Source organism: Myotis daubentonii, chromosome 13 (genome assembly GCF_963259705.1).
Source record: "Myotis daubentonii chromosome 13, mMyoDau2.1, whole genome shotgun sequence".
Taxonomy (NCBI): Eukaryota; Metazoa; Chordata; class Mammalia; order Chiroptera; family Vespertilionidae; genus Myotis; species Myotis daubentonii.
Window position 1 is genome coordinate 19,841,160 of NC_081852.1, and position 237,863 is coordinate 20,079,022.

A 237,863-nucleotide genomic window follows, 5' to 3' on the forward strand; every position below is an offset into this window, starting at 1 on the left:
GGCTCGCTGAAAACCTAGGCAAGAGGAGGGCCCATGGAGCTTAGGAGAACGGAAGTTCACACCTGAAGAAAGGGAGCCCTGGGCACGCTCAAGGGAGAGCACGCATGCCCATGCACTGGGACCTTTGTCTTGAGGGTTTTTATCTGTTTGCTAGAGGTGAGAATTTTAGGGGAGTCTCAAGGGAGGATCTCAAGAGAATATTCATCAGCCTTCCCGGTGTGTCCTCTAATATGCTGATGCACCAAAACGGGTGTATGGAGGGGTTTCAGATCATCCTCTGGTCAGCTTCACCTCTATCTCGGACTTGTCTGGCTCTGATGTTTTGTTGTTGTTTTCTTATTTATTCCTCTGACTTTATCCATTCTTCCGTTTGGCTGGCACTAACGGCACTAACTGGGTCTCTGTTACCGCCCTGACCAGGCTGATTTAAGTTGCTCTCTCTGCTTGGGGAGGAGAGATGTAAACCATTTGTTCCTAAGTGTCCTTGTGAGGAAGGTTAGTAAGAAGCTAGGAAAATTCCCTGGCAGGTGGATTGGGGAAACTCAGATAGATGGCTAAACAGATGGCCCAGGAATTTGCAGCAGCTAATAAAATTACAAGGTCTTATCTTCCCTAACCAAGGACACTTAGAAGCAAATGGTTTACACATTCCAGACAGTGCAGAGGGCAGACCAACCTTGATCCCAGTCCCTTTCTGGTGACATTCTTTTTTGTTGTTGCTTTTTGTTGTTAATCCTCATCCAAGGTTATTTTTCCATTGACTTTTAGAGGGTGTGGAAAGAGGCGGGGTTGGAGTGAAGGGATGGGGAGACAGAGAGAAACATCAATTGGTTGCCTCCCACATGTGCCCCAACCAGGGCCAGGGATTGAGCCTGCAACTGAGGTATATGCCCTTGACTGAAATCGAACCTGGGACCCTTCAGTTTGAGTGCCCATGCTCAATCCACTGAGCCAAACCTGCAAGAACTGGTGACATTCTTTGAAGGTGAAACTGACCAGAGAATGACCATTTTGATGCATCAGCATATCAAAGGACCCAGCACACTCTCTCCCTTGAGCAGGCCTGTGCCTGCATCCCCCCTCTTTCCTCAGGCATGTATCTTTGCTTTCTTTTTCTTAAGCTCTAAAGGTTCCCAGGAGACCTGCAACCTGGAGGAGCAGTGAGCAGCGACAACTCATCTCAGGATAACTCCCTGAACCTGTCTCCAAGGTCCCTCCTTTTGCCTCTAACTTATTTCCTGAGTCCATGCCGCCCCGCATGGGTCCCTTCTGCCTCTGTGATTTCCTTTCTCAAGGGCTGAGGCAGCCTTGCCTAGGCCTGGCTCTTCCTCACTCATGTTTCCGAAGGGCCAAGGCAGCTCTACCTAGGCTCACTCCTGTTGCTAAGATCTTGCCTCTTCCATCTCAAGCCCTTGCTTTGTTTCACTGCCCCCAGCTTTAGTAAATGTACTCTCAAAACTACCTGGACTCATTTCATGAAATCTTCCCTGCGTGAAGCCAAGAACCCACACATCACAGATTGTGCCAGGGCAGACCTGCCTCGGTCCTGGTCCCTTTCCAGTAACACTTGGTTAGGGTGGATGGGGTCTTGTGATTTATTAGCTGGCTGTTAACTGCTCGGATGTTTGTTTAACTGTCTCAGTTTCCCCATTCCACTTGCCAGGGAATTTTCCTAGTTTTTTACTAACCTGCTTTAAACTGAAGGCCCAAATTTTATGCATAGTAAGAGTCTAAGACAGCGGTTCTCAACCTGTGGGTCGCAACCCCTTTGGGGGTCGAACGACCCTTTCACAGGGGTCGCCTAAGACCATCCTGCATATCAGATATTTACATGACGATTCATAACAGCAACATTACAGTTATGAAGTAGCAACGGAAATAATTTTATGGTTGGGTCACAACATGAGGAACTATTTTCATTTGGAAAATAGTACAATAATTAATAATGCAAAAAGGGCCAGAAGGTTGAGAACCACTGGTAAGGGTTCTTTGTCAGGGGCGTCTCCCCTGCTCTGTATACCAGGGAGAACCTCAGACTGAACTCTTGGTTTCCCACACTATGACTTGCCTGTGTCGACCACTGCAGGGAAACCCTGGTTTCATTTTTCTACCAATGGACCGAGACCTGCCCTCCAATCAGAACTGTACAATTTGGATACCTCATGTGCAAAAAACTGACCTAATTCAGAATCTGGGCGGGAACTTTTGCTATAAAAGGTGGCCCACCCCTTTGTCTTGGTGGAGCACGATTTAGGTTGTTACTTGAATCTGTCTCCACGCGGCAACTCCTTTTGCTCACATAAATGCTTTTCTTTATTACAGTCTAAGATTAATTTTGGTTTACTGACAGGTGCAGCCACAAAAGGAAACACAATAGAGGCTCAGAAAAACAATTTATTATACTCAAATGTCCTAGAGACGGGAGGCACTGCACACACAGGGTCACATGGGAAAGATGCCAGGGTGGTCAGGAGCCTGGGGAAGTACTTAGGAATGGCCTTTATTGGGGTGTCTGAGGGAAAGGCGAGGGAGGGCGAGGCAAGCAGATTAGGGTTGGCTAGTTTGGATAAATGTGGGTGGCCTTCAGTTGCCTGGTAACTGGCCCTGGGCTGATTAAGGTAGAGAAATGATAGCTTCTTGGGGTGCAGAGCCAGATACTGGAGGTGTAGCTCTGGATTGGCTAGTTTGCATATCAAAGACATGCTCCTGGCCGGGCCCTTTGCCATCTGAGAGAGGGGATCTCCTATCTAGAATGCTTTTTTTATGATGCAAATTAACATACAAAAAATCATATATGCCTGGCCTGTGTGGCTCGGTGGTTGAGCACTGACCCAGGCACCAGGAGGTTACCGGTTTGATGCCCAGTCAGAACACATGCCCAGGTTTCGGGCTTGATCCCCAGTAGGGGGCTTGCAGGAGGCAGCAGATCAATGATTGTCATTGATGTTTCGATCCCTTTCTCCTTCTTCTCTGAAATCGATTTTAAAAATATTAAAAATTATATACAGGTTGGGCAAAAGTAGGTTTACAGTTTTCATTTGGAAAATAGTACAATAATTAATAATACAAAAATAAACTTTAATGTATTCACAACTGTAAACCTACTTTTGCCTCACCCTGTATACATACACACACGTGCACACACAATTTGGATTTACAAATATTTTCTCCCATTCTGTGGGTTGTCCTAACTTTCTCGATTGTGTCCTTTGATACACAGAACTTTAAAATTTTGACGAAGTACAATTTCTCTTTTTTTTTTTGTTACTTGTATTTTTGGGTGTTATGTCTAAGAAACCATTGCCTAATGTAAGCTCAGGATGATGTACCCTTATGTTTTTTTCAAAACTTTTATAGTTTTGGGTTCTTACATTGAAGTCCTTGACATTTTAGTTAATATTTATACGTGGTGTGAAGTAGGTGTTATCTTCTTTCTTTTGCATTTCTATATCCAGTTGTTCCAGCATTATTGAAAAGACTATTCTTTCCCCATTGAATTGTCTTGACACCATTATGCCAAAAATCAACCATAAATATAAAGGTTTATTTCTGAACTCTCAGTTTGATTCCATTTATATTTTTATCCTTAGACCTTGATTTCTGTACTAGATTACTTGCCAACAGGAGCTTTATAATAAGTTAGAAATTGGGAAGTGTGTGTGTGTCTTCCAACTATGTTCTTTTTCAAGATTGTGCTGGCTATTCTGGGTCCCTTGCATCTCCATATTAATTTTAGAATTCACTTATCACAGAGTGGTAGGTATAATTTAAAATTTTGTTTTAAAGTAATTTCAAATGTATAGAAAAGTGCCCAAAACAGTATAAAGAACTCCCATGTCCCTATTCACCCAGGTTTTGAAGTAGTTAACATTTTACTGGTTCATTGCTCACTCTGTACCTGTACGTGTGCATAACTCTTGTTGTTAGCCTTTCTCTGGACTTTTGGAGGGTTAACACAGCCCACAGCAGACATGGCGTCCTGTCACTCCTAATCACTCCCATGTGTATTTCCCCCCAAACACGGTCACTTTCCTACATGACAGTCAATGACCTTCCACATCAGGAAATCAGTATTGGCACAACACTACCATCCAGTCCACGAAGCCCATTCACATTTCCCCCACCGTCCCAGCAATGTCCCTTTTCATTTCTCATCCAAGAAGCTCTAGGAGAATACATATTGCATTTAGTTGTCATGTATTTTGAGACTCCTTTAGTCTGGAGCAGGTCCAAGTCTTTCATATCCTTGACAGTGTTAAAGAGTACAGGCCTTACTTTCTATAGCAGTGATGGCGAACCTATGACACGCATGTCAGAGGTGACACGCGAACTCATTTTTTTGGTTGATTTTTCTTTGTTAAATGGCACTTAAATATATAAAATAAATATCAAAAATATGTCTTTGTTTTACTGTGGTTGCAAATATCAAAACATTTCTATATGTGACACGGCACCAGCGTTAAGTTAGGGTTTTTCAAAATGCTGACACGCCGAGCTCAAAAAGTTCGCCATCACTGTTCTATAGCATGGCCTCCAAATTTGGGTCCCTCGTGGCAGGAAAACCAAAAAATGATGCTCTGTCTTTTCTCTGTGAGTCTCATCAGGCTCCTCCCAACATTGCTGATGTTAACCTTGATAACCTGGTCATGTTGGTTTCTTAAACTATCTAGTTTTCCCCTTTGTGATTGATTAGTGAAAGGGCGAGTCGTCTCGGGGCCTGACCACTCTGCTGGCGGCCTCGGGCACCGACTCCCCAGCCCACGGCGGGAGCCCGGCGCAGGCTGCCACCCGCCCACCGCCCCTGGACCGGACCCACGCAGCGGCAGCAGCGGCGGCGGGGCGGGGCGCGTGCCCTTGCCCGAGGAGATGGAGGAGGAGGCGATCGCTGACGCCCCCGGGAACGAGACGGAGGACGTGGACTTCCTGCCTGGGCTGGAACTGGTCGATCTACTGGACCCTCAGCAACCGGACTGGCCCCTGGAGCCCGGGCTCAGCTCGCCCTGGGGGGGGGGCTAGGACTGCGCCCTCCATCTTGCCCTGGGTTCTCCATTTTTGGGGCGGCCGCCATGTGCTCAGGAGAGTGCCTTCTTCCCGGAAGTCCAGGCCCCTGCTGGCCACGCCCAGGATTTCTTTAAACTAACCAATGACAATCAAGGGACGTGCGCGCCATAGAGATGACCCGACTGGCGCCTGGCCAATCGGCGGGGCCCACAGTCCCCTCTCCTGCCCTCACTCCACCCCCCTTTAAAACCCCCTGTCCCATCAGGCCTCGCTCTCTCGGCCACTGGAGCTTACCGTTGCATCGGTGAGTGTGGCAGGGGAGCCAAACCTAGGTTTGAAATGAATGACTCTTTGCTTTTGCATCGGACTCGCTGGCTCCCTGTGGGTTCTTGGGAATCATGAAATCTGGGCACAACATTTAGTATTTCAAAAATCGCTACTATCCTATCCCTCATCAAACCTCCTCCCATCAACCATTGAAGATTTCTGCCTGAATCATTAACACCTTTATAGTGGGTGCCAAATGGTAATTCTCTATTCCCACCATCTCCTCTTCATTATTGAGTGGCATCCTACGGTTAGAGCTGTCCTTTCCATGTATTTAGATCAATGTGAACCTGTGTATTCTTATTTTACTTAATGGATTGTCATTCGTTCTTATCACTGCTTATTCCGATGCTCAGATTTGGCCTGTGGAGACCCTTCCAGCTGGCTGTTAAGACGGCAACATTTTAATGGATGTATCCTGCTAAGGTTCCTCCGTGCCGTGACTGCTTTGTAAGATGCTGTTTTGTGAATATGTGTTTCTTCATCCACTCTTCTGCTGATGGTCACGTGGGTTCTCCCCAGGTGTTTGCTATTGTGTTTTGCTATTCCAAGTCTAATGTTACTCTTGAACTGTATTGAAGTCTTTCATAACATCATGTACTTCAAGGCTGTGAATGGTATGAATACTAAGCACTAGAAGCAGCGTTTTGCCCTCTGAGAGTCAGGCTCGCTTTTAAAATACTGTCTTATCTGCGTTTTTCACGGAGAAAGATTTAAATGACCTGTTTTCACAAACATTTAATAAAGGTCTTATCTTTACATAAATTTCCTTTTCCACCCCTTCTATTTACGTAGGGGTAGTGAAAGACAAGGGCTGAGAAAGCAAAATTAAAAGGCGGAAAACCTTGCACCGAACCCTAACTTTGGCCGAGGGAAAGTGCCGCCGCCGAGACAGGACTGCGGGGGCCAATCAGCACGCGTTCCGGCGCGCAGGCGCAGAAACTCACATGCCCACCCGGCCGGTTCTGCCCACACACGTTATCGCGAGTCTTGGGAAAACGTCTGGTAACTGCAGAAACTAAGTTCTCGCGAGAGGTAATTGGTTGCCATAGTTGCGAAAACACAGCTGTGGCTGTCGCAGGTAAGACAGCTGTCTCCTCAGAAAACCCCTTCTTCCCGGGCTCCCCACCCCGCCCCGCGGCCGCACCCAGTTACCGCAGCCTCCGCTCTCAGCAGTGGCTGAGCTGAAGCGCATCCCTGCGCGGCTGCACCCCCTAAACGCACCCAAACGCCACCGACCCCGCTAAAGCGACGCCCCGCCAAGCCCAGCCGGGTGTGGGCGCTAGGAGTCCCCGCCTGACGGCCCTGCCCATTACTTGTAATGAGCCGTATTCTTGCATTCATTACTCAACAATATGCCGCTAATGCCTCTTGCAGAACGGGCGTGGTGCCAGGCCCTGAGAGGCTGTGAATATGAATGACAGATTACTTGTTTTTTATTTTTATTTTTTGTTAATCCTCACCCAAGGATATTTTTTCATTGATTTTTACAGAGAGCGGGAAGGAAGGGGGAGATACACACAGAGAGAGAAACATTGATGTGAGAGAGACACAGCGATTGGTTGCCTCCCCTACACGCCCTGACCAGGGCCAGGGATTGAGCCTACCACCGAGGTACCTGCCCTTGACCGGAATCCAACCGGGACACCCCTCAGTCCGCAGGCGGAGGCTCTGTCCACTGAGCCACACCAGCTAGGGCGACTACTTGTCCTGAAGGGGGTAGCTGAGCATTCAGAAAAGCAGTGAATATTAATAATGCCATTTGTGCTTTGCTTCATAGGTTAAACACGTTTACTATTACAGTGGCTATTCACGACCAAGGCGAAACAGGTCAGAAATTTTGTTATCCATTTTACAGAAGGTGAAACTGAGGCTCAGAGAAATTAGGCATTTGTCCAGGGTCAGGCTAGTAAAGACCTAGTTCAAGTGGTGCTCTTGAAAAGAAAAGAAGAAAATGAATGCAAAAGGTCATTTCAAATGTAAGCCGTGCTAGGTTGTCAGGGCCACTTAGGCCTGGAGACATGGTGTTGAACAAGTGATATGAGACTTTTAGGTGAATGGGAAAATGAAGGCGGAGCTGTGAAGAGGCAGAATAATTTTAAAGTCTGGGGGCAGCAAGAAGGTATCTCATTATTTTGTACCATCAGTACTAGACACAATTAGCATAGACAGGGGTCCTCAAACTACGGCCCACGGGCCACATGCAAATACAAATATTGTATTTGTTCCCATTTTGTTTTTTTACTTCAAAATAAGATATGTGCAGTGTGCATAGGAATTTGTTCATAGTTGTTTTGTGTGGTGTTTTTTTTAACTATAGTCGGGCCCTCCAACAGTCTGAGGGACAGTGAACTGGCCCCCTGTTTAAAAAGTTTGAGGACCCCTGGCATAGTATATCCTAAGTAAACGTTTGAATTGCATTAAGTTCTACTTTGAATTGAGTCAGAAAACATGACCTTAAAAAAAAAACACAGATATCCAATTTATTTTTGAAATGGTGTCCTCAGTGTTGTAAAATAATTAGAAAACATCTTTGACTAAATAAGACATATGTCAGGACTTTTTCCAGGGGACTAACCATTCGATGTGTCTGCTTCTTTCCATATATATCTCTATCTATCTATCTATCTATCTATCTATTTCTCTCTGAGAGATTAAATAACCTTCGAGTGTAGTTTTGCACATTAAAATAAAAGCTACCGAAGAAGACTGTGGAGGATTTGGGGAATGGGAGTTGGGGAGATGGCATTCTACCCTCTCTGTCTTGTGATAATTTGTGCTTAATGGGTAAGTTACATGTATAAGGATCTTTTTAGCACGAATCAGTGGAATCATCCTTGTGACCAGCTTCCTAAAGCCCTGCCTGTCTAGCAGCAAAGGTTGGAGAGGCCACAAAACAGTGCTGGACTATTGCAGTTCCCTCAGTTCTCCCCTGGTGTTGGTTATGAGTAATGTGAGTACTTATGCTGCGATGGGACACGAGGGGACAGGTTCATTCATTATGTTTGCAGGGACCAAAGAAGACCAGAGGGACTTTGTTCAAGTGCTGATATGGAGCAGATCTCATCAGCAGGAAAGCCTGTGCAGATCACTGTGATAGGTGGCTATGAACTGGTAAAGTTATTTTTGGAAATCTGAGAAATCCCTAGTTTATTCATACTTCTTGAAAGTATACTTGTCTTCGAGCTCAGATCTCTCTGTCAAAAATCTGTGGGTTGGGGAAGCTGTGTTGGGAGCACAACGGGAAGGAATGGAGTTCTGCATTATCCTGTACCACCAAATCTACTGGCTTTACATAGCACTGGCCCTTCCTTCTCGTTGTTGCTCATGGATAGTCCAGAATCAGCAGTTCAGATTACTGTGTGTATAAAATGCCTGGCAATTTGAAAATTAAATCTAACAGGTAAAATAAGAAGTTGTTTTTGTTTTCCTAGACAACAATTCATCCCCTTTTCCTGAAAAGGTCTGAAGTCTTCCAGAGTTTCCTTTATGATTAATTTCTTTTGATGAATTTAAATAATAAAACTACAATATGGTATAACTACTAAAAATTATAATACTAATGAAATGGCAAAATATTCATTCAGTATTAAGTAAAAAAGCTCTTTCCAAGCAGGATGTAATATATGTCCTCTACATTGTTTTAAAAGGTATACATAAATATTTGTGCATATATACACACACACAGGGAAATACACATACGTATTCACAACAAAACACTAGAAAAATACTTGAAAATGTTAATGGTGCTTGCATATTAGAGATTACAGGTAATTTTTTTTTTATGTGCTTTTCTCACTTTTCCACATGTTCTACAATATAATTTTATAAACATAATGAATGTTATTTTTTTAAAAAAACTTCAACATAATGGCTTTAAATACAATGTTGGCATTTAAATACTACAGTTAGATTTGTTTAATGACTTCCTACCTACTTCTTTTGTATTTGTAATATAGCTTGATACGGGAACGTGGAAAATGCTATTTAGTACAAGTAAAAATGGGTTGCCAGATGTGTAGAAAAATTCTCTATTTGAGTATAATTGTAAAGTAGTATGTTTCTGTCAACAGAAAGGTTCTAAAGGAGATACCCCAGTTACCTTTATTCGTGCAGAATTTAATCAGGCAGTTCTGGGAGACTCTGCAAAAATTATTGTTTCTTCAGAAGGAACTGCAAAATACAACTTCACTTGCAGTTTTGAGTTCAATCCTGAAGGAGGAATCACTTTAGATGACCTCGCCCACAAACCTGTGTTCTGTAAGTCTTTGTGGCTGTAAAAATGTTAATTATATGAGTATGTTATGAGGAGATTCTGAGGTGTATAGCAGCTGTTGTTGGGACAGATGGACACCTTGCCTTTTTAATCTAGGTATAACATGGTATACTTTGAGAGCTACCTGCTCTGGTTCTGACCTACTAGTTTTAGCGAGTTTATATCAAAGACCTATTGCTATATGACTAAACTTTGCAGCCCTTATCTCCTAAGCTGAGTTAGGAGCTTTTCTTTTGTATTCTTGTCTTTAGGGTTGCCAGATTTAAAATAAAACAAAAAAACAAAATTGGGACATACTTATACTAAAAACAATTATTCATTGTTTATCTGAAATTCAAAAATTTTAATGGGCATCTTGTATTTTACTTGGCAACCTTATCTATACTTCTGTATACTCACCATACTTCTGTATACTCACCATATTGTTGTAAATTTGCCTCCCTTGCTAGAGGAGGCAGTTTTTGAAATCTGGCCTGGATCTTATTTATTTCAGAATTTCTACTGCCTAGAAATATCTGGAACATAAAAGAGCTAAAAAAATGTTTGTTGAATGAATGACTGAGTAAATGGATGGATGGGTTCCTTATTCATACTGCTACTATTTCTAACTACACAGTATTATCAGTAGCATACAGACCACGTGTTCTGATCAGAATACAACCATCAACATTAGAAATCAATAACGAAAAGATAAAAAAAAATCCATTAGGAAAAATTAAGGCACACTTATGAATAATTCATAGGAAAAATTTAAAAAAATAATAAAAGCTGTAAAACATTTAGAATCAATAGTAAATACCAAATCTTGTGGGATTTAGCTGACATAGTGCTTACTGAGATACAGTAGTCTGTCCTTATCCAAGACCCCTAGTGATACCTGAAACCTCAGATAGTACTGAACACTATATATACTATGCTTTTCTCTATGCATATATACTTATGATACACTTTATAAATGTCACAGAAAGAGATTAACAGCAATAACTAATATTAAAATGGAGCAATTGTAACAATATACTGTAATAAAAGTTATGTGAAATAATGGTTTCTTAAAGCAAGTACTGTGATACCCTGATATAGTTGGTATGTTATGGAGGTGGCTAATAAGTGCCTCTTGGCCAGGTGGCATACACAATGTGGACAGGCTGGACAAAGGGATGGTTCCCATCTTGAGTGGGACAGAGTGGGATGGCACGAGATTTCATTATGCTATTCAGAATGGTATGAAATTGAAAACTCATTGTTTGTGTTTGGAAATTTTCATTTAATATTTTCAGACTGTGGTTGACCTTGGGTCACTGAAACCATAGAACATGAAACCATGGATAAGGGGGACTACTGTATAATCTTAAATGTAGTCATTAGAAATCAAAAGGATTTAAAACTGAAATTGTATCTCCAAGAAGATGGAATAGACATACTTTTTCCTATTCCTCTCACTAAGTACAGCTACAAATCTTAGACATTATATATAAAACCATCAGGAGAGACCGAAAGGTGGAGAGAAGGAAACTTGAGACCTGAGGAATTACACAGTGGGGAGGTCCTCGGGTTTTCGTTTTGCTTATATGTCCCAGATTTGAAGCTGAAGAAGCCAGCAATCTGGAAACCCTAATGGTGCAAACCCGAAAGCCCAACAAAAATCTGCTGTCTCTAACCAAAAGACCAGGAAAGGGGCAGTCTAGAAAGACAGAAAACTTTTAGACAGCAACTGCTCCACTCCAGCCAAATGTCACAGAAAGAAACTGTGGTCCCATCCACCTCCAATCTAAGTGGGGAACCTAGACTTACACTCTCATAAAGCTGAAAATTAGGTGCCCCAATACCCTAGCTAGGTGGTGTCAGAAAAGATCCAGTAGGGAGCTAGGACTTTTATGCCCTCTGGTAATGAGCTCCCTCTTCCACCATGTGGTTTTAGTGGAGAGCACATGGAGAATCTAGACTTCTGCCCAGTCTGGTAGTAACAAGGTGCTCCTCTCTTCCCCACCAGGATGGTGTCATAGGAGACACAGTGTCAGTCAAGACTTTTCACTGAGCACCATACACACACACACACACACACACACACACACACACACTAGTGGTAATGAGTCTACACCACTGTGGTATCAGTGGAGAACAGCAAGAAACCAGAACTCCCATTCCCCCTCAGCAGTAAAGAGGAGCTCTCCCCCTCAGGTATGGAGGCTGAGTGGGGAACCTATACTTCTATCTCCACCTGGCAATAATGAGGCAGTGCCCCTCCTGTTCCTCTGTTGGAGTGCTGTAAAAAAAAACCCAGCTAAAAGAGACGGTTTAAGTAAGATCCACTAACCACAACTCATCCTATATCAAATAAAGTTGGCCTATAACTATTAAGGAAATTGAATTCATAATTAGAATTCTCCAGAACCAGACAGTTTCACTGGAGAATTCTATAAGCTTCTTTTCTCTAGCTACTTTTAAGATACCTCTTTGTCTTTGATTTTTGACAGTTTTATTGTGGTGTATCTTGGAGAGATCTTTTTGAGTTTCTTTTGTGACATGTGAGGTTCATGAACTGGGATATTCAAATTGTTTCCCTAATTTGGAAAGTTCTCAGCCATTACTTCTTTTAATAACCTGTCTTGCCAAAACCGGTTTGGCTCAGTGGATAGAGCGTCTGCCTGCGGACTGAAAGGTCCCAGGTTCCGGTCAAGGGCATGTACCTGGGTTGTGGGCACATCCCTGGTAGGAGATGTGCAGGAGGCAGCTGATCGATGTTTCTCTCTCATCGATGTTTCTAACTCTCTATCTCTCTCCCTTCCTTTCTGTAAAAAATCAATAAAATATATTTAAAAAAATTACCTGTCTTTCCCCTTTCTCACTCTCTTCTGTAACTCCAATATTTCACAAATTATTTCTTTTGATGGTATCCCATGATTACATAGGCTTTCTTTACTCTTTTTCATTTTTTAATCTTTGTTCTTCTCTAACTGGATAATTTCAACGTTCCTGTATTCTAACTCACAGATTCTTTCTTCTGCTTGATTCATTCTTCTGTTGGTGCTGTCTATTGCATTTTTCATTTTATTCATTGTACTCTCCAGCTCTAGAATCTGTTAGGATATATATATATATATATATATATTGATTTTAGAGAGGAAGGGAGAGGGGGAGAGAGATAGAAACATCAATGATGACAGAGAATCATTGATCAGCTGCCTCCTGCACATCCTCCACTGGGGATCAAGCCTGCAACCAGGCATATGTCTTGACCTGGAATCAAACCGTGACCTCCTGGTTCATAGGTCAACGCTCACCCACTGAGCCATGCTTGCTGGGCTGTTTGGTTCTTTTTATGATTTCTATCTCTTTGTCAAACTTATTTTGTTCATGCTTTCTTCTCTGGGTTTCTTTGAATTGTCTTTCTGTGTTTTCCTTTAACTCATTGAGTTCCCTTAAAATTTGTATTTTGAATTATTTATTGGGTAATACACAGATCTATGTGTTTGGGGTCAGTTCCTGGAAGATTACTGTGATCCTTTTGTGGTTTCATTTTTCTTTGATTTTTTTTTATATTCCTTGCAGTTTTGCGTTGCCGTCTTTGCATTTGAAGTAGCAGTCACTTCCTCCAGTCATTGTTTACTGCCCTTAGGAGAGTGAAATACCTTCCATTTGCCCTGCTAGGGATTCTGAGGCTTTCGCAGACCTTCTATGGACATGCATGCTTCTTGCACCCTCTTGTGGCAGAATTTTTAAATGTGTTTGGATTCTCTCTCTCTCTCTCTCAATATATTTTTATTGATTTCAGAGAGAGGAAAGGAGAGGGATAAAGAAATAGAAACAGCAATGATGAGAGAGAGTCATTGATCAGCTGCTTCCTGCACGCCCCCAACCCAGGTCAAGCCCAGAACCCATGTATGTGCCCTGACCTGGAATTGTACTGTGATCCGGTTCATGGGTTGATGCTCAACTACTGAGCCACAACGGGCCGGGCTGTATGCATTCTCTGGATAATGCAAACCACCAGGCTGAGTGCTGTCAGCCCCTATCCCCTTTTGTTTTCTAAAAAGAGCGGTGCTAAAGTTCAAGTTTGTGGTATCTCCCCCTTGCCCACAGATTCAGACCAGCTTTTTACATGCGCTTACTAACCATCTGCCATAGCTTACTCTTGCAGCTGCTATCAAGAGAGCTCATAGGGCCCTAGCTGGTTTGGTTCTGTGGATAGAGTATCGGTCTACGGACTAAAGGTCCCCAGGTTTGATTCTAGTCAAGGGCACATGCCCGGGTTGCGGGCTCCATCCCCAGTAGGGGGTGAGCAGGAGGCAGCCGATCAATGATTCTCTCTCATCACTGACGTTTCTCCCTCTCTCTCCCTCTCCGTTCCTCTCTGAAATCAATAACAAATATATTAAAAACAGAAAGAGGAGCTCATAGGGAGCCAGCCACTGCATGGAGGGTGTGTGTGTGTGGCACATGGAATAATGAGGGTGCCCATGGGCTAGTTGGGGGATCCAAAGGCAAGGCACCCCACACAGCTGGTGGATGGGCTTCCTGATGGAGCCCATGGTATAATTTGTAGGATCCATATCTCTTTAATGTTCTCTAGGCATCCTATCTGCCACTCTCCCAGATTCTTCCTTCCTCCCTCCCTACCTCCACCCCGGGGTGATGCCACTCATGTTTAGTAGTCTGGATGGGACAAGAGAGAAATTGGCCCATGTGGCAGCATCCTGTACAGATGGGGAAATGGGTGCTCATTCACACACTCTAACTTTCCTCCATAGGAGCAATCATGGGCAAAGAAGATCTCTGTTGGCTCTGAGCTGTGCTGCCTTGGGGCTGGGGGATGCAGCTAAAGTCAAAGTGCAGCTCTTACCTTCTCCAATGCACGCAAACTCTCCCTTCCCCTCCCCTTCCCTCTCCTCCCCTCTCTCTCTCTCTCTCTCTCTCTCTCTCTCTCTCTCTCTCTCTCTCTCTCTCTCTCCCCCCCCCCCCCTTCAGTGGTATGCTGGAACTTCTCTATTGGGAACCTGTACAGAGGTTCTCTCATCTGTGGGTGATTGTTTATGGCAGGAGTTTCCAGGGATTCCTGGAATCCAGGTGAGTGTGGCTGGAGCTGATTCGTGGGCCACTGCAGGGTCCACAGCTGGGACCTAAGTCTGCCTAATTCCTGACACATGGGTATGTGAAACTCCTGAGTTTTTTGGCATGTGGTATCGGATCCCAGAGCTCCTGCAAAGGGACTGTTGCCTGTGGGTGGATGCCAGTTTTTGTTTTTGTTTTTACGATGGAGAAATCATGAGGTATGTCTTCTTCAACAATTTTGCTAAAAAAGCAGTTTCTATATTTTATTAAAATTAAGCTGCTATAAATTCAAATTAGAGTGTTATAACTTTAGGATGCTAAATGTAATATCCATGGTAGCCCCAAAGAAAACAGCTATAGAATATACACAAAGAAAATGAGAAAGGAATTTAAACATGTCATTTAAAAAAAGAAACATCTAAACACAAAAGAAGACAGTAATGCAGGAAATGAGGGGCCAAAGTGTTATGAGGCATAAAAAAACAAAACAAATATCACAATAACACCAATAATTAATTAATCTTATAAATAATTTGGTATAAATTGATTAAACTGTACAATCAAAAGACAAAGATTGGCAGCATGGGTAAAAACATAGGATCCAACTATATGCTGTCTAGAAGAGACTCACTTTAGATCTAAAGACACAATCAGGTTGAAAATGAAAGGGTGAAAAAGATATTTCATGCAAATAGTAATCAAAAGAGAGCAGGTGTGGCTATGCTAATATCAGACAAAATTAACTTAAGATAAAAAAGGTTATAAGTTAAAATAAGACATTATATATTAACAAAAGATTCAATGCAGAAAGAAAATAAAATATTTATAAATACTTATGTACCTAATGACAGATCATCTATAATAATAAAAGTGTAATATGCTAATTAGACCGGACAGCTGAACGACCTTCAGATGTCATTCCAGACGTCCTTCTGGACAAAGCCGCAGCGCCGGGGGCCAAAGCAGAGGCAGTTAGGGGCGATCAGGCAGGCAGGTGAGCAGTTAGGGGTGATCAAGCAGGCAGGTGAGCAGTTAGGGGTGATCAAGCAGGCAGGTGAGTGGTTAGGGGCGATCAGGCAGGCAGACAAGCAGGGGAGATCAGGTAAGCAGGCGGAGTGGTTAGGGGTGATCAGGCAAGTGAATAGTTAGGGGTCAGGCAGGCAGGCGAGTGGTTAGGAGCCAGTCATCCCAGATTGCAAGAGGGTTCAGGCTGGACTGAGGGACCCCCTGCCCCCCAACTCCATGCACAAATTTCATGCAACAGGCCTCTAGTTAAAATATATAAAGCAAAAACTGACAGAATTGAAGGGAGAAATGGATAGTATTACAACAGTAGTTGGGGACTTCAGATAGCCCACTCATAGTAATGGATAGAACAACCAGATAGAAGATAAGTAAAGAAATAGGGGACTTAAACAATACAATAAACTACTTAGATCTAAATGACATTCAGAACACTTTACCCAACAAGCACAGAATACACACTCTTCTCAAGTGCACATGGGATATTTCAAGTACAGACCATATGTTGGGCCACATATTAAGTCTTAATACATTTAAAAAGATAACTTACAAAGTATCTTCTACAAATACAGTGTCATGAAGTTAGAAATCAATAACAATAGAAAACTGCTATTGTGAAAATTAACACACTTTTAAACAAATGGTTTAAAGAAGAAATCACAAAGAAAGTTATAAAATGGAAACACAACATACCAAAACTTAGGAGATGTAGCAAAAGTGGTACTAAGGAGGACATTGATATCTCAAAATGCTAACATTAAGAAACAAGAAAGATCTCAACAATCTAGTTTTTCAACTTAAGGATGTAGAAAACAAAGAACATGCCCTAGCTGGTTTGGCTCAGTGGATAGAGCGACGGCCCGCAGGCCAAAGGTTCCTGGGTTCAATTCCAGTCAAGGGCACATACCTCTGTTGCAGGCTCCTCCCCAGTCTGAGCTCTGGTCAGGGTACAAATAAATGAAAAACATTCTATGTTCATGGATTGAAAGACTTAATATTAATAAAATGTCAATATTGGCCTACCCCCGTGGCTCAGTGGTTGAGCGTCAACTATGAACCAGGGGGTCATGGTTCGTTGATTCCTGGTCAGGTCACATACCCCTGTTGGGGCCTTGATCCCCAGTGGTGGACATGTAGTAGGAATGGGAAACACAGAACAATGATTCTCTCTCACCATTGATGTTTCCATCTCCCCCTTCCTCTCTGGAAAAAAAAAAAAAATATATATATATATATATATATATATATATATATATATATATGTCACTATATGGATTCAGTGCAATTTTCCTATAAAAATGTCAACGTTATTTTTTTTGCAGAAATTGAAAAACCCATCCTAAAAGTCATATGGAATTTCAAGAGACTCCAAATAGCCAAAACAACCTTGAAAAATTGGAGGTTTCACACTTTCTGATTTCAAAACTTATTACAGATTTACAGTAACCAAAACAGTGTGGTATTGGCATAAAGATAAACATATATAACAACGAAATAGCATAGAGAGCTCAAAAATAAACTCTCACATATATGCTCAAATCATTTTTTATAAGGGTGCCAAGATCATTCAGTGGGGGAAAGGACAATCTTTTCAACAAGTGGTGCTAGGATAACTGGATATCCACATGCAAAAGAATGAAGTTGGACCCATACTTAACACCAGATTTAAAAAATTACCTCAAATTGAGTCAAAAGCCTAAATGTGAGTCCTAAAAAGATATAGGACAAAATTTCATGACATTAAATTTGGCAATAAATTATTGGATATGATACCAAAGACACAGGATAACAAAGGAAAAAAATAGAGAAGTTACACTTAATGAAACTTCAAAAAAATTTGTGCACCAGCCCAGTGTGTGTGGCTCAGTGGTTGAGCATCAACCCATGAACCAGGAGGTCAAAGTTTGATTCCCAGCCAGGAAACATGCCCGGGTTACAGGCTTGATCCCCACTAAGGGGCATGCATGAGGCAGCTGATCGATGATTCTCTGGCATCATTATGTTTCTCTTTCTCTCCCTTCCTCTCTTTAAAATCAATTAAAAAAACATTAAGAACATTTTTTTTGCATCAAAAGACACTATTCACAGAGTAAAAAAACAACCCGCAGAATGGGAGAAAATATTTGCCAGTTATTATAGCTGATAAGGGATTAATATCCAGAATATATAGAGAAATCCTAAAACTCAACAGCAAAAAAAACAACCTGATTAAAAAATGGGCAAAGGACTTGAATAGATATTTCTCCAAAAAAAAATCTACAAATGGCCATAAAGCACATAAAAATATGCTCAATATCACTAATTGTTAGGGAAATGAAAACTCATACCCCCACATACACGTTAGGAGGGCTTCTATAAAAACAACAACACAAAAAACAAGTTTGGGTAGGGATGTGGACAGATTGGAACCCTTGTGTACTTTTGGTGGGACTGTAAAACAGTACAGTAATTGTGGAAACTGGTGGTTCCTCAAAAAGTTAAAAATAGAATTACCCTATGACCTAGTGATTCCACTTCTGAGAATACATACAAAAGAACTGAAAGCAGTTCTCAAAGAGTTATTTTAAACTTGTGTTCATAGCAGTATTATTCACAAAAAGTAAAACATGGAAGCAGCCCAGGTGTCCATCAGTGGATGAATGGATAAGCAATATGTGGTATATGCATACAGTGGAATATTAGTCATAACGAAAAGGAAATTCTGCCGAAACCGGTTTGGCTCAGTGGATGGAGCGTCGGCCTGTGGACTGAGGGGTCCCAGGTTCGATTCCGGTCAAGGGCATGTACCTGGGTTGCGGGCACATCCCCAGTGGGAGATGTGCAGGAGGCAGCTGATCGATGTTTCTCTCTCATCGATGTTTCTAACTATCTCTCTCCCTTCCTCTTTGTAAAAAAACAATAAAATATATTTTTAAAAAAATTAAAAAAAAAGGAAATTCTAACATGCTGCAACATGGATTAACTTTGAGGACATTGTACTAAATGAAATGTCAGTCATAAAAAAGGCAAGTACTTTGTAATTCCACTTATTGGAGGTACTTAGAGTGGTCAAATACATAGGGACAGGAAGTACCCTCGTGGTTGCCAGGGGAAGAGGAGGATGGTGAGTAGTTGTTTAGTGAGTATAGAAGTTTTGGAGATGGATGGTAGTGATATGTTTTTAATACCACTGGACTGTGCATTTAAAAATGGTTGTGAAGGTAAATTTTATGTAATGTGTATTTTACCACAATTTAAAAAAGACATAAAAGAATATTCTGCTATTGCTTTTGAAAACTTAGATAAAATGGACAATTTCTTAGAGAAATAAAAATGGAAAAAATCTAATGAAATCGAAGGGGAACTTATGGAGTAAAAGAAACTTAAGGGACATTAATTAATTTCAATGTGTGAGCCTTACAAGCAAACTGTAAAGAAAATGCTATTGAGAGACATAAGGTTGAATAAAAGAAAAGAAGTACCATGTTCTTAGGCAGGCATGCTCAACATTATAAAGATGTCATTTCCCCTAAACTTATCTGTAAGTTTAATGTGATTTATAGAATCTGAGATATATATATATATATACTAGGGGCCCAGTGCACGAAATTCGTGCACTGGGTGTGTGTGGGGGAGTGTCCCTCAGCCCAGCCTGCCCCCTCTCACATACTGGGAGCCCTCAGGCATTGACCCCCATCACCCTCCGATCGCCTGATCGGCCCCTTGCCCAGGCCTGACGCCTCCGCCAGAGGTGTCAGGCTTGGACAGGGGACCCCCATCTCCCCCTGATCACTGGCTCTGGCCCCCGCCCAGGCCTGAGGCCTCTGGCCCAGGAATCATGCCTGGGCAGGGGACCCCCATCTCCCTCTGATCGCTTGGTCCACCCCCCGCCCAAGCCTGACGCCTCTGACCCAGGCTTCAGGCCTGGGCAAGGGGACCATCATATCCCCCCAATCCCCGGCTCCGCCCCCCACCCAGGCCTGATGCCTCGGCCAGAGGAGTTGACCCTCATCACCCTCCGATCACCAATCACCGGATCGGCCCCTTGACCAGGCCTGAGGCCTCTGGCCTAGGCGTCCGGCCCGGGCAGCGGGGACCCGCAGCTGCAATGGCCCCGTGATCGTGGGCTACGCTTTAGGCCCAGGCAAGGGACCCCTAGCTCCTGGGACTGCCAGCTTCGACCGTGCCCAGCTCCCATCGCTGGCTCCACCCCTACTTCCTGCTATCACTGGCCAGGGTGGCAAAGGCACCTGATTCTCCGATCATGGCTGGGGGGCAGGGCAAAGGCGGCCCCAGGGTTTCCAGCTCTTAGCTCCCCCCTGGGTTTCCGATCACTGTCAGTGGCAGGGGGCTTCTTCCTGCTTTCCCTTTCGCCTCCCTGCATTGTGCCTACATATGCAAATTAACCACCATCTTGTTGGCAGTTAACTACCAATCTTAGTTGGCAGTTAATTTGCATATAGCCCTGATTAGCCAATGAAAAGGGTATCGTTGTACGCCAATTACCATTTTTCTCTTTTATTAGATAAGATATATATATGTATGTGTATATATATATACATATATATATACACACACACACACATATACATATACATATATATATATATAACTTTTAAAAAAATATATTTTATTGGTTTTTTACAGAGAGGAAGGAAGAGGGATAGAGAATTAGAAGCATCAATGAGAGAGAAACATTGATCAGCTGCCTCCTGCACACTCCCCACTGGGGATGTGCCTGCAACCAAGGTACATGCCCTTGACCGGAATCGAACCTGGGACCCTTGAGTCCGCAGGCCAACACTCTATCCACTGAGCCAAACCGGTTAGGGCTATAACTTTTTTTAAAATTACAGAGTTGTCACAGAAAAAAATCGCTAAGGAGGTCTAGTGTTTTCCACCAATAATGGTGCCTTCTTGGATGTCACATTCATTTCTCTTAAATTTCTTTGATAACGCACTGTTTATTGCATCTCAGTAATCTGATAGATGAGCTAGACATGTTCTCATTTCTTTGTTTTGATTTTCCTAGTAACTATGACTGAAGTTTTACCAAAGGAAAAGAAGCAGAAAGATGAGAAGACCTTAGTCCTTGGTCAAGCTGTGGTGGACCTGCTTCCTTTAGTGGAAGGTGAGATGTATGATTCGCTCAAAAGCAGATATAACAAGCTTCATAAAATTTAGTGAAATGAAAAAAAATCAGCCTCACTGAATTTGAGGGATTTGATGAAAAGATGAGCACATTTATCTTTGCCTAGCCCTTCCTTTTTGGCTTGACTTGGTCTTCTTTTTACAGGAGAGAGTTCATTTGGAACAATCGTCCCACTGCACCCTGTTCCAGGCTCTCCCTTAGAGCCCCTTCAACCAGGTGTTAAGGTAATCAGAGTTTTAACTGTCAACATTTCAGCCTGCCATTCAGTCTAACAAATCTGTCTGGTATTAAGGTGCAATTCCTTTGAGTCCAAGTTATCAGGCTCCTTCTTTTTATAGGCACACATAGTGCTAGGTTCTGGGAAACAAAGATAAATAAGGCAGAGTCCTAGTTTAGGAGTCCATAATCTACATATTATTGATTTTAACCCAGTGTGATTAAGTGGTGGGCCAAGGCACCTGGGCACACAATAGGTATCAGTTACTTTGCCCAGAGGTAGCTGTAGGGAAGGCTTAACCATGGAAATGCCTCTTGAGCTATGTCTGATGGATTAAATAGTACATGAATGCAGGTAACATACTTTCTGGCATGGTAGCCTGCCTCTAGTTATTGGAGTAGGGGAAGAAGAATGGATTGGTGGAATGTGTCACTGGTTTGTCTTGACTGTGTTTCCCATTCCCCCAGGGGATCAGTAGCCTCTGTGGGCACTGTTTGCCATTCTGGTGCTGGTGCACTCACTCTCAGCAGATACTAAAGCTGCCTTCTGTTTTGACAACTGAAGGAGAAAGGAGGGCCCAACTGATCCAACTGTTCTGACTGCAGTTCTCTAATTAACCATCACTATAGGCCCCTTTCTGCTGCTTGTTGATTTTGACCTTGGAGCTGCCACAATCCACTCCTGAATCTGCTGTGGGCTTCTTATTTTAGGATGTGATCGGTTTCTTCTCTCTCTCTCTCTCTCTCTCTCTCTCTCTCTCTCTCTCTCTCTCTCATGTGTGTGTTTGTTTTTAGATCTGATTTGATTTGATTTCTAAATATCTTTCAATGATTCCTAAAAACATATAGTTTAGTGATGGCATTTCTTTTTTTAAAATACATTTTTATTGATTTCAGAAAGGAAGGGAGAAGGAGAGAGAGATAGAAACATCAATGATGAGAATCATTGATTGGCTGCCTCCTGCACGTCCCCCACTGGGGATCGAGCCTACAACCTGGGCATGTGCCCTTGACTGGAATAGAACCCAGGACCCTTCAGTCTGCAGGCTGACGCTTTATCCACTAGGCCAAACCAGCTAGGGCTGATGGCATTTCTTGTTTTCTGGAGTTATTATAACATTATCTTTTAATTGGATATCCTATCTAATAATAGACAAACATGGTAATTAACCATACCTCTGCTATGCTTCCAATTGGCTAATCAGGGTGATATGCAAATTAACTGCCAACAAAGATGGCGGCCGGCAGCCAGGCAGCTGTGCGAACATGAGGCTTGCTTGCTTCAGTGAGGGAGGAAGCCAAGGTTCCCTGCCTGCCGCAGCGAGGCTCTGAGCTCCAGTCTAAGCAACAATGTTGCAATTATAGAAGCTAAACAAACCCCAGATACCTGCTTTCAGCCAGCTGGCCTCGGAGCTGGAGCCGCAACAAAGTTTCAATTACAGACGGTAAATAAATTCCAGAATAAAAAAAAAAAAGAAAAGGAAAAAGGAGAGACTGGGAGCTTCAGTTGCAGGCTTGGCCCGCCTGAAAAAAGCCCTCAGCCCCTCATCCAGGCTGGCCAGGCGCCCCAGTGGGGACCCCCTCCCTAAAGGGGGTGTGGCCCACCTGAAAACAGCCCTCAGCCCCTCATCCAGGCTGGCCAGGCACCCCAGTGGGGACGCCCACCCTAAAGGGGGTGTGGCCCACCTGAAAACAGCCCTCAGCCCCTCATCCAGGCTGGCCAGGCACCCCAGTGGGGACGCCCACCCTAAAGGGGGTGTGGCCCGCCTGAAAACAGCCATCAGCCCCTCAACCAAGCGGGACCCCCACCCTGATCTGGGACACCATTCAGGGCAAACCAGCTGGCCCCACCCATGCACCAGGCCTCTATCCTATATAGTAAAAGGGTAATATGCAAACTGACCCTAACAGCAGAAAGAATGGGAATGACTGGTCACTATGACACACACTGACCACCAGGGGGCAGACGCTCAATGCAGGAGCTGCCCTCTGGTGGTCAGTGAGCTCCCACATGGAGGAACTCTGCTCAGCCACAAGTCAGGCTGATGGCTGCCAGTACAGCGGTGGTGGTGGGAGCCTCTCCTGCCTCCTCAGCAACACTAAGGATGTCCGACTGCAGCTTAGGTCTGCTCCCCGCTGGCAAGTGGACATCCCCCAATGGCAGCCGGGCTGCCAGAGGGTTGTCTGATTGCCAGCTTAGGCCCAATCCCCTGGGGAGCAGGCCTCAACCAGCAGATGGTCATCTGCCGATGGGTTCCAGACTGTGAGAGGGCACAGGCCGGGCTGAGGGACCTCCCCCCCCCGCCCGAGTGCACAAATTTTTGTGCACCGGGCCTCTAGTCCTATATAATAAAAGCCTAATATGCAAAACAAAAGGGCACTATGACACGCACTGACCACCAGGGGGCAGATGCTCAATGCAGGAGCCGCCCCCAGCCCGCAGGCCCCAGGCCAGCCAAGGCAGGTGCCAGTGGGGGCCCCCCTGATCACCCCCCCGCCAGTCACCCCACAGAGAGAGGTGACCGGCAGCAGCAGGAGTGGCAGGGGGCAGGGCTGGAAAGCAGGCAGCATTAGGCCTGCCGAGGCAGGTACCAGCACCCCCCCCCCCCATCATCCCGCTGGTCGCCCCACAGATCGGCCCTGATCGCCAGCCAGGCTTAGGGACCCTACCCGTTCATGAATTTCATGCACTGGGCCTCTAGTAAAGATACAATTCAATATCTATCTGTCATTTCATATGATTTGTGCTGGAAAGAGGTATATATTTGAGCTCAGTCTGACTTCCTTGGTTCAGTCTCACAGCCTATGTACTCTTGATTTTCCTTAGGTACCTATAGAAGAAAAGTTAGTAAAATGGATTGTCAGTCCTCATGACCTTTGCTCATAATATTCTTGTTTACTTGTTTTATATACTCAAAGAAAAAATATATGACAGTTAATTTCCATTTGCTTGAGAGTTCTCACTAATTTTATATTTAAGAGAGACTCAGAGACTAAAATGATATAAAACCTGCACTTGGAAAGGAGATTCCAGTTCACCTTCCAATATTCCTTGTCTTGATTAATACAAGTTAGAAATCTTAGGGACATTTGCTTCTTTTCTCAGAGACATATTGACCAGAGGTGTCAGATTCTTCAGTGACTCTCTTAAAATCTTTCCTTCCTTTGGTGTTCTGATTTCCTACTCACTCACTTTTCATATTCCTGCACTAGATCTCTCCTCTGCCTGTCCCTTAAGTACAAAAGGTCTATTCGTGGCCACCATCTGTTCTTAGTCTGTGTGCATACTCCTGGGGGTGGTGGGAGTCATCCATGATTTTAAAAGCCACCAGTATGTTGAAGACTTTTAATTCAACAGCTCCAGCCCAGACCCCTCTCCTGAATTCCAGAATGTCAGCCTTTACAACCACCTGCTGGATTTCTCTAATGATATCACATAGCACCCAAACCTCAACATTCCAGAACTAAACTCAGTATCCTCCTTTAAACTTACTCTTGCTTTTATCTTATTTTGACTAATGGCATCACCCACTTGTGAAATCATAGAACATACACAGAACCTATGTTACATCCATGACTGCTCCTCCAGACCCTAAGTACAACCAATTTCCAAATCTGTCTCTCACCAAATTCAACCTTTTCTATATCCTAAGCACCTTTGGACTCTGTCTCCTTAGCTTCATTCATACTTTATTGTCTTACTAGAGGCCCAGTGCACGAAATCCATGCACTCAGGGAGGGGGGTCCCCTCATCCTGGCCTGCGCCCTCTCGCAGTCTGGGAGCCCTCGGGGGATGTCCAACTGCTGTGGAGGTGGGAGAGGCTCCTGCCACCACTGCTGCACTTGCCAGCCTTGAGCCCTGCTTCTGGCTGAGCGGTTCTCCCCTTGTGGGGGTGCACTGACCACCAGGGGGCAGCTCCTGCATTGAGCATCTGCCTTCTGATGGTCAGTGCACATCATAGCGACTGGTCGTTCCGCTGTTGGGCCAAAACTGGTTCTCAGACATCCCCCCGAGGGGTCCCGGATTGTGAGAGGGCACAGGGCAGGCTGAGGGACCCCACCAGTGCATGATCGGCCCAGGGAAGGATGGGAGGTTGGCCAGATGGGGAGGGACTGCGGGAGGGCTCCAGGTGGTCAGTGCGCATCATAGCTACTGGTTGACTGGTTGACAGTCTGCCCCCGGTGGTCAGTGTATGTCATAGCGAGGGGTTGAGTGGCCTTAGCATATCATTAGCATATTACACTTTGATTGGTTGAATGGCTGACCAGACAACCGGACACTTAGCATATTAGGCTTTTGTTATATAGGACTAGTGGCCTGGTGCACAAAATTCATGCACGGGGGCGGGGGGTGTCCCTCAGCCTGGCCTGCACCCTCTCCAAACTGGGACCCCACAGGGATCGGGCCTTAACCGGCAGTCGGACATCCCTCTCGCAATCTGGGACCACTGGCTCCTAACCGCTCACCGGCCTGCCTGCCTGATCACTCCCGGCCTGCTCGCCCCCAACTTCCCCCTCCGTCGGCCTTCTTGCCCCCAACTGTCCCCCACCTACTGGCCTGCTCGCCCCCAACTGCCCCCCCTGCCGACCTGATCACCCCCAACTGCCCTCCCCTCCTGGCCTGATCACCATTAACTGCCTCTGCCTCAGCCCAGCCACCATGGCTTTGTCTGGAAGGACGTCTGGAAGGTCTCCTGGTCTAATTAGCATATTACCCTTTTATTAGTATAGATAATTATTCACCTGAAACATTACAAGCAGCCTTGTAACTGCCCTTACTTCCCTCTAGTTCAGCTTTCCCACTCCTTGCAGAGAGACTTAAAAATGAATATGATCACATCTCTTCCTAGCTTAGCTCTGTGCAGTTCGCAGGTTCACCCGCTGCTTACATGTTAAGGCCCAGATTCCTTAGCAGGCTTTATGACATGAGCCTGCCATTTGTTTAATCTCATCTCTCAGCACTCTCCTCCTTGTACTTTATATTCTAAAATCCTGAACTACTTACTTACACCTGAACTGAGTACAACATGCTGTTTCAATATCACTTTACACAAAACTCTTCTTTTTGTTCAGAATTATTTTCTCTTTTCTTCCTCTGCTTATCCAGATTCTGAATTCCTGTTCATCTTGTAAAAGTTAATTCAGATGTTACCATCTCTTATCCCTCCCCACCCCAATAATTAATTATTCACTTCCTCATTGGGCATTTTGTACAGGTCTTTATCATAAATCAGGGAATTATAACATGAATTCCATGATGAATGAGGCCACATCTTCTTCATTTTTATATTCCTAGTGCTATAATAAAGTGCCTGACATATAATTACACATTTTAAACCTACTTTTTATTGTGTACTATATAAAAATATCATATATTCATATATGTCTATACCTACATATGGATATATATATATATATATATATTTGAAAAAATAGTTCTTATTAAAAAGCACTACATTTAACACATCAGAAGTTCTATTGGAGAAATAACTTGGGAATTTCCCATTAGCACGGATACTAAATTCTTTAATAATAATATTAATTATTCTTATTAATGTTGACTTCTAAGAAATAAAATGAAAATGAACAAATTCTTGTCTCCTGTTTTTTTTTTTGTTTTTTTTAAAAAAAACACTAGTTGTCTTGACTGCCCTACTTGGGTACATTATTAACATCAAATCCTTGGCAGCCCCTCGAAAAAATTCATTCCTTTTGCTTACTCATGCTGCCAACAAACAAACACCTTTTTATTTTATTTTTTAAAAATATATATTTTATAGATTTTTTTACAGAGAGGAAGGGAGAAGGATAGAGAGTTAGAAATATCGATGAGAGAGATAAATCAATCAGCTGCCTCCTGTACACCCCCAACTGGGGATGTGCCCTCAACCAAGGTACATGCCCTTGACCGGAATCGAACCTGGGACCCTTTGGTCCCCAGGCTGACACTGTATCCACTGAGCCAAACCGGATAGGGCACAAACACCTTTTTATATTTGAAAAATAACAATATATTAAAGAATATGATTTTCAAATATTTCATAAAACTAAAATTTTTTTATAAGCACTGCATTTGAATTACAGAATAAACATAAAATTTAGACTAGAAAAAAAGTACCCCAGTCTCACTCACTCATGTGCAACCACTATTAACTTTTCAGTATAGAACCTTCCAATTCCTCTTCTATATGTATTTGTATACATACTTGACCTGAACATGGTAGAAGGGAAGCACTCTAGCTAAGGATAAGGTCTTTTCTTGGCTCTATCTCTGTCCAAATAACAAGAGAAAGTTATTTGAATCCTCTGTATGGAGTAAACTTGGCCATTTTTATCTTGAACAGTGATGTAATATTCAAATGAGATAAGGAAAAAATATTCAAGCGAGATAAGGAGGTCTCTGGCATTTTCAAAATGTTGCATAGTGTTATTTTTGACAGCAGTGCAGTCTTTCTGTATTTTAGTTGTAATTCCAGTTTGTTCCTGGGAGCATGTCCGTGCAGCATCCACTGACTCTGCCGCCATTTTTAATCTCATCTCCAGCAGTGCAGTCTGGAAGTTAAAGTATCTGTGGCAGAGCCATTATTGACAGCAGCCCAGATCTCAGGAGGAAATCTACTGAAGGTCACATTGGAGGCTGCCTACTCTGTGCCTGAATCCTTCGTGCCAGCAGGGCCTGTGCAGAACTACATGGTTGGTCTGCAAGTTCCAGCAACTGGAGAGGTAAAGCCCTAGAGCTACATATTTATATATATTTAAACACTCATATAGGCATCTCTTCTTCACCTGCTAAGATTTCATTCAAATCAAGCTCTGCTAATGGCTGAGATTTATTTTAGGTTTAAAAAATAAAGTTTACTTCTGTTTTATAAATAGATGTTTATAGTTTATATATTATATATAATATAGTGTAGATTAAATATAATTTATATCAATAAATGCTTTATGATGGGCTATATGTAGAACATCTTTAAATTGACAACTTTTGGATGTATTTCTACACAGATTACCTTATGCATATGTTTTGTGGATTTTGTGTAATGTACTTTATGTAAAAAACTCCCTCTTGCCCTGGCCAGTGTGGCTCAGTTGGTTGGAGTACCATCCTGTACACTTGAAAGGTCACAGGTTCAATTCCCTGTCAGGGCACATACCCAGGTTGCCAGGTTGATCCTTGGTCGGGGTGGGGGCAGGAGGCAAGAGGCAACTAATTTATGTTCACTCACACATCAATGTTTCATTCACTCTCTCTCCTGTCCTCTCTCTCTAAAATCAATAATAGTATGCCGTCAGTGAGGATTAAAAAAACAACAGCTCGGTGAGGTCGGGATGGCCCCGGTGAGGTCGGGACGGCCCCGGTGGGGTAGGGATAGACCCCGTGAGGTAGGGATGGCCCCAGTGAAGTCAAGACGGCCCTGGTGAGGACGAAATGGCCCCGATGAGGCTGGGACGGCTCCAGTGAGGTTGGGACATGTAATGAGGACCAGTATAGACTGATGAACAGGGGTAGATGCAGAGGTAGAGCAGCATTGAACAGACTGTCAAACTACAGTGGGAAGCCTGGGGAGGGTTTGGGGAGGGAGGGTTAAGAGATCAACCGAAGGACTTACATGCATGCATATAAGAATAACCAATGGACACAAGACACTAGGGCATGGGTGGGCAAACTTTTTGACTCGAGGGCCACAATGGGTTCTTAAACTGGACCGGAGGGCCGGAACAAAAGCATGGATGGAGTGTTTGTGTGAACTAATATAAATTCAAAGTAAACATCATTACATAAAAGGGTATGGTCTTTTTTTTCAATAGTTTTATTCATTTCAAACGGGCCGGATCCGGCCCGCGGGCCGTAGTTTGCCCACGGCTGCACTAGGGGGTAGGGGCCGGAGGCATGTCAAGGGTGGGGGGGGGGGGGAAAGGAGACATATGTAATACTCTTTGTAATACTTCAAGCAATAAAAATTATTTAAAAAAACAAAACAAAAACAAAAACAAAAACAACTTTCCCTTAATTCCAGATTATTTTCTTAGTCCAAATTTCTATAGAATAATGGTATATGGGTCTTTTGAGGCTCTTGATAGAGATTTCCAAACTGCTCACTAAAAGGGAGTAATTAGTTAATACTCCCACTTGTTGTATTGCCACTTTAAATTTTCAGTACAGACCCATCAGTAGATGAATGGATTAGAAAACTGTGGTACATCTACAGGATAGAATATTATGCTGCTGTAAAAAAGAAGGAACTCTTACCATTTGCAATGGCATGGATGGAACTGGAGAGCATTATGCTAAGTGAAATAAGCCAGTCAATGAAGGAAAAATACCACATGATCTCACTCATTCATGGATAATAAAGACCATTATAAACGTATGAACAAAAATAGATACAGAGGCAGAGCTGCCTCAAACAGACTGTCAAACTGCAGCGGGAAGGCCGGGGAGGGTAGGGGGACAGAAGGGGGGGTAAGAGATCAACTGAAGGATTATATGCATGCATATAAGCATAACCAATGGACATAAGACACTGGGGGGTAGGGGAGGCCAGGGGATTGTCAAGGGTGTGGGGAAAAAGGAGACATATGTAATACTCTTTGTAATACTTTAAGCAATAAAACTAAAAAAAAAAAATTTTTTTCAGTACAGTACCCTCCAATTCCTCTTCAGTATTTTACATCCTATGCACAAGGTTCCACTTTCTCCACATCCTTGCTAACGCTTATTTTCTGTTTTTTTTTTTTTTTTTTTTTTTTTTAATAAAAGACAACATCACAGGTGTGAGGTGGCATCTCCTTATGGTTTTGATTAGCATTTTTAAATGACTAATGATTTTGAACATCTTTTCATGTGCTTATTGGCCATTTGTATTTTTTTGGTAGTGGTGGTGGTGGTGGTGGGGATATATATTCAAGTCTTTGCCCATTCTTGAATCATTTTTGTTCTTGTTGAGTCTTTGGAGTTCTCTGTATATTTTAACTATTAATCCCTTATCAGGTATGTAATTTGCAAATATTTTCTCCTACTCTATGGGTTATCTTTTTTACTCTGTTGTATCTTTTTTATTTTATTAAACATATTGGGGTGACATTGGTTAATAGGGTCATATAGGTTTCAAGTGTACATTTCTATAATACATGCTCTGCATATTGCATTATGCGCCCACCAGCCAAAATCAGGTCATCTTCTGTCACCATATATTTGACTCCTTTACTTTTATTACCCCCTCACCCTCTTCCCTCTGGTAGCCACCATACTGTGGTCTTTCTGTGTCTATGAGTTTCAGTTTTATATCCCACCTATGAATGAAATCATATGGTTCTTAGCTTTTTCTGACTGTCTTATTTTGTTTAACACATATTCTCAAGGTCCATCCATGTTGCAACACGCAGTATTTCATCCTATGGCTGAGTAGTATTCCATAGTATACATGTACCATATCTTCTTTATTCAATTGTCTATTGAAGGACACTTTGTCTACATGTCTTAGTCACTGTGACTAATACTGCAGTTAACATAAAGGTATGTAAATCTTTGCAAATAAACGTTTTCTAGTTTTTTGGGTAGATACCCAGAAGAGGTATTCCTGGGTCATATGGTAACTCTATTTTTAATTTTTTGAGGAACCACCATACTGTTTTTCATAGTGATTGTACTAGTTTACATTCCCACCAGCAGTGAGTGAGGGTTCCTTTTTCTCCACAACCTCTCCAACACTTGTTATTACCTGTGTTGTTGATAATAGCCATTCTAACAGATGTGAGGTAGTATTTCATTGTAGTTTTGATTTGTGTATTCCTAACTAGAGGCCCAGTGTATGAAATTTGTGCACTTGGGGGGGGGGGTCCCTCAGGTCGGCCTGCACCCTCCTCTTGCAGTCCAAGAGCCCTTAGGGGATGTCCGACTGCTGCCGAGGCAGGAGAGGCTGCCACCACCACCACTGTGCTAGCCAGGCATGAACCTGGCTTCTGGCTGAGCAGCACTCCCCCTGTGGGAGCGTACTGACCACCAGGGGCCAGCTCCTGCATTGAGCATCTGCCCCCTGGTGGTCAGTATGTGTCATAGTGACCAGTCATTTCCAGTCGTTCTGCTGTTAGGGTCAATTTGCATATTTTTATTATATAGGATAGAGGCATGGTGCGTGGGTGGGGGCTGGCTGATTTGCCCTGAAGGATGTCCTGGATCAGGGTGGGGGTCCTGCTGGGGTGCCTGGCCAGCCTGGGTGAGGGTTTGAGGGCCATTTCCAGGCTGGCCACACCCCCTTCAGGGTGGGGGTTCCCACTGAGGTGCCTGGACAGCCTGGGTGAGGGGCTGATGGCTGTTTGCAGGCTGGCCACAGCCCCTTCAGGGAGGGGGGGTCCCGCTGGAGTGCCTTGCCAGCCTGGGTGAGGGGCTGATGGCTGTTTGCAGGCTGGCCACAGCCCCTTCGGGGGGGGGGGGGTAGGGGTCCCGCTGGAGTGCCTGGCCAGCCTGGGTGAGGAGCTGAGGGCCATTTTCAGGTTGGCCACAGCTCCTTCAGGGTGGTGGGCCCTACTGGGGTGCCTGGCCAGACTGGGTGAGGGGCTGATGGCCGTTTTCAGGTTGGCCACGGCCACGGGCTGGAAGCAGGTATCTGGGATTTATTTATCTTCTATAACTGAAACTTTGTAGCCTTGAGCAGAGCTCAGGGCTGGCAGGGCAGGCGGGAAGCTTGGCTTCCTCCATTGCCAGGGTAACCCAAGCCTCCTGCTTGCTTCAGCTCTGTGGCCGTTGCCATCTTAGTTGGGTTAATTTGCATATCCACTCCTGATTGGCTTGTGGGTGTGGCTTATGGGTATAGTGGAGGTATGGTCAATTTGCATGTTTCTCTTTTATTAGATTAGATAGCTAGTGAAGTTGAACATCTTTTCATATATCTGATGGCTATTTTGTATGTCTTCTTGGGAGAGGTGTCTGTTCAGGTCCTCTGTCCATTTTTTAATTGGATAGTTTGTTTGGTGATGAGTTGTATGAATTCTTTATATATTTTAGACATTAACCCCCTGTCTGAGCTGTTGTTTGCAAATATAATCTCCCAGTTGGTTTATTTTGCTGTGCAGAAGCTTTTTAATTTGATATAGTTCCATTCATTTATTGTTGCCTTTACTTCCCTTGCTTTTGGGGTCAAATTAATAAAATGTTCTCTATGACCAAGGTCTATAAGTTTAGTACCTATGTTTTCTTCTATGTGCTTTATTATTCAGGTGTTATATTTAGGTCTTTGACCATTTTGAGTTAATTTTTGTGTATGGTGACAAGTAGCAGTTTAGTTTCATTCTTTTACATGTAGCTGTCCAATTTCCCCAGCACCATTTATTGAAGAGGCGTTCTTTTCTCTATTATATATTTTTGGCTCCTTTGTCAAAAATTACTTGACCAAATACATGTGGGTTTATTTCTGGGCTCTCAATTCTATTCCATTGGTCTGTATGACTGCTTCTCTGTCAATACCAGGTTGGGTTTTTGTTGTTGTTTGTTTGTTTGTTTGTTTGTTTTTACACCAAGCAACCTATATGGCTGTTGCTTCAATACCAAGCTGTTTTAATTACTGTTGCTTTGTAGTATAATTTGAAGTCAAGTAGTGTGATACCTGTGGCTTAGTTCTTTTTTCTCAGGATTGCTTTGGCTAATCAGGGTTTTTTGAGGTTCCATACAATCTGATGATTTTTTGTTCTATTTCTCTAAAAAATAACATTGGGATTTTTATGGGAATTGCATTAAATCTGTTGCAATGTGCCCTGACCAGTTTGGCTCAGTGGATAGAGCATCGGCCTGCGGACTGAAGGGTCCCAGGTTCGATTCCGGTCAGGGGCATGTACTTTGGTTGCAGGCACATCCCAGTGGGGAGTGTGCAGCAGGCAGCTGATCAATGTTTCTAACTCTCTATCCCTCTCCCTTCTTCTCTATAAAAAATCAATAAAATATATTTTAAAAAATCTGTTGCAATGTTTAACTATATTGATTCTTCCAATTCATGAACACAGAATGTCTTTCCATTTCATTGTGTCTTTTTAGTATATAGGTTCTTCACATCCTTTATTAAGTATATTGCTAGGTATTTTATTCTGTTGGTTGCAATTGCAAAAGAAAATGTTTGGTTTTTTTTCCTGAAGTTTCATTGTTAGTATATAGAAAAACAGTGAATTTTTGTACATTGATTTTGCATCCTGCAAGTTTATTGTTTCTTATAGTTTTTGGTGGAGTCTTTAGAATTTTACATATACAGAATCATGTCATCTGCAAAAAATAACACTTTTATTTAGTCTTTCCTAATTTGGATGCCTTTTATTTCTTTCTCTTACCTGATTGCTCTGGCTAGGACTTCCAGAAGTATCTTGAATAAGAATAGTGAGAGTGAACATCCTTGTTTTGTTCCTGATCTTAGAGGAAAAGCTTTCAGTTTTTCACCATTGAGTATGATATTGGCTGAGGGTTTGTCACATATAGCCTTTATCATGTTGAGGTACTTTTCTTCTATGCCTATTTTATTGAGTGTTTTAATCATAAATGGATGTTTTATCTTATCAAATGCTTTTTCTGCATCTATTGATAAGATAATATGATTTTATCCTTTGTTTTATTAATGTGGTATATTACATTGTTCTATTTGCATATGTTGAACCATCCTTGTGCCTCTGGAATGAACCCCTCCTGATCGTGATGTATTATATTTTTAGTGAATTGTTGTATTCGAATTGTTAGTATTGTGTTTAAGATTTTTGCATGTATAGTCATCAGAGATATTGGTCTGTAGTTTTCTTTTTTAGTGTTATTCTTACCAGGTTTTGGTATCAGGGTTATGATAGCCTCATAAAATGTTGGGAAGTTTTGCCTCTCCAAATTTTTTGGAAGAGTTTGAGAAGGATAGGTGTCAAATCTTCTTTGAATATTTGGTAGAATTCACTAGTGGAACCATATGGTCCTGGACTTTTATTTTTTGAAAATAAAAGGGAGGTATTTGATGGTTGTTTTAATTTTCTCACTGTTTATCAGTCTATTTCAATTTTCCATTTCTTCATGAGTCAGTCTAGGAAGTTTATAGATTTCTAGAAACTTATCTATGTCTTCTAGGTTTTTGAATTTGGTGGCATATAATCTTTCATGGTATTCTAGTATGATTCTTTGTATATCAGTGATGTCTGTGTTAACTTCTCCTTTTCACTTTCAGTTTTGTTTATATGAGTCTTTTCTCTTTTTTCCTAGTGAGTCTAGCCAGGGGTTTATCAATTTTATTAATCTTCTCTTTTTAAAATATATTTTTATTGATTTCAGAGAAAGGGAGAGAGACACAGAAATATCAATGATGAGAAAGAATCATCAATGGGCTGACTCCTGCATGCCCCCTACTGGGGATCAAGCCTGCAACCCAGGCATGTGCCCTGACTGAAATAAAATTATGACCTCCTGGTTCATAGGTTGATGCTCAACCACTGAGACACATCAGCCAGGCTAATTTTTTCAAAGAACCAGTTTTTTATTGTATTAACTTTTTTTGGCATAGTCTTTTTGTTCTCTATTTCATTCAGTTCTGCTCTAATTTTTATTACTTCCTTTCTTCTGTTGACTTTGGGTTCCTTTTGTTCTTTTTCTAGTACTTTAACATGTAATGTTAGGTTGTTTACAGGATATTTTTCATTTTCTTTCCAAGCTGCCTCGCTACCTTGGTTATTCATGGTATTTGAAGGATTCCTTCTCTGTCTAGGCATCAATGTGTGAGTGGCATTTCTCTAGTAGATTAATACAAAGAGGTCTTTATATTCTTTTCAGGTAGATGACCTTGAACCACAAGCATTTTTAGCTCGTGAAATCCTAGTGCTAACCCCAAGTTTCTGGCTGCCATCAGCTTCTTTGTTGTTTTGCCCTCCCAGTAACGGTGACATTGTGTCCTCCGTGGGGTCCCCCCTCTGCCCCAATCCTGAGATGGGTCATAGAGTGCACCCTTTGCTCAGGGAGAAATGTGATTCTATAATACTGGTTCTCAGATTTACAGATAATGTGCTCCATAACCCAAAACCAAGGACAAAGGGAGGCAAACTCTGGGAGGTTAAGATGAGGTAGTCAGACTTTGTGGCTTTGTTTCTGTGTCTGAATTGCTGATGGCCTAACAACTGTGGCTGCACTCCTGTGCCTTGCCCAGGTCTCTCTGTCCAACTGCAGATCATACTGCTCACTTCTGCAGGAGTGCTCACTGAGTCTCTTTGCTCCTCCTGGCTGAAGGGAGTGTGAGCCATGACTGGATTCCTCTCCTCTCTAGACAGAGCCCCACCATGAGCTCCCAGCTGCCAACTACATTCCTAGCTTGTAACAGCTCCTCTCCCTTTTCACCTCCCCCTTTTGCTCCACTTGCCCACCTCTAGGTATTTCAATGCATGAATTTTCCAGGTGTATTTGTACATTGAGCAGGGAATCCTTTGTTGAGTAATAGCTGTTCAAACTGTTGAAACTTCAAGGGGAGAGGCCAAGGGGATCTCTCACACTGCCATTCTTCTGACATCACCCCAGTATCTTTTGATCTACAAAAGATTTTAATTTTGATGAAGTGCAGTTTGTCCATGTTTTCTTTTGTTGTTCATAACCAATCAATCATTGTTAAACCCAATGTCATGAATCTTCCCCACTCTCTTTTCTTCTAAGAGTTGTATAGTTTAGTGTTAGGCCTTTGATTCATTTTGAGTTAATTTTTCTATGTGATGTAAGGTAAGGGTCCAACTTCATTCTTTTGCATGTGGATAACTAGTTTCTTAGCACTATTTGTTGAAAAGACTGTTGTTCTGTACCCATTGAATGGTCTTGGCACCATTAATTTTATAATTTTTGCCAATATTTATATTGTTTTTATAGAGGAGCAGGTTTTTAGAAGTCCTTACTCTGCCATTCCAGAAATGTCCCTTCTTCACAAACATTTTTAAACTTAAAATAAAGAACTAGAATAGCTGAGTAATAGGGTACGCCAATTTTAAATTTTACTAGATACTACAAACTTTCCATAGTTCCATCAACTATATATAAAAATACCATTCCCTTAACAATATTTATACTTGATATTTTCAGGCTTTGACTTTGCCAATGTATGGTTTAAAATGGTATGTCATTGTTTTAATGTGCATTTCACTTACTATTAATGATATCTAACATGTTTTTATTTAAATGTTATATTTTCTAATTTTTCTTTCTATAAATTTTTTATTTACATCTTTACCAGTTTCCTATTGCAAATATATTTTAGATAAATTATAAATATGGAAGTGCCTATATTTTAGGTCTTTGTCAAATTTGTTTTTTAAAAGATAATTTTTAAAAAGCTAAATCATAACCCTTATATAAGTATAAAATGACAAAAAGGGTTTAAATCAGTTTAAAGGAGAATCTGAAGAAATGACCCATAGGTAAGCAATCAGGACTGTTGAAATGAAGTTTTTTTTTCTTTATTGATTGTTAGAGAGGAAGGAAGAGGGATAGAGAGAAACATCATTGATCAGCTGCCTCCTGCACACCCCCTACTGGGGATTGAGCCTGCAACCCAGGCATGTGCCCTGATGGAGAATCGAACCTCTTGGTTCCTGAACAACACTGGGTGGGTGAAATGAATCTGCTAATAATTCAAACCTTGTTATCAGCCACAGGACAATAATCAGTTACATCTCCACTGGACAAAGTACTTTGCATATCTATAGACAAGAATATTTTGGGTTATCATAAATTTTTAATAAATTACAGAATTATAAAATAGCACAAAGACAATGAAGGGCACAGGCGCTTCTACAGAATCAGATAATCACAGAAGGGTCTGTTAGATAATACCCAGCATTGCATTGAAGACACTTCAGGCCCTGACTAGTGTGGTTAGATGGTTAGAGCGGCGACCTGCACACCAAATGGGTTTGATTTCTGGTCAAGGGCAGGTACCTGGGTTGCAGATTCAATCCCTGGCCCTGATCAGGGCTCTTGAGGGCGTTAACCAATTGATGTGTCTGCCTCACATTGATGTTTCTGTGTCTCTCCCCATCCCTTCCACGTTCTCTAAAAATCAGTGGAAAAAATATCCTTGGGTAAGGATTAACAAAAACAATAATATGACATTTCATTAATCCATTTTGTCCATTTCAAAGTCTTTTACAAAATCTCCTGATGTATTTATTTCTGCAGAAAGACTATCCTATTTTCTTCAAGAATGGAACTCTGAAGCTTGGAGGGGAAAGAGAACCTACTCCCCGGCCCAAAAAATGGCCTATTGCCAACATTCTGGCTCCAGGAGCTAATAACATTCCTGATGCATTCATTGTTGGTGGGCCCTACGAGGAAGAAGATGGAGAACTCAACCACCCTGAGGTGAAGGAGTTATTCAGCTTTTCTGTGATAAATTCAGTGTGACATAAGATAAAATATTTTGTGAATCACTATAATTTATTTGCATTATTACCTGTTAAAATGGAACAATTATATGCCAATAATACAGTTTTCACCCTCGCCTCTTTGGCTCAGGTAGAGTTTCTGTCTTTGAACTAAAGGGTCACGGGTTCAAGTCCAATCAATGGCACATACCTCGATTGCAGGCTCTATCCCCAGTCCCTGGGAGACAACCAGTCGGTGTCTCTCTCATACCGATGTTTCTCTCTCTCTCTGTCCCACCCCCTCCCTTCCACACTCTCTAAAAATCAATGGAAAAATATCCTCAGGTGTGGATTAACAACAACAAAAATAATAGTTATCTAATTCTGATTTAAAAGTCTCCTGACATCCTCAATCCAGCAAACAAAATAATTGAATTAATTCAAATTTACCCTTTATTTTGTTTTATATTTATTTATTTTTGAGTAGGTAATAATACAGTCACAGGGAGAAATAAAAAAATTAAGAAATATGCTGTTAAAGTCTCCCTCCTTCCTCCTAATTCCTTCCCAGATCACCACCCAGTAGCCACCTTTTTATAGTTTCTTTCAGTTTCAGTGATATAATTTGTAAGATGGGGATGGTTGAATTACTTTTCAATCTGACACTAAATATTTTAAATAATAGAGATAAGGCTAAAATATTTGAAAAACATTCTGCAGTGTCTTTTCTCATTATTGTGATTATTGGAAATTCATATTGTTCTTAGATTTATATTTTCATTTAGAACAGATATTTTATTTTAGATATTTAGATTTTATGTTATATTTTAGTTTAAATCATTAATTCTCAAACCTCGTTGCTCATTTGAATCACCTGGAAAGCTTTTAAAACAATAACAATGGCCAAGCCTTAACCCAGATCAATTACATAAGAATTTACTTTTAATATAATACCAATGTCCAGATGTTGATTATTTTTTTAAAGACACTCCCGAATAATTCTAACATGCATTCAGGGTTGAGAATCACTGATTGAGGTTATGTGAATTAGTACTGGATCGCTATAAGGATAATATAAGTAATTTATGTACTGTAGTAATAAAGCGCCCTAAAATTTAAGGTTGTGTAGTATCTACAGTTGTAGGTGTACTTATGGTAATAGTTGTAGTAGTGATAAAAGTACTGTGATCAAATTACCTAAAAGAATGCCCCACTAATTGAGCAAGATGAAACCATGGCACATTGGGAGAACAAAAGTCTCTTATTATTTTACAGGACAGGGAAATGAGGATCCAATCAGAGTGCTTAAAGAAAAGGATTACTTGGGACTTGGAAAGTCGTTGCTATCTTGATCCTCCTGCAGTGGTCAGGTAGGAAGAGGCGGGGAATCTAAACAGCAAAGACTGTAGGTGGGAAGAAATGTTGCTTTTGTTAGCTTTATCTACATTTGAGTTAAGGTGAACTGAGACTCTTTCATCGCATCTGCTAATAACAGAGGCTTCTAGTGATGGTAAATTAACCAAGGTAGGTTCTTATCTCCCTTTCAGATAAAAGAACTTCAGAGTTGGTATGTATGGTGCCTCCTCAGTGTTAAGAGGTATCTAAGCTCAATGTGTCTTTTTGCTCTACCTTCCTTGACATGTGCCTTCCCTCCACAAGGTTGTCTCATGGTCCAGAATGGCTGTGAGAGTTCCAATCTACACATTCACATTCCTGGCAGAAAGTTGGAAGAAGAGGGTAGTGCTTATAGATTAAAAAAAAAAAGGACACATGCTGGCTGTCTTAGCCCCTCTTATGGAGTCTTCCTGGAATCTGACAACCTCTGTTTATTTCTCATTGGTCAACTCTATATGCAAAAGAGGCTGGAAAATATGTTTTTGTTGGATACATTGTTGTCCAGATTAAATCAGGATTTAGATACTAAAAACACTATTGATATTGTATGGGTAACTATTAGTCTCTGACCTGGCAATCAGGGGAAGATGAGAAATAGAGAATTATCAATATATTTATAATCTGAATGTACAACTATTTTATTTTCAATTAATAGATTATTTTTAGAATTAATTGAGCAGATATTTTGGAGAGTTCCAGTGTACCTCTAGTTCCCCACTTGATCAAATGTATAACTAAATATACATGATGGATTTGATTTGCTGATATTTTGTTAAGACAACACTGTTGCTCATTACTTTGAACAAATAATTATCAACTTGATCAATTAAAAATTAAAAATAAAATAAAAAGAAATAGACCTGGCTGGTGTTGCTCAGTGGTTGGAGCATCGGCCTGTGCACCGAAGGGTTGCAGGTCTGATCCCCAGCCCCTGTTGGGGGTGCATGCAGGAGGAAGCCAATCTATGTGTCTCTCTCACATCTATGTTTCTTTTTCTATTTCTCTCTCTTTTTCTTCCTCCATCCCTCCCTCATTCCCCCCTCCTCTCTCTAAAAACATCAATGGAAAATATATCCTCAGGTGAGGCTGAAAAATAAATAAAAATAAATAAAAAATTTCACCTTTATTTCATTCTTTGATTCTTTTCCTTTCTTTATATAGATTCAAATTTCTGACCCATCATTTTTCTTATCTCTGAATACTTGTAGCATTTCTTGTAAGGCAGGTCTACTGGCCACAAATTCCCTCCATTTTTGTTTGAGAAAATCTTTATTCTTGATTTTTTCTTCACTTTTGGAGGATAATTCCACTGGATACAGAATTCTAGGATGGTGGTTTGTCTTTTTCAATACTTTAAATATTTCACTCTGCTCTCTTCTTACTTGCATGGATTCTGAAGAGGAGTCCAATGTAGTTCTTATCTTTGTTCCTCTATAGGAAAGGTGTCTCTCCTCCCCCCTTTCCCACTCTGGCTTCTTTCAAGATTTTTACTCTCTCTTTGGTTTTCTACGGTTTGAATAATATATACCTAGGTGTAGATTTTTTAGCATTTATTATGCTTGGTGTTCTCTGAGCTTCCTGGATCTGTGGTTTGGTGTCTGCCATTACTTTGGTAAAATTCTTAGCCATTGTGACCTCAAATATATCTTTTGCTCCTTTCTCTCTTTCTGGTATATCTGTTGCATCTTTTGTAATTGTCCCATAGTTCTTAGATATTCTGTTATGATTTTTTTCAATTGTTTCCCTTCCCACTTCAGTTTGGGAAGTTTTTATTGACATATCTTCAAGCTAACTAATTCTTTCCTCAGTTATATCCAGTCTATTGATAAACCCATCAAATGAATTCTTTATATTTGTTGCAGTGTTTTTTATTTCTAGCATTTTCTTTTGATTCTTTCATAGAGTTTCCAATCTCTCTCTGCTTACATTACCCATCTATTCTTGCATGTTGTCCGCTTTTCCCATTAGAAGCCTTAACATGTTAATCATAGTCATTTTAAATTCCCTATCTGTATCATAATTCCAAGATCTGTGTCATAACTGAGAATAGTTCTTATGCCAGCTTTATCTCTTAAAACTGTATTTTTCTTGCCTTTTAGGATTCCATGTAATTTTTAATTTATTTTTTTTAAAGTTTATGAACATGATAATTTATTAATGACAGCACTCTTTTTGTTTTGTTTTTATAAATCTCTATTGTTGAAAGTATTACATATGTCTCCTTTTTGCCCTCATTGACCTCCTCCAGCCCCCCACCACCACCACTCCAGGCCTTACCACCCTATTGCTTGTTTTCATGGGTTATGCATATATGCATGCAAGGTCTTTGATTGATTACTTCCCACCCACCCACCCTCCCAGATACCTCACTCTGTTCCATGCTTCTATGTCTCTGGATCCACTACATTCATCAGTTTATTTTGTTAATTAGATTCCACATATGAGTGAGATCATGTGATACTTGTCTTTCTCTGAAGGACTTATTTCACTTAACATGATACTCTCCAGGTCCCTCCATGCTGTCTCAGAGGGTAAGAGATTCTTCTCCTTTCCTGCTGCATCGTATTCCATGGTATTAATGTACCACTGCTTTTTTATCTACTCATCTACTGATGGGCACTTGGGTTGTTTCCAGATCTTAACTATTATAGATTATGCTGCTATGAACATAGGAGCATACATTCTTTCTGATTGGTGTTTCGGGTTTCTTGGGATATATTCCTAGAAGTAGGGTCATTGGGTCAAATGGCAGATCCATATTTAATTATCAACACTAATAAAAGAGAAAAATGGTAATTGGCGTACGAGCTACCCTTTTCATTGGCTAATCAGGGCTATATGCAAATTAACTGCCAACTAAGATTGGCAGTTAACTGCCAACTAAGATTGGCAGTTAACTGCCAACAAGATGGCGGTTAATTTGCATATGTAGGCACAATGCAGGGAGGCGAAAGGGAAAGCAGGAAGAAGCCCCCTGCCACTGACAGTGATCGGAAACCCAGGGGGGGAGCTAAGAGCTGGGGGGCAGGGCAGAGGCGGCCCCAGGGCCACCTTTGCCCTGCCCCCCAGCCATGATCGGAGAATCAGGCGCCTTTGCCGCCCTGGCCAGTGATAGCAGGAAGTAGGGTGGAGCCAGCGATGGGAGCTGGGCATGGTCGAAGCTGGCAGTCCCGGGAGCTAGGGGTCCCTTGCCTGGTCCTGAAGCGGAGCCCACGATCGCGGGGCCGCTGCAGCTGCGGGTCCCCGCTGCCCGGGCTGGACGCCTAGGCCACAGGCATTAGGCCTGGGCAGGGGCGGAGCCTGCAACCGCGGGGATCTGGGGGTCCCCTGCCCAGGCCTGACACCTCTGCCGGAGGCCTCAGGCCTGGTCAAGGGGCCGGTCCGGTGATTGGTGATCGGAGGGTGATGAGGGTCAACTCCTCTGGCCGAGGCATCAGGCCTGGGTGGGGGGCGGAGCCGGGGATTGGGGGGATATGATGGTCCCCTTGCCCAGGCCTGAAGCCTGGGTCAGAGGCGTCAGGCTTGGGCGGGGGGTGGAGCAAGTGATCAGAGGGAGATGGGGGTCCCCTGCCCAGGCATGATTCCTGGGCCAGAGGCCTCAGGCCTGGGCGGGGGCCAGAGCCAGTGATCAGGGGGAGATGGGGGTCCCCTGTCCAAGCCTGACACCTCTGGCGGAGGCGTCAGGCCTGGGCAAGGGGCCGATCCTGTGATTGGAGGGTTATGGGGGTCAACGCCTGAGGGCTCCCAGTATGTGAGAGGGGGGCAGGCTGGGCTGAGGGACACCCCCCCCCCCCACACCCAGTGCATGAATTTCGTGCACCGGGCCCCTAGTGTGTGTGTGTATATATATATATTTTTTTTTTTAATTGATTTTTTACAGAGAGGAAGGGAGAGGGTTAGAGAGTTAGAAACATCAATGAGAGGGAAACATTGATCAGTTGCCTCCTGCACATCCCCTACTGAGGATGTGCCTGCAACCAAGGTACATGCCCTTGACCAGAATCGAACCTGGGACCCTTGAGTCCGCAGGCCAACACTCTATCCACTGAGCCAAACCAGTTAGGGCAATTTTTTTGAAAAAATATATTTTTATTGATTTCAGAAAGGAAGGAAGAGGGAGAGAGAAATTGAAACATCAGTGATGAGAATCATTAATTGGCTGCCTCCTGCACACCCCCCACTGGGGACCAAGCCCACAACCCAGGCATGTGCCCTTGGCTGGAATTGAACCTGGGACCCTTCAGTCCCCAGGCAGATGCTCTATTCACTGAGCCAAACCAGCCAGGGCCATATTTAATTTTTTTTTTCTTATTCTGATTTTATATATTTGTGTCCTCTCTCTTTTTTCTTTTTCTTTTCTTTTTTTTTTATTTATTGGTTAAAGTATTACAAAGGGTATTACATATGTGTCCATTTTATCCCCCCACCCTAGACAGTCCCCTAGCCTCCCCTATCCCCCAGTGTCTTATGTCCATTGGTTATGCTTATATGCATGCATACAAGTCCTTTAGTTGATCTCTTACCCCCCTACCTCCTGCCCCCCAGCCCTCCCCGGCCTTCCCGCTGCAGTTTGACAATCTGTTTGAGGCAGCTCTGCCTCTGTGTCTATTATTGTTCAAAAGTTTATAATGGTCTCAATTATCCATGAATGAGTGAGATCATGTGGTATTTTTCCTTCATTGACTGGCTTATTTCACTTAGCATAATGCTCTCCAGTTCCATCCATGACATTGCAAATGGTAAGAGTTCCTTCCTTTTTAGAGCAGCATAGTATTCCATCGTGTAGATGTATCACAGTTTTCTAATCCACTCATCTGCTGATGGGCACTTAGGCTGTTTCCAAATCTTAGCTATGGTGAATTGTGCTGCTATGAACATAGGGGTGCATATATCCTTTCTGATTGGTGTTTCTGGTTTCTTGGGATATATTCCTAGAAGTGGGATCACAGGGTCAAATGGGAGTTCCATTTTCAGTTTTTTAAGGAAACTCCATACTGTCTTCCATAGTGGCTGCACCAGTCTGCATTCCCACCAGCAGTGCACAAGTGTTCCTTTTTCTCCACATCCTCTCCAGCACTTGTTGTTTGTTGATTTGTTGATGATAGCCAGTCTGACAGGTGTGAGATGGTACCTCATTGTTGTTTTGATTTGCATCTCTCGGATGATTAGTGACTTTGAGCATGTTTTCATATGTCTCATGGCTTTCTGAATGTCCTCTTTTGAAAGGTGTCTATTTAGGTCCTTTGCCCATTTTTTGATTGGATTGTTTATCTTCCTTTTGTTAAGTTGTATGAGTTCCCTATAAATTTTGGAGATTAGGCCCTTATCAGATATGACATTGGCAAATATGTTTTCCCACACAGTGGGTTTTCTCGTTGTTTTGTTGATGGTTTCTTTTGCTCTGCAGAATCTTTTTATTTTGATGTAGTCCCATTTGTTCATTTTTTTCTTTAGTTTCAAGTGCCCTAGGAGCTGTATCAGTGAAGAAATTGCTTCGGCATATGTCTGGGATTTTGTTGCCTTTGGATTCTTCTAGAATTTTTATGGTTTCCTGTCGTACATTTAAGTCCTTTATCCATTTTGAGTTTATTTTTGTGTATGGTGTAAGTTGGTGGTCTAGTTTCATTTTCTTGCATATATCTGTCCAATTTTCCCAGCACCATTTATTGAAGAGACTATCTTGGCTCCATTGTATGTTCTTGCCTCCTTTGTCAAATATTAATTGAGCATATTGGTTTGGGCCGATTTCTGGGCTCTCTATTCTATTCCATTGATCTATATGCCTATTCTTGTGCCAGTACCAGGCAGTTTTGAGAACAGTGGCTTTGTAATACAACTTGATATCTGGTATTGAGATCCCACCTACTTTGTTCTTTTTCAGGATTGCTGCAGCTATTCGGGGTCTTTTTTTATTCCAGATGAATTTTTGGAGAGTTCGTTCTAGATCTCTGAAGTATGCCGTTGGTATTTTAATGGGAAGTGCGTTGAATTTATAGATTGCTTTGGGTAGTATGGACATTTTAATGATGTTGATTCTACCAATCCATGAACACGGTATGTTCTTCCATCTGTTTATGTCTTCCTCTATATCTTTTTTCAATGTCCTGTAGTTTTCTGAGTAGAGGTCTTTTACCTCTTTAGTTAAGTTTATTCCTAGGTAGCTTAATTTTTTTGGTGCGATGGTAAACGGGATTGTTTTTATAATCTCTCTTTCTGAAAGTTCACTATTGGTGTATAGAAATGCCTCAGATTTCTTGGGATTAATTTTGTATCCTGCTACATTGCCAAATTCATGTATTAAGTCTAGTAGCTTTTTGGTGGAGTCTCTAGGGTTTTGTATGTATAATATCATGTCGTCTGCAAATAAGGACAGTTTTACTTCCTCTTTTCCAATTTGGATGCCTTTTATTTCTTCTTCTTGCCGAATTGCAATGGCTAACACTTCCAGTACTATGTTGAACAGGAGTGGAGAGAGTGGGCATCCCTGTCTTGTTCCTGTTCTTAGGGGAAATGGTGTTAGTTTTTGTCCATTGAGTATGATGTTGGCTGTGGGCCTGTCATATATGGCTTTTATTATGTTGAGGTATGATCCTTCTACTCCCACCTTGCTGAGAGTTTTTATCAAAAATGGGTGTTGAATTTTGTCAAATGCTTTTTCTGCATCAATTGATATGACCATGTGGTTTTTTTCTTTGAATTTGTTTATGTGATGTATCACGTTTATTGATTTGCGGATATTGTACCATCCTTGCATCCCTGGGATAAATCCTACTTGGTCATGATGTATGATCTTTCTGATGTACTGCTGGATCCGATTTGCTAAGATTTTGTTGAGGATTTTGGCATCTATGTTCATGAGGGATATTGGCCTGTAATTCTCTTTCATTGTGTTGTCTTTACCTGGTTTTGGTATTAGGGTGATGCTGGCTTCATAGAATGAGCTTGGAAGTGTTCCTTCCTCTTGAATTTTTTGTAGTAGTCTGAGGAGGATAGGTTTTAGTTCTTCCTTGAATGTTTGGTAAAACTCCCCTGTGAAGCCGTCTGGTCCTGGGCTTTTGTTTGATGGAAGCTTTTTGATGACTGCTTCAATTTCTTCCATAGTTATTGGCCTGTTGAGATTTTTAGATTCTTCCTGATTGAGTTTTGGAATGTTGTATTTTTCTAGGAATTTGTCCATTTCCTCCATGTTGTCTAGTTTGTTGGAGTAGAGCTGTCCAACAATCATTTTTTAACAATCATTTGTATTTCTGTGGGGTCTGTTGTTATTTCGCCTCTATCGTTTCTGATTTTGTTTATTTGGGTCCTCTCTCTTTGCTTCTTGGTGAGTCTGGCTAGAGGTTTGTCAATTTTGTTTATCCTTTCAAAGAACCAGTTCTTGGTTTCATTGATTTTCTGTATTGTTTTTTTGGTCTCTATGTCATTTATTTCTGCTCTAATCTTTATTATCTCCTTCCTTCTGCTCACTCTGGGGTTTTCTTGTTGCTGTCTTTCTAATTCTTTGAGTTGTAGAGTTAGATGATTTACTACCATTTTTTCTTGTTTTTTGAGATAGGCCTGTAGAGCTATAAACTTCCCTCTCAGGACTGCTTTCATTGTGTCCCATAGGTTTTGGATTGTTGTGTTTTCATTGTCATTAGTTTCCAGGATGTTTTGAATTTCTTCTTTGATTTCATTGGTAACCCAATCAATATTTAATAGCATGCTATTCAGCTTCCAGGTGTTTGAGTATTTTGGGTTGTTTTTATTGTAGTTTATTTCTAATATTATGCCATCATGGTCTGCGAAGACGCTTTTTATGATTTCAATCTTCTTGAATTTGGGGATACTTTGCTTGTGACCCAATATATGATCTATTTTTGAATATGTGTTATGAGCACTTGAGTAGAATGTATATTCCGTGGCATTGGGGTGAAGTGTTCTGAAGATGTCTATTAAGTCCATCTGATCTAGTGAGTCATTTAGGATTGCTGTATCTTTGCTGATTGTTTGTCTAGAGGACTTATCCAGTGCTGTCAGTGGTGTATTAAAGTCCCCTACTATGATTGTATTGTTGTTGATCTCTCCTTTGATATCTTCCAGGAGTTTTTTTATGAATTTGGGTGCTCCTACATTGGGTGCATATATGTTTACCAGGGTTATATCTTCTTGTTGTATTGATCCCTTTAGTATTATGAAGTGGCCTTCCTTATCTCTTGTTATGGCCTTCACTTTGAGGTCTATTTTGTCCGATATAAGTATTGCTACCCCAGCTTTCTTTTCCTTTCCATTTGCCTGAAAGATATTTTTCCATCCCTTCACTTTCAGTCTGTGTGAGTCCCTTCTAATGAGGTGGGTCTCTTGTAGACAGCAGATGTATGGGTCATGTTTTTTTTATCCATTCAGCCACTTGATGTCTTTTGGTTGGAGCATTTAGTCCGTTTACGTTTAAAGTTATTATTGAAAGGTACTTATTTGTAGCCATTTCTTTTTTTGTGTGGCTGTTTTCTTTCTGAGCTTTTTATTTCTTCTTTTTACACCAGTCCCTTTAGCATTTCTTGCATTGCTGGCTTGGTGGTGATAAACTCCCTTAGTCTTTTTTTGTCTGTGAAGCTTCTTATTTCCCCTTCAATTTTGAATGATAGCCTTGCTGGATAGAGTATTCTTGGATTCAGTCCTTTGCTTTGCATCACTTTGTAAATTTCCGCCCATTCTTTTCTGGCCTGATGTGTTTCTGTTGAGAAGTCATTTGATAATCTAATGGGAGATCCCTTGTATGTAACTTTCCGTCTCTCTCTTGCAGCTTGTAAGATTCTCTCTTTGTCCTGAACATTTGCCATGGTAATTATGATGTGTCTTGGTGTGGGTCTTTTCGGGTTCACCTTGTTTGGGACTCTCTGGGCTTGTGTGACTTTTTTCTTCCCCACCTCAGGGAAGTTTTCTGATATTATTTCTTCGAGTAGGTTTTCTAATCCTTGTTCCTCTTTCTGTTGTTCTGGCACCCCTATTATTCGTATGTTGTTTTGTTTCATGTTGTCCCAAAGCTCCCTTAGGCTCTCCTCCTGTCTTTTAATTTTTTTCTCCAATTGCAGTACAGTTTGGGTGTGTTTTGCTTCCTTGTCTTCTAATTCACTAATTCGGTCCTCCGCTTCTCCTAGTCTACTGTTGATACTTTCAATTGTGTTTTTTATTGCAGCTATATCACTCTTCATTTCTTCTTGGGTCTTACTTAAGTTGTTGATTTTTTCATCTGTTTCTTCTAGCTTCTTGCATATGTTATTGATTTTTTCCTCCGTCCAGTTTATGAACTCTAGGACCCTTATTCTGAATTCTTTTTCGGTCATGTTGCATGCCTCTGTATCACTTAGCTGCTTTTCTGGCGAATCCTCTTTTTCTTTCCTTGGGGATTTCTTTGTCTACCCATGTTTGATCTCACTGACATATCTGGACGTTGAGTCGTTCAGTGGCTGCTCCCTTGGTGGCAGTGACTCCTTGGGCTGTGGTTGCTCTTTGGGCGGTTGCGGTAGCAGCTGCTTCTCAGTTGGCAGCAGCTCCTCTGGTGGGTGCTGTTCACAGCTGTGGTAGCTCTTCTGGCTGGTAGGGGGAGGTTTCACGTACAGCTGCTGTTCCTCAGACAGAGGGTGTGGTGCTCAGGAGGCTGCTCCATATTTAACTTTTTGAGAAAACTTCATACTGTTTTCCACAGTGGCTGCACGAGTCTGCATTCCCACCAGCAGTGTACTAGGGTTCCCTTTTCTTCTCATCCTCAGCAGTACTTGTCATTTGTTGATTTGTTGATGATAGCCATTTTGACAGGTGTGAGGTGATACCTCATTGATCTTTTAATTTGCATCCCTTTGATGATCAGTGACTTTGAGCATTTTTTTCATATGTCTCTTGGCCATTTGTATGTCTGCTTTAGAGAAGTGTCTATGTAAGTCTTTTGCCCATTTTTTAATTATTTAATGACAGTACTCTTGATCTTGTAATTTTTTATTGAAAGCTGGACATTATGTACTGAGTAATTTTTTTTGGCAATTAGGTTTTTTAATGTGCGATTTTATGTTAATCGGCTAGTAGCTGGGCTGCGCTTAATGTTTGCTCTAGTTGTAGGTGCTAAAGGCTTCAGTTTCCTTTCTTTTTGTCCCTCCCCTGCTGTCTGTGAGTTTGCCTAAGAACTCTTTCTTAGATAGGGTCTGTGTTTTGCAGTCTCTCAGTTATAATTCATTGTTATTATAGTGAAATTCTGTTGATGTAGTGGCAAGGTATTGGGGAGGAGGATTGTTCTATAGCCCTATGATCAAATATCAGTATTTTAATAGGTTTGAGTCTCTGGGTTCTGACCCTCAGAACGTTTAATAGCCTTTTTTTCTTTCTGTCCTTATGTGAGGCAGGAAACCTAGAAGAGGCTGGAGGTACCTAATGGCCCTTCCCCGAGTCAGATAAAGCTCTGGTAAAGTAGTTTCGCTGAAAGAGTAGGCCTTTGTTATGGAGAACACTGGGCATATTTCAAAATGGTTACTTTTCCTTCTCTCTACCTAAGAGGATTTTTAATCTTATCTTCACTGTGAGAAACTGCTGAGCTCCTTGTTTTAAAATCTAAAAAAGTGTGGGGAACCCCTAGGAATGGGCCCCCAGGAGTTTTTAACTCTCTGGCTTAGCCACACTCAGCCTCCAGCAATGTGTCAAAATTACCCTTAAGTGTTTCTATCTGTAACAGGACTCCAGCGGCTTCTGATCTCAGCTGTGATTCTCTGTACTTGACTGTCTCTCCAAACTTCAAAGTGGCAATTTGCCCTGTGACCTTGTTTCTTAGATGGATCTAAGACAAGTTGTTGATTTTTCAGTTTGATCACCTTTTTTTTGGTTTGTTGTAAGGAAAGTAATGAAACTTCTAAGCTCTTTAGTTGCCAGTCAGCTGATACTCGAAGCCCTTCTCCATTATCACAGTAGAGATTAACATATTTTCTATTTTTGCATATTTGTCTGATTATTTCTTTAGAAAATATCACTAGGAGTGGAATTTCTGGGTCAAAGATTATGCACATTTTAAGGCTTTTGATTCATATAACCAAATTGCTCTAAAAAATGTATCATTTGCTTCTGCTAGCAGTACAGAATTATTTTCAAGAGTTTTATAGATTTGAGGTTAAAAAAATCCACTTACCTGATAATCATTTAAATATGTGTATTCCATTACTTTTTAAAAGAGGGGAATACTTTCCTTTAACCTAAATTATACTAACTCCATTTTTACACGCAATGCTAATGGTCTGATTCTTGACATGCAGTTTTCAGAAGCGAATTGCTGATTGCCGATTGTGGCCTGTAGAGATCACCAGAGTTCCTCTAGTTACTGCGCCCAAAGGGAAAGCTGCCAAATTTGATAAGGTAAATTTGTCCAGTTAGAAATATTTATAGTCCTGGCCAGTTTGGCTCCATGGATAGAGTGTCAGCCCACAGACTGACACCAGGGTTGATTCTGGCCAAGGGTGGGTACCTTAGTTAAGGCTCAATCCCAGGCCTGGTGGGGGGAAGGTGCATACAGGAGGCAGCCAATGGATGTGTCTCTCTCACATCAGTGTTTCTCTCTGTCTCTCTCCCTCCTTTCCACTCTCTCTAAAAAAAAAAAAACCAATGGAAAAATAGCTTCCGGTGAGAATTGAAAAACATTTTATATAAGAAATGCTGCCTCTAATTCTAATACCAATGGAAAATATGAACTGTTGTGGCTACTCCCTAGGGTAACCAACTGATTCTTATTTGTTTAATAGTTTCCTGACTTTAGTGCTGAAAGTCTCATGTACCAGGAAACTCCCCTGTCCATGGCAAATCAGGATGACTGATCACCGTAGCTCTTTAATGTCCACTAAATATTTAGCCTTTATTCCCAGGCATCCTATTTCCCTTTAGCCTTTCATGACAGTTTACCATAGGTAAAATCTTACAAAATAGCCATTTTTACAGGTCAAAAGTAGTTAAATATTGGCAATATGGTTCATCCTAATACATCTTTCTGAATTTCTTTTAGACTTTGGACTTACAATGTTTTTAGCCTGCTAATTATTAGAGTAATAGGGTTCATAGATGTACTACTGTTCTGAAAAAGATATAGCTTTGATGAGCCTAGAACAGTGGTTGGCAAACTCATTAGTCAACAGAGCCAAATATCAACAGTACAATGATTGAAATTTCTTTTGAGAGCCAAATTTTTTAAACTTAAACTATATAGGTAGGTACATTGTTATTAACTTAATTAGGGTATTCCCTAATTAATTAGGGCTTAATACAGGGGTGGGCAACCTTTTTGTGAGTGCGTGCCAAAATCAGCAAAATCTCTGACTCAAAATTCTTCTGCGTGCCCACCCTAATTTTTTGAGAACATGTTATGCCTACTTGATATCTCTTAAGGTGTACGTATGTGAAGAACCTTGAAGAAATAATAAAATTCATTTGAGCGACAAAAACACAGTACATGATGATGAAAAATACATTTATTTTTAATGTATACATGTACACTGATAGTCCGACAGAAAACTATATGACTCCATTTGATATTATCAGTGGGAGTTTTGCTGCTGCATCACTGATGACAGAGATTTTACATCACGTTTATATTTCGTGACCTTCAGAGATATGCACGAGCTACTACTTTCATCCGTCAGGCTACTCCTATTACGAGACTTAACAAAATTCATCACTGAGAACAAAGATTCACAAAAATATGTGGATGAAAACATGGAGCGTAACGCTGTTGCAAAGTTTTTTAAACAGAAAAAATTTTCCGGAATGGCATTCCAAGTCCTCAATAGTTCGTTTTTGACACTTCTCTCTGGTACTCCTGTCTCTAATCACTTTTTTTCAATGTTTTCTAAGTCAACTCTAAGGTCAATAAATTTCTGCTTCCAAATTGAGCTACTCTGAAATTCAATCAATTGCATTTCAAAGGCAGCCATGGCTATCCATGAAAACATTTGTAAGTTTAGTTCCTCCAGTTTCATGCTGTCTGGAAACCTCATGAATTTTGCTGTCTCTTCCAGTTCTCTGAATTTCGCAAATCTTGAGAAGAACTGCTCAATAGTTGACTCGATGATGTTTAAAAACAGCTTTTGAGGGCTTTGACAGTCTGTTCTGTCATATTTTGGGAGGTCTTTGATGTGCCTCTTGAGGTTTGGGAAATATCTAAATCTCTCACCATCCACATCCCTCTTAAAGGCTTCCAGTTTCTTTTCAAAAGCCTTTATGTGACCAAACATAATATCAAGTGTCTTGCCAGTTCCTTGTAATTTAACATTTAAGTCATTCAAATGTTCACAAAAATTGTAAATGGAAGATTATAAGAGAGGGTTTCGTGTGCCAGCAAAAGTTACTGGCGTGCCATGTTTGGCACACGTGCCAGGGGTTGCCCACACCTGGCTTAGGAAGAGCCACACTCAAGGGGCCAAAGAGCTGCATGTGGCTTGCGAGCCGCAGTTTGCTGACCACAGGCCTAGAACATGATCTCTATTGTTTTACTTGTGCATGTCTGGTCTTTTGTGTCTGATCCTCTTGTAGACTGCTTTGTATCCTCCACAGTACCTAGCATGATTCATGGCATATACCATACACTTAAGTACCTAAATGATTTTTATTGATTTTAAAATGGACTTTGTGGAAGAATAAAAATACTGCTACTTTTCCCTTTGTAATATATAAAACAAGGTTCCTTAGCTTTCTAAAGAACATAATATTATTATATGATCATAGGACTTTAACCTAATTTCTAATTATTTTAATAGGTAAAATCAAAGAGATTACTTTTAATCTTGTGGGAATTAAATGGGTTTTCTTTCAGTTTTTTTTCTTATAAAAGTTTTTTATGGCAAACCATATAACCATTAAAATGATGCTAAGATCTATTTTTTTTTTTTTTACATATTCTTCATCTTTGTAATGAGAATTTAGATAAAATTAGGGATGGCAAATACATTCATCCTCCCTCATCCATGGCAGATAATACTGATCAATCAAAGGATTTTTTTCCTTCTGAATCCAGATAAAGATACAGAATCTTTCTCAGCACAGTACTCTAATTGATTAGAATGTAGGCATTAGCTAAAGCCTATTTGTCAACACTGGTCCAGATGATTTGTAAGACACTTTCATTCATATGAGTCTATGAACTAGAACTAAAAGCCACAGCTTCTGATTTCTTTTCAATTTTTGTTGTTGTTGTTTTTTTTTTTACAGTTTTACATGGTAAAATTGATTTTTTTGTTGAATATATATATCAATGAATTTGAGTGTGTTTATTCAACTGCCTTTACTATTCATTAACACTGTTTATATGCATTATTTCAGTGATCATGGTATTATTAAACCCATTTTGAAAATAAAGAAAGGAAGACCCCACAGCTCTCTCTATGGAGCATGCCTGCACCTTTCCCCACCTCTTCCTTTCCCCTTTCCTCATTTTTCTGTAGCACATCCCAGGGTCAATCTTCCCTCTTTCATCCCTCAAGGTGCATATCTCTCTTCCTTTTCTCATAGGCTCCAAGGGCCCTTCTACTATCTCTGTAACTTTCTAAATAAACTTTCCCTTATAATTTGAAAAAAAGAAGAAGAAGAAGAAGTGAAGACCCAAAATGTCTATGCTATTGCCTCAAAGTCAACTACTTAAGTAGCATAGCTAGTTTCTAAAGCCAGGTCTTTGAATTGCTGAGTCAGAGCTCCATACCTTATATACTACATTGCTCTATGGTACTAATAGGTCTCTGGTTTTATTCCTTTAGATGGATGATGAAAATGCGCTTTCATTTCATGGTGTGGCTTACGTTAATATGGTCCCATTGCTGTATCCAGGTGTGAAGAGGATTCGGGGAGCTTTTCGTGTTTACCCTTATCTAGACGGCACTGTCTATGAAAAGGTCAGAAAAATTGTATAGAAGATATTATCTGTACAAGTTTATCCTTTATATTTGCTTACTTTACATATACATGCTAAAGATTATACATCTTTGCAATGGATGTTTGGAACCAATTGATATACTGGGATTTTAAATATAGAGCCTTGCTGTCATTCTGCCATTGAATCTCAAAAACTTTAGGCCAAATATTTCAACAATAATATTATATGTGAGTAGTCTAACCACCCCAATGAAAGGACAGAGACTATGAGACTTGGATTTTAAAATATCAAGATTCAATGATATGCAGTCTAAAACAAACATGCCTTAGATTTAGACATACATACGTTGAAGTAAAAGAATGGAAAAGACATACTATGCAAGTAGAAAATGTAACAGAGCTAAGTGGCAATATTTGTATCATATAAAATAGACTTCAAGACAAGAAACATTACTAAAGACATAAGAGTGGCATGCCATCGAAACCGGTTTGGCTCAGTGGATAGAGCGTCAACCTGCGGACTGAAAGGTCCTAGGTTCGATTCCGGTCAAGGGCATGTACCTGGGTTGCGGGCACATCCCCAGTGGGAGATGTGCAGGAGGCAGCTGATCAGTGTTTCTCTCTCATTGATGTTTCTAACTCTCTATCTCTCTCCCTTCCTCTCTGTAAAAAATCAATAAAATATATTAAAAAAAAAAAAAGAGTGGCATGCCATAATGAGTAAAGGTCAATTAATCAGAAAGATAGAATTTATAAATTATAAATTATTACATAAAATAAGTGTATACATAGATTATAAATGTATACACCACTAACAAGAGAACCTCATAATACATGAAGCAAACCCCAACAGAATTGAAAGGAGAAATAGACAATTCGATAGTAACATTTAGAAATTTCAATATTTGCCGGGGTCCAACCCCAGCAGTTCCAGGGGTCCCCAAAGGCGTGGACAGAGTCGGCAAAGAAGGAATGACACGAAGACAGGGTTCAGTTGATCAGCAGCCTAGCCAGGATCTCTAGCCCGGATCTCCCGCCAAGTTCTGGTCTCGATCTCCAGAGAGGTTCTGCTTAGGATCTCCAGCCAGGTTCTGTCCAGGTTCTCCAGGCAGGTCCAGTCACCAGGTTCTAGTCAGGCTCTCCTGCCAATCTCCGCAGTCAGGTTCAGTCCAGGATCCCCTGCCATGCTCTCTCGCCAGGCTCCGCCTCCAGGCTCTGAGGCCAGTCCCTGTCCAGGATCCTCCGGCATGCTCTCGCCAGCAAAGTTCTTCTGTCCCTAGAGGACGTTCTGTGTAGGTTCTGTGCCTAGGCTCTGTCTCTCTTGGTCCTGTCTTCCAACCCCTGTGTTCTCAGTTCTGTCTTCTGTCTCTAGATTCTGAGTTCTGTCTTATAAGTTCTGTGTTCTAAGTTCTGAGTGTTTCTGTCTTGTTACAACTGTATTTATACCAGTTGATTCAATCCTATCAATCTCTATTACAAAGGTTAGGGCGTTTCTTATCTCCATTCCAGGGAGAAAAGATTATGTAGTTTAAGCATGATTGTTCGTAGTTAAAGGGATTAATTACCCGCCTGGCACTTAGTTGAGGGGTTTTATTCCCTCCCTAACTTCAGGGGAAAATCCCTACCTGGGGATTCAACCTTTCTCGGAGAGGTGACCTTGGTTAAAACACAGCGCCAAGAAGGTGAGCAAACATATTAAGAACCGTATGCCATATATGCCAGGTCCCTTGAAACAGCAAGGATGGACCGGCTCCCGGCAAATATTGTACTCTCAATATTTAATAGAACAGCTATATTATTTAAAAATCTATACTAAATATAAGCTTACCATGCAACCCAGCAAATCATTCCTAGGAATCTACTCAAGAAAATTGAAAACCTGAATTTATACAAACACATGTATGTGAATGTTTTAGGCTACTGTGAACAGCATTATTCACAGTAGCCTAAAACTCATAACCATCCAATGTCCACAACTGATGAGTTGATAAACAAAATGTGGTATATCTATACAAAGGAATATTATTCAGCAATGAAAAAGAATGGATTACAAATAATATAATATGCCAAAATCATTGTATTTTTGGTGAATTATATGAAATGTGAATTATATCTCAATAAAGCTGTTTTGTTAAAAAAAGGAATGGGCTACTGATACATTCTATAACATGGATGAACCTCAAAATTTTTATGCAAAGTGAAAGAAGAAAGACACAAATGACTACATATTGTACAATATCACTTACATGAAATGTTCTCATTTCCTAGAGATGTTAAAATTTGAAAAAGTTTGCATTTTAGACTCTATGAAATACAGTAATTTAGGACTTTGAGTGATGATTAGTATTTATAATTTTTTCTTTAAAATTGTGGGACCATGTTCTTAGCAGCATTATTGAGGTACAACTGACATATACCTAAGGGGCACAATTTAAAGCTTTTGACATAGGTATCCATCTGTGGCACTATCACCACAATCATGATAGTAAAAATACCCATTACTGGCCAAAGTTTTCTCATGACCTTTCCTGTTATCCTTCTCTCCTACTTCTGTTCAATCCCTCTGGGTTTTTTTGGGGGGGGAGGATGAAGGTGAGGGGAGTCTGGCTTTTTTCACTCAGTATAGATTATATTTACATTCATCCATATTGTTTAATTTTAAAATTTCTGTAAGACTCTTTTCCAGGCATTGTAGTTGAATTTTCCCATGCAAAGTTATTATTTTGAACTGTAAACTTGCCCCTCTTCTTCTAATCATAATTGATAAACCAGTAATTAAATAATGTTTCTTGTACAGAAATAAATTCAACCATTTAAAGTTAATTTGAAATTATGTGTCAAAGATGAAAAGCTCTCTGGTAACAAGTTAATGAGATACAAAATCAAGCCGAGTTGAAAAGTCTTCTCTTAAGAATTTAAATAATGGGATAGACAGCTAGCTTCTGTGATGGTTTCACTTGCTCAACAAGTATGGGTGCAATAGAGTTTTTTAATTCCCCCATCTCTCTTTGTTTCTACAATGTTGAAATTATCTAGAAAACTAAGTGATGTTAAAGAATAATGTATATTTCTTTTATTTGCCTATGATTCATTGAAATTTTTGTTTGTTTGTTTTTCAGACCAAATGCTCATTTAGCTTGTTCCGGGATACTGGGCATAATTTGCTTCATAATAACAAAGTAGGAGGAGTTAATTCTCCATTGTCCAAACCAGTTGTTTCTAAGAACCTGAAAGAAGATAAAATAGTAAGAAAAGGATATAAAAGGAAGGCCTAGATCTGGGGATATGGTAGGTTGTTGAGAAGGTGATGATTTTGCTGATTTTGTTACATTCCAGAGGCTTACACTTATTTCTCATTTGGTGAATTTCCTCAATTTGATTTGCATTTTGATGCAACATAATGATTAGTATTCCTGCCATTGTAAAGACCATATAAGAATTTCATTTTTAAGGTATGTTCATTTCTTTCAGCCAGCAACTAGTGTAAAATCTCAGAGCTCAGATACTGCTGTGGAAATTCTGGAAGCCACTCCAAACTACAATCCAGAAGGACAGGTAACTATGCATAAAGAGTTGGAAAATTAAGTTTACATTCATCAGTCCTTTACTGAGTAAGGTAGTATGTTGTAGTGGGAAATGCTCAGGAAAATGCTCATTGAGTTACCATCCTTATTTACCATGACTGGTTTCTGATGTTGGGTAAATTTCTTTGTCTTGCTGAGACTTACTGAAACAAATAGGTACCAGATTAACTTTAAGGACTGTTCCAGCATTAAAAATTTATGTCTTTTATTAATGCTACTATTTTGAGCACCATGAGGGATGCAAGGATGCATCATCTGCAGCATTTATTCGTCTGCTCTCAGGACACTCAACGGTCTGGTGGGTGAAATACAATTGGTACATAACTAATGGCAATACAGAATTTTGATGAATGCTGTAGTAGAGGAATGCATAAAAGTGTTGTGTGGGCTCCAACAAAACAGATTAGTAGCTACTAGAATGGGCAATCTCAGAAATCTTCATGGAAGAGGTGGCATCCAAGCTAAGTAGTGAAAGAAGAAGAGAAGCCTTTGCCAGATGAAGATGGAAGAAGAGGCATTTCAGGGTCAGGGAACAGCTGGAGTCAAGGCACAAAGAAGATAGCAGAATTTGGGGTACATCAATTCATTCAATGTATGGTATAGAGCAGCGGTCGCCAACTGGTGGTCCGCAGACCACTGGTGGTCCGTGAGGTCTGAAAGGTTGGCAACCGCTGGTTTAAGGAAACCTTGGGAGCAGTGGTCGCTAACCAGTGGTCTGTGAACCACTGGTGTTCCATGAGGTTCATAAGGTTGGTGACTGCTGGTATAGAGAAATGAAAAAAAGAAGAGGTTCTAGGAGGTGAGAAATGAGAGAGAGAGAGTGTAATCTGGGTTGTAGAAAGGCTTGCTAAAAAGTTTGGGCTTGGAGAAACTAAGATGGAGGCATAGATAAACACTGGGAAATTGCTGCCTCCCACAACTTCAAAAAAACAACATACGGACAAAATGGACATCATCCAGAACTACAGGAAGGCTGGCTGAGTGGAAATTCTACAACTAGAAGGAAAGAAAAGCACGCTGAGAGCCAGAGGAGCTGCGGAAGTAAAGTGCAGAGGTAGGGAGGCTCGGGTGCGCAGAAAGGGGCTGGTACCTGAGTACGCGGCTGTCTTTTTGAATCGGGAGGGAGTCACAAGCTCCTGACTTCTCTGAACTCCAGTTCTGGCAAGTCTCTGGGGACCCAGGACTCATACGGGGAGAAACTGGACTGTCTGGCAGCGGGCAGAACTCGGAACTTGAGGGCGGCTTTCCCTCAGAGGTGCTTGCAGCAATTACCAGGACACTGAGACACGAGGCCCCTTAGGGCAGGGCTGAGAATCCGCCATAGCTGCTTGCTCCGCCCTTTGATTCCCTGAGACCCCGCCCCACCCAGGCTGCGGCAGAGGCTTTTGCATATGAATGCCCCGGCCCTTTGCAACCTGAAAATTACCTAACTGCAGCTGGGCTAGACAGACCCAGAACTTCCAAGAGAAGGCCCAAGGCCCCACAGCAGCTTGCATTGCTTCACAGCTGGGCCTCATCAGGACACCTCCAAACTCCAAAAAAGGAAGGGGAATCTGCAGTTCTCTTCGTAGCTCCTATTGTGTAACCTCAGGCAGAGGCTAAATTAGCACCTCCTTAGATCCAAGAGCCAGTGTACCCAGTTGTCAGAGGGGGACCATCCAGATTACAACTCCTCAGATCCATAAGGGACACACACAGGGTGCAGACTCAGTGAGCACCAAAACCCCACTGAAGCAAGTCTTGCCCCAGAAGGGTGTCTTCAGCACAGAAGTTCTCCCACTGCAGACACAGCTGATTCTCACTGCCAATTGGCCTGGAGGTCATTTCCTCCCAGTGATCCTACAACAATCAAGGCATAACTATAATAAGACTGTGCACAAAGCCCACAAGGGGGTGCACCAAGAGTGTCCACCTCAGGTAACTGGGGAGGCTGAGCCACTGGGCCCTACAGGACACCTAGCACACAAAACCACTCTACCAACACAGGGAAGTATAAAAAATGTGGAGACAAAGAAACAGGTCACAAATGACAGAAATGGAGGAAAGCAAACAACTGGATATAGAGTTCAAGGCCACGTTTATAAGGTTTTTCAAGAATTTTATGGAAACCGCCGATAAATTTAGTGAGACCCTCGATAAATCTAGTGAGACTCTCGAGGATATGAAAAAGGACCAACTAGAAATTAAGCATACACTGACTGAAATAAAGAATAATATACACGCCGAAACCGGTTTGGCTCAGTGGATAGAGCGTCGGCCTGCGGACTGAAGGGTCCCAGGTTCGATTCCGGTCAAGGGCATGTACCTTGGTTGCGGGCACATCCCCAGTGGGGAGTGTGCAGGAGGCAGCTGGTCGATGTTTCTCTCTCATCGATGTTTCTAGCTCTCTATCTCTCTCCTTTCCTCTCTGTGAAAACTCAATAAAATATATTTTAAAAAAAAGAAATCTTAAAAAAAAAAAAGAATAATATACAGATCCAACAGCAGACAAGAGGATCCCAAGAATCAAGTCAAAGATTTGAAATACGAAGAAACAAAAAAGACCCAACCGAAAAAGAAAAAAGAAAAAAGATTCCAAAAATATGAAGATAGTGTAAGGAGCCTCTGGGACAACTTCAAGCGTACCAGCATCAGAATTATAGGGGTACCAGAAGAAGAGAGAGGGCAAGATATTTAAAACCTATTTGAAGAAATAATGACAGAAAACTTCCCCTATCTGGTGAAAGAAATAGACTTACAAGTCCAGGAAGCGCAGAGAACCCCAAACAAAAGGAACCCAAAGAGGACCACACCAAGACACATCATAATTAAAATGCCAAGAGCAAAAGACAAAGAGAGAATCTTAAAAGCAGCATGAGAAAGACAGTCAATTACCTACAAGGGAGTACCCATACGACTGTCAGCTGATTTCTCAACAGAAACCATGCAGGCCAGAAGGGAGTGGCAAGAAATATTCAAAGTGATGAATGCCAAGAACCTACAACCAAGATTACTTTATCCAGCAAAGCTATCATTCAGAATAGAAGGTCAGATAAAGAGCTTCACAGATAAGAAAACACTAAAGGAGTTCATCACCACCAAACCAGCATTATATGAAATGCTGAAAGGGATTCTTTAAGAAGAGGAAGAAGAAAAAGGAACTCTTACCATTTGTCACAGCATGGATGGAACTGGAGAGCGGATAAAAACCACATGATCTCACTCATTTGTGGAATATAATGAACAACATAAACTGATGAACAAGGACTGATCCAGAGATGGAGAGGCATTGATTGGACTGTCGGGCCTTGGAGGGAAGGTAGGGGAGGGTGGGGGTAAGGGGGAAAGATCAACCAAAGGACTTATATGCAAGCATATAGGCCTAAGCAATGGACATGGACAACGGGGGGAGGGGGGGTGAGGGCATGACTGGGGGGTGGGGGGGTAGAGGGTAACGTGAGGATAAGGACACATATGTAATATCTTAATCAATAAAAAATATATTAAAAAAAAGTTTGGGCTTAATTCTACCTATCCTATCTAATAATAGAGAAACATGGTAATTAACCATAACTTCGCTACTCTTCCCATTGGCTAATCAGTAAGATATGCAAATTAACCGCCAGCCAAGATGGCGGCTAATTTGCATACTGCAGGCAGGGTGGGACAGTGCCAACCACCAGCTCGGCACCCGCCCCGCCCTCATCCGGCCCTCCCGCGGGGGACCTGGGGTTGGTGGGTGGGACCCCAGCGATCAGGTACCCGCCCCGGAGAGTCTCAGGCCTTGGGAAAGCAGGTGCTGTGAGCTGGTGATCCCAAAGGCCTGATAGCCCGGCAGTGGAGGCAGTGTTGGGACTGAGGAGTGGTGAGTGGGCAGAACATGGCCCTGATTGGGCCAGTCGCTATGACACCCACTGTAGCCAGCACACCACCTGATCAGGGGGTGGGGCCAGCAGCCAACCTCGCAGCCCCTCCCCGCTGCAGGCCTTCCCCTGATCAGACTCTCCCATCCACATCAAGAGCAGGTCGCTCAGAGCCTGGACCCTTCCAGCAGCCCTGAGTCCCTGGGGTTGAGAATTCTGATGGCCCTGCCCAGAGAGTAGAGATGCCTGAGGGGCAGGGACAGGGACCACTGGCCTCCAGGGAGCACTGCAGAGTTGGCAATGAGAGGAGAGGGCCTGCGAAGGGGGAGAAGGTGAAGCCAGTGGACATCAGCCCAGAATCCAGCCCTTCCCCTCCAGAGGCAGCAGGACCTAACCCAGAACCCCAGCCCGAAATGGAAGAGCCTGAGGGAGCTTCAGGAAGCTCTACGCAAAGCTGCACATTGAGAACGAGAGACTTCATGAGGCCCTGACCCAGACCACACTGCGGCTGGAGCAGCTCAAGGTGGAGCTGGAGCGCGCCATGCAGAGGCAAGAGCACTTACTTTGCAGAGAGGCCGGCCATCCTGGAGCTGGCAAGATTTGAGTGCAGGGCCCTGGAGTGCAAGGCCGCTGAACTGGAAGAGGAGCTGAAGGGCCTGTCCAGTCTCCGAGCTGAAAACCAGCGCCTCAAGGATGAGAATGTGGCCCTGATCTGCGTCATCAGCAAACTGTCCAAGTGACCCCGGAGGACTTGCCCCTGCACCCGCATTTATACAGCTGCTTTTGCCACATGCACCCCTTCCCTGTGTGAACATGAGTGACAGGGCTGTCAAGGAGTCTCTGAGAAGCCATAACCTTCCTTGAGATCTCCAGGTTAGGAGGGGAGGACAGAGCCCCCAGGAGCCAAGGGGGGCATCTGAGGCCAGGATGGAGATGGGAGGCTAAGCCAGGTAGGGGGACCAGGGCTGCAGGCAGGACCAGAAAGGACCTGGGGACCAGGAAGTGCCAAGACCAGTAGCCAGGACCAGAGTGGCCACCCAGAGGTCCCCTCTCACATGTGCTGCCACCAGTCACCCCTCCAGCCCCTGAGCAGGGATCCTAGAATGTGCCAAGCATCCTGCCGGCCTGGGCCAGGTGAGCCTGTATATAGGGTCTGTGTGCAATAGGAAGGGATGTCTTCTATTTTTTGCTGCCCCCTTCCCATCGTTGTCCTGGGCAGGGGGAGAAGGTATTTTTTAGACATAGCACAGGCACCACAAGTAAAAGTTGTGAAGTTGCCAAAAAAAAAAAGAGCAGGCCGGCTGGCCAAATACCCCCTCTCTTCCCATCACCCCCTCCCCGCCAGCCCTACCCTTGATCAACCTGCCCCACCACAATAGGCCCACAGCCCCTCCCCGTGGCTGTCTGCCCCTGATTGCACCCCCCCACCCCAAGAGGGGGCAGGACTGGGCAGCCAACGTCCTGCAGCCCCTCCCCAGGCTGGCCCCACCCCTGATCTCCCCACCCCAATAGGGGTCAGGGCTGGCCAGCCAATCTCCTTCAGCCTCTCCACTTGCCCAGCCCCACCCCAGATTGCCCCCCCCCCAACGAAATCAGGGGCAGGGCTGGCTGGCCAACCACCCATGGCTCCTCCCCCAGGCCACTGGCCCCGATCGCCACCCCCCAACCCATTTGGGGGGGTGGCTGCCCAGCCCACCAACCACAGCCCCTCCCCATGGCCAGCCCCACCCCCAATCGGCCCCCCAACCCCAATCAGGCTGGCGAGGGGGGGGCAGTTGGGAGCAATCAGGCCGGTGGCAGGGGGTAGTTGGGGCAAACAGGCTGGCAGGGGAGGCAGTTGGAGGTGATCAGGCTGGCAAACAGAGTGGTTAGGGGCAATCAGGCAGGCAGGCAGGCAGGTGAGTGGTTAAAAGCCAGCAGTCCTGAATTGCGAGAGGGTTGTCCGACTGCTGGTGCAGGATCGGGCTAAACTGGCAGTCTGACATCCCCCAAGGAGTCCCAGATTGGAGAGGGTGCAGGCCAGGCTGAGGGACCCCCTCCCTCCAGTGCACAAATTTCGTGCACCAGGCCTCTAGTCCTTTATAATAAAAGGATACTATGCAAATCAACTGAACAGTGGAATGACTGGTTGCTATGACACGCACTGACCACCAGGGGGAAGATGCTCAATGCAGGAGCTTCCCCCTGGTGGTCAGTGGGCTTCCACAGGGGGATGCCACTCAGCCAGAGACCAGGCTCACAGCTGGCAAGCGCAGTGGTGATGGCGGGAGCCTCCCCTGCCTCTGTGGCAGTGCTAAGGATGTGCAACTTCAGGCTTAGTCCCGCTTAAGGGGAGCGAACCTAAGCCAACAGTTGGACATCCCTCAAGGGCTCCTGGACTGTGAGAGGGTGCAGGCTGAGCTGCGGTGAGGGATCCCCCCCCCCCCCACTGAGTGCACGAATGTCATGCACCAGGCCTCTAGTCCTATCTAATAAAAGAGAAACATGGTAATTAGTGTACAACCGCTACCCTTCCCATTGGCTAATCAGGGCGATATGCAAATTAACTGTCAGCCAAGATGGCGGCCGGCAGCCAGGCAGCTTAAAGTGAACATGAGGCTTGCTTGCTTTAGTGACGGAGGACTCCAACGTTCCCCGCCTGCCGCTGCAGGCCTCTGAGCTGCAACTCTAAGCAACTATGTTATAAATATAGAAGCTAAACAAAACCCCAGAAACCTGCTTTAGTCACCGGGCTTCAGCCAGCAGGATCGCAACATTGTTTCAAATACAGAAGGTAAACAAAGGCCAGAAACCTGCTTTCAGCAGCAGAGGCCTAAGAGCTGGAGCCAAGCCTCAAAGCTAAAGCTGGCCCAGAATAAAATAAAAAGAAAAAAAGGAGCAGTTGGGAGCTTCAGTCACCCGCCAGCCTGAAAACAGCCCTCAGCCCCTCACCCAGACTGGCCAGGCACCCCAGTGGGGACCCCCACCCTGATCCAGGACACCCTTCAGGGCAAACCAGCTGGCCCCCACCTGTGCACCAGGCCTCTATCCTATATAGTAAAAGGGTAATATGCCTCCCAGCACCAGGATCAGCAGAGCAGAGAGGCCTCCCGGCACCAGGATCAGTGTGACAGGGGGCAGCGCCCAAACCCCCTGATCGCCCTGCGGCTCTGTGTGTGACAGGGGATGGGGCCACAACCTCCCTATCCGCCCTGCTCTGTTTGTGACAGGGGAAGGCGCCCCAACCTCCTGATCACCCCTGCTCTGTGCCTGATAGGGGGAGCTCCCCAACCCCATGATCGCCCTGCGGCTCTGTGTGTGACAGGGTACGGCACCCCAACCCCCTGATCGGCCCTGCTCTGTGTGTGACGGGGTAGAGCCTTAACCTCCCCATCAGCCCTGCCCTGAGTGTGAGAGTGGCGGCGCCCCAACCCCCTGATCCGCCCTGCTCTGTGTGTGACAGGGGGCGGTGCCCCAACTCCCCTATTGGCCCTACTCTGTGAGTGACAGGGGGGAGCTCCTCAACCCCCTGATCGGCCCTGCTCTGTGCGTGACGGGGGGAGCTCCCCAACCCCCTGATGGGCCCTGCTCTGTGCGTGACAGGGTACAGATCCCCAACACCCCTGATGGGCCCTGCTCTGTGCGTGATAGGGGGCAGCACCCCAACCCCCTGATTGGCCCTGCTCTGTGCGTGACAGTGGATGGTGCCCAACCCCCCAATCGGCCCTACCCTGAGCGTGACTGAGGGTGGCATCGCAACCTCTCAATCTGCCCTGCATGACGGGGCGGCGCCCCAACTCCCCCATCGGCCCTGCTCTGAGCCCGACCAGGGGCTGCACCTAGGGATTGGGCCTGCCTTCTTCCACCCGGGAGCAGGCCTAAGCCAGCAGGGCATTATCTCCCGAGGGGTCCCAGACTGCGAGGGCACAGGCCGGGCTGAGGGACCCTCCCCCGCCTCCCCGAGTGCACAGATTTTGTGCACCGGGCCTCTAGTGTATATATATAGAAGCCTAAGCGACCAACCGACTGGCCGGTAGCTATGATGCACACTGAGCACCAGGGGCCGACGCTCAATGCAGGAGCTGCCGAGCAACAGAGCGACAGCAACTTTGTAGAGTGCCCTTGCATTCTGAGACCGCTCAGAGGATGTTGGACTGTCAGTTTTGGTCCGATCCACGCAGGCCAGGCCAAGGGACCCCACCTGCCAGAGGGACCCTGCTCACTCCACAGATGCCCTTTGAGCCCTGGCACCACCCCAGGTGCAGCCGGCCAGGGCGGTACCACAGGAGGTTGGCTCCAGGGCATGTCCGGCCAGTCTCACCCAGTCCTGCCCCGCCGGCCACCTTTTAATTAATTTACTTTCAATGTGCACAAATCCGTGCACCGGGCTTCTAGTAAATAATAAGGCTCTTGAGCCTCATTTTAGGGACTCACATTATGGGTTTTTAAACTTATGTGGAAATAAGACCTTATGTGTGTTTCAAGGCAAAACTCTTGCAAGGATGTGAAAAAGAGAAACAGAACGTAGAGTAGGGACTTCAGATGTCAGTTGGTAGGTTTTTCTGAGAGTACAGATGAGTATTGATGACAGTTTGAGTTAAGGAAGAGATCATAGAGAAAGTCAGGAACCTGCAGAGGCACGGTGGAACTGGGAAGCTTTGAGGTGATGAAGAAAAGTTAAAGGTAACTCAGGTTTCAAGCCTTTCTTTCTGGAAGGGTAACAATCATTAAGAGAAACTTTAAAAGAGAGGCTGATATAGGGGGAATGATAAGTTGGACTTTGGACACGTTGCATTTAAGATACTAGCAAAATTCTGGGTAGAAATGTCCATCAGGTTGCAGTTGGTAGATGGTGGTGAGCAGGCTGTGAGTGGGAATGTCGCGAGGTTATGAGGAGAATATTTCTGCAGAACTCATGAAAGAGTTTTGGTGGAAGAAAGAATGGCACTCACCTAAAATAGTTCCAAGAAAGGTATTGAACAAGTTGAACAGGGCTTCAGCTGGGGTAGAAGTTTCCAAGAATAAGATTGAAAGTGGTTCCCTGCAAGAGATAGCCACTGTTGTTCTTTTTCTGTCCGGTTATTTTTCTATGTAAAGCATATTTTAAGTTAAGATTACACTATATTTATAGCTGTTGATGCACTTTTCTCACTTATTATATTGTGAATATTACCTTATGTTACGATTTTTTTCATAAATATTTTTTTTACTGAAAAGAATAAATTAGAAAAAAATGTCTTTACAGCAATATGTAGAAGCAGGGACATACATCGTGTTGGAGATTCAGCTGAACAAAGCCTTGGTTCCAAAGCGATTGCCAGAGGAGCTGGCCAGACGGTGTGTAGCAATGTTCTCATACTTGTTTTGCAAAAGCAATTTAGGTATAAGTAAAAGGAAGTCAGCTTGTGACCATAAATGTAATCTTCCCTAGGCCACACATCAATTTTCTGCTCTCCCCCCCCCCCAGATAAAGTTTCTTATATTTTCTTACTATAAAAGCAGTATATGCCTATTATAAAAAATTTGAGAAATTGAGATTAGCCACAAAGTATAAAGATACACAGATTTCTACTCACCAATTGGTAACTGCTTTTAATGCCTTGGTATTTATCTTTCTAGAGTTATTGTAAAGCCACTCTACTATATGAACACATATTCCATGTCACATTAATATACTAGTATGTAATTTTTAAGAAACTATTTTTAAATTGTACCAGAGTCCTTTGATCATTTTTCTAGGAAATTGCCATTTTATCTAGGTTATCCAATTTGTTGATGTACAGTTGTTCATGGCATTCTTTTTTCTTTTTCTCATTTCTGATTTTAGTAATTTGAGTCTGTTTTCTTTTTTCTTAGTCCATCTACCTAAAATTATCATTTTGTTGATCTTTTCAAAGAAGCAGTCTTTTTTGTCTTATTGATTTTCCCTACTGTGTTTCTTTTCTCTTTCATTTATCTTTACTCTAATTCTATTATTTCCTTCCTTCTGTGAGCTTTGGGTTCAGTTTGCTCTCTTTTTCTAGTCCCTTAAGATATACAATTAAATTGTGTATTATATTATTGTGTGAGTTAGAGCTGTAAATTTCCCTCTGAACACTTCTTTCACTGCATTCCATAAGTTTTGGTATGCTGTGTTTTTGTTTTCATTCATCTCAAAGTATTTTCTCATTTGCCTATGATTTTTTTCTTTGACCTATTATTTTAAAGCATGTTGCTTAATTTCCACATATTTGTGACTTTTCTTGTTTTCCAGTTTTCTTCCAGTTATTGATTTCTATTCTCATTTCATTATAATTAGAAAATATATTTTATATGGTTTCAATCTTTTAAAATTGATTGAGATTTATTTTGTGGCCTGACATATATAGTCTATCCTGCAGAATGTTCCATGTGCACTTGAGAAGAATGTGTATTCTGTGATGTTAAGAGGAATGTTCTGTATATGTCTGTTAGATCAAATTGCTTTATACTGTTAAGTCTTTTATGTTCTACGTAGAGGCCCGTTGCACAAAGAGATTTGTGCAATAGGCCTTCCTTCCCTTGGCTGCCAGCACTGGTTTTCCTCCGGCACCCAGGACCCAGGCCTTTGGCCTGGCCTCAGCGGCTTGGCTTCTCCGCTGCAGCTGCAGTGAGGCTTGGCTTCTCCTCTGCGGCTGCAGTGGAGAAGCCAAGCCTCTTCAGTCTTCAGTCTTCAGTCTTCAGTCTGGCCAGAGCCTTCAGTCTTTGCTCCATGCCTGTGTATGCAAATTAACCACCATCTTTGTCAGGTTAATTTGCATAGTCACTCTGATTGGCTGGTGGGCATAGTGGAGTGACACTGATTTGCATGTTTCTCTTTTATTAGTGTAGATTGATCTTCTGTCTGATTGTTCAACCCATTTTTGAAGTGGGGTATTAAAATCTCTGTTATTAAAGATCTGTCTAATTCTCCCTTCAATTGTCTCAATTTTTGCTTTATATATTTTGGGTCTCTATTATTAGGTACATATATGTTTATTATTGTTATATTTTATTGCTGTCTGAAACCTTTTAGGTATCTATCTATCATCTATCTGTCAGGGCCAGCCTGACAGGGTTGAGCCAGGCTGAGGCAGGGAGGTGGGAATTGAGAAAAGAAAGAAAGACAGGAAAGTGGGGTCTCTCGATGAACTGAAGCAACTTTATTAGCCACACAATACTATTTATACATAACACACTGAATAGGAGGTCTGTCAAGAGGAATGTATTCTTTGTTCCTCTTAATCTCTAAGGGAGGGACACAGCAGAAGGACAAGTTCTCAGTACAGCATATCTCAGTAAATAGTTACAGACTTCTTGGTAAGCTATGAAAGGCTGTTCTCATTCTACAAATGTTGCTCTCATTCTACTGATAATCGCCATCCAAACAAGTCTGGGAAAACTGTGTGGGTAAGGGTCCCAGCCTTGCTAGCCCCTACAGGTGCAAAGACCTTGCCAGCTTACATCTGGCCCCCCAACATCTATCTATATTGCTTTTCTTTATCTCTTATTATCTTTTTTATTTCAAGTCTATTTTCTCAAGAAATATAACCACCCCAACTCTGTTTTGGTTACTATTTGCATGGGATGTCTTTTTTTTTATCCTCCTACTTTCAAATTTTTTTGTGTTCTTATAGCTAAAGGAAGTATCTTGTAGACAGCAGACAGATGGACACTGTTTTTGTTTTTTTAGTTACCTTTAAAAATTAAAAATGGAACTGTCATTTGACCCTGTCATCCTAGTTCTAGGAATATGTCCGAAGAAGCCTGAAACACCAGTCAGAAAGAAAATATGCACCCCTATATTCACTGCAGCATCATTTACAATAGCTAAGATCTGGAAACAGCCCAAATGCTCATCAGTAGATGAGTGGGTAAAAAAGCTGTGGTACATATACACAATGGAATACTATGCAGCTGTAAAAAGAATTTCTTACCCATTGAGACAGCATGGAGGGATCTGGAGAATATTATGCTAAGCCAGTCACAGGATCTCACTTATATGTGGAATCTAATGAACAAAAGAAACTGACAAATGAAATAGATCCAGAGACATGGAAGCATGCAACAAACAGGATTCTCCGAGGGAAGCGGGGGAGAGGTGGGAAGATATTAACCAAAGAACATATGCATATATGGTGTGGTGAAGGCCTGGGGAAGGGGCAGAAATGGGGAGGAGGGATGAATGGGGGAAAAACAGGGACATAAAAATATAAATCCAACCCACTTATCTCTGCCTTTTAATAGGAAAGTTTAATCCATTTATATTTAATGCAATTACTGATAAAGGATTTACTTCTACTACATATCTATTTCTTATCTGCTTGTCTGTTCTTGAATTCCTTCATTACCGCCTTTTTAATATTTGATTGGCTTTTTATAATGTACCATTTCGATTTCCTTCTTCTTTTTTTCTCTTTATTTTCTTAGTGGTTACCTTGGGGATTACAATGATCATCTTAAACTTGTAACAATTTAGCTTTAATATTAGACACTTGGTTCCTCCTATATATCTCTATCCCTTCCTCTTTGTATTATTATTGTCACAGATTATAGTTTATACACTCTATACCTATTAACAAATATTTATGATTATTATTTTATGCATTTGCCTTCTAAAAAAAGAGGTAAGGAGGGGTTACAAACCAAAAGTACAATAATAATGGCTTTCATAATTACATTTACTAGTGTTCTTCATTTCCTCATTTACTTTTGAGTTCCTTTCATTTTAGCCTGAAGGGCTTCATTTAGTATTTCTTATAAGGTAGATCTTAGTAACACTCTCTTAACTTTTGTTTATCTGGGATTGTCTTAATTTTTCCTTCATTGTTGAAGGATAGTTTGCTGGATATAGAATTCTTGTTGGCAGTTTTTTTTCCCCCCCAGAACTTTAAATGTTACCCAAATGCCTTCTGGCCTCCATGCTTTCTGATGAGAAATGATCTGTATTGAGATTATTGAAATTATCTATTAATCTTATGTGATGAGTCACTCCTCTCACTGCTTTGGAGATTTTCTCCTTTTCTTTTCTCTTGACAATTCTACTATAATGTGTCTTAGTGTAGAGCTCTTTAATTTTATCCTTCTTGGAGTTTGATAAGCTTCTTGGTTGTTTAGATTCATATATTTCATCAAATTTAGAGGTTTTGGCCATCAAGTTCTTCAAAAATTTTTTCTGCCGCTTTCCCTCTGTTTTCTCTTTGTATTCCCATAATGTGTTTGTTGATACAAATATGTATGTTGATGGTGTTCCCCAGATTTTAGACTGTGTTAATTTTTTTCATTTTTCTTTCTGTTTCCTTAGGCTGAATAATTTCAATTGTCTTGGTTCTTTCTTCTGCTTGATCAAATTTATTGAACCCTCTAGTGACTTTTTCATTTCAGTTATTGTACTTTTCAACTCCAAACTTTCTTTCTGGTTCCTTTTGTTGTTGTTGTTAATCCTCTCCCAAGGATATTTTTCCATTGATTTTTAGAGAGTGTGGAAGGAAGGGGGAGAGATAGAAACATCGATGTGAGAAAGACACATCAATTGGCTGCCTCCTGCACTCACCCCGACCAGGGCTAGAGATCGAGCCTGCAACTGAGGTACATGCCTTGACTAGAATCAAATCTGGGACCCTTCAGTCTGTGGGCTGAGGCTCTAGCCACTGAGCCAAACCAGCTATGTCTATTTGGTTCCTTTTTTATGATTTCTATCTCTTTACTGGTATTCTCACTTTGTTCATACGTCATTTTTCTGGTTTCTTTTAGCCCTTTGAACATGTTTATTTAACATCTTTTTGTAGCAAGTCCAATGTCTGGGCTTCTTCAAGAATAGTTCCTGTCAATTTATTTTTTATTTTGAAGATGCCATAGTTTTGTGTTTCTTGGTATATTTGGTGATTTTTTTGTTGTTGAAAACTGGACATGTGTTTACTAGAATGAGGGAATATTGGAAATAAAAGTTTACCCTTTCCCAGGATTTGCTGTTTTTTCATTAAGTTATAGCTAGTGTTTTGACTTGAGATTTCCTTGAATGCCAGTACCTTAATATAAACAAACTAACAAAACCAAAACTTAAAAATTTTTTTTTTGTCTTTGAAGATGACTGTGCTGGGCTATGTATTTTTTATTGATTTCAGAGAGGAAGGGAGAGAGAGAGAAACATCAATGATGAGAGAGAATCAATCATTGATCAGCTGCCTCCTGCAACCCACCTCCACACGGGATCAAGCCAGCAACCTGGGTATGTGCCCTGACCAGGATTCGTACCATGACCTCCTGGTTCACAGGTTGATGCTCAACCACTGAGCCACAGTGGCCAGGCTGGGCCATTCTTTTAACACTTAATCAGGCTCTTTATAATTCTACCTCATCTTTCACTTCCTGCTTGCACTGAGATTATGTATCAGTCATTGGTGAAACTTAGGGTCTTCTCAGGTTTTTTTCTGAGCACAGTTCCAATCCTGGGCATTTGCAATACATACAACTGCATTTGAATACCCTAATTTCCAAAAGATCATCCATCTCTGGCTTTCCTCCTAAACCATGTGCTGTGTTGTATGTCTTAACCATATTTTCCCCACAGAGCTGTTTTTCATAACCTTACAGTGTTTTTGAGCAATTCCTAATCATTGTTTTTCTACCCTTAGTGGGTTTCAAATTAGGAAAAACAGAACTGAGTGCTTTATGTCAGCCCTGCAGGTAGTCCCTGACAGGTTAAAACACAGTAACTTGCAAATAAGATCTGCTCTGTTCCTCCAGAAGCAGGGACCAGTGTGCCACACTGGAAATGCAGGGTCCTATCCTTAAGACAGCCACTAAACTGGAGATGGAGTGGGACAAGGGTCAGTAAAAATGTATAAAGCTTTTCTACTCTTTAAATTGCCTTAAACCTTTGACTGTTTTCCAGAGTTCTGACAAAGTTGGTTCTGACATTTTTCTGGTTCTGTTTTTCAATATTTCTATGGAGAGATGGAAGTTTGGAGTTATCTACTCTGCCATTTTGCTGAGGTTTAGACTTCACTTTTTGATATGAGAAGCACCATGCTCAAGAGTGAAAGGAAATGATAGCTTTTATCTTGCAGGCTATTCACTACAGATGTTTTTTGAGAGTTTTGATAAACATTCCTGCATTGCCTTCCCAAAAGTTTGCAGTTCTACAAGTGATGTATGAGACTATTGTTCCTTCATACATTCACCAACACAGTAATTTTTTATTTATGCTATTTTAACAGGGAAAGAAAGTTTCTCATTTTAATTTTAAACTACATTATAGATGCTTTAGTAAGAGTAAACATTTGAAGATATTTATTAGTCATTGGAATTCTCCTTTTTTAAAAAAAAAATATTTTTGTTGCTTTACTGAGCTACACTGGCTGGGCTGGAAGTCTCCTTTTGAGAATTACCTGCATCTTTTATACCACCTTTAAAAAAAAGTTTTTATTGACTTTTAGAGAGAGAGGAAGAGATGGGGAGAAAGAGAGAAACATTGATATGGGAGAGAAACATCTGTCAACTGCCTCCTGCAACCCCCTCTACTTGGGATTAAGCCCATAACCCAGGTATGTAGTATGACCAGGAATCGAACTGGTGACTTTTTGGTGCTTGGGATGACACTCAACCAACTGAGCCACACTGGCCAGGGCTTATACTATCTTTTATACTTTTTAAATTTTAATATTCATTGAATTTATTGGGATGACATTGGTTAATAAAATTATATAGTTTACAGGTGTACAATTCTGTAATACATCATCTCTATATTGTATTGTGGGTTTACCACCTAAAGTCAAGTCTTCTTCCATCACCATTTATCCTTCCTTTACCGTCTTCTACCCCCGCCCCCCATCCTCCTCCTCCTCCTCTGGTAATCACCATGCTGTTGTCTGCATCTATGAGTGTGTGTTTTAAATATATTTTTACTGATTTTAAGAGAAACAGGGATAGAGAGATAGAAACATCGATCGGGTGCTTCCTGCATGCCTGCTATTGGGGATTGAGTATGCAACCTGGGTATGTCCCCTGACTGGGGGACTCATACTGATGGCCTGTTGGTTCATGGGTCGAGCCTCAACCACTGAGCCACACCGGCCAGGCCATGAGTGGTTTTTTGTTGTCGTTGTTTTTGCTTAATCCCTTCACCTTTTTCATCCATCCTCCCTAACTGCTCTGCTCTAATAGATGTCAGTCTGTTTTCCTATATTTATGAGTCTGTTTCTATTTTCTTCATTAGATTCCACATATAAGTGAAATCATATGGTATTTGTCTTTCTCTGACTGGCTTATTTTCACTTAGCATAATATTCTCCAGGACCATAATGCTGCCACAAAAGGTAAGAAGTCCTTCGTTTTTATGGCCAAGTAGTATTACTGTGTAATGTACCATCACGTTTTTGAAAATATGTTTTTATTGATTTTTTAGAGAAGAGAGGAAGGGAGAGGTAGAGAGAAATATTGATGTGAAAGAGAAACATTGATAGGCTGTCTCCTGCACACCCCCTACTGGAGATTGAGCCCACAATCTGGGCATGTGTCTAGACCTGGAATTGAATCCTCAAACTGTTGGTGCATGGGACAATGCTCAACCAACTTGTGGTTGATTGAGCCACAATGAGGCACACCGGCCAGGGTTACCACCACTTTTTTATTCACTAAGACGCTGATAGGCACTTGGGCTACTTCCACATCTTGGCTGTTATAACTAACTCTGCAGTGAACGGAGGGGTGCATATATTCTTTTGAATCACTGTTTCAGGCTTCTTCAGATATATTCTCAGATGTGGAATTGCTAAGTCATAAGGCAGTTACATTTTAAATTTTTCAAGGAAACTCCATATTGTTGTCCACAGTGACTGCACCAACCTGCATTCCAGCTAACAGTGCACAGGGTTCCCTTTTCTCTGCATCCTTGCCAACAATTGTTGTTTGTTGACATATTGATGATAGCCTTTCTGACACGTCTGAGGTGATATTTCATTGTGGTTTTAATTTGCATTTCTCTGATGATTCATGACATTGAGCACCTTTTAATATGTCTATTGGCTATTTATATGTCCTCTTTGGAGAATTGTGTATTCAGGTCATTTGCTCATTTTTTAATTGGATTATTTGTTTGTTTGTTTTTAGTGTAGAGTTGTGTACATTCTTTATAAATTTTAGATATTAAGCCTTTATCAGATGTATCATTGCTGAATATGTTCTTCCATTCAAAGGGCTCCCTTTGTATTTTTGTTGATGGTTTCCTTCGATGTTGAAAAACTTTTTAGTTTGATGTAGTCTCATTTGTTTGTTTTTTTTCTTTGTTTCCCTTGCCCAAGAAGACATATCAGACAAAATATTGCTATGAGAAATGTTTGAGATTTTACTGCCTATGTTTTCTTCTAGGATTTTTATTGTTTTGACTCTTACATTTAAGTCTTTTATACATTTTGAGTTTATTATTGTGTATGGTGTAAGAAGGTGGTCTAATTTTGGTTTTTTTGTATGCATCTGTCCAATGTTCCCAACAACATTTATAACTATCTTTACCCCATTGTATCTTCTTGTCTCCTTTGTTGAATATTGATTGACCATAAAGGTGTGGGTTTATTTCTGAGCTCTCTATTCTATTTGATTGATCTATATGTTTGTTTTTATGCCAGTACCTTGCTGTGTTGATTAGTATGGCCTTGTAGTATAAGCTTGATACCAGTAGCATGATTCCTCTGCCTTTGTTTTTCTTTCTCAAGATTGCTGTGGCTATGCAGGGTCTTTTGTGGTTCCATATTTTTGAAATATTCATTCTAGCACTGTGAACTATGCCATTGATATTTTTTTAATTAAATTTTTATTGTTCAGATTATTACATTTGTTCCTCTTTTTTCCCACCATAACTCCCCTCCACCCAGTTCCCACCCCACCCTCCACCCTCACTCCCCACCCACTGTCCTCATCCGTAGGTGCATGATTATTGTCCAATCTCTTCCCGCACCCCCCACACCCCTTCCCCGCGCCCCCCCAAGAATAGTCAGTCCATTCCCTTTCTATGTCCCTGATTCTATTACAATCACCAGTTCATACTGTTCATCATATTATTTATTCACTTGATTTTTAGATTCACTTGTTGATAGATGTGTATTTGTTGTTCATAATTTGTATCTTTACCTTTTTCTTCCTCTTCCTCTTCTTAAAGGATACCTTTCAGCATTTCATATAATACTGGTTTGGTGGTGATGAACTCCTTTAGCTTTTTCTTATCTGTGAAGCTCTTTATCTGACCTTCACTTCTGAATGATAGCTTTGCTGGATAAAGTAGTCTTGGTTGTAGGTTCTTGCTATTCATCACTTTGAATATTTCTTGCCACTCCCTTCTGGCCTGCAAAGTTTCTGTTGAGAAATCAGCTGACATTCATATGGGTACTCCCTTGTAGGTAACTGATTTTCTTTCTCTTGCTGCTTTTAGGATTCTCTCTTTGTCTTTTGCTCTTGGCATTTTAATTATGATGTGTCTTGGTGCAGTCCTCTTTGGATTCCTTTTGTTTGGGGTTCTCTGCGCTTCCTGGACTTGTAAGTCTATTTCTTTCACCAGGTAGGGGAAGTTTTCTATCATTATTTCTTCAAATAGGTTTTCAATATCTTGCTCTCTCTCATCTTCTGGCACCCCTATAATTATGATGTTGGTACGCTTGAAGTTGTCCCAGAGGCTCCTTACGCTGTCTTTGTATTTTGGGATTCTTTTTTCATTTTGCTTTTCCGGTTGGGTGTTTTTTGCTTCTTCGTATTTCAAATCTTTGACTTGATTCTTGCGATCCTATCATCTGCTGTTGGGAGTCTGTATAATATTCTTTATTTCAGTCAGTGTGTGCTTAATTTCTAGTTGGTTCTTTATCACAACATCAAGGGTTTCACTAGATTTCTTGAAGATCTCACTACATTTATCGGCGATCTCACCAGTCTTTTCGAGGGCCTTGCTAAATTTATTGGTGGCTTCTAGACAGTTCTTGAGAGACCTTAAAAGTGTGGTTTTGAACTCTATATCCAGCAGTTTGCTTTCCTCCATTTCTGTCGTTTGTGTCCTGTTTCTTTGTCTCAGCATTTTTTATGCTTCGCTGTGTCGATAGAGTGCCTTTCTGTGCTAAGTGTCCCAATTACCTGAGGTAGACACTCTTGCTGCACCCCCTTGTGGGCTATGTGCACAGTCTTGTTATAATTAAGCCTTGATTGTTGTAATTATCCCTGAGAGGAATTGACCTCCAGGCCAATTGGCTGTGAGAATCAGCTGTGTCTGCAGTGGGAGAACTTCTGTGCTGGAGACACCCCTCTGGGGCTAGACTTGCTTCAGTGGGGCTTTGGTGCTCACTGAGTCTGCCCCCTGAGTGTGTCTTTTATGATTCCATGGAGCTGCAAACTGGATGGTCCCACTCTGACCTCTGGGCTTTCTGGCTCCTGGATCTCTAGGGAGGTGCTAATCTAGCCTTTGCCTGAGGCTATCCAGCAAAAGCCTCCCTGCAGGGCTTGGGTGGGGCAGGTCCCATGGGATCAACAGGGCGGGGCTAGCAGTTATGGCTGCTCTCAGTCTTGCCCTCAGAGGCTCTGCTTCTCAGTGTCCTGGTAATGGCTGCAAGCCCCTTGGAGAGAAAGCTGCCCTCAGGTTCTGACTGCTGCCAGACAGTCCCGCTTCTCCCGTATGAGTCTGGGTCCCTATAGACTCGCCCGGAACTGGAGCTCAGAGCCTGAGACTCCCTCCCGATTGAAAACGACAACCGCGCCCTCAGCCGCCAGCCCACTCCACACCTTAGTATTTTACTTCCGCACTGCGCCTCCTCTGAGTCTTGGTATGCTTTTCTCTTTCCTTCTAGTTGTAGAATTTCCACTCAGCCAGCCTTCCTGTGGTTCTGGATGATGTCCTTTCTGTCTTTTAGTTGTATTTTTGAAGTGGTTGTTCGAGGCAGCAAACTCCGGTGTTTACCTATGCCGCCATCTTGGTTCTCCACCATTGATATCTTGATAGGAATTGCATTGAATCTATAGATTGCGTTGAGTAGTATGGAAATTTTAATGATGTTAATTCTTCCTAACCATGAACATGGTATATACTTCTACTTATTTGTATATTCTTCAATTTCTTTCTTCATTGTCTTATAATTTTCTTAGCTCCATTCTAACAGCCGTCAGTCTGTTTAACATTCTTGGTTAAATTTATTCCAAGGTATTTTATTTTTTGATGCAATTATAAATGGGATTGTTTTCTTAGTGAATTTGAATGTAAACTCTATGGCAGTACAATTTACTTCAGCATAAATCTGAAATTATAAGAAGGAAAATCTATAACTTAATTACATCTAGGTTCTTGTAAACAGTCATAAACATGGAAGGTAGAAGTTTTGGTGTAAGTAGTTTGATAGTGACAAAATATATATTTTTTACTCACCATAAAGCCTGATATCATTATTGTAATTAAAAGCAGTCTTGTGAATTATGACCTAGATTTAGAGGGGGTGGGAGGAAGCTTTCATTTGCCTATACCATTTATATTTCCAAAACTTTTTAAAAATATGTAATGGAAAAGCCAGGGCTCATATTAGCCAAAATTGCATCTTAGCTACTCTCTGAGTAGCTGCTTCTCTGCTTCTTTCCTATCTAGTCCATAGCTATATAATGTTCTGGGGTTCATGTCTTGGCTTTTATATGAGAGAATAGCACAGTGCTCAAGTATGATGGGGGAACAAACCTTAGATCTCCCCCACTGAGACTCTTTGGTGGTGGGAAATAAAAGAACATAAATCTGCAGATAATAAAGTTGTTGTTTCCTGATACAGGGTCAAGGAAATGATTCCTCCAAGGCCACCTCTTACCCGCAGGACAGGAGGAGCTCAGAAGGCAAGTGCCAAAGTCAAGGTGAAACTATAAGTAATAAGGTGCTGAGTGCATCATTTAAAAATAAGGCTTTTTCAGAAGGGGTTTTTCAGAAGGGGTGAGAAATTGTAGCTTCTCATCTATATCTTCCTGTATCTATTTGTGACCAGTGGCTTACAAGGAATAGTATTCAGTGTTTGATCTTTGGCTGGTGGTCTCTGAGAAGAAGAGAGCAATTTATACCTAAAGTATCTACACTAATAAAAGAGAAACATGGTAATTGGCGTACGACCGCTACCCTTTTCATTGGCTAATCAGCGAGATATGCAAATTAACTGTCAGCCAAGATGGCGGCCGGCAGCCAGGCGGCTTGAAACTAACATGAGGCTTGCTTGCCTTAGTGACGGAGGAAACCAACGTTCCCCGCCTGCGGCTGCAGGCCTCTGAGCGGGCAGTTTAAGAAACTCTGTAACAAATACTACCGGGCTTCAGCCAGCAGGATGGCAACATTGTAAGCAAAGGCCAGAAACCTAAGAGCTGGAGCCAAGCCTCAAAGCTAAAGCTGGCCCAGAATAAAAAATAAAAAAAAAAAAGAAAAAAAGGAGCGGTTGGGAGCTTCAGTCACCCCCAGCCTGAAAACAGCCCTCAGCCCCTCACCCAGACTGGCTAGGCACCCCAGTGGGGACCCCTACCCTGAAGGGTATGTGACCAGCTGCAAACAGCCATCATCCCCTCACCCAGGCTGGCCAGGCACCCCAGTGGGGACCCTCACCCTGATCCAGGATACCCTTCAGGGCAAACCAGCCGGCCCCCACCTGTGCACCAGGCCTCTACCCTATATAGGAAAAGGGTAATATGCCTCCCAGCACCGGGATCAGCAGAGCTATGAGGCCTCCCGGCACCGGGATCAGCGTGACAGGGGGCAGCGCCCAAACCCCCTGATCGCCCTGCGGCTCTGTGTGTGACAGGGGACGGGGCCACAACCTCCCTATCCACCCTGTTCTGTTCATGACAGGGGAAGGCGCCCCAACCCCCTGATCAGCCAGTCCTGCTCTGTGCCTGATAGGGGAGAGCTCCCCAACCCCCCCGCCCCACGGGCCCTGCTCTGTGTGTGACGGGGTAGAGCCATAACCTCCCCATCGGCCCTGCCCTGAGTGTGAGAGTGGCGGTGCCCCAACCCCCTGATCGGCCCTGCTCTGTGGGTGATAGAGGGAGGTGCCCCACCCCCTGATTGGCCCTGCTCTGTGCGTGACAGGGTACAGAGCCCCAACCCCCCCTGATGGGCCCTGCTCTGTGTGTGACGGGGGCAGCGCCCCAACCCCCTGATTGGCCCTGCTCTGTGCATGACAGGGTACAGAGCCCCAACCCCCCCTGATGGGCCCTGCTCTGTGAGTGACAGGGGGCAGTGCCCCAACCCCCTGATCGGCCCTGCTCTGTGCGTGACAGGGGGTGGTGCCGCAACCTCCCCATCGACCCTGCCTTGAGTGTGACAGGGGACGGTGCCCCAACCCCCCAATTGGCCCTACCCTGAGCGTGACTGAGGGTGGCATCACAACCTTCCAATCTCCCTGCTCTGTGCATGACAGGGGGCGGCGCCCCAACTCCCCCATCGGCCCTGCTCTGAGCCCGACCAGGGGCTGCACCTAGGGATTGGGCCTGCCCTCTGCCACCCGGGAGCAGGCCTAAGCCAGCAGGTCGTTATCTCCTGAGGGGTCCCAGACTGCGAGAGGGCACAGGCCGGGCTGAGGGCCCCTCCCCTCCCCCCCGAGTGCACAAATTTTTGTATACCAGGCCTCTAGTATTAAATATAAAACACAATTCAGTTCAGAATTCCATTCCACGTCTTGACCTCTTTGAGGTCTCTTTACCAGGCATTATATATTTTCCTAGGCAGTAAGTGACTACCACATGCAGATCAAGAACATTTCTAGAGCCATTCTGGATGAGTATCACGGCATGTTTGGCAAGCAGGTGGCCAAACTGGAGGGTGATATAGATAGTGAAACCCTGGAGGAGCAGAAATGCCAGCTCAACTATGAACTTAATTGTTCTGGAAAATACTTTGCTTTCAAAGAACAACTCAAGGTAAATATTCATTTATTTAATTATTCTATGGGTTTTATGAAGCATCTACTTACCTTGTTGTCATTTTTCCTATGGTTATGTTCGGCTACGTTCCCACCTGTCTTGCTACTGGTGCAGAGAGCTATGTTCTCCATGATAGAATGTTGGGAGAAGCTCCACTCCTACAGAGCCATAGAACAGTTCCGTATGCTTTCCGAGTGTGAGCTCTTAAGAAACTGATTCTTCTCTTGAGGCTAGGCCAGATTTTGAGTCAGATTTCATGTTGCTTTAGCAGGCAGAAACTCTATACCTGGGACTGATTCCATGACTAATGATCTCTGTCTCCTATTATAAACCTTTTCCTAGTCCATAGAATTACTAAGATTTGAGAAATATTTACTTAATAATAATTTCCTGAATAATAATGGCTAACATTTATTGAGTGTTTGCTGTATACCAAATTTTAAAATGCTTACGAATTTAACCCTCACAACAACCCTATGAGGTGCTCCCCATTTTACAGATGAAGAAATGCAATATTAGTTGGCTAAGTAATTTGCCCAAGATCACAGAGCTAGTAAAGGTCAAAGATGGGCCTCACATTCTGGCAGCCTGGTTCCAGAAATCATGTTCTTAACTGCAGTGCTGCACTGCCTCTCTGTGTGCATTTACTATGCGCCCTGTACTGTATAAACAAACAAAGAAATCACATCGAAGTAATAAAGTAAAAAATAGCCGATGCTTGTGGGGGCAAGAGGCCATTCTCAGTAGGTGGCAGGGTCACATCTCAGTTTGATTCTGGTTCTATTACTAGCTAGATGGCCTTAGTTAGTGACTTTACTTCTCTGAGCCTCAATTTCTTTGCCTAACAATGAGAGATAATATTAACATTATTACATGGGGTTATTATGAGCATCAAATAACATAATGCATGGAAAATGCTTTATGTTAAAAAAAACTTTATGGGCCTGACTGGCGTGGCTCAGTGGTTGAGTGTCAATCTATGAACCAGGAGGTCATGGTTCAATTCCCAGTCAGGGCATGTGTCCAGGTTGCGGGCTCGATCCCCATTGTGGGGCATGCAGGAGGCAACCGACTAATGATTCTCTCTCATCATTTCTCTCTCTCTCTCCCTCCCTCCGTCCCTTTCCTCCCCCCTTCTGCTCTGAAATCAATAAAAATAGTTTTAAAAAAACCTTATGGTATAAATCCTGGCAATGATGTTAGCTTGGGGAGTGGGAGCAGGGGGAGAGAAGCAGCAGCTGTCCTGGCTATAACAATATGTTATTTGTTATAAGATGCAATATGTAATGCATCTTAAGCATTACCACCTATTATTTCTTCTGGCTTCTCAACCAACTTCTGAAATAAGATAGTAATACCAAAAGTACATATCTATTTAACACATGAGGAAACTGAGATGCCAAGTATAAAATAACTTATGAGATTGTACAGTGGCAGAATTAGAACCAGAATTCCATTCTCCAGATTCTCAAATCAGGCCTTTTTCCCTTGAATCATGTGGCCATCATAAGAGACATAATGCATAAACATAATGCTAAGGTTTTCTTCAGCTTTATGACTCTCTTCACACAATATGAGTCCTGAATTGACCATATTAGAGATGATAACATCAAGAAAAGAAGTCATATAGAGTATGTTGATTAGGGAGAAATCTGTGAGCCAGCAGTTTAGCAGTCACCAGGGAAAAATCAATTACCGTCTGAAATTCTGATGAACCTTAGACGAGAAACTCAGGAAGGCCTGTGCTGCCTGTGCTATTAGCCCAGTGATGTGTGTCTCTTGCAGCATGCTGTGGTAAAGATTGTGAGAGAGAAGTACTTGAAAACAATACCATTTGAAAACCAAGAGGAACTGCAGACATTCATTAGTGAGCTCTATGTGTTCTTGGTGGATCAAATGCATGTGGCCTTAAACCAGGTAGGTATTCAAGAACGAAGAGCTCTTCCTTTTCTTAGTAGGGCATCATGGTTTCCCCTGAATGATTCCTTTCTTCCTTGCTTCTTCTCTTCCTGAAGTCTACAGATGTTTAGTGAGGTACCTGCTCTCTGCTAGGGACTAAAACAGAAAGACGAATATGAAAATGCCTAAATTATGTGGGGGAGAACAATCTGTATGCTCTTTCAGCTTCCTAGAAAATTAATTTCATAACTGTCATAAATGTGATAGATAAAAAGAGGTAAAATAGGCTATTTAAATTATGAAATGAGCATTGTTTATTCTGTGAATATGTGCAATTCTCACTTTTTTGTCTTTAAGGCTGATCATCAAAATAAAGAAAAAACTATGAGTTTTCAGACATTATACCTGAATGACAATAATACCTCAAATATGCCTTTTCTATTTGAGGGTGCTGGTCTGCTTTCCTCCCACTTGTCTGTTTATATCTATTATTTGCACAGCTTGCATCTTGCCTTCATTTGCTCATTTTTTAATTCTTGCAGTTGTGGTTTATTTGAAAACAAAATCATGCCCGGACTGGTTTGGCTCAGTGGAAAACAAAATCAGTCTTTTTCCACCCCCTGGTAGTCTGTCTCTAACCAGCTATGCTTCCTCAAACCCCCTATTCTCCTTGCTCTTTCCTTCACTGTTTCTTTCTTCGCTGCCACCATCACTTTTCTCACTTTCTTTTTTTGTTGTTGTTAATCCTCACCTGAGGATATGTTTTCCATTAATTTTAGACTGAGTGGAAGGGAAGGAGGTTGGGGGAACGAGGGAGGGAGAGAGAGAAACATTGATATGAAAGAGCCACATCAATTGGTTGCTTCCACATATGTCCTGAACTGGGGCAGGAAATCTGCAATCCAGGTATGTGCCCTTTACAGGGAATTGAACCCGGGGCCCTTTGGACTGGGCACCAGTGCTCTAACCACTGAGCCATGCCGGCCAGGCCTCTCTCACTTTCTTTAGCCTCCCTGAAGAGGTAGGTGAGGAGTCTCTAGTATTCTAGGACTAAGAGTACAATTCTGCCTTGGGCACAGATGATTTGGATGATTTGAGTTGGAAAGCAGTTGAGCATGACATGGCAATTACTGTTGCCTTATGACTCCAAGGAGCCCCTATCTAGTAGAGATCGGCATAAAATACAGATAACTGTGGTAGAGTGAGGTAAGTGCTGTGACAGAAGGGTGTCCATGGGAGAGCAGGTTAGGGGATGCCTAAAGAAAAAGTAGTAAACTTTACTCTGAGACCTTTCAGGGAAGGATTTACAGAGGAGCTGCGTCTTGAATTGGGCTTTGATGGCTAAAAGGAAATTACCCATGGGGACGTTTCAGAGCATTGGAGTCATAGGGAACATCAAAAAGGCTTGGAAACTTGGAAGAATATGATATATACTAGTGGCCCGGTGCATGAAATTCGTGTACATTAAAAGGAAATTAATTAGAGGAAATATTTTAATATTGCTATTTGCCCTTTCTCTATAATAGAAGTGTCTGGCTGGCTCCACCCCCATTGGGCGACACCAAGACCCGGCCAGCCCCACCCCCATCAAGCCCTGGTGGGTGGGAGACTCAGCCTCACGTCCCTGGGCTGGGGCGGGGGGGCATTGCTTCGGGGGTTTGGCTTCAGGGGGGCACAGCCTCAGGTCACCCGGCCCCACCACTGGGGCGCCGGGGGGCGCAACCTCAGGTCCCTGCTGATTGGTCCTTAAGGCATCACGGCACTACAGCCTTACGGTGTCACAGTGTGATGACCATTTGCATATTAGCCTTTTATTATGATGACTAGAGGCCTGGTGCATGACATTTGTGCACTCAGTGGGGAGGGAGGGTACCTCAGTCTGGCCTGTGCCCTTTTTCAGTCTGGGAGCCCTCGGGGATGTCTGACTGATGGCTTAGGCCTGCTCCTCAGGGCCTAAGCCACAGTTGGAATCCTTAGCGTTGCTGCAGAGGCAGGCCACTGTGCACACCAGGCGTCAGCCCAGCTTGTGGCTGAGTGGTGCTCCCCCTATGGGAGTGCACTGACCACCAGGGGGCAGCTCCTGTGTTGAGTGTCTGCCCCCTGGTGGTCAATGCGTGTCATAGCGACTGGTTGTTCCGCTGTTCTTTTGATTTGCATATTACCCTTTTATTATATAGGATAGAAACTGCATACAGTTCAGGAGTGGAAGTTGGAGTGGCAAGGGACAAAGAAACAGGAGATGAAGCCAGTTCCTGGTGTGGGAGTGTAGTGTGGAGTAGGCTTTGTATAAAACACTCTAATAGAAGTATGTAGGATGGGTTAGAGGTGGTGAAACTGGTGATGTTAACTGATTCTTACATTGTATAGAGGAAAAGAAGTAAAAACTTCTTAACTTTAAGGCTTAGTGATTGGGTAGCTGGTAGTACCATTGACCAGGACAAGAAATGCAACCTGAGTAAATCTGGTGGGAGGCAATTGATGTTGAATTAAATTTTGAACATTGGTTTTAGTGGGGTTTTGTTCAAGAGAGAGCAAAAGCAAATTTGGGAGCCATGAGTGTATAGATGCTAGTTAAACTATGGCCATAGATGAAGCTGCCTAGAAAAACATAAGTAGAGAGAGGAACGAGCTGCTGGTGGAGCCCTAGGAAAACCAACATTTAGAGGATGGTGAGTAAAAAAATTAATGAAAGAGGCAGGTGAATTGTTAAAATGGCAAGACAGCCAGAAGCTCAGAGAAGAAATTTTTAAGAAGAAAAAGAGGTCAAATTATCAAATATTCTTAGGAATTCAAGAAAAACAAAATTCTGTGGTGGGAAGAGGAGGAGTTGGTTAAAAGGTACAAACTTCCAGTTATAAGATAAATAAATACTAGGGATACAATATACAGTATGATGAACATAGTTAACTCTGCTATATAATATATATGAACGTTTATGTTAAGAGTTCTCATCACAAGGAAAAAAGTATTTTTTTCTTGTTTGCCCTTTCTTTTTATTGTATCTACTAGAGGCCTGATACATGAAATTCATGCAAGGGGCTTGACCCTCACAGCCCCGGCTGCCTCAAGGCCTCACAGCCCTGCCCACTGGTCATTCAGAAAGTCATCCAGAAGGTCGTTCTGCCATCCGGTCTAATTAGCATATTAGCTCTTTATTATATAGGATATGAGATGATGGATTCGAACTAAACTTATTGCAGTAATCATTTCACAATATATGTAAGGCAAACCATCATGCTGTGCATCTTAAACTTATACAGTGATATATGACAATTATATCTCAATAAGACTGGGGGGATAAACAATTGGAAATTTTTTCATTGGATTTGACAGTAAGGAGGTTGTTGTTAACCTTTACATAGCAATTTCTTTGGGCTAATGGAATGGATTCCAATTATAACACATTGAGGAGTAAATGAGTGCTTAGGAAACAGGTAAATATAAACTCAAAAAATTCAAAGATGAAGGGAAGAAGTAGGAAAGTAGTAGCTAGAAATTAAAGAGATTTTTTTTTATGGTGGAAAAACCTTTAGCGTGTTCACAGATTTGGGAAAAGGTGTCAGCAGGTTGGGAGAATGTGAAAACAGAGGGAAGGGAGATAATCGATGGCAAGCTCAGGGTATGTAAGTGGGAAAGGATTAAGAGTTTAAACGTGGAAGGATTAGCCTTATAACATGGAAGGATACTATGCCTCTTTCTCTGAGACTGAAATGAAGAGATATGATGGATACAGAAATAAACAATTTAGGTATGGGGTTCAAAAGCTGAGGGGTTTTGCCCTAGCTGGTTTTGGCTCAGTGGATAGAGCATCAGCCTGTGGACTGAAGGGTCCCAGGTTCAATTCCTGTCAGGGGCACATGCCTGGGTTTTGGGCTCGATCCCCAATAAGGGGTGTGTAGGAGGCAGCTTATCAGTGATTCTCTCTCATCATCGATCTCTCTCTCTCTCTCACCCACCCCCCTTCCTCTCTGAAATCAATAATATATTCAGCCACGACTTATTGCTAGAAGAGTCTGTGGCAGCTCAGATATCTCTATGTGTAGGTAGTTTTCCTCAGGACCAGATAGCAGCCCCTATCTAAAAATGGGGTCAGGTTATAGGAGTACTCTAATTTGGGAGTTTTCAGGACCAGTACAGGAGAAGGAGAAGGATGCCTGGGACTTGAGTGTGCTGGTGATAGAGTAGTATGTGTGGATGCTCATGGTGTCTAGGCTTATCTACTTGGGAAATGAGGGCATATTGGAAGTGAAGGAAATGAAGTCAGAGAGCAGTTTTAAGGGGATTAAGTGACCAAAGGGTAGAAGACTTGAAATGTGGGTTCTGGGAATGGGATAGTAGAGGTAGAGTATTTTGGGTTTGGGTATGGAAGTGTGTTTGCTGAAGGGATTTTGAGGTCAAGATCATCATAATTAAAAGAACAAAGAACAGAGGCATAAGTCAATTATCAGCAGCTCTCTTTGGCCCATCTCAAATTTACTTTACTCTTCACATCCCTAAGCAGCTTTACTTGTTAAAGTCACTGATGTTATTTTTACTTCTAATTAAAGAATTTGGGGGTGTCTGATCCAGGATATTACTTAATACACCAGACTTGCTTTTCTATCTGGGTGTATAGAATATATTATTTTTCTGGGTGTCCTCCTACCTTTCTGGCTATTTCTATAATGTATCCTTTGTAGAGTCTATCTGTCTATATATCCCACTAGAAGGTTCCAAAGCTTTAACCTTCGTCTCCTGTTTTCTTGATATTTGAAGACTCTAGTTAGTATGTGTGAACCTTTTTCATGTTATGGGACCTAAATATGATAATAATGTTCCATACACCCGAGAAAATAAAGAAATCTGTTTGAGGTCAGAGACAACTTGCTTAGGGATACTGACTTCCCTGAGGACTGAGGAGAGCAGTAATTTTTACTCATTTCCATGAGCTCAATCTGTTGGCATTTAAATACAAGAGCTTCTCTTTCACCACTGATATTTCTCTCTTGGTTCACTTTCACCCTCTTATTGTATTGGCAAGACTTAAGAAACCTCAATATAATTTTAGACCTCATGACTGGAGTCTCACATCTGGTTTATACTTCTAAAACTTCTCTACTTTTGTTTTATTTTGCCTGCTTAACATTTTGATGTTGACAAGACCATGCCAGATGATATCCAAGGTGCTGTCCCAACCATTCATAAGAGTAGTGAACAGCTTCGACTCTTTGCATTTGAAGCAGAAGTCAATGAGAACTTCGAAATGGCAGCAGTGTATTATGAAGAGGTAATTAAACATCTTCCCAGTGGTTGTTGTTACTGTAAGTTGTACAATTTGGGTATAATAAATAGTAGTGTTTTATTATTTAAAATCCAATTTGAGTAGTGAAAGGATAGACACATAGATCAATAAAACAGAGTCCAAAAATAGGTCCACACACATAAGGTTATTATATTTTTGACAAAAGTGTAAAAGAAGTTCAATGGACAAAGTATAGTCTTTTCACAAAATGGTGTTAGAATAGTTGGTAATCATATACAAAAAATAAACAAACAAACAAAAACATTTGACTGAAACCTCAAACGCTGTATAAAAATCAATTCAAGGCCGGCTGGTGTGGCTCATGCACCAGGAGGTCGCTGGTTAAATTCCCAGTCCCCAGTGGGGGGGGGGGGGGGCATACAGAAGGCAATCAATCGATGTTTCTCCCTCTCTTCCTCTCCCTTCCTCTCTCTGAATTCAATAAAAACATATTTTTTAAAAATCAACTGAAAGTAGATTGTAAATCTGAATGTAAAATATAAAACTAAGAAACTTTTAGGAGAAAATCTTCATGACCTGAAGTTAGGTAAGGAATTCTTAGACATGACACAAAGCATGATTTATTTTTTTTTAAATTGATAAATGGAACTTCATAAAAATTAAAAACATATGCTCTGTGAGAAACACTGTTAAGAAAAAGAAAATAAAAGGTACAGACTAAAAAAAAAATATCTACAAAACATATATCTGACAAAGGATTTGTTTCCAGAATATTAAGAACCTCAAAACTCAATAATAGAAAAACAACCAAATAAAAATGGGCAAAGGAATTGAACAGACACTTCGCTAAGGAGGAATTAAGTATGCTAAATAAGAACATGAAAAGATGTTCAACACCATTAGGGAATGCAAATTAAATTCTAGTGACTTTGAACATCTTTTCACACTTATGATTTTCTTCAAGAGGAAATATTTTTTAAATTAATTGATAGGAAAATTTAGACTACAACAAGTTTAAAACATCAGTCTATCTGAATAAATTATTATGACCCAATTTCAATTCTCGTGGGTATATACACAGAAGTGGGATTGCTGTATCATTTTATTTTTAATTTTATGAGGAACTACCTTGTTGTTTTCCAAAGTGGCTGCACCATTTTACATTCCAGCAAGACTTCTAATTTTTCCACCTCCTCATCAACAAATGTTATTTGTGTTTTGTTGATAGTGGCTGTCCTAATGGGTGAGAGCTGATATTTCATTGTGGTTTGATTCCTTAGTGATTAGTGATGTGGAGGATCTCTTCCTATGTTTTATGGCCATTTGTAGATCTTTGGGAACATATTTATTCAAAATATTTATTCAAAAATATTGCCCATTTTTGAGTCATGTTGTTTAATATTTTCTTGTTGAGTTTTAGGAATTCTTTATATACAGTATTCTGAATATTAACCCCTTACCAAATATATAATTTGCAAATATTTTTCCCATTCTCCCCAAACCACTCTTTTACTCTTTGATGTAAAAGAGTACATCAAAAGGTAGTTTCTTTTGATGTACAAAAGTTTTATTTTTAGTAGAGTCCAATTTGTCTATTTTTTCTTTAATGGCCTGTGCCTTTGGTATCATATCCAAGAAATCATTGCTAAGTCCAATGTCATGAAGCTATTGTCCTAAGTTTTCTTCTCAAAGATTTATAGTTTTAGGTCTTATGTTTAGGTCTTTGATCCATTTTGAGTTACTTATTGTGTATGTAGTATTAGGTAAGGTTAGGTGCAACTTCATTCCTTGGTATGTAGATAACCACTTTCTAGCACCATTTGTTGAAGACTGCCCTTTTCCCTATTGAATGGAATTGGCACCTTTATCAAAAATAGTTTGACCATATATGCAATGGTTTATTTCTGGGCTCTCTATTCTATTCCATTGGTCTAAATGTGTGTCTTTATACCAGTACCAGACTGGTTACTATAGCTTTGTAAGTTCTTTTCCTCATTAAACTTTGTTTTAATGGGTCTCAAAATTCTGTGACAGATTTTTGGTCAAGTTGCTTCTATTGAAAAGTACTGATTTTAAAAACTAGCCCTATCTGGTTTGGCTCAGTGGATAGAGCGTCGGCCTGTGGACTAAAGGGTCTTAGGTTTGATTCCAGTCAAGGGCACATGCCTGGGTTGCTGGCTCAATCCCCAGTGGGAGGTGTTCAAGAGGCAGCCAATCAATGATTCTCTCTCATCATTGATGTTTCTCTCTCCCTCTCCATTTCTCTCTGAAATAAATAAAAATGTATTAAAAAAAACTAGTAACTTGCCAGGCTGGTGTGACTCAGTGGTTGAGTGTTGATCCATGGACCAAGCGGTCACTGGTTTGATTCCCAGTCAAGGCATATGCCCGGGTTATGGGCTTGATCTTCAATAAGGGGCATGCAGGAGGCAACTGATGGATGTTTCTCATTGATGTTTCTATCTATCCCTCTCCCTTCTTCTTTCTCTAAAAAAAACAAACAAAAAACCCCAAACCCCGAATAACTTAAAAACTGCAACACACACACACACACACACACACACACACACACACACACACACCAAATGGTCCCTAAAACATTTTCCTTTCCTTCTGAAGGTTTTATGATGCATTGCAATCATTAACCAGTCTCTTACTATTAAACATAAATAACCAATTGAGACAAACAGTTCTGAGACCATTCTTCCACCACTGATTAAGACTGAGGTGGCAAGTATTAGGAATACTATTCATTTAGCCTTCTTAGTCTTCTGGGCAGACGGTGACTTTGCCAATCTACTACTTTGATGAAGTCCACAGCAACTGGCTGTCTTGTGTCACAAACAGCACAACAGTCCAGAGGAGAATAGTCAAAGAAGCTCTCACCGTACATGGGCTTGCCAGGAACCATTCTGATGATGGCAGATTTCAAAAACTTTGGTCCATCTTCCAGGTTTTTCCCAGAATGATGGTCAATCTTCTCCTTTTGCTCAGGAAATTTGCAAGCAATATGAGCTGTGTGACAATCCAGCACTGATCTGGCCTGGATGGTTCAGGATAATCTCCTGAGCTGTGAAAGCAGCTGCTTCCATTGGTGGCCATTTTTGCTGTCACCAGCCACATTTAACATATTGAACACACACGTTCTTGACGTTGAAGCCCACATGGTCCCCAGGAAGAGTTTCACTCAAAGCTTCACGGTGCATTTCAATAGGCTTCCCTTCAGTTGTAACATTGACTGGAGCAAAGGTGACCACCAGGCCGGGTTTGAGAACACCAATCTGCATTCAGCCTACAGCAGGGGTGGGCAAATGGGTTCTTAAACTGGACCGGAGGGCCGGAACAAAAGCATGGATGGAGTGTTTGTGTGAACTAATATAAATTCAAAGTAAACATCATTACATAAAAGGGTACGGCCTTTTTTTTTCGATAGTTTTATTAATTTCAAATGGGCCGGATTCGGCCCGCGGGCCATAGTTTGCCCACGGCGGGTCTACAGGGACAGTACCAATACCACCAACGTTGTAGATGTCCTTGAGGGGTAGACTCAGGGGCTTGTCAGTTGGACGAGTTAGTGGCAGGATGCAATTCAGGGCTTCAAGCAGTGTGGATCCACTGGCATCACCATCTTTACCGGTGACCTTCCATCCCTTTTATCAAGCCATGTTAGCACTTGGCTCCAGCATATTGTCACCATTCCAACCAGAAATTGGCACAAATTCTACTGTGTCAAGTTTGTAGCCAGTTTTCTTAATGTAGGTGCTGACTTCTTTAACAATTCTATTGTATCTCTCGGGCTCAATGGAATCCATTTTATTAACAACGATTAGTTGTTTCACATCCAGTGTGTAAGCCAGAAGGGAGTGCTCACAGGGCGGCCTATTCTTGGAGGTACTTGCTTCAAATTCACAAATACCAGCAGCAACAAATTAGGATGGCACAGTCAACCCAAGATGTGCCTGTAATCATATTTTTGATAAAAGTATCTTTGTCCTGGGGCATGAATGATGGTCACATAATACTTGCTGGTCTTGAATTTGGAAGATATCAGTGGTGACATCACACTCACGTTCAGCTTTCAATTTGTCCATCTCAGTAGCCTCCTCAAATCTTTCGATGGTTCTTTTGTCAGTTCCACCACATTTGTAGATCAGATGACCAGTAGGGGTAGACTTGCCAGAATCTACATGTCCAATGATGATGATGTTGATGTGAGTCTTTTCCTTTCCCATTTTGTTTTAGATTTAGTGGTGGTTTCCACACCTGTGTTCTGGCAGCAAACCTGTTGTGGAAAACAAAACAAAAAAAAAGCTGTAGCTTTGTAAGTTTTGAAATCAGGAAGTATGAGTCCTCCAGGTTTTTTTTCTTTTAAAAAAAAATATATTTTTATTAATTTTTTACAGAGAGGAAGGGAGAGGGATAGAGAGTCAGAAACATGGATGAGAGAGAAACATCAATCAGCTGCCTCCCGCACACCCCCCACTGGGGATGTGCCTGCAACGAAGGTACATGCCCTTGACCGGAATCGAACCTGGGACCCTTCAGTCCGCAGGCCGACGCTCTATCCACTGAGCCAAACTGGGCAGGGCTGTTTTTCTTTTTAAAGATTGTTTTGGCTATTCAGTTTCCTGGGCATTCCAAATGAATTTTAGGTCAGGTTTTTCTATTTCTGCAAAAGAAAAATTGGGATTTTGATAGAGATTGCATATGTAAATTGATTTGGGAAGTATTGACATGAGTCTTCCAACCTATGGACACGGGATGTGTTTCCATTTATTTATGTCTGCTTTAACTTCTTTCAGCAATATTTTGTAGTTTTCACTACAATATGTTGAGGTACTTTTTTATTTTTTTGAGGTGCTTTTTAAAAACAAATTTGTAGATAAACTTATATTTGCCATCTCAAGACTATGACAAAGATGGTTATATATGAATTTTTAAAATAAACCATAAAAATTGACCTTTAGGCTTCTAAGTAATTGGAGGAGCTTATAGGGACCAGACACTAACACTAGAAAGTAATCAATTTTTAGATTATTTCAATAAATATTTACTGACTTTACTATAAGCCAGAACATTGACTGTGCTAGGCATTCAGAATTCAGTGGTAAACAAAAAAAGAAGTCATAGTTTCTGCTTTCATAGAGCTTATAGTATTTTTAGAGTGCTTCTGGGTTATGTGCATTAAAAAAAATATGACATAGTGACACAATAACGTTGGTCCTTCTGATATTTCATTGGTAGAGGTTGGTTCGTGAGCCCCAGAACCTGGAACACTGGCTGGACTATGGTGCCTTCTGCCTCCTAACTGAGGACAACATCAAAGCTCAGGAGTGTTTTCGGAAAGCCCTTTCCCTCAACCAGAATCATATCCACAGGTATGGGTGAGGGGAGATGGGGAATGAGGAGGAGCAGATAAGCTACTAAATGAAGTTGTCTTGATTCCAGGACGGTGACATGGGACCATGTTGTTAATCATGTTGGTGGTCTCTTCTCAGCTTACTGCTGTGTGGTGTCCTGGCTGTCCTGATGGAGAACTATGAACAGGCAGAAATTTTCTTTGAGGATGCTACTTGCTTGGAGCCAACCAGTGTTGTAGCCTGGACTTTACTTGGTATGATATTTTCCTGTGGTCTGAATATGTTTTTATTCCATTATAAGATTCTCCCTTTGTCTTCCCATTCTTTTAAAAAAAAATTTTTTTTTATTGATTTCAGAGAGGAAGGGAGAGGGAGAGAGAGATAGAAACATCAATGATGAGAGAGAATTATTGATCAGCTGCCTCCTGCATGCCCCCTACTGGGGATCAAACCTGCAACCCAGGCATGTGCACTTGACCGGAATCGAACCCGGGACCCTTCAGTCCTCAGGCCAACACTCTAATCACTCAGTCAAACCAGCTTGGGCTGTCTGCCCCACTCTTTAATCACTCTTCATATAGTTCTTAAACTTTGGTGAACATGTGGGAAATGTAAAGTGAAATATTACAATTCCTAGTAGCTGATGGTGGCAAATTAGTCACATTTATTTTCAGCATCTTTCTTTCTTCAGGTTTATACTATGAAATTCAAAACAATGATATTCGAATGGAAATGGCATTTCACGAGGCCTTCAAACAGCTTCAGGCACGAATGCTTCAGGCACAACTAATGAAGAGTGCTGCTACCTTAGACGTTGAAACCAAAGTATCGGGGCAGAAGAGCACTGGTGCTGTGGAGCGCATTGAAGAAGGCGTTAAAGCAGAATCCAGTTTAGGGCCTTGGGGAGTCACCAGTGGTTCTTCTACAACAGCAAGCAAGGCGGGACCCCCAGCAGGTAGGACCAGCGAATGGAGATGATTGGTGGCTGCTGGACAAAATGACTGGTCTTGGGAACAGAAGCAGGCACATAGTAGGTACTCAGTGGATATTTGTGAAATGAAAAAAATAAGTGGAATTTTGAGTTGTTCCGGAGATACCAGGGAAGAATCTTCCAAAATATTTCCCCATTCATGTGATTGAAAGTCTGAAGCTTTTACTGTTGCTATTCAGTTTTTTAAAAAATCTTAGATAATTTACTGTCCCTGTGCACCCCTAAAAGGAGTATCGTTCTAGCAGAGTAAATTTCCCCCACCTCACTCTCTTCCCAACATGTAAGGTCCCTCTCTTGTGATTCTTAAATTTATGTATTTGTACACTCCCCTTTTTTTTTGTTCTTTTTTTTTTTTTAATCCTCACCTGAGGATTTTCCCATTGATTTTTAGAGAAAGAGGAGAGGAGAGAAAGAGGGAGGGAGGGAGGGAGGGAGGGAGGGGGAGAGAGAGAGAGAGAGAGAGAGAGAGAGAGAGAGAGAGAGAGAGAGAGAGAGAGAGAGAAATAGAGGAAGAGAGGGGGAAACATTGATGTGAGAGACACACATCAATCAGTTTCCTCCCGCATGTACCCTGACCTGTCCAGATCGAACCTGTAACCCAGGTGTATGTCATTGCCTGGGAATCAAATCTATGATCCACTCTAACCACTGAACAAACCGACCAGGGCTTTCTTTTCTTTTCTTTTCTTTTCTTTTTTTAATTGATGGGTCCTTCTTTGACTCTTATAATGCAAAGTCTATTTTGTCTGATATAAATATTGCTACCTCAGCTTTTTTTGTTTTCATTTTCGTTTGCATGAAATATCTTTTTTTGTCCCTTTATTCTCAGTCTGTGTGCCTTTAGATTTGAAGTGAGTCTCTTTTAGGCAGTATATGAGTCTTGTTTTATTTTATTTTATGGTTTTAATCTTTATTGTTGAAAGTATTACATATGTCCCTTCCCCCCCCCGCCCCATGGACCTCCTCCATCCCAGCCCCGCCCCCCGTATCCAGGCCCTCACCACCCCCCTGTCTGCATCCAGAAGTTATGTGTATATGCATGCAAAATCTTTAGTTGATTACCTCCCACCCCCTACCCCCCACATGTACTTGGGCAACTAATTTTTTAAAAAGGAGCTAAAAACATATAATGGAGAAAAGAAAGGCTCTTCCATTAATGGTGCTGGGAAAACTGGAAAGCTGTATGCAAAAGACTGAAACTAGATTGCTACTTGTTATCATATACAAAAAATAATTAACTCAAAATGGACCAAAGACCTAAATATAAGACCTGAAGTAATAAATTACGTGGAAGAAAACATAGGTACTAAACTTATGGACCTTGGTCTTAGGAAGGATTTTATTAATTTGACCTCAAAGGCAAAGGAAGCAAAAGTAAAATTAAATAAATGGGACTATATCAAACTAAAAACCTATACAGCAAAAGAAACCATGAATGAAACAAAAAGGCAGTCAACCACATGGGAGGTGATATTTGCACCTCTGATAAGACCTTAATATCCAAAATATATGAAGAACTTATATAACTGAACATGAAAAGCAAAACAATCCAATTTAAAAATGAGCAGAGGACCTGAACAGACACTTTTTCCAAGAAGCCAATCAGGCATTTTAAGACAAAGTTAAACAGCCCTGGCGGGAGTGGTTCAATTGGTTGAGCGTCATCCTGTGTACCAAAGGATTGCCAGTTCGTTCCCAGTTGGGGCACATACCCAGGTTTCAGGTAGAATCCCCTATTGGGGTATGTATGGGAGGCAGCTGATGGATGTTTCTCTCTCTCCAACTCTCCCTCTCCCTTCCTCTCTATAAAATCGATAAAATATATTTTTTAAAAAATAAAGTTAGCCCTAACTGGTTTAGCTCAGTGGATAGAGTGTCTGCCTGTGGAATGAAGGGTCCCAGGTTCGATTCTGGTCAAGGGCATATACCTTGGTTGTGGGCACATCCCCAATAGGGGGTGTGCAAGAGGCAGCTGATCGATGTTTCTCTCTCATTGATGTTTCTAACTCTCTATCCCTCTCCCTTCCTCTCTGTAAAAAATGAATAAAATATATTTTAAAAAAATAAAGTTAAATATATATATGCCAGCAATTTCACTCCTAGGTATTTACACAAGAGAAATGGAAACATGTCCTTGCAAAGATTTATACACAGATGTTCATAGCAGATTTATTTATAGTAGGCAAAAACTGAAAACAACCCAGTCGCCTAAAGATAAGTGAGTGGTCAGTAAAGTTACTTATAACCACATAATGAAAAACCACTCAGCAATAAAAAATAAACAAATTACTGATAGACACAACATGGATGACTCTCAAAAGCATTATGCTAAGTGAATAAGGCAGATGCAAAAGAGTACATGCTGTATGATTTCATTTAAATTAAATTCTAGAAAAAGCAAAACTGACCTATATAGAAAGCAGATCAGTGGTGGCCTAGGGCTGAAAAGGGGACACAGGAGCTTTTTGGAACATTATAATCTTTTATACATTGATTGTGATAGTGATTACATAGTATATGTATTTGTTAAAACACATTGAAATATATGCTTAAAAGTGAACACTTTATAATATGTAAATTACACCTCAGAAAAGCTGAATATTAACAGTTTTTTTTCATTAAGATCATCACTTACCCTTCAGTGATCAGTCTGCAGTATTTAACACTCTCCTTTCTAAAATACTTGTCGGATTGCCTCCTACATCTCTGACAGTTTGGGTTTCCTTTGTTAGCTCCTCTTTCTCATCACACTCATTGGATATAATCATTTCCCAATAATACCATGTGACTTTCTAAGAGGCCACCTGCCCTCATGGTTTCTATTTCACTACTGAGAACGCTCAAATGTCTGTCTTTAACACTTACATCCCTCCAGAAACCAGCAGCTGGATTATTCTAGGAGTAAACTCCGTATCTTCTAAGTTCATTCTACATCCCTATATCAGGCACCCAAGTTCATGATCTCATCCCTGTTCCTCTTCCTTTCTTGCTTGAGCTTCCCACATCTCTGTATCAGCGTAATTCCTGAGACCAGCTGGTTCTCTTTTGAAATGCTCCTTGCATCTTTCTACTACCAAATGTCCATACTGTTGTAACAGCCTCTTTGTCTCCATCCACATTTTTTTTTCTCCTTGCTACATTGCACTATTAGAGTAATCTTCATAAAATACTAGTTTTAGCTAAATTTTCTGCTCAATACTCTTCTTTGTAACCCTCTGCTTTTGCCTATATGAACAACATCCTAACATTCAAATGTCAAATATCAGAAGTGTAGCCCCAACCTGCCTTTTCCTTAATTTCCTCAATATCCAGTAAAATAAATTAGCTCATTACTTCCATGCTTTTGCCAGTGGCTTGCCCCAGCCTTGAATGTTTCTCCCTCTCTAGCTATTCAATTTCTACCTATTTTCCAAAGCCATATCTTTTGCTCTAGATGAGTGACCTCTTCTAATTGGAGCCAGCTGGCACTGTTCATTTCCTGCCTGGCATTGCTTTTTATTTTTTTATTTTTAAAATATGTTTTTATTTATTATTTTAGGGAGAGAGTAAGGGAGAGGGATAGAGAGATAGAAACATTGATGAGAAACTTCATCAATCAGCTGCCTCCTGCATGCCCCCACTGGGGATCGAGCCTAAAACCCAGGCATGTGCCCTGACTGGGAATCGAACCGGTGACCTGATGGTTCCTGGTTTGACGTTCAACCACTTAGCCACACTGGTCTGGCTGCCTTTTTTTTTTTTTTTTTTTTTACTAGTATTCTTCAAACAGTGTTTGTTTGAGAGGCAGCCAGGCATGTTTAAGAGCTTTGGAAACTAACTTCTCTGTGATTCACTTGGTTTAAAGGAGCATAGTAAATAAAATATCTTATAATGTTGTGAAAAATAAGTGAGATTATACATTAAAGACTTTAGTGTAATACCTGGCATATAGTCATGATCAAATACAGCTACATTATTATAATTGTTATTTTATTATTATTAAACACTGAGATAAGTTTATTAGAATTCCTGTTCTTCAGGGATTTTAATATCTAAAAATATATTAATCTTTTCATCTGGATTTTAAAATATATATACTTTAATTTATTTTTAGAGAGAGAGGAAGGAGAGGGATAGAGAGATAGAAACATCAATGACAGCGAAACATTACTGATGGGCTGCCTCCTGCACTACCCGCACTGGGGATTGAGCTCATAACCCAGGTGTGTGCCGTGACTGGGAATCGAACCAGTGACCCTCAATTCTGGAGACACACTGGCCTGGCTCATCTGGATTTTTGAGAATCTGGATTTAATAAGTAACTTTTATAAGAGGTATCTGTTTGACATTATTATGACATGGGCCACCAGCAGGATTGAACTAGGAGTTATAGTGACAGAAGATGTGCTATCAGTTTAGCTTGTATTCTTTAAATTATTCAGAAATATAGCAAGTCTGGAAAACAAGGCTGTCGATGCAATGTTTCAGGAATGTTTTTTATGATTTGAAAATTAATTGTGTTTTATTTTCTGTAATAATCTTTTAACATTCAGTGTAGCAAGACATTGTGTTTTTTTCTCATTAAAATTTAATCTATTTAGGATCAGGAGCTCCGTTTTCTGTTCTAGATGGATTTCTTGAAGAATCCTCCAAACTGCAGTCACATTCACAAGAACGAATTTTTCCTGTACCATCTCAGGATCCAGCAGTCAACCCAAACCCATCCAACTTATTTCCCAAGGAGATACTAAAAAGAGGTAATTAGGGATAAAGATTTCCAGTCGAAAGAGGGATATAGACAAGAATGAAAACCCCTATGATTACCAAAATGGCACGTTTTAACTTGTTTGAAGTTGATTATTTATCTGTCATTTTGCCTAAGTGCCTTCATATGAGGCTAGGCTCTGAAATTCAACACTTTCAATAAACAAGGATTTATATTTAGCTCAGAAAAGTAGCCATCTACAGACCCGTGATTTTCTAACAATGATTCTGTATTTTTAGAATATTTATAGATTGTGTTTCACATTCAGGAAGATCTGAATACTTTAAAAATCCTTTTGTTTGGTTGTGACTTCATTTGAAAACAGTGTAGACTAACCTTAAGAATCTTTGAGATCTCCTCTTTGGAGACCATCGATATGGAGCAACCTATTGCTTTCCAGATTATAACCTCTCTCATATATTAGATTAGAATACTCTCCCTGCTACATTAGTATGTCTGAGCTTCGTACGTTTTTCCTTTATATCTAATCATCTATTCTTTTAATGTATCTTCAGAAGCATCAAAGTGTCTGGGTTCATCAGTTTTTCTGCATCCTACCCCTGATAGTGTTTCCCAAACTCCTACCACCATCTTCATGGAGACCATACGCTTCTTGATGAAGGTCAATGCTGTACAGGTCAGAATATTTGCAAAACAGCAAGTTAATGGAAAGATTTTAATGAGCTACCTATTCGATTCATAATGGTCTTTGCAGGCTTAAATGTGTATGACACAGAAATCAAATATGCTTTTGAGACCTCACTGCAAGACTGCTCCCTGTAGAATACCAGCAGAGCAAATTCAGACTCTTGAGTCATATGTAGACTGATTTCACTTTATTATGAGGATTCATTGTGTGAGTGTTGGGGGTTCACGGGCACCTCAGCATACCCTTTTTCCCTTTCAGGTTCTGAACCAACTGGAACAGATAGTGCTGAATGGGGGATAAAAATATTTAAAATTTTTATTGGTAAAACTGAACTGGCCCTAGCCGGTTGCTCAGTGGTTAGAGCGTTGGCCCTCGGACTGAAGGGTCAAGGGTTCTATTCCAATCAAGGGCTCAATCTCTGCCTTGGTTGGGGCATGTGCAGGAAGCAACCATAATCACATCAATGTTTCTTTCTCTCATCAATGTTTCTCTTCCTGTCTCTCCCCTCCCTTCCACTCTCACTAAAAGTCAATGGAAAAAATATCCTCAGTTGAGGATTAACAAAGAAACAAAAAAACTGAGCTGGAGATGTGACTAGTTCCAGATTTGACTTACCCATGCTGTCACCAGTGGAACAGCTGGAGAACGGCAGCCTCCTCCACAGAAGACCATCCCCAAAGGTCTATCTACCACATGGGAAACAAGAAATAGATCCATGAAGCTAGCAGTAGGAGAGCGAGAGCAAGATTCAGGAGCCGAAGAGTTGGCCTGATCCTGCAATGTGCGTGCGCCTCTGGAACATGGGCAAGCTCAAAAAAGGGCAAGAATGATGGCTCAGTGGGAGTGGGCACATTCAACTTTCCCAATAGAGAAGCAGGCTTCCTCCCTGCCACCCATGTCAAAGAGCCGGAGTACAGGTGGAGCCTCCCCTCATTACTGCCGAAGATGGTAAAAGTACTAGTGGAAGTTTCTATATTATATTAGGTGTACCAGTTAATGCGGATTTTTTTAATAGAGTACACATGTTGATATATATGTGATTTGATATGTATGCTATTTTGTTGTATTGACAGCAAGCTTCAAAGCTTCATATGTCAAATTTGCTGAAGGTGTTAACATCATAGATTTAAAAAAAATTTTTTTTTGATTTTTTACAGTGAGGAAGGGAGAGGGATAGAAAATTAGAAACATCAACGAAACAGAAACATCAATCAGCTGCTTCCTGCTCCCCTACTGGGGATGTGCCCTCAACCAAGGTACATGCCCTTGACTGGAATCGAACCTGGGACCCTTCAGTCTGCAGGCTGACGCTCTATCCACTGAGCCAAAGTAGTTAGGGCCATAGTTATTTTTACACTTAAAAATGTCGAATGTCGTGCCAAAAAAAGAGCATTTGCAGGAAGTTTTAATTCATTACTTTATTTTGAAGAAAAAGTTATTGTATACTTTGGGAAGCTTATGGTTTACATGCTCCATCTCAAGATACTTGTGAACACTGGTTTAAACACTTTAAAAGTGATGATTTTGATGTGAAGGACAAAGAGCGTCCAGGTCAACGGAAAAAGTTTGAAGACCAACAATTACAAGCATTATTGGATGAAGATTCATGTCAAACTCAAAAACAACTTGCAAAAAGTTTCAATGTTGCTCAACAAACAATTTCTGATCGTTTACAAGCAATGGGAAAGATTTTAAAGGAAGGAAAATGGGTGCCACATCAACTGAATGAAAGAGACAAATGGAAAACCGAAATCAGTAAAATGTTGCTTCAATGGCATGAAAGAAAGTCTTTTACATAGAATTGTGACTGGCAATGAAAAGTGGATTCATTTTGAGAATCCCAAATGCACAAAATCATGGGTTGATCCAGGTCAACCATCAACATCGACTGAAAGGCCAAATTGCTTCTGAAAAAAGACTGCTCTGCGTTTGTCAGGAAGGTGTGGTGTATTATGAGCTTCTAAAACCAGGTGAAACCGTTAATCTGATCGCTGCCGACAACAAATACAGTGGGGACTTACGAGTGTCCCAACTAACGAGTTTTTTGAGATACCAGCTGTCTCTTGGCCCATTTTTTGCATTGAGTTGATAGAGTAATTTGAGTTAACGAGCTCGGTCTCGGAACGAATTAAACTCGTAAGTCAAGGCCCCACTGTAATCAATTTGAACCACGCTTTGATCATGAAACGACCAGAATGTGCCAGAAGACATGGCAAAGTAATTTTGCTTCATGGCGATGCACCATCACACACTTCAAAACCGGTTAAAGACACATTAAAAGATCTTGCCAGGGAAGTATTAACCCACCCTCTGTATTCATCAGACCTTGCTCCTTCAGATTACCACTTGTTCCGATCGATGGCACACGCACTTTCTGAGCAGCACTTCAAAACGTACAAAGAAGTGGAAAATTGGGTCACTTGAATGGTTTGCGTCAAAACAAGAAAAGTTCTATTGGAATGGTATCCACAAATTACCTAAAGATGGGGAAATGTGTAGCGAGCCATGGACATTACTTTGAATAAAGCACTTTTGATGTTTCTCTTGAAATTATCGTGTCGTCTTTGATTACAAAATCTGCATTATTAACTGGTACAACTACTAGACTGAGATAGGAGCAAAGGGGGGAGAAAAGAAGAGTTTCCCCCTCTGTTTAGCCCGCCAATGTGATTTTGTCAAATTTGCAGGCCTTGTATAGTACTAAAAATAAAGAACATCTCTAAGTAAAAACTTATGAACATAACAAATGTTTGAGAGTGTGCCAGAAACAGACACACTGTTTCCAATATCCTAAGTCTAGAATTTTAGAAAGGGAGGTTTTGCCTCACTTTAAATTTCCTTACAATTACAGCTGCCTGAAAATGTTACCTCATGAATAAATGTAAATGAAGTGTCTTCGTTGCATAACAGATTACAAGTTAAAACCCATCTAGTATGACTAGCATTGTATAATATTGCTGATTATTCACTTGAAAAAGTCTACATTTGTGACTAAGTGAATAACTGGTAATGGAACCATGATGTGCTGAATGTTTATAATTCACCTCTAACCTTTTGAAATGGATAAGCATTTCATTCTGTAATATGTTCCTTATTACTTATTATCAGAAACAGAACCTTCGACCATACGAGCTATGGAACTGACATAGTGCAGCCATTTACATGTCCCTTATAATCTGATTTTTTGCAGTATGTGCACAGAGTCCTTGCACATGAGCTGTTATGTCCTCAAGGAGGCCCCAGCTGTGAGTATTACTTGGTGCTGGCTCAGACACACCTTCTCAAGAAGGACTTTGTCAAGGTAGAGGAATGCCTTCAACAAGCAGCCCAGATGGACTACCTGGTAATAACTTTTGCTAGAGCCTCTTGAGTTTAGTTTGGACAAGGGGTCAGCAGGCTTTCTTAGAGGTGGTGTTGCTATATCACAGGTAGATTTCTGGTTACACGAGAGGGGTGGGGTCATCATTTGTCAGTTAACTCATCTATTTCCTTCCATTTGTTTTTCTTAAGCACTCATGAGTTTTGCAAAGGGCAGAGAAAAGATAAGGAAGGACAGCTCATTCGCAGATAGTTTATCTATTCAAGTTTTTTTGGACTTCTGTTTTTCTCATTGTGAACCCTACCATTGTATGCTTCACTGTTTTTCTTAATATTTACCCCAAAGACAAAAATAGCTTTGAAGAATGCAAGAAAGAAGTGAGAGGGCAGACTAGAAGAATCTCTTTCAGCGCAACTGAAGGGGGCCCTCTTTCTAACTGTGCTAGAAAAAGAAAACAGATGTAACCTACATTTAAATGTTAGACAAAGCTCATTAATGTACTTTTAAATGCCACCTCATCCCATGTACGACTTGTTCTTTCCTTTTTCAGAACCCTAACGTCTGGGGTCTGAAGGGCCATCTCTATTTTCTGAGAGGAGATCATGCTGAGGCCAAGGCATGCTATGAGAGAACCATTAGTTTTGTAGTGGATGCTTCTGAGATGCACTTCATCTTCCTGCGACTGGGGCACATCTATCTGGAAGAGAAAGAGGTGAGGGATAGAGGAAGGGGAGTAACCGTGTAAATCGGGTCATGGTCTGGGCCCTGACTAGTCAAGTGTTAACATCCCTGTGGACTAAAAATAGTAACATGATGGTGGCGCTTTTACATCGAAAGGTAACGTGGCTTGCCCAACATCAGATAACCAGCAATTAATAGGAACAGGATTTAAACAAGGCAGTCTCATACTAGTCTGTGGTTTTAACCATTACGACACTAAAGTTATTAAGAACTCAATAAATTTGTGGGCTGGAAGAGGTTAATTGGGGGGGTGGGGGAGGACCTATGTAGTACTTTCAACAATCAAGATGAAAAAACTCAATAAATTTTATTTTAGCTATTTTTCTTTGTTAGCAGTAGTGGAAATATTCTCAGCTTGCTTTAACTAATGGAAAGTGTTATGGGCTTTAAAATAAATCCTCCAAACTTTCTCCTCAACACAAAGGATTATATTTAATTCAGCTAAGGCTAACCCCATTTCACAGGGTACTCTGACTTGACTCTTTAGTAATTCCTATCCATATTTTAGGAAATACCCAAAGCTTTCTAAAAGAAACGTTCTTTTATGGAAAATTTCAAATACACACAAAGTAAAAAGATTAGTAGAATGAACCAACATGGACTCATCATCCCATTTCAACAATTATCAACATTCTCCCAAAGGCCTTTTGATTCTGTGCTTTTGTTTTTACTTTATTCCATCTTCCCTCTGACCCCACTCCCACCCCCCGAATACCTAGTTTTCTTTATATTTAAAATTAAACAACAGCAACAAGACGTTACAATGCCTTATAATTTAAGTAGGAAAGCTCACGTAGGTTTAAAAGGGAAAAATTACAGTGAAGTAAATAATAGAAAGCTTCCTGACGTCATTGCAAGCTGCATCTTCACAGCACTGCTGACTTGTGCAGCCACTAGGCATGGAGTTCATAGGCTATTTGCTGAGGCTCAGCTATAGTCCATCTCTCAGACTGGAGATACAGAACAAAAAGTGGTCCTCTGGGGCCTACTACTTTTTTTTTATTTTTTTAGTTTTTCTAAATGTCTCCTGTTCCACCGAAAGCTTCTAAGACGTTTTATAATAAGGGAGCAGACTCTCAGAATAACGAGGCTCTACCAAGTAAAATCCTTAGTTCAGGGATTCTGTGTCTATCATCCTGCCACATGGTGTCACTTTTAAGCAAAAAGGGGTAATCCATGAAATCTAGGTGGAATTCTGGTCATCACTGTGATCACCCAGAATTTTCTGTGTAACTCCTTGCCTCAACTCTTAAAGAGACTATAAATGTTTTTGGAACTGCTTTCACAGCAAAGTTTGCCCTTTAATTTAGTCTTTCCTTCTCCTCTCACCAGTCTTCTTGTAATATTTCCCTGAAAATAGACATAAAATACAATCCAAGCCCAGAATAGCCAGTACTACATTGAAAGAGAAGAACAAAGGTAGAGGACTGACCCCCTACCTGACTACAAGACACACTATAAACTAGAACAATAATCAAGACAGGGTGGTAAAAGTGAAAGAATAGGCAAACAGATCAATGGAACAGAAGAGAGAGCCTGCAAATAGACTCACATAAATATAGTCAACTGATCTTTGACAAAGGAACAAAGGCAATACAATTGAGCAAAGAAAATCTTTTCAATAAATGGTGGTGGAACAACTGGATACCCATATGCAAAAAAAATAAATCTAGACACAAGACCTGATACCTTCAAAATTAACTCAAAATGAATCATAGAATAAATGTAAAATGCAAAACTATAAAACTCCTAGAAGGTAATATAGAAGAAAAATATATGACATTGGGAATAGTTCTGACTTTTTAGGTACAACACCAAGGGCATGATCCATGAAAGAAAGATTTTAAGTTAGACTTCATTGAAATGAAAAACTTAAGCTCTGCAAAAGACAATATGAAGAGAATGAGAGGACAAACCACAAACTGGGAGAAAAATATCTGCAAAAGACATATTTGATAAAGGACTGTTATCTAAAATATACGAAGAAGTCTTAAAACTGATTTTAAAATGGGTGAAAGATCTTAAAGATACCTCACCAAAGAAGATATGTAGATGACAAATAAGCATATGAAAAGATGCTCTACATAATATGTCATCAGGGAAATGCAAATTAAAAAGATGAAATACCACTACACACCCAAATCTGGCCAAAATCTAGAACACCAACAACATCAAACACTGACAAGAATGTAGAGCGACAGGAACTCTGATTTGTTGCTGGTGGGAATGCAAAATGGTATAGCCACTTTGGATGACAATTAGGTGATATTTTACAAAACTAAGAATATTCTTACCATACCATGCAACGATTGTTCTCCTAAATATTTACCCAAAGGAATTGAGAACTTATATCCACACAAAATCTGCAAAAAGGTGTTTATGGTAGCTTGATTCATAATGGGAAAAACTTGGAAGCAACAAAAGACATCCTTCAGTAGGTGACTAGATAATCTGTGGTACATCCAGACGATGGAATACTACTTAGCGCTAAAAGGAAATAAGCTATCAAGCCATGAAAAAATACAAAGGAACCTTAAATGCATATTACTAAGTGAAAGGAACCAATCTGAGAGGTCTACATACTACATGATTCTAACTGTATGACATTCTGAAAAGGGCAAACCTATAGAGAGAGTAAAGAGATCAGTGGTTTCCAGGAGTTGGGGAAGGGGAGTGATGAAGAGGTGGAGCGCGGAGATGTTTAGGGCAGAAAAAATACTCTAATGAGGGATATACATAGGTCATTACACATTTGTTCAAACCCATAGAATGTACACCACCCAGGGCGAACCCTAAGGTGAACTATGGACTTTGGGTGATGATGAAGTGTCAGTGTAGGTTTGTCAGTTGGAACAAATGTACCAGTCTGCTGGGGGATGTTGGTAGTGGGGGAGGCTAAAGTAAAACTAGTTTTACTTTTAACTGGTTCATATATTGGGCCACCACACAGGATTTAGATGCCCAATTATCCTTTGTCCCTCCACTAGATCATATATATGGGGAATCTCTGAGCTTTCAATTTTGCTGTGAACCTAAAACTTCCCCCTCCCAATTAAGTTTTAAGAAAAACATATAACTTCATTGGACTTAGATTGATCTGGAGATCAACTGCAGAAGCACCATAATTATCATAGCAACGCAGTGTTTGATGCTTCTAAAAGAACAATAGTTTAAGGGTGCTTTCTTTCTACAGTATGAAAAGGCAAAGAAAACCTACCTGCAAGCCTGTAAGAGATCACCTTCATGCCTTACCTGGCTGGGACTGGGAATTGCCTGTTATCGGGTAAGAGGGTGAGGGCTTGACACTAACCCTGTGCATAGAGCTGACCTTGATTCCTTGGTCTTTCAAGCACCCTGAGATGACAGTGAAATGCCAATCAGGGCAGTTTTCTCTAATGCAAAATTGCTCTTCAAAGCAGTTTAGTAAACTGAAGGTCAATCTGAAGTAGAAAAATCCCACAAAAACCTGAACTAGGAAGCTATATAATAAAAATTTCATGTTATTTCGTAAAGAGGCTCATAATCTATATATATAAAAGCCTAAGTGACTGTTACAACCGAATGACCAGAACGACCGGTCAACCAGTCGCTGTGATGCGCACTGATCACCAGTGGGCAGATGCTCAATGCAGGAACTGCCCCCTGGTGGTCAGTGCACTCACAACCAACCTCCCGTGACCCTCCCTTCCCCCCAAGCCTGGCCGGCCCCCCCATCAGTCCCAATCAGGGGGCCAGCCAGCCAACCTCCCATGGTCCCTCCTCCTGGCTGGCCAACCTCCCGGGGTCCCTGCCCCCTGCCCCCTGCTGGCCAGACCCTGATAGGCCTCGATTGCTGGCCAGGCTGAGGGACCCCATCCATGCATGAATTCGTGCACTGGGCCTCTAGTTTTATAATATTATCTATAAGAAAAAAAGTAATATGGGATATAAAGAATCTATTTAATTAAAGAAATTGGTTGATATTTATTAAGTTCTGTGCCTTTCCATATGCAGGAGTAGCTGCTACAGCTTTGGGTAGGCCTTTGCACTCTTTGCTCTACCACCCCTGAAACTCCAGAGCTACCCTTCTTTCCGTCTCTCTAATGCAGCGGTTCTCAACCTATGGGTCGCGACCATCGGAAAACACATATAGCATATCAGTATTTACATTATGATTCATAACAGTAGCAACATTACAGTTACGAAGTAGCAACGGAAACAATTTTATGGTTGGGGGTCACCACAACATGAGGAACTGTATTAAAGGGTTGCAGCATTAGGAAGGTTGAGAACCACTGCTTAATGTTTGAAAGAGGTTAGACTAACTGGTAATATGATCTGGTCTCTGCCAAACCCTTTAGTCTTACCACTTTCCCTCCCCTCTCCCCTCTCCCCTCTCCCCTCTCCCCTCTCCCCTCTCCTCTCTCCCCTTTCTCTTTCTCTCTTTCCTCTCCTCTCACCTTTCCCCTCTCCCCTCTCCTCTCTCTCTCTCTCTCTCTCTCTCTCTCTCTCTCTCTCTCTCTCTCTCTCTCTCTCCACACACACACACACACACACACACACACACACACACAGGTATATTTAAGAGTTTTCTGAGATGCCATTATTTTTGCATTTATATACAGTATTCCTTTTACCTGGAATGCCTTTCTTCACCTTGTACAGTTAACAAACTCCTATTTATCTTTTAAGATTTGCTTTAGCAATGTTTCTTCTGAGAGTATCCTTTATTCTCAGATAGAATTATTACTATTTTCCTTTGTCCCTCCACTAGAAAATATATGTGCTTTTATTATTAGAAATGTTTATTCTGTACTGGAACTATTTATGTGATTGAGTTTTTCCCACCTCCTCTTTCCCTCCTGTAGTGAACTGTTTGTGTTCCCAGTATCTAACATTCTGCCTGACAGAGAGTAAATCCTTGGGACATATATGTTGAATAAATAATGAATCAGTATTTCAGAGACATTTAAAATGTAGGCCAAGGTATAGGATTTGCTGAAAGGTCATTCTTCATATTGTCTTGGGCCTAGAAATCCATTATTTTCTGAAGCAGAAACTATGAAGAACTACTTTATTGGGGAAAGGAGTACCTTATTCTTTCCTTGGCTGGCCTTTTGGAAGATTTTACAAAGCAAATTTACAGTTTTAGGAAGCAAAAATGATATTCATGTAGCCAGAGCTCAGGAAGCACCCTAGAGTCACTGAGTATTGTATTGATTGTTCAAGACTGTGGTGTTAATAACTAATTTCAGGGGAAAGGAAGCTTTCTGAATGATAGTATTTTGACAGGACTTTTACCTTAAGAAAGGGATGTAGAATGTAAAGGGAAAAACTACAAATGTATCTGATAGCCCATTGTGTATGGGGAAAGCACTGAATGATGCACACACAACAGTAAATACTTCTGGTTTCCCAACCCTGCCGCCAAAGCTCCACGGTTCATGGATGCCCTGCTGGGACTGCTGTAGAGGAAAGAGGAAGAAAGCCTAGAAAGCAGGCTCCAGATTCCCCTACCTGGCTTTTTAAGCAGAGCAGTTTTACTTTTAACTGGTTTATATATTGGGCCACCACACAGGATTTTGTTTGAAGAAAAAGCTCTGTTGCTTAAAAAAAAAAAAAAAGTTGAAAGCCATTGGTATAGGCCATGTACACCAATGTTATTTGGACATAGTATTTTCAGCTAAGCTGACTCAGCTGACTTCAGTAAAAACTGTATTGACTTGCCCTAGTTGGTCTGGCTCAGTGGATAGAGTGTTGGCCTGCAGACTGAAAGGTCCCAGGTTGATTCCAGTCAAGGGCATGTACCTTGGTTGCGGGCACATCCCCAGTAGGGGGTTTGCAGGAGGCAGCTGATTGATGTTTTTCTTTCATCGATGTTTCTAACTCTCTATTCTTCTCCCTTCCTCTCTGTAAAAAAATCAATAAAAATATATTAAGAAAACCAAAACTATATTGACTTAACAACTCATACATCTTTTTTTGTCAAGCTGGAGGAGATCTCGGAGGCAGAGGATGCTCTCTCTGAAGCCAATGCATTGAACAACAACAATGCTGAAGTATGGGCATATCTGGCCCTGGTCAGCCTGAAAGTGAGTGCTTGCTATCCTTTTACCATGCCCTCTTAGGCAAAGAGATAAGGAACTGAATAAAAGAAGAGATATTTGGGATGGCCATTAATGCATGACAGTTGAGGTTTGATGAGCTTCAGATTTGATCATTATATGAATGACAAAAGAGAGGCCAAGTCTGGGAAGCGTTTACTTGAAGTGTGCTTAAAAATTATATACTCTCAGGTATGTTTGTCTGGAAAGGAGATTCTAAAAATGGAAGTGGGCCATGTGGACTTGGTGGTCGTGGGTGAGCAGGAGTAGGATGGGCCAGGGCTGAGTCCTGGGCAAGGATTCTGGGTGGGGGAAGCTCCCTGTAGCACTTTCAAGCTACTCCACAGGCCCAGTGCAGTGTGTGGCCTGGCCTAGAGTTGGGGTTGGGAGACTGAATGGGGAGCTGTGCAAGGGCAGTGGCTGACAGTGCAGTTGACAGCAGATTAGACTTGGGGTCAGTGAGCCTTTCTCCTTTTCCCTGCTGGGTACCTCTCCCCACCTGTCTGTGCTCTCATGTTTAGGAGCTCAAGCCTGGGACAATAGTATGTATTACTCGTATAGTCATCCAGTTATGCTCTGGATCTACAGAAAATTCCTGGAGCCATACATATACCCTCTGATTGCCTTCGTTGTAAGTTATGTATGTCCTAGAAAACCTAGATAAGAATCCAATGATAAAAATAAAGGCAAACTAGGCCATTAGGGTGTAGATAAATATGGACTACCAACAAAAGGACCAACAGATACCTCTGATAGACTACATGATTGACTCAAAGATTCCATTGTTTTAAAAATGAACCTGATACTGTGATTCATCTTCTTTGTAATTGTCTCTGACTTTGTTTTATTTGAGACCAGAATTCAGGATAGATAGTTTAGCTATTTACCTGATACTAATCAGGAAATACATGGTATTTTTATTTTAAATGTATTTAACAACCTCATTCCTGAGTTCCTTTTTCATTACTATAGTTTTCATTTCAAAAAAATAAATAACTTTTTAAAAATGGGAGTATGCCTGGCTGGTTGCTCAGTGAATGAGTGTCGACCCATGAACCAGGAGGTCATGGGTTTGATTTCCTGTCAGGGCACATGCCTGGATTGTGGGCTCAATCCCCATTAGAGGGCGTGCAGGAGGCAGCTGGTCAGTGATTCTCTCTCATCATTGATGTTTCTACCCCTCTCTGCCTTTCCCTTCTTCTCTCTGAAATCAATAAAAACATTTTTTAAAGTTAACCGTCTTTAAAAGATGGAAGTGATATTATATCAGAATGTAAACAAAGTTAAGAACAGTGAAGAAGTTCTACTAGTCTTTTTGAACCATTCCTTCATGTTGAACTGCTGGCTGAGGTGTTTATCTTTGATATAGATGGAAAATTTGGGAGGAGTATTGTGAAAGCTTGTGATAGCTGCTTTACCTATAGGAAATAACTCTCCCAAAATTAAATAACTTGCTTAAATAACTTACACATCGGTCTAAAGTCAAATTTGGAATGAGATTGTCCCTCAGTTTTTCTATTAGCCAATATGACACCAAACTGATAGAGAGTATTTTGATTGTAAGAGAAAGGAACAAAATAAAAATTACTGGATCTTCTCTTCCTGAATATCAACATGAAACTACCTGTAATCTTACCCCAGCTCTGTCACAATTGGCTGTGAAATCCTGGGCAAGTCACTTAAACTTATTGGGCCTCAGTTTTTTCATCTTTATTATTTTATTTGTTTAAAAATATATATATATTTTTTATTTCAGAAGGGAGAGAGATAGAAACATCAATGATGAGACTCATTGACTGTCTGCCTCATGCACACCCCACACAGGGGATTGAACCTGCAACCCAGGCATGTGCCCTGACCAGAAATCGAACCCTGATCTCCTGGTTGATAGGTCAATGCTCAACCACTGAACCATACTGGTCAGGCAGTTTCTTCATCTTTAAACTAAATGTGTCAAAATGGAAGATTTTAATACATTTCTTGCAAAAACTGATAGATCCAATAGGAAAAAATTAAAGGTATGTGAGATTTCAATAAAACAACAAGGTGCCCTGGCCGGGTGGCTCAGTTGGTTGGAGCATCGTCCCATACACACACAAAAAAGGGTTGCAGCTTGGATTCCCAGTCAGAGCACATACCTAGGTTGCACACATACCTATGTTGGGAGTTCAATCAATGTTTCTCTTTCTCATTTCCTCTCTCTAAAAAAAGCATACCCTCAGATGAGCATGAGAAAAAAAGGGGGGGCAGTTAACAATGTTGAGCTCAAACAACATAGAACTCTGCACCCAACAATTAGAGAATGCATATTCTTTTCAATCACAAATGAATTAATTATTCATATGCTAGGCCACAATGACAGATTCAACAAATGCATGTAGATCACACTGCAATAAAATTATAAAGCAACAATTAAAAGATAGGCCAGAAGACTCATACATTTGTAAACTTAAAACATGTTTGTAATTAATTCATGAGTCAAAGAGTAAATCATGATACTGCCTTGTGGTAGGTAGAATTCTGAAGATGATCTCTCAAGATTATTACATAAAATACTAATATAGGTACTGCTGTGAAGGGAAGTCAGAGAGATTCAAAGCCCAAGAAAGATTCAACACACAGTTGCTGCCTTAAAGATGGAAAGGAACCATCAAGGAATGTGGGTGGCCTCCAGAAGCTGAAAGCATTCCCTGCTCACAGCCAGTAAGGCAATGGGGACCTCCATCCTGCAAGTACAAGGAACTGAATTCTGCCAAAAACCTGAATGAGGTTGCGAGTAGATTCCACATAAGAACCCACCCCCACTGACACCTTGATTTTGGCCTCATGAGACCCTAAGCAGAGAACTGGTTGAGCCATGCCAGACTTACGACTAGTGGAAATTATGAGATGATAAGTGGCTATTGTTTTAAGCCACTTAATTTGTTACACGGCTGTAGAAAAATAATGCAGGCCTTTCAGGAGGTTTTTATGATAATGTCTCCCATTTAATTACGCTTTCATGTACACCCCTTTGTAATGTAATACCATTTTTTCCCATCAAGAGGTAATGTCTCCTCATTCTCCACTTCCTGGAATTTGAGCTGCACTTGTGAATTACTTTGATCAGTAGAATATGATGGAAGTGACATTGTGTAAGTTCTCAGAGACCAGACGTTTAAAGATCCTGTAGCTACTGCTCTTGCTCCCTTGAAACCCTGGGACCACATGCTGTGAAGAAACCCAATTTAGCCTATAGGAGGCTCAAAGTCCACCTGGAGGATAACTGAAGCACCCTGGTTAACAGCCAACTTCACTCTTTGAGTGAGATCTTAGCCCCCCAGCCCTTAATCAAATTGCCAGATTTCTACAACTGCATGAATGAACCCAGGAAAATCAGCAGAATGGTCCAGATAGCCCATAGAATTGTGAGGAATACACAATTTAATATATTGTGTATTAAACCATTAAGTTTTGAGATGGCTTGTTATACTTCAATAGATAATTGGAATGGGACTGAATAAAAACAAAGCTATTATATGTTAGAAATATGGAATTAAAGCAATACAGAGAGGGCAATTTATAGCCTTAAATACTATTTTAGAAAAGAGAACTGAAATATCAATGGATTAAGAAGTTAAATCAAGAAATTAGCCCTAGCCCTAGCTGGTTTGGCTCAGTAGATAGAGCGTCGGCCTGGGGACTGAAGGGTCCTGGGTTCGATTCCAATCAAGGGCACATATCTGGGTTGCAGGCTCAATCCTCAGTAGGGGGCGTGCAGGAGGCAGCCAATCAATGATTCTCATTATTGATGTTTCTATCTCTCTTTCCCTTCCTCTCTGAAATCAATAAAAAATTTAAAAAAAAAAAAAAGGAAATTAGCCCTAGCCGGTTTGGCTCAGTGTTGGTTGCAGGCTTGATCCCTGGCCCTCATTAGGGCATGTGTGGTAGGTAACCAATCTGTGTGTCTCTCACATCGATGTTTTGATGTTTCTGTCTCTCCCTCCCTTTCAGTCTCTCCCTCTAAGAAAAAAAAAAAAATCAATGGAAATTGGACTAGATCAGGGGTCCTCAAACTACGGCCCACGGGCCACATGCAAATACAAATATTGTATTTGTTCCCATTTTTTTAATTTTTATTATTATTTCAAAATAAGATATGTGCAGTGTGCATAGGAATTTGTTCATAGTTTTTTTTTAAAACTATAGTCCTGCCCTCCAACCGTCTGAGGGACAGTGAACTGGCCCCCTGTTTAAAAAGTTTGAAGACCCCTGGACTAGATAGTCTCTAAGTTCCATTCTAGCCTGAGCATTCATATTTATGTATTTAAGCTTTCCCAAGTGACTTTCCATACTCTAATTTGTTATGCACAAACTTGTGAAGTATAATAGTGAATTCATGTTATTCTCATTTAATTCCTTCATGTAAGAATAACTGGGAGTAGTGTTCTCATCTCATATCCAGATCTGCATGGAAGTAATTCCAGTATCTGCTTTTTCTAATGCACAGAGACAAGATAAAGTTAAAAACTTAGACTCTGGTGCCAGACTAAATTATCTTAAAATCTGGCTCCTCCACTTATTAGCTTCATAATCTGCAAGTTATTTATCCTCTCTGTGCCCAGATTTTTCTATCTGTAAACTGGGAATTATAAATAGTTATCTCCTAGGGTTGTTTTGAGGATCAAGATGAAAGTATGTAAAGCACTTAAAACAATGTAAACAATTTAAACCACAAAGTAAACACTATATGTGTTGGTTCTTATTAACTGGATGGCTTCAATCATGAGTGGAACAAATGACTCATGGTGCTTTCAGGAAAAAAAAAAATGAAAGGCCAAGTTATCTTTAAGATTTTGAAATAAAAAAAGGGATGTGTATCTTATATGTGCTTTTTCCTACCATCTTTCATTTTCCTGCTTCACCTGTGAATTCACAGTTTCCTAACTAAGAAGGTATGGACTCCTCTGCTTCAAGTAGAAGTTTTTGGTAATGGACTTTGCCATCATCATGTTTTGGGATATCATTGTCACCAGCTGCTCCTCTTTTTTCCAGGCTGGACGGCAGCTGGAAGCTGAGCAAGCCTACAAGTACACGATGAAGGTATGATATGCAGATGCCTCTTGCTGTTTGTCTGCACTGAACTGAGGTTAAGAAACTGAGAGGAAGGTACTAGTTTAACTCAGAACTTTGTAGCATTTTATGATGTGAATATTTTTCTAGAAGCTTTTCTTGCCATCTTTCCCATCATCATAGGGCTTCTGGGTTTGTAGGAATAACCCACATATTACATGGGGCGGGGGGGAGGAGGGGGAGGAGGTCTCTCTTTTTTTTTTCCTTGGTAGTAAAGCAAGCAAGAATTTATGGCCCTAACTGGTTTGGCTCCGTGGATAGAGCGTCAGCCTGTGGACTCAAGGGTTCCGGGTTCGATTCCGGTCAAGGGCATGTACCTTGATTGCGGGCACATCCCCAGTAGGGGGCGTGCAGGAGGCAGCTGATTGATGTTTCTCTCTCATCGATGTTTCTAACTCTCTATCCCTCTCCCTTCCTCTCTGTAAAAAATCAATAAAATACATTAAAAAGAAAAAGAATTTATGGACTGCAGAAAAAACACACTTAGAATAGTGAAACAAAGAAGGGCATAGAAGAAGCAACCAGAGGGCCTATGCTGGGCTGCCTGGGCTCACTGGGAAGTCAGAGAAAAGGGGGCCTTGGAGACAGGTTCAGGGAGTTAGCCCAGGACAGCCTGCTGCTGCTCATTGCTCCCCTGGTTGCAAGTCTCCCCTGGTCCCTTGAAGTTTAGGAGATACATGCCTATGGGGGAAGGAGGGGAGGAAGGGGATGGTATGGGCATGCTCCCTGGAGGGAGAGTGCCCCATGGGGGATCTTTTTTTTATTTCTTTAGAGAATATGGGTTAATGGAAAGACAGTTGGCCAGGGATTCAGTAGACCTGAATTATGGTTCTAGTTTTGCCATTAACATACTGTGTTAACCTCTCTGGGCCTCATTTCCTCATGTGTAAAATGAAGGTATTGGTTTAGCTAGGGGTCAACAAATTTTCCCTGTAAATGGCAAAATAGGAAATATTTTAAGCTTTGTGGGTCAAACAGTCTCTATTGAAACTAGTACACTCTGACTTGTAGTGAAAAAGCAGCCATAAAGAATTCATAAACAAATGAACATGGGTGTGTTTCAAATAAAACTTTAAAAAATTGTATTGATTTCAGAGAGGAAGGGAGAGGGAGAAAGGGATAGAAACATCAATGATGAGAGAGAATCACTGACCAGCTGCCTCCTGCACGCCCCCTACTGGGGATTGAGCCCACAACCTGGGCATGTGCCCTTGACCGGAATCCAACCCTTCAGTCCGCAGGCTGACACCGTCTCCACTGAACCAAACCGGCTAGGGCTCAAATAAAACTTTATTTACAAAAACAGGAAGAGTGCTAGATTTGGCTCATGAGCAGTGGTCTGCCAACTCCCATCACTTATGAATTATAAGCCACTTGAAAGACTTAAACAAATTAGGAGTTTTATTTTTCTCATCTAATGTAGAGTTCAGAACTGGTATCACAGCTCCACAGCTACCATCAGAGACCCACCCTCTTTCTACCTTTCTGCTCCAGCAACCATAGCATACAGTTCCCATCCCTCAGAGTGGAAAAACAGCCAATATAGCTCCAGCCACTATATCCATGTTTCAGGCACAATAAAAAACGAAATGGAAGGAAAGGACAAAGGTGTCATGCTAGTTATTTCACCTCCTTTTAATGAGCAATGATTTCAACTTGCATTTCAGTGGCCAATTTGATCATAAACACTTCCCTTGCAAGGGAAGCAGGAAATGTAGCTTTTTAGCTGGCTGCATTGCTACCCTGAAAAGTAATGAAGACTTTTTTAGTAAAGAAAGGAGATAGTGGGTAGGCAACTAGATGTCTCTACTACACATCTAGATTCTAAAATTAAATTCAGATCTATGTCTTTGATTCCTTTCTGTCACTTGCCAAATAGGAATAGTATATATTAGTCAAGGTGTATTGGGTGATGTGAACCTTTTCAAAATAAACTTTATTAAAGTTCTTTTACAAAGAATGCTCATACCACTTGATGGTATCCCTCTCTCTTCCTCTCTGTAAAAAACCCAATATATTAAAAAAAGAGAGAGAGAGAAAAGAAATTAGGGGTCTCCACATAGGTATATCAGATATGACATGTGTCCCCTTCCTTCCTCCATTACAGCTAAAATTGAAAGATGAGAGACTGATTGCAGAGATCCACATGTTACAGGAGACTGTTGGCTTTGGAAATCCATCTTTCTGACTCCTTCCAGCTGAAGAATTTTCTGTATGGGACTGTGAGCTTTTTCCTTCCCAGAGAAATTAAATTCTGGATGCTTTACTGTATGAGACCTGGGAATAAAGACAAGAGAATCTTTGCCACAAACAGAAACCCATTCATTTATTTCCACTGCTATCTTACAGGGTTATCAAATGCTACTGGTTGGTCTTACTTGTTGACAGTCAACTGGATGACAATAAAAAATGAAAATGAGAGATTCAAAATTCATCAGTGTGATTCTGGATTTAAGGCATACTGGAGTATATATAAGAATATAATTATATGTAATTAAGGCATAATGGGTTCATTATGAGGGTTTCTGATGAAAGCTAATCAGGATAACTCTTGTAGGAAGTCAACTGCTAAGGCCCCTGGCCAGGTGTACCTAATGGAACTTGGGAATGAAGGCACCCGTTTCTAAGGTGGAACTAAAGGGAGAAAGCTAATCGGGTCGCTGTATTAGGGCAAGATTATTAGTTGTGGGCAGGGCCTTTGGATCCAACGGTGAACAGAGACTCTAAATAGGGAGGTCTTTGCTGAAGGCGGAGGTACTCACTCCCTCTAACCACCTTCTCACAGATGCAAACCTCGCAAAGGAGGTAATTCTTCTCGGGCTAAAGAGGACCAAGGAAGCACACTGCACCCCTGTTCTGGACCACTCACTGCACAGCAAAACCAGGAAAAAGGCCCCCCTCCTTTATTTTTTGGAGAAGGTTCAGAGACTAGGAGGGAAGGTGAGAGGCATTCAGTAAACACAGAAGGGTAAACTGTGCGCTCATGCAGAGTCCTTTTCTAGTCCGGTGTCACCCACCGTGCCCCACCGGGCTGGGACTGCAGCGCCCTTTCATCTCCGCGTTTCCGGGCTGCGCCCGGGCGCGAGCAGGTGCCCCCGGAACGCCGGCTGCAGGAGGGACTGGCGGGCCCTGCGGCGCCTGCCCCGGCCGCTCCCGGCTCCTCCGCGCCTCCTCGCCCCCCCGCCCCCCGAGGCCTCGCGCAGCACGGCCATCCCTGCAGCCGGTGGAGTGAGGACGCGGAGTCCACCGTGTTGCATCACGGGAACCGTGGGGGCGGAAAGGGCTGGGCGAGTGGACCGTTCACTTCCGCCGCCGAGACGCACGGGCTTCGCTCGGGGCGCCGGGAGCCCGCGGTTTCGCAGCCTGGGCCCTGCCTGTCCGTCCTCCGCCCCGCCAGAGGCGGTAGCGGGGTCGTAGCGGGCGGCGGGACGCTCGGGCCGCACCATGGTCCAACTCAGTGAGTGGCGGCCCCGGGAGGCCTGCTGGCGGGCGCGGGCGCCGCGGGGCGGGGCGGGCCGGACCCGGTGCAGCGGGCCGTCCGAGGGGAGCTGGAGGCCGTCCGAGCCGGGAATAGCCTCAGGGTCTTGCGTTGGGTTTCCCCCCCCACCCCCACCCCGCCCGATTTTCTCCTTGAATCCCCCTGGCACCGTGTGACAGAGTATTATCTTATACAGTGGGGCCTTGACTTACGAGTGTCCCGACTAACGAGCTTTTTGTGATACCAGCTGTCTCTCGGCGGATTTTTGCATTGAGTTGATAGAGTAATTTGAGTTAGCGAGCTCCTTAACGAGCTCGGTCTCGGAAGGAATTAAACTCGTAAGTCAAGGCCCCACTGTATATAGATGAGGCAGCTGCGGAGCCAGTGGGTGGCGGGCAGCCCCGCGCTGGGCGGGGGCGGGGGAGGACGTTGTCTCTGGCCGGAGTGCCTGGGAAGGTTTCACAAAGAAGCTGTTTTCTAAGCCAGGCGGCCCGAGTTGAGTAGGAGGAAGGGCTTTCACTGGAGGAAGAGGATTGTCTCCTGTACCTGGCTTTGCCCATTTTGTGCCGTGACCACTTGCTTCTCCACAGCTGCTCTCCTCCGCAAGGCCTACCGTGGAGGCCGCCTGACCATCCGTCTCGCCCTGGGCGGCTGTACCAACCGGCCTTTCTACCGCATCGTGGCCGCTCACAACAAGTTCCCCAGGGATGGCCGCTTCGTGGAGCAGCTGGGCTCCTACGACCCGCTGCCCAACACCCACGGAGAGAAGCTCGTGGCGCTCAACCTGGAGCGGATCCGGCACTGGCTCGGCTGCGGCGCCCACCTCTCCCAACCCGTGGAGAAGCTTCTGGGTAACGTGGCCCCAGCCCCACCGGGAGATTTCCCACCGAAGTCGATTACAGGGGGGTGAGAGCTCAGAATGATCCCCATTACCCTTGGGCTGCTCGGGGCTGGAGTGAGAGGTGAGGGGCTTGTGATCGCATTGCCGTTTTGAATCTGGTGACTTCCGTGGGACTCCTGTATGAGGCCGAGATTTTATTCTCAAAGTGGGAACTGTGTGTCGTGAAGGGCTGTCGGCTCATCTTTCCCAGGTAAGGACAATAGCGTGAGGAAGGAGATAACACCGATTGTCTCCTGGCAGTCAGGAGCAGGTGGAAGAAGGGAGGAGCATGTTTGAAATCCGTGCTCTAGGTCAGGTCGCTGTTAGACCGAGGTCCTGTGAGGCTGCATGGCCCGGGAACATGGGCTCGGCCTGTGTGGTCATGAATGCAAACCCTGTTGTTTTTAGGCCTTGCTGGCTTTTTCCCTCTGCATCCCATGATAATCACAAGTGCCGAGAGGCTTCGGCGGAAACGGGCGCGTGAAATCCTCTTAGCATCTCAGAAAACAGAGACAGAGGCTACGGAAACAGAAGCAAGCTGACGTCAGTGAGCACAGCAGCAAGAACAAGGTCAAAGTCCTCTTCAGACGCTTGTGCAGAGTTCTCTTACTAGATTTGGAGGTCAATAAATGGCGTTTTCCATGTCATCCATGTTCTGGCCTGGCCTGAGCGGTCCGGGAGAGGTTTGTTCTTGTGTGACACGGGGCTCCGAATTCACTTTCTCAGCCTTCGCCGGGGGGAACACAGTGGCTGTGGAGTGGGTTGGGCTTTTGGGTCGGGCAGCTTTACAGTCTGCTGCCTTCCAAAACTTCCGTTTCAAAGTCCCCAACCAGCGTGTCCATGGCCCCAGTTTAATCTTGGCAGAGCTAAGATTTAGACTGCAGTCTGCCTGCCTGGGGAGCCCTTTCCAGTACATATTGTTTGTAGTGGGATGGGGTGGGGGAATAAGCAAGGATGAGGGACTTTTCAAATGTCTACTTAAAAAGTCAGTGATAGAATCAGGCTTAGGGATCATGTGCCAAACCCCCCCCCCCCCCCCCCAAAATATTACTTTATCTGCTCCACCCTAATTAACCGCGGGATTCTTCGTCCACAAGCATGGATTAGATGGTTTTAGTGCACATGCTAGGTAATGAAGATTTCAAATTCTGGCACAAGGCTAGGATGTGGGAGATTTATAGAGGACATACTTAAGCCCTAAGAATATACCAACTAATATTATCCTCTGGATTTTATATTCTGAGAACAACTAACAGCCACCTCAAATTGTGGGGTCATGTCTCCCCAGGATTGTTACTGGTTGGCCTCCACTTGCTTTGAGGAGGATATGTGGAAGGCAGGGCAAACAGAAAGGAATTGACTGTCCCTGGGTTTGATTTTGGACATGGGAAAGAAATGATTTGAAAATGATAGGAACTCTGGAAGTTTAAAAGATACCCTGGAGAGTTTGGTGGGAGAAGCTTTAATTGATAGTGCAGGAGAGAATGTGATTTTGAAAAGTATTGATCAGTGGGGGGAACTACTGTGAAATGGGTTAAGGTATTTATTTTTACTAGTAGCTACTGAGTTTGTCACCTCATGTGTCCACTTTGTGCCCTTGTCTGTCCTTTGTCTAAGATCTATACCCATATTTCCTGTGGGAGCGTATCTGCTCCCTGATTTCCAGTTTTCTCTAGCCCTAGACTTGCTTTGGATCTCCAGGCCCCTATTTCTCACCATGTCTGGATGATTGCCTTAGCCTATCTTGATACCACCTTCAAATCTAAAATACTCAAAATCCACCTGTGCACTTTATTTATTTTTTTAAATATATTCTGTTGACTTTTTACAGAGAGAAAGGGAGAGGGATAAAGAGTTAGAAACATCAATGACATCGATCAGCTGCCTCCTGCACATTCCCCACTGGGTATGTGCCCGCAACCAAGGTACATGCCCTTGACCGGAATCAAACCTGGTACCCTTCAGTCCGCAGGCTGACGCTCTATCCACTGAGCCAAACCAGTCAGGGCTCTTCTCTGCACTTTAGAAAGCATTAAAAAACAAAAAAACCACCTTTGCTTCAGCAACTTGTATTTTTATTATGATGAGGGTTTGGGTCATGTTACCTCCACCAAAGTGGAAGGTGATTGAGGAGCTGGAGGGTGAGTGGGAATGATCCTGTAAGTGCTGTCAGATAAAGAATTTTTTAAAGAGGTCTTTTGTGCCTTTTGTTTAATGTAGACTTTTTCTTGCAGGCCTCTAGGGAAGTACCTACCCTGTAGGCTGCACAATTATTTGGGCCTTAGAGCTCTATGTACTGTCAGTACCGTCTTTGAAAAAATTTTTGTTCTTTGAAAAAATACATGTATATGAACCATGTGAAATTGCCAAATGCTGATGCTGTGCTGTTATTTTGCTAAAAAACAAACAGCGCATAGGTTCAACCTAATATGGACTTTCACGTATTGAAAAAGATTCCTCGCCCTGACCGGTTTGGCACAGCCTCGGCCTGCGGACTGAAGGGTCCCAGGTTGGATTCCGGTCGGGGGCATGTGCCTGGGTTGCGGGCACATCCCCAGTAGGAGGTGTGCAGGAGGCAGCTGATCGATGTTTCTAACTCTCTATCAAGAAAACCCAATAAAATATATTTAAAAAAAAAAAAAGAAAGGAAAAGATTCTGCGATGAAGATAAGTGCCAGGTGTCTAGAGTACGGGGAGTGGTTCGCAGGGGAGAGGGCGTGGCGTCTCGGGCGCTACTTCCGCTTACGCCTGCTCCACGACGCCCCTTGGCACGTTGACGCCGGGCTTTCCACGCCCCGTTTTACAGCAGCCGTAAAGTGCGGTGTCGTGACCACGCCCTTTCTCGCGGCTCTTGTGACGCAGGCGCCCTGGGCTTTTTGCGCGGGAAAAGGCAGCAGTTCGGAACTAGCCGGGGCTGCTGGGACCCACTGTTTTCGCGGAGTCCGCCGCTGGCCCCGCGCCTCTGCCGGCCATGGGGCTGCTGGAGCAGTGCGAGCAGGTGTTCGGTACCGCCGACCTTTACCGGGTGCTGGGGGTGCGGCGCGAGGCCTCGGACGGCGAGGTCCGACGCGGCTACCACAAGGTGTCCCTGCAGGTGCACCCGGACCGGGTGGGCGAGGACGACAAGGAGGGTGCCACCCGCCGCTTCCAGGTGCGCGAGACCCTGCCCCACGGGCCCCGGGCGTCTGTGCTGCGGTCTAATGGCCGGCCGGCCCCTCCCGGGAAGTGCCCGGAGCCCGGCCTGGTGTTTTCTACTGTTTCTCGCCGGCAGCAGTGAAGGGCTGAGGGTGACTTCAGTGCTCTTTCCCCGCAGATCCTCGGGAAAGTCTACTCCGTCCTGAGTGACCAGGAGCAGAGGGCCGTGTACGATGAGCAGGGGACCGTGGACGAGGACTCGGATGTGCTCAGCCAGGAGCGCGACTGGGAGACGTATTGGAGGTTGCTCTTTAAAAAGGTAGAAAAAGACTGGAGACTTTTTCGCGACGATTCATTCCTGTTATTTACTCAACAAATGTTTATTGAACGCCTCTGAGGCATTGAATTGTGTGTGAAGGAGGGGGAATTTGTTTGGCCTTGAAATACACACGCACAGGCATTCTCCAGGAGATGCGCACTGTGCTGTGCGTCTCTGATGCAGAACAAACGTATTTAACCGCTGGTGAGCCCGGGCGTTTTCCTATACACACATGCCCTCTTACCGCGATGGGCCTTGGTTGCCTGTTGATGGAGAGTGCTTGCTTGTCCTAGAAAGGGGGTGCTTAAGTTTTGACAAGATGTGCCTTATTTTACGTATCCAAATGTCATCCTGAGTGTTTCTCTGGATCCCTTCCCACCCCTGGAAACTTCACTTAAAATTTCCTGGTCCATAATTTAGTAGTTGTGAAGGTCGGAGTAGGGAGAACTATGGAAAAGCTTCGGCTGAGAAAGTTTTGGGAACACTTTTTGGAGAATCAGGGATTGAGACCTGTATGTCCTTTACACCCAGTTTCAGCTCAAGCAACTGTTGTATTTTGGGAGAAACTTTCAACACCTAAATTTAGCTTTCCTAGAATACCTTTTAAAATAAAGTTAAAGCATATGTTTCTTATTTGTTTAGATATCTCTAGAAGACATTCAAGCGTTTGAAAAGACATACAAAGGTTCTGAAGAAGAGCTGGCTGACATTAAACAGGCCTACCTGGACTTCAAAGGGGACATGGGTCAGATCATGGAGTCGGTGCTGTGTGTGCAGTACACGGACGAACCCAGGATAAGGAACCTTATTCAGAAAGCCATTGACGCTGGAGAAGTCCCATCCTACAAGGCCTTTGTCAAAGAATCGAAGCAAAAGATGAATGCTAGGAAAAGGAGGGTAAGACTTTGAATGCTATTTATTATTTACATATTGACTGCTTCCAAAAATAATTTGAGGATGTTGACAGTAATTGAAATATAGACAAAACTGTGAAATAAGGATAAGGACTAACTCGCTATGTAGTTCTCATCTAATAAAATGAGCGTATCAGTTCATCGGGAGAAACTTGTTTTCCCTGGTATGTTGTGCTTCAGAGGATTTTTCTACTGATTATTTAAATAATATCATCTTGAAATATTTGTCATATGGGCCGATTCTTGTACCTTTGCTGAGGCTTTTCTCAGTAGTGGGGTTCAGATACCTAGGCTTACACAGTGGTTCTCAGTTAAGGGGTGAGGGAGAGGACAACAGAGACACTTAAAAAGAAAATACTGTGTCGGCTTAATACAGATTCCTTTGCTCTTGCCCAGGTTGATTTGTGATTTGGGTCCTGAATATACATGTTAAAAAACTATTGCATTTACTTTTTAAATTCCAAATTTACTTTGAGGAACACTTTTTGGAGAATCAGGGATTGAGACCTGTATGTCCTTCACACCCATATGAAACTAGGGCCGGTGGAGGTAGGGATGGTGGTAGGGGAAAGGAACTCAAGGACAGCGGGGTTCTGGGAGGGAGTAGATTCAAAGTTGCAAACATCTGTGCCTCTGGTCTGGGGAAAAACCAGACTGGTACCTAAGTAACCATTGCTTCGACCTGGCTTTCGTAATGGGAACTCCATGGAGAGTGTACAGTGTAAGAGGCAGATACTGCCCTTAGTTTGTATGGCTGAATTGGGGGTGAACGTAGGTCTGCAGCATTTAGATACAAGATGACACAAAGGAAAGCTGAAGTATGTTGAGAAGTGGAATGTGTATAAGAGCTATCCTTTTGACTCACAGGGTACCTTTATTTAGACTCAAGCAGTTCAAGTTGGTGATTATTTTCTCAGGTGAAACTTAGCACAGCAGTATCTAGTAGTAGGATATTAGCCTGAGAAACTTCTCTAGAGTATTGTGAGGAGGGGTTGGCAGTTTTGAGAGTGATTCCAGCAAACGAACTTGGGAAGGGGGATACAATATCAAAAGAAATTGGATAAAGACTGAAAGTAGATAGTAAAGTAGAAAGTAGAAACTGTGTCTCTTTATTGGAATAACAAGGTCCTAATATATCATCATTCCCACTATTAATAGTATTTATTACTATTTAGAAAATTCACTGGGGTTGGGACCTCTTAATAATTTTAGCTGTTGCCCTGAAGGAAAAAACAACTTATTAACCTTTACCAGGGTATTCTAGTGGTATTTTGGAATCAGTGCCCTAGTAAATTTTGGCCCCAAAAAAGTGGCTTTGAAATCAGGTAAAGAAAAGTTAAAACTGAATTTGTTAGCGTTTATTCTGACTACTTGGGAAATTTTAAACTAGGGTTACTTTCAAAGCTGCCACCAGTCACATGTAGTAAATTGGGTTTCCAGAGGAAGAATCTGAGGTGCCTTTATCTTGGCAATATTTTTGAGGACATCCTTGGCTAAGCTCTCCGTGCATTTTGTTTTCCTTCCTATCATCACATGGTTATTAACATGTTAAGCGCCCAGTCACTGGTGACTGACACTATACTTTCTGTCCGGAAGACAAAACAGGATGGGCGCTTAACGTGTTAATACCAAACTACTTGCTACCCCTAACAAATTGAAATGGGGAAAACTCAGAAATGCTTACTGGAATCAGAGGATATACCGCTTGCTGTCAGCAATTTTGCCTTTTAATGAATGCTGCATTAATGTAATTTTATTCTAAATAATCCTCAAATTGAAAGGGTCTTATAAATTTGCTTTTGGCAAAGGGTATATTTTTAGGATGCCATGGAGTCACATGTGAACATCTGTTTTAGGCCCAGGAAGAGGCTAAAGAAGCAGAAATGAGCAGGAAGGAGTTAGGACTTGATGACGAAGATAATTTGAAAGCACTCATTCAGGTAAACTCGGCAGCTGTCTGTGAAGGTTTGCTGCCATTGCCATTTCTTTATGTTCTTGTTCTGATTCCTACAGCTATTTTGGAGTATATGTGTAGTGTGTTTTTTTTTCTTTTAAGACCTAATTCGTGTATCATATTCACCTTTTTGAAGTGTATAATTCAATGGTTTTTAAAATATTCATCCAGTTGTACAACCATCAGCACCAATTCCAGAACATTTCATCACCCTAAAAAGAACCTCTTTACCCATTAGCAGTCACTCACTCCCCATTCTTCCTTCCCACCACTAAGTACTTCTGTCTCTTTCAATAGTCTTGTGTTTTGAAAGCTTGTGTTTTAACTCTCAAACAGAACAGACAAAAGGATCGGCAAAAGGAAATGGACAATTTTCTGGCTCAGATGGAAGCGAAGTACTGCAAACCTTCCAGAGGAGGAGGGAAAAAAACAGCTCTCAAGAAAGAAAAGAAATAATGGAATTTACTCTTCAAAGGTCGTTAGGGGTTAATTAGTGCCATTGTAGGAAAGGTAAAGTCAAGATCTGAAGACAAAAGTCAATTCAACCCTTGAGAAAAATTCTCTTCCACCTAAACGATTCAGATTGAGAATGTAAACCAGTCTCTCAACCTGATTTTATATCCTAGATCCCCTGACATTCTGTGAAGTCCAGTCCTCCTGAGAAGGAATTTGGTGATGGTCATTGAGGAAAGAGGGGGAGGTTGGTATACTTGTGACAGCACTTGCTTCTGTGGATCTTTTGTACAAGGAACTTTACCTAGAATGTGGATCTGTCCATACTTCCGTTACCAGCTGTCATTTTGCCACAAGAATGAGCTGCAGAGTATTCAGAGCGATGTGTGTGTTTATTAGAACAGGTACGCTACCTGGCTAGAATGTCTTCAGAACACTTGCTGGACATTGTCTTCTAAATACTTGACAGTACTTTCAGTCTTAAAACTCTTGAGTACATCCTCTCTTTGTTTTGTTTTTTTGTTTGTTTTTTTACTCAAACAGGTTTTTGTACTCTGCTTCAAGTATAGGAGAAACAGATGTTCACATTACTTCAAGCGTCTTTATGACTTAACACATGATTAAACTAAACAAGTAAAAAATGACTTAAATTTTTGATGATCACTGGGCTAGTACTGCCGAACGTCCTTGGGTCGGTCGCGAAGCTTGTCTGAACTTGTTTTCTCATCGATGAAAGGGTGAGGGAGTTTGGGTAAACGACTTCTTAGAGGCTCCCCTGACTTAATGCTAACTCTGAAAGGCAAGCCATCAGTGGTTTGTTTTCATGCGCTTGTGGTATTGATTTGTGAAAATAGTACAGAGATTTTCATTTATATTTAGTCAAATTGTTTGTATTCATTAGGATATGTGGAAGTTTTTAAGGGACTGTTCAACTTAAAATCTCTGATTTTAGACTAATATATTCAATGCCATATGCCCGAAACAAGCCTGGTACCTTTATGTATCATGATTTATCAGCGATATAAGCACGTGACATGTTTTCAGTTTGTGATTATAAACAAGGTTAAAAAAATACTCTTTAATTGTATTAAAATATAATTTAATGCAGATTGTTTGAAGCATCTTTCTTCATAGCATTAGAACACTTTGATATAAAAAAAATGACCCCAATTTATGATCACTTGAATTTATCCCTCTGAAGATTAACAATAAGATAAAAAAAAAACACCGGTATGATCATCAAAACTAAAGTTCAATGAAATTTAAATAAAATAAATTTAAGCCATAGTTAAAACCATTGCTGCGTTCATGAGTACACTCAGGAAAAGGTCCGTGGTAAAATGAGAAGAATGCCGACGTTCTCTACTTCTGCTCTTAGGATATGTTGATACTGGAGTAATCGCCAGGTGTCTGAAATTTTAGGGAATTGTATCTTGCTGGCTCACTAACAGAAAGATTCTATAAATTTTTCAATTGACTTTTAGAGCTACAGGAGAAAGTCTGGCAAGTTGAGTTTAATATTTGGAAAAAAAATGTGACCACTAAATTACTTTAAGAAAGAAGTGTAATCTGATATTAAGCAGGCATTGTGAGGTTGAGCTGTCCTATCTGAAAAAAGTAATATGCATTACGATTTATTACATATGCTACTTTACACTAGTGTTCAACATTTTTGTTTTTAATTAACCCTTCCATATCTTTCTGCTTATGGGATTGGACATGCAAAGAGAAAGCTTTAGGAATGACATCTGTTTGATGAGTAGCTCAAATTTTTGTCAGTCCTGTCTCCTGAAAATGATTCAAAACTGAGTACAACTCCAGAAATTAATATAAGCAGTATTCCAATGCCAGTGACCGCTTAATGTTATTAATCATTTGCTGTTTTCTGTGTATGTGTGCTTTCAGAGAATCCTATAATAATTGAACTGTTCATTGTTAACAGACAACATGAGCAGTGATTTGTAGTAGTTATTCTTTTTGGGTACAGAACTTTACTGTCTAGTGGAATAGTTAATGCTGAAAGAAGACAGTAACTGGGGATAGAAATAGTACCCATATAATCTTTGGCATATACTATGTTTTCTCAGTCAGTTTTACCAAAATAACTCTTCATGAAGATAGCTTCAAGTTGTCTCTTGTAAACAAACTGCATCACACGATGAGTGAACACTGATTTATGAAGTCTTCCCACGTGTTCCCTGTAGCCTGAAAGAGGTCCTCATTTGCTCTAAGGTCCCTGCCTGGTTCTAGAGACTGGTCCACTTCTGTTTTGAGTTTTTGTAGACCCATGTGATTGAGAACCTGTCAGACAAAGGACATCACAGAGTAACATTAGTAGACAGTCTAGATTTGGTAAACTCAAATTCATACCTAAGGGCTTTGTTGCTCCAATAATCAGCTGGGATTTAAATTTGGAGACTGGGAACAAGTAGTAAAGTATATATTTACCAAGGCAATAAAAACCTTGCATATTTTATGGAAAAACAAAAATCTATACTAAGATATGAAAGCAGTAACAGTTTTAGAGAGGAGTCCACTAATTGAAAAAGACTAAAATGTGTTTCACGGAAGTAAATGTTACACTAGTTACATCTGACCATCAGCATGGCTGAATGTAATAACTTAGCTCAGAGGCAGGATTGCTTCTCTGATGACTGATCCAATAAAATACTCCACTGAAAGTATTCAAAGACTACCTCACTGCCACTAGAAACTGAACTAGGAGAATTCACTTGGACTAGAGATCGTTGGAGGCAGGTTATTTTTTAATATACGAGCTGATTAATCTTATTAACAGCAAACATCAACTACCCCATTTCTAAGTTTCACCTACAACATAATGAGAATGACCTGGTGGTGGTAAGAAGATCTTTTAGGAAGAATTAAGACATTCTTAAATTTTCTCCCACCACTTATGCAAAAATAGAAGCTATAGAATTTAACTTAGAAACCAAAAAGTAAATGGGAAAGACTCAGACTCAGCAGCATATCTTAACATTTTAGAATTTCTTTTGTCTTACCTTGCCTAGCAGGGTAACTAACCAAAGCATTTAATCTATAGCAATATGAATTTTGCCTACATAAAGCAGTGTTTAAATGTTAGGAAAGTGATTTATTTGGCTGAATTATTTTTAGATTTAAAAAAGTTCTGTATACTTTGCCAGAGTGGTGAGAGGTTGATTTACATATAAGAAAACAGAAATCCATAATTTTTTGGCTCTGAACTATAGCGCTCTTCTCTTTATTATATCCCATCTTCCAAAATGAATTTGAGGTGACTTAGAAAATGTAGGAAAACAAAATATAATAAAACCTGGAGGAAAGGAAAATAAGCATAGGAAAAAATATATAAGACAAAGAAAGGCAGGGTCTTAACATAGCCGCATAGTAGTAAAATAAGTCATGGCCCCACCTGTCCCTCCATATCCCCTACCAGGTCGGGCCTGATGAGGATACTCAACAGCACATGAATGACGATACTGCGTGTCCGGCTGAAAAAAAAAAGGGGAGACACTTTTTTCAGTGCTATGTCTCCCAACGGATAATATGTTAGTAGATTTACAAGAGAAAACCTTGAAATCAGACAACAATTTAAATGGCATTATCTGCTAATTCTATAGATAGATTGAGTGCATTCTGTTATATTCCAAGGAAAAAATCCCAAGCCAGAAGCCCATAAAGCCATTTTTTAAATTGTAAAAATGGCAAGTTCTATAATTTTATTAATATGCCTTTAAAAAATCTTAGCATTGATAAATAACCCATGTGGTTTAATGTTTCTAAATATAATTGGCTGCCCAGGGAATGTCATCCAATTTCTATTGCCTGCTGACTGTTTAAGACAACAGAACAGAGCCTTTTCAGTAGCATTGAAATATCCATGACTTGTATACTTGAAATAGGACTCTCGATATGAATCTCAAACATTACAAAGTTACCACAAGGGATTTAAAGATTTTTAAGGTCTGACTAAAATATTAAAATGCAAAATAACGAAAAAAGCTATCCATGCCATCTCGCTGGCACTTCTGGGATAAAAGAAACCTCCCTCAGTTCCATGTCAGAGCACTAAAATCAAGAGATTTCAGGAATTTTTTTCTGGTGAAGCCCCATGTTTTTGATCAGGTGTTAGCACAAACTTCGTATTTGTAGAGGGCCAGACTGTAAATGTTCTAGACTTCGAGGCACACACTGCTGCTGTTGGACCTACTCAACTGCATTTGTAATGGAAAGCAGCCAGAGACAGTACGCGAATGAGCGTGGTGGCTCTGCCCTCATAAAACCTAATAAAACAAAACAAAAGCAGGGAGTAAGTCAAATGGCTCATGAACGTAGCTTATGGACTCCCGTTCTAGGTGAGAACGGTGCTGGTCTGGCAGTGCCTGGCCAGGCCTCTGAACTAGTGCTCTCAGTTACACTGAGCTAATAGCTCATGTCCCTTTTCATGAGAGCAAATTGGGAGATAAATGGCTATGGTAAGACATTTTTACTTTTATTATTATAAACTACTAGGGGCCCGGTGCACGAAATTCGTGCACTGGGTGTGTGTGGGGGGGGGGGGGAGTGTCCCTCAGCCCAGCCTGCCCCCTCTCACATACTGGGAGCCCTCAGGCGTTGACCCCCATCACCCTCCAATCGCAGGATCGGCCCCTTGCCCAGGCCTGACGCCTCTGGCCTAGGTGTCCGGCCCGGGCAGGGGGACCTGCAGTGGCAGCGGGGGGTGCCGCGATCGCGCGGGCTCCGCCCCTGCCCCTGCAGGATGCCTCTGGCTGAGGCGTCCGGCCCAGGCAGCGGGGACCCGCAGCTGCAGTGGCCCCGCGATCGTGGGCTCCGCTTTAGGCCCAGGCAAGGGACCCCTAGCTCCCGGGACTGCCAGCTTCGACCGTGCCCAGCTCCCATCGCTGGCTCCACCCCTACTTCCTGCTATCACTGGCCAGGGCAGAAAAGGCACCTGATTCTCCGATCATGGCTGGGGGGCAGGGCAAAGGCAGAGCCCCAGGGCCGCCTTTGCCCTGCCCCCCAGCTCTTAGCTCCCCGCTGGGTTTCCGATCACTGTCAGTGGCAGGGGGCTTCTTCCTGCTTTCCCTTTCACCTCCCTGCATTGTGCCTACATATGCAAATTAACCGCCATCTTGTTGGCAGTTAACTGCCAATCTTAATTGGCAGTTAATTTGCATATAGCCCTGATTAGCCAATGAAAAGGGTAGCTCGTACGCCAATTACCATTTTTCTCTTTTATTAGTGTTGATGGAAATGAAACTGAATTTTTTTCAGGTGTTCAGCTTTACTCCTAAGGTAACCAAAATTAAATATTTGATATGACTCTAGCTATAGAATATAATCATTAAACACTGCTTAACAAATGATCTGGATCAAATTATGAGAATACAAATGTAATAAAGGTTTTCAAACTTCTTAGGATTCACATCTAGTAAGAATTAGGAATGCTCAGAGTTCCCTTTTGCCCATGTTTTAGATGAATCTCACCTTAAATCAAGCCTTCTGAGGTCTATTGGGGTAAAGTGTTCCCCCCAAGTTTCTATCTGCCTGGGACTTGTGAATGTGACTTTATTTGGAAATAGTATCTATACAGATATAATCAAGTTAAGTTGAGGCCATACTGGGTTAGGATCACACTGAATTTCAGGCCTAAATTCAGTGACTGGTATTTTTGTAAGAGGGGAATTTGGAAGAAGGCTACGTGAAGACAGCAGGAACTGGAGTGAAGCATCTGCAGGCCAAGAAATACCAAGGACTGCTGGCAGCCATCAGAAGCCAGAAGAGATTCTTCCCTAGAGTCTGCAGAGGGAACATGGCTCTGCCGACACCTTAATTTTTGACTTTTAGGCTCTGGAACAAAATAAATTTCTGTTGTCTTAAGCCACCCAGTTTGTCATAACTTGTTATGACAGCCCTAGGAAATTAATAGTGTCCGTCCATTCATTTATTCTCATTCTAGTGGCGGAAAGATTGTATGGTGTTTTAGGCTCTAACAGTTCCAGAGTTATGAGCTGGGATAAGTGGGCTAAACACCATCCTGAAAACTGGTATAGGTTGTGCAGCCACTGGTTCCTGGGCTGTAAGTGTGGCCCCAGGCACTTTCCTGGCTCAACAAGCCCCCTTGTCACAAAGCAGAGGAGCTGGGGCTGAGCTCCTGGCATACAACTGGGCAAGGTCAGTGCGTGACCAATCTCCCAACCAAGTTTTCCTATTACTTGCTTAAAGGTAAAGGGCTAGGAAATGTACCAAGTAGTAAGGCAATGTTAGCATCTCAGCTAAAAGCCCATCCACCAGTCCACATCATCATCTGATACCACTATTGGTATAATTCCATGAGAGCAGCGTTAGAGAATGAAGTTATACTGATCTGATGTGCACTGGGGTTTAACACTTTTCCTTTTTTTTTGCTTATTCTCAGAAATATCTAACTTTAATTTTGTTTAGGATTTGTAATTTATACATCAGGCGTTTGTGTGTGTTACATGCTGCTGAGTTGGCACTGACTCCTGGTGACGCTATGAATGAGTGGTGTCCACAGTGTTCTGTCCTCAGCGGCCCTGCTCAGCTCCTGCCGACTTATGCCTGTGGTTTCTGTTATGGAGTCAATTCATCTCATATTTGGTTTCCCTCTATTCCAGCTGCCTTTTATTTTTCCCAACATTACTATCTTTTCCAAAAAACCCTGACTTCTCATAATGTGCCAAAAACAGGATAGCTTCAGTTTGTCATTTTGGCCTAGAGTGATATTTCAGGTTTAATTTATACTTTACCTTATTCTATAAGTTAAAAAAGTGAGTTGCAAAGACCGGTTAGAATTTCAATAAAATGTACTTACAACACTTTTTATTGTTAGAACCTCAACTTTTAGCTTGGAGTTGATGAAGCCACTATGTAATGTCTTAAGTCTGCCAAACTAGTTTTTTCCTTTCCCCAACTACCGAGACCATAGAGGAAACATGTCACTACCAGAAATGACTGCGTTGTATTGGGCCTGGAGAAAAAGTCAGGTAAAAGGAGCCTCTCCTGGGGCTGCTGATGTTTAGGCTCATTCACCACCGCACTTCGAGCTCGATTAGAATCGCCATGGGTTTTCTGTGGAGGAGGCAAAATTACAGAAACAATTAAAACCATTGATTGTGCATGTCCTATATCAACCCTACTGGGTATGGTAACTGCAGGCCAAGTACCTCCAATTCCATTGTCATTAAATAGAATTAATTATGTACTTTTGATAAAATATAGTATAAATTAAGATCAGAATACCAATCCTACCGAATTATTTATTACCCATGAGGAAGCACAGAGAAAAGCAATAGGGAAGAGACATACCGTTTGCCTTTGTGTCCCCATAGTGCTCATGTGTTCCTCTTCAGCTGTGCCAATAGGTGGCAGCAGATTATTTCGACTCAGGGGCATTGGTGAGGGAGAAGAGAGGTAATTGGCCATCACTGGGCTGCAGATCGCACCAGTGAACACCAGGACACGAAAGCATAAAGTTAGAACAATACAAGAAAACTGATCAGAATAAAAAAATTGAAACATGAAGCACACAAAGCTTTAAACTAAGTTTTTAAGTAATGAGATCTCAATAAAAGGATTTTGGGTTTTTTTCATAGTATTTCATAATTTTTGTTGAAACTATCCTGGACACAGCAGAAGTTGAATCTTTCACAGAAAACTAGAACAAAACAGCTTTTCCTATCTGGTGTTGCAGTTCTCTATCAATAATGGATTTGTAATTTCACATCTGATGGATTTCTCCACTGTTCTGGGCTTTCTGATTATCCTTTTAACTAATAACTATAATCCTCTGTAAAGCTCCTAAACTTGCATTTTCTTCCATGGGATTTGGAACAGTTTGCTATATTACTCATACCCAAAACAGTAATTGGAACTGAATGATACTTTCTTGTCCCAGAAAAAAACAAAGCAACTTCTTTTTCCACTTTGAAAAAAAGCATTGTCAGAAGGGATGAAAGATTAACTATACATCAATACCACTCATCCCTAAATGAATCTATAGCTATCGGTATAGATATAGCCTCAGCAACATAATAAAATAGTGATCGTGTGAGGTGTAACCCTGGTGTCCTGATAAAGACTTTCGGTGGTTTTGGACATTTCTTTTAGTGAGTCTATTTGAATAAATTATAATGAGAAATTGAGAAATCAAAATCAAGAAATAACATGTTGGGAGATAAGTATAGTGACATGTACTTAATTCAGAAGCTGAATTCACAACAGAGTATGGCCTTATTATTTCATACCTTCTATCATAGTCTTAGAAATAAGCTGTCCTAAGATGTTTTGTGAATTAACTAAAGAATTTTATTTTAGAAATTGGCTTATACGTATTTTTTGTACAATGAGGCTCAGAGTGTCCACTGAATGAAGGGTGGGGAAAGGGGATAGAATATGTTCAGTATTATTTCCTAAGAATTACTAAGGGATATTTTCCTGGAATATAAGCTATAAGCAACTACTTCTCTGAAGTTTATGCAATTTTAGTTGTCAATGGAATAAGCAGTACCCAATGATACAGAAAAACATTAAAGAAGAATTAACTATTATTTTGGGATGAATTTCACTGAACATGTTCCCACTAAGGAAAATGTTGAATAATACATATACATATATCTATATTATTATATATCTTTTATTTCTTTGGTGTCACGAAGTATTCTAGCCAACATTTTATTTGTAGAAATAGAAATCTCTAGCTAAATCAACAGACCCAGTATCTGTATTTAATTAATATTTAAGCTCATTTTTAAATCTGTAGTGGATAGATTTAAACCAGTGTGCAATCATCATAAGAATACATAATGATAGTTTCTATACATATATTTCAATATTACATTTAAATTCATTCTGTATGTAAAGTTCTTGATTAGTTGTACTAGTTTCCAGAAATTCTGTTTTTGAAACCTACACTCGGGATCCTCTGAAGATTTCCTCTGTGGGTCTTGGAGTTCCAGCTTGTGAGCGGCTTGTGCTGATGGGATGAAGGGTGCGTGGTGGGGGATTGCGTCTCCTGGCGGACTGCACTGTATATGACAGAGATGATGTACAAAGCTCTAGGGCTCGATTTGACCAATTTCGGGTTGAAAAGATGGTACTGGACCCAGGCCTCATAAGTAGCTTGTCATCAAGATCTCTAGTGGCCAAATCAGAAACCCACAGTGAAATCAAGATTACTCTGTACCGGGAGATACAACTCAAAGGGTAAAAAACAGACTATAAAATACATTCAAGGGAGAAAAGTGCAAAAGTAAAAATTGTTCAAAAGTAACCTAGTTTTCTGAAGTTACATAATGTAGCTCAGGCACAAGAATGTATTCTTAAAAGGAGGACATGATGCCCTGGCTGGTGTTGCTCAGTTGAGCATTGTCCCGTGCACCGAGAGATTGTGGGTTCCGTTCCCCATCAGGGCACATGCCCAAGTTGCAGACTGGATCCCCAGGAGGAGGCAGCTGAGCAATGTTTTGCTCTCATGTCGATGTTTCTCTCCCACTCCCTTCCTCTCTCTCTAAAAAGCAATTCAAACATCTTTTTTTTTTTTAAAAAAAAAGGGACATGATTTCAGTTGTACATGTAATTCAGTAGAATGGAGATTTGGAAAATCAAGTCCTTTATCCACCTGCCATCACCGTCACTTTCTTCAGTTACTAGCGAAGGCTAATCTGAAAGGTACCTTCTCTGAAGTGCTTCCCAACAGTTTACCTCAGGGACTGAGATTCCCACCATATGTCAGGCATGGCCTTGTGCTACAATAATGGCATCAGAAAGACAGTTGAAAGGTAAATACTGCTGCTTGGGAGCAATGTGGCTCCCGCTGCAGAGCTTAAACTGCTGAGCTATTCTGGAGCTTGCATGGGTAGAGGTTTGGGTTCTTTGGAAATCTCAGAGCAGGCAAAAGGTCCAGAGCCTTGTGCTGCCAAGGGCAGTAGGACCACATTTGCACAAACAACTGTGGTCCTCACTTGCATAAACAACTGTGAAACAGACATTTTTAAAAAATATATTTTATTGATTTCTTACAGAGAGGAAGGGAGAGGGATAGAGAGTTAGAAACATCAATGAGAGAAACATCGACCAGCTGCCTCCTGCACACCCCCTACTGGGGATGTGCCCGCAACCAAGGTACATGCCCTTGACTGGAATCGAACCCGGGACCCTTGAGTCTGCAGGCCGATGCTCTATCCACTGAGCCAAAACCAGTTAGGGCAAAACAGACATTTTTATGTTAGTACTCGGTTATATAAAATACCTTTCCCAAATAGTTCAGTAGCTTAAACTCTGCCCTGCAGATTCAGGGTTATTGTATTTGTTTTTTAAGCAGATGAGAGGATGTTTGGCTCTATTGTAAGGCACCTAAGAAGACAGTATTTGCACAATGAAATGAAGGGGAAATGAAAGCTCTGCCATGTACTCTTTGGCTTTCAGCAAATTCCTGCTCAACCTTTCGGGCCCCATTGGTGTCCTCTAGTGCAAAATGTGCCTCAGTGTTTGGAAAACTTTGAAGGGAAAGTACGCATCAAGGAATTAGGGCTAAGCCTTGAGCATTACAAGAGGTCCTTCTGGTCTTCCTGCTTGCCTAACCACTCACTTAGGCATTTTCTTTATACATCCTACTTTCATACTTCTGGATTCGATTATCACCTCTAGCCAAGTGACTTTAGATCAACTGCCAAAACTGACCTCTTTCAACACATCTCAAACCAACTCATCTTCCCAAACAAGCTTCCCTTGAGTTTTAAAATTCAGAGCTGAAAGTGATTCCTCTATTTTTATAGAATTTGATTTCTTACAATATATCCTAGTACATTTCATTCTTTTCTCATGCTTTGCTACAGCTTGAATGCAGACCATTAGTGGCTCATGCTTGAACTCTTGCATTAGATTCCTTACTGTCAGTTCTTACCATTTCAATCCAATATATGTTTTACTGCTTGAAATCTTTCAAATTCCTGATTTAAATATATATGCTTCCCAACTGAACTCATACATTGCTGGTAGGAGTATAAAATGGTACAATTACTTTGGAAAACTGTATGGCAGTTTCACTTCCAGATAATCACCCAAGAGAAATTAGAACATAGGTCTACAAAAACCTGTGCAAGAATATTTACAGTGTTTTTATGCAGACCAGTCCCAATGTGGAAACAGCCCAAATATTCATTAACAGAAGAATGGATGAACAAATTGTATATTCTTAGAATAGCATATTGCTTGGCAATAAAAGAGAAGGTAACATGCATCATGGATGGATATCAAAAAATGACATTCAATACCTCCCATAATTTAGTACCAACCTTCATTAATTTCATAGTTTTTTTCTTTCCCGCTAATCGCACTATGGTCTATTTTAATTCTCAAAGATTGTCAATAATCTTTGGTCAGAAGCATTAAAGTTCTGACCTATCTCCTATTGTAGCAAAAATGGTCCTTTTAAATATTTTGTATTTTTCCTTCTCAAAATCTTTTCCCACATCAATTCTCCTACCTAAAATAGCCTTGCTGCTTTTCATTGCTTATCCAAACTCCATTTTTCAAGGAAGAGTTTAAAATGTACACTTATCCACCAAAATGCCTTCCTTCTTTGGGGTTGCCATAGCACTTCCTCTGGGTACCTCACGCTTGGCACTAAGTCATAAAAATGCCCTATAAGGCTAGGTCTCTTTCTACCTGTGTGTGTTTTATTTCTCCAGTTATATTATCAGCTCTTTGGGGGTGGAGACCATTTCCCTTGGATCGGTGATGGCGAACCTTTTGAGCTCGGCGTGTCAGCATTTTGAAAAACCCTAACTTAACTCTGGTGCTGTGTCACATAGAGAAATTTTTTGATATTTGCAACCATAGTAAAACAAAGATTTACATTTTTGATATTTATTTTATATATTTAAATGCCATTTAACAAAGAAAAAATCAACCAAAAAAATGAGTTCGCGTGTCATAGGTTCACCATCACTGCCTTAGATGTTTTTATTCCCAAGATGTCTGATTGCCTGGTAGCTATTCAATACGTACATGTTGATTGACTGATTTTTCTTCTACTTAAACTTTATAGACTATTAGAATTTTGTACTACTTACAGGAGTTTGTCCATTAGGGAGAGATTTCTTGGCTGTAGAGGCATCCCATGAACCAAGAGACCGTTGACATTTGGCTGATGACTACCTGTTGCTTGACAGAGACTCATCTACATGTTAAAAGAAGATGTTACTCATTATTAGTTGGTGAAGATACCTGCTTGGTTTCCCAACTTTGCGAAAAGTTATTATTTCCAAATTAGGTCACATACACATTTTTCTCCTGTGCCTTAACTTTTGTAATATCTTTGCCAATAATCCAGCTTGGGGCCCCAAGTTCACCGTAAAGATGACAACAAGGTCATAGTTCTTTTCCTAAATGACAGCAGGTGGGAGAAGCCTGATCAACCTAGATGAAAGCACTTAGCAGCCACTGTTAAAAGGGAGAGAGGACCTTTATTATTATTGTTATTAGAAAAGAAAACACAAGTATGGAGCCAAAAAAAAAAAGAAACACGACTCTCTAGGGAGCATGCCAGCGCCTTTCCCAACCCTCTCCCCCAGGCGCATTTTCTTTGCCTCATTCTCTTTCTCCTAAGCCCATTTCTTCTACCAGTTAAAGGGCCCTTCTTTTGCCTTGGGAACTTGTTTCCTAATACCATTCCTTCTACAGCTCACTTTTTAAAATAAATTTTTATTAAGTTATTACATATGTGTCCTTATCCCCACATTACCCTCCAATCCCCCCTACTCATGCCCTCACCCCACTGTTGTCTGTGTCCATTGGTTAGGCCTATATGCTAGCATATAAGTCCTTTGGTTCATCTCTCTCCGAGATCATCCGAGAAATGCAAATCAAAACAATGCGGTACTATCTCACACCTGCCAGAATGGCTATCATCAACAAATCAACAAATGACAAGTGCTGGCGAGGATGTGGAGAAAAGGGAACCCTTGTGCACTGCTGGTGGGTGACCACCCTCCGCTACCTTCCCTCTGAGGTTTGATTGTCTGATTGATGCTTCTCTGTCTCTGGATCTGTTTTTGTTCATCAGTTTATGTTGTTCATTATATTCCACAAATGAGTGAGATCATGTAATATTTATTTTTCTCTTACTGGCTTATTTCACTTAGCATAATGCTCTCCAGTTCCATCTATGCTGTTGCAAATGGTAAGGACATTTTTTTTAACCGCAGCATAGTATTCCATCGTGTAGATGTATCACAGTTTTCTAATCCATTCATCTACAGATGGGCACTTAGGCTGTTTCCAAATCTTAGCTATGGTGAATTGTGCTACTGTGAACACAGGGGTGCATATATCCTTTCTGATTGGTGTTTCTAGTTTCTTGGGATATATTCCTAGAAGTGGGATCACTGGGTCCATTTTTAGTTTTTTGAGGAAACTCCATACTGTTCTCCACAGTGGCTGCACCAGTCTGCATTCCCACCAGCAGTGCACGAGGGTTCCTTTTTCTCCACATCCTCGCCAGCACCTGTCATTTGTTGATTTGTTGATGATAGCCATTCTGACAGGTGTGAGATAGTACCGCATTGTTTTGATTTGCATTTCTCGGATGATTAGTGACTTTGAACATGTTTTCATATGTCTCTTGGCCTTTCTTCTGTCTTCTTTCGAAAAGTATCTATTTAGGTCTGTTGCCCATTTTTTGATTGGGTTGTTTACCTTCCTTTTGTTAAGTTGTATGAGTTCCCTGTAAATGTTGGAGATTAAACCCTTATCGGTGATAACATTTGTAAATATGTTCTCCCATGCAGTGGCCTTTCTTGTTGTTTTGTTGATGGTTTCCTTTGCTGTGCAAAAGCTTTTTATTTTGATGTTTTTATCTTTGTGACTTTCTAAATAAACTTTACCTTACAGTTTGAATCTTTACCTTACAGTCTGAATTCTTTCTTAGCCAGAACTCAAGTACTGAGGAGGCTGAACCAAGGTCTGGTCTAACACCTGGTGCCATTTTTGTCCCCAAAATTGTAATTATAGAATCCAAATAAATGGCTTAAAAGAAGGAAAAAATAAGGGTAAACTATAACATGGTTTTTCACCATCGCTCTACACAAACTAATCCTTTCTCCTTCACTGCCGCTGGAGTCATCAGCTCTCAATGATAACCAAAATTCTGAAGACTATTTATTGGAAGGAGTTAATCCTATTGTTGCAACGTTAGCAGGATTTAATCTTACTTGAACGCACATCACTACCTCAGAGTACTGTTTCTTTTCTCTCTCAGGTCATCTCCTTTGCCATGCATTTTCCTCTTGCTTTTTCTTTCAAGAATGTTTGGATTAACACATTACTTTTATCAGTAAGCAGAACCACTGAAGTCAACTGATTAGGGCTTAGGTTTCCTAAACCATTGCCAAGCCAGTTCAACATGCAGAAGTATTTTATTTCTATCCACGGAACATAATTTCACCTGGTTCACCCTTTAATATGATGAGGTATGAACCTTGCTGATTTTATTTTTAAATAACATGTTTATAAATCCAGCTGCACAACATCTGCTCAGTATACCAACAGACCACATATTCGATCTGGCCATAAAATGCGGGGTTGATGAGCATGGCACACAAAGATTAGAGTCTTTTCTTCCCTTCCCACTACGCTCCCTTTATCCCAACTCTTTTGTCACAAGTAACACTGAGAAACTATCATGTAGGAACTGGTTCTACATAATCATTACACAGCGATGAAAACAGAGTCATCAGCAGGCCCATCAACCTGCAAGAAATGGCCATCTTTATGCTTGCCCATAGACTTGAGACCACTTCTTTGTCCTCTCTGGTTTGCCTTTTACACACTAAGTGCTAAAACACCCCAAAAGAAAACACAAAGTATGGAACAAGTCAACAGATTCAAATACTTGGGGGAAGAACACAAAAGCCAAGTAGACAGTGACAAGAAAAAAATAAAGAAGGAATCAGATTCAAAGGATAGAATGTTATGGCCTTAAAAAATCTGAGATTTGGTCTCTCTTTTCATCATACCCTTCATTCTTCCCAGAATAGGCTGACACATAGTTGAGTCTAGATTGTACTGCTTATACCTGCCTTTTCAAAAGAGCTGACTGAGAATAATTTAACCCTAATTTACTATTAATTTTTAAAACTGAAATTTGTCAATACATAGAATCACTGGATTATAGTGATAAACATAACTTTACTGAAAAAAATTGAGTCATAAATAATACAGTTCAGGCAAATAACTGAGCAAACTTCTGGCAAAAACAGTCCTAGGTTCTCTAGTATATTCCCCTGTGGGGCTTACCGGATTTGAGGTGATGGAAAGCACCTTAGACTGTGGCACTCGAGGTAAGACCAGAGGTTGTGGTTCACTCAGCGCACACGGGCTTTCTGGAGCCGATTTGGTGATGGCAACATTACTCTCATCATCTGAGCAAAGAAACAGAATGTTATCATCTCCAGACCCACAGCAACAGTGCCATGAAAAACAGTCTCTGAGAGTTCTGTCTTGAGCTAGGCTTCACTCATCTTTGCAGTCCAATTTCATACTACCTGCATGGTTCAAAAAAACACTGCCAACATCCTCAAACCAATTGCATTTGAACACCTCTTCATGTATTTATTGGTCATTTGTATATCTTCTCTGGAGAAAGGTCTAGTCAGGTTATTTGCCCATTTTTACAGTTGGGTTGTTTGTCCTTTTGTTGTTGAATTGTAGTTTTGTTTGTTTGTTTCTGAGAAAGGAAGGGAAGGAGAGGAGGTAGAGAGAAACACTGATGTGAAACATTGATTGGTTGCCTACGGCACACGCCCCGACTGGGGATCAAACCTGTAACCTGGGTAAGTGCCCTGGCTGAGAATTGACATTGCCACCATTTGGTGCACAGGATGATGCTCCAACCAACTGAGCCACACCAGCCAAGGTGAACTGTAGTTCTTTACATATTGTGGCTACTAGATTCTTATGAGTTGTACGATTTGTACATACTTGCTCCCATTCTGTAGGTGGTTTTCTCTTTCCTGATAATGGGTTTGATACAAAAAGTTTATTCTGATGAAGTCCAATTTATCTATTTCTTCTTTCGTCATTTGTGGGTTTGGTGTCATATCTAAGAATCTCTGCCAAACCAAATAATAAACTTGCAGATGCAAATAGCTCAACAAACTCCAAGAAGTAACATGAAAATCACTTCAACACACAAGCTCATGAAAACGTACTCTAATGTTTTCTTCTAAGAGTTATATAGTTTTAGTTCTTAAATGTGTGTCTTTTTTCCATTTTTAGTTGATATTTTGTATATGGTGTCAAGTAAGGGTCCAACTTCCTTCTCTTTTCCATGTGGCTATCCAGTTGTTCCTATACCCTACTTAACCCCATTGAATGATCTTGGCATCCTTGTTGAAAATCAATTGGACATAGAGTGTGGGTTTATTTCTGGACTTTTGATTGTATTCCATTGATTTCTATGTCTGTCCTATGCCAGTATCACACGTTTTGATTACTGTAGCTTTGTGTTAAGTTTCAAAGTCAGGAAGTGTGAGTCCTCCCACTTTTTTCTTTTTTAATATTGTTTTGTATATTCAGGGTACTTTGCATTTCCGTCTGAATTTTTGGATCAGCTTGTCCAATTTCTGCAAAACAGGCATTTGGAATTTTGATAAGAATTATAGTCAACCTGTAGATCTATTTGGGGGATATTGCCATCTTAACGATTTTAAGTCTTTCAATCCATAAAGACAGTTGTCCATTTCTTTAGGTCTTTTCTAATTTCTCTTAATAATGTTTTGTAGTTTTCAGTGTACAAGTCTTGCACTTCCTTGGTTAAGTTTATTTTATTCTTTCTGATGCTATTATAAATGAACTAGAGGCCTGGAGCACAAATTAGTGGGGTCCGGCTGGCTCACCCTGATGGGGGCCGATGGGGCCAGGTGAGCTGTAGGGAGGGGACACAATAGGTTGGCTGGCTGGCTCCGCCTCTGATCAGGGTGGGGGGGGCCAATTGGGGGCAGGGCCGGCCAGGGAGAGGGGCTGTGGTGGTTGGCCGGTTTAACTGGTCATTGAAGGGACAATTTGCATATTAGCCTTTTATTATATAGGATTGTTTTCTTAATTTCATTTTCAGTTGTTCATTGATAGAGGCTGGAGAGAAGCATGATGGAGAAGGCATAAATTGCCTTGAACAGACTTAGTGGAAATCTGGATTTGGAGGGAAGGGCTCTGAAGGAAATGAGGAACATTTTATTAGAAGGGCCTGGCTGGTGTGGTTCAGTGATTGAGCATAAACCTATGAACCAGGAGGTCATGGTTCAATTCCCAGTCAGGGCACATGTACAGGTTACGGGCTGGATCCCCAGTGGGGGGCATGCAGAAAGCAGCCGATTGATGAAGTTTCTCTCTCATCATTGATGTTTCTATTTCTCCCTTTCCCTTCCTCTCTGAAGTCAAAAATATATTTATAGAAGGTGGAAGGGAGATGCTTGTTATCTGGTGGCAGGAAGGCTAATGAAGTGGTCTCCTGTGGTCATGTGAAAAGCAGAACTTTTAAGTGATAGTCTGGTTATATAGCTAGGGAGATTTCCAATCAAACTGTTGAAGGTGAGGCCTGCTGCTTATAATAAAATATGAGATGAGGGAGATACATTGAAGAAAATATCATTAAACATAAATAAACCAGTACCTGATGATTTTAGAAATTCTCAGTCTCTCTAGATGGCAAAAGATTCTAACTGGAAGAAGGCTGTCAGAACCCCAAAATTCTACTGGCAGGAAGCAGTCTGATAAAACTACTTAGCTGCAAACATGTGCTACCTTTCATGAAAAACAAAGGATGACTCAGACAGTCAAAGAGCCCAGGCAGTGGAGCAGAGTTGAGAGGATTATTTCCAGGCCTTGAAACTTGATGAATGAACTCCCAATATTTTCCCAATTGGATTTCAGAATTGACATGGACCCTTTTTTACTTTCCGTCCTCCCACCCCCACTCTTTAAACTGGAATGTCTATAACTGTTATCCTTTCTCGGCCCACTATTGTATGTTGGGTGTGGAGTCAGATAACTTGTCTCTAGGAATGGAATGGTTAGATTACATAGTTAGATGTTTAAATATCGGTGCATATAACCTTTAGTTTCACAGGTGTATGAATGGAAAGAAACTGTACCCCAGTAACTTTATGTATTACATCCAAGCACTTGATTCATAGACGGACCTGATTTAGATGGTATATTTTGGACTTCTGGGCTGCTGGCTGTAATAAGAGGAGTCTCTTGGAAACCTTGGGAGGAGTTGAAAGTGTTTTTCCTGTGGGAGCATATGATCATTGGGCGCCAGTGGGAGGGTTGTAGTGGACAGACTCTAAGGTGGCGCCCCTGATGCTCACCTCTTGGTGTTCACCTTTGTGTAATCCCTGCCCTTTGAATGTGGGCAGGGCCTGTGACTTTTTCAGACCAATAGGTGATGGTAAAAGTGATGGGATGTGATTCCCATTATTATATTACATTATATTAGCCTGTCTTGCTAGTAAACTAGTTCTCAGTCTTTCTTGCTATTTTTTAAGAAGAAAGCTGTCCTGACTACAAGAAACCAGATCCTTCCAAGAACACACAAAAGGGAAAGTGGATCCTTTTCTAGTTGAGCCTCTACATGAGAACTCAGCCCAGTCAACACCTTGATTGCAGCCTTTTGAGATCCCAAGTAGAGGACTGTTCCTGGATTTCTGACCCACAAATCTGTGATAATTTTTTGTATAACATAGAAAACCAATACAATCAGTTCCTTAAAAGTTCAATATACATTTAACCATGTAATTGAACTATTCCACTCATACAAATTTATCCAAGAGAAAATATATTTCCAAAAAATTCTTGTACACTGGTGTTCATAATATCTTTACATCTAACAGTCCAAAGGTGAAAACAATCCAAATTCCCATCAACTGATAAATGGATACATTATGGAACAATGGAATACTACTTAGCAATAAAAGGAATAAATGATTGCACACACGAGGACATGGATGAATCTCAAAATGATCATGTTGAGTGAAAGAAACGGATAGAAAAAGAATAAATACCATATGATTCCATTTATATGAAATTCTGCAGAACAAAAACTATAGTGACAGCAGATTAACTGTCACTTGGGGATGGTGGGTCGGGCAAGGTAATTTTGGGGGTAATTGTTTTTATGTTCACTCGATTGGCTGTTTCATGTGCGTATATACACAGGTCAACTTATCAACTTATACACTTTAAATATGTATGATTTGTTACATATCAATTATCCTTTAATAAAGCAGTTTAAAGATGTACTTGCCACTTGTACATGTTTTTTTCTCACAAATAATTATATTCAAAGAGAAAGCACAGTCTCTGTCTCATCATAGACTAGGCCTTTTTGCTCCTCTCAAATATTTCTAAATATCTCTTAGTTTCTGTGGGAAATACAAGTATGAGTCTTTTGCACTAATGAAGCATATAATTTAGTAGACTGGCTAGGGCCTGGAAATCATAAACAATTACCTTTTTATATTTTTTTCACAAAGAACCTTACCAGAAGCAAATCCCTCCCAGTGACTGCGTGTCAACTGCTCCATACAGCTCAGGACCTTGCTCCACACTTCATCGAACACATAAGCAAGGACATCCTCTTTCATGCAGTAAAATGGAGCAATGGGAGGGTACCCTAATTTCTGTTTCTCTGTAGCTGCTTCTGATTTCTTTCCATGAAACCCCTCTTCCCTGTGACAGAAGCAAGATGGAAAGACTTTGTGGTTATTCACTGAATGCTCACCACTGTCCTCTGTGCTCCTTAGAAGTGTGATCTGTACCCCGTGTTTCCCTGCCCCTTGCCCAGCATATGTAGTACATGTATTAAGTTGCCTTGTGAACTAAGGGAGTTCTCAACAGAGGAGACTGCATTTCCCTTATTATCCCCACCCACTACTTTGCCAACAAAACAAAACAAGAAATAGAAGCCTGAGAATCACTGATTTTTTAGCTTTAAACAGATGAGCACTGTCAATTGAGTAACAAGCTGTGACAACTAAGCATACAGAAATAATCTTTTGTTGTAATTGAGTAACATTTAGACTAATATTAATGTGACATTTAATGATGTGCATGTAACTGTGATGATACTGCACAATGAAGGCAATGATTCATTAGGGAAAGAGTCCACATAGATTATTTAAAAACTTTTATTAATCCAAATAAACATTTGGTAATTGCCTGGAAAGAAAAAAGAGCCCAACAGCACAGGAAGCTACTCTTGAGTCTCTTCTGGAGACTGTATCTGTAACCCAGAAACTCTCAGTGAGTCAAATCTATCTCTATTTCTTTTTAGGAGATAACACATTCATATGATGAAAAATTCATATTGTAGAAATGTATGCATGTAGTGAAAAATAAGTCTCCTACATCTCTGTCCCCCAATGTGCATTTCTAAAAGGAAACATTATACATCCATCCAGAGAAACAGTTACATTACATACTGTACTGCACCAAAGGAGAAGACTGGCTAGAGGAAAAAGGAAGAGAAAACATAGACAATCTGACCCACACCAGGTGAAATAAAGAGAGAGGGGGCAGACTCTAGAAAACCAAAGAACCTAATTGTGATTCTTTTGCAACAAGGAGCTAGTTCAAGGTGTTATGTACAGGAATTTGGGTTATGTTTAGCTGGCCCTAGAATGTGTGCACTGAGCACATGAGTAAGCATGGCTCGGTAGGAAATATGATGGTAAAAAGAGTCCAGAATCATTTGACATAATACTAACTAGACCTAACCAAACCCTCATAGCCTAAAATGAAATTCTCTCACTTTCAGATATGCTGCTGTGACTATCAAAGCTAAAAGAATAGTTTAAGAGGTTGTTTCAGAAAGGTAGCGTGGAATAGTGTAGAGAACCCTCAACCTAGAATCGGACAGGTTTTATTTTTAGCTTTTTCTCAGACAAATCACTTAACTACTCTGACTCTCACTTATCCTGTCAAGAGGGTAAATAATATCTATGTCACAGGACTACTGTCAAGACTACAAGAATAGATATACATAAGCATTATCAATTATAAAGTATGTGCTGAGTATAAGATTTTTATATAAACTGTATATACCTTTTTTTAAACAGATTTATGTAAATGAAGTTCACACCTCTTGAACTGCTCTTTTAAAATTTTTCAGTGATTCCATGAATTGCTGGTGATAACTTACAAAGGGTAAAATCAAATTATGTGGAGGAAAAAAATTAACTCATTTAAAAATGTTTAATGTCAAGAAGATGCAAATGACATGTGCAGGAGGAAAACACACCAGAATGTCTGGTTTGTGGCAGCAGCAGGGATTTATATCAACTAAGCACATGAACTCTGAGAGGTAATAGAAAAGATGTAACAACAACAAAAAAAAGATGTAACAAAAAGTGACAATTATAGGTAATGTTGGTAGTATACTTTAGAAAAAACAGGATTAATACATAAAATAAGAGATGAGAAAGAAGCTTAAAAAACAATACTCACATATCTGTGTGGTCGAATGCTAAGTATTCCTCTATGACGCCTTCAGAGAGGATTACACAGTCTTCCTCTTCTTTTTCCATAGAACACAAGCTAGGAGATTTGACAATGGAAGATGCTTTATGAACGTAAGAAGTTGAAAAATGTAACTTCTTTCCCCTAATACCAAATCTGGGAGAAAGAAAAAGAAAATATTAATTAATATAAATAGTTCTCACAGTTCAAACTCCCTTGCCCTGGTGACACTTCCCTTGACTACTATAAACCTTAATGCTTATTAATTCTCAGAGCAGAAAGGATAAATACTAGCCATAGGCATACTCTGCTTAGGTATATTATGTAGTATTGCATACTGCTTATCTTTTCAGATGCAACAGCTGTGGCTATAAAATAAATTTTTTAAAAAATCTGAGAATATTTACATTCATAATTACATCTTTAAAGGCACCTCAGGAGGTTATGTGATTATTTCAATAATTCCATCATTGTTCAAAATGCATGCTCCTTAAAGGCAGGCATCTTCTCTTATTTACTTTTAAATTTCTCTTCAAACCCAGGTATTCAATGAATATGTGATGACTCACTCACTTCAGCAAGCTTACTGTGGAGAAAGTCAGTCAGACCTGAGCAATACAACTTTTTTTTCCAGCAAAGAAAGTAAGGTTTATTAGCTGAGGAATTGGCACCACGCCCGGAGTACCAGGTGAGGAAATTTGCTTAAAGACCTGGCTTTCAGAGGATGGGTTATATAGGGGAATGACATTAATCATGGTGACTAAAGGAGTTGAGTTATGGTCAAGATCATGGTCTCTACTGACTAATTAGTTCCAGGGTAGGAGGTATTTGATCATTTGAGTAATACAATTTTTAAAAATGGCTCTTAGTTTAACTAAATATCAGATATAACCAAGATATGCTTTATATTATTCTTTTGAACTTTTTCATCTTGTAAAACTTAAACGCTAATACCCATTAAAAACTAATTGCCCCTCCCCCCACTTCTCCCCCTCTTGGTAATCACATTTTTACTTGTTTCTATGATCTTGACTACTTTAGATATAATGGGTCCCCCTTACCCATGGTTTAACTTTCTGCCATTTCAATTACCCAAAGCAATTGTGGTCTGACATTAAATGGCAAATTCCAGAAATAAACAATTCATAAGTTTTAAATTACATGCCATTCTGAGTAACATGATGGTATTACAGTGCTTTTGTGATCAAGTAATCCTTATTTTACTTAAATGGCCCCAAAACATGTAAATACTTTGAAATGCTATGAGTTCATAATGGTACTCAAGAGAGAAAATATCACATGTGGACAAAGTAGTAGTTACATGGAAGTAAATATCAAAGATTATGTTTAATTTGTTATTGCTTTCCATAAGTTGTGGTATGCTAATATAGCTGGATAATTTGTTTCATCTAAGTATATATCAGCATAGATAGGTATTTGTTTTATCGGTGCTATAGTAAGAAAAGTCATCACTGAGAACTGTAAGTCAAATAGTCAATAAAAGCAGAACCAAAAATAAGCAGTGGTGGGAGCAGGTAGAAAGAAAAGGAAGAAGGTCTGTAGTATGTTACAAAATGATGATTCAGCCCCTCGGAGGAGACAACTGCTCAGTCTTGATTCCTTATTTCCTTTGAGATCAAATCTCAAAATGAAACTACTGATTATAGTTATAAAATTAAGAATAAGGTATATATAAAGTTGATACTGACAGATCAGAAAATATATCTTAATGACATCACATGAGCTATGCAATTTTTGTCAATGAGTATTAATGAATGTGTACTTCATCTCTGGGATATATTAGTTTGTAAAAATCTGAAATTTATATACAAGGAATAAACTTAAAAAGGCTTATTGATGCAATATGGAGGTTTAAATTAAAAAGAAAGCTCAGCCTAGTGACCAGAACCTTGAGGTTAAATCACTTTGAGAAAAGCAAACAAATCCCGTTTCTGATGAAAAGTCAATTAGTTGATAATCAGATCCTATAACTCTAACACGTAAAGCAGTAATGCTTTACTTTGTGGTCTGATGAAATGACAGGAAGCAAAAGAACCTTCCAAAGTAAGTATGACAACTCTTAGATGGTATCATGTAAGTAAAACTACAGTCTTAGGAAGAAGTACAGAAATAATAAAAAAATGAATTAAAACTGTGATTTTTTTTTTTTTTTACAAAGATTTAAGGTAAGCATAGGTTTTGATATAAACCTATTTGGGTATATTTTGCTGCTATTTTAAAGAGCTTGAATTGTTCAAAAGAATTAGCCATTTTAACTAATATAACCCTTTTAAGCTAAAAAACTAACAGCAGTTTAACGTCTATAAAAAGATTAAGTTGTAATTAACACTACACATTTAAACAACAAAATCAAAGACTATACTTTCAGGGATCGTTTCTATAGTTCATTAAACAACAAAATCACTTTTTCAAAAAAATTTTAAGGTCAATTTCTTAGGCCTCTAAACTTCTTTAAACCGGTCTAGCTACACATTTATTCCAAGCGGGAACTTCCTGTATCTGTAGATAGATGTATATAGATATAGATAATATATAGATTTACATAACAAAAATATCCCTAAATCCTAGGGAATGTCTTTTTGAACAAAAAAATTATATTAACAAAATTCTAGTATGCACAAAGACTATAGTCAACCTTACAGAATTTGCTGTGCTTTATTAAATATCAAAAAGTAGGAAGTGCCCAGCCAGAGTGGCTCAATTAGTTGAGCGTCATCCCATGAACTGAAAGGTCACGGTTCAATTCCTGGTCAGGGCACAGGCTAGGTTTGCGGCCCCATCCCCGTGGGGGGTGGGGAGTGGGGGGAGAGTGCAGGAGGTAGCCGGTTGATGTTTCTCTCTCTCAAATCAATAAAAACATTAAAAAATATTTAAAGAATAAGCTGTCAAGCTTAAGATGCATAAATAAATACTCTTATAAAAAAAAGTAGGAAGTATTTTAATTCCTTAATATACTGGTAGAATATAATACTTGAGCATTCAGATACATAAATACTTACATATCAGAATACTTACATAGTAGAATCTCTTTCTTGAGACAGTGTTGCCTCATGTGAAGCTGAAATAGCAGAAGGAGATCTAGGGTACAGTTCATAACCTTCACTTGGAGTGATTATCTGCTTACCCAAAATCCTTTAAAATGAACATAAAAAGACAATTAAGCACCTTTACCTGGCATGAATAAAAAAATGTAGATATTTTCAGAACAAGTAGCTGGGCTCTAATAGAGGTCTACTATACCCTTATTCTGATACTAAGAATGATTTATGTATCTTCTATAGAATAGACATGGAAAAGATAATGCTATTATAGCCAACCCCTCCCCCCATAAAAAATCCAGGGAAACTGAGCAAACATTTGTAATTTTTTCCTCCATCCTCTGTATTAAACCTGTCAAAATGGGTGACAGCCAGACCAAATTAATGAAAACCATGAATTATGTTCTTTAGAACATGAAGCTTTATAAATTAGTATGTGTGTTAAGTGCACTAATAAGGTTTCTGAAGTAAGATTCCGAACAGCTTATATGTGCTTTCAACTATAATTAAGAATTTACCTGTAGGTAAGAGTGTAAATATTTACATTTTCTGACTGTCTTACTCAGAAGAAGGGCTTTTGGACAGCCATAATACACATATCTCAGCTGCAGGTACAGAAACTGTTTTACAGGTACAGAAATTGATAGTTATGAAAATTCCAAGAAACTTCCATCAACTTAGTTTTCTCTCAACTGAAGCTTTACACTGCCTGGCCTTATTTACGTTCATCAAAACTATGCCCATAAAGATTCATAATAAGAGCTTTTTTGAAATCTACTTTTCAAGTTTTAGTATTATCCATGAATATGTTAATGTTAGGGCTTCAATACCTGAGGTGAGGGAAACTACATGTCCACTGTTGGCACTCTTCTTGTAGACTCTTAGTATGTATGCTCAACTTCTGTTCATACAAGAGCTCGTCAATGGCTATAAACATTGCCTGGACTTTTTCAGTGGCATTTTGATCAAGTTTCTAGAAGAAAATATCATCCCAAAATATTTAGGTGAACTTCAATCTCCATTAAAAGTCATAAAGATTGAAAGCAATCAGATTTTGTTTTGTTTTCAATATTTAGTCCATTTGAAATACTGTTGAATTTCCATTAAAGTTACTGTTTTCAGATCTTAGAATATTCAGCTGTCCTCCCTATTTCTATTTAACGAAAATGTATAGAAATATCTACCTTTTTAAAGTAACATTTTCTTCATAATAAAAATACTGTATTGTAATCATTTTGAAAAATCCAGAAAATATAAAGAAAAAGAAAAATTACCAATAATTCTACCACTCAACATAATAATTGCTAATTTTGATATAGGTGCTTGGAGATATTCTAGTATTTTTTTAGAGCTTAAGGTAGACAATTCAGTATATACTAGAAGCCCAGTGCATGAATTTCATGCACTGGGGGAGAGAGGTCCCCTCTCACAGTTCAGGACCCCTCGGGGGATGTAGCAGTGCACCAAGTGGCAGGTGGCCAGAAGGAGCCTGAATTGGGGCCAGGTGCCATGCTGCTCGTGTTCATCCTGACCCACTGCGCCTACTGCCGCTCCTCAGTAGTGCTGCTGCAGAGTCAGGAAAGGCTCCAGCCGGGGCAGCTGCACTCTCCATCCGTGAGCCCGGCTTCTGGCTGAGCAGCACTCCCCCTGTGGGAGCGCACTGACCAGCTCCTGCATTGAGCATCTGCCCCCGGGCGGTCAGTGGGCATCATAGTGACCGGTCGTTCTGGTCGTTCTGCTGTAATGGTTGCTTAGGCTTTTATTATATTACTTTGTAGTGTGCATTTTTCACTTGGCAATTTAGATCATATCCTTGTCCCCTGTAATCTATCCTTTAGCAGCAGCCAAAGGTTTGGCTATAAAATGTTAATCTGATCATCTCTAGATATATCTATAATAATAAAAGTGTAATATGCTAATTAGACCAGATGTCCTTCTGTACGATGCCGGGGCTGCGAGGGAAGCCTGGGTTCCTGGGTGCCTGCCAGTGGCTGGAGGGAAGCCCGGGGTCCCGGTCCCAGGTGCCAGAGGGAAGCCCGGGTGCCAGGTGCCAGAGAGAAGCTGGTGCCAGCAGCTGGGGGGAAGGAAGGCCTACTCTGGTGGAATGACCAGTCGCTATGACACACACTGACCACCAGGGGGGCAGATGCTCAATGCAGGAGCTGCCCCCAGCCCGCAGGCCTCAGGCCAGCCAAGGCAGAGGAAGGCGACCAGTGGTGGAGGCAGGGGGTGGGGTCAGTGGTCAGGCAGCGCCAGGCCAGCCAAGGTGGGTGCCAGTGGGGGGCCCCAATTGCCCCACTGGTCGCCTCACAGATCGGCCCTGATCGCCAGCCAGGCCTAGGGACCTAACCCATGCATGAATTTCATGCACCAGGCCTCTAGTCCTATATAAAAGCCCACAGCGGGAGCAGCCGCTTAGCTGACTGGAATGAGTGGCACTTCCACAACAGACCGATCCCCACAGGCCACGCCTCACCAGTGCACGAATTCTGTGCACGGGGCCTCTAGTCTACACTAATAAAAGAGAAAAATGGTAATTGGCGTACGCCGATACCCTTTTCATTGGCTAATCAGGCCTATATGCAAATTAACTGCCAACTATGATTGGCAGTTAACTGCCAACAAGATGGCGGCTAATTTGCATATGTAGGCACAATGCAGGGAGGCGAAAGGGAAAGCAGGAAGAAGCCCCCTGCCACTGACAGTGATCGGAAACCCAGGGGGGAGCTAAGAGCTGGGGGGCAGGGCAAAGGCGGCCCTGGGGCCGCCTTTGCCCTGCCCCCCAGCCATGAACGGAGAATCAGGCGCCTTTGCCGCCCTGGCCAGTGATAGCAGGAAGTAGGGGTGGAGCCAGCGATGGGAGCTGGGCACGGTTGAAGCTGGCAGTCCCGGGAGCTAGGGTTCCCTTGCCTGGGCCTAAAGTGGAACCCACGATCGTGGGGCCGCTGCAGCTGCGGGTCTCCGCTGCCCGAGCCGGACGCCTCAGCGAGAGGCGTTAGGCCTGGGCAGGGGCAGAGCCTGCAACCGCGGGGAGCTGGGGGTCCCCTGCCCAGGCCTGACACCTCTGCCGGAGGCCTCAGGCCTGGTCAAGGGGCCGATCCGGTGATTGGTGATTGGAGGGTGATGAGGGTCAACTCCTCTGGCCGAGGCATCAGGCCTGGGCGGGGGGCTGAGCCGGGGATTGGGGGGAATATGATGGTCCCCTTGCCCAGGCCTGAAGCCTGGGTCAGAGGTGTAGGCTTGGGCGGGGGGTGGAGCAAGCGATCAGAGGGAGATGGGGGTCCCCTGCCCAGGCATGATTCCTGGGCCAGAGGCCTCAGGCCTGGGCGGGGGCCAGAGCCAGTGATAGGGGGGAGATGGGGGTCCCCTGTCCAAGCCTGACACCTCTGGCGGAGGTGTCAGGCCTGGGCAAGGGGCCGATCAGGTGATCAGAGGGTGATGGGGGTCTACGCCTCTGGCTGAGGCATCAGGCCTGGGCAAGGGGCAGAGCCAGCAATCGGAGGGGGCTGGGGGCAGAACCAGTGATGGGGGGAAATGAGGGTCCCCTGCCCAGGCCTGACACCTCTGTCAGAGGCGTCAGGCCTGGGCAAGGGGCCGATCCTGCGATTGGAGGGTGATGGGGGTCAACACCTGAGGGCTCCCAGTATGTGAGAGGGGGCAGGCTGGGCTGAGGGACACTCCCCCCACACACACACACCCAGTGCACCAATTTCGTGCACCGGGCCCCTAGTCTATATATATATAAAAGCCTAAGTGACCGTTATGACCAAGCTACCAGAATGACCAACCAGTTGCTATGACGTACACTGACCACCAGGGGGCAGATGCTCAACGCAGGAGCTGCCCTCTGGTGGTCAGTGCGCTCCCACAGCCAACCTCCCACGGCCAGCCAACTGCCCGTGGTCCCTCACCCTGGACAGCCTGCTACCATCAGCTCCTGGTGCTAAACCATTTGTAGACGACCTACTTCTGGGTTGGGGTTTTGTACGTAGCAGAGCAGCTCCCTTGCTGTGATCTATTGAAAGTCAGTCCTAGCCCTAACCGGTTTGGCTCAGTGGATAGAGCATCAGCCTGCGGACTCAAGGGTCCCAGGTTTGATTCTGGTCAAGGGCATGTACCTTGGTTGTGGGCTCATCCCCAGTAGGGGGTGTGCCTGAGGCAGCTGATTGATGTTTCTAACTCTCTATCCCTCTCCCTTCCTCTCTGTAAAAATCAATAAAATATATTTAAAAAAAAAAAAAAAAGTCAGTCCTTGACACAAGGGTTTGTCTTGCTCCCATACTTGCCTTCACTGGGGGGGAGGTGAGGAACTGCGCAGTGGTGAGGCGGAGACGGTGTCCAGCATCCATTCCTTCTACATCCAGACTGGTGACTGTCACCTCCTCTCCCAACCCCGCTGGGCCCTTCGGGCCCTGGGCTGGGACAGGGAACCAGGGGTGGGTGGCAGCAAACGTGGTCCCTTTCCCAGGGGGGCCAAGGACCAGCTCCCTCCTCAGAGCTGGCAGCCAACCTCCCGTGGTCCCCCCCTTGCACAAATTTGTGCACCGGGCCTCTAGTGTTACGCTATTATCTGAATCTCTACTTACTCTCTACTTTATCTGTACTTATTCACCTTTTTACATTCCAGCGTAAGAAAAGTTATACCTTCTTTTAAAAGTATAACATGAGACCTAGCCGGTTTGGCTCAGTGAGTAGAGCATCAGCCTGCGGACTGAAGGTTCCTGGGTTCGATTCCAACCAAGGGCATGTGCCTGGGTCGCAGGCTTGATCCCCCGTGTGGGGCGTGCAGGAGGCAGCCAATCAATGATTCTCCCTCATCATTGATGTTTCTATCTCTCCCTCTTCCTCTCTGAAATCAATAAAAAAATATTTTTAAAAATAAATAAAAGTATAACATGAGAGTCCGTCTGGCGTGGTTCAGAGGTTGAGTGTCAACCTATGAACCAGGAGGCTACGGTTCAATTCCTGGATAGGGCACATGCCCAGGTTGTGGGCTCAATCCCCAGTAGGGGGTGTGCAGGAGGCAGCCTAAGGCTGATTCTCTCTCATCATTAATGTTTCTATCTCTCTCTCCCTTCCTGTCTCTGAAATCAATAAAAAAACATATTAAAAATATTGTTTACGCCCTGGCTGGCTTGGCTCAATGGATAGAGTGTCAGCCTGCAGACTGAGGCGTCCCTGGTTCAATTCCGGTCAAGGGCACATGTCTGAGTTGCGGGCTCAATCCTCAGTGGGGGGCGTGCAGGAGGCAGCCGATCAATGATTCTCTCTCAGCATTTATGTTTCTATCTCTCCTTCTCCCTTCCTCTCTGAAATCAATAAAGAAATATATAAAAAAATAAATAAAAAATATTGTTTAAAAGTATAACATGAGAAATACATATTTTCACTATAAAAATGAACATCAGCTTCTATACAATAAGAAAGGGCTTGCTAAGTAGATATGAAGATTAACTGTAAAGACAATACGTATGTTTTTATGAATTACTGTTTTTCAAGGTCCTGGGGGGTAAGATGAGACTTCCTTAGTCTCAGTTAACTTAGTTCTTTAAAAAAATATATATTTTTATTGATTTTTAGAGAGGGAAAAGGAGAGAGAGAAACATCAATTATGAGAGAGAATCATTGATCAGCTGTCTCCTGCTTGCCCCACACAGGGGATTGAGTCTGCAACCTGGGCATATGCCCTCACAGGGAATCAAACCATGACTTCCTGGTTCATAGGTCGACATTCAACCAATGAGCCATGCTGGCTGGGCAACTTTGTTATTCTTTACTACTAAATACTTACCCACTTAAATTCTACTTATGCCTGTTCACTTTTGCTGGTATTTGCCTATTATAACTTTTCCCATGCCTTTATTTTTTTAACTTCATCTTTATTGTTAGCACTATCACAGATGTCCCCGTTCCCCCTCTCCCCCTCTCCCCCCCGCACCATGCCCACTTCCACCAAACCCCTGCCCCCGCTTCCCTCTGTCCATCACCACACTGTTGTCTGTGTCTCTGGGTTATGTATGCATGTATGTTCTTTGGCTAATCCCTTCACCGTCTTTCATCCAGTTCCTCCTCTCTCTCTCCTCTATAATAGTTGTCAGTCTATCCCATCCCTTTATTTTCAACATTCGGGAGTTTTTCCATTTTTAACATGTTTCTTTAAAGAGCATATAGCTGTTCCTCCAGGTTGTCTAGTTTGTTGGAATAGAGTTGTTCATAGTATTTTTTTTTAACAATCCTTTGTATTTCTGTGGGGTCTGTTGTTATTTCGCCTCTTTCATTTTTGATTTTGTTTATTTGGGTCCTCTTTCTTTGCTTCTTGGTGAGCCTGGCTAGAGGTTCATCAATCTTGTTTATCCTTTCAAAGAACCCGCTCTTGCCCTGGCCGGTTTGGCTCACTGGATAGAGCGTCGGCCTGGGGACTAAAGAGTCCCAGGTTCGATTCCGGTCAAGGGCATGTGCCTTGGTTGCGGGCACATCCTCGGTTGGGGGTGTGCAGGAGGCAGCTGATAGATGCTTCTTGCTTCTCTCTCATCGATGTTTCTAGCTCTCTACCCCTCTCCCTTCCTCTCTGTAAAAAATCAATAAAATATATTAAAAAAAAAAAAAAGAACCCGCTCTTGGTTTCATTGATCTTTTGTATTTTTATTTTTTTTTTTTGTCTCTATGTCATTTATTTCTGCTCTGATCTTTATTATCTCCTTCCTCTGCTCACTCTGGGCTTTTCTTTTGCTCACTTTCTAATTCTTTAAGTTGTAGAGTTAGATGATTTACTAACATTTTTTCTTGTTTTTTTTTTGAGGTAGGTCTGTAGAGCTATAAACTTCCCTCTCAGGACTGCTTTCATTGTGTCCCATAGATTTTGGATTGTTGTGTTTTCATTGTCATTTGTGATATTGTAAGTCTCTTAACTTTGTCTGTTTCAAAATTGTTGACTAATCTAGGTCCTTTGCAATTCTGTAACAATCTTAGGATCAGCTTATTAATTTCTACAAAAAGCCTGCCAGGATTTTGATAAGGAATGCAATGAATGTATAGATCAATTTGGAGAGAAATGCCATCTTAATATTTAGTCTTCCAATTCGTGAACATCTTTTAAAGATGTTCATGAATGTCTTTATTTATGTTTCATTTTTCTCAGCAATGTTTTCTTGCTTTAGATTTTTATTTTTTATTATGAAATATATTTGTATTGATTTCAAAGAGGAAGGGAGAGAGAGAGAGAGAGAGAGAGAGAGAGAGAGAGAGAGAGAGAGAGAGAAAGAGAGAGAGAGAGAGAGAGAAAGAGAAACATCAATGATGAGAATCACTGATCGGCTGCTTCCTGCTGGTCCCCTACTGGAGATCGAGCCAGCAACCTGGGCATGTACCCCGACTGGGATTCTAACTGTGACTTCCTGGTTTATAGGTCAATGCTCAATCACTGAGTCACACCAGCTGGGCTGTTTTTTATTTTTCAATTACAGTTAACATTCAATAAGTATTTTATATCAGTTTCAGGTGTGTAGTATAGTGGTTAGATATTTATATAATTTATGAAATGATCCCCTGATAATTCTAGTTCCCACCTGGCACCCTACATAGATTATTGAGTATATTTCCAGTTCTGTACTTTACATTCCCATGACTATTTTGTAACTACCAGTTTATACTTCTTAAGTCCTTCACCTTTTTCACCCAGCCCCCCATTTATATTCTCAGGGCCTTCTTAAACTCATGTATTAGTTACAATCAGTTTTGTTTCTTTTGCAGATTCCTTAGAATTTTTACATACAGAATTCTTTCCTTGTGATTATCTGGCTTGGTATCAGGGTAATAGTGGGCTCATGGAATGAAACTGGGACATGTTCCTTCCTCATTTTCTGAAAAAGTTTATGAAAAGTTACTTATTCTTTAAATATTTGGTAGGATTTACCAGTAAAGCCATATGTACCTGGGCTTATCTTTTTTTGTTTGTTTTAATATATTTTTATTGGTTTCAGAGAAGAAGGGAGAGGGAGAAAGAAAGACATCAATGATGAGAGAGAATCATTGATCGGTTGCCTCCTGCATGCCCCCACTGGGGATTGAGTCCGCAACCTGGGCATGTGCCCTTGACTAGAATTGAACCTGGACCCTTCAGTCCGCAGGCCGACGCTCTATCCACTGAGCCAAACCAGCTAGGACTGGGCTTATATTTGTAGGAAGATTTTTAATTGCTAATTTTATTTCTTTGATTGTTATAGATCTATATGGAATTTTTTCTTTTTGAGTCAGTGGAAATTATATTTTTCTAGAAATTTGTCTATTACATCTAAGATATTTAATTTCTTGGCATGGAGTTGCTTATAATATCTATAGTCCCTTAGTCCTTTTACTTTCTATAGGGTCAATGTCCCTGCTTTCATTTCTAAACATATTCATTTGTCTTTTTTTTTTTCTTGGTCAAACTAGCTAAAGATTTATAAATTTTGTTGACTTTTTTCAAAGAACCAACCTTTTATTGTTAATCCTCAACCTAGGAAATTTTTCCATTGATTTTTAGAAAGAGTGGAAGGGAGGCGGGGAGAGAGAAAAAGAAAGAAACTTCAATGTGAGAGAGACACATTGATTGGGGCGGGGATCCAACCTGCAATGCAGGTATGTGCCTTTGACCAGGAATTGGAACCTGAGACCTTTCAGTGCGTGGGTCAACACTCTAACCACTTGGACACACCAGCCAGGTGTCAAAGAACCAACTTTTTACTTTAGTGATTTTTTTCTATTGTTTTCTATTTCATTAATTTCTACTCTAATCTGTATTATTTTCTTCCTCTGCTTGCTTTAGATTTAGTTTGCCTCTTAGTTTCTAAAAGTGGAAGCTTATGTTGTTGATTTGAGACCATCCTTTTTTCTGAAGGTATTTTTTTCTTTTTTAAATTGAGGTATAATTGACATACAACATAATTTGGTGTACATCATGATGATTCAATATTTGTATATACTGCAAAATAATCATAAGTCTAGGTAACATCCATCACCACACAGTTATATTTTGATGAGAAATTTTAAGATCTACTCTCTCAGCAACTTCCATATGTGCAACACAGTATTAACTATAGTCACCATGCTGTACATTATTTCCCCATTATTTATTTTATAAGTGGAAGTTTGCACCTTTTGACTCCCTTCACCCGTTTTTCCCACTCTTTAACTCCCACCTCTTGCAAACACCAATCTGTTCTCTGTGTTCTATGAGCTTGAATTTTTTCCTATAGGCATTAAAGTTATTAATTTTTCTCTAAGTACCACTTATTAAAATGTACATCTTATACATTTTGATATTTTGCCTTTCCTTTTTCATTCAATTCAAAATATTTTCTAATTTCCCTTATAAATTTCTTCTTCAAACCAACAGTGATTTAAACGGGTATTGTTTAATTTCCAAATACAGGCACACCTCATTTTCATATGCTTCAATATATTACACTTCACATATACTGTGGGGGTTTTTGTTTTGTTTTTTACAAATTAAAGGTTTGTGGCAACAGGCTCAGATGATAACACTTTTTTTTTTTTTTTTTAGCAATTAAGTATTTTTAGTTTAAGGTATGTAAATATTTTAGACATAATGCTATTGCACACTTGATAGATTACTGCACAGTATAAGCATAACCGTTACGTGTACTGGTAAACCGCCAAATTCATGTGACTTGCTTATTGTGATACTTTATTATGGTATTCTGAAACTGAAATATCTTCCAGATATGTCTGTATTTAAGGATATCCAAATTTCTATCTTGTTGATTTCTAACTTAATTCCAACATCTTGGAAAACATGCTTGGTATAATTTCAATCCTTTTAGGTTTACCAAATTTGCTTTATGTGTGTTTAAAGAGTATATATTCTTGCTGTCATTGGGTGAAATGTCAGGTTAAGTGGGTAGATAGTGTTGTTCAAGTCTTCAATATCCTGCCGATTTTCTGTCTAGTTGTTCTATCAAATATTGAAAGTACGGTATTGATGTTTCTGGCTATAACTGTTGCATTGTCTACTTCTTCATTCAATGCTGTCAAATTTTGCTTCCTGTACATTAAGACTTCATTATTACATGTGTATACATTTACTAGAGGCCCGGTGCACGCAATTCGTGCACAGGTGGGGCCTCTAGGCCTGGCTGGCAATCAGGGCCGATCTGTGAAGCGACCAGAGGGGCAATCAGGGGGCCCCCACTGGCACCCATCTTGGCTGGCCTGCGGCCTGCCGGCTTGGGGCAGCTCCTATGTTGAGCATATGCCCCCTGGTGGTCAGTGCGCATAGTAGCGACTGGTCATTCTACTTTTTGATCGATTTGCATATTAGGCTTTTATTATACAGGATAACTGCTTTATTTTCCTGATGAATTGGACTTTTTTCATTTTGAAAGGACTATGTTTCTAGTAGAATTTTATCCTAAAGTTTATTTTGTTTGAAGTCAAATTTAAGGAATTTTTATGGCTGCCTTGGCTTTTCTTTTTAAGATTTATTTTATTTTTTATTGAATTTATTGGGGTGACATTGGTTAATAAAATTATATATATTTCAGGTGTACAGTTCTATAATACATCATCTGTATATTGTATTGTGTGTTCACCACCATTTATCCCCTCTATCCCCTTTTTACCTCCCTCTACCCCCTTTTCCTGGTAATTACCATACTGGTATCTGAGTCTATAACTGTGTATTATTATGGTTTTTTTGCTTGAACCCTTTACTGTTTTCACCAAGCCCCCTAACCCCCATTCTCTCCAACAGCTGTCAGTCTGTTCTCTTTATCTATTAGTCTGTTTCTATATTTTTATTTTGTTCATTAGATTCCACATATGAGTGAAATCATATGGTACATGTCTTACTCTGATGGGCTTACTTCATTTATTTAGCATAATGTTCTCCAGGTCTACCCATGCTGTTGTAAAGGGTAAGATTTCATTCTTTTTTATGTTTGAGTGGTATTCCATTGTGTAAATTACCACAGCTTTTTAATGCACTCATCCACCAATGGCTACTTGGCCTGCTTGCAAATCTTGACTATCTATAATAATAAAGGCGTAATATGCAAATCGACCAAACGACTGAACAGCAGATTGATCATCTGGATGACCATGCTATGACACGCACTGGCGCCAGGCCACCCAAAGCGGGTGTGATGCAACTGGTCGGGGGGCCCCGCCATCGCCCCATGATCGCCCCGCAGAGGGAGGCCCAGGCCACCCTCTGCAGGGCAATCGATGGGGGGAGGGGGGCCTCCACGATCGATCACCCCAGGGAGGGAGGCCCAGGCCACCGGCCAGCAGGGCGATCAATGGGGGGGAGGGGGCTTCGCGATCGCCCCACAGAAGGAGGCCCAGGTTACCCTCTGCGCGGTGATTGCAGAGCCCTGGCTAGGTGGGCGAGGCCTCCCTCTGTTGGGCAATGGATCACGGAGCCCTGCAATTGATTGCCCCACAGAGGGAGGCCCAGGTCAGCCAAGTGATCACACCCCACGTCTGTCTCCCACAGAGGGAGGCAACCAGTGGTGGGGTAGCAAGGGGCAGTGCTGCATAGATGGCAAGCAGTGGCAGTGGCTGGGGTGGGGCCAGTTGCCAGCAGCCGGGGGACCCTACCCAAGGGGTCCCAGATTGCAAGAGGGTGCAGGCCGGGCTGAGGGACACCCCCACCCCCTGCACAGATTCTGTGCACCGGGCCTCTAGTTGTAAATGCTGCAATGGATGTTACTGAATTAGTGTTTTGCGTTTCTTTGCATATGTATTCCCAGAAATGGAATCACAGGGTCATAAGGCAGTTCCATTTTAAATGTTCTGAGGTAACTCCACACACTTTCTACAGAGGCTGCACCAATCTGCATTCCCACCAACAGTGTACAAGGGTTCCTTTTTCTCCACATCCTTGCCAACACTTGTTTCTTGATTTATTAATGACAGCCATTCTGGGATCCCCATTGCCTTGGCTTTTCATTTTTGGACCCTCTCATGTCTCCTCTGCATCTGCATACTGACTCATTGCCAGCCAGGGATGTATAGACAGCTTGGGCCTGTCTGATCTCTTCTGCATGGATATGTGGAGAGCTTCTCAGGGCCTCCTATGGCTAATTTTTAAGATCTCCTTGATAAATTTCTCAATAGTCTGCCAATCCATTGATTGCCCCAAACAGTTCTGAAGCCTCAGGCTATCTGAGCCACTGTTTTTACTTGTTCATGTGCCACTAAGTTTGCTACTGTTATTGACAATGCTGTTGGGTATAGGGTTCATCCAAGTTCCACTCCAAATCTACTGAGTCCTCTCTGGTGTTGAAGCTGCTAATTTTCACAGCTTGTGCCTTTGTAGTTGAACAGATGCTCACTGTTCCTAACTCAAAGTTCTATTGATTTTCATGAATAACTATTACTATATTTGTTATGTACCTTTGTTCAGTTTTCAGAGTCCTGAAATGGTTGTTTTTGATCACTTTATCCAGTGTTATTGTTGCTTTTTCGGAAAAGGATTTGCCCAGCTACTCACTCTGCCATACTAGAAGTCCCACCTCAGACATAATGTTCTTTTATTATATTGTCTTTGTCAGGTTTGGGCATCAATATTATGCTGGGTTCATTTTTTTTTAATGCATTTTTATTGATTTCAGAGAGGAAGGGAGGAGAGACAGAAACATCAGTGATGAGAGAGAATCACTGATCAGCTGCCTCCTGCACGCTCCCTACTGGGGATGGAGCCCCAACCTGGGCATGTGCCCTCGGTTGGAATCAAACTGGGATCTTTCAGTCTGTAGGCTGACACTCTGTCCACTGAGCCAAACTGGCTAGGGCTTATGCTGGGCTCATAAAGTGAATTGAAAATGCTCCTATTTATCAGAAAAATTTTGTGTAACTGATTTCTTCTATAACTATATAATTCCATAGTGAAACCACCTGAACCTAGAGCTTTCTCTATGAGAATCTCCTATCTACTCTACCAGATAACCCTATGTAAAGTGAATCTCCCTCGCAGGAACTTGGCAGTCTCTCTAGATATGCCAGGTTTCTTTATCTAGAAATGGCTAGAAGTGGAAGCTGATTTTTGTAAGCATTTTGGAAATTTGTATTGCTTCTTGTGACTTCCTGAGACCTGAACCATGATTTCCTACCTTACCTGAGAGAGGCTCACTGTTCGATGGTGTGTACAAATTAATCTGAAGGAACGTTTTAAGACATCTTCATGAGCTGTTTCCACCCCCGTCCATCACTTCTTTTACACCAAAAGTAGTCTGCAGGTATTGGTAGTTGTTTCTTTTGTGACATTTTGGGGTGGAGAAGGCGGATGTAATGAAGCCAGTAATTCAGGACTCAATTCCCTCTCATGTTGTGTTTTTTTGCTTTTGCACCAGAGTATATGAAATAGCTTCTAAAAGCTCCAGATGCAAGCTGGGAAGAATCTCGGTGACTGTAACAACATGGTGACAACACTTGAAACCTAAGTTAGACTTCTGTTACAGTCTCACTACTCAGTTTATTTTTTAGCAATTTAATGGGTACATTTTATTTTATTTTATTTTGTTAATCCTCAACCGAGGATATTTTTTCCATTGTTTTTTGAGAGAGAGAGTGGAAGGGAAGGGGAGAGAGAGAGAAAGAGAGAGAGAGAAACATCAATGTGACAAAGATACATTGATTGGTTGCCTCAAGGAGGGAGGGTGGACGGTAGGGTATGATCAAGCCTGCAACCGAGGTACGTGCCCTCCTTGACCAGAATCAAACCTGAGACCCTTCAGTCTGTAGGCTAGAGCTCTAACCACTAGCCAAACCAGCTAAGGCTGACGGGTACATTTTAGAGTCTTCCATTTGGTGTGGAATTAGATCCTCCCTTTCAAATGTTGTAATTAACATCACTTAAAACTTGAATAAAATATTGAAATCCACCCTGGCCGGTTTTGCTCACCAGTTACAGCATCAGCCCATGGACCGCAGGGTCTCTGGTTTGATTCTCAGCCAAGGGCATGCACCTTGGTTGCAGGTTTGTCCCTGGCCTCTGTTGGGGCATGTGCAGGAGGCAACCAATCAATGTTTCTCTTTCTCTCTCCTCTCTCTCCCTTCCCCTCAATCTAAAAAAACCAAAAACAATGGGGAAAAATATTCTCAGTTAAGGATTAAAAAAATGCATATATTGAAACCTAAAAAAATGAAATAAAGTGAATCACCCTTATAATGTTCTATTTCAGCACCCTTTCATCTTCTTAGAGTTCTATTGTCCCATATCCCCAAGTACATATCTGCTAGGAAATGTGCTCAATACTTGTTGAATAAATAAAGAAAAACTGAAAACCTAAGTATCAGTAATGAGGGAAAACTCAATTATGATACATTAAAACAAGGAAATGTTATATAACTATTCAAACTGACAGATATGGAAAAAATAAAATAAAATACTTATATGAAATAATGGAGAATGAGAAACTAGACCACTAGGATGCACATATCGTATAACTATGTAAAGAAAGTATATATACATCTAAATTAAAATGCCTGGAAAATAATTCATGGTGATAATAGGTTTTAACATTTAGCAGACATTTTGCAAAGGAAGCAGGTTGCTGACAACAATATAGTATAAAGTCCGTATTGTGTAAAAGTACTTACAAAATATTAAGTGAAAAATAGAGCATAACATTGTATGTACACCATGATTATGGCTAGGCCAAATTAAATATAGATTGAAAGAGGATACAGAAAAAAAATACCTATTGCATCAAGGTGATAGACGTGTATAAAATTTGTCTTAAATTTTTAAAAAATTGCTGATCTTTTAAAAATAATATTTTACAATGGGAGATAGCCATAAATAAATAAATGAAGAAGTAAGTAAATCTCAACACCCAATTAATAAGAAATGAATAACATTTTGAGAAATATCTTTAGTCCTTTAATATATATAAGAAAAAAATATATAAAATTAGAACTATAAAAATTCTTTTAACCTGCTCTTTTTCATTTAACAATATATAATGGCTGAATAATAAACTTTCAAAAACATTTTAAACAAAGTAAAATTAGTGTTACATTGGTGGAGAGACACATTAGTGACCTGAGCACAGCAAAGGAGTAAATACAGGCCCAGATCCATACTAACCCACAGTTGTTTACGTAAGCAGACCTAAAAATCAACTACTATATCTATAAAATAAAACATACACCGAGAGGGTGAAGATTATGCTTCTTTACAAATGTTATAAAGTATGGTAAAGTTAAGCATTAAAATGTAAAGAAACAATGGAGGAGAGTGAAGGAATGAAAAATACTGATAAATCCTAACTCCCAGAATAATCTCCCAAGTGCTCCCTCAGACCAATAACATAAAACTCACACCATATCCCCAGGAGAAGTCCGAGCTGCCTTCAGTAGAGATCCCTGTGCCTGTATAACTTGGAAAAGCAGACCTTGAATCCCCAGTGTCAGTTGATGTAAAAGGTGATTCTTGTGTGATGTCAGACTCACTAAAGGCAGAATTTGGAAGGAAGAGAGAAAACATTAACTACTCAGCAATTATGTGATAAGCATATGTACAAATGTATCCAAAGAAGCAAAAAATCAGTGAAGAACTTGAAATTTAAACACTAGAAAAAGTCCTAATTCCTATAGAATTGATGGCAGTCATTGTACATAATTCTTCTAGTCACAGTTTATAATGAATACTTTAACATTACACCTGTAACATGTACCTTTGACAACTAAAGACATTTCAGAAATACTGGTAATATCTGAACTTGTCACTTTCACAGTTTACCAAGAAACATTTACAAATATTAATCCCCTTTTACCCTCACAACAACCTGGTGATGCAGAATTCAATGCCATTTTAAAGACAAAGACTCTGAAATTTGTTGTTTCATTAGTACAAGGCTTGATACCAATCCTAAGCTAAAAAAACAAAACCTTTGCCATTATCAAGTATAAAAACAAACAAATACACATTGTGTTACTACCTTTGGGAACTTGTATCTTTTTCATGGCTGTCATTGGTAGAAGAAATCTCATCTAGCTGCTCTGGAAGGGGATGATGATTAAGAGCATATTTTGTTATTCCTTTCCTGTGAAAGATAAAAAGAAAGTTATATTTCCTACAAACAAAAAATATACCTGTCAGAAACTTAGTCTAGAAGTTGGTCAACTACTTCTTGCTGCTCTGGAAATGCATTGTCCAATACATTAGCCACTAGCAGTTAAAATGTGGTTACTCAGAAATGAGATGCACAGATGCATTTTAAGTATAAACACACAGGATTTTGAACTCTTAGTACCAGAATATACAGTATCTCACTAATCATTTTATCTTGATTATATGTTAAAGTGATAGTGTTTTGGATGTGAGTTAAACAAAATATATTATTAAAATTAATTTCACCCTAGCTGGTTTGGCTCAGTGGATAAAGTATCAGCCTGCAGACTGAAGGGTCCTGGGTTCGATTCCAGTCATAGAGCACATGCCTGGGTTGTGGGTTGGATCCTCAGTGTGGGGCGTGCAGGAGGCAGCCAATCAATGATTCTCTCTCATCATTGATATTTCCATCTCTCTCTCTCTACCTTCCTTTCTGAAATCAATAAAAACTTAAAAAAATAAAAATAAAAAAAGCCCTGACCGGTTTGGCTCAGTGGATAGAGCGTGGGCCTGCGGACTCAAAGGTCCCAGGTTTGATTCTGGTCAAGGGCATGTACCTTGGTTGTGGGCACATCCCCAGTAGGGGGTGTTCAGGAGGCAGCTGATCGATGTTTCTGTCCCATCGATGTTTCTAACTCTCTATCCCTCTCCCTTCCTCTCTGTGGAAAATCAATAAAATATAAAAAAAATTAATTTCACAGTAAATTTAAAATATAATAAGGTATAACCACACAACAATTTCACAGTAAATTTAAAATATAATAAGGTATAACCACACAACCACACAGCTAAAATAAAATATGGTGATAACACAAAATACAGGTGAGGATGTGGAGAAACTGGATGTGTCTCTCATATACTGCTGGTGGGGAATGTGAAATGGTACAGCCACTTTGCAATAGTTTTGTTTTCTTATAAAACTAGCATATGCATTTATTATAAGACCTGGCCATTGCATTCTTGGGCATTGATCCCAGAGAAATGAAAACTTATGTTCACACAAAAATATGTATATAAATATTCACATTATAATTTTAATATAACTGAAATGTCTTTAGATGGGTGAAGGGTTAAACTCTGGTATATCCACAACGGAATATGATCCAGAAAGAAAAAAAAAAGGAAAGAAAGAGAAGTCAATTATTGATACGTGCAACAACTTGGATGGACTTCAAGGGGATCATGCTTAGTGGAAAAAGCCAATCCCAAAGGTCACACACTGTATGATTCCATTCATGTAACATCCACAAATTACAAAACTACAGGGGCTGGGAAAAGATTAGTTATCAGGAGATGGAGAAAGGAGTGGATATGACTAGAAGGTGATACACAAAACTGTTCCTTGGTGGTAATGAAATATCTCTCTATCTTGATTTTACAGGTGGTTACACAAATTGGTATATGAGACTAAACAAACATACACACACAAAGGAGTGGACATAAAAACTGGTGAAAAGTGAATTAACACATTGTGGACCAATAGTTTTATTGCTAGCTTTACCCAGTGCCAGATAAGTTTCTATTGAATGAGTACAAAAAATGTTTTACATAAATGTTAAAGGCACGCTTTAAAATTAAATACCCATTGCATTTTGAAGCTATTTATTACATGTTCTTACAAGCTAATATCTTTTTAAAGTATGATACTTTGTAAAACACTGTGTAACATGAAGTGAGAATTCTTGTGATCCATCCATCTGCAATGTGTTAAGGAATATGGTCCAATAGTACTGTACCAATGCCAGGCTTTGAAATTATATTATCTATATATATAAAAGCCTAAGTGACCGTTATTTTTATATATATATATATATATATATATATATATATATATATATATATACACACACACACACACACACACATACATAAAAGCCTAAGTGACCGTTCAACTGTTAGCTATGATATGAACACTTGAACACCAGGGGGCAGATGCTCAATGCACAGGCATGGAAACATGGAACAGACTGATGAATCTCAGAGGGAAGGGGGAGGGGGAAGGGCGGGAAGAGATTAACCAGAGATGCACCAGATTTGTGCTCTGGTGGGGTCCCTTGGCCTGGCCTGGGATCAGGCCAAAACCGGCAGTCCAACAGCCCCTGAGGGGTCCTGGATTGTGAGAGGGCACAGGCCAGGCCGAGGGACCGCACCAGTGCACGAATCCATGCACCAGGCCTCTAGTAGTTATATGAGATGTCATCATTAGGCAAAGCTGGGTGAAGGAAGGGTTCATGGAACTCTATGTACTATTTTTATAACTTCCTGTGAGGCTATAATTATTTCAAAATAAAAACTTTAATTTCACCTGTTTCTAGTTTTTTGGTTTTTTTGTTTTTATGTGACTACCTGAAATTTAAAATTACATATGTGACTTGTATTATATTCCTGCTAGAGGCCCGGTGCATGAATTCGTGTATGCGTGGGGTCCCTTGGGTGGCCTGTGGGGATTGGGCCAAAACCCACAGTCCAACGCTGCCTGCCGCTCCTGCCTACTGCTCCGACTCATCCCAGCCCCGCTGCAGGCTCGTGCCCAGTCAGTCCCGATCAGGAGAGCCCTGCCTTTGGTGCCCGTCCCGAGGGGGGGCGGGGTTGGGATGCTATCGGCCTTCCAGGCAGGCTGTGGGATGCCCTTGCCGGCCCAAGATCCAGATCTGTCCCGCTGATGTTTGTGCTGGTTGTCGGGAGCCACCTGGTAGCCACTTTTACATCATTTCTTCCTTGCAGAGCATATAGGGAAGGGAAGTGGCCGTGGTGCCCAAGGCTGACTTCCAGGAGGCCAGCGGTGTTATTGGGATCATGCCAGCGGTGCCAGCCTGTCGGTGCCTGGCCCGTTCTCTAGAGCTTGGACCTGCAGGACTACTAAGGGAGTGAGTGGCTGCCGCCAGGCTGGTGGGCCACTAGGATGGACGAGTAGGTCAGCTAAGCAGCGTTCCCACTGTGGGAGCACACTGACCACCAGGGGGAAGCTCCTGCGTTGAGCATCTGCCCCCTGGTGGTCAGTGTGCATCATCATGACCAGTAGACCAGTTGTTCGGTCACTTAGGCTTTTTTTTTTTTTTTTAATATATTTTATTGATTTTTTACAGAGAGGAAGGGAGAGAGATAGAGAGTTAGAAACATCGATGAGAGAGAAACATCGAGCAACTGCCTCCTGCTCATCTCCCACTGGGGATGTGCCTGCAACCCAGGTACATGCCCTTGACTGGAATCGAACCTGGGACCTTTCAGTCTACAGGCCAACACTCCATCCACTGAGCCAAACCGGTTTCTGCATAGGCTTTTATATATATAGATTGGACAGTGCTGCTGTAGAGCTCAATGTGTGCATGAGAATAAACTATGGGGTTAATTATATATTTCAATCCTAATCATCTATAGTAGACTTTCCTTCTCCACAAAATTCTTTTTAAAAAAATATATTTTATTGTTTTTTTACAGAGAGGAAGGGAGAGGGATAGAGAGTTAGAAGCATCAATAGAGAGAAACATCGAGCAGCTGCCTCCTGCACACCTCCCACTGAGGATGTGTCTGCAACCAAGGTACATGCCCTTGACCGGAATCAAACCTGGGACCTTTCAGTCCGCAGGCCGACGCTCTATCCACTGAGCCAAACTGGTTAGGGCCCCACAAAATTCTTTAGTCAAATAAATTTAGGAAACATGATAGGTTAAACCAAGTTACACAGGTTTCTTTACAAGAGGTCTTCCCAGGGCCTTTTATATGCAAATGTGTATTATAAATCTCTAATACTCTTATTTCCCAGGAAAGGAAACTAGGCACAGAGGGATTAAGTAACCTGCTTAAGTCTTAGGGCTGCTAGTAAGTGATGGAGCCAGGACTCACACCCAAGTAGTCTGGCTCTGAGGCTTCTCAGAACAATTGAATAGTTTGAGATTTTAGTGAACTGTACCTTTTTTGTTTTTTTTGTATACAAATATAAAAGTAAGGGCCCAGTTAGTGGAGCTTGTACTTTAAATTATTTCTAAATGGTGGGGATGGACTTGTGTAGAGCTATTGGTACTTCTTTTATTCAGTGATCCTACAACTAAAAATTTGTCTTTGAAATAGTGGTAGGGGTCAGAAATATGGATTCCAGTTATAAAATAGAAACTTAAGACCTTTTTCAGTCTGTCAGAGAAAGTGGATTATGGATTGACACTTAGATAATACCAAAAATATTAAATTTGATAACAGCATTGTGGTTACAGAGAAAAATGCATATAATTTTTAAAGATATATTCTGACTGGCACTGGCTCAGTTGTTAGAGTATCATCCCGAAATGGCGGTGGGGGAGGGCGGCTAGAAGGGGTCACTGCGGGAATAAGGGGGACATATGTAATACTTTCAACAATAAACATTTACAAATAAAATTTAACAAGTCTCAAAGCGAACTGATCCTTATGGATTCAGATGCTCAACTGTAGCGATGGAGAGGCAGTATGTGTAATGGCTATGACCACAGGCTGCAGAATCCGGTGGACACCGGGTGTGACTTCAGCTCCACCACTTTCAGGCTGCGCACAGTCTTTAAACTGGGGTCTTTACATGTAGAATGCAAAATTACAGTCCCCACCTGCTATGCCTGTTGGGTCGGATTAAGTGAGCAAGTACATGTAGGCATCTTTGCACGGTGCCCGGCACTGGATATGTTCACCTTTACTCTAACAGTCAGCGACTAACAACTTCCTGGGTGGTCAGTGGCCAGGACAGTGCGGCGTGAAGCTGCCGAAACCGCCAAAGCCTTAGGGGACCCGAGCTCTGGAAACGCCGCCCAAGGGGGCCAGGCCCTGGGACAGCACGGTGACACTCTCTTAGCTGGAAATGGGCACGGAAGGGACAAAGTCCAGCCAGGCGGGAAGGACAGAACGCCGAAGAAAACTTCCTTCCTCCCGCCTGGGAAGGAAAGGAGCGAGGGGCTGGTCACGAAGGGCCCCGGAGCGCCGGCGCCCCACCTCGCCTCCCCTGGCCGCGGCGGGGATGGCCGAGCATCACTCACAGCTCCAAGCTCTGCGGCACCGCCTTCCGAGTGTATCTGGAGATCATCCTCCGCCGCCTCCTCATTCGCGGCCGGCACGGGCACGCCAGGGTGGGGGCCTCCAGGCCGGGCCCTCCGGCCGGCTCCTGCCCGGCCCCCTCCCGCCACCTTCCAGCCCCGTCACGCCCCGTCGCCTAGACTCCGGACCGCCGCCTCCTCAGACTCCTCACCTCCCCGATCTTCCGTCCTCCCTACTTCCCGCGGGGGCGGAAGTGACGGAGGCATCGCGCACCCGCCTAAGGCTCCCGTCCGAGCGCAGCGGTGACGACGCCGGGGTTCCGGCGCTGAGCGGGCCTCGGGTCCCACACGCGTGTCTGGGCTGAGCCTAGGGGCCAGGCTTTGGCGGCGGCTGGCTGTTCCCGGCTCCCGACCAGCTCACGCGGTGGGAGGGGCGGCCGAGGGAAGGTGCCGCAGCAGAGACGCGTCGGAGAGGCCCTCAACCGTCAGAGGAATTGCCTTCATTTTGTCAGACGCAAGGAGGGACGCTTCTCTTTTCTGTGCTCCCGGCGTTGCCATCTGTACAGCGAGGGCTTAGCTCGCGTGACCTCCAAGCCCCTCCTGGTCTGACACGGAGCTCTTCATCATCAGGTGTGCTTGGCTCCATGGGTGGTTAGGTGGGTGGAAATACTGTCTGCCCCTCTGGGCGGAAAGGCCAGGTGAGGATTTGGACAGCCCGCGCGGTGAAAGGGCGTGGAGAGAAGATGAGGTTCCTCTCCATCTCATATTAGTCCGAGAGAAAGCCGAGGAGATATAAAAATCGGGTCACGTGGGCCATCCAGGGCTGTGCCATTGTTTACAAAGCATCGCCCGGCAGCAGTGATAAACTACTACTTTTGTTTGTAATGGGAACTCTTAGAAGATAAAGAGATGTCTACCACCTCCTGGTATGACAGAGCTGTGCCCCCCTGAGACCTGAAAAAGGGGCACATTTTGGAGAGGTAGTTGTAGGGTCAAGAACCATGGGCAGATTGTTTTGGGATAAGACATGAACGTTTTGTAGTTTTTAATTCCCCTGTGTCATACACAGTGTTTATAAAAGAGAAATATCAAAATCCTGCAGAGTAAGGCAAATTGCTTTTCTGAGGGTTTAAATATTAAAAAGTTAAATTGGGGCAGGATTCTAGAGATGGTAGAGTAACAATTTAATTCTACAATGAAAGAAAAAGCCCCAGAAAGAGATAGTGCCCAAGATGACAACTAATTTAGTGGCAGAGCTGCAACTTTGGATAGTATTTAAACAAGACGTTAGTGCAGTGTTCTCAAACTGTGCGTGTTACACACGCCACTGCAACTACAAGGGCAAATATTTTTTTATTTTGTTCTTACATAATTTGGGAATATGATACTGGATTTCCATTCATTGTATTTTTAAAAATATATATTTTATTGATTTTTTACAGAGAGGAAGGGAGAGGAATAGAGAGTTAGAAACATCGATGAGAGAGAAACATCGATCAGCTGCCTCCTGCACACTCCCCACTGGGTATGTGCCCACAACCAAGGTACATGCCCTTGACCAGAATCGAACCTGGGACCCTTGAGTCCGCAGGCAGACCTCTACCCACTGAGCCAACCCGGTTAGAGCCCATTCATTGTATTATATCACAAGTTCCTGTAACATAATTTTAAGTGTAAAGAACATAATTTTAAGTACAAAACGGTCATTGAAAGCACATTAAATAAGTGTTATTATATTTGATAAATGATCAAGACAAAAATCATGATGATGGTATGTGGATTATTTTTGAATTTTGGGAAACAATGTTAATGGAATCACCTAAAATAATTCAGGGAATGGTATATTACTTCTACATTGTTCTAGATGGTTTATATTATTGAAACTTTAAATGTAGTTTTCAAAGAAGAATGGAGGAGAATATGAAGCTCGCTACAGTGGAAGATGCTGTGGAGTACCGCCTGTTCCTGATACCAGATGGACCAAGGGATGCAGAAGAACACAAGGAGATTCTTCAGAAGTATATTGAGAGAATAATGACCCAGTTTGCACCTATGCTGGTCCATTATATCTGGCAGAATCAGCCTTTCAATCTCAAATACAAACCTGAGAAAGGTAAGGAAGGCTCTTTTACTTACTTTGATTGGATATGGTGGCTTTTAAGGTCATTCTGAGAACAGTGACATATAATAGCCCACAGTTTGTTCAGTGTTGTCAGGAGATTTAGATTAGTGATGCTTGCCTATATTAAGTTAAGCCCTTAAATTTTTTTTTCATTCATACTGATGAAAACATTCTGATAGTCACTACCTTAGGAACTAAGCAACATTATTAAACGTGGGGCTATTCTTTAAGCTTTACTTTTCTATGCCATAATGTATCTAGGTACCTATACTAAACAAATTCAGGCATCTTTAGCTGTTACTCTGTATTTCTCACTCTTGATGGTGTGATTAGTAGGCCGCCTTGTTTTATAAGGTTGTTTTGGTAGTGATAAGAGTAGCTCTGCTTGGCTTATAAAGAGAAATAATTGGGCTTTATAACCATTATTTGCCACTCGGAAGCATTTTGAGATTTTTCATTGTCTTCCCTGTGTTGTTGGTTGTTGAGATCTGACCTCTAGCCAAATATGGCTCTTTGCCCTATGACTTCTTTAGCTTTACAAAAGTGAATCGTGGATTGGTGACCAGGCTCTCCTTATACAGTGACTTGTCTGAGGTCTTGTTTCCGATCAGGAGCATGGCATCTTGTGAGACCATAAGCCTGGCTCTCAATTGGTTGTCAGATGTCTTCTTTACTGTTAATTTTATTGAATTCCTATTCACTGAAATACATGTATTTATTGGCAAGAACACTGTCACGTTAGTGCAGCACATGCAAAACCAACTCTTTTTTCTAGAAAATCATTTTTATGATTTTCTCATCTCAGTGTTTTCTCATCTTGCATGATGGCTTTGCTATCTACCTCGTTATCCAAGTTAGGTAGTCATTCAAAATCATACTCAATTCCTCACTTCACCATGTTCAGTCAGGGACTAAGTCCTAGAGTGAATTCTCCTAAAATGTGACCCCTTCTCTACATCTGTTTGGCTACAGTATAGGCCCCTTAAAAAAAAATATATAGATATAGATATAGATATAAATAGATATAGATATAGATATAGATATAGATATAGATGTAGATAGTTTATTGATTTCAGAGGGGAAGGGAGAAGGAAAGAGAGATAGATACATCAATGCTGAGAGAGAATCATTGATCAGCTGCCTCTTGCACACCCCACACTGGGGATTGAGCCCGCAACCTGGGCATGTGCCCTTGGCCGGAATTGAACCTGCTACCCTTCAGTCTGCAGGCCGACGCTCTGTCCACTGAGCCAAACCAGCTAGGGCTGTATAGGCCCTTTTTATCTCTTCATCTGGAAGATTGTGTTAGCCACCTAACCTCTCCAGTTTAGGCATCTCCAGTTTCCTCATACTGTTAAATTTACTTTTGAAGAACACTAATTTGATCATGTGACTCACCTACCTAACGTTTTGAACAGCTCCACATTGCTTCTGGATGAAGTTCAAATTCAAGTTTAATACATCAGATAGATAGAGATAGATACCCTAATTGGAGTTTCTCTAGCTTAAACTTGGGAGGTCTGGGGTGAGGATAAGAAGAGTTGACTGGGCTCTTCTTCCCACCTGTTTTTTGCCACGGCAGCTTTTGAGACACTCCACCATGCACTTGTTTGGTCTCATTCCGTTAATGTGCTATATTGCATTGATTGATTTTCATATGTTGAACCATCCTTGCATTTCAGGATTATGTTCCACATGGTCCTGGTGTTACTGAATTCAGGTTGCTAGTATTTTGATGAGGATTTCTGCATCAATATTCACCAGGGATATTGGTCCTAGTTTTCTTATATTGTCTTTTGTCTGGTATTAGAGTAATGCTGGCCTCATAAAATGAGTTTGGGAGTATTTGCTCCTCTTCAGTTTTTTGGTAAGTGTTTGAGGAGTGTTGATGTTAATTCTTTTTTATATGGTTGGTAGAATTCTCCAGTGAAGTCATTTAGTCCTGGGCATTTTTTTGTTGTTGGGAAATTTTGATTACTGATTCAATTTTCTTACGAGTTTTAGGTCTATTTAGATTTTCTCTTTCTTCTCGACCAGTCTAGATAGATTGTGTGTTTCTAGGAATTTACCCTTTTCTTCTAAGTTATCCAATTTGTTGATATAAAATCATTCATAGTGTTCTCTTATGGTCCTTTTTATTTCTGTGAAATAGGTGATAATAGCCCCTCTTTCATTTTTGAGTCTTCTCTCTTTTATTTTAGTTAATCTAACTAACATTTTGTCAATTTTGTTGATCTTTCTAACAAACCAACTCAGTTTATGTTGATTTTTTTTCTGTGTTTTTGTTATCTATTTTTTTTTTTTAAATCTCTGCTCTATCTTTATTATTTCCTTCCTTCTGCTAGCTTAGGATTTAGTTTGTTCTTTTCTAGTTCCTTAAGGTGTAAAGTTAGGTTGTTGATTTGAGATCTTTTATAACTATACACTCTTTTAGCAGTGTTTTCACCAAATCTCATAAGTTTTGGTATGTTGAGTTTTTGTTTTTATTTCTTCAAGATATTTTCTAAATTCTCTTATGATTTTTTCTTTGACCCATATGTTGTTTATGGCCGGCATGGCTCAGGGGTTGAGCGTAGACCTATAAACCAGGAGGTCACAGTTCGATTGCCAGTCAGGGCACAGGCCCGGGTTTGCAGGCTTGATCCCCAGTGTAGGGCATGTAGGAGTCAGTTGATCAATGATTCTCTACCATCATTGATGTTTCCATCTCTCTCTCTTTCTCCCCTCCTCTCTGAAATCAATAAAAATATATATATTTTAAAAAGAGTATGTTGTTTAATTTCTACATATAATTGGATGCTTGTTTACTAGTAAAAATTCTGTCCCATCCAAATCTAGCTACCTAATATTCGCAGAGCCGCTGTGCCTTTGCACATACTATTCTGTCTTTCTGGAAAGCCTACTTCTTTCTGGTCATTCCTCTGATGAGCATAACTCAGATATCACACCCTTTATGTTCCCATAGTCCTCAGTGCATACCTCTGTTTATCGTCTTGTTTTGAGATGACTTGGTTGTCTATCGTTGTTGGGACCCTCAGCTCCTCAAGAATAGGCTTCTTGTATCTTATTCAGATACAAGGAGCTGGGGATTGCAACCCCAGATCCTAGTATAGTACCCAGAGCACAACCAAGGAATGTTCGTTTAATTGAGTGATTCTTTGTATTTTTATCTGCACTGGCAAATTAATTTGTTTATATGATTACTTTTCTCTTGTTTTTAGGAGGTGTTCCTGCTCATATGTTTGGCATGACAAAGTTTGGGGATAACATTGAGGATGAATGGTTTATTGTTTATATAGTAAAGCAAATTACAAAGGAATTTCCAGAATTGGTAGCAAGGTATTATAGTTATTTTATTCTTGTAAACTATGACATTTTTATCCATTTAGTAAATTTTTTTCTGTGGTCTGGTAGAAATTTTACAGATTTGGGATGATTTTTAAAATGATTTCTGTGTTTTCTTTCTTTCCTTTTGTGACTTCCTTTGCTCGAGGAAGAATGAAAGTATCAATGGAGAGTTCACCTTCCAAAATATTTCAAACAAAACCCACTTGTTTTAGGTTTTCTTTTCTTTTTTTAATTCTCATGAAACAACAAATACACATGCTAAACAAAATTTAAACAATACAAAGGGTGTACTGCTTTGATTTCTCAGAAGTAATCATCATTCGATTTCTTGTAGATCTTTAAAAATAATTCCATATACACATACATGTCCCACATATTTCACATACATCTTTACCATGTCTTTGTCTATTAGACCATAGCTAAACATTTGTTTGAGAAATTATATGTGTAAGAAATTCAAAGAGATATCAGTGAACAATTGGGTAGATAGCCAAGTAAATTCTAATTCAGTTTTAAAAAATGGGAACTGATAGTTCTCTGTAATGGCCGAGTTGTACCAGCAGAGGGCGTTTCACCCACTTACCACTTGTCCTAGTTTCTTAGCTCTCAAATTCTGATCTTTTTCTATCCACCCAAACTCTTCCCCAGCAGAAGGAAAAGAAAAACGACAAATTTGAAAAATTCATATAATATAGAAATTTCAAGCATACATAAAAGTAGGAAAAATGAATTCCTGTGTACCCGTCACACAGCTTCAAAAATTATTAACTCATGGTTATTCTAGCTATACCCTTCCCCTACTTCCATATCACATAAGATTATTTTAAAGCAAATCTCCAATGCTATGCCATTTGGTCTTTAAATACTTAAGGAAGTAAGTCTAATCGATACGAACTGTTATTTTAAACACTGCTGCCCTGGCTGGTATGGCTCAGCTGATTGGAGTGTCTTCCGATGCACCGAAAGGTGATGGGTTCAGTGCTTGTGGGAGGCAACCTGTCATGCTTCTTGCTCTCTTTCTCCCTACCTCTCTCTATAAAATCAATGAAAAACATGTCCCGGAGTGAGGAGTTTTAAAAAATCAAATAAATAAATAAATAAATAAATAAATAAATAAATAAATAAATAAATAAAAAAAAATAAACACTACTGTTATCACACCTACAAATAATTAGCAATAATTTCTTAATAAATGATAGAATTTTAAATGAATAAATATATTAGTTTCTGTCTTTACAAGTATAATAAGGAGGGGGCAATGCCTTTTTTAAAAAATGTTTTTATTGATTTCAGAGAGAGGAAGGGAGAGAGAGAAACATCAATCTGCTGCCTCCTGCACACCCCCTACTGGGGATCCAGCCTGCAACCCGGGCAAGTGCTCTGACCAGGAATCAAACCAGTGACCTCCAGGTCATGGGAGAGGACGCTCAACCAACTCAGCCACACCGCGGGGCAGGGGCAATACCTTTTATGTGTAGATTCTGATATTTACATATTGATGGTTCATATTAAACACCAGGCCTATAAAAGCTCTTTAAATTGTAGGCATTTTAATATATTTTATCCTATACTAATAAAAGAGAAAAATGGTAATTGGCGTACGACCGATACCTTTTTCATTGGCTAATCAGTGAGATATGCAAATTAACTGCCAACAGATTGGCAGTTAACCGCCAAAAAAGATGGCGGCTAATTTGCATATTGCAGGCAGGATGGTACAGCGCCATCAGAGAGCGGGTTGGGGGTGTGAGTGCCAGCAGTCGCCCGAGACCTGATCCCGCCGGTAAACCCAGACGCGGGCCGGCGAGGCAGCTGCGGCGTCCGCCCGCACTCACGCCGCCAACCCGCGAGAGCGGGTAGGGGGCGTGAGTGCCAGCGGTCGCCCGGGACCCGATCCAGCCGGCAAACCCGGACGCCAGCCGGCAGGGCGGCTGTGGCATCCGCCTGCACTCACGCCCTCAACCCACAAGAGCGGGTTGAGGGCGTGAGTGCCGGTGGTTGCCCGGGACCCGATCACGCGGGCCTGCGGGGCGGCTGCAGCGGTCCGGCAGACTTGGACGTGAGCCGGCGGGGCGGCTGCGGCGTCTGCCCGCACTCAAGCCGCCAGCCTGCAAGAGCGGGTTGGGGGCGTGAGTGCCAGCGGTCGCCCGGGACCTGATCCCGCCGGTAGACCCGGATGCAGGCCGGCGAGGTCAGGCCTGGGCTGGGGTCAACGCCTGAGGGCTCCCAGTATGTGAGAGGGGGCAGGCTGGGCTGAGGGACACTCCCCCCACACACACACCCAGTGCATGAATTTCATGCACCGGGCCCCTAGTATATTAATAAAAATATATAACATATATAAATATTATATGTATTTTATATATAGAGAGAATATATCTCTCCCTATCTGAAATCAATAAAAATATATTTAAAAAAATAAAATAAAAGTTATACAAATGAGGCAAAATAAAATTATCTTTCAAGGCCCAAATAATACCTCTTCTATAAAGAGTTAACTAATCTTGGCTATATGTGATTTTTTTTTCTTTTAAAACCCTATGGTACTTTGTATATTTTTTCATACTTTTGTCTACTGTTATTTATTTGTATACTTATTTTCTCTCCAACTCCCCCATACAATCTTATAGTCTTTTTCAGTGAAGCGTTCCATATTTAAAAAAACAAACTTAATATCTTAAACATTTGCTTAAACAATAGCAATCTACACACTGTACATACCTAGATATTTACTAAGATGAATGAAAAAGTATATTAGAATAAACAAGTATATTAATCAAAAAAATCTGTATAATTACTGGCAAATATGTGCTTTATGAATGCTAAAAGTGGAACTTTCTTTGCATTAGGATTGAAGACAATGATGGTGAATTCTTGTTAATAGAAGCTGCTGACTACCTCCCTAAATGGTTGGATCCTGATAATAGTGCTAATAGGGTAAGTACACACAAATGTGGAAAACTTAGGGAGATAAAATCATGTTGCAGTGCCTCGTATGAAAACTAAAATGTCATATTTTGCAGGTGTTTTTCTACCATGGGGAATTGTGCATTATTCCTGCACCGAGGAAACCTGGAGCAGTATCCTGGTTACCGACAACACCCCCAACAATCCCACAAGCACTGAATATAATCTCAACACACCCCGAAAAAATTTTGGCTTCAGAATCTGTACGTGCTGCTGTGAATAGGCGTATCAGAGGGTAAAAAAAAATATAACATTTTCATTGCTAGTCAAGGAGCCTTATGCTTTAGGGCAGTTCAGGTCTTTCATTGAATGTAGAATTTCACCTAGATTAATACTAATTTTCATTCTGTCTTCATCCTTCATGAAATTGACTACCAAATTATACTTAAACTAGAGGCTCAGTGCACGAAATTCGTGCACGGATAGGGTCCCTAGGCCTGGCCGGTGATCAGGGCTGATTGTCAGGTGATCGGGGGGTCCCTGCTGGCACCAGCCATGGCTGGCCTGGGGCCTGCGGGCTGGGGGCAGCTCCTGCATTGAGTGTCTGTCCCCTGGTTGTCAGTGCGCATTGTTCCGCCTGTCGTTCTGCTGTTCAGTCAATTTGCATATTAGGCTTTTATTAAATAGGATAATTTAAAATGAAGAAATAATATATCTTTTAATTCCCATTTAAAAGTGTTATAATTTAGTCTAAATATTTTTACATTATTTACCTTAGAAAGTAGTATTTATATCCATAGATTAGAATTCTGAGGGCTTTAGAAATAAAAACTTGAGCCAATGTGCTCAGGTTTTTTCAGTGGTTCTGGGGCTATTTGTGGAATTCTTTCACCTGTGTGGGACACTTTAGCTTCTAGTCAGAAGAGAAAGCCTAGGTCTAGTAACATAGTAATTTATTCAGCTTTTAGTACTTATTAAATAGTTAGCACCACCAGGTCTTAACAATATTAAAAATTTCTTTTAGCCCTGGCCAGTGTGGGTCAGTTGGTTGGGCGTCATCGTTGCCAGTTCAGTTCTCAGTCAGGGCACATGCCCTAGTGGGCTCAGTCCCCAGTAGAGGGTATGCAGGGGGCAGCTGATCGATGTTTCTCTCGCCCTCTCCCTTCCTCTCTCTAAAAATCAATTTTAAAATATTTTTAAATAAATCTCTTAGCTTTGTTTCAGTATATTTTTGAACCATTTTTAGAAGAATATTTGATTTCATCCTTGTTCTAAAGTATAATAGAGTAAAAACAAGAAAAAAAAGTATAGTAGAGTTTTTGTTTCGTTTTTATTGAACCACCTTAGTCCTTTTTTTAAATATTCAGTTTCCTCCCAACTTTTCTCTTTTCCTCTCTTCTTTCCTGCAGTTTTTAGTATATACAGTATTTTTATCTTTAACTCTTTTGTCACTCTTTCTGTCTCACAGTTGATGAACCAAGATAAGATGTTAAGAGAGAAGTAAATGGTATAAAAATTCTAGATATTTACATATTATAAAGTAAAAGTAATTATGTTACTTGTCACAGATACCCAGAAAAAATTCAAGCCTCCCTCCATCGAGCTCACTGCTTCCTTCCAGCTGGCCTTGTGGCCGTGCTAAAGCAGCGCCCCCGACTGGTGGCCGCAGGAGTCCAGGCCTTTTACCTGCGCGACCCCATTGACCTACGAGCCTGTCGTATTTTCAAGACATTCTTGCCTGAAACACGAATAATGACATCGGTAAGATATCACCCTTGATTATTTCGTTTGTCTCACTGGAGAGTTGAATGTTACTTTAATTCATTCGAAAAAAATGGAAATATTCTGTTTCCTCATTGTAAGTTAATATGCTTTTTTTTCCTTTTTTCTTTCCTCCCATCCAGTGAAAGATTTAAAGAGACCTGACTCCCTATTTTATATCCCAATGTTTCCTAGCTATTTTTGGTCATATTGTCATAACATAAAACATTTCGTTTCTTTTTTTTTTTTTTAAATCAATCTGAAATAAGATTTTGTGTGTGTGTGTTTTTTAATATACATTTTATTGATTTTCTACAGAGAGGAAGGGAGAGAGATAGAGAGTTAGAAACATCGATGAGAGAGAAACATTGATCAGCTGCCTCCTACACACCCCCCACTGTGGATGTGCCCGCAACCAAGGTGCATGCTCTTGACCGGAATCGAACCTGGGACCCTTCAGTTCGCAGGCTGACACTCTATCCACTGAGCCAAACCGGTTAGGGCAACATTTCATTTCTTGCCTGGCCAGTGTGGTTCAGTGATTGAGCGTTGACCTATGAACCAGAAGGTCACGGTTTGATTCCTGGTCAGGGCATATGCCTGGGTTGCAGGCTCAGTCCCCAGTGGGGCTGTGCAGGAGGCAGCCGATCAATGATTCTCATAATTGATGTTTCTCTCTCCCTCTCCCTTCCTCTCTGAAATCAATAAAAATATATATTTTTAAAAACAAAACAAAAAAGTTTTTATTTCTTTTAGTGAATTGAGAATTATTTTTTAGCCCTGGCCGGCGTGGCTCGGTTGGTGGGAGTGTCATCCCATGCACCAAAAGGTGGGTTCGATTCCCAGTCAGGGCACATACCCAGGCTGCAGGTTCTATCCCCAGTCAGGGTGTGTAAGGGAGGCAACTGATTGATACTAATGAGATGTTTCTCTCTCTAAAAAATTCAGTTAGCCTGGCTGGTGTCGCTCAGTGGTTGAGCATTAACCTATGAATCAGGAGGTCATGGTTGGACCCTTCCTCTCTGAAATCAATAAAAATATATTTTTTAAAAATCATTTAAAAAAAGAATTATTTTTATCTTCTACCCATCAAAATTGCCATAAGATGTAACAAGAATTTCATTAGTGATAACTAAAAAGCAGACCGTGCGGGTACATGTTACGGCATGTAAATCATATCTCAATAAAGCTACTACTATGAAATGTTGGCAGTGAATAGGTGGGGTCATTGCATTTCATATGAATTTGAAGCTCATAAATGAAGCTACTGTTATTAACTATGAAATAATATTCAAATTTTAATTTTAAGAAAAGACTTATGTCTTTTTGTGTCTCAATGTCTAGGTCACCTTCACCAAATGTCTGTATGCACAGTTGATGCAACAAAGGTTTATGCCAGACCGGCGGAGTGGATTCAAACTGCCTCCTCCATCTCATCCCCAGTACCGAGCCCATGAACTGGGCATGAAGCTGGTAAAGTTGAACAGGAAAATTTTATTTTCTTCCTGTGTATATAAGGGCTCTTAAGAGAATAATGGCACAGCATATAAAGTTTAGAAATATATCCTATTTATGCAAAAATGTGGTAAAACATGGCATTTCAAATAAGAAGGAAAAATGGATTACTCAGTAAATGATGATAGGACTACTGTGAAGCCATCTGAATATTAAAGTTGATTCCCTCACACCTGTACCAAAGTAAATTCTAATTGGACCAAGTATTTAAAGGAAAAAATTGAAACCATAAAATTTGAAATTTTGATAATCTGCATAGGAAAGGCTTTCTAAGCATGACTTGAAATCATAAGCTAGAAAAGACTGATAAATTTGATTGTGTAAAAAGTAAACATTTCTGTGTGTGAAAAAAACAACACCCATATATAAAATCAAAAGAAAGTAAACATGGAGAAAATACTGTATTTTCAATTTAAATGACAAAGCTGATTTCTCTAATATATATAGTGTTCCTACAAGTTAATATGAAAAAAATACAAGTCAATTAATAAAAAATGTTCAGAAACATAAAAAGATAGTCCAGAGAATAGGAAATACTACAGATTTTTAATCTAAGCATGAAATATGTTGATCCTTGCTCATATGATAAAATAAATGCCAATTAAACATACAAAGTGGTATTTACACCATTTAATTGGCAAGTATCAAAGAGTTTGATAATGGATACTGGATTAGTAAAACTATATAGAGAAAGAGATAGTACTATCAAACATTGATGGGTATATAAATTGATTCAGTGTTCTGGAACAAACTTTGTCAGTATCCTTCAACATTTAAAATGCACAAACCCTTCTGCTCAGCATCTTCACTTCTAGAAATCTCTCCTCCATATACTTTACATGTGCACAGAGATATCAAGGATACTCATGAACATTGTTTGTAGTAGCAAAGATTGAGAACTACCTACATGTCTATTAGTAGGGAAACGGATAAATTATGGTCTATGAAATGAGAAGATTAAATTCATGTGTGCTCATAGAAAATGATCTCCAAGGCATATGACAAAAAGAAAAAGCAGGTTTAGAGCAGCAGGAGGATGTGCATACACAGATACACCCTATCCGCTATACTTCTGAGGTGATGTGCAACAAATTGGTAACAGCCGTTTCCTCTGCAGTGACCAGGGAAGCTCCCTGTTGGAATTATTTTGCCATGTGCATTTATATTTTTTAATGAAAGGATTCTTAAAATGAAGTGATTTTTCTCCCTTTATTATGTCTGATACCATGATTAATTCATTGATAATTTCTGTTTGACGAGAAGCCTGCAAGCCTTTTTTTAAGCAAACAAATGAATTTAAATTCTAGTTTAATCATCAGCAATTCTTTGAAGAGAACAATCTTTTGTATTACTTACTTCTCCTCTATAATTTTTAGTAATCTATGGAGATTGAGAAACTTGGAAATAAAGTCGGATTTTTCATAAATTTCAGAAAGTGTTTTAAATGTCTATCTGTTCTTGTGTCCAGTTGCTGGGGTCCAACCCCAGCAGGTCCAGGGGTCCCCAAAGGTGTGGACAGAGTCGGCAAAGAAGGAATGACATGGAGACAGCGTTCAGTTGATCAGCAGCCTAGCCAGGATCTCTAGCCAAGTTCTGGTCAGGATCTCCAGCGAAGTTCTGGTTAGGATCTCCAGCGAGGTTCTGTGTCCATGTTCTCTTGCTAGGTTCTCCAGCCAGGTTCTCCAGGTTCTCCAGCTAGGTTCTGTAGCCATGTTCCCTCGCTAGGCTCTCCATCCAGGTTCTGTCCAGGTTCTCCAGCCAGGTTCAGTCACCAGGTTCTAGTCAGGTTCTCTTGCCATGTTCTATCCAGGTTCTGTAGCCAGGTTCTGTCTCTAGGTTCTTCAGCCAGGTTCTGTCTCTAGGTTCTGTGGCCAGTTTCTGTCCAGGATCTTTTGCCATGTTGTCTCGCTAGGTTCTGTCTCTAGTTTCTGTCTAGGTTCTGTGTCTAGGTTCTGTGTCCTGTTGTCTTGTTACATCTGTATTTATACCAGTTGATTCCAATCCTATCAATCTCTATTCCAAAGGTTAGGGCGTTTCTTATCTCCATTCCAGGGAGTAAAGATTATGTAGCTTAAGCATGATTGTTCGTAAAGTGATTAATTACCCGCCTGGCACTTAGTTAAGGGGTTTTATTCCCTCCCTAACTTCAGGGGAAAATCCCTACCTGGGGAAACAACCTTTCTCGGAGAGGTGACCTTGGTTAAAACACATAGTGCCAAGAAGGTGAGCAAACATATTAAGAACAGTATGCCATATATGCCAGGTCCCTTGAAACAGCAAGGATGGACCGGCTCCCGGCGTCCAGTCACCTAATTCTTGGGCGTGTCTAAAGGGAAAGAAAGTAACCTGATAATAAAAATATTGTCTGTTCCATCTAGGCTCACGGGTTTGAGATTCTGTGCTCCAAATGTCACCCACATTTTTCTGACTCCAAGAAATCCCCTGTGACTTCCTCACCACTCTGGGCTGGCTTCCTGGACAGTCTGAAGAAGAACGATTACTTTAAGGTAGGACTTGGCAATGCTTTTTTAAATTGTACTGTTCACGGAAAATCAAGCCAGTGATTCAAAGTCCTATGGTCCAAGTTTAATGTGGAACATAATTATAGGAGCTAGAATTTAAAAGAACCATTCTAATTCAGTGGTAATGATGGGGTGTCCATGAATCGTTGCCAGTATTAGAAAAATTAATAACATTTCTCTAAAGTGATAAAAGTTATTTGTATCTATTGAACGATTGTCACAAATCTGTAAAGCAAACATGAAGACACCAAATAGCAAAATTAGCAAAGATAGGGATTTAAAAAATTACAAAAAACCAACTAGTAAATTTATTTTAACATATTCACTCTCACAGTAGTAAATATATGCATGTGAGCACAGTAATAAAGACTGTTTTCATGTAGGTAAAAAAGGATATGAGTGGTATTCAGTGTTGTTGAGAATATAGTGAAATTAATACTCCTATGCATTGCTGGTAACATTGTAAATTAATATATAGAACCTTAGCTACAAAGTAATTTAGTAGTGTGTCCCAAGAGCTAAAGAAAGATTCAAACTCTGAGCCTTCACTTTGAACAGTGTAGTTTAAGGAAACATCAAAGCAGTAGAAAAGTCCATACAAATCCTATCTAATAAAAACGAAAGATGGTAATTGGCATACGACCGCTACCCTTCCCATTGGCTAATCAGGGAGATATGCAAATTAACTCCCAGCCAAGATGGCGGCCGGCAGCCAGGCAGCTGATGCAAACAGGGAGGCTTGCTTGCTTTGGTGATGGAGGACTCCAACGTTCCCTGCCTGACTTGCCAGCCTCTCAGCTGCAACTCTAAGTAACTATGTTGCAAATATAGAAGGTAAAAAAACCCCAGAAACCTGCTTTACTCAGCGGAGCTTCAGCCAGCCGGACCGCAAGATTGTATCAAATACAGACGGTAAACAAAGGTCAGAAACCTGTTTTCAGCAGCCGAGGCCTCAGAGCTAAAGCTGGCCCAGAATAAAAAAAAGAAAAAAAGGAGCGGTTGGAGCTTCAGTCACCCGTCAGCCTGAAAACGGCCCTCAGTCCCTCAGCCAGACTGGCCAGGCACCCCAGTGGGGACCCCCACCCTGATCCAGGACACCCTTCAGGGCAAACCAGCCAGCCCCACCCATGCACCAGGCCTCTATTCTATATAGTAAAAGGGTAATATGCCTCCCGGCACCGGGATCAGCGTGACAGGGTGCAGCGCCCCAACCCCCTGATCGGCCCTGCTCTGTGGGTGATAGAGGGCGGCGCCCCAACCCCCCCCCCCCCCCCACGGGCCCTGCTCTGTGTGTGACGGGGTAGAGCCATAACCTCCCCATCGGCCCTGCCCTGAGTGTGACAGTGGCGGCACCCCAACCCCCTGATCCGCCCTGCTCTGTGTGTGACGTGGGTCGGTGCCCCAACCCCCCTGATGGGCCCTGCTCTGTGTGTGATAGGGTACGGAGTCCCAACCCCCCTGATGGGCCCTGCTCTGTGCATGACAGGGGGCAGCGCCCCAACCCCCTGATCCGCCCTGCTCTGTGTGTGACAGGGGGCGGTGCCCCAACTCCCCTATTGGCCCTACTCTGTGCGTGACGGGGGAGCTCCTCAACCCCCTGATCGGCCCTGCTCTGTGTGTGACAGGGTACGGAGCCCCAACCCCCCTGATGGGCCCTGCTCTGTCATGACAGGGGGCAGCGCCCCAACCCCCTGATCCGCCCTGCTCTGTGCGTGACAGGGGGTGGCGCCGCAACTTCCCTATCGACCCTGCCTTGAGTGTGACAGGGGGCGGTGCCCCAACCCCCCAATTGGCCGTACCCCGAGCGTGACTAAGGGTGGCATCGCAACCTCCAGATCCGCCCTGCTCTGTGCATGACAGGGGGTGGTGCCCCAACTCCCCAATCGGCCCTGCTCTGAGCCCGACCAGGGGCTGCACCTAGGGATTGGGCCTGCCCTCTGCCACCCGGGAGCAGGCCTAAGCCAGCAGGTCATTATCTCCCGAGGGGTCCCAGACTGCAAGAGGGCACAGGCTGGGCTGAGGGACCCCCTCTCCCCCCCACCCCCCCGAGTGCACAAATTTTTGTGCACCGGGCCTCTAGTATGATTATAAAGATTGTGTACCAATATGTCAAAGCACTTATATATATATTTAAATTTTTTATTGATTTCAGAGAGGAAGGACAAGGGAGAGAGAGATAGAAACATCAGTGATGAGAGAGAATCATTGATCAGCTGCCTCTTGCACACCCCATGCTGAGGATCGAGCCTGCAACCCAGGAATCGAACCATGACCTCCTGGTTCTTAGGTCAACGCTCAACCACTGTGCCACACCAGCCAGGCTATAGTATATTTTTAATGAGTATAAAATATTAAGTATAAATGCCACTATAAGCATGTATGTGAAAAATCATAGTTAAGGTGGGATTATACTGTTATTTTGGTTCTATTTGTACTTTATCTTATAAATTATAAATTATAAATCAATGATTTCTTAATAATTAATTAATAGAAAATGGTAGAAAACCTTCCAAATTGGAAAGAGACCCTTAACAGTGAAAATGATTAGGAACCATTACCTCTAACCTAGTCCCTTATTCGAATAAACCAGAGCCCAAACAGGTACATTATTGACGAGACAGGGACTCAGACTCAGGCCTCATGATTCCTGAGCAATAGACTATGTTCTGCCTCCCGGAAAGTTGCTGGTAAGCAGGTCATTTTAGCCAGTTAACTGCCACGCATCCAAAACCATCCCCATGCCACGATATTTTGAGTTTAATTTAAAAAATCAATTTGCAATGAATATTATAAAAATAAATATATTACAGTTTGGTTGTTCTTGAATATTTTCAGCTGAAAATTCTCACAAAAAAATGATTTTAAAGTTGGTCAGGGCTGGGCCACTTAGGGAAAACATTTTTTTTTTAATTAAATATTTATTGTTCAGATTATTACATTTGTTCCTCTTTTTTTTTCCCCCCATAACTCCCCTCCTCCCAGTTCCCGCCCCACCCTCAGCCCTCACTCCCCACCCACTGTCCTCATCCATAGGTGCACGATTTTTGTCCAGTCTCTTCCCGCATCTCCCACACCCCTTTCCCCCCCAAGAATAGTCAGTCCATTCCCTTTCTATGTCCCTGATTCTATTATAATCACCAGTTCATTCTGTTCATCAGATTATTTATTCACTTGATTCTTAGATTCACTTGTTGATAGATGCATATCTGTTGTTCATAATTTGTATCTTTACCTTTTTCTTCCTCTTCCTCTTCTTAAAGGATACCTTTCAGCATTTCATATAATCCTGGTTTGGTGGTGATGAACTCCTTTAGCTTTTCCTTACCTGTGAAGCTCTTTATCTGACCTTCAATTCTGAATGATAGCTTTGCTGGATAAAGTAATCTTGGTTGTAGGTTCTTGGTATTCATCACTTTGAATATTTCTTGCCACTCCCTTCTGGCCTGCAAAGTTTCTGTTGAGAAATCCGCTGACAGTCGTATGGGTATTCCCTTGTAGGTAACTGAGTTTCTTTCTCTTGCTGTTTTTAAGATTCTCGCTTTATCTTTTGCTCTTGGCATTTTAATGATGATGTGTCTTGGTGTGGTCCTCTTTGGATTCCTTTTGTTTGGGGTTCTCCGCGCTTCTTGGACCTGTAAGTCCATTTCTTTCACCAGGTGGGGGAAGTTTTCTGTCATTATTTCTTCAAATAGGTTTTCAATATCTTGCTCTCTCTCATCTTCTGGCACCCCTATAATTCTGATGTTGGTATGCTTGAAGCTGTCCCAGAGGCTCCTTACACTATCCTCGCATTTTTGGATTCTTTTTTCATTTTGCTTTTCCGGTTGGATGTTTTTTGCTTCCTCGCATTTCAAATCATTGACTTGATTCTTGCACTCCTCTGGTCTGCTGTCGGGCGTCTGTATAATATTCGTTATTTCAGTCCGTGTATGCTTAATTTCTCGTTGGTTCCCCAATATAAGATCGAGGGTCTTATTAGTTTTCTTGTAGAAATCATTATGTTTATCGACAGCTTCTAAACAGTTCTTGAGGGACCTTAAAAGTGTGGTTCTGAACTCTATATCTTCCATTGACAATTTTGTCCTGTTTCTTTGTCTCCGCATTTTGTTATGCTTCCTTGGTGCACCCCCTAGTGGTCTTTGTTCGCAGTCTTATAGTTAAACCTTGATTGTTGTAGCTAATTCCAGGGAGGGTTTGACCTCCAGGCCAAGTGGCTATGAGAATCAGCTGTGTCAGCAGTGAGAGAACTTCTGTCCTCTAGGGAGGTGCTAATCTAGCCTTTGCCTGAGGCTATCCGGCAAATGCCTCTGTGCAGGGCTTGGGCGGGGCGGGTCGCACAGGATCAACAGGGTGGGCCGGAGAGAGCAGTTATGGCGGCTCTCAGTCCTGTCCCCAGGGGCTCTGCCTCTCTGAGTCCCAGCACCCGCTGCAAAGCTCGGAGAGAAAGCTGCACTCGCTCTGACCGAAGCCAGACAGTCCCGCTTCTCCCGTTTGAGTCTGGGTCCCTAAAGACTCGCCCGGATCTGGTGCTCAGAGTCTGCGACTCCCTCCCGATTGAAAACAACAACCGCGCCCTCCACCGCCAGCCCGCTCCGCGCACTTCGCACCTCAGAATTTGACTTCACCACTGCGCCTCCTCTGAGTGTCCGTATGCGTTTCTCTTTCCTCCTAGTTGTAGGACTTCCACTCAGCCAGCGTTCCTGTGGTTCTGGGTGATGTCCGTTCCGTGTTTTAGTTTCACTTTTGAAGTAGTTGTTCAAAGCAGCAAACTCCGGCGTTAACCTATGCCACCATCTTGGTTCTCTAAAACATTTTTTTTAATAGACGCACGTGGCATGGAGAAGGTCCGCTGCTTGCGTCTACAGATGCTTATGGCGTACAATGGCTTAATGACACTGTAAATAATGTTCTGATAGGCTGTTATTATCTTTTAGGGACTGATAGAAGGTTCTGCACAGTACCAGGAGAGACTAGAAATGGCAAAGAACTACTTCCAACTCTCAGTAAACCGGCCAGAAAGGTGAGTGTGTCACTACTTAATCATGGCAGCAGAAAGGTAACTGCCAGAAGTTAACAAGTTACTTTCCCTTAAGAATAGTTGCAGAAATTGGAGTTTACATATTTAGACAGTTAATGGCAAGGATCATGATGACTGAAGGGGTTGGGGCTGGGGGAGAGGAGGTGCTGTGCATTTGATCCTTGGCACTGATTGCTATTACCATCATCATCATTGGATAATAGCTAACATGTATTCAGTACTTACAAAGCATAGGCCACTTTAAACTCGTTTAGTTCCCCCTTACAACCCTATGAAATAAGTATGATTGTTATTGTTCCCCATTTACAGCTGAGAAGCTGAGGCCAAGAGAGATTAAGTAATTGGCCAAGGGTCACACAGAGCTAATAAGTGACAGAGCTAAGACTCACACTCAGACAATTTGGTATCCAGCCATGTGCTTAATTCCTGTGGGAGTTCTGGGCTGTGGTTAGCTATTTTAGGGAGGTCTAAAACACAGGATGAATCCCTGACTGGTTTGGTTTAGTGGATAGAGTGCTGGCCCACAGACTGAAGGGTCCCGGGTTCGATTCTGATCAAGGGCATGTACCTCGGTTGCGGGCTGTATTCCCAGTAGGGGGCATGCAGGAGGCAGCTGATGGGTGTTTCTCATTGATGTTTCTGACTCTCTGTCCTCTCCCTGCCTCTCTGTAAAAAAAATCAATGAAAATATATTCTTTCTTTTTTTTAATATATTCTTAAAAAATAAAACAGAGGATGAAGCAGGCAGCTTCCAAATCAAGGCTCAAGATTTTTACTATTGGCAGAAAATTGCACGTAGCTTAAACATTTAAAATTTCAATTATGTTGCAGGAGAGACCTTCATTCACTCAACCAGATAATTTCTAAATAGTTTAAAACCAACCTCACATCTCCCTCCAGACCTATTCTTGAATTTCCAATTTTTTGAATAGCTGAAATTTTTTAAATAGCTGAATTAATATCATAGACTACCTCCCACTGTCTTTTTTAAAAAAAAAAATTTTATTGATTTCAGAGACAGAAAAGGAGAGGGGGAGAGAGAAACATCAGTGATGAGAGAGAACCTTCAGTCGGCTGCCTCCTGCACGCCACCTACTGGGGATGGAGCCGGCAACCTAAGCATGTGCCCTGACCGGAAACCGAACCATGACCTCCCACTCATGGGTTGATGCTCAACCACTGAGCCACACTGGTTGGGCCCCACTGTCTTTTAATAGGACCCCCATTCTTCTATCACCCAGACCTCTGGGCTGTCCTTGAATCTGAGACCCCAGAGCCTGTTAAATATCTTGTGTCTGCATTCCTCTTTCTTACTGCCCACCTGCACTAATTATTTATTCCTTGAGCTATGACAATATCTATGTGTTTCTCAATATCTAGTTACTTTCTCTTTCAATTCAACTATTAGAGCCAGGAAAATCTGTTTGAAATAAATCTCCTCTCCTAAAAAAGTATTTGAGATTGTGATAGTGAAAAATTACACACAATCTAAGTGTCTATCAATAATAGATACATGAATTACAATGTCTTTATTTAGAGATTAGCTAAATACACATAAGTCTAATTCAGGATTTCACAGTCTCAGCACTATTTACATTTTGGACCTGATAATTCTTTTTTTTTTTTTTTTTTGACTTTTTTTTTTTTTTATTGCTTAAAGTATTACAAAGGGTATTACATATGTATCCATTTTATCCCCCCGCCCTAGACAGTCCCCTAGCCTCCCCTATCCCCCAGTGTCTTATGTCCATTGGTTATGCTTATATGCATGCATACAAGTCCTTTAGTTGATCTCTTACCCCCCTACCTCCTGCCCCCCAACCCTCCCCGGCCTTCCCGCTGCAGTTTGACAATCTGTTTGAGGCAGCTCTGCCTCTGTATCTATTATTGTTCAAAAGTTTATAATGGTCTCTATTGTCCATGAATGAGTGAAATCATGTGGTATTTTTCCTTTATTGACTGGCTTATTTCACTTAGCATAATGCTCTCCAGTTCCATCCATGCCGTTGCAAATGGTAAGAGTTCCTTCCTTTTTAGAGCAGCATAGTATTCCATCGTGTAGATGTACCACAGTTTTCTAATCCATTCATCTACTGATGGGCACTTAGGCTGTTTCCAGATCTTAGCTATGGTGAATTGTGCTGCTATGAACATAGGGGTGCATATATCCTTTCTGATTGGTGTTTCTGGTTTCTTGGGATATATTCCTAGAAGTGGGATCACAGGGTCAAATGGGAGTTCCATTTTCAGTTTTTTAAGGAAACTCCATACTGTCTTCCATAGTGGCTGCACCAGTCTGCATTCCCACCAGCAGTGCACAAGTGTTCCTTTTTCTCCACATCCTCTCCAGCACTTGTCGTTTGTTGATTTGTTGATGATAGCCAGTCTGACAGGACCTGATAATTCTTTGTTTTGGGTGACTCTCCTGTGCATCATAGTATGTTTAGCAGCATCCCTTGGCCCAGCCGTGGGCAAACTACGGCCCGTGGGCCGAATCCAGCCCGTTTGAAATGAATAAAACTAAAAAAAAAAAAAAAAAAAGACCGTACCCTTTTATGTAATGATGTTTACTTTGAATTTATATTAGTTCACACAAACACTCCATCCATGCTTTTGTTCCGGCCCTCCGGTCCAGTTTAAGAACCCATTGTGGCCCTCGAGTCAAAAAGTTTGCCCACCCCTGCCTTGGCCTCTACCCAGTAAATGCCAATCGGATTCCCTCCACCCCCAGTTGTGGCAACCGAAAGTGTCACCACACATTGTCAAATGTCCCCTGGGGGACAAAATTGTCCCCCTTTGAAAACCACATATATATTCATTTATTCAACAAATAAATTTGGGTATCTCCTATGTACTAGACCCTATTCCGGACACTGGGGAATCCAATAAACCCTAAGTCTGCCTGCCCTTATAGAGCTTACATACTAGCATAGGAGAAAGATGGTTAACCACTACATGATATTAGATGGTGATAAGTGCTTTGAAGAAAAAGCTGTCTGTGGAAGAGAGAAGTGGGCTGCTATTTTAGCTAGGTTGGTTAAGGAGGCCCTTCCAATGAGAAGAGACCTGAACGAAGTGAGGGAATGAGGCATACAGGTCTTTGTGGGAAAAATGTTCCAGGTAAAGAGAACAAACAGCAAATGCAACATAGAAATACCCCCACAAACACACACAGGGGCCCAGAATGATACTTGTTAGAGCAGAGAGTGGATTGGAACTGGTGGTGCTGGTTATCACAGGAAACAGTAGCTTTATATATGTTTTTAATAGATAAAAGCATGGCTCTGTGCACTGAAAGGTTGCTAGTTCGAGTCCCGGTCAGGGCACATACCCATATTGCAGGATTGCTCCCCAGTTGGAGTGTGCACAGGAGGCAACCAATCAATGTTTCTCTCTTCCCCTCTCTCTTCCTCTCTCTCTAAAAATTAATAAAGACATATTTTTAAAAAAATAAAGTACATATACATGTTACTACTTTGATATTTTTAATGTTAAATGTATAAATATAATCATGTATTTAGAAGTAAATATAACTATTATAATTCTGGGTCGTAGGAATATGGACATTTCTTATATTATCGTTTGTACTAGTTTGTATTCAAATCTCTTAAACTAAAAGTAAAAATAGCAAAGAAGTCATCATTGATCACCCACTGCTTATTTCATTGTGCCCAAACTTCTTAACCTTTTTAGGCTCACTGTGCTCTCATCTCAGTCCATCCATCTGTTCAGGCTCATCTTCCACACTTAAGCCAAACCAAATGCCACTTGCTCTCTGAACATATTCCTCACTTCTCTGCCTCTATACAAATGCTCTTTTTTTTCTCTTGCCTAAAGTTTCTCTAACCTATCTTACCTGTCAAAATCCTCCCCATTCTTTACGGCCTAACTCAATTACTTCCATTCTCTTACTTGTTAAAAAAATACTTATTTTATTGATTTTAGAAAGGAAGGGAGAGGGGGAGAGAGATAGAAACATCAATGATGAGAGAGAATCATTGACTGGCTGCCTCCTGCATGCCCCCTATGGGGATTGAGCCCGCAACCCAGGCATGTGCCCTTGGCCGGAATTGAACCTGGGACCCTTTGGTTCACAGGCTGACGTTCTATCCATTAGGCCAAACCAGCACAGTGGTCGGCAAACTGCAGCTCGGCAAACCGTGGCTCGCGAGCCACATACGGCTCTCTGGCCCCTTGAGTGTGGCTCTTCCACAAAATACCGGCTCTTCCACAAAATACCGACTTCTCTGCATGGGCCACGAAGTTTCAATCGCACTGTACGTGCATGTCCGCATGTGGTATTTTGTGGAAGAGCCACACTCAAGGGGCCAAAGAGCCGCATGTGGCTCGCGAGCCGCGGTTTGCAGACCACGGAGCTAGGGCATCTCTTACTTTTATTTTTAACTTCTCTGTTTTCATCTCAGTGAATGACTTTCCCTAGCATGTGGTATTCCTGTATGATTTTATAGTTTATCATTTATTATGATTATTTGTAAATTTTTTCCTCCCCTAGTCATATTTACCTAATATGGAGTAGGGACAATATTTTTATCACCAATGTGATTTAGCAAGGCATGCAAATATTTATCAAATGAAGGCAAGTTCATTATATAACTTGATTTGTTCCTTTCTGAATAATTCAGACAGGGTTCTATGAATTTATATAACAAGTCACATCACCGTCATAAAATAGCTCATTCATGTAAACAATGTCAGTGCATATTTCCTCATTAGTATTTAGTAGGAGGAGCACAAAATAGCATCAGAAGGCTTGATTTCAGGCCACTTTCAGCAGTCGCCAACCTTTCGGACCTAGTGGACCACCAGTGGTCCGCAGACTGCTGAAATGACTTCCCAAAAGTTGTAGAACTCACTGGACTTTGATTTTCTCATCTTTAAAAGAGGATAGTAATTAGAGGACTGAATAAGAAAATGTATTTTTTAAGTGCTAGTCTACCATATAATACCTGTTAGATTACTTTTTGTTCATACTTCCCTCTGGGTTTTCTTTCCTCATATATAATATAAATACAAATTGAAAAAGGTGTTATACTAGATCAGCAGCTTCATAATGATCTTCTATGGAGCTTACAGAGACAGAGGGAAGACAGAGTAGGTAGGTCTCTGAGTCTCCAGCCTCCATTTCAACCAAAGCAAGACCTTTTTCCAGCTTTATTGACAAAATTGTAAGATCTTTGAAGCATACATTGTAGTGATTTAATATATGTATGCATTATGAAAGGATTCCCCCAACCAGTTATTTAATATCTATCACCTCAATTATTTATTTATTTGGTGAAAAAATTTAAGTTCTGTTATTTTAGCAGATTTCAATTACATAATACAGTCTTATCAACTGTAGTCATGTTTTACATTAGCTCCTAAGCCAAAAGTCATCTTCTAGCTAAAAGTTTACCCTCTTACCAACTTCTTCCTATTTGCCTCATCCACTTTTCTACTGTGTTCCTATGAGTTGGACTTTGTTTTTTAGATTCCATATATAGGTTATACCATGCAGTATTTGTATTTCTTTATCCGGCTTATTCCATTTAGCATAATGACCTCAAGTTCCATCATGTTGTAGCTAATGGCAGGATTCCTTCTCTCTCATGGCTGAGTAACATTCCATATATATATGTATGTATATATACACACACACACACACACACACATCTTCTTCGTTCATTCATCTGTTGGACATTTAGGTTGTTTCCATATCTTGGCTACTGTGAATAATGCAGCAATGAACATGGGAGTGCAGGCATATTTTCAATATTCTATTTTCATTTCCTTTGAATAAATACCTAGAAGTGGAATTGCTGGTTCATGTGGGAGCTCTGTTTTTAATTTTTGAGGAGTCTCCGTACTGTATTCTGTAGTGGCTATACCAATTTACATCCCCCCCAAATGTGCACAGGGGTTCCCTCTTCTCCACATTCTTGCCAGCACTTGTTACATCTTGTCTTTTTGATAAGCCATGCTAAAAGTTATGCGGTAATATCTTACTGTGGTTTTAATTTCCATTTCCCTGATGATTAGTGATGTTAAGCACCTTTTCATGTACCTGTTAGCCATTTGTATGTCTTCTTTGGAAAAATATCTATTTAGTTCCTCTGCCCATTTCTAAAAATTTTTTAATTGAATTTATTTGGGTGACGTTTATACTAACAAAAACCTAGGTGGCCCTCGTGCCCTCACGTGATGCCCTCACGTCATCACAAGATGGACGGCTGGGGAGGGCAGTTGTGGGCGATCAGGCCAGCAGGGGAGGGCAGTTGGGGGTGACTAGGCCAGCAGGGGAGGGTAGTGGGGGCCATCAGGCTGGCAGGGGAGGGCAGTTGGGGGCGACCGGGCTGGCAGGGGAGCAGTTAGGCATCAATCAGGCCGGCAGGGGAGCGGTTAGGGGGCGAGCAGGCAGGCAGGCAGGCGAGTGGGGCAGTTAGGGGCGACCAGGCAGGCAGGCAGGTGAGCAATTAGGAGCCAGCGGTCCAGGATTGTGAGAGGGATGTCCACCGGCCAATTTAGGCCCGATCTGGGATCAGGCCTAAACCGGCAGGTAGACATCTCCCAAGAGGTCCCAGATTGGAGAGGGTGCAGGCTGGGCTGAGGGACAACCCCCTACCATGCACAAATTTCATGCACCAGGCCTCTAGTTGGTTAATAAAAATATTTAGTTTTCAGGGGTAAAATTTTATGATACATCATCTGTATATTGTATTGTGTGTTCAAGCCCCAAGTCAAGTCTCCTTCCATTACCATTTATCTTCCCTTTACCCTCTTCTGCCTCCCCCACCACCCTTTCCCTCTGGTAATTGCCATACTGTTGTCTTTGTCTATGAGTTTTGTTGTTGCATGTTTTTTGTTTTTGTGTGTGTGTGTATGTGAGGTCTTTTTGTTGTTTAATCCCTTCACCTTTTTCACCCATGCTGTTTTGGTTTTTTTGTTTGTTTTTTGTTTTTTTTTTTTTTTACCCATGCTGTTGTGATTACTGTGGCCTTATAGTATAGTTTGATATCAGGTAGCATGATTCCCCTGACTTTGTTCTTCTTTCTCAAGATTGCTGTGGCTATTTGGGTTCCTTTATGGTTCCACATAAATTTTTGGAATATTTTTTCTAGTTCTGTGAAATACACTTGCTAGGAATTGTGTTGAATCTATAGGTTGCTTTGGGTAGTATGAACATTTTGATGATGTTAATTCTTCCTCTTCATGAACACTTATTTGTTCCACTTATTTGTATCTTCTTCAGTTTCTTTCTTCAGTGTCATAATTTTTCAAGTGTAGGTCTTTTACATTCTTTGTTAAATTATACCTAGGTCTTTTCTCTTTTTTTTGATGTAATTGTAAATGGGATTGTTCTCTTGGTTTCCCTTTCTGATACTTCATTATTGTTGAATAAAAATGCAACTGATCTCTAGATATTTATTTAGTATCCTGCTACTTTACTGAATTCATTGATCAGTTCTAGTAGTTTTTTGGTGGAATATTTAGGTTTCTCTATAATCATGTCATCTGCAAATAATGACAGTTTTATTTCTTTCTCCCTTTGCCCATTTTTTATTTTTTTAAATTTATCTTTATTGTTGAAAGTGTTACAGATATCCCCCATTCCCCTCATTTTTAAAATTGGATTGTTTGGTGTGTTTTTTTTCACTTTTGAGTTGTATGAATTCTGTATATATCTTGGATGTTAACCCCTTATCAGATACATGTTTTACAAGCATTTTCTCCCACTTAGCAGGTTGCCTTTTCATTTTGTTGATGGTTTTATTTGCTGTATAAAGCAGTTTTGCTTTGAGCTTTTTTATATTTTAGAGTTCTTGGTAAATTTTATTTGAGGAAAGGAGGTCTATATCTTTTCTGTTAATCCTCACTGGAAGATATTTTTCCATTGACTTTTAGAGAGAGTGGAAGAGAGAGGGAAAGACAGAGAGAAACATCGATGTGTGAGAGAAACACATCTATTGGTTGCCTCCTGCATGTGCCTGATCAGGGCTCCGGGCAAGGAGGAGCCTGCAACCAATGTACATGCCCTTGATCGGAATCGAGCCTGGAACCTTTTGGTCTGCCAGCCGATGCTCTATCCATTGAGCAACACTGGCTAGGGTGGGGTCTGTATTTTAAAAGCAAATTAGACTAGGTAATTCCTTGCAACTTTAAAATGCTATGTTTTTGTGATTATTATTCTGAGCGAGTGCTCTTATAAAAAAAATACTTTTTTTTTTATAGCTCTGTTGCTATGAGCCCAGGTGAAGAAATCTTAACCTTATTACAGACATTACCATTTGATATCGAAGAGCTTAAGAAAGAAGAAGCTAATCTTCCCCCAGAAGATGGTAAGTGAAGGGCCAGGAGAGAGCAGATGGGTTAGAAAAAATTAAAACATTCCACTAAGTCTCAGAGGGTCCTTCCCTGAGAGAACCTTTCATGTGCATGTGGTATGGCAGCATCACGCTTTCTCCTTTCAGATGACCAGTGGTTAGATCTCTCACCAGATCAGCTGGATCAGCTCCTGCAAGAAGCTGCTGGCAAAAAAGACCCAGAGCCCATTTCTAAGGAGAAGGAGCACTATGACTTAACTCAAGTCTCAAAGAGCATGAAAGCTTTCATATCCAAAGTCTCCACCCACAAAGGAGCAGAGCTGCCTCGGTAATTTGTGTTAAAGTATATACCTATAGTCATAACCAAGATGTTGAAGTCATCCATCACTGCCAAGCGCACACTTTTTTTTTTTTTAAGTAAATGGTTTGTAATGCTTTGTTTCCCTGTTTTGGTATCTAGTAGCATAATTTACTTATCTGGAGTCAGGTTTCTAGTGATCTTATCCTTTGCAATCTCAAAGCCACCATCTCAGAGTGGTTCAGAGCAACTGTGCATTCTACTCTTTCAACTTTTGCTCAGAACCTTGTGGGCTCCTCACATCCAGCTCTCAGCAAGCTCAGACGTCTCATCTCCCACCTGCATATTGGAAGCTTCAAACTCAAAAGAGTGGGAGGAAATAATAGAAGAATTAGGAAGTTATATTTGGCAAGTAATGGGGAAAAAAGATAGATGGAATTGTTACTTGCACAGCAAAAATATCTTTATCAATGTTGATGCTGTGGAGCTCATGAGATGACTACAATTTATGTTCAGTATTCTCTCTTCAAAACAGCAGGGGTAAAGGAAAGTTTGTTCTTAATCATTTTTAAAGATTTGGTTCTTAAAGAACTTTTTTTGGCTAATGTTAGCTATATCTTGTAGGAGTTTGAAAAGGGTGGGTAGATCCTTAAATGAGCTTAAAGTTAAATGTGCATAAACAAAGTGCAATTTTTACTTTGATTTTATCAGTATTTCTGTTGCCCTGCAAGACCAGTAAGTATAAGGATTTTTAAAATTTAAACTACTGCCCAGCTAGTGTAGCTCAGTTGGTTGAGCGTCAGCCCGTGCACCAGAAGATTACTAGTTTGATTCCCGATCAGGGCACATGCCCAGGTTGTGGGCTCAATCCCCAGTAGGGGGTGTGCAGGAGGCAGCCGATCAATGATTTCCTCTCATCGTTGATGTTTCTATCTCTCCATCTTCCTTCCTTTGAAATCATTAAAAAATATATATATATTTTTAAAAATATATTTTAGCCCTAGCCTGTTTGGCTCAGTGGATAGAGTGTTGACCTGCGGACTAAAGGGTCCTGGGTTCAGTTCCGAGTGAGTTGCCGGCTTGATCCTCATTGGGGGGCGTGCAGGAGGCAGCCAATCAATTATTCTCTCTCGTTGTTTCTTTCTCTAACATCAATAAGAATATATTTATGTTTTTTAAATAAATAAAATTTAAACTACAGTTTTCCTGTTGCACCTCTTTTGAGGTTATATCTCTAGTAGTGTTCCTAAGAATGGGACTTAGAAGTTTCAAAGAGTTATGTTCTAGATAAATTGTTTTTTTCCTTTAATTTTGCAGAGACCCTTCTGAAACTCCAATCACTTTTGATGCAGATTCTTTCCTTAATTATTTTGATAAGATTTTAGGTAAGTTACAGTGTGATGTTTGTTTTCATTTTGAAAGTAGTATGGGTAGGGAAGTGGAGCATTAGATCTTTCGGAAGACAAAACAATGCTTTCTCTTCATAATTTTGAGTTGCTTTCAACAATGAATTCCTGCTGTCTTGAATGATTCTGCAGAGGATGTTTAGCTCAGTGCTTAACATAGTAGTTGCTTAGAAGTAGTTGCTTAAATACTGGAAGCCAGATGTACGAAATTCGTGCAAGAGGCTCGGCCCATCGCAGCCCCGGCTGCCTCGCGGCCCTGCCCACTAGTTCCAGAAGGTGGTCCAAAAGGTCGTTCCGCTGTCCGGTCTAATTAGCATATTAGCTCTTTATTATATAGGATTTGTTGAATGAGTGAATGCTGTTAGAGTTTACCTTGGCTCCCATATTACATTATTTTTTCTCTTTTATACTTACTGCACTTACACACTAATAATAGCCAAATAGCCCAATAAGAGAAACCAACAATGGATATGAAAAGGTATAGCCTTGAAGAAGAAATATAGTTAATAAATATTTGAAAATAGTTAACTGTTTCTAGTATGCAAGTAAATACACAGTAAAAATAAGAGATTACTTTTTTGCCCACCATATTGGCAAAAATTTAAAAGAATGATGATAACCAGTTTTCTCAGGGGTTAGAGAAATTAGCACTGTTCAAAGCGGGGGAGGGAGGTGAAGTGTAAGTCATCTTTCCTCAGGACAGTTTGGTACTCTAGAATGTTTATAACCTTTGCCTTAGCAATTTCTTTTTTTTAAAATATATTTTATTGATTTTTTACAGAGAGGAAGGGAGAGGGATAGAGAGTTAGAAACATCGATGAGAGAGAAACATCGATGAGAGAGAAACATCGATCAGCTGCCTCCTGCACACTCCCTACTGGGTATGTGCCTGCAACCAAGGTACATGCCCTTGGCTAGAATCAAACCTGGGACCCTTGAGTCCGCAGGCCAATGCTCTATCCACTGAGCTAAACCGATTAGGGCTGCCTTATTCGATTCCGGGAATTTACTCTATGAAAAAGATATATGTGCTAAGATGACAACTGCAGCATTGTAGTAGCAGAAAAATTGGAATATCCTAAATGTCTATCACAAGGGAAATGGTTAAATAAATTATAGTACAGCTGACCCTTGAACAACATGGGACTATACCATATGGGTCCACTTACACATAAATACTGTAAATGTATTTTCTCTGCCTTATGATTTTCTTAACACTTTCTTTTCTCCAGCCTTCTTTATCATAAGAATTCAGTATATAATACATATAACACAAAATATATGTTAATCAACTGTGTGTGTCATCGTTAAGGCTTCTGGTCCAGAGTAGGCTATTAGTAATGTTTTTGGGAAGTTGAAAGTTTTATGCATTGTCCAAGGGTCAGCTGTATACCCTATTATGAAATGCTTGGTAATGAGGACAGAGCTGCATAAAGGTCTGGATAGCCACCAAACTGTTAAAAGATGCCTAACTCAAGGAAGAGAATGAAATGTGAGGCAGTAATTCTGAGCATCCCGTCTGCATGCCCCTAGCCTGCCGAGACAGTTCACATGAATGTTCACATCAAAGTGTATTTATGCAGCCCAGCTGGTGTAGTTCATTGGTTGAGTAAGCGTTGACCTGTGAACCAAGAGGTCACAGTTCAATTCCTGGTCAAGGGCATATGCCTGGGTTGCAGGCTTGATCCCCAGTAGAGGGCATGCAAGAAGCAGCCGATCAATGAGTCTCTCTCCTTTCCTCTCTGAAATGAATAAAAATATATTTTTTTAAAAAATATATTCATGCATATCATAGTTTTTAAATTTTTTTTAAAATATATTTTATTGATTTTTTACAGAGAAGAAGGGAGAGAGATAGAGAGTTAGAAACATCGATGAGAGAGAAACATCGATCAGCTGCCTCTTGCACATCTCCCACTGGGGATGTGCCTGCAACCCAGGTACATGCCCCTGACCGGAATCGAACCTGGGACCCTTCAGTCCGCAGGCCGACGCTCTATCCACTGAGCCAAACCGGTTTTGGCATAGTTTTTAAATTTTTAAGTGAATTAATTCACTTTTAAAAAAAGAGTTGAATCTTTCATTTCAGCTTGTGTGCTTTTCTGCAAATATCTGCCAGCGGTACCATTTTCTGGAAGTGAATTTTGTGAAGGAGTTTGCCTGTGTATATTGGTTCTTTTCTGCAACTAATATTCTAAGTCTTTTGGGAGGTGTAATCACTCAAAATTTTTTACCAAGTGGCATTTTCTGTGTTGGGATGTAGGACCAAGGCCTGAATCAGACTCCGATGACCAGGATGAGGAAGACTTTGAATCTTTAGAAAGTGATGACGACTTGGATTTTGAAACACAGGAACCTGGGGAAGAAGCATCTGTAAAAGGAACACTTGATGATCTCAAGTCATACATGGCCCAGATGGACCGGGAACTGGCACATACCAGCATTGGCAAAAGTTTCACCACCCAGAAGCAAATGGTATGTGTGTGTTTAACTTCTTTTCCTTTCTGAGTCTATTACAAAGGATAGCTAAAAACATATTTTATCTTAGTGGGTTTTTTTGTTTGTGATCATTTTTTGTGTGATAAATTTGATTTTTTAAATTTGAAATAAATAAGAATACTAATTTTTCCTAACTCTGGTTGGATGAGGGATTATTAACTTTATTTTCCTAAAATAAGCTTAATTATATTACTTTGTTATCTATCAGGATTTAAAATAATATCATGTGATGTGTTGAAATTAGTATGTGATACTAAGAGCTTACATTGATTTTTTTAAAAAGAAGAAATGTCTCTAAATACCCAAATATTTTTGAAATCTTAATAGTATTTGATTTGTAAGTTTCCCTAATTTAGAGCCAAATGTAGAATTCATCTCCCATTCGTGTTTTAATCCTACTGATTATACCAGCACTATAATACTAGACAAAGAGGCGTCTCATGGATGAGTGTTTGAAATCCATCTCTGTGACTGTCCATTAATAAATAATCCTCATGTCATAGAACCAAATGAGACAATAGTAAAACTCATAATGGACCTTAATTAATGTTATTCCCTTGTTTTGATCATCTAAACCACATTTAAAATTATAACCACTTTTTTTTTAATATATATTTTATTGATTTTTTTACAGAGAGGGAGAGGGATAGAGAGTTAGAAACATCCATGAGAGAGAAACATCCATCAGCTGCCTCCTGCACACCCCCTACTGGGGATGTGCCCGCAACCAAGGTACATGCCCTTGACCGGAATCGAACCTGGGACTCTTCAGTCCACAGGCCGATGCTCTAGCCACTGAGCCAAACTGGTCAGGGCAAATTATAACCACTTTTAATATTGCCAGAACCTAATAGAAACCATACATTAGGTTTATCTAAAGCAGTGTTTCTTAAGTGGTAGTGTGAATATGAGTCACCTAACCATATTAAAATATAGATTCTGGTTAAGTATGTCTGAGGTGTGGCCTCAGATTTTACGTTTCTAACAAGCTCTGAAGCGATGCACATGCTACTGGTCCATGGACCACTTTGAGTAGATCAAGCTGCATCTTTCAAATCCTTTCCCCAACCTGTGAAATCAGAGGCTCGAGTAACAATTCAGAGTCTTTGTGGTTCAACCCCAAGAAGCGTCAGGTTTTTACTTTGCTTTTTCATTGGGAAAAAGAAAAGAAAATTTAGTTTCTTTTACTTAGGAAAAAATTTACATTCTTTTTTAAAATGTTTGTTTTTATGTTTATTTTTTTAAAACTGTTAGGCACCGTATAAATGTATGTCTTTAACCCTGGTTATCTCCCTTAGGCTATTTCAGAATAGGGAAGAAAGTCATTCAATTTGTAGAAACTTTTACTACAAAGAAGTGTATTATAGTCTTTGGAATCAAATTTTAATATATGTGTTAAATTACATAGTTTATTAGACTTCGTTTTTACTTTCTATCAAGAAGAGTAATTTGGAATTCAGTTTTCATTGTTGGTTAGCTTTGCATTGTAACTACCACAGCCTATTGACATATTATCCCATGATTTTCTTTCCCTCCATGAATAAGGAATCTCTAGCCCAGACTACCAATAGCAATTCAGATGAGGAAGATTCTGGTGCAGGAGACTCTGGTATGACGCCGGTGGATGTAGACCTAAACCTGGTTTCAAATATATTGGAATCGTACAGTTCCCAGGCCGGACTGGCCGGACCGGCTTCCAACCTCTTACAGAGCATGGGGGTGCAGCTGCCGGACAACACTGACCCCAGACCCACACGTAAGCCAGCGGAAGACTAACCAGCCCATCGAGCCTGTCGTTTCTCTTTTAAATAAATATTGAACCGGAGTGTGCTCCTTTCTAGTTTAGAGTACTCATTTAGTAAAAAAAATATTTCTTCAGCCCTAACCGGTTTGGCTCAGTGGATAGAGAGTCAGCCCCCGAACTGAAGAGTCCCTGGTTTCTGGTCAAGAGCATGTACCTTGGTTGCAGGCACATCCCCAGTAGGGGGCATGCAGGAGGCAGCTGATCGATGTTTCTCTCTCATCGATAGTTCTGACTATCCCTCTCCCTTCCTCTCTATAAAATCAAAATATATATATATTTTAAAAAATATATTTCTTCATTACAAGTTTCACTGGTTGATTTCTCAAATGTTGCCCTCTCTGCCAGGGTCTTTGTGATCTCCAGGAGGCCGCACAGGTTTTGAAGTCAGAAGAAGAGATGACATTCACATAGTCCATGTTTAGAACATTATTTATTTTTATTGAGGACTAAATGTTGGGTAGAGAAAGGAAGATAGTAAAAAATAAGGAATGAATGAGTTGCTTTTTTATCCCAGTTACCAGGAATGACCTTGAGCCAGGCTCACTTTGGTGACAAATACACTGATTTTAATGTTTAACTTGTTTTTACTATTCTACTTCATAGACCCAGTGGGTTCTTTTTATCCTTAGCACCTTCATCATTAATTGCCACATAAATATTCTCCAGCCAGGTAAGCCCTGTACCAAAGTTCCTTCTATTTATGTCAATTGCAGTATCCTAACCTTGTCCTCTTTTGCCTCAACTTTCAGATATCCTTGGAGTTCTGAAAAGCAAAGCTCTCTTCCCACTCATTGCTGGTAAACAAAGTTCAATGGTGCAGCTCCTCCTGTTAGCCACTCTCATCTTTTCTTTTCCAAAACAACACATTAATCCAAAAGCAAACAGTTACTCCATGGTACATTTGAGAAACACACACCCTCCCCTTCCTATCCTGTATTTTCAGACCAGGGATGTGTACACATGTGCTCACAAACACACCCACATAGAGATAGAAAAGATTGGGAGACGGTAATACACATGGACCCTGAACTGTTTTCTTCTGACTGCAAGATATGGGGAAATCTCGGGACCTCTCTTTCGAGAGTGCTTTTCCCGTCTACATGCTGGGTTCAGCTCGGGTCGGCGCAAGCTGCCAATCTAGCAGGACAAGCAAGTCCCATCTCATACTATCCCTCGCCATTTCCTGATGAAGGTACTTTGATTTCCAAAGCAATGATGGTTTGCCGGCAACAGTGACAGCAGTAACCTTTTGGTTTCAATAGGAAATTCAGTGCTTTAACTTTTCTAGTTCTAGAAGCTCTTTTTCTTAGTCCTGTGGAACTTTGATGTATGCATCATCTTAAGTTTTCTGGCACTCATGTATTTAATCACAAGTTAGTGCCTGAAATCATCTGAGGATACAGCTCTTTCCCCAGACATCCATTCTTTTCAAACTGGCCTCCAACAGCGTTTCTTCTGCACATTGCTTCAGTTGTTCCCAGACTTGGAACCTGGACTTAAACACCTGTCACACTAATACAGAGATTCCTTTTCTCCCGCCCCCTCCAGATTCTCACTTTCTGCAATTTCCTCTCTTCATAAGACAGAAAAATACATCTAAACAGAGGTATATAAATTTATTTTATTTCCTCCAGATAAATTCTTCTCCCCTATGACAAGGTATAAAATGGCATATATGAATGATGAGAATTCCTAAATTTAGTTTGTCCCATAAAACTCAAGAAATGGTTCATCCTCACTAATCTCTTAGTTTAAGTTACAACACTTACTGGATATGCAAATAGCAGCAACCATTTTACACTTAGGGAAACGAATGGCAAAGTGATAATCACTTCCTTACATTACAAACTGAGCAAGTAACAGCAAAAAAGACTTACCGCCTTGCAGCCCACTGGGATGCAGTTATGTCAACAGAACCTCATTGCACCCGATTTATTACAGAGGACCCTGGGGAGACCTTAGCTCCCACCTTCCGCATCCCTTCAGGTGACTTAAAGAAACAGGACTTCTATTTAACTACCATGAACAAAATAATTACCTGTACATGATTTCAAAAATGTTAGGTTGTGCTATTTGTCTTCATTCTATGAGGACAAAAAGTAATGCAGTGGGTTGAGATTTGCTACATATTTTCAATACTCAGAGAAAAGTTTTAACCAAAATTACACCAGGCACATTTTGGCAGTTAGCTATAAACCCAGCATTAACAAGCCACATGCCAAAAGATGTTTACTCCTAAGGCCTCGGAGAAAATGGGTAAACAAGGGCCCACATCTAAAGTAGAGCTTCACCTTCCCTCTGATTTGACAGTTGCCATCTCATTCGCTTTTCTTCTCACGCTGGCGTTTTTGGTTGCCTAGGAGTAGGGACTTCTCTCATTAACTCTGCTGGTAGAGGTGTTTTACTGTAGGCTCACCTCTGCCTTAATATGAATTTGGTTGGGTATGGCCTTTTGTCACCTTCCCCTTTTCAGCAGATCTTTGGTGTGCCCTCCCTCCCCCCGGGATACTGAGGAGGGACCTAGGTGATCTGAGCTAAGCAGGCAGGGAGGGGCAGGTTGGTTTTTCCACCCACTCCTTAATCAGCTGGTGGGCGATGGCTAACTTAGGGGGCAACCAGAACGGGAAAGTCCCATCCTGTTGCTGAGTATATGGGCGGTCTCTCTTCAGGGCTGCGACCACCTCATCATGACTAAACCAGGCAGCTGCTTCTAGTTCTCTCAAGTTCACCTGGATCTGAAAGACATAAGGAAAAACAGAATGTAAGACTGGGAGCTACAAAAGTTAGACTTATATGGCCAAAGGTGAGAAAACAGTTCTAGAACTGAGCTATCTTAGAAGGTATTACCTGGGATCCATAGGCTGGGGACAAATCAATTCTAGATATTGCCCAGCAGCAAAAGAGGCATACGTAAGAGATGAGAATTAAATATATTTTTAATAGTAAAAACCCAGAAGTACAAATACTAAAATCTTAAGAGTGGTGAGCATAGAGGGGTAAATTATGAATAATACTTGTTTTGCTTTGTGCCTCAATTGCTTGTATAAACATACAAATGTTTCTCTTCTTTAATGATAATCAAGATCATTGTATCTTTGCAAGAAGCAAAGTAGAACAAACTGAATCCACAGGAAGCTGAGGCAGATTAGATAGTATTCATTCCACAGAAACCAAAACACAATAGACAGACTTGGTAGATAGGGACCACAATGCCATCTGTAAGGGATGCTGTAGAAGATGAGGTTGGATAAGTGCCTTTCAACCAGAAGTCCCTATAATCATTATTATTATGTAATGATAATAATAATCAGTGCTCAACATCCTGATTGACTTGAGCAATAAGATCAATCTTGAAATCAATAATTAAATTTGATATATGATGTGCCTAATCTATGCGAGATGCTCTGTTAAGTCCTGATGATGAAAGGTAAGTTGTCTCGTGACTGAGATAGGTACAAGGAAGGACGGTGACCATGTTGGCACTCCCAGTTTTCGTGGTGATTCTTTTCTTTACGAGATTGAAAATTCCTTAAGGATGTAAACCTTTCTTATGCATCTTTGTACAATCTAGACAGTGTTAAACTAGACGTTGTTTAAGTACCTACTGACAAGCTTAGATGAGGCAAAGGAAATGTCAGAGCATTCGGGAGGCAGCACTTACCTCCGTCTGCCCTGGTTTCACAATTGCATGACAAGCAATCATGAGTGAGCTATTGGGAAAGGGCCAGTGCTGGGATGCAGAGTACTGCAGTCTGTCCACCTCCAATCCCACCTCTTCTGCAACTTCTCGCTGGACAGCCTCTTCCACAGTTTCACCTACAAGCACTCAGATTAATTCAGGACAGCCCTGCAGCAGGAGGGGTGATACAGATGCCCATTTGTGAACGAGCGCAAAACTGGCCCCAAAGCTTCAATGAAAATACTCTTGAGAGAGCCTGAAATCTCTGAGTCTCTCCAACAATGGGAATCAAGTCTAGAGTTGGGTGTTGAACTGCAATACTTAAACCTACTAGGGTAGTTATAACACAAAATAGAGAGGCAGTGGGAGTGGTTACTGCTGCTGTCAGTTTTCATAAAATTATAATGCGACATACCACCATTTGCAAATTTTACCCCAATAGACTGAGAAAACTAATTCTAGTTAATATTATGCACGCTGAAATATTTAGGGAGAAGTGTACTAATGTCTGCAATCTGTGCATCAAAAAATAAGGAGGACTGATGGATAGAGGAATGGATGGACAGATATGTGATAAAGTAAATATAAGAGATTATAGAATCTAGGTGGTGAGTGTATGGGTTTTCACTGTATAGTTCTTTCAACTATGCTGCATGTTTGAAAGTTTGCCTGTAAAATATTGGAAAATTATAATGCCAGGGGCCGTTTTCTTGACATGACAGAGAAGAAGGTGCTTGAGGCTCCAAGCACTATGACAGCAACACAGAGAAATAACTTCTGTCGATATGCTGTCGTGTCTCTGAACTCCTTACCTATGTCACAGAAACCCGCCAGGGCAGAGTACATCCCCTTGGGAAAGGAACTCTGGCGGGCAAGCAGGCATCGAGTCCCGTCTGACACCAGAGTGATCACCACGGGAGCCATCTAGGAAAAGGGGATGGCAACTTAGGCGGGCTATGGCGCCTGGATGGAGGATGAAGGAATGAATCACTAAGGAAAGCCTTGTATCGTACAGGCTCCATCCCCAGGACAGAGCCGCACAGCTTCTTGGACTCCTGTCCTGCAGCAGCACTCACCTGCGGGTAGTAGATGGTCTTACTGGAAGGGCACACACGCTTGCTGCCAGCTACATTCTTCTTGGTGGGCTGCCCACTTCTGCTGCAGAACCGATGAGCATCGTGCCAGCGGAGGAGAGCCTGCGCCTAGGAGTGCGAAGGTGGGCTTGGTTTCGTTTAGAGAGTGTGGGGCTCATCTAGGACAGGGCTGGGCAACTCGGAGGGAAATGCCAGTGCCTTTTCAGTTCCTCTATTCTAAATGGTTTGTTAACTGTCTAAACTTTAAAGTAAGGAAACTATTGAGCATATCCCTCCATCATCTGAAACATGAATAAAAGAAAGTATAGTTTAAGTATATTATGAATTATTTTTAAAAATGTAATATATAAAGTATGAAACACTCCATGTACCTATGACCCAGTTTAAAAATAAAACATTTCCAATATGAAACATTCTAACATGTATTCCTCCTCAATAAAGTTGGGGTGTTCTTGCAAATAAAAAATGTTTAGAGATATCTCTAAATTAAATGGATAATCAAAAGCACTTTAGCAAGTGAAGTGTAAAGCTGTGAGGATGAGTCAAAGCAATAACAAATAATTTCTCATAGGAAAACAAAATGCATGTGACATGCTGTGGGTCACTGAACATGTTTAGGAGGTTGATCGATACCACAGATCGGCATGTCCTGAGGGGAAAGTGTTCCTGATGGCAATCCTGCCAAACAGAAAGAAAGGGACAGGCACTCTCCCCACAGCACAGTGTCCTTCTGCCACGGTCTGTAGGAAGAGCTAGAATCTGCAAAGGAAGAAATCGAGCGTAGCTCTCGCTTGTGCATGCACTTGCCCTCCCGCACTGCTTCGCTATTTCCTATGAGCTGAGGAATCGGCACCTACCGTGGACAGCAAGGAGGCATCCTTCACGTTCAGCCGAAAGAGAGCCTTCCTCAGCTCAATGAAGGACCCCTGGAGCTCCGTCTCCATTTCAGGTTTCTGTAAGGAAGCTAGGAAGTTAGAAAAGAGAATGAAATGAAACACATGTCAAACTGCCTCGGGGCCCCTCCTCAGGTATATCTGTTAGAACAGTGTTTCCCAAACTCGCCTAATAAGACGCAACTAGGAAAAATAAAAAATATACAGATTCTCAGCCCTGGCCGGGTAGCTCACTTGGTTAGAGCGTCATCTCCAATACACCAAGGTTTTGGGTTCAATCCCCGGTCAGGACACATACAAGAATCAACCAATGAATGCATAAATAAATGGGACAACAAATCGATGTTTCTCTAAAATCAAAATATAGGGTGTCCCCAAAAAAGTATACACACTTTAACAGCTGGTAGTTCACATTTTGAAAATGAAATGTATTCTAATAAACACTGCCTTTATAATTATTCAAAGTGTGTCCCCCCAAAATGTATACACACTTTGAATAATTATAAAGGCAGTGTTTATTAGAATACACTTCATTTTCAAAATGTGATAGAAATTAGCTGTTATTGTATATACATTTTTGGGGGACACCCTTTATATACAGGCTTTCAAGCCCCCACGTGGAGATTCTGAACAGCAGGTGAGTGAGGCCAGAAATCTTTATTTTTTAACAAGTACCAGGTGATTCTCATATTCAGGCAAATTTGGGAAACAGCATAGTGCTATTTCACAAGATTATCTTCAGGCAATAAGAACAGTTGTACTAGCCACACACTCTCCCTGGAAAAAAGATGACAGGGGACCTCTAAACTCTCTGAACCTCACTCAGAATCATTACATTTGCATCCACACCCTGAAGAGAGAAGAAAGGTCTGATAGGAGCCATGAGCCTACAGCAAACTGGTTCCCAGATGCAGGTCTGAAGACCCAGAGCGACTTCAAGGTAACATGTTTATTCATTTGCATTGATAAGAGATACAAAAATGATGTCATAAATTTAAAATCGTTTCTTATGAAATATGTATGACATTAAGTGTATAAAGGGACAGAGAATAATACAATGAACATCTTTGTACTCACCATCTACCTTAGAAAGTATTAAAATTCCTTTATTTTCTTTTAAATGATAGTAGATGGTAGTGGGTTTTTGTTTCTTTTCCAGAGAGGAGGGGCAAGGGAGAGAGAGAGAAATGTCAATGAGAAAGAATCATTGATCGGCTACCTTCTGTACTGGGGATCGAGCCGCAACTGAAGCATGTGCCCTGACCGGGAATCGAACCATGACCTCCTGGTTCATAGGTCGCCACTCAACCATGAGCCACGCCAGCTGGGCGATGGTAGTGCCTTTTTATGTTCTAACTTAAAATACAAAGTTGATATTTCTGTATTCCAAAATTTTTTATTTTATTTTACTATCAAGTAAAATCACAAAGTCTGAGAACCACAGGGAAATACCCATTAGGAAAAACATGTACCATTTACAGAAGAGGAGCTATTTAGACCTAGATCCAGAGCAAACCATGCTTCATGTTGTTCGGAGCATCCAATCAGCACAGAATCTTCTATTCTTTGTGCATCCTGTCCAAACTTAGCCAGGAGCTTTTCCAACTCTAAGAAACAAAAGAAGGGGAAATAAAACAAGAGTTTTAATTAAACCAGCAGAGCCATCTTAAACTTACCGGAGAGCAGTAACTCCAGCTTGAAGTAGGTACACCTGGCTTCCAGTCGCTGCCCTGCAGCTCATTAGCTATGTAAACTTGGTCTAATCATTTAACCTCTCTAAGCCTCCGTTTTCTCATCAGCAATCTGAGGAATTTAGACTATAAAAAGAATTCTCTCTGTGTAGCCCTGTATTACTCTATGATTGTATCATGAAAGAGCATATCCCCTACTTCAAAAGATTTTATAGTTAACTTATTATGGCATGGAAAAAAATGTGTCACATTTAATATGGTAGAGACCAAATCAGTTCTATACTTTGATCTCCAGGTTATGCTGTTTTTGTGGGCCAGAGCAGAATAGTCATCTGAGATCCCAGTATGTGTAACGTAAGTGCTGCATTAGGAGAAAACCTACCCTGTGCGTGAACGACTCATATTTATTGATTCATAATACAGCAGAACGTTGCTACATCTCTAAATGTGTAGTGCCTCCGAGGCATCCTCACATTCTTCTGCCGTGCTGGAAGCCACCTATCCAGGTCTCCAACATCCGACCCACGAAGGAAATTCACTGGCAGTGTATTTAGAAGTTAGTCAGTGTAGAGTGACATCATAGAAAACGGACAGTTAGTATCTTGAAAGCCAAATCCCAATAGTTTAAATATCTCTAGTTACATTAATTAATTCACTATTAATTTTGACCCTTCTAGGAGAAATGAAGTCACAATGCAAATCCTGGCCAGTAAGACACTGTGCAACTCCATGGAGGCTGGAAATCACCAGCCCAAGGCAGGGGTTGGCAAGACCTTTTAGGCTTTTAAGCTCTGTCAACTCCTCTGCTCTGCCATTATAATGCAAAAGCAGCCACAGACAATCTACTAGTATAAATGAGTGAGCGTGGCTCTGGTCCAATGAAAATTTACTTACAAAATGTAAGGGGTTCCAATGTGGACAGCAGTTTAGCCTACCCCTGGTTTAAGGCAGTAGTGGTTCATACCATCACTAAATAACAGTTTCCTGGGCAACACAGGTGTATACACGAAGTATTTAATTGGCAGAGGACTTTGAGACAATCTGGACCAGGGGTCCTCAAACTTTTTAAACGGGGGGGCCAGTTCACTGTCCCTCAGACCGTTGGAGGGCCGGACTATAGTTTAAAAAAAAACTATGAACAAATTCCTATGCACACTGCACATATCTTATTTTGAAGTAAAAAAACAAAACGGGAACAAATACAATGTTTGTATTTGCATGTGGCCCGTGGGCCGTAGTTTGAGGACCCCTGATCTGGACTCTAAACTTGGAGGATCCTTCTCAGGGATCAATATGGACGGAATTCTGCTCAGTAGCCCCAGGTTGGTCTACTCTACTGGTTCACTCTGGGCTTACCTAATAGGCTGTGCTGGGGGGGCAGGTACTGATGTTCTGATTGCTGAAGCAAAGGAGCCAGGCTGTGAAAGAGGTAAAATGCTCCCGTCTGCTGGGCTTTTCTACACGCATCATCGTCTTCCTTCAGTTCAAATAAATACCTGTATTTGGGGAAATAAAGCATTACAAAACCACCTTTAGTTACGTGACAGCATTCACCTGTTCCCGCATCCCTCTCCTACCACGCTTATTTCCTCTTATTTATTTACACACTAAATTGCTCTGGGAAGGATTCGAGGTGGCTGCAGGCCATCAGTCCCTCCTTTGTCTTATCTTATTGCATACCTTGCCAGCACTTCTGTGGTTGCACTTACGTTGTACTGTCTGTTCATTTGTCTGTCTCCCCCGAAAGACTATGACCTCCTTACGGGCAGGGTCTGCCTTACTTCTGTATCTCCAGTAATTATGGCTCAATTCCATAAATACTTACTGAATTGAACTTCAAGGGTAATAAATATTTACTGAATTGAACCTCAAGGCACTTTGCCCATATTACACTGTGAAGCAAGAATTTACATGCAGTGGATTGAGAGGAAAACAAGTACAGTGATAAAACATCAACCACAGAATACCTAGAGATGCAAGCAGACTGCATTACTGCAGACAAAGAGTAAAAACATTATACCTTCAGAAACTCGCCTTCGATCTAGGGAAGATAAAGTGCCAATTTTATCTTCAATGCACATGCACCCTTGTTTCAAACATCTAGCTCCCAGGTGGACACCATTTGCTCCATGTCTTTACTGAAGGCACCAAGTGAAGCCATTACTTGTTTTATTTAGTGAGGGTAATATTTTCATTAGCCAAAATAAAAATGCAGAACAGAGAATCTCTATATATATAAAAGGCTAATATGTAAGTGTCCTTCCCTCCATCCGGGTAATGATGTCACATAGCAATGCCCGGCTTCCTCTCCCTAGCCACGACTAGCCTCCTTGCAGTTTCTTCGGCCCAGGAACACAACTTGCTTTATAGCCAGATGCAAACACTTTACACAGTAACCAAATGTCTCTGAAGCATTTTCCTGTGCCTCATCTCATTTGATCCTCACAGAAGTCCTGGAGCAGGTAGATAGGAGACTCGGTGGAATCCTATTTTCTTTTCATTAGCCGGAAAACGGAGATTTAGAAAGTTTAGAAACTTGACCCGACTGAAAAGAAGTAAGAAATGGTGGACCTTGAAAATGACTTCAGGTTTTCTCACTGCACAGAATATAGTCAAACACTGCTGCAGTTAAATATTTTGCCCTTTGTTCTCCCTGCGTGATCTACAATAATAATCCGCTTCGTGTTGATATTTACTGTTGTGTTGCTGACAATTACCTGAAAGAGAAGTTGGGGTGCTTCACTGGGCTGGAAAAAGTTTAGCTACATCAGAAAGCACATATAATTAAGCAAGTTTGTTCTATATCTATCTCAGCCTATCTATATATAGGCTGAGTTCACTCACTCATGCATGATACATATAAAGCTCTCATGCCTATCACGCGTGTGTTTCCATCTGTCATTGTCAATCATGAATTTGGTTGACATTTCTATTATAGAGAAAGGGCGAATAGCGATATTAAAATATTCCAATTCATTTCCTTTCAGTGTGCATGAATTCATGCACCGGGCCACTAGTATTCTATAATTAGCTTCTGTTGTAAAAGAAATCATATGGAAAAAAAAAAAAGAAAAGAAATCATATGGTGGCAAGTTCTAGGCTTTTCTGGTACCCTCATTAAGGGTGGCCTTATTCGAGCCACATGCGGCTCTTTGGCCCCTTGAGTGTGGCTCTTCTTAAGCCTTAGGAGCACCCTAGTTAAGTCAATAACAATGTACCTACCTATATAGTTTAAGTTTAAAAAATTTGGCTCTCAAAAGAAATTTCAATCGTTGTACTGTTGATATTTGGCTCTGTTGACTAATGAGTTTGCCGACTGCTGGTCTAACCTTTTAATAAGAGCCTTGAGAATCAAATCAATGCTCCTATGATGTGGGGGTTCTGGGGAGGGGAGGGGGACTGAATGTGGATTCTCTTTCTGGGCCTTAGGGATAGCCATTCTTGCCTGTTGAAAGCCCTAAAACAGACTCTTGGGTATATGGCATATTTGTCACTTAACCAGGAAATCAGGTTTACAGATATTTTCTGTAGGATCTGCGAGCTTGTGTAACCCCAGTAGGCAGAGTTGACTCAACATGAAAAACCACAAAGCAAAATGATAGACACACCCCAAGCAACATCTTTAGAAACCGTTTCTGACTGCGTGATGAAAGGGCTTACAGTGATCTCTTTATAGACAGAAGCAGAGGAAACCTGAGATTTTAATACTTGTGATATTTTTAAACTTAATATGAATGGCTGCAGCCTCCCAGGGCAGAGACTCGATGTATGTCAAAGGAGAGACATGTGCCACTCAGAAGTTCCCGAACAGAAACAATAGAACAAACACAGCTGCCTTCACGAAAGAACAGCACGAGCGGTACAGCCTGTGCTTTGCCCTAACGACCCTGAAAGAAAACACCGAGGCGAAGGCCGTAAGCCTGGGGCCTCACTGGAACGGGCTGAGGCCCCAAAGTTTCTCACACATTTCTTACTGAGAAACACTATTTTTCAAAATTCATTTTCCCCATTGGTGATAATAGCATGGGAACCATAAAACTAAGATTAAAAAAACTGTTTTTTTCTTATTATAAAAGTAAAAAATAGTCATTCTATAAAAATCAGGAAATACAATCATCAATTTTTTCAAAAAAGGAAATCATTAGGAACCCACCACTCAAATACTGTTCACAGCTTGAAATTCTCCAAACTATTTATTAATATTATGCATCTATACATATTTAGGTCTATTTAGTCAGACCTACTAATTTGTAGCCTTTTTTCTTAAACATATTATCATTTTTACACTGTATTCCTTATTAATAGAATTCTATTCTTTTCTCATGATTTTTTATTTTTAATATATTTAATCACATTAACATACTCATTTTTTAGACTATTCAAGTAATTCTATCATTTTTTGAGAACTGCAAATAAACTAAATGCCCAACAATACTGAAACAAGTATTGCAATTTTGTTGCGTCCTCACCTTGCTCCTGTCAGATCCTAAGCTTGTGTGCCTTTCGTTTTGGATGGGCACTCCCATTGGCAGAGCTTCCTGCGTGGGAAGCAGTGGTTGTGAGTGTTCCCTCCATGGGAGGGTTGCATTTGCTCCTGCCAGGTGCCCCAGAGGTATCAGTCTAGGATACTACTTATATCCATTTCTTCGGTAGGGGGTCTTTGGACCACACCATATCAATGGTGCAAATTCAAACCCCAAAACTGTATGAGAGCAGGCTAGTGATTTCAAATTCATAGATATCAAATTTGCCCAGGCTGAGACAAAGAAGTCATTTATCATTTTCCTGTACTGGTGTAGATTTCTTTTTTCTAGTCTACCTTCCACTGAAGTTTAGTTCTTTGGTGGCGGAGGGTGCCAGGATTGGAGTTATTTACCTTATTTTCAGGAAACGTCATGAACTATTATTCAGTGTAGTTTTTAATGCCATCATATGGGTGTACCATGATTTAATTAACTTCTCCCTGTTCATTCAGCCATTCAACAAGGCTTCAGTGCCTACTATGTGCCAGGTTCTGTCTTGTGCACTAGGGGTACCATAGTGGAAAAGACAAAGTTCCTATCTTACTAGAACTTATATTTAAATAAGTCAGGTATTTTAGATATTATTGGAAATTTATTTAGAATTTTTCCAAGTATAAATAATTCTCAGTGAACATCCTTATATGTACATCTTAATCATATAACCATAATCCTCAATATAGGATTTTAAGAATTTTATAATTTAATGGGCCAAAGATTGAGTAATCAGAGGTTAGGTTGGTTAACTCACCGGGTCTTAGCGACATAGGTTGACAACAGCCGATAGCACCAAAAAGATTTTCTCCTGCAAGCAATTCCACAATACAGAGACATTGTCAGGTCCTTAGAGGAAAGAGGAGTTAAAAAAAAAAAAAAAAAAAAAAGATCATAGTACGCAATTTAAAATAATGAATCACCAAAAGGGTTATACTTTAAGCCAGAATAATATTACTTTTTAAATATTAAGGAAAGAGAAACTGAATAGGAGTCAGATGATCTGGTTTGTAAATTGCATTTCTACCACTAACTAGCTATGGGATTTTAACTTTTCAATACCTTTTTCCTAATTTACAAAATTAAAACCTGTTCTGCCTACCTACTCTGTTGTTATGAGAATCAGCTAGCTATCCACAAGAAATGGGTGCTGTCCTTCCAGATTGGGGAACTGTTGCTGGGAGGTAGCTGGGGAGCTGAGGCCTACATTTCTCTCCTCCCTTGCATGTAAGTAGAGCCAAAACCAATGGAATGTGAGTGGCTGAAGCAGTTAAGAAATGGGGATGCCTTTTCCATTCTCTTTTTCCCCGTCTGTTTGGAAGATTCTAGAATGGCACACCATTACATCCTTGAATCATTCCATGGGAAAAGCCACCTGTCAACCAAACTTCCCCCCGCCCCCCAGCCTTGGACAATTTGTGAGTGAGAAATTAACTTCTACCATATTAAGCCACTGACATTTCAAAGTTTGTTTCAGCAGCTAGCAGAACTCTGATAGACCAAGGAAGCCTGGGAGGGTCTCCAGAGTAATGGAGCCACATTTCTCAGAATATGAAACAGGATGAATCCTATAAATAATAAAAATATAAAATCATGGCCATTAGGGAAGTATTTCAAAAGGCAGCAAAAGCCCTAGCTGGTTTTGCTCAGTGGAGAGAGCGAGCGTCAGCCTGCAGACTGAAGGGTCCCGGGTTTGATTCCAGTCAAGGGCACATGCCCAGGTTACGGGTTCGATCCCCAGTAGGGAGTATGCAGGAGGCAGCCGCCAATGATTTCTCTTTCATCATTGACATTTCTATCTCCCTCACCCTTCCTCTCTGAAATCAATATATATATATTTTTAAAGGCTGCCTTAGATACATGGATCTAAGATATTTTCTATTTTTTTGCATCTCATTGTGAGAGGAAAAAATGCTCTATCTTAAGAATACACAATGGGAGGGGAAAAGAATAAATTCTGTAGAAGGTGGTTCCTTTTAAATTGTATATCAGTAAGCATTTTATTTCCCATGAGAAGTACATTTCATATTAGCAATAGAAGAGGCAAGAAGTTCCACTGAAATGAAAAAATCAGTACAAGTCAAATAACCAGCCACACTTTTAACTTTGCCCAAGGGAAACAAACTTCGACACCAAAGTGCTGAAGACCATCTAAAGCTTAGGCCCACTTCTTGGCTGCATAATTACGAAATGCTGATGACTAATCCTTGGACAGTTTTGGCTAACTTTGTCCTGGACAAGGGTAAATTATATTTAGCAAATGACATTCAACAAAATATTTACTGAGTACTGACTTTATGCAAGGGCCGTTAAGAAATACAAAAAATATACAGGATAAAGTCCTGCCCTCAAGGGACTCTAGCAGGAGAGAGAAAACAAGTAACTTCACAGAAGGCAATATGTGATATGTGGGTCACAAAGCACCCTAGGAAAGTATTAAAGTGATCAGACTTGTGTTATTACTGTAAGAAATGTATTTAAAGTCAATATTTCTGCCTCATATGCAGCTCTGAGAATTAATAAACATTCCTTTCACCTAGAAATTCCACTTCTAGGAATTTATCCTAAGAAGAAAAGGCTATGTATAAGAATGTTCACTGAAAATTATGACAGAAAGGAATAATACACAGCTGTTAACATAACAGTGGAAGGCTATATATGTAGTAAGAGGGGAATATACTCAGAATATATTACGTAAGAAAAGCAAGTAGTTTTTGGTTGTTTTAGCCTCATCTAAATAATTTATAAAGAAAAGGCATATACATATACATACCAGAATACATAAATTAGATACGTATTTATTTATATTTTTAAATATATTTTATCGATTTCAGACAGGAAGGGAGAGGGAGAGAGAGAGAAACATCAGTGATGAGAGAGAATCACTGATTGGCTGCCTCCTGCACACTCCACACTGGGGATGGAGCCCGCAACCCCGGCATGTGCCCTGACTGGGAATTGAACCATGACCTCCTGGTTCATAGATTAACACTCAACTGCTGAGCCACGCCAGCCAACCTTTATTTATATTTTAAAAGTGACTAGAAGTACACATATCAAATGGTTATCAGTGACTAATTTGGTAGAATGGAATGAAGATAGAGATTGAAAAGGGTACCTGTAAGTTTTACTCTATACATTCCTGTACTACAAAAATTTTAACCAGTGTACATACTCCTTTACAATCAAATAAAGTATAATAAGTAATAATTCCCGGGACTAACTGCACAATGAGGCTATTTCCAAGCCACTGTTTCTAGTAAGTACCTCATCACATTCCCCAACTCACACACCCTCCCAGAGCCAAAAGGAATTCCTTTGATAAATTCTTTGAATCCTGAAAACTGTAGAAGCTTCTTGGTTGTAGTTATGACTACCAGCTAATCTGTGTGGCCCACTGCACTTGACTGCCTGATGTTTTGCCTACTTCCTGCCCCTTGTGAAGTATCGTGACCTGCTGACTCATGGGATGACCTGCTGACACAAGGGATGGGGGTTGCAAAGCCTGTAGAAAACATGGTAAAGTTCTTAATGTAGCTTTGAAGAAAATGTCAGTAATCAAGAGGAAAAACAGACTTCTTTTAATAGAGAATTGTACCTTGATTGGTACAGTCATAAGCCTAGTAGATAAAGATTAAGTCTAATTCCTTTTCTAAATGGGCCCTTATGTATTTTTTAACTTTATTTTTTCTTGTAATTTTCATAGACATCTTACATAAAAGCAGTATAGAGACTATTTAAAAGTCAAAGAAGCAAAAATGATTTTCTTAAAATTCAGTTTTAACTGTATTTTTCTCTTTTAAATAGATCATTTAAATTACAAAATTAATATCACTACTTATGGGACACCTGCAAAACAGAATTGTGAGAGTACCCATAATATCATCACATAAATGTAACTTATAATTTAATATGTATTTTCTAGTCTTTTGTACACATACAATTTTTACATCTTTATAGTCAGAGTACACTTTTTTTTCAACTTGCTTTCATGAAACATGATATAAGCAGTTTTCTATGTTTTTATAAAAGCTTCATAATTTTTTGGCTACATGATATTACTTTCAAGCATACTCGCACTGATTTTGCTAAACACTCCCCCGATTTTAGACATTTAGATTGCTCTGATTTTAAATTACCAGAAATACCACCTAAATACCTCTGTGCTGATATTTTCAAGTTCTTTCTTTGACATAAGTTACCCCAAGTAGATTTATTTTAAAACCAATGGTCTTTCTACACATTATCACACTTAACAATATTCAATAGCATTCGGTTATAAAAACACGTTTCTATTTCTTTGATCACTATAGACCAGCGGTCACCTAAGACCATCGGAAAACACATATATAATTACATATTGTTTTTGTGATTAAACACTATGCTTTAATTATGTTCAATTTGTAACAATGAAATTGGGGGTCACCACAACATGAGGAACTGTATTAAAGGGTCTCAGCATTAGGAAGGTTGAGAACCACTGCTATAGACCTTGAAAGTGTTTTCAGATTTAGTAGTCTTTTTTCTACTTTTGTAAAATGTCTGATGTTCTGTGCTCATTCATTAATTGTGGTTTCACTCTGCATTTGATCATTCTAATTTTTTAAAATATTATAGTACATGTGCAGTGTATTCCACAATTTGATCACCAAAGTGCACTACAGGAACCAACTGCTATATGTATTGTCTTTCTCTGTGAAGTAGTCATTCAGACAGAACCTCAGTATAAACAAACAAACAAAGGTTATTTTAGCAGTCAGGAGGCTATGTGAGATTGTTTTAGGATGAAAATATAATTTCGTCCTATACTATTCAGAAATCTAGTGCAGGAACAATTTGCTATTTTCTTTTTCTGAAATATTTGTGATTTTTCACTATCTTTTGTGGGGGGGGGGGGGGGTTTCAGTGTGATGCATAATTCAAAGTGTATTGGCCCAGGGGCTCAGATTTAGTAAACATGCTGCCATACTCACATCCGTCTACTCAAATGCCACATCACAAACAGAGTAACTGTTATTGTTGAATTGGCAACTGTCGTCATAGTTTAATGCCTGACTGCACACTGAGGATAAATGTTCACTATTCACAAAATACAGGGTGAGGCAGACGGAGGTTTACAGTGGTGAGTCCGTGAAACACGGTTTGTTCTTGTGTTATTATTTATTAATTATTGTGTTATTTCCCATACAAACAACTGTAAACCTACCCTTGCCACTCCTTGTACTTTTGGCAGCACCATTACTTTACATGGCAAGCTTACCAGTAGGACTGCCTTCTGTTTTCACAGTACAAATGCGTGTCTCCAAAGCCAGGAGGGAACGGCGAAGTGAGCAGTGGAGAGACGCGAGTCCTTTTATTCCTGGCTCTCCCACTGGCCGACTTTGGGACCTGGGGCTCTCACCTTACTTGTGGGCTTGGTTTTGCAAAGTCTTACTTCTCACAGGGGAAGGAGAGACTCTGGATCTCAGGTGAATTACAACGATGTCAGCTTTTGCATATTCTCAGGTTTGTTAGACTGTGAAATGCTTCAAGGTTAGGGTTGTGCCTTCCATTCTCTACAGCAGCTAGCACAGTGTAAATACACTATACACCAATGAAGAAGGAATGAATGAATGCATTTATCTCATTTTACAGGAAGACAAAGCTTTGAGAAGTTGGCCAATCTGAGATCACAATCTAGGGAGCAGCAGTCAAACCCAGGGGCTATCTGGCTCTAAAGCTCATCTTTTTTTTTCTTCTTTTTCTTTAATTTTTATTGTTGAAAGTATTACCTATGTCCCCTTCTTCCCCCCATATTATTTATGTTTTTAAATACAAATACTGATAGAGATAAAAGGTAATATTGTTTTTACTGAAAACTATTAAACGAGGAGGCAAATCCCCCTGTAATGAAAGATTCACACATTTCTCATCCTGTTCATCTTAACATCGGAAAGATGCATTTGTAAAGCACTGCAGCATGACAAAAGCCCCGGGACCCGCTGGTTCATTTGCCAAGAGGCCGGGCTCCGCGGTGTTTGCAGAGTCTGTCTCCTCCTGACAGCGGACGGGCCGGGATGGGCTGGGACAGCAGCAGAACCAAGGAGCCGCTGGGACACAGGTTTCGCGGTCTCTCAGACCAGCTTTCTTTTCTGAACCCTAATTTACTTCCTGAAAACTAATGTTTCCTCCCTTAATTCAAAAATAATCCAGGCACCATCAGAGAAGTTAGCAAATTCCATTTTTAAGTGACTCTCCAAAACATTAGTACGTGTAGTTAGTAAGAGAGCGCTACAGGTCATGATGCAAAGCTGTGGTCATTCCTGGTTTCTGTAAGAAGGAGACGGGGCTAAGCTAAAATGGCAAAATGCTGTAACAGAGGTTTTTCCGATCCTGATTATGCCTCTTGCACTTAGAACCGGAACAGTGTCGTCCGGCTGTACTCACTCCGAGCTGGGGTGGGGGTGCCGTCCTAGGCCTCAACAATCAGCAGAAACCAGGAAATTCCAAGTGTTCCCGGGAAGTTGCGCTTCCCCAGCCCAGAGGGACCGTGGCTGCCTCTGCCACACTTCCCAGAATCCTCCTAGAGGTGCATTCTGGGAAATGTAGTTCAATCTACAGACGTGCTGCTATGCCCTCCCACTGCGAAGTTAACCATAGCTGTCAAAAGCATGATCTTCTAAGACAGTGGTTCTCAACCTTCCTAATGCCGGAATCTTCTAAGTCCATTATCAGAACTTCTGTGTCTTTGGAGAAGGCAGATCAGCATAAGATCCATTTTTTTTAAATAACAAAAGGATAACATTATTAAACTAATCATGCACAGAAAGCATATTTTGTGGGGGAAGGGGAGGTGTTTGGGGCAGGAAATAAGATACCTTTCAACTTCTCTGTATCTCTAATTCTCTGCCCACTTTAGAACTAGCTCTAACATTTTATGAAATTCTGCCAATTTCAACAGACATGACTGTGTCTACATGTATTGGCACTAATGATAGAATGCATTCCTTGATCAACCAGGGCAAGAGGATCCCATCTGACTGAAAGCAAAACCACTCTAGTGCTGTTCTCTTCTCACTACTAAAGCTACTTACTGATATGAAAAGACAGTATGAAGGCCATCCAATCAACATGTATTTAATGAGTACCAAATACGCCCAGAATTGTTATAGGCACATGATCTCACAGAAAACAAAACAGGAAAGTAAATATACTGGACAATGTGTCAAGTGGTTATGAGTGCTAGGAAAAAAAATAAAGCAAGATACGAGGAAGGATTTTGCTATTTTATATATGGTGGTCAGCCTCATTGATAAGGTGATATTTAAGCAAAGACCATGAAGGAACTAAAAAAACACACAAAAAAACTAAGTGGATATTGTTAGATCAAATAATTGAATCAATATCCCCTCCCCTGGGAACTGATCTTTAGACCACTTCACAACCAACATTCCCTTTCCCTTAGACCACATTCCACTTGCTAAGACCATAGTCTCTCCCTCTCTGGATCAGCCCAGAGAATTCTCCGCCCAGAAAAAACCTGCCTAGAGTCCTTTAAAATCTCTAACTCCCTGTCGCCGGGTGCTGGTGCCATTTCGTGGCTCAGCCCATCTGGTTTTCCAGATGGCCTAATAAATTCATAATTCTATACCCCTTTTGGCCTCATGCATTCCTCCTTTGGCAACCCTAACAGATATCTATGGGAAGAGATGTGTAGGCAGAAAAAAACCCACAACACAACAAATGCAAAGACCTGGGGAGGAAGTGCGCCTGGCAGATTAGAGGAAAGGCTATATATAACCAAGCGTGGTGATCAGAGATGAGGTCCAAGAGTAGCCAAACACCAGAGCACATAAGGTCTTACAGGTCTTATAATTCTTTTTTTTTTTTTCAACTTCCAGCATCAATGTATTTTTCCTAGAATTTGGATACAATAACTGCAAGACAGTGCTCAATACTATTCAAACCTCACTTAAGGTTCTTAAACTACCTCAGCACTTGCAAATGTGAATTCACGTTCCAGTAAAACTGGAAAACTAAAATTTGACATACAAACAAATTTACTCAATATTGATGTAACTATAAAATTTTATGTTTAACATGTGGCCTTTACAGAATTTGGCCTTTAGAAACTAGCTTACAAAGTTACTCTTTGCTTACCTGTCCTAACCTATTTAATGTTACACCAACAGACCCCCTTTCCCATAGCTTTTACCATGAAGTGACAGGTGATTCAGTGGGGGGAAAAAAATCCCACAAAAACCCCCAAAGTTCCCACCCAGAAAAAAATGTTAACAGAACTATCCAACTGTAACGTATCAGCAGATATAACACTGGGAAGAGGTCATGGGCAACTCTGAAGTCTTTTACCTAAGTAGTATAACAGAAAGTTAGTGTTGACCAAAAGAACACACAGGTTTCTCCTTAAACTTTGTTATTTTAATGGGTCTCAAAATTCTGTGACAGATTTTTGGTCATGTTGTTTCCATTAAAAAGTACTGATTTTAAAAACTAATAACTTAAAAACTGCCACACACACAAAAGAACCAAATGGTCCACAAAACATTCTCCTTTCCTTCTGAAGGTTTTACGATGCATTGTAATCATTCACCAGTCTTTTACTATTAAACTTAAATGCCCAATTGAGACACACAGTTCTGAGACTGTTCTTCCACCACTGAGTAAGACTGGGGTGGCAGGTGTTGGAAATAATATTCATTTAGCCTTCTGAGCTTTCTGGGCAGACTTGGTGGCTTTGCCAGCTCCAGCTGCCTCCTTGTCCACTGCTTTGATGACACCCACAGCAACTGTCTGTTCATGTCACAAACAGCGAAACAGCCCAGAGGAGGGTAGTCAGAGAAGCTCTCAACACTCATAGGCTTGCCAGGAATCATATCCATGATGGCAGCATCACCAGATTTCAAAAACTTGGGGCCATCTTCCACCTTTTTCCCAGAATGACGATCAATCTTCTCCTTCAGCTCAGGAAATTTGCAAGTGATGTGAGCTGTGTGGCCATCCGGCACAGGTGCATCTCCAGCACTGATCTGGCCTGGGTGGCTCAGGATAATCTCCTGAGCTGCGAAGCCAGCTGCTTCCATTGGTGGCCATTTCGCTGTCACCAGCCACATGGCCACGGTGAACATCTTTGACACACACGTTCTTGACGTTGAGGCCCACACGGTCCCCAGGAAGAGCTTCACTCAAAGCTTCCTGGTGCATTTCAAAGGGCTTCACTGGAGCAAAGTGACCACCAGGCCGGGTTTGGGAACACCAATCTGCATTCAGCCTACAGGGACAGTACCAGCACCGCCAACTTTGTAGGCGTCCTGGAGGGGCAGACGCAGGGGCTTGTCAGTTGGATGAGTTAGTGGCAGGATGCAATCCAGAGCTCCAAGCAGCATGGTTCCACTGGCATTGCCATCTTTACGGGTGACCTTCCATCCCTGGAACCAAGGCATATTAGCACTTGGCTCCAGCATGTTGTCACCATTCCAACCAGAAATTGGCACAAATGCTACTGTGTCAGGGTTGTAGCCAATTTTCTTAATGTAGGTGCTGACTTCTTTAACAATTCCCTTGTATCTTTTCTGGCTGTAGGGTGGCTTAGTGGAATCCATTTTGTTAACACCAACAATCAGCTGTTTCACACCCAGTGTGTAGGCCAGGAGGGCGTGCTCACGGGTCTGTCCATTCTTGGAGATGCCTGCTTCAAATCCACCAACACCAGCAGCAACCATCAGGACAGCACAGGCAGCCTGAGATGTGCCTGTAATCATGTTTTTGATGAAGTCTCTGTGCCCTGGGGCATCAATGGTGGTCACATAATACTTGCTGGTCTCAAATTTCCACAGGGAGATGGCAATGGTGATACCTCGCTCCTGTTCAGCTTACAGTTTATCCAAGACCCAGGCATACTTGAAGGAGCCCTTCCCCATCTCAGCAGCCTCCTTCTCAAATTTCTCGATGGTTCTCTTGTCGATGCCCCCACATTTGTAGATCAGATGGCCAGTAGGGGTGGACTTGCCGGAATCCACGTCGACGATGTTGATGTGAGTCTTTTCCTTTCCCATCTTGGGTTTGAGTTACTGGTGGTTTTCATGACACCTGTGTTCTGGCGGCAAACCTGTTGCGAAAAAGCAGGTCTTATCATTCTTACAGAGCCATTGATATTTTTTTGAGTGCCAATGCTTTTTTTTTTTTTTTTTTAATTCTGAGGGATGGGATTTTACAGAAGGGTTAGAATTGAAACGTGGAATGATTTAACTTACATTTTATTTTAATATATTTTATTGATTTTTTACAGAGAGGAAGGGAGAAGGATAGAGAGTTAGGAACATCAATGAGAGAGAAACGTCAATCAGCTGCCTCCTGCACGCCTGCTTCTGGGGATGTGCCCGCAAACAAGGTACATGCCCTTGACCGGAATCGAACCTGGGACCCTTGAGTCCACAGGCCGACGCTCTATCCACTGAGCCAAACCAGTCAGGGCTTAACTTACATTTTAAAAGAAACTCTCTCAGTGTGGACATTAGACTGTAAGAGGTAAGAGTTATTAAATTCTGAGTGTCACTGTTAAGATGTACCTACGTTACATGGGAAGGGAGAGTAATAGTTCTGATTAGTTGACCAGCTATTTCTTTTGGACCTTTCCAAGTAGCACCCATACTTTTTATCAGAGTGCATCTCTGGGAGGATTTGGGGAGTGTGGGGTGGCAGAATCATGCTTTTGACAATCCTTAAGGAAGGCAGAGAAAATTTGAGGGAAACAAAACATGAAGTCAAAGAATTACAAAGAGATGGGGGCGCATACTTAGGGAAAGTTAGAGCTCTAAAAAAAATTTTTTTTTTAAATCAAAATAACAGTTTTTGAAAATCTAAACATTAAGTGCCATATAATAAAAATAGTGTTATGGTCTGAATGTTTACATCCCCCAAAACTCCTATGTTGAAATCCCAATGCCCAAGGTGATATGCTTAGGAGGTGAAGTCTCTGGGAGGTACTTAAGGTCACGTGGGCGGGACCCTGTTGAATGAGCTCAATGTCCTTAATAAAGAGGCCTGAGACAGCTCCCTGGGCCCTTTCAGCACCTGAGGATACAGGGGGAAGCCTGCAGTCTGCAGCCTGGGAGAGGGCCTTCACCAGAACAGACCATGCTGGCTCCCTGATCTTGGACTTCCAGCCTCCAGAGTTGTGAGGAATAAATTTCCATTGTTTGTAAGCCACCTCATCTGTGGTGTTTTATTATAGCAGCCCAAACAGACTAAGACAAAATTAACTGAGCATTTACTGTGCCCTAGGCAAAGTGTTCTGCATATTTATCATTAATCCTTACGTCCTATGAGATATGTATTATTATTTGCACTTGACTGATGAGAAAACAGAGGCTATACCTTTGACTACCATAATGTGCTATAGACCTGGGTTATATCTGACTGGGTGTGTGGGGCAGGGAAGCTGACATATACATGGGAAAATACTGGAATGATAGAAATAATCGCATGTTCACAGATTGAAAGACTTAATTTTATTAAGAGGGTAATATTCCCCAAATTGATCTACAGATTCAATGCATTCCTGCCAAAAGCCCAGTAACTTTTCACAACAAAAGAAAAAAATCAGACTTCATCACAATTAAAAAACTTTTGTGCTACAAACAATAACATCAAGAATTTGAAAAGACAATCCACAGAATGGGAAACATTATTGCCAATCATACATTTGATAAGGGACTTGTACTTAGAACACACAAAGAACACTTATAACTCATAACAAAAAGATAAATAACTGAATTTTAAAGGGAGCAAAGGACCTGCATAGATATTTATCCAAAGGAGATAGAAAAATGACCAATAAGTACCAAACGATGGCTCATTGGCCCAGGGAAATGCACATCAAAATCACGAGATACCATTTCATACTCACTAGGTTGGCCACATCAAAAAAGGCAGATAATGACAAGGAGTGGTGAGGATGTGGAGGAAATGGAATCCCTATACACTGCTTGTGGGATTGTAAATGGTGTAGCTGCTTTGGAAAACAGCTTGGCAGTTCCTCAAAAAGTTAAATATAGAGTTACCAAATGACCCAGCATTTTCACTCCTGAGTATATTTCCAAGAGAATTGAAAACATATGTCCACATAAAAACTTGTACACAAAGTTTCGTGCCAGCATCATTCAAAATAGCCAAAAAATGGAAACAACTCCCATGTCCATGAACTTATGAATGGTGAGCAGAATGTGGTATATCCATACAGTGGTACTTTATTTGGCAATATAAGGGAATGAAGGACTGCAATGAAGTACTGGATGAAGCATGAAACATTACACTAAGTGAAAGAATCCATTCGCAAAAAATCACATATTGCATTTGTATAAAATGTTCAGAATTGGCAAATCTGTAAACACAGAAAGTAGATTTAGAGGTTGCCTAGGGGTGGGGGTTAGGGAAGTGCTGGGAAGAAGGGGGGTGACTACTAATGGGAACAGAGGTTGTTTTTCTTTTTTAAGTGATGAAAATGTAAAATTGATTTTAATAATTACACAATTCTGTGAACCTACTTAAGAATATTGAATTACATACTTTAAGTAAGTGGTACATTATTTGAATTACTAGAGGCCCGGTGCACAAATTCGTACACAGGTGGGGTCCCTTGGCCTGGACAGCGATCGGGGCTGATTGGGGGGAGGGGGCGTCTGGTCTGGGGGAGGGACTGCGGGAGGTTGGCTGGCTGGCCCCCAAATTGGGGCCAATTGGGGGGGGGGCATGCCAGCATAGGAGGTTGGCCAGCCATGGGAGGTTGGCTGTGGGAGCGCACTGACCACCAGAAGGCAGCTCCTGTGTTGAGAGACGGCCCGCTGGTGGTCAGTGCATGTTATAGCAACCGGTCAACTGGTCGTTTGGTCATCTGGTCGTACGGTTGTTCAGTCGCTTAGGCTTTTATATATATAGATAGGTCAATAAAGCTGTTAAAATATTTAACCAAATATTATCTGTGTTAATCATAATGCATGGTTAATAAATGCAACAAAAGTATAGATAACTACAATCCTCATAGTTTTTTTAAACATGTTTTTATTGATTTTCAGAGAGAGGAAGGGAGAGGGAGAGAGAAATAGAAACATCAATGATGAGAATCACTGATTGGCTGCCTCCTGCATGCCCCCCACTGGGGATTGAGCCTGCAACCCAGACATGTGCCCTTGGCCGGAATCAAATCTGGGACCCTTCAGTCTGCAGGCTCTATCCATTGAGCTAAACCAGCTAGGGCATGCGCACATTCTTTTGATGATGATGGCAGAGGGCAAAAGCACAGGTAGAAATATGCACGTCTGCTTGCATCACAAAGCATATTTTACAGTCAGACTCAGAGTTAAAATGAGAGGGTATTGCAAGGTTACGTGGCAAAGGGTGTTGTGAGAGGGTTAGGCCGACTACAGAGTTAGAGGGAACAGGCCCCACAAGAGATCTCCTCACTTCTGATACCAACAGCAAGTTCAAGGGGTTCCCAAGACCCCTTTCAATAGGACTCATGGAACTCACTGAAAGCTATTATACTCATGGAGATGGCTTATCAGGGAAAGGGTACAGGTTAAATCAGACAAGGGTAGTCTAGGGAAGTATTGAATGTGGAGCTTCCATTGTTCTCTTTCCATAGCCAGGAGGCATTACTTCCCCAGCATCAATGTGTGACGATACATATAGGATGTGCCAACCAAGGAAACTCACCCAAGCATTGGTGTCCAGAATCTGTGCTGAGGTTCTGTCACCCAAAGTCCTCACCCTAAGTCACAGTGTTGGGTGTGGCCAACTCCCACCCTAAATCACATTGTTAGGCTATCCTCTGTGACTCAAGGCTCCAAGCAAATAAGAGCACGCCCATCAGCTATGAGATTACCTCCCAGAAACTGAGGGCAAAAGGCAGACATCATTTGGGGCAAGGTAAGCATTTTTTTAAAAAAATATATTTTATTGATTTTTTACAGAGAGGAAGGAAGAGAGATAGAGAGTTAGAAACATCGATGAGAGAGAAACATCGATCAGCTGCCTCCTGCACATCTCCTACTGAGGATGTGCCCGCAACCCAGGTACATGCCCTTGACCGGAATTGAACCTGGGACCCCTCAGTCCTCAGGCTGACGCTCTATCCACTGAGCCAAACCGGTTACGGCAGCATTTTTTTTTTTTTTTGGCAGCATTTAAAAAAAAACAAAAAAAAAAAACCACACAGGAGTGGATACAGAAAGGAGGGAAGAATTGGGACTGTTAGTGCAACCAGTCTAGCACAGTAGAACTATGAAAAGTATTTCTGCTCTGGTTGGTGTGGTTCAGTTGGTAGGAGCGTCGTCCCATACAATGAAAGATCGCAGGTTCTATTCCTGGTCAGGACACATACCCAGGTTGTGGGTTCCATCCCCGGTCAGGGTGCATAGCAGAGGCAACTGATCGATGTTTCTCTTTCCCTCTCCTTTCCTCACTCTCTTTTTTAAAAAAATCAATAAAAAGCATGTCCCCAGGTGAGGATTTTTTTTTTTTAAGTATTCCTTAAATTGGTAAAGGGTATGAAGCAGTGTTCTTTAACATCAGGACTGACTTCAGAGCTAACATTAACCATAGACTAATTATAGACTCTATAAGAAAGCATCCTTCTCTTTATCCCTCGTATCCATTAAGATCAAGACTAATCATGCCGTATTATAACTTTCTCCAAATCAATGAAAGAGGTGTAAAATTCATCCACTTTGGTTCTATGATTAAAAAACAACAAAACAAGCCCTGCAGCCTGGCTCAGTTAGTTGGGCAACATCCCCTGCACTGATAGGTTGCTGGCTCAATTCTCAGTCAGGGCACATGCCTAGGTTTTGGACTCAATCCCCAGTAGGGGGCATGCAGGAGGCAGCCTGTCAATGTTTCACTCTCACGTCGATGTTCCTCTCTCTCTCTCTCTCTCTAAAAAATCTTAAAAAAAAAACCCCAACAGAATGAAACCTCATACAATTCTATACTATAGCGTCCAGTGATGATTACTTACATAACTATAGTAAATACCTCATACTTTTCCAAGAACTTTCAAAATAACCATCTCAATTGATTCTCAAAATGACTTTCTTTTGCCTATATGGTAGAAGAAGAGAATTTCAGCTTAAAAATTAAAGCTTTACTGTTAATGGTGGACTGGAAGAACCGAGGCTCACCGATTCTACCAGTGCTCCTTCCAGACCAAATATTTTTCTTCCGACCAAATACTGTACCTCTGTGACTGAATAAATCCTAGGTCCTAGATTCTCGAATCTTGCTTCACCAAATCAAGTTGAGATTTCTGGCATCCTTGCCTGGTTTGTTTGAGCTGTTAACACGTTCATTTGGGTGGAAGAATGCATGGATTGAAAGGATACTACAAATCTTTCAGACAGCCAAGTCAAATGTATGTTTATAAACAGAAATATTTTTATGAAATGTAACTTACTGTTTTTTGTAAAAATTTTTAAAAATTTGTAAACATTTCCTATGCTTGACAGAATAGTTGTTGGATATTCCCATGAAAGCTATAGCACTTGAAAATATTTAGGATTCAAGCTGCTTATATTCGAAGAGTGATACATTGCTAAGGAAAGATACCAGAAAGTGGAAAAGGAGTAAATGGAATCTGATATAGCGGTTATGTTATTCATAAATCATTCACAGCCAACATTAATAAATAACTTATCGCCCTAGCTGGTTTGGCTCAGTGGGTAGAGCATGCGGGACTGAAGGGTCCCTGCTTCGATTCTGCTCAAGGGCATATACCTTGGTTGCAGGCTCCTCCCTGGCCCGGGCCCTGGTCAGGGCTCGTGCAAGAAGCAACCAATTGATGTGTTTCTCTCACATCTTTATTTCTATCTTTCTCTCTCTCTTCCATTCTCTCTCTAAAAATCAGTGGAAAAATATCCTCGGAGGATTAAAAATTAATATATAACTTATTAATATATTTCCAATGCCTGATATAATGCCTGGCATAGTGTAGGTGCTCAGTAAACAACTGAATGAAGGAACAAATAAATAACTAAAATAGGCTTCTTTATTACAACAGTTGCTTGTTATAATATTCTTCTGACACCATTGTTTTACTTTTGGAAAACAAATACATCTCCTTTGGGAATTAGACATTTTTTTTGGAACAAGAGAACAATTGAGAGCTGAGTTGGAGTCCCCTCTAAAAATGACTCATAATACTAGCGCTAGGATACTACATCAATTAAGATATGTTTGGTTACTTGCGATTGAGAATTGAGAAAACTCAAGTTTATTTGCTTAAATAAAAAGGACATTTATTGGATTGCCAAGTTAAAACATCCAACTATAGGTAAGGCCTCAGATACTATTGAATTAAGATTTTACTCGGTTTATCTTAGCTCTGACCTATTTCATATGTTGGCTTTATCCGCAAGTTGGCTTCTATCATGGTAGGAAAATGGCAGCCCGGAGATCTTGTTCTTTTCCAGGAGTATGTCCACCCTCAGACATGAAACAAAAGTATTGGTCTCTACTTTATTTGGATCACTTTAGGCTATAACCTCTACGTTCTGAGCCCCTAACCAAACAATTCCTGAGGTCAAAGGAATGTAGGTCTCAAGGTGGATTTTCAGGGCCTTCTCATTGTCATCTGATCAGCAGACCCAGTGATGTCATCTTTCATAGGCCTTTTTCGGGGGGGTTGAATGCCTTGTGGTAGGAATAGCCCCTTAGGGGGTGAATCAGGCTTCCTATGATTCTCAGATCAACAGTCTGGGATGTGGAATTCAATCACAGAATCAAGCTTCTCTTTCCCCAGCAGCATGGCCTGGATGCCTTAGGACTCTCTGGGGCCAGTTCAGCCAAGGGCATGTTGGGAGCCATGGCTGCTGACGCCTCTCACTTGCAAACATTTCTAAAGCCCCATTTTCTCTCTCTTTTTCTGGAATTCCAACTACACCTATGTAGGATTGTTTGATATTATCCCAGTTTCTGGATGTTCTATTCCATGTGTTTTTCGCTTTTTTTCCTTCTGTATATTTGTTTGGATGATTTTATCTTTTTCTCCTCAGCTCTGTTGAGTACACTATAAGTCCATCAAAAGGATTATTCATCTCTGAATACCATGGGCTTTTTCCCTCCTAGTATTTTCATTTGACTCTTATAATTTCCATCTCTCTACTGAAATTCTCCATTTATTCATGCATGTTGTTCATTTTTTTTCAATTCTTATCTGATTGATTCCAACATCTGGCTCATCTCTGAGTCCATTTCTGTTTACTATTTTATCTCTTGACAATGGAATTTTTTGTTTTGGGTTTCATGGTTTTCTGATGAGTGCTGGACATTGTGTGCAGAACAGCCCGATTTTCTGGTAAGTATTGTCCATACCTGGCAATGAACACACTTCTTCTTCTGTCAGGTTATTATGTGGGGGGTTGGACAAATCTAATTAGTTGAGTTGGGCTGGGGCTTTGTTGTTGCTATAGTTACCTTTATTAAGTCACAGACTTCAATTTTCATTTTACTTTTTTAAGCAGGAAGGTGCTGTCTCCTGGGGTTTAGTGTGATGGCTGGGGTGCCAGAGGATTTTGCTCAGGGTCCTGCTTTCCCCTGGGCTTTTGATTGTCCATACATTCTTATGCCACCAGAGAGGCTCTCTGTCCACACGCAGCATTAGAATGGGTTTGGATGGAGATTCTCTGTTGTCCTGGTTCAGTCTCAATCTTAGACAGGCCTTGTGTGCCTGTGCCTTGGGAGGTGGGACTTTTTCAGTCTACTCCTCTCTGTGGCAGCCAACTCAGCCTTTTATCTATGGTTTGTTTTGGGCAAGAATTTCCTACTCCTCCTTCAGCAATAGTGGACTTCAGCTTGCTATTAGTGTAGGAGCCTGAGGAAAAGAGGATTTCCTGCCTCTTCCCCAAAGATACAGGCCTTTTCCTCTATAGTCCCCCCATTTACAAGAGATCTTTACCTGTGCCCTGGAGGCCTGAGAGTTTGCTGCCTCTTCTCCAGAGGCTTAGGGCTTTGCTTTATAAGGTAGGAAAAAGAAGCCCTGGCTGGTTTGGCTCAGCGGATAGAGCATCGGCCTGTGGACTGGAGGAGTCCGGGGTTCAATTCCAGTCAGGGGCACATGCCCGGGTTGTAGGCTCGATCCCCAATGTATGGCGTGCAGGAGGCAGCCAATCGATGATTCTCACTCATCATTGATGTTTCTATCTCTCCTTCTCCCTTCCTCTCTGGAATCAATAAAAACATTTAAAAAAAGGTAAGAAAAAGAGTGGGGGGAGGCTTCATGTTGAACTCTTAGCAGCTACCAATTATCTCTATGCTTGCACCATTGAGGGGTTCTTCCTGGCCTCCTGCCCTGCCCATAATCATTCCTCTGAGCACCACTAAGACTGTGGGAAGAACTTATGAGTGCAATCTCCCCTTGTGTCTAAGGTTCCCAGCTGACATGCTGACCTACAATGGCCTTTAACGATTTGTTAAAATTTTTAGTTTTTTCTTACTCTGTTAAGGATCTCAAATGGGTATCCTATTTCTCCTTGGATCTCAGGTTACTTGTCTTTCAACCTCAGCAGTCTGATATGCTCAAGAGATTTTATGATTTTGTAGATTATCTGGCTTTTTTCTCATTGTGAAGGTAGGAGCAAAATTTTTTTTGCAGTTTTCTACACCCCAAGCAGAGGTAGAAGTCAAACCTAAACTGAAAGGCTGGGCAATTTGGAAAGTCTTAATAAGATTGGAGAAGGGAGAGATGAACACTATCAGGTAGGCAACCCACAATGGGCATTTCAGGTACAAAATATAATCAATAAATACAATTCTGGTAATAGGTTTTATAAAGGAAAAGTCTGAGTTTCTTTGTTCAGGCAGTATATAAGTTAATATAGACGAGGTAACGCTGCAGATATAAACAACTCTAAGTTTTAATGAGTCAGCATAACAGAAGTTGACTTTTTAGTCAGGCTACATATCCAGTGGAGATTGTCAAGGCAGGGCAGCGTTTGGGGCTCTGTTCACTGTAGGAACTCAGAGACCTGGACTGATGACGGCTTGGTACAAGCTTTCATGGCAACTACAGCAGTGGGGTGGGAACGTGGTGAAATACAATTGGGTTTTCAAACATGTCACTTTCATTGGCCAAAGCAAGTTAGTTGGCCACAACTAATTTCAAAGAAGATGGAGAAGAACAGACCTTTCGGTGTGGGAAAAGAAAAGCCCTAGAAATATTTGGTCAACAACACTAATGAATATCACAGGTAGCCTTCCCTGCCAACTTACAGCAGAAAAACACATGTAGTTAACAGTGGTTAACTCAAGTTGAGGAGAATGAAATCTAAATAAATCACATATTAATTTTAAGTTAGAACTGTAAATAGTCAGAATTTTAGCCTTTACATAATTTTCTATTGCAATATGGAAATCTGCTTAATATTAAACTGATTATTGATTGAAGCCTATGATGGCCCCTGTCATTTCAAATCCAATAAGATTCAAATCTTCAGCTTCTCTACAAATTTGGCTCACTTTCTCAGCTTCCTTATTTTGGTTGTTGATAACACTATTCTGCCAGTTTTTCAAGCGAGAGACTATGGCACAATTTTTACGTAACTAGTATGTCCTGCTTTATGAATTTGAAGGTACAATATGAGGTCATATGCTTTTAAATATATATCTATATATCCACATATATAGATATAAATATACATTTTATTTATTTATTTTAAGAAAGTTTTTTTTCTAATTTAGCAATGTCATCGATAGAGCACACATTATCTGAAGCTATTTTTAAGAATATATTTTTATTGATTTCAGAGAGGAAGGGAGAAGGGATAGAAACATCAATGATGAGAATCATTGATCGGTTGCCTCCTGCACGCCCCCTACTGGGGATCGACCCTGCAACCCAAGCATGTGCCCTTGACTGGAATCGAACCCAGGACCCTTCAGTCCACAGGCCGACGCTCTATCCACTGAGCCAAACCAAGTAGGGCTATGTATATTTATTGATTTCAGAGAAGAAGGGAGAGGGAGAGAGAGAGAGAAACATCAATGATGAGAGAGAACCATTGATTGGCTGCCTCCTGTGCACCCCACACTGGGGACCCTGCCTGCAACCCGAGCATGTGCCCTGACCATGAATTGGACCATAATCTTCTGGTTCATGTGCTTTTCAATATTAAAATCAAAGGTCTCAATGCTTTTGTCCTGCTTCTTGAGAGGTCTTTCTTCCTAGCGTCGTCGTCCTCAGATAATTTTCATTATCTCAAGAATGCTTAACTGGAGTCAGGGGTCAGGTCTAATCACCACATTCTCCTTTAGGAGAAAACATTAGGAATTTTTTTTTTATTTTAAATATATTTTATTAATTTCTTACAGAGAGGAAGGGAGAGGGATAGTTAGAAACATCAATGAGAGAGAAGCATCAATCAGCTGCCTCCTGCACACCCCCTACTGGGGATTTGCCCACAACCAAGGTACATGCCCTTGACCGGAATCAAACCTGGAGCCTTTTAGTCCGCAGGCCGACGCTCTATCCACTGAGCCAAACCAGTCAGGGCAAAACATTAGGAAATTTACTCAAACTTGAAAAATGTCATTGTCTTCAGCCATTGTTTCAATCATGGTCACACGTGTGAGGGTATTGCTTTCTTACTGCTGCTAAGACAAATTACCACAAACTTGGTGGCTTAAACAATGCAGATTTATTGTCTTATAGCTCGGAACTCTGACAAGGGTCTCACTGCGCTAAAATCAAAAGGAAAAATCTGCATTTCTTTCTGGAGGCCTCCAAGGAGATTCTGTTTGACTTTTCCAATTTCTAGAGGCCTCCCACATTCTTTGGTTCATGTCCCCCTCTCTCCATCTTAAATGAGTAATGTAGCAAAATCTGACTTTGCTTTCATCCTCACTTCTCTTTCTCTGATTAGAGCCAGGATAGTCTCTCAACTTTATTTAAGCAGACTGGGCCCACCCGGATAGTCTCCCTGTGTAAAGGGCCTTAATTTAACCACACCTGGAAAATTATTTTGCCAAGTAAGGGAATATATTCACAGGTTTTAGGAATTAGGATGTGGGGCCATTATTCTGTGAGCATCCCTATTGAGGCCACATGATGTAGGCGGCTGGCTACTCCATTGCAGCCAGAGTCCTCAATGCCATGCTGACAGGATGTTAATGGCTAGAGTGATTCCCGTTCCAGCTACCTTCCAGAATCCCTCATTTCTTTACTTTCATGTCCCTCCTCATGATTAAGAAGTCCCTATCAGTCATAGTCCCAAGGGCTAGTTCTACATCCAGTGGCATGTCAGTCATAGGAAAACCCATATTCCTACATTGCATTTATTTTGTTAAAGATAAAATACATAATGTTACTCAACTGTTTAAAATATGTCGGTGCCTTCCCAATGTACTTGCCACAGGCCCTGAACTAAAAACCTATCCTTTTGCATACCTATCTTACCGGTTCCTCCCTTGCTTACTGCATTACAATTATGCTGAATTTCTTTTTGCTTCTCAAACGCACCAAGCTTTCTCCTGCCACACAGTCCTCACAT

The 237,863-nt window shown here is 41.4% G+C and overlaps 6 protein-coding genes and 2 pseudogenes across 16 annotated transcripts; 4 read left to right on the forward strand and 4 right to left on the reverse strand.

Moving 5' to 3' along the window:
- Positions 1-6,389: 6,389 nt before the first annotated feature.
- On the forward strand, positions 6,390-116,502 carry CFAP70 (cilia and flagella associated protein 70). The gene is given in 30 exon segments (XM_059662396.1): positions 6,390-6,409; positions 7,109-7,158; positions 8,340-8,442; positions 9,402-9,588; positions 20,688-20,786; positions 20,952-21,031; positions 27,567-27,746; positions 37,183-37,365; positions 38,643-38,737; positions 50,030-50,129; positions 53,510-53,644; positions 56,744-56,871; positions 56,873-56,912; positions 57,096-57,179; positions 66,275-66,366; positions 77,808-77,872; positions 79,739-79,929; positions 81,718-81,849; positions 86,972-87,097; positions 92,318-92,451; positions 92,572-92,687; positions 93,125-93,388; positions 98,005-98,160; positions 98,684-98,805; positions 102,008-102,160; positions 102,687-102,848; positions 106,071-106,160; positions 108,847-108,948; positions 113,995-114,042; positions 116,180-116,502. Coding segments are annotated over 28 exon segments (3,408 nt in total). The 5' UTR covers positions 6,390-6,409; positions 7,109-7,158; positions 8,340-8,379; the 3' UTR covers positions 116,261-116,502.
- LOC132214601 (elongation factor 1-alpha 1-like) lies at positions 89,635-91,305 on the reverse strand (annotated as a pseudogene).
- Positions 116,503-117,374: 872 nt separating the features above from the next.
- Positions 117,375-119,077, forward strand: MRPS16 (mitochondrial ribosomal protein S16). The gene is made up of 3 exons (XM_059662397.1): positions 117,375-117,529; positions 118,141-118,401; positions 118,839-119,077. The coding sequence occupies exons 1-3, from the start codon at positions 117,517-117,519 to the stop codon at positions 118,970-118,972; spliced, it is 408 nt and encodes a 135-aa protein (XP_059518380.1). The 5' UTR covers positions 117,375-117,516; the 3' UTR covers positions 118,973-119,077.
- Positions 119,078-121,125: 2,048 nt separating this feature from the next.
- Positions 121,126-144,582, forward strand: DNAJC9 (DnaJ heat shock protein family (Hsp40) member C9). Of its 2 annotated transcripts, none has more exons than XM_059662415.1 (5): positions 121,126-121,581; positions 121,744-121,884; positions 122,527-122,781; positions 124,655-124,738; positions 144,120-144,582. In XM_059662415.1, the coding sequence occupies exons 1-5, from the start codon at positions 121,402-121,404 to the stop codon at positions 144,192-144,194; spliced, it is 735 nt and encodes a 244-aa protein (XP_059518398.1). In that variant the 5' UTR covers positions 121,126-121,401; the 3' UTR covers positions 144,195-144,582. The 2 variants fall into 2 exon arrangements, with proteins under 2 accessions (XP_059518398.1, XP_059518397.1); XM_059662414.1 differs by lacking the exon at positions 144,120-144,582 and adding an exon at positions 125,089-126,312 and having other exon boundaries at positions 121,147-121,581.
- On the reverse strand, positions 126,427-171,130 carry FAM149B1 (family with sequence similarity 149 member B1). 3 transcript variants are annotated; one of them, XM_059662402.1, is made up of 14 exons: positions 170,919-171,130; positions 165,749-165,853; positions 165,130-165,259; positions 150,635-150,777; positions 149,782-149,898; positions 146,734-146,901; positions 144,770-144,957; positions 140,524-140,648; positions 137,301-137,407; positions 134,138-134,362; positions 132,535-132,658; positions 132,172-132,297; positions 128,618-128,696; positions 126,427-127,506 (listed from the first exon to the last, which is right to left on the reverse strand). In XM_059662402.1, the coding sequence occupies exons 1-14, from the start codon at positions 170,981-170,983 to the stop codon at positions 127,433-127,435; spliced, it is 1,776 nt and encodes a 591-aa protein (XP_059518385.1). In that variant the 5' UTR covers positions 170,984-171,130; the 3' UTR covers positions 126,427-127,432. The 3 variants fall into 3 exon arrangements, with proteins under 3 accessions (XP_059518385.1, XP_059518386.1, XP_059518387.1); XM_059662403.1 differs by lacking the exon at positions 134,138-134,362; XM_059662404.1 differs by lacking the exon at positions 150,635-150,777 and having other exon boundaries at positions 170,875-171,045.
- Positions 171,131-172,779: 1,649 nt separating this feature from the next.
- On the forward strand, positions 172,780-204,477 carry ECD (ecdysoneless cell cycle regulator). 2 transcript variants are annotated; one of them, XM_059662400.1, is made up of 13 exons: positions 172,780-173,028; positions 176,259-176,376; positions 179,235-179,322; positions 179,409-179,587; positions 180,861-181,053; positions 182,398-182,526; positions 184,947-185,075; positions 190,025-190,110; positions 198,358-198,464; positions 198,597-198,777; positions 200,065-200,142; positions 202,424-202,628; positions 204,198-204,477. In XM_059662400.1, the coding sequence occupies exons 1-13, from the start codon at positions 172,824-172,826 to the stop codon at positions 204,426-204,428; spliced, it is 1,929 nt and encodes a 642-aa protein (XP_059518383.1). In that variant the 5' UTR covers positions 172,780-172,823; the 3' UTR covers positions 204,429-204,477. The 2 variants fall into 2 exon arrangements, with proteins under 2 accessions (XP_059518383.1, XP_059518384.1); XM_059662401.1 differs by lacking the exons at positions 198,358-198,464; positions 198,597-198,777.
- Positions 204,478-204,867: 390 nt separating this feature from the next.
- On the reverse strand, positions 204,868-222,888 carry NUDT13 (nudix hydrolase 13). Of its 7 annotated transcripts, none has more exons than XM_059662406.1 (9): positions 222,754-222,888; positions 217,085-217,176; positions 213,170-213,309; positions 211,595-211,729; positions 210,087-210,193; positions 209,212-209,337; positions 208,948-209,059; positions 208,118-208,272; positions 204,868-207,191 (listed from the first exon to the last, which is right to left on the reverse strand). In XM_059662406.1, the coding sequence occupies exons 2-9, from the start codon at positions 217,165-217,167 to the stop codon at positions 206,991-206,993; spliced, it is 1,059 nt and encodes a 352-aa protein (XP_059518389.1). In that variant the 5' UTR covers positions 217,168-217,176; positions 222,754-222,888; the 3' UTR covers positions 204,868-206,990. The 7 variants fall into 7 exon arrangements, with proteins under 7 accessions (XP_059518389.1, XP_059518390.1, XP_059518391.1 ...); XM_059662407.1 differs by having other exon boundaries at positions 222,750-222,876; XM_059662408.1 differs by lacking the exon at positions 222,754-222,888 and adding an exon at positions 221,588-222,286.
- A 1,842-nt stretch (positions 222,889-224,730) lies between these two features.
- LOC132214830 (elongation factor 1-alpha 1-like) lies at positions 224,731-226,394 on the reverse strand (annotated as a pseudogene).
- Positions 226,395-237,863: the final 11,469 nt, after the last annotated feature.

Bases quoted from the DNA above. Each gene is read 5' to 3' on its own strand.
- MRPS16 (XM_059662397.1), top strand. The intron at 118,402-118,838 runs GTAACGTGGCCC...TGTTGTTTTTAG, and splicing joins ACCCGTGGAGAAGCTTCTGG to GCCTTGCTGGCTTTTTCCCT.
- DNAJC9 (XM_059662414.1), top strand. From the start codon at position 121,402: ATGGGGCTGCTGGAGCAGTGCGAGCAGGTGTTCGGTACCGCCGACCTT. The intron at 121,582-121,743 runs GTGCGCGAGACC...CTTTCCCCGCAG, and splicing joins GTGCCACCCGCCGCTTCCAG to ATCCTCGGGAAAGTCTACTC. The intron at 122,782-124,654 runs GTAAGACTTTGA...CATCTGTTTTAG, and splicing joins TGAATGCTAGGAAAAGGAGG to GCCCAGGAAGAGGCTAAAGA.
- FAM149B1 (XM_059662402.1), bottom strand. From the start codon at position 170,983: ATGAGGAGGCGGCGGAGGATGATCTCCAGATACACTCGGAAGGCGGTG. The intron at 149,899-150,634 runs GTATTGAAGCCC...TTCATTTTAAAG, and splicing joins TGTAGTTTCCCTCACCTCAG to GATTTTGGGTAAGCAGATAA. The intron at 140,649-144,769 runs GTAAGGTTCTTT...TTCTTTGCTCAG, and splicing joins CTGGGAGGGATTTGCTTCTG to ATGATGAGAGTAATGTTGCC.
- ECD (XM_059662400.1), top strand. From the start codon at position 172,824: ATGGAGGAGAATATGAAGCTCGCTACAGTGGAAGATGCTGTGGAGTAC. The intron at 176,377-179,234 runs GTATTATAGTTA...TCTTTGCATTAG, and splicing joins TTTCCAGAATTGGTAGCAAG to GATTGAAGACAATGATGGTG. The intron at 200,143-202,423 runs GTGTGATGTTTG...TGTAGGACCAAG, and splicing joins AAGATTTTAGGTAAGTTACA to GCCTGAATCAGACTCCGATG.
- NUDT13 (XM_059662406.1), bottom strand. From the start codon at position 217,167: ATGTCTCTGTATTGTGGAATTGCTTGCAGGAGAAAATCTTTTTGGTGC. The intron at 213,310-217,084 runs GTGAGTTAACCA...CCCCAAATACAG, and splicing joins ACCTATGTCGCTAAGACCCG to GTATTTATTTGAACTGAAGG. The intron at 209,060-209,211 runs GTGAGTGCTGCT...CCCTTTTCCTAG, and splicing joins AGACCATCTACTACCCGCAG to ATGGCTCCCGTGGTGATCAC.